The sequence below is a fragment of the Tauraco erythrolophus genome, chromosome 4, assembly GCF_009769465.1.
Source record: "Tauraco erythrolophus isolate bTauEry1 chromosome 4, bTauEry1.pri, whole genome shotgun sequence".
NCBI classification, from domain to species: Eukaryota; Metazoa; Chordata; class Aves; order Musophagiformes; family Musophagidae; genus Tauraco; species Tauraco erythrolophus.
The window spans coordinates 57,128,567-57,416,924 of NC_141468.1; the positions used below are offsets into that span (position 1 = coordinate 57,128,567).

Below are 288,358 nucleotides of genomic sequence, written 5' to 3' on the forward strand. Positions count from 1 at the left end.
GAGCAAGACAATCTTGATGGCAAGATTTGATGGTGAGAGGGTGGGACTAGGAGACAGAACAAGTGGGAAGAAGGGTGAATAGCCAAATACTTACTGGAGGAACAACCTAGATTTCTAACTAATAATGACAAAAGCTTCAGAAGAAGCTTTCTTCAGGCAGAAGAAAATCACTCTCTGCTTCCTTGTATGAGTCAAAGAGCAAAACAGATAGTGCATGGGATAGGATTGGCAACAGGCAGACAGGCTAACTCAGACCTAGGTAAGTCCAGAAGTTGCTTCAGGATTTGTTCTCTCTCTTATGCTAAAAGGATTCTCCCTCTCCTTCCTCCACCAAGAGGTAATGCTCCCATGGATCCTCTTTCACACCTGTATCTGCAGCTCAGAATTGAAGAACCTACCAGTCAAGCTGGTCTACACCACTGCTGCCTCCAGGTTCTCTCTGTCTATTCCATCCAAATCTATTTTAACTTGAGCGGTAGACAAGATTTTGAGTGAGCCATTTTCATTTGTCAGTGAGCCATTTTCCAGGGTTCTATTTCTCCACACTGCCAGAGGAGTGGTCTAGGCTGATTTTGAGTCTTTACTGATTTCATTCTTCTTGGTCAGTGCTGAACCCATATTTTAAGCTACATGGTGTGCTACCTGCTTCGTCCTGTTCAGTCCATGATGTAGAAGACAGACAGTAAGGACAGGAGCAACAGAGAAAGTTCCTGTTAAGGACAATTGTCCCTGTTAGGTACAATTATTGTCCCTGATGGGGCAATGATGTTTCAATGATTGTGTGGGAGATGAGAGCATGAGGGAGGGGAGATGAAATTCATATGCAGGAGGTCTGATTCACTCAAGCACAAGGTGTAATTTCAAGACAGAATGGACAGAGCAACCTACCAACTTCCCTGGGACAGTATGGAAACCAACATCTCCTGTCCTCTGACAATTCAAAGGAGCAACACCTTGATCCACAGCAGGGTGGGATGGGTGCTACCAGCTCCTCAAAGGCAATCTAGCGCTCCAGCACCTGGCATCAGAGCCCCCAAATGAGGCAAAGAGCACTGACACCCCACTTCCTTCAGGGGAGAAGAGAATCACCACTATCCTTTCTAAGAGGGACTGGACTGCTGAGACGACATACTGTTCGGTCTGGAACTGGGAGAGGCAGCCTGCTTCCTTTAAGAAATCTGTAGTTTTCTTTTCTTTTTTAAAGGAATTAAGAGTGGTGCCAATATATCCTGCAAAAGGACACTATCTTGTTCTCTCAGAAGGAAAGTGAAGAGACATTGGTTTAAGTCCTGAGACTCACATAACAAAAACCAGAACTTTGTCAGCCCTTTGTTAAAGTCATACCTCCTTCACACCTGCTTCCCCAGTACCACAACCTCAACCACTCGAAAATCTAAATCAAGTAGAAAAAATCCATGATCACTGTTAACACTCAAAGCAATTCATGGCCATTTTCAATTTGCCTTTTGTTTTTTGAGTTTTTGGAATTCGTTCTGTTATTTTCAAGATTTTCTCCACAGCAATCAGAGATAAAAACACATTTTCATATAAAACATGAGTTGTGGATTTTTTTTTTTTTCAGGACTGAAGGAAAACATCATGTATTGTGAAACTCACAGTAAAAGCCACGGCGGTAGCATCCCTCTCTCATACACCACTGCTTCTCTCTTCCTTCATTCCCTCAACAACTAAACAAAAACACCCTTTGCACAGCTTTTATTCTTGATCATTTTATTTGGTGGTTTCATGCTACATAAAAATTAGTTTTTATATCAAAAAATTATTCACAATATTTCCAAAATAGTTCAAGTTTTTTTTTTTCCTTTTTGTGTTTTTTAAATATTTTTAATGTATTTTTATTTACTTTTTTTTACTGCAGCTAGGTTACAAAACATCCCATTTCCTCTCGCCACCACCAATTCGCTGTCGGTTCCCTTTTACATTTGCATATGTAAAAAAAAAAAAGAAAAAGAACAAAACTTTTTTATCATTTACTTGAGAAATAAAAAGTCATTTGGCACTCATGTCTCTGTGGCTCTGATTTCACAAGTAGAGTGGCTGGAAGTGGGCATATATGCGTGTGTGTGTGTGTGTGTGCACGCACACACACAGGTGCATGCATAAAGGGAATGAGGAGGAGGCAAAATTTAGGCAAAGATGGACTCAGAAGCGGATAGGATATATCTGCTGTGTGCAACAGCCTGATGGGTAGCCAGGTTCACCACAAGATACCAACAGCTCAAGAGAAGAGGAGGTAGCAGTGTTGGGCAGTAGAAGACTTACACTAGAGGTGAGTATTTCTTTTCTTTTGGTTAATAGACTGAGCTCATCAAACGTGCTCTCCAAAGTAAATGTATGTTAGTTAGAAGCAAATACAGCTAAAGCTGACCTGTGCCAGCTCTAAAAACGCTACCTGCCCCAACCCTAGTAGACACAATAGTCCTCCACTACTGCTCTCGGCCACTTCCACATGCCAAAGATGAAGGGTGCTGGGCTTTCTTTTAAGTGTCATGACACCGAGAGCTGGCCAAATACCCATCCACCACCTTTAACCCTTACTTCATGGTCTGTGAGACTCCGCTCAGCCTTGAATGACGTTGTCCAAGTTGAGGGTCAGCCCTACCCACCTGCAGGCTGAACCCCTCTGTCCCCTTTAGGGTAATAAATTTACCTGTTGCGGACCTACGTGCCCCTCTCCTTCTCCAGTGTGAGAAGGGCTGTGCAGGGGTCAGTGAGCCATTTTCCCCTGCCTGCCCTCCAGCCTGACCCACGACCCGCACAAGCCAGAGGATGATCTCCTATGGGTGCTCGTTCTCTTTGCATCAGGCCCCTCAGCAGTCACAGGCTCCTTGTCCTAGGAATGGCCATGGAAACTGCTGAAAGGGTCTTTCTCCCTCCTCATCCAGGCAATCCCACATGGCTGCAGGAGAGCAGGACCCAAGGGGTCAGACACCCTCCCTGCCTGCTACCCGCTTCACAGCAGCCTTTGGGACAAAGGCCAAAGCTTGCTGGAGAAACATTTATTTTTTTAAGGGAAAAAAGAGAAAAAGAAAAAATGAAGGAAAAGAGGAGCAGTACCAAAAAAAACCCCAACCCCAAAACCCACCTGTGCAACAGTTAAATAGTTTGCTTTCTGTGACTCCACAGGGAAGTCGGTGAAAAGCTACTTCCCGAAAGGCTGCTGCCTCCTCTATATACCAGCCCTCACCTCCAATTACAGATGGTGCTTTGGTCACTGGCAAAGCGACGTTTCAAGATAGCCCTGCCATTCAGGAGAAACACATACAAAGGAAAGACCCGAGCACAGCTCAACCATACAAACAATAACTGCACAGAACTGAGGTCTCGGAAAGTTGTATTGCTGAAAACACCCCCCTGCTCCCACTGAAAGGACTGTGTAAACAACAAAGGAACTAACAGAAGAAATCAACAAACTGTTTTTTTTTTGTTTTCCCCCACGTTAGAAATTTTGAAATGCAAAGCTAAAAGAGCAGTTCGCTCCATTTCTGACCACACGCAAGAGAAATCCTGCTCCAAAAATAAGAAAGTGACCAGATGGGCAAAGAGGCCTCCAAAGCTAGCAGCTTTCTGTGCCAACCTCCACACTAACTGCTGTCTAGTGGGAAGGTCATTTCCTACAGCACCTCTTGAAGGCTCCAGCTTGTTAGGAGCTTTTAGGTGTATAGCATGTCGATAATAGTAATAATACTTAAAATACACACACACGTGTACACGCACTCACACACATTTATCTTCTCTTCCATAAAAGACAAGCCTGGCAGAGCACAGGATACAATTTGATGGAGAGGAAAGAGCAGCTGAACATGGAAGAAAGCAGAGGAGGTGGATGAATGTGGTCTGATAGAAAGAGTCACTGGAGGCCACAGATTATTCTGTTAACATTTTGTATATATAAACAAAAAGAAACCATCAAAGAGGCCCAGTGACACCAGCACTAAAGGGCTGGTTGAGCAGACTTAATATAGCGTAGATGATGAGGGCCCTGGCCCCCAGATGTTGATCCTTCCTTATCTAACTAGTCATGGCATCTCTTCATTAGGTCCTGATTGCCTTTTCTGGCTGCTGTCAAAGGACAGCAGTGTCTTGTCCAGCAGCCTGGCCAGTTAAAGTGCTGTGCTGGTTGGCACTGCAGGGCCCTCCCAGCAGATCATCCTCTCTGGTGCTAGCAGCATAGCAATCTCTCCTGGAAATGCAGGCAATGGAGAATGGCTGCAGAAAGTTCACCCCCTCCCACCCTGTCTATTTACTGTCCCCTCCAAAGAAACTGAAGCCTCCAGAGCTTGGGATTTGCAAGTTCCCTACCCAGCTCCTAGCAGCAATGGTGACGTTCTCCCAAATAGTGGGAATGGGACATCAACCCACCACAGCTCTGCTTTTGCCTGTGTCTATCTGACACAAGAGCAAGAAAGCACAGGGTTAGTGCTTGCTTGCAAGCAGCATTTAAGTGCTTGCATTGCCCTAGGAGCAGCAAAAAGAATAGCAAGGGGAGCCTCTTGTTTCAGTCATGTGACAGATCGACCAGATCTCTCCCAAAAGACCTTACTGATCAGTGCAGGATTGTCTTCCTGCTCCACCTACCAGTTAAGGCCAAAGCAGGTAATGAGTGTGGCACAACGGTTTGAAGATGTGGCACAGTGGATTCAGCACAGAAGTGAATGAAAGCATGAAATGGGTTTCTGGTGCTGTATTCAAACCATCTCTAGGAGGAGTCTGGGTCCCAGCCTTATCACTGATTCAGAGCTGGTCCTCCAGAGTCCAAACAAAGCAGCCGTACCAGGGCCTACAAGGTAAGCAAGAGCAACAGCAGGGTTGCCAAGGTACCTGTGGGTGTTTATCTCCTGGCTTTAGCAGCATACAGCTTCAAACACTTTTCTCTCTGCTCAAACCCATGCATACAAACACCTAAGCACACATACAGACTGTGGCACCACACATACAAATGTGTGCAGGCTGCATAAATACATATCCCAGTATGAACCCACCCCCGCCCCCCACAAGTAGACACGTGCAAGAAATACAGACAAGTAGCAACAGGCATGCAACATACACATGTGATCCCAAGCAGAGGGAACCCCTCTAAGCTGTGTTCAAGCATGGTGAGATCCTGGGTGATGAATCCTGGGCAAAATGCATTACAGGAAGAGGCCCGCACAAGCAAGAGAACACACAAAGGCATTCTAGGCACCTAAACCCCTAAGTAGCTGTTTCAAAATTCACAGGAGTGAATTTCACAGCAGTTTAGCTGCCTGTGTCAATGGATCTGGTTCCAATACCTGGAAGGAAAGCAGAGGGACAAAGCACAAAACTTTCATCTTACCCCTTTGACTGATTTTTGTCTGTTCAGGGGCAGGTACTATCTTTCTCCAGCTGACATGGGACTTAGCAGCCAGTGCCCACAGCCTAGGTAGAAGTCTCATGTGATGCACGCGTTCTCTCTGGACACCCTGCAAATACTGCAGGTATGTCATGCTTATGGCACACTGAATAAGCAAAGGAAACACAACAAGGAGCCTGGTGATGCTCAGAAAGGTAACTCACTATTTGTACTCCCAAGGACATGACTGCCCACATCATTGGGGTAGCACCAAATGGGCCAGTAGTGTCCAACTTCTACTTAGAGTTCTGCCAGGAGTCACTCAAATAAATGCACAAACATACGCCTCCTCCCAGACTGACAGGTACTTGCAGCCATGTATTCACAAGTACATAGGCCACTGTGAACCATGCTGGGACAGCCATGCCAAGGTCACAGCAAGGGTACATGATAGGAATGTCTATCCTGCTCAACTCTTTGAGCAGAGCTCCATTCCCATGTGGCTGTAGTGGTTTCTCCCACCCAGAAATCAGAGATGTAGGCCTGCAATGGCAGGATGAGCAAGAGTTAGCTGCAGCTGGGAGAAGACTGCTGCTCTGGATAACCTCTGGTCATGCTAACCCTTTCCATTGCTCCCTGCACTGCCCATAGGCTTTCATACAGTTCAACTCAAACCCTCAGAGACCATGGCACACGGCAACACACATGCACACATGAAAAGCTGACTGGCCCTCAGACTGTGACCAGAAGACCCAGGTGTCTTCAGGGATGAGCAGTCAATGCCATAGCTGGGGAGGATTGGTGGGTTGATGGACATTCATTGAGGAACAATGCAGTTGTCCGAAAGGGAAAGAGGGAGGTGTCTTGGCATCTGCCTAGAACCCTTACCAGTTCCACATTGGCTCTGTCTCTGCTTATTCACCACGTCACACCCTGTCACTCTTCTCCCTTACTGACATAACACTAGACTACAAATGCTAGGCAGCTAGTGCCAAGCACCAGCTTATATTGACTTGTCAGACAGAAAGGGACTGAATACTACCAGACATTCACCCTCAGGTTTGCAACACAGCAGAACATCACGTAGGTTTTGACAAGCCAATGGCCTCTAGACAATAAGACAGGTAGCCCTGTGCTCCTAAAAGACAGCACACTGGTCTCCAGCAGCCTTGCTTTTTTCACACAGAGTAAAAGCAAAGAAACTCTACCGACTCTGATGTGGGTCAACCTGGAGTGGATAAAAACTGTATCTTGCCCCTGCTCTAAACTCACCAGTCAGCCATCAAGGACAGAAACGATGTTCTTTCTCTTGGCTTTCTCAGAAAAGACAATTTCACTGTTTCCTTGAGTTGGTTAATTTGCCATATTGATCATTTCTTATTTCTCAAGTGGGCAAGAGCAGAACACCACCTCAGTGAAAGTGACAGAGAAGTCAAAATAGCTACCAAATATCATTTTCTAAAGTCTGGTCAGGGCTAGAATTTTACAGGAGAGGAGAAGTAAGGGTCTGCCTTCACTCATCTTCTGCACAGCATTACACAGTCTGATGAAGACAACAGAACAACAAGACAATAATAAGAGGAGCAGAGTGGGCAAACAGCCAGCATAAGTCATTCTGAGGGAAGAGGCGTTAAAGATGAAATTGAAGAATCAGTGTGAGTAAGTTGGGAAATAAGTAGATAAGAGGCCAGGGAGATGAGGCAGTAAACTGCCAGAGATATCAAAACACCTGAAAATGAGGTTCTGCTTAGAGGAAGGACAGAGAGGGCCTAAAGGAGAGGAAGCAAAGTGTACAAGAATGACACAGAGGGTGCAAGACCACACCACCTCCCCTCCAACAGTACTGGGAAGGCCACATAAAGAGGGAGATAGGAGTGTTGGTCAGGAGATGAAGGCCCAGAGAGATCCCTGTAATCCACAGTAACAAATGTACTCTGCTGACGTGCCAGGGAGAAGACAATGGGGACAAGGGAGAGAAAGTAATCAAAGAGCAAAGCACATAGAGAAGGAACAGCCCTGTGCCTCACACAAACAGTCCCTAGCAATCAACACGGCTTTATTACAGGAAATTATTAACAACCTCTGCTACCCACCACCCCTCACCAATCCCAAACCTCCCCTGTTTGGGGACCCTTTCTTGGCACACACATATAACATCCAGATAAACTTTCTGAACCAGCAAAAGCAACCACTGAAACGACTTCAAACACCACAGACCAATAAAACCACAATTTAGAAGTTAACTTTCCCAACCCCCCCATGCCATTATTTAATAAGGAAATACTGTACAGATATAAAACCCACCCTTTTCCCAACCTGAATATAATTGCTTGAGTTAGTTTTCTGTACATATATACACACATATTTACACAGTAATGCTGCAATCAAGAAAGTAGATGATGTAAGAGTCACAAAGTGAATACATAAATTAAAAAACTACCAGCAGAACATTAGGAAAGGTCACGTTGTTCCTACTTGGCAAAAATGTTTTGTGGGACAGAGTCATTAAGCGTACTGCAATGTATCGTGTGTGTGTATGTCTGTGTGTGTGCACATACAGGCACGCAAGCCCCACAGCTTCCTGCCGTGTCAGGTTTGTTCATGTGTGTTTCGCTTCCCCAGTATTGTCTTGCGTGTGTGCATTTGCCAGAGGAACCTGTCCCAAAGCGTGGAATATTTTCTGACCGGTGCTTGCTGTGAACCTTTAATGACAGGAGGCCAGCAGGTTAAGAGATCTGTAACTACTAACACATCACAGAGATCCCCCTTTATCTCAGCACCCAGGGGACTGTACCCTTGGCGTCGGCAGACATGAGTCCTGCTCTCTGCGATACGATTTCACTGCCTTTTCTATACACAAGGAGCGTGTCAGTTTTGTCGTCAGCAATGACAGAAGGGTGCTAGAATTCACTCAAATGGCATGGACAGAGAGGAATTTTTGGGGGTGGTCAAGAGATGAAGAAAGAACTCAAAGCCAATTGCAAAGTGGTTTTTGTTGTTGCCGTGTTGCGTTCACGGCAGACACCCAGGTCTGTCTGCAGTCAGCCCCAGGGAGGTCTGGAGAGCCCGTGATGAAGCAATAGCATTCATATTGCCAGTGAGACAGTCAGCGCCCCAGTTTGCCTTTGAGACGGGAGTAGGGAGGGAGCCACAGGGAAGTGTAGGTGGTGAATGCAGCGAGGGTCTATGGCTTGGAAATCTATTTGGCTGCAAATTGAAATAAGCCCTTGTGGGGACAACAATCGGGTCCCACTAGTTACTATCTCAATGTGCCCTGCAGCATCCAGCAGCATGGAAGGTGTGTTCCAGGTGGACACGCCAGGTGTGTTCAGCAGCAGGGAAGCACTTATGGGAAAAAGTGGGTACAGACGGGGATCGTGGCTTGGCGTCCGTCCCCATTTGTTGCCAGCAATCCAGTTCCTCTCTCACACACGGCTCTCAGGGGCTCCTGTGGTGAGCCAGGCATATGCCACGGAGAGGCAGCATAATTCGACCCTATCCTTTGCCAGCTTGGATTGAGCAGGAAGGGTGAAGTGCAATTCCTTAGAGCCATGGTGCAGAGAGTCAGCACAAAGTCCCTTCATCAACACTCCTCATCTTTATCCCCTCCCCTTTCACTTTTCTTTTTGGCAACCAAAAATACACGGGGAAGTGCAACCTCCCACCCTTCTCCATGGGAAGGGCTCATCAAAGGTTGCTTGACTGGAGTGGAGGATGTGTGAAAGGCCTAAGTCTGATCATTGGCTGTGTTCCCAGTCTTGCTTCCATCTGTTGATAAGCAATGGAGGTGGGAGGATATGCCACATTTGATAGAAAGCTCTAAAGCAAAGACTCGCCTATAAAGATCCCTGAGGTATCTCTGATCACTCTAAGCTGTCACCACCATCATACTCATTCTCTGTCTCCCCCTCTCTCTTGTGCTGACAATGTTGCTGTGAGAAACAACCCTGATTTGAAGGTACAAAGGGGCTTTATTCAAGATGGATGCTAGTGTCTTCTTGGAGCGAGGAGCTCAACATCAACATGCATTGCTGAAGAAGTCAGAAGCAAAGAGGCCCATCCTGGCAACTCTCAACTCCTCACCAAATCCTTCAGGACATCACAAAGGAATTTCTTCCTCTCGTGCTGGAAACTGAAATATCAGTTCCTACAGGCAAAGTTCATACTTGCATATTGCTGAGCATTTTGAACCCACTGGGGTTCTGGCCTGAAGAGTTCTGACAACGCATGCTGGATTTCAGAGAGAATAGGATGGTTTTTTTGCTGAGGAGGTGGGGCTGGTGTGCTTCATTGTCTCAACTGACAAGTGCTGACTGCAGCTTTTCTTTCCTACTTACGATGCGACGTGGCAAGTTCTGATGTTGACCTTACTGGGAGGCGTAATGAGAGACAGAGAACTACTACACCAGCCTGTGTTCTGTTGCGCTACAGTAGAAAGCTGGTGTGAATACTCCAAGAAGGCTGATGATGTGGAAATCCACGGCTGCAAGTTCTACCTGCCAGCTGCTTTCCACTGTGCATGGCACATTTCTGAAATTTTTTTAGTATTTCCTCTGTCTCCTTCACACATATCCTCCTTCAGCTGAGTACATACGCTTCAGTACCACTTCAGAAGGACATGGCTCATGAAAATACCTCTCAGAGAGCCATGCTTGGGGCTAGAGTGAGGAGGCAAATGTCAGAAACATTGCCAAAGGTGCCTAATCTTTCCTGGGAGGCTGGCTGCAAATATACAGTAGAGGTCACCAAACTGTAGAGGACGCGATGCTTTTGCTCAGTATTCTTAGTTGTAGAAACCTTCAGAGAGGGCAAATGTTCCCAGCCAGTGCCCCAGAAAATAATGGTGTTTCTACCGGAAAGAGAAAGAAATGGCAAGGGAGAAGATGTGGAGTTTTGTCAGGCTCTGGTATGCAATCCATTCCTTCTGGACAGGTAATAAACAGCACATGGGTGGTTTCTAGTATAGACAACACCTGCTGCTAATATTACCTGATTGATTCACTTGAATACTTAGAATGAAAATACACCAAATCTAAAATTCTAATATATAATCAGAGTTTAATAACATCATCAATTTATTTTCTGGATTATGAATTACACCCTCCCCCCCTCCCACTCCCTCCCCTTCACCTCTGTCCCAAACTTGTCGATCTGTCAGAACTAAAATAAACAAAGCAACCAGAAAAAGATCACTTATAGGAGAAAGGATTAACCTGATGGACACATGCCTAATCTATTACGGGGAGAAGGCAAAATACAGGCTCCTGTGGTTAGACCCATGGTTCAGTCCAGAATTTCCAGTTCTTCTTTCTGGTTGCCCTAGAGCATTCATTTGAGTGGTTTGTGGCACAGTTAATATTTGCAGAGCACTCGGAGTGTTAACAGTGCTACAACAGTATCAACACTGGATAATGATTTTGGCAAACTATCATTTGCCGATCAGTGGAACAAGGGACAGACCAGTTCGGAGAAAATACGAACCAACTTTCACCCCAGAACACAAAAATCAGAACCTTTAAGAAGAGATTTGAAAAAAGTTCCATTAACTTCTTTTTGGTTTGTTTTCGGCTTAATTTCCCTGCAGAACCACCCTCCAGGTTTCCTCGTTCCAGGTGGGGAGGGACGGAAAAGTACCAAGATAACCGCCAAAGAGATTAGCTGCCCTCGCCAGCTGTCAAGCTCTCCCCAAGCCCTTAGGAAATACCAGAAATTATCACCAGCTTTCCAGGTCCAAGATTTCTAAACCAAAGTAGCATTGGAGAAGTCTCTTAATGTCAAAGTGATGGTCCAACCTGAGCGGCCAACTTGATGGTTCACCCCACCGCTATCAAGACAGCGTAGTGCCTTGAGGCCCAAACTCACAGAGAGATGCTGGTACAGAGAGTTTATATGCAAAAAGGAATTGGGGGTGTTCCCATCAAAACATGGAACCCTGCTGGCAAGGCTTGAAGTGACGTTCCGGCGTCTTCCATTCATGAAGATAAAGGTGACAGGGCGATATGGGGGCCTCGGGGGGAACGCAACACACATGGGTTTCTCTCTCTCTTCTCTCTTTTTTTTCCTCATTCATACGGCCTCGACCCGCGTAAACGCTTCCAAAACCGCAGCCTGAAAAGTCGTAGAAAACAAACAGAACGGAAAACAAACTTCCCCCGCCCTCCCACCCCACGACCTGAATATTCACGAGAAGAGAAACACCAATTTATACAAACACGCAATAAAAAAGAAATATTTACAAATGAAAGGAACGCTTTCTCAGTGGCCACTGTCAGAGGCATCTGACAAGCCGCCGTGTGTTCTGGATTGCAGATCGCTCTGTTAATTTGTTTGGTTTTCTTTTTTTTTTTCTTTTTTTTTTCTTTCCTTTTTTGTCTTTGTAATGAGAGAGAGGGAAAGAATAAGAAGTTCCCTTACCCCAAAGCCTAAGGGGTGGCATTACAAAGACTCTCTCCCTTCCCTCCTTAATTTCCTCAGTGAAATATAAGAAAATATTCCCCTCACCAACCATGCCCGCCCTCTCCTCACACTCTTTGACTTTACAGGCAAATGCACCCTCCCTCCACCCAGCTTTAAAAAATAAATAAAATAAATAGGTAAATAAATAAAAGGCCTTCTGTTGGCTTAAAAAGAGAAAGATAAGATAAAATCAACAAGGATGCAGTGAGGAATGTGAGAGAGGTGGCTTTCAGCTCCAAGAAATGTGGCTGATAAAGATGGGGCTGCCATCTCCTTTCAGAGTCAGTTGCCAGCAGTGTCCCCATGCCCTCAGCACAGGGCTCTCTCAACCCTTCTCCGGGTGACCCACGGTCATCGAGGACACTGGGACAGAACCCAGGATAAGCAGGAGAGACTTTGCCACATCTCTCAGAATGGGAGAGGTGTGCTCACATCCCCACCTCAGAGAAAGAAGTCTATGAAAGGGGAGTTCAGCTTCTCACTCCTACCATTGCTCCCTTTCCTTTAGTTTAACTTGCATCTAAATGATACAATGGAAGAAAAAAACCACTCTACTCGATACTAGGTGCACCAGGAAAGCTGTCACTACAACTGCAGGGATGGGAAACCCTAGGCTATTCCAGCTTTGCACCTGTGCTAGTCGTATCTCTCTCTCTCACATGGAGGCACACGTACACGTACACACGCATGTCAGCCTTGCACGTTTTGTCTTCAGCCCTCAGCACAAGTTTCTGTGCTCTCTGGCATTTATTCAAGCACACCCCTTCCAGGAAGACAAGTCGTGTACTTCCCCCATACATTCAATAGTAAATATAATATGTATTTCCCGTGGGTGCGCACATCCTCCTCCCATTTCCACATGTGCAAGGAGGCATTGAAACAGTCCCCCAGCACCACCGCCACCACACACACCCTTCATGGCATGTTTTTCCTCTCCAGCACCCATGCCAGCATTGGCACAGGGCACCCTATCTTTTTGTTCCAACTGCTGGCCAAGGTAGGGAGGACAGAGGGATGAAAACTCTTTTTCCCCTGCCCTCCTCACTGAAATGACATGCCAAAGCAGGCTTGGTGTCCGCTGAAGTAACAGTGACAAAACTCCCCACCTTTCCCTACTCTGTTCCACTGTGTTTGCTATCCAGATACCTCATAGGACATCGGGTTTGTTTTGTTTTCTCAACAAACATTTCAAGTATAAAGTTATCATATATACTGTGGTATAGGCTAACCCATACTATACACTGCTCCCACCCTTGAAGTATGTCACAACTAGTAAGCGATCACAGCTAACGAACCAACCCTTCACTCCTTTCCCCAAAGCCCTCTCATTTCAGTGCAACCAGCGTCCTCTGTCAGAGATCCCAGTAGCCTCCCTGACGCCAGGGTTGCTTTCCCAAACTCAGACCCTACTTCTTTTCCATCTCTCCTGCTGGTCTGCCACAGATTCAACGGCTGTAATGCCATAGTGAAACCACTAGCAAGACCTGCAGACAAGCCTTCTCTTCATTCCCACAATCCCCAGCAAACAATTCAAAGTTTTTAGCGTAAAATTTCTCAGCATGTACGCAATATATATATATATTTCAGCCCTAAACCCCCATAATCTTCACAAAATAATGTAACGAGAACCTCAGTATAGCTAACATATAAGTGCATCATCAAGTTAGTCTGTATTCCCCCCTCACTTTGTCCACGTCTTCAAACACTACTCTTTTCTAGCAGTTTTAGGAAGAGTTGCTGAGCAAGCATGTTTTCCTGTGTGTCCACTACACTGCTTCTGCTGTCTCCTCCTGTCACACACACACACACACACACACGTGTGTGTGCACATGCCTTCTCTGCTGGGAGCAGCAAAAGTGAAAACACTAGAGTCACTGCCGCTCGCCCTCAGTCCATCCCTTCCCTGCCTTTTTCTCCACTTCCTGAAATCACAAGCAAGGATATCCAACTCCGACATCACTGTAAAGTGCAATGGCCAGGAATGGAGGAGAATGGGAGGAGCGAGAACATGGAAAAAGAGATAAAAGGGGAGGGGTGGGAAAGAGGAGGAGGAAGAGGGGAAACCAAAGAGGTGGCACTTGTCACCAGTGCTGCACTACTCAGAACTCCAGTATCTCACAAACTAAGGATGACCCAGGAGAGTAGCCAATGGGATAGATCCCACCCCACCCTCCCATGCTCCACATACACCCCAGTCCCTCCCCGCGCTCTTCCCCTCTCACTCAAACGTCAGACTCAATACTGGAGAGTTTCTCAAACATGCCCGTTGCTGGAGCCATTGAAGCCCTGGGGTTTTTGTTGTTAGGCACACAGGGGTTGGACTGGTTCCCTATACAGATGTCCTTCTGGAAACGGGCTGGCACCAGCCCATGAAGGGGCTGAGACCACCGGCTGTTGGTGGTGACGATGGCTCGGAAGTCTGGCCTGGCTTTGGGCCCTCCTGCCACCACAGGCTGCCTGAAGAAATAAGATTTGCTGCCGTGGAGCAAGCATTGGTCATCCCCAAAAGTGGGGATGAAAGGGTTTTGGGTGACCCGGTCGGGATAGAGTGACTTGCTGAGCATGTAGCCCCCGCTGCTGCCGGGGTTGTTGTGGTGGTGGTAGCTGGTGGCGGGCACTGAGGACTTGTTGTTGGCAAAGGTGGTCTCACTGGCTGGCATCTCAAACATGTGGGCGTAGGGGCTCCCCTCTAAAAAGCGGCCCTTGTCCCTTGAGGCTGACGCTGCGGGGGGCCAGGGCCGAGTCGTCCTTCTGCAGGTCCACAAAGGTGTCGTAGGAGTGCTGCCGGCGGAGCTTGTTGCGGTTCTTCTTCTGCACCTTGGAGGCAGAATTGGAAGGGCTCTGAGGATATTTGGAGGAGGATGGTGGCGCTGGTGGCCACAGGCACGGGTGCAGGTTGGCTGGTCCAGCTCTTGGAGCGAGTTTGTCCTCACTGATGTCATACAGATTGCCCGCTTTCTTGCAGGCCTCACAGCGAATGCAGGCCTGGCGGGGTGGAGTTCTGCCCCACCACCGATGGCGTGTAGTTGTGCAGCTTAGAAGGGCAACCTGCGGCAGAAATTAGCCCCGGGCCTGTCCTCCCAGTCTAGGTTGGTCAGGTTCTTCTCCCACGGAGCCGGGACCCCACTCACAACACCATGTTTGTGCTCGTTGCCTCCGCCAAACTCGCCCGAGCCGTGCTTGTGGTGGGCCCTGTTGGTGCAGGACCCACCCCCCTCCTCCTCCTGTGTCACGCTTGAACTCTTCTCCCCGCTCTTTGTAGATATCCGGTCAGGTCCACGTGTTCCCAGTGCGGCGAGTTCTCCTTGGTCCGAAACTGGTCCAGGTAGAAGTCCCGTAGTCCTTCCTTGTCCCTGAAGTAGCGCTTGTGGTCAGGCGAGCGAGGCGGGCGCCGGCGGTAGGCCAGCTCTATCTCGTCAAACTCCCGCCGGGACTTGGCAGAGGCCGGGCGCTTCTTCAGGCTGTCCTTGTACTGCTGCTTCCGCCGCTTGGCCGCATTGCCCTCAATGTTGCCGTAGGTGACTGTATGAGTGGAAATGTCAGAGACGTCTGAGCGGATCAGGTCATCGTGGGTCCCGCTGCCTCCATAGCGGTCACTCTTGAAGGAGAACTTGCCATAAAGGTCACCCAGCTGACTGTGCTTGGCAGGGGGTAAGCCCAGGTCCAAGGGCTTCTTCCCGATGGACCGCGACTGGGCATTGAAGGGCGGGTTGTCACAGTCGTAGAGCCCGTCCAATGGAGCTGGTGCTGCCAATGCTGTGAGGTCGGTGTGGTGGTGGTAGTGATCCTGATACACATTGCTGTCCTTCAGCTGAAGGTTGCCAAGGTCCTTTCCACCTCACTAATATAGTCACTAAAGAGGTTCTCCTCGCAGGGGGGGTTGTTGTAGGACTTGCAGTCTGAGTGGGTGAAGCTGCGGCGGTGTCTCAGAGATATCATAGACTGATGACTCACGGCGGATAAAGTCCAGGGCACTCTGCGGTGAGCCATTGACCCCTGACAGGTTGGCCATGTTCTTGGCTGTCCGAAGCAGGCGGAGGATGTTGGAATGGGTGTTGTTCATAGTTGCTGTGGGGGAGTTCATTGCTGATTGGCGTTCCTCGATGGCCACGCCGTGGATGCAGCTGTAGATACCCTGAAATGAACGAAAACAGGAAGGTGAGTGGTCCTGCAAAGAATACGTGAAAGGCAACCAGGGCTGGAAAGCATCTTGTGCAGCAGCAACATGTTCCTGTAGGACAGCAAGGCCTGTCAGCCTTCCATCATGAAGCACAATCAAATCAAATGAAATCAGACCTGCTTTTCCAACCCTTGCTGTTCTGCCCCTCTTTCATCCCCCTCATGTTTTTTCCTCTCCTTCATTCCTCTTCCTCTGCTTTGCTTCATGTCATATCTGTAGGATGCAGGAATACCTGCTTGCATCTTTAAGAGTCCTTAAATCTAGTAGGTGTAACACGGAATTGCAAATGGGGAAACTAATATCCTTGGGAACAAAGCATCAAGACAAATGATTCTGTGTGGATGAGAGGAAGAAAGTCTGTTTTGGCCCTTGAAATTCATCTGAACATCAGTGAATCAAGGAGACAGGAGCTATCTTAAAAAGGGAAACAGCTTCATTTGTCATAAACTTAGCTACATTAATCACCAGTACAGATTAGAAAAGGAAACAGAGAAAGAGCAGGACTGCCAAATAGGTATTTAGGCCTTTTGCATCTGGTTGAATGAAGTACAATAGAATTTTTAATTGCTTTCTGTTAAATTTAACAGGCTCCAAATTGACATCCCTGAAAGCAAAAGTCCTCCATTCAACCTCAAATCAGACAGCAGAAGTGCCTGATTCCTCCACATTACCCACTGGCTCCATTTCATCCATGACATAGACTGTTTGCAAGGGCTACCCTAGGAGCAGTAGGAAAGGGGCCTCATTTATTCCCTGGCCTGCCAAATGGCGCCTGCTGATTAATGTCAATTGTGAAATGGACACCATACATCATGGTACTATGGTTTCTCAGCAAGCTAGCAGCTGAGATTAACACTTTTCAGACTTTTCATCAACCTGGCCCAGGTCTAATAACACCAGAATGAAAGAATCTCTACTTAGATAAGGGTCACCAAACACAATCCCCCCATCTCATCTCCAGACTAAACCAGCTTAGAATTAACAATATAAAAGAGAGGCTATGTCCCTGCATTTAAAAGGCTTGTTATTTATCTTCAACAATATGTTATGCAGCAATTATATACTCCTCGCACAATCAAAGTTAATTCTGTTATATTGGACACTGAGGTCAAAATGCTGAGATTTGACCTCACTTCAGAATGGATCAGGAGAAAGGACCAGTGGCTTGAAAGAAGAAAAAAAAGCTCTAACTAGGACACTGCTAGCTATACTAATGGCAGAAAGATGACTCAGAAATTACTAGAATCTGCTTTAAATGTAAATATTATACCCTAAGGCAGATTTGCATAAAGCAATGCTAAGTTCATGTGGTCATCCTCTCTGGAAGGATTTCTGCATAGTTTAGGGCATGGCTTTTTGGTAGGGACTTCTAACTGCCCATGATAGCATGCTTCTAGTTAATGTAAGGTCAGCTAAACAGCTGTAATATAGAGGACAACGAAAAACTCCTGAATTTCTAATCATGTTATTCACCATTATTTGACTTATTGTCCCCAAATTTGACCTACTCATAACTCACTTTGGAGGAGCAGGACAGTTACAGTCAGCTTCTCTTATACTGCATTTTCCTTTCCATGTGAAATTTCCATTTCCATGACCATAATCCAGCAGAGAACAGAGATACCACAGAAAAAATGTTAGATGCTTTTGCAACATAAATGGTGAAAAGACACCAGTCTTTATTCTGCAGACCACCCCTATATGCCACCTGTATGTTAGTCTTGATGGATTTACACATCTCCAGTACTTATGACTGTCTGAATAAAATCCTCCTTCCGGCCTGCTAGTTAATGACACTCACCCTGCTGATGGAGAGACCACACCAGGCTTGCCAGAGCAGACACCCATGAAGCAGTGGCGGAATTGCCAGTAGAAAGATGCTCACAGATGAAGGTGATGAGACTGAGGGCCATGGCTGCTCCAGCATATTAAAAGACACATGCCATATTATCTATATCCAGCTGGCTGCTCATCACCCTCGTTCTTCTCATTATGACAAATGCCAGTGAGCCACAGTGCTTCCAGCTCCTCCATCTCACCTAGAAAGAGAGAGAAAGGAAAGAAACAAGTTAGATAGCACTGCAATGGCTTACAGAGCTCAAGCTGAGACAGACTGAAAGCAGAAAGCTGATCTAAGGTAATTTCCAGCGGCCATGCTCTTTTTCCACATTTATTATGTCCATGAAATATCCTGACTGGCCTTCTGATAGGGGCAGGTGCAATTTGTCACAGGGAAGGCAACAGGTTTTTTCTACAGCCAGATATAGCCACAGAAAGCTGTACCACAGGACACAGCTGTCACACTTGCCAAATCTCTACAGTGAGATCCTGAAAAAGTTGTTCACCAGATGACTGAAGACCTGGCCTCACAAAACTTCCACTTTCATATTAGGTCAGTGAAGGGAAAAATTAGTGAATGATAAGAGTAGACAAAAATGAGTCAGTTCTAAATGAAACAGTGTAAGTTTCCAGCTCAAACTCAAATGCTGATTTTTTTTTTTTTAAATCGAAATGTCTGATTTTGGATTTGTTTCCATCATATCCATAGCTCATTAAAACTAGGTGCAATGTTCCCAAAAATATTTGTGCATTTTTACCTGTTTTTCTTCCCTTCAATTTGTTCCAAATTCAACACTTTCATGCCCTTTGACCAATCAAAAATATTATTAATTTGTATCAGCTAGGACAAACGTTCTGTAGTCTAATTTCATACCCCACTTACTCCCATTACAACACTATCATGAGGGGAGAGAGATATAAATGTACACGCATACACACACATACTGAGACATTCAGAAACAAACTAATTTTTGCAGGTTGGCAATTCTTTTCATGCTGTTAAGAAAGTTAGTTCTTCACATTTTCAACCTCCAGTCCAGTGACGGGGAAAATCTATATATTTATGTGGTGTCACAGCATAGTCTTTAAAGCTTTATGGAGAACTTATGTCTTTTTCTGAAATAATACGTATTAGGCTGTTTAGGAGACAGAACACCCAATAAGTCAGGTGGCCAATTTTCTGATGAAATATATCAGAATGAGGTTCTTTCCAGATTTACTATACCATATGTTATTTTCAATTTCAGAAAAAATAAATATTTATAAATCAAATAACCTGTGAATTTTATTTAGTAAAAACAAAGGACAGAGCAAGAGGTAATATAGAATGGAAAGGTAAACCCAGGAAAATATTTTCTAAATATTTTATTTGGAAGATACAGACGTGCCCAGTCTATTAACATGCAGCTCCGTGGCTGATGTCACCACCACAATTGTTGGTTTTTTTGATAATGAGATGGCCTACATGGCACCAGGCTTTCTGGTGCCAGATGGGATTCACCTTTCTCAAAGGGGGAAGGAGGGCCTTTGCACCTCAGCTAGTGGGGGCTCATTGACAGGGCTTTAAACTAGGTATGAAACGGGAAGAGGGGTAGTATCAGGATTGATCAAGACAAGCTGAAAAACCTGAAGAGCAGCAGAATGGAATTCCATACACTCCAGACAGTAAGTCAGCTTCATCAGGTGCCCAACTTAAAGCCTCTATGCAAACATACGTAGCATGGGGAAGTAAACAAGAAGAGTTAGAGATGTGTGCACACTGCAGGGTTATGATCTTCTTGGCATCATGCAGCATGGTGGGATGAATCCTGTGACTGGAGTGTTGGAATGGAAGGATACAGGCTCTTCATGAAGGACAGGAAAGGGAGGCCGGGAGGAGGTGTTGCCCTCTATGTCAATGACCAGCTGAGTGCATGGAGCTCCACCTGGGGATGGACGAGGAGCTGACTGAGAGTTTATGGGTCTGGATTAAAGGGAGGGCAGGGACAGGTGACATCAGAGTGGAGGCCACTTGACCAGGAAGATGGAGTGGATGAGGCCCTCTATTGACAGATAGGAGCAGCATCATGAGCTTCAGGAGCCCTGGTCCTCATGGGGGACTTCAACCACCCCCCAATATCTGTTGGAGGGACAACACAGCAGGGCATAAGCAATCCAGGAGGTTCTGGGAATGCACTGATGATAACTTCCTTCTCCAAGTGATGAAGGGAACAACAAGGAGAGATGCTACACTGAACCTTGTTCTCACCGACAAGGAGAGGCTGGTGGGGAATGTGAAACTTAAGGGCAGCCTTAGCTGTAGTGACCATGGAATGGGGGAGTTCAAGACCCTTAGGGTGGCGAGGAGGGAGCACAGCAAGCTCACTACCCTGGCCTTCAGGAGAGCAGACTTGGCCTCCTCAGGGATCTGCTTGGTACAGTACCCTGGGATAAAGCCCTGGAGGGAAGAGGAGCCCAAGAAAGCTGGTTAATATTCAAGGATCACCTTCTCCAAGCTCAGGAGCGGTGCATCCCAACAAAGAAGAAATCAGCAAAAACACCAGGAGGTCTGCCGGATGAACAAGGAGCTCCTGGACAAACTCAGTCACAAAAAGGAAGCCTACAGAGGGTGGAAGCAAGGACATGTAGCCTGGAGGAATACAGAGAAATTGTCCAAGCACTCAAGGACTAGGTTAGGAAAGCTAAAGCCCTGACAGAATTAAATCTGGCCAGGGACATCAAGAGCAACGAGAAAAACTTCTATAGGTACATCGATGATAAAAGGAGGACTAGGGAAAATGTGGGCCCTCTCCAGAATGAAACAGAGACCTGGTTACTTGGGATATGGAGAAGGTTGAGGTATTCAATGACTTTTTTGCCTCAGTCTTCACTGGCAGTGCTCCAGCTGCACTGCCCAAGTCACAGGAGGCAAAGGCAGGGACTGGGAGAATGAAGAACCGCCCACTGTAGAAGATCAGGTTGAAGACCATCTGCAGGACCTGAAAGTGCACAAGTCCATGTGACCTGATGAGATGCATCCCGTGGGTGCTGAGGGGACCGACAGATAAAGTTTACTAAGCCACTATTCATCATATTTGAGAAGTCATAGCAGTCTGGTGAAGCTCCCACCAACTGGAAAAGGGGAAAATAGCCCCCAGCTTTAAACAGGGAAAAGAGGAAGTCCCAAGGAACTACAGGCCAGTCAGTCTACCCTCTGTGCCCGTGTGGAGCAGATCTCCTGGCCAACTATGCTAAAGCACATGGCAAAAAAGGAGTGATTGGTGACAGCCAACATGGCTTCACCAAGGACAAATCGTGCCTGACAAATATGGTGGCCTTCTACAACCGGAGCTACAGTGTTGGTGGATAAGGGAAGAGCAACTGACATCATCTACCTGGGCTTGTGCAAAGCATTTGACACTGTCCTGCATGACATCCTTGTCTCTAAATTGGAAAGACATGGATGTGATGGATGGATCAGTCAGTGGAAAAGGAATTGTCTGGATGGTCACACTGAAAGAGTTTGTGGTCAATGGCTTAATGTCCAAGTGGGAGACCAGTGACAAGTGGCGTTCCTCAGAGGCTGGGATTGGGCTGGTGCTGTTTACATCTTTGCTGGTGACATGAACAGTGGGATCGAGTGCACCCTCAGCAAGTTTGCTAGTGACACCAAGCTGTGTGGTGTGGTCAATACACTGGAGGGAATGGATGCCATTCATAGGACCTTGACAGTCTTGAGAGGTGAGCCTGTGTGAACCTCATTAAGTTCAACAAGGCCAAGTGCAAGGTCCTGCACATGGGTCAGGGCAATCCCAAGCACAAGTACAGGCTGGGCAAAGAATGGATTGAGAGCAGCCCTGAGGAGAAGGACTTGGGGTTCTTGCTTGATGAGAACCTCAACAAGAGCCAGCAATGTGCGCTTGCAGCCCAGAAAGCCAACTGTATTCTGAGCTGCATTAAAAGAAGCATGGCCAGCAGGTCGAGGAACATTATTCTGCCCCTCTACTCTGCTCTTCTGAGATCCCACCTGAACTGCGTTCAGCTCTGGGGCCCCAACCATAAAAAGACATGGAGTTGTTGGAGTGGGTGCAGAGGAAGGCCACAAAGACAATCAGAGGACTGAAGCACTTCTCCTATGATGACAGGCTGAGAGAGCTGTGGTTGTTCAGCCTGGAGAAGACTCTGGGAAGACTTTCTAGTAGTCTTCTGGTACCTAAAGGAGGCCTACAAGAAAGCTGGAGAGCACTTTTTACAAGGTCATATAGTGATAGGACAAGGCCACATGGATTTAAACTGAAGAGTGTAGATTTAGATTAGATCTAAGGAAGAAATTCTTCCCTCTGAGAGTGGTGAGGCATTGGAACAGGTTACCAGAGAAGTTGTGGATGCCCCATCCCTGGAAGTGTTCAAGGCCAGGTTGGATGGGACTTGAGCAACTTGATCCAGTGGAAGTGTCCCTGCCTCTGGCAGGGGGGATGGAACTAGAAACCATTCTATGATTCTAAGAAGGAATTCCTTATCCCACGAATAATTTTTTTTATAATAGCAATTTATCTGTAAAGGATGAGATGAACTGGGTAACTATTAATGTTCTAATTATAACTCACTCCTAAATATGCTCTGAGTGTCGAGTCCTTCCTTGGTTTTTTTAAGGTTTTGGAAAATCTGAGTTAACTTTTTCATTCAGAAACATTTATCCTCTAATTTTGTGAATACTGCATGGCTTGATCCTGTCTAGAACTATAAAACATGGGATGACCACAGAAAGTCCAGTATAATATTGGGTTCGGTCATGGAAAAACCTCAAAGGTCACGAAAAGTTCACAACAGAAATCCTGTTTTTACAAGAATTCTTTGCACAAGATATTTTTTCCAACACACATCTGAGCCAGTTCTATGAAACCTTTAGTGCTTTTGACATTGCTTTTGATGATAACGCTACCCTTCATCAACAACATAAAACAAGTGACATCCTCACCATTTTTGGTTTTAACGCCTCTAACAAACACTTGTTAATAATTTCCTATTCTCAACTCAAATCTGAAGCACCAGAGCTAGGAACTTCTATTCCTTACATGTGAAACTTGGTATTTCTCAGGAAAACTCCAGCTCCTAAAGAGGAGTCACTTGTCGCTTCTTGTCACTTACCATCTCCAAAAGCTGTTAGAATGGCAAGATCAACTTGGCGCTTCCAGCCTGAGTCCTTTTGGATGGCAATGCCATAGCCGGTGGAGGCAAACACTTTCCCACTCCCAATTGTCACCAGCTTGCAGCCTTCATCTCTGCCAGCCATGTAGTTTAGCACTGCTGCATCATAATGAAAGCATCCAACTTCCTGCACAGGTGCAAGAAACAAGAGGGGTATAGCACAGAAAAGATAGAATCTGTATGAGTTCAAAGGTGTTCTCAGGTAATTAAGGCAGAAACGAACCTCTTTCAGATAGACAATAGGTTGCATCTTCACCTTCATCAGAGCTAACTAAAATCGGAGCCTAGAACCTGTTTACGGGTGAAGCTAGATTATAAATGAGGACTGTCTATTTCTTTCTGACTCTTCGATAATCATCATTTCTGATCTGAAAGAAAATTTGGAATACAAACGTACTGCAAATAAAGATGAATGAGGAGGAAGTCAAGGGGATCTATAGACCTAAGAATAGCTTATATTTCTGTACTGCCTTTCATCTCAAAGGAACCTAAAATGCTTTATAAGATGTATCAATATTAGAAAGCAAAGTAGGGGTTGAAGTAAGGAAAAGATTATCTTCGATTCTGACTGCTAGCATGACTTAGCTGAGCAAAATGTAATTTTTTCAAATTAAATATAGTCAGGACATCATGCTTAACTTCTTGGTTACTGTGAAAAGCACTACTAGATCTTTACCGATGTCAAGTGGCCACATGGTTACCATGCTGAGTAGCTCTTTAGTAAAGAGTGCTTAGCTGAAAACCAGAAGAAAAATTCTGTTTCAACACAGAGAAATCCCCATTATGGGCTGGGATGAGTAGACAGCACAAGAGACTGATGAGAGCCTTCCTCTCCCTGCAACAAATTGATTTGGGTGTGGGGGGCTGTCTCAGCATCTTCCACATAACCAAAGACAGCTGATGAGTAAATCCTCCCGCTAGATCTGAAATGGAACGCTTCCTGATAAAAGACCAAAGACCTTCCACTTTGCACATTCTCACACCCACGCTATCTTTTTAATCCACCTCCTGCACATATATTTCCAGTATGGTGATTATCTCAGTTTCAAGTGCGTATCTGTGGGGAAGTCTGTCCCAGGGTGGATATGGAGCCAGGATGACATCTACGCAAGTGATGAGCTCTATTTCATCCATATATTTCCAGGACAGAGCATATTTATTTCTGGATGATGACTATCCTGGCAAATGTGCCTTCCCAGGATGGCATCCAACAATAGTACAATCATTTATAATGGGCTGTGTGCCTCTGAACCTGGCAAACAGGTTTAGGAATATTCAGTCAATCTAGTAATTAAATTGGCTGAACATTTTCATTCGTGCTTTGGAATGAACTTTCTCATAAGAGTGCACCACAAGTGTAAGTGAGGAATTTTTTTTTTCACTGAGGCTGGGCTCTGACAACCAAAACGGTCAGCTTTGGGAGGGAGATCTTTCATTACAAAGGACAAAGGCCTTGCAAAATGGCATTTTAAGTTAGCTCCTTTACGGATTCACTGCTATTAAAATCGGATGAGCTGTTCAACATACTTTTTGCTAATGATTTTTCCCATGTTTCCCAAATTACCCAAGGAAATGCTCCCACTTTATGTACTTCCTTATTATTCAAACAACGTTTTGTTCAGTCCTTGATACTGAAATGTTCCAGAGAGAATGGCTACTTCCAAACTATTTGCTTCAAGCACACCTTCCATTACACTATATTAGCTAGTGATACACTGGGTGGGATTAGTCTGACAAGGATTTGTTTCAGCTTCCTGATTAACATAATCTTTTATACACAGAAGGAGGGAAAACAAAGGAATTTCCAGATGACAATATAAATGCTCTGAAAAAAAACTTTGTCCACAGAGGTCTGTGAGGCTTTCCTGTGTATGCATAAGGACTCATGAGCATGAAACATCTCGATGAAGTAAAGTCTTTCAGGACTAATATACTCAAGGCTAACATGCATAAAGATATAGAAGATACTTTTTTTTTAAAAAAAAAGTAATCTTAAAAACACAGCAAACCAGAAATTCTCCTATAGATGTCAATAGAAAACCTGGCTAAGAGAACGACCAGAATTATACTCCTGTGCTGTGTGTGGTCTTGCTATGCTTTTAACCATGGAATGATAATGGAGGCTCATTTTCCAATACCCACAAAAAATTTTCCAGACAAGCATGCAAAGAAGTCAGGTTTCTGTGGTGAGTAAGTATAGAAGAAGAAAGCCTCACCCAGTCTTCAACGAGAACAGTGCATCATCCCCCTCTTTGATTGAACTCACCATGTAGCTGTGCATTTCAGGGTAGTTGTTGCGAATGTTCCTTTCTGTGCTGCCATTGGGAACTGTCCCAAAGCGGAAAGGGGGCGAGAAGTCATTGGGTTTTCTGGAACTGAAGAGAGAGAAAAGAACATTTCTTACAATCTTTCAGCAAGAAGCAATCATCTGAATGGGAGAACAGACTCTCCTCAGAAGGTAGTTTCTGATTTTATTTTCCTATCATGTAGAAAGCACTATTGAGAAGATATTATATTTCACTGTTTTCAAACACGCCTCTCCTGTTAGTGCCTAAGAACCAAGAAGTGAATCTGAGCAACCCGGTCTTTTTGTCCACTCTGGATTAAGTGCATAAAATAGCCAGTGATCAAGATTAAAAGGAAATTAGATAAAGGGAAAGGCAAAAGGTAACACAGCTTTGGAACACAGTCAAAGAAGATTTTCAATAAAATCTATGTGCATTTTATCCACAAGTGTCATTTAGTTTCTAAGAAGTATCTTTTCCAGCTCTGTGATGCCTTTGCACTTCCTGATTCTGACTGAAGTAGAAAATAATTAATGAGGAGAGATGTCTCTCACAACTCCTCACACCCACTTCACCAAACGAACGCTCAGCTTTCAAACTTTTGGGCAAATGTCCCAAATGAAATGCTATTAGTGGCTGCAAGTCACTATTAACATTTGATGCCTAGAACAGAGCTGGCAGAATACTCCAAACCTTTTGTTGCTCCCAAGAAATACATTCATCATAAACATTCCCCTACGGCTGCAAAGCTGTGAGATTTTATATGCCACTTGCTTAACTCAAGTCATAATCAATGCTCTCTGGGGTTTATGAGCAGTAAAATTTAGAGTATCAATTATCAAGACTGCTTAAAACCACTAGAACCAGCAGAAGGGAAGGAGCACAGAATTGTAAACCAGGAACTGAATAAGCAGTGAAGAAAAAGATGCAAAGGTTAGGTAGATGGAGGGAAGCCCCTTCCTCTCTTGATATATCAGGCAGTAGCTTGCTTGGTGCTAATTCTTGACTCCCAGCCGTGACTGTGTATTTGGATGATCCTGAGAAGCACGCTAACGAACATGCTAAAGGTCAGACCAAACCTGTTTAACAGCAACAGTTCACCTGGTACATTTATATATGCAGTCATATACTGTCACCTTCTATAGTGGAAATGTGGCTGCGGTCTATAGCTCTAGCTTAAAAACATGCAGATGAGCCTTTTCTCTAGTTCTACTCACAGCAGTTTGGAATCTAGTCAACTCCAGCTGAAGAGGCCAAAGCCACTAAAGCAGTGTATCTCATTCACAACCATGTCAGCAATAAGGCCAATCAGGAGCTGTGTCTGTGGGGAGGTGAACGCACCATTCACATACCTGTTCCTGTGTATCGGTCAACCTCATCTGTGTCTGTGCAAGGAATCATCTCTCCAGTTGGATGCGAGATGGGCTGGCTTGTATGTGCATACATAGAGGGTGTAGAGAGAACACATGTCCTACTGCTTTAAGCCAATAGAAAACATCAGGCTGTTTTTTGAAACACAGATTGGCACATCACCCAAAAAAAAAAGAGGTTTTCACATAGCATAAAACAGGCAGGTAAGGTGGCTCTTAGAACCTTGTCACACCCCCTAGGGATGAAGACAAACTCATAGGGCTATCAAACCTGTAAGGAAAGCAAACTTTGATGGGAGAAAAATCACTGCAGTGTGCTAAAAGTGCTCTTTTTTACAAGCTGATTATAGCAGCAGCTTAGAGGACCCATCACAAGATGGCAGGGCAAGCAGCAGGCAGGCCGATCAACACTGGGTGTGATCTCAGCTTCAGCATGCTCTTTAGATGGGCAGCAGCTATGAGATTTCTCTCTCTGGGCCCAAAGAGTGTTCAGAGAAAAAGAGGCCTCATCCAATGTTCATTTACTCTACTCCCAGTGATACAATCTCTAGTTTTGTCTGCTCCCATCACTGTGTCCATGAATTGGAGTAGAAGGATTTCAGAGTCAGGCAGGGCTGGTGATCAAGGAATGATTCTACCTCTGAACTACCTAACCATTGTCCCCACTGCATTCAAGGGCTCATTTTAGCAGCAGAGGTGTAAGGCTCCGTATTTAATTTTTAACCCCTGGGCAATCAATAAATAAATGAAAACATTCCTCTTGAAGGAAATGACTGTTTTTGGGCAACTGGGAAAAAGCATGTTTCTAGAGAAGGAAGCCACGCTGACGGCTTCTACAAAACTGCATACTGCGCATTCACTTCATCATCTCATCATTCCTTACCCCCTGCTCATTCCTCAGTCAGAACACCATAGCCTGGTGGGTGACAAGACAGGTGACAGTCTGAAAGGATACGCATGGGACACACACCAGAGATCTTTAGCTGAATGGCTAAGAGGAACACCACATCCCCAGCCACCTGGTTTGGTGTTTGCAAAGCTGAAGACAATCATATGCCCAACTGACCTCCACAGTCCATGGAGCCGGAGGTAAGCAGCTAACTCTCTCCACATTTGAGAAGTAATAGTGGTACGCACATGCAGCTTTTTGGCAGAAGATGGCAGCTGAAAAAATGCCTGTGTTTGTTGCTCCTTCAGTAGGTGGGCACGGCTCAGTCCAGGGATAGAGGGATCTCCAAAGAACTCTCCAGAGCCAAAAACTGCTGCATCGTTCTGAGCTCTGCCCCACACAGCTCATACTGAAGGTGCAAGACAAATAAGCATTCCCAGAAAACTATATGGGACAGGTGGGGAAGGAGTGTGTCCTCTCCTGGCAACATGATGGGGAAACATGGGTGGAGGAACTGGAGAAGATCCATGAAGAGGAAAGTTAATTGACGCTGTTGTCAAAGAGTTTAGTAAGGGAAAGCACTCTCCAAGGGCTGGGAGAGTGGGCCTGGATCAGAAGTGTCAGCTCCAGGAAGCAGGGCAGTTTGGCAGGCTGGTCAAGAAGGAGTCTGAGACACATGAGACAGGAGCTGAGGCCCAATGTAGGGGCCATTACACACAGGCAGCCTGCGCAGAGGTAATCTCAATGCCTCAGTAAATATCGACAAAGGAATTAAGCACAGATATTGACAGAAAGGGTCAGAATTTAACTTAATGAGCAAACTCTCCCATCATTTCATGTAAATGTTTCTCCTGCCAGAGCCCTAAGTCACAACTACTCCACCCCAGGCATCTGCAAAGAGGAGCCCGAGAGGCTCAGGCCAAAAAATGAGGTGGCAACAGGGGGAGAGGAAGATAAGCAACTGCACGGGTTGCTGAGCAAACCAGCTGCAGAGAGGACCCAGGGAGCAGCAGGCAGGGTCTGGCGCAGGGTCTGTACTTGTAGGACCCCCACCTCACGCTCCCTGCAGCAGCAGCCCTGTCCTGCTGCCCAGCTCCCTCTGCCTCCAGGGGCGACTGCAGCCGTGGGGCTCAGCTGCAGCCCTGCACCTGCAGACCCCTGGGCGGAGGTTGTACCCCATCTGCAGCCTCCCACTTGCTCACTATGGCTCCATGGCCGGGAGAGGCTCCCCCGTGTGCCCAACGTGATATGCTCAGGGTGCTGGAGCTGGGGGCGGGAAGCAGACACCAAGTGGTGCCTGAAGGGCTGGGGTAGCTCTGAGACATGAGACGTCTGCGCTCGGAGCCCGGCAGCCTCCCGCCACTTCAACCCCTCGCTCCGCAGGGGGGGAAATCAAGAAGCATAACAGTCCCAATCGGACCACGGCTTTGAGAAAGTAACCTCTCGGAGTCAGAGGGCAGGAATCTTCCTGCTCTGGAGAGCGCTAACAACACACCGGCTGGGGGCTATTAGCACATTCGGAGCCGAGAGCCCCTTTCCCACTCCCGCTCGCAGCGCGCCATGAGAGCTGTCGGCAGCAGCAGCGAGAGCGGGTTTAAGTGACTCGTCTGGCAGGCTGTTTCATTAGCAATTTGGAGCCGTGCCGTGCAGGAAAGCAGCATTGTTCTTCAGATGTTCGAAGATCAATCTGCATAATGAAAACAGGTGATAGGAGCTCTTCCCATTCAGGCAGCCACGATTGGAGGGGATTCAGGCATGAGAGGACGGGGTTGTGTCTAATTGGCCACAATTAATTGATGGGAATTTTTTTTTTCCAATATATTGTCTAATCACACATGGTTCCTACAGAAAAGCGCATCTGCACTTATTTATGTGCTGATGTAGGCCCTGTTTACACTGTAAAGGGTTTGCAATAGCATTGAAAGCAGTTCCCAAACTCAGCAAGCTCTCACAACAAAAAGGCTCTTTTTTTATCAGTCAATGTACTTTTACACTGCTTTAAAAAAAAATAATAATAATTCTCTGCTGGATAACATAATGAGCTGGGAAAACTTGGTGTGAGTGTGTGCGTGTGCACTCGTGTAGCACCTACCCTCCACAGCTTCTCTAAGAGGCTCCTTTCCACTCTGTAAGGCCCAGACCCTCGGTTTAAATTTTCTACCATAGGAAGTTCCACAGCTCTGACTCACCAAAATAAGGTTCCCAGGTTCAGTCCCCTCTGTCAGCTGCAAGTCCGAAAGAGCTTGAGCCCATGTTAGATACTCTGGGTTCAGTCATTTTGCCCAGGTGTTAAGTGCCAAATTCAGATGCCCCAGGGAACTCACTCTGGGACCAGGTCTCTCATAGCCTCTGTGTCAGATTTGCCAGCCACCTGAGGGTATTTTGGGTACTTCAGTGCACCCTGAATGGCTCTCTACCATCTATATTTGCACAGCTGAATCTAGCTGCTGGACCATTTGGCCCTCAGGACAGCCTCTCCCACCAGAAGAGCCAGCCACTGTGGCTAGCAGACAGCCCACGTGCCACCACTCTCTTGAACTTGCCATCGGGCATCAGTAGCAGCCTTGCATGCAAGCACCTATAAGCAGCACTCTGCTTGCTTTTGTTTAGGCAGTCACACAACCCGCAGATAGCTATGTTGCACAGGCCAATATTCTCTAAAAAAGATGGCTGGCATTGTATTAGTGAGCTGTACAACATAAGATTTAATGACATCAGACTAGAAAAGCAAGTCCATGCTCGAGCACATAATCTTAGCACAACCTTCTGCATTGCCCAAACATCCTGATGTCCCCTCTGGCTCGGTTCAGCCACATGTCACTGCAGTCATCCTGCACCTTGCTTCATTGCTGAGCATCCAGTCAGGCTGTTTGCACAGGAGCTTCTCCAGAACTTGTTAAAATTAAGGAGTGGGTCAGTGGTTTTCAAGCCTAATTCTGAGGTAGCTCTCTGCCTACACCTGTCTTGATAGACTATGCACGTCTACAGCAACATATCTTGCCCTAGCTGCCTTGCTTCTGTGTCCTCTATTTCAGACAGAAATGAACTCCTTCACAGCTAATGGATGACCCTCAAAGAGACGAGGCTTATCCTCTTCATATCCCCAAAATATGTCATTTTTGTCCCCAAGCTGCACTGTGAACAATGCCACAGAATCACAAACCTGGATCTGGCCCTGAGAAGATGTCTCCTCTGCCTCTCTCTCTCCAGTGGGTCTCTCCTAAATGTCATCGTTCCTGACGGCTCTTCATTCAGCCTGCTGTGGAAGATGGCTGCTGCTGGAGACTCCTCCATTCCCTGGACAACCTACACCAGGGCTTTACTATTGGAAAGTTCTTCCAATTGTCTGAACTAAAGCCTTCCTGTTGCAATCCAGTTACAATATTTTCTGTTATCTTCACCATGGACAGGGATATCAGAACAGTCTCTTCTTCTCTCAAGGTGCATTTTATGTTTTTGAAGATTGTTGAGCTGTTTCTTCTCCATGTTCTTGCATCGGGACTAAAGAGGCCCAGTTTCCTCAGTCTTTCTTTGCAAGCTGTATTATCTAGACAACCATTCTTGCTGCTGTCTTTTGGCTGTATCCAGTAGGTCTTTCCTTGACTTGTCTGACTTGCCTTTGTTTGATGGACGTGCTCTCCACCTCCACTGTACCAAGAACAATCTGATCAGGACCTCAGGATGCTGAGAGAACATTACACTAAAAAAGCTCACAGCAAGACAATAAAAGCATTGCTATTGAGAGTTAATGCTCATTATTACTCTCCTCAGTGCCTCTCTATGTTATATCCTTTTCCCTGTGTCCTTTAGTCCTGTCCTCTGCAGCTCATAAGTTCTTCAAAGCTGTAACTCTGTCCTGATCTGCATTCAGGTGGTGACCAGTTTGTTTCTGGAATGTCAATCATCACTGCCAGCACCATCTTCAGGGCTTTTACTGTATTCTTTTCTTTATCCAGCTTGATCGTGCACATACGCGCACCCACACAACCGTGCCCCATCACCTGTGCTGGTAGAGGCAATGCTCTACAGATTCCCAGCATGGAGCCAGCTCTATCGGCATGTAGGTGCAGGGCACTTTTACATTGCTACAATAGCATCCCAGCCAGGAGTGTGCCAGCCCAACAGCGCAGGCAGAAAATCATACTGCAAACCTAAATCACAGCACTGGTACAATAATCTGTGAGGAGAGCAAACTAAAGGGACTGTGCTGCTCATTCGTCTATTACTCGTGAATCTCTTGTACAGATACTTCTTAAGCTTCATTCCTAAAGCATCCCTCTCCCCTCTGCACAGTCACCTAGTTTTGACACTACAGACGTTTTTTACTCCCAAGGTGGAACTCACAGCCATTTCTAAGTGACTATGAGTTTTCAGATCCTCCTTTTACCCTAGCTCCTATTTCCTCTCTTCTTCTGCATTCCCTCATAATTTCACCCTCCACCTCCTCAGCAGCGGCTGGGACTCCTCACAGCTCAGAATCCAGTTGCCCCATCAACTCTTCCTGATTGTTGGGCCCAGATGCAGAATCTGCCCTGAGATTGCATTGGCAAAACCCCAGTTTCTTATCTTCATCAGTCAAACAATACATGCCTTGATTTATAAACACACACACACACAAAAAAGGAAGAAGAAAAAAAAAGCAGAATGAACAGCATAAAATCCAATATAAGTCACTTTGGGGAGGGCATAAAAATACCTTGTGCTCCCTCAGACTTTGACTTTTTGGTTTATCTTATTATTCAACCCCCAGTGATGTTTCAAATTCTCTGGTCTTGCTTTGCATAGTGCTCTCACCCATGAATTCCTCTACATAAGTCTGGGAAAGGAGTTATCAGCTAGTGCAGCTGACTGCAGCAAAGTTGGCAAAGAATTAGATTAAAGTCACTTTTAAAGGAAGATGTAGGGTGGGTCAGACCCACAAACAAGAAGAAAAAGATCTATGAATGTCTGGTGATGAAACAGGGACATGTGTGGGTCAGGGAAGGGAACAGAGCAACCTAGGGACAATGAAGAGGTGAGGGGGGGCAGGTGAAAGCAAAAGAAAGGAGTTCAAATATAGCAACTTTAAAAATAGTTGTCCTTGTAAAATAACTGAGATGAAAGCAGAGATTCAATTGGTGGAAGAAGACGCCATCACATGCAGTTATTGCCAGAGCAATGCACACAGTAGGATCATGCAGCCTCTTTGCAAGCTGGATTGCTATGTGCAGAACTGCTCTGTGCTGCTTCTGCAGAGAGCAGAAGACTGAAAACCTTGGGCAGTGCAGCATCACCCCAAACAGACGGCCTTTCAGGGCTCCCATGTCTTCCACAGCCAGACCTACATGCCCACACTGGGACCACACTGCCTTTCTGCTGACCCAGACGTTAAGGATACACCAGGCCTGTGGGGCCACTCCAGAATCAGACCATCACACGTGGACAGAGTCCATCCACCACCACCAAACCAGGTGTCCTGAGTCTGCCATGCATGTGAGCATTAGGCAGAGTCTGTGCAGCTTCTCCACCCAAAACTAAGGCTTTAAACACTTCCTCAGGACGCATTCGGCAGGCGATAGGCTTCTAGTCAGTCACAGTGCTAGGTGTTCCTCAATATGAAGAACAGAACCAGAGAACAACATCTGTAATGGAATCACTGAGCTTCACCAGTCAGAGATGAAAGCTCCTTGCACAGCCCTACTAGAATTAATAGGTGCGGTATCAGACGAGTATAGTTGTACCTTTTGAAATAAAGTGGGCTATGGGATCTTAGCTACAGTACACTTAACTTTTGCTTGCATGCATGTAGAGGATGGAGATCATTTGTTTATCCCAGTATCAAATCATGCCATGTATTCCATCCTTGGAAGCTAAACACAATAGGGCAAAAGGCACCTACTGAATAACCCGAGGCAAGCACAAAACAGAAATTAGTGAGGCAGAAAGATGCTGGTTAGTACACTCATGTTAATATCATTAGAAGTGTAGATGTTCATTCAGAGGGAGAAAATTAACTGATGAAAAAGACCTTGAGAGGAGAGGTGACAGCTAAGTACAGAGGAGTTTGAAATCTGCTTTGTTTGCACATGAGACAGCTGGTTAACAAATTATGAAACACTCTGAGAAAATCAGAGGATGTAGTTTGGTAGGGGAGTAATTCCATTTTTCATTCATTTTCACTAAGAAAGGCAGGTCAAAGCCTCCTATCTTCCGAGCACTAATAGCAGCCAACCTGCTGCAGCACCTTGTACATGGGTACCAACCACCGGGCAGCCGAGTGGAACCCTGCGCAAGCCTGGCAAACCTCCCAAGGACTTCAGTGGGGCCAGGATATTCATCCAAGTAATTAGAAAAGCCTAGTCATCACATTAGTGCAATTTCTTAAGCACCTCTGTAGGCAGAGAGGCAAAGAAAAAAACAAGGCACTCGAGGCGGGGCAGCTGGGGCATCCCAGCACCATCGCAGAGGTGGGAGGTAATGCCTATCTTCAGTCTTTTGCAGAAAGCCGCCTCCCATCTGCAAGCAGACGACAGCAGAGGAATGAAAGCTGTACTGTATCACTCCCTTGTGAGTCCTGGGGTACTGGAGCAGGTACACCTGAAGCAAACAAGATTGCTGGGCCACCAAGACTGAGGGGAAGTTTGACCTTGAATAGCCAAAGGCCTAGAAGAAGCAGGGCTCCTTTCCATCAGGTGAAGTTAAAATGCCTGCGAAGATACAACCTGCCAAATATTTATCAAGTGTATTTACGTACATATAACTTCAAATGTCAGGGTTGCGAGGCATAAGCAATGAAAGGGCATCAGGGAGGCTGTTGTATTTTTTTTTAATCCTGTAGATCTCATCCTCCCATCTCCTCCCCACCAGCAATTCAGCCCTGATTGTTCAGATGAAGGAGGCCAGCTCTCGTCTCTCAGGCTGCCAAATCCTAGTGGCAGGGCCATTGTCTTTTATTTGACTGCAGAGTGCCAAGTACATTTATGGCACCGTATAAATAATAAATAAAAATATTCATCGCTTCCTTCTCCACTGACTTACACTGATGCCAGAAGCAGGACAATCCTGTGGTCCCCCCCCTTCCCTCCCCACCTTACATAACTCTCCGAAGAGGGCTTTTTCCAGACTGCCAAACAATTAGCACAGAAGCGACCAAATTTGCTCAGAGTCCCCAAAGGGTTAGCTCCAAGGGACGGTTAAAAGGAAGATGAAGAGTCAGTGGTGGCTGAGGCCTGGGAAGGGCCAGGACAGTGCAGAGGGGGGAAGGCAAACGCTGCAGCCTAAGGATCACGCCACAGCTCCATAACTGACATCCCTCTTCCAGTGACTCCCATCAGTGCCATCGGCAATGCCCAAGGGGTTGTGTTTCTCCCTTTCCAGCAAGGCAGAATCAAACCTACTGTCTGACTCTGAGTATCCCCTCCCCTTGTACCTTACCTGCTTAAGTCCCCAACTAAACTGCATTTTAACTGGCACTAATCCTGAAGAGTCCCATTACAAGTTTTTACTGCCATTAAATCCCTCCAGATCAACAGAAAAGAGAATCCTGAGGGACTGAGCCAAGGCTAAAGCCTATCACAGCCTCCTCGCCGCTCTGCACAACGCAGCGCTGAGCTTAAAAAAAAAAAAGGGGAGAATGACAAAGAAAGTAGGACTGAAGCAGGGGGAGAAAAAGCATGCTTGAAAACTCACTGACTTTAAACATTTATAGCCTTAAAACTACTGAATCACTTTTTAGCACACAGGCACAGAGGTTTGTTCCAAGGATCTCAGAAAGCATAGAAATCATGCCGATCCGAAGAGTGCAGAATGACTAGATCTACGATAAATGTACCCATCTACAACTGTAAAAAATTATTTGAGATCACATTTATGAACACAATAAATGTAAGTTACCAGTAAGAAAGACCTATTACTAACATATGATATGCTGTAGCTATTTTCATAGCTATTTATTAATATGAAGACTTTAGTATAATATGTAATTACACAGATATATACGGCACTATACGGTATTTGTAAATAGTTCATATTATACTAACTGATGATTTACAAAGAGGCACAGAGAAAGAATCAGATTTTAAAGCACAAAATTTCAGACTATCAGAGCTCTGAGTTTTCTACACTTCACTATGAACCAACATTTGCTGTACTAAGCACTAGTCGGTACCACTAATGTTGCATACAAAAGTCATGCTTAAGCAAAAGACTAAACCCAGGTCAACTTCTTATTTACAGGAAGATGTCCCCCCAGAGAAGCACTGTGGAAAGAAATTCAACTCTACCCCACGATGAAAGGTTTGGGGGTTTGGAGACTTCCTTATTTTTGGGGATTTTGGTCAAGTAAGGTGCATTGGCCTCTACGCAGTTTAAAAAGGTTCTGATTTATACCAAGAGGACAGAGTTGGAAGTAGCATGGTCTTACCTCTGTCTCACTAACTCGTATCTCCACAAAGGTGTCCTGACAATAAAAATCATACTGCTGTTGAAAGGACTGCATATTTTCTGCTTTTGGACACCGCCACGTAAAACTTCCTTTGTATAGTGCAGATATGTGTGAAAGTAGCACAAATGTCTGTTGATAGTAAATGCTTGATCCCGTGGAAGACTTGAACTACCTCCAAGCCATCCGGTTAGACAATCTTCCCCTTACAGACCTTACAAGGTACAATACTGACCCTCACTTTTGGTCCCTTTGGAAAATTTCGAGCTGACAGATCTATCTGTTGCTCCTAGACTTCTCCAGAGCAGGTATTATTGTACAAAACCTGCAAGCTCAGAAAAGCATTTAACTTCAATCATGTGAATAATAGCCCATTGACTTTAATGTTGCCACTCATGAACGCAAAGCTAAGCACATGCTTAAGTGTTCTGCATATCTGGATCCTTGTATAATTTAGATTTAATGTGCCGCAGAGTATAATGTGGGAAATAATTCATTTTTCAGTTTCATGGCCAAGTATGGCCATGTATCTATTACTGCAGAATTACAGCAGATCTTTTTTTGCAGCTTTTTCAATGATACTTTTGCTTTGTGTCAACCTGAAATGTTTCATGCACCTCAGAATAACGCATGTTGTTTTGTCTTCAATTATCTCCTTCTGTCTCATTCCTTTGTTGCAGAAAAATATCTTTAATTTCCTTTTTTTTAAAAAAAAGTAGGTCAATTTTATGAGTAGTGCCTTTATTAAATGACAAGTCAAAAATACATGTCAGAAATATCAAACAAAATATTTTGTTTCGAGTATACTAAAATGAGCTACTTTGGCAAATATCAGAATTTCCCTCTTCCCTTCTTACGGTCTGCTCAGATTTTTTCTTCAGTGAAAACACTGGCCAGTTTTAACCCCAAAACGTAATTTTTTTGGAAAAAAAAAAAGCAAATCTATTGAAAAAATAGCTGACCTATGCCGCATAGAAACAGATCCTTTGTCTCAACATCTCATTAACATCTTAAAAAGCAAATAAGTCAAATACGTGTGAAATTTCAGCAATCTATATTAATTTCCAGGCATGCTGAAATCTACTTCTCTCCTTTTTATATCAATTACAAAATTACCGTTTTTGCTACTTTATTAGTTTCTTTGGCATTTCCAACTAATTTATAGGCATGGATACTATTTATTTCTTATTATTAACCTACTGCATTCTTAATTATTTTATTTAAATGCCCTGCTGGTTGTCCACATTTGCTTTTATTCTATTACTACTGTATATGAATGGAAATTACATATAGCTATTAGATTATTTCACACATTAGTTCATTTTATATAATCTTCCTGTTATTTATTGCCTTCGTTAGACTGAAATACCGCAGGCAGTTGTTTCTTTAATGTGTCTGAAGCTCTCCCGTTATTGGAAATTGGGTTATATCTCCTGATTACAGTCAGATGAAATCTAGACCCAGGAGTCGACTGCAGTATTCTGTGACAGGCCGTTTTACGAGCAGGGCTTTCGCACGGGGCTGGGGCCATGACAGCCCCCACATGGACTCCAGACAGATGCAGCCCATCTATGCACGCTCCAGCTGGGCTCACCGGCACTGGCGCCGAGGGGGAGAGCTCTGGCTGGAGAGCTGACCCGGCCAGCATGGCTCTGCCCCTGCTAAGACCACAACCAGCTGCTCTATTGCAGAAGGTGGACCAGCGGAGGTAGCCGATGCTGGTTTGACATCCATGCGGGAGGAGAGGGATTTGGCAGGCGGTGAGCGCAGGGAGCTGGAAGTGAGATGCTGTCAGAGCAGCTCTTTGCCTGCAGGATTCATGGGGCCAGCGCCACTCTCAGGTAGGAGCAGGTTTCTCCTCCCTCGAACTGCCCGCAGCTGCACCAGCATCAAGAGCCACAGCTTGACGTATGATTTAGCAGCTGCAAGGGTTAACGTGGGGGAATTAACAACCCTCGTGAGGCGAGTTCCTGGATCAGCTCTGGCATCGGTTTTGGGCCTGCTGAGCACGAAGGGGTGGCACTCAGCAGAGTGAGCATCACCTGAGCCAGAGAGAGGGCAGCAGTAATCACTGAGCTCAGTACAGGGAGCCTCCAGCTCCACAGTCCAAACTACTACCCTGGCACAGAGGTATCTGCTCCAGCCCTGCTCAGACAGACCCGCTCGAGCATCCATGCAGCACAGCAGGGACATGACGTTAGTCACTGTCTTGCATGTCATTAGGAAGTAAATGCTGGGGCACAGCCAAGACACTATCCAAGTCCTTAGACAGCTGGAGCGTTTCAGCCTACTTTTCTAGGGAAGTGGCAGATCAGTAGCCGTAGGCTCCTCTTGGAGTGGCTCTTCCTAGGCATGGCCCAAGGAAGAGGGTCTAAGGAGACCCTCAGGGTGGCTGTCGAAGGGCGTAGCCAGCCTGACCTTGACAAGCATTCCCCAGCCAGGCACAGTAATGGGTTTTGTGAGTGCATCTGGCATTTTGGCTACCGCACAGTGCCAGTGGGACACCTTCCTCGGGTACTGTCATGCTACACGGACATTTGCAAGCAGAGCTGGGTCTAGGCAAGTAGGAACAATATCCCTTAAAATAACTATCCCTTTGCCTGTCAGCTTGGATTATATCCTCTGCTGACTCCTTGTGCTGGACACAGCTGCCCTTGCCGGTTGACATAGCAGGCCAGGAGGTTGATCTGCCTCACTTCTGCTGTGGACACCAGATCACACACTGGAGACAAAAGAGATGGGAAGCTATAGTCCTTCCTCTTGGCCACCCGGCATTGGTCAGTGGCTGTCTCCTTTGAAAGCATGAACTGGCTGATTTAAGGAGGGAGGAAAAGTGAGGAAGAGCACAGCACACCTCCATCTCCCCTGCATGTGGCTGAGGCCAGCATCCTGGCCAAGCAGTGCATTGAGTGGGTGAGTGAATTGCAAGCAGTATGCAGGCTCTGGAAGAGTGAAAAGAGGAGATTCAGAAGATTTAATTCATTCCAAACCAGGGCATCTTGAAGCAGAGAGACAGATGCCTGGATGGCTGCTCTCAAATTCTGCAGGGCCCTCTGCAGGTCCAAAGAGTGGAAATCCATAAGCACAGTGGATCAAGCTCATTCACTCATGTCTTTTGGATGGAGATATTCCCACCTGTCTTTATGCTCCAGGGACAGCAGTTGGCCTTCAGTTTTTACCAGCCAATTTTCATCTGATTCCAGATGCCCTGGTAGATGGTAATTTTACCCAAATGTTGCACTTGCACTAGCAGCTGTGTCTGAGGCATACTGCAATGATCTGAGTATGTACTATGGCCTTTCTCTTCCCCAAGAAACAAAGCACATAGGCTTTAGAATAGAAAAAGCAAACACAGGTATGTAGGCAAAGAAAAGTAGAAGAAAATGGCCTCAATCTAATAAACACAGGTGGCCCTACAGTGAAATCGACTAAAATACACCCAGAGACCTGTATCCAAAGGCTCTGTGAAGCTTCAGGAGTTACCGCTTTCAATTGATATTTCATGCACATATCTCTGCAGGTATGAAGAATATCTTGAAAAACATGAGAATGAAAGTGTGGCTCTCTCCATGAGCTTCAGCACAGACTGAAACAATAGACCACAGGTATGAACTATCCCATTTAGCTCAGACAGTTGAAAACGTAATGATGACAAACTAATGTTAATGCTGATAGGGCTGGCTGGTTTTGAACAGTGCCTTTCAGTCCGAGAGAGTCCACAGCTTCTAAGGAATCTCCGCAACGACCTCCACCTGGCAGAAAAGCATTTTCCCCTCCACCCCCTCCTCAACACAGCACACTGCAAATGTGGAGATGGCGTGAAACAAATTGAGGTTGAAATCAAAACAAATAGCAGGAGCACTTCTGCACAGATTATATTATTCCGTGTCATATTTCATTCCAGGAAAAGACAACAAAAGGGAGAAGAAAACTCTTAAAAATTAATCCACCACAGAGTTTCCAGCCTGCTGCACAGGACACTGTATACACAGGGGGCCTGGCCACAATTTATTTCGAGATTATCATGGGGGACACAAGAGACAGTAACTATAACCAGTGTAGCATTAGCAAACCGACACTTGCAGTCCTCTTCTTGCTGCTATCCCCGATAGCAGTGTGTGTGACCTATTGCTATTTGGTTACCCCACAATGGCATGACCCCTTAGGCAGCTCCAGTGACTGAGTAACAAATTCAGCATAGGCAACTGAGCCTCACAATGCTCAATTCCTGGTGAGTAACCTCGCCACAAAACAAAAATAACACAGCACGTAAAGCTTTAGACCCTCATGAACCAAATGGCGCTACCCTGCATGCATGAGCAATCTCCGCAAAATCCTCAGTGTGCAGAGCCCTGCAAAAGCAAATGCTCCGCGAGAACAAAATGCAATGCATGTAAACAAGGCAGCGAAACACATTCTGAACAGGAAACAATTTTTTGTGCTAAGCTTCTAAAGGCCTCGAAAAAGTGACAGTGTAACTTCAAATGCAAGCAATAGTAAATCATCGAATTCATGCTGATTTATCCCTATGGGCAGAACTTGTGCCCATAATAAACTAACAGATCATATTTGCTAGCATAATGGCCAGTGTTCCTGCACAGACAAATTATTTCATCCTAAAAAAACAGGTTACAGCCATTATACACATCGTCTCCAAATTATTAAGTCATTTCTTGTTGACAATCAAGGTGTAGTTTGGGATCATGCAAGGAAGCACAGTTCACTTCTGTTTCTAATTAATTCCTGAAGTGCTTAAAACATCTAAAAATGCAACTGAATACCAACAAAGAGCAATTGTGCTACTTAAACTAGGGGCTAAAGCTGTAACGTGACTCTGAAAAAAACTGAACACTTTCCCAGTAAAAGTAAAGAGAGGGTAGAGCCACCTCTTCTGTGGAAAAGGCTGATTTGGGGGTTTAGGTGGATCCATTACCTTTTTGTCGCTCAAGCCAGACACCTGGTCCACGTATTCCTCTTGGATCATGAAGGCAGCCAGGTTGGCAGTGTAGCTGGCCAGAAAGATGACAGCAAAGAAGGCCCACACCGACACCATGATCTTGCTAGTGGTACCCTTGGGATTCTGCACTGGCACAGAGTTGTTGAACACCAGCCCCCACAGCAACCAGATAGCTTTGCCAATGGTGAAAGAGGGACCTCCGGGCTCTGGAGTGATTGAGAAACATGATCCCACAGTCAGCATCTTAGAGCAAGCGGTTCGCATTTCTATTCACATACGCATCTTGACTTCAGAGTTAAGAGCAGTATCTATTCCCACATGTGAGATGAATGTCCACAGCTGTGCTCCCCTATGTTCATAGCACCATAATTCAGCAAAGGGCGACACTGAAAAATGACTTTTTTTAAATGCCCTCAGGCTTCCATATTTCTTCTGTCTCAAAGATTTCTGCTGAAACCTTATACAAGGGCTTTTTTTTGTATCTGATTGGAGTATCTACAAGCCCAAGCATTCCATTTCGGTTCAAGTGTTGTCACCACAAATAGAGTTTGCTCAGAAAAATTCTATCCTCGTTTCTAGCTATTCAACAGTGAAGTTGTCCTTGAACTCCCAGCATACATCTGTGCAAAACATGGCCTTCACTATACTTCTACAGGTGCAAGGAAGGGCACTGTCTGAAATAACAGACCTCTACAAATACCTCTACAACAGGGTTTCATTACCCAGTCTGTTGAAGACAGGCAGGCCAGAGAAGAACGCAGCTCCCTCTCCCCGTGTTCTGTGTCTAAGGTACGTAACAGTGACACATACTCCGGTCTGTCTCAGGAAAATCAGCAGCTTTGCCCCAGACAGTCCAGGAGCAGATACAGTGCTTTAAAAGCTGCTACTTTCCCCTTATTCACTTTTCAGCATGGAAGTTCACTCATATCCCAAAAGCCACATGTGGTCGTGAAGCCCTAGGCCTGAAAACTTGTGAAATCCCACCTGTCTCCCAGCAGTCTCATATCCCTAGCATATGCTGATTCCATTAGGAACACAAATCACAATTTGCTCAACTTGAGCACTAAAGGAGCTGTCAGGGAGGCTGCAAATGCAGTTACTCCAAGGATCCTGCTTCAGGTACGGAGAAGACTCTCTTAGGACAAGAGTCCTCTGGCACAGTTCAAGGCTCTGTCATTTTTTGATGGTGCCAACCTGGCTCTGCAACCTTTTGGGTTAGCATCCTACGTTTTATCTCCTCCCTTGGGTAGGCTGATGGGCGCCTTGTGCTGCTGGCTGTGGTTAAGGTTGGCTCCAGCAGAGGAACAAAAGAGAAGAAAGTTTTGACATTCATCTCCAAACCCCTGAGCAGGCAATAGCACAGATCATCTGAAAGCACTAACTGTGTTACTCTAAATACAACTGAAAGGTGCAAAGGGTCTCATTTTGCATCCTGGGAAGTGCACACCAAGTTCAAAGCAGAATCATCACCTGGCAAAACTGGGAGCCTCCAGATGCCAGGGAAACAAAGTTGGTATAAGAAACATGGCTTGGCAGTCCTTGTCTTTTTACATGCTGCAGTGGTGTCTTTATATTCCTCTCTGCCTAATGAGCCCTAAGATGCACAGGTGCAAGGCCTGCAAATCACCAGTGGGAACTGTGAAGTGTAAGGAAATCTTGAGAACTTCCCTCCTAAAGCCTCCTCTCTCCACTGATCACCCAATGTGCTTTCACAGTCACTTTGTCAGCCACAAACCCGGTCAGCAATGGGAGACTCAGATCCAAACCAGGGACCCAGCATCCTTTTGAGCTCCCCAACTTTGAGTGCCCCAACAACAACCCAACATCATTTAGGGCCCAGACCAGGGCATGCCCACCTGACTCTGGAAAGAAAATCTTGGTGTCTGTAAAGAGAAAATGCAAGTGTGGGAGGCAGGGTTATACTTTTGTAGGCTAGTTCAAATGCCAGCGTTAGCCAGAGTGTTCATTACCAAACAAGCACTCTAGACTCTGCAGCAGATTTCTACATCTTCACATTACATCTGTCAGGGATAATATCCGCCTGATCATGAAGTACTGTTCACTACTCAGAAAAATTGATACTTGCAGCTGCAGTTCAGCTAACTTAATAGCTGCACAACTGAACACCTGTACTAAGAACTGCCTCCAGGTCCCCATCTGTATTAATATCTCTCAAGAGACTCAGAGATTTAAGAGTATTTACTTGTGTCCACAGATGCATGTGGTTACGATCAGCTGCCATAAAGGCCTTTCACAGCTCTGTGTTAAGGGAGAAGTTCTCCACTTTCCCATATATGTGATTCTGTCTGCATTCTCATTAACACTTTTTTTTTTCACTCCTCTCTAGTTTGACAGCATAAATTCCCTCAAAGCACTAGACTGGGGAGCAAATGAGTGCATTTTCCAATAACTGCCTCTCTTCCACTTTTCTGAACAGACCAATAAACCCAGAAAGGTTTATTCATCAGGGGGATGAAGATATGGAGATGACAGAAGGCTCAACTTGCTAATTGTCTTCATGTCAATAAGGCAAAAGAGGCTGTCTCTTAGGCTCTCTGTCCATCCTCCCTTTAACTCATCGGGCTGTCTTCTGAAGATCAGAACCACAGAGATGGATCACTCACTTGTTCCCATTTTTCCTGCTGCCCTTGCAAAATAATCCATCACCCACTCCCAGAAAAATGAGCTTTCCCCTTTCTCAGTCAGCCTTAGCAAGCCAGAGAGCCAAGTGGCAGAGGGACAAGCCCAGGTGACAGATGTGGAGTCTGGAGGACACAGCACTATGCTGGGAGGCTGGCAGAGCAGCCATCTGAAGGATGGACTGATAGCACTGAGCCCTCTGATTGCCTAAGAGAGCAGAGCACTGTAGGCAGTGCTAGCACTAGCTACCAGGACTTATTTTCCCTCAATGATAAACGAGTTGGAGCTGGTGCGTGCTTTAGAGATGAAAGGCAACACAGCTTCATCTCTCGAGCCAAGCAAATTATCCATTATAAACATCTGTTTTCTTCAGAGCCTTTTTTTCTGCCTCCATCTCTGCCCTCTGAACATAGAGCTCACTGCTCATAGCAGGCTAGATCCATATCGTGTTCAAGGCAAAGGGAACACCCTGACGAAGGAGCTGGGATTGGAAGCGAGGGAGGATTATGGCAAGGAAAGACTCCCCTTACCTCTGCCATCAGCAAGGCACCGATTATAGCCCACAGGGCTGAAGTACTCAAAGACGAAGACGGCCACTGCAGAGATGATAAGCAGCATCACAAACATCATCACCCACACATCAGCACTGAAAGGCTCTGGAAAGGAAGAGAAAACCACAGTGAAAGACCTGATACACCACCTCGCTTCTCCCTCACCTCCTTTGCTTTCCATAGCATTCCAGTGAGAGTGTGGGACAAACTGGGCTGGGGAAAAACAGAAGTTACAACAAAGCCTTCAACCCAAGTCTGAAAAACTTCTTGAACTGGAAGTGTAGTTTCTGTCTCTGTAATGACTGCGTTCCTTCTTACTGTTACATTTGTGACACATAGCTCCATCTGGAACTACGTGCAGCCACTGTGGCATGCATTGATAACATAAAATGCATTGATAAAAGATTGTTCCCAGGAAGTCCTCCAGCACCATCTGGAGAGAGTGGGGAAAATCAAGCAGAACTGGCAGAGTTTCAGACAAGCATCCAACTTTCAAGATGCCATTGAGCCAAAGAGCATCTCCAAATTTCTGAGGTGCAGCTATATAACGATAGTAGTTTTTTCAGCTATTCCATTCCCACAGCAGTGGGAACACTGGCTCATTCTAGAAGTGTTTGCATTCACATTCTGCAAGTCTTTGATCTCTACCAGGTTTTCTCCTCCTCCAAGCCTGAACAGATAAAGACAGGACTAAACTAGATCAAAGAAACTTAGAACGTTGCTCCAGACTATAGCAAATATTGCAGTCTCAGTTAAATTGCAATTTAAAATTTTGGAGTTAACTTCATCATTGCTTTTGCATACCCCAGCAATACTGGTGGACTTGGCTAAAGGCAAAAACTCCTGAAGAGTGAGTAGTCATGAAACTCCTACTTAAAGAGGTTTGGAAAAACTTCTTTACCCATATAAAGTTATTTCTGTTTGTAAATGTTCTCAAGATGCTGGCAAAGAGCAGATAGTATTATATAACTCATACACTATGTTTGCTGCATCATAAACCATTTTATAAAGCCAAATAGTACATACTAGGAAGGCATGGATGTCTTGAGGAAATGCAGCATCATTTCTGCATTCTCTGATCATTCTGCACCAAAGAAGGACATTAGAAATCACTTTACTGAAACACACAGTGTCAGCACAGAACTGATGGCTCAACTCTTCTTGAAAAGCTCTATTAGATCTCTAACTTCTACCAGTTGCTCTGTCAAGTGAGGGCCAAGTTAATACCTTCGTTACAAATAATGTTTCTCAAAGTGCAACAATTTATTCTGACATGTTATCACTAAGTTCTATGACACACCATCTATAAGGTTTGAATCAATTTTCTTCTGGCCTACACTCCTTGAACATGTTATTAGTTGAGTCACTGGGAAGCCACGTGCTGCAGAGTAGGTGAGAACTCTGAGTGAGCCCATTCTTTGTAGACATACAATTACTGAGAAATGCCTTGGAACTCCTAGGCACTGCCTGTTTGCATTTGCCTGGATTTTGCTTGCTTGGGATTTGGAACTAAAACATCATAGTTTATTTTTATATACCTGTCTCACAGGTACTCCCGAAAAGGGATTTGCAGGCTAAGAATCACAAGCAACCTTCACCTAATTTTTGATGAACACTAGGTGAAGTCGTAATTTTAGACTAAAATGATACCTAAGAAGGCAGAAGGTGAGACAGTTCCATTGCTACGTGACACCATGACACTGATTCCCGTCTCAATGAAGGGCACAGAGAAATCCACCACTTCTGAACGCTCCTCATTAATAGTGAGGGATCCCACAGCCATATAGGCGCGTTTGGTGACGACCTGGAGGAAGGAAAACAAGACATCAGACACAGACCCAAGGCACCTCACAAGCATCACAGCCAAGCCTCTTCTCACCTTCCTGCCTTTCCATACAGTCCTTCTACTCCTGTAATCCTATTCCCTATATTGTTTCTGTCAGTTCTCCTTTCTAATCTTCCATCAGGACACCTTCTTCTTTCAGGAAATCTATAGACATTAATCTTCCTCTCAAAGCTGGTATGTGTATAAAAAATAAATCCACAGAGGTCTTAGGATAAACCACATCATCCACTGAGAAGACATCTTATCTCATTTTTCTGTCCTTTCTTTCTCCTCCCTCTAACACTGCAAAGTCTTATTTCATTTTTTATGCACCTTATATATGATCTAAGCATCATCTAGGTTGCAGCTTCTCTGGTGCATGGATATCACCCTCTTTCTTTGACTGGGAAGGCCAAATTTGTGACACTACAGAGAATAATAATTAATCTTTCAACAGGAAAGGTAGTCATGGTCAGAGTTGATTAACTCACCCAGTGCCTAGAAAGAATCCAGGACTATCATTTCCATAGAGTCACCTCTGTCCCTGCCCCAGAAGTGAACCCGATAACAATGGGAGACCAGGCCTGACTATGTCACCCAGCCCAGGGATGAACCCCATCATGCCCTCCCTTTGCTGCTGACCTCTCCAATCATTCCATTCCACGTCCCATTGATCTTTTTCCCATGCTTGCCGTTAGTCACCAAGTAGAGGTCATAGGTGAACTTGACAGACTTTGAGATTTTCTTGAGGATGTCAATGCAGAACCCCTTGCAACATTTCTTCATGTAATCTGGCTCCTCATCGGTTTTGTTCCTGAACCATCATAACAATAATGGGTTAAAAGACTAGGGAAAACTCCCTTAATTCCCTTCTGTTGTCAGTATGCACTCCCCCTCCCACAAAATAATATGGAGAATTTCACTTGTGCTATCTGTGCTGAAGGGACACCCTATGATGATTTGCCCAAAGGAGCCAGTCACAGATGGACTGGGCAAAAGGAGGTGACTTTTCTGAAAAGGATTATCAGGGTATGATGGTATTGCCCAACAGACTCTCTACATCTGGCTGAGAAGAAAGAGCCCAATAGGAGGAGAAAAACCCAGGGGTGCATACTCAGTCACTATGCGTTTTTGGCAAGGAACTGTGTTCCTCATGCAGGTGCCACTTAGGGGGTCCACATTTTCCACAATGACGAACGGTGCCTCTTCCAATGTCACGATACTCAGGTGATCGTCCTCGCGTTCCTCAGAGTCGGGATACAGCTCAAAGCGGGGCCACACATAATACTTCATTTGCAACTTTTTTTCTTTCCATTTCCCCACCTGTGGAGACACAAACCACAGAAGACAGACTTCTAGCCTCCTCATCCCTCTGCATCAACCACAGCTCCTGCAGGCCTGGGCAGGAGGACCACTTCAGAGTACCCAAGCTCATGTAAGATGAGGACATTTCTGGGCAGAAGGTTCTGAGTAAATGGGTTCAAACCAAGGGGAAGTGGGAACAAGAAAGATGTCTGGGTTGTCTAGTATCTGTGATAGTCTCACCCCCTGGAAGAGTGAGTGGATGACCAAGGGGATACCACCACCATGGTCAAACAGACATGATGTCTTTCCACTTTCTCAGCCAAACAACAGGAATGGAGCTTTTTGTCTCCTGAAATGTTGACTTCAGCCTACTAGCTACAATAATATTTTTCCTGCTAAAAAAAGAGGAGAAATATATACTAATGCTGAAACAAAAGTCATTTTGAAACAGAGAAGTTGAAATACTTCACTTGAAGAAGTCAAACCAGAACTTCTTTATTTTTTCAAAATTTTGTCTTAATTTGTTTTCAATTAAATTCATCAAACAGATTTGTTTTAGCCAAACTTGATTTTTTCTAGAAATAACTCCTTCTTCTGGAAAAAGATTGCCCATTCCTAGTCAGGACTAAGTTATTCCAAGAGACACACAACTGAAGAGGGAGATGTTCTGCATTTTCAGGAATGTCTTCACAGGAGAAGAACGTAGACAATAGCTCTTGCTATCCCCTGCTAAGGCCTTACTGAAACACCTGCTCTTGTCCTTCCATAATGATTGGGTTACATACCTTAGCTAGAAACAAGGAATTGCTTTGTGTTTCTGACACATGGAAAATAAAATCAAAGAGCATCTGTGATTTTTTAATCTTGCTATTTTCCATAAGGATATATTGCAATTTTAGATCTTTTCATTTTCCATTTCTTAAGCAAACAGAGATCGTATCTTCAACGATCAGAAAAGGGGGGTAAGACTTAGTTGCCTTAAACCTACTGCCACAAGAGTTGTTTTGAAGCCACCTCAGTCTCTGAAGAGACAACACGTGTAGCACACCCACTGCCCATGCGGCATTCCTTGCAAAAATTCCAGGAAAAGAAAAACCTGAACATCAACTATGCTTTCAACTATCAAAGTCTTGCCTTTGTTCTCAATTCCCTCCATCACAGTTGACACTAATTAGCACCTTGGCTGGCAGCTGAAGCTGAGAGGGCAGGAAACTAACTGGGCTTTAGAAGGAACTTTCCTGCACAATCCCCAAAGAAAGACTTCCAGGCCAGGGCTGAGACACATTGACTTGATGGCAGAAGCAGTGGTGGGTGTGTGGGAAGCTTGCACGACTGCTCTTGGCGGTGTACCTGCTTAGTGGGTAAACAGAAAAGCTTCATGCCACTGCAATCTAACACCCCTCCCACCACCCCCAAATTTCAGTCATTTATTTATTTAAATGACAGGACGGAAGGGAGAAGCACTTATTAGAGGCTCATTAGGTGTCAGCAGCTATTCTGCAAAACTCAAAGCCCAGCTGGGGTTTAGCATTTGAGAGCGGCTAGAATTCACATAAAACACTTGTCATCTTCAAAACAAACAAATGCTTCATCTGGCCATGAAAGAAAAATCCACTCTGAGGGCTTGTGGAGGGAGAAGAAAGGCAGAAGAAATCACCCAGAGACAGCAGCCTCCCTCTCCATCCCTGCAGCACTCCAGTGAGAGCAAAGCAGTGGCTTTTGTGAGAAGGAGGTGAAGCAGCCAGGCAGCTGGTCTTACCTTCCAGACCAGCATTTGGCAAAAACACCAAGGAGAGCTTGCTCCTAATGTTCTCTCCATCCATGCAGTCACGCTGCTTGGACCAGCAAGCAGGGTACGCAGCTATTTTTCTTCTTTTTCTCTCTTTGTTTTTTGTTACTTGAGTGGGCAGGGAGAGTTGTTCTAATTTTTAAATACGCTTTGAGCAGCAGGTGGAAGCTGGCAGACTGGGAGCCCCAGGAACTGGTGGCCCCTTTTGTCCACGAAAGACAGGTAGTATTGTCTAGGGCAGCAGATGGTCTGTACTCATGCTAATACCTAAGCCTGGATGTGGAGAGCGCGTTTCTGAGGCAATACAGAGCATATACTCAGATGCTCACCCAGGGTCTGCTCAGCCCTGGACTTCCCACTCATTGACCAAATGGACCAATTTATCATCATCTGAGCCAGAGATTTCTGCAGTGCAACTTTAGCCCTCAAGTAACTGAGCTCAAATCCCCGAAACCAGTTCATTGAAGCCACCAGACAAGCAGAATAACTGCACTGCACACACAGGGCTCAGTAGGGACCAGTGATTAAGATACTGCACAGAACAGCCCAGACTTCAGCTCAGTAACATTAACTTACCATAGAAATAAGTGGTTGATGAAAGAGACATCTTGCAGCATCTCAGCAACACTCAGATATCACAGTAATAGGCATGATATAAACCCCTAAGTGATAAATTAGATCAGATAGGCAAACCCAACTCATAATTACCCAGAAGTTCTCTGGGATGGAAAGGGGAGTTCATAAGGCTGTGTGCCAGGCACGTTTCACACTGTTGTACTACATGGACAACATTATGAAATTAGGATAACAACGACTGTCTTGCCACAGCCTCCTGCACACTATAGCACCTAACCTGCAAATAGAGTAGTACATGTCCTTTCCTTCCTATCCCAATAAAATCATTCTAAATCGTCCAAAGCAGAGGAAAAACAGGATGTAAGGGAATGTCCTGACCTAAATTTTCAAATTAACTATGCAATGTCTCAGGAATATGCAAAAATATGACATTTCATTGCTAATGTGAACAATCAGGCATGCCATACACCTGCAGACATGTACAGATACGAATAAGTAAAGCCAGAAAAGCTTTGTGAATTAAGAGGGGGCAGACTTCTTTACATGCTCATGCACGCAACGGTCAAGTGTGTGTGCATGTAGCTAAAGAAGAGCGGGCTTAAGTGACATGTGGGCAAGGACAGTAAGGGTAATAAGAAACACCACATGTGCAGAGGATGCAGACAATGCAAGAGAAAGAAAAGACAAATGTGCATCGTATGCTAGATAATCTGCCATGAGAAGGAAGGAGCAATTCACTGTGGGGACAGAGGTTAGCCACAACAGAATTAAATGTCATAGATTTGTCCAGGTATTGATGCCTACTCTTAAAGAAAATAACCTGCCAAGCTGTGCCAAGCAGAGCAAGGCACTTCAGAAGTCCCAGGGTTTTTGGTATTAACAGATTGTGAACTGTTATCACTTAGGTTTTGCTTCATGCTTGCCTCAGCAAAAAGAGGAAAAATAAACCATTCCAGGCATCCTACATATTTGTCACCCTGCGGTTTTCAAGACCCATTGGGCATTCTCCAAGCAGAGTCTAGACATTCAAACTCCCACCAGGAGCCCTGGAGGGTCACAGAATCAGCAAAAGTAAGGATGCTAGAGATCTTTAAAACCCCCTTTCTCATCATATTCTCCAGACCCTAGATATGTTCCTGTATGCCAGGGCAGGGTTCCTAAGAGCCAGAATTTCACCTTAACTTCCACTTGCTCTGTCTGTGTCACATCTGATCTTAGTGAGAAAGGAAAGTCACTTTGGTTTGGGGATCAATTTGAAAGTGTTGAGGAAGGGGAGCAGCTAACTTTTGCCTTAAATAATAAGATCCTATTTTGGATAACAAGCTGTTGGAAGCAGAAGTCAAATACGTTTGCAAAGAAAGTGAGAGCTATTGCAGAACAAAAAATCCATCACATATGCTATTGGTTTGCCTAAATATATAAGCTATCTCATGCAGACAAAAGGTGAGATTGCCTATGCAAGGGGAAAATAAGCAAGAGCCTCCCGAAAGCCTTCCAGCAGGCTGGCAAATTGCCTTAACCGCGGTATAATGCAGCCAGAATAAAAGTGTTCTGCAGTATGTTAATGCACATCTTTAATGAAAGGTGTATCATATTAGTTCCCTGAAACTAATTCTTAGCAGAGGCTTTCCTCTCCTCCCAAGGGAAGCTAAGGCTTGTAACAGCCATTTGTGGCAGATGTTTGTCTAACCTGTCCTTATACTGACAGCCCACGGTCTCTGTGGGCAGTCTATTCCAGTGCTTAACTATCCTTCCCATTTAAAAGGGTTTTTTTCCTGATGCCTAACCTAAATCTTCTTGCTGCAATTTATACCAGGAGAGTATATTTTCTTGTTCTTCTACATGTGCTCTCTTCAGTGTTACCAGGTCAGTAAGATATTTATAACACAGAGGAGCTGGTAATCTCATTCAGTGGGTATCTCACATGCTACATTGGCAAAAGCAACCACCTGTTCAAATGACCAGCACCTGGTCTCACTATTTACAAAATCCTTACCCAGATGGGTAGTACAGACAAGTACAACCTATTCCCAGGAACTTCCAAAACTGTCTGTTCCAGCCAGGGCAGAAGGCAATCTCAGATCCTCCTAGTATGCCAAGGCAGGACTTCTAAGCACAAGAGCATCTGGACAAACCTCTAACTAATGTTAACGGATGGAAAAACAACCTCCTAGAAATTTGGCTTTCAAGGACTACGGAGCAGAATACAATTCTGCATAAAACCAGAAATATTCAGATACATTTCTCAGGCAAGATGCTCAAAGGCACTGCATTCGTATTGGGGGGGAAGGTTCTGGGAAAAGCCTGAACCTTCAGGTGCTTGATTTTCAATAGGCTGCAGAAGAGCTAAGTCTGAGCAAAGTCGTCTTTTGATAGTTTTTATTTCATTCAGGCTCCCATTTGCACCACGCCTTGCACCACTCTCTTTTCATTTAAAATATTCTCTCACCTCCGGCCACTCCTGGTGTAGAAGAAACACAAAAGGAACAAAAGGGTGTTGGTTTCATTCACAAAATAAAAGAAAGATCATTCCAAACTCACTTAGGACTTGAACTGCTTTCTGCATTTCCTCAAAACTTCAATGTTTCCTCCCATATTATTATTTTCCCCCCCCCGAGGAGCTGAAGGGCGTGTTCATTCCAGTGAGGAAGCACTAAGACAACAACACAGAGCATGGGTTAGAAGGCAGAAATTCCCTATTCCACCAAGGACCTCTGGAATCTGATCTGCACCCTTGTGTCTCCGCTCGACATCGTGTAAAGTGGAGATAATGGCATGTTTTCCCCTCTGGGGTGCACTGGGTCGATAAATACAGAAAAGGCCATGAGGCTCACAGATAGTACAGAAATGAGGAGACACACACAGGCATCTAGAGCTAGATGCAGGAGCGTATACAGCATGTATCTGTGAGTAGTGTAAATGCGAAAACTTCCTGTCTTTCATCTTTGCTGTCAGATAGTTAACTGGAAAAAGCTTATGTAACTTTTACACCTGATTTTAATACTTGAAAAAGGGAAGATCAAATATAGAAAAGGTAAAGGTAGGATGTTGGGCAGTGAGCAGAAAATAGCAGTGCTATTGGTAACATAGCTGATGGAAAAGCATACCTAACCCCTCTGGGAAGCAAGGAGAGTCCAGGGAGAAATAAGAGTCTTGTCAGTACAATTCGTTCAGATCCTGAATGAGGACATGGGAAAAACAGAACAACTGGGCAGGACCTGAAAAGGGCTACTGTAGGAATAATAGAAACGCCATAGAAATAGCAATTATAACTGGGACACTGCCAATGGAAGTATGCACTGTGCAAGGATACATAAAAATAAAGGTAAACCTTGGGGATGCTGTTGTAACCTTAATGCTGCAGTAGACTGTGAAGAAATAAATCATGCGTAAATAAAGTGGAATGATTTGGGATTGAGGTAGCTGTTGGAAGGCTCATGCAAGATATTCCACCAGGACTGAACTACAGAGATCTACTGTAGCTCCACAGGCTTGGCATTCAGTCTGGATAGAGATGTTTTTACTGTTATTAAAGAGAATTTACATCAGGAACTATGTCATTATGGGAGACTTTAGCTTCACAGAGATAAGGTGGAGAACAAACGCAAATTTTAACAGCAGCACCCTGATGTTGTTTTTTCTGGATCTGATAGCTGACACATTTCTTCACCCCAAAACTACTCAACAGGCAAGAGATCATGCTGGTTTACACTCAGTTTAGGCAAAGCAGGGAGGAACCTTACAGAAAAGCTAGTTATCAGAAATAACCTTGGACTGAGCGATTAGGAGAACAGAGAGCCTGCCTTAAAGGAGGAGATTAAAAAGCTTGTTTAACCTAGATAAATGAAAGGCAAGAGGGGATATGACTGCTCTGTTTAAACAAAGGGGGGGATGTACACAAGGGAGGGAGAAAAGGGGTTTTAAACAGAAAAACAATGTTGGTACAAGAACAACTGGTTGTGACGAAATTTGTCTCAAAATAAGATGGAGTTTAACCATCAGAGGAGAGAAGTTCTGGAACAGCTTCCCAAAAGGAGCTGTGAAAACAACTAAAATAGGGTCGAGAAGAAGCACAACTGGTTTGTAAAGGGCTATATGATGTCACTGCCTAGAGCAGCAGGGATGGGACCAGATGAGCCTTTCCAATCCAGTGGCCTTAAGTAAGCAGAAGCAAGAGGAGGAATTCCTCTGTGGAAAACCTCTTCTCCTTGACTTTTCAGCTTGCAGATGTCAAAACTCAGTCTTAAATTATTATATCTCTGTCCCCCAGCTAGCCCACATGAAGAGAAAGACCTGTTATTGGTATCTCCACCTCCTAGGCTCATACTTCATTCAGCAGCAAAACCTCCTCCAATGCCTGAGAATAGAACATTTCTCTTAGCCTTCACTCAAGCTTGTTAAGTCATGGCTCTCACACTTACAGTGCTGACATCACAGCCGTTACTAAATGTATAATTCCTGTGATGCTACAGGTCTGCTGGTCTACAGCAGGTGGAGAAGAGATGCCACGGAGAGCAAAAATCTCCTGTTACAGACACTTAAGGTGATTAATTAGCTACATCAGCAAAAGCAGACAAGAAATGGTTGTGAATGCTCCACATGCAAAATTAATTAACACAGAAACAACACTCCTTCCTGAACCTCAAGTTCACCTTCCACAACCACCTGGGGAAGGCTGCTTTCTTCACTGCACCTGCAAAAGCAGGAATTGCTTCTAATAGCCTTTCAATTAAACACGTAGGCTGCAGGAGATGGTGAAATTTTCTTCCTTCTATATTTATACAGCACCTAGCATATGCCAGAGAGAGGCTTGGCTTAGAATACAGACAGGGTGAAGTACTTACTCTTGCTTTACAACTCATTCTGGGAAAAAAAACTCTTTGCAGAAACACAGTCCCTCAGCTCAGTGAGGTCTGGCATTTACACAGATCTTGCCATTTTTGCTGAAACATTTCCTGGTGCATTTATATGCTTTTTGCAGTTGCTGAGGTCCTGTCCCCTGCCATGATTAGCCTGAGAAGGTTAATAAGATATATACTTGGAGCGCTTCTGACTTCTGCAAAGTCAGTGAACTATGGAGCTCCACTGGTGTCACAGAAAGGTCAGAGCTGTGAGAATGCCAAAGTGTTTGCCTTGGTAAATCATTCCTCCAAACCAGAAGGTACCAAGAGACCACTACAGGCATAAAACCAGCCAGGATTACCTGATCGCTCCCTCTGAGAGATGGTGTTGCTCTTGGTGGTAGTGTTAACTTGGTAGCCCGGGAAGTGGTTTATCCAGGCAAGGCTGGCTCATGCAGGAGCACCATGGTTTCCAGGGGGACTTACTTATTCAAGGTCCTCACTGCTACTTGATGTACACATAACCATGATTTATGGAAATGCAGACTGCAATCAGCACAGGCATAATTAGGAGACATGAGAGGAGAGGAAGAGCGAGCTGTTCATGATAGGGTGGGCTGTGATCTGAGTAGGCTGGAGGATGTAACTCAGCAAAGCCATAGCTTCCAGGGGGCGCAAATCAGGTGTCAGGATTTTGGAAGAAGAATTAGAAAAAAATTTACACTTAAACACTGCAAACAAACTGTACCATCTAACATAACCCACCTCCAGCTAATAGGCAGTGACAGCACCTGACTCAGGCTCTTACTTCAATAATGTTGCATCCTTAGAGCCATCATGCCCTTCTGAAATGACTCTGTGTGAGGAGAGGGGAGCTTAATACAACATCCTAAACTCCTGCAAAATCAGTCTATTCTGATTCTAGTCTGGGAGATAAAATCTGAAATCAGGGAGCTTATACTGCCCCTACTCTTGCTCATTTAAGGTGAAAGAAGGTTTCACCTTGAGCATCTCTACTGCTCTCCTCTGCAGAACCATGAGGCAGGGGGAAATATAGCAGGGATACTGGTAAGATTGCGTGTTTCGTGTCACAGGGGGTTTGGGAGTCACTAAGGTTTAAGGAAAAATGTATTTTTATGTGCATGTATAAGCATCTAAATGCTTTATGAAAGCATTTTGCAGTCTCTAGGAGTGCATCTGCATTGTGCAGGTATGTGTCTGCATCCAGTACGTGTCCATGCATGTAATGCCCTATCTAATGATTTTTCCCTTTGGCTTTCCCTGTTGAGCACTGGGCTTGGGTTTGCATTTTGCTGAGCTTTCATTTCTTTCACTCAGACTGTTTTTTTCTCCGCTAAAACATGTTACACAGAGGGAGGGATGGGCTTGCCGATTCACACTGCAGTCTGGGAGATGGTTTAGAGCTTTGGCTGGTAGGTTGGTCCTGTACAGGGGTGTACAAAACCCCGATGTGTGTGTTCCCCTGTGCAGTGACACCGACTCTTTACACAGAGCAAGTATCTCTCCTAGCATCTCTTGGGACCTGAGGCTGAAGGAGTGTTTGAAAACGCAGACCCAGAGGAAGGCCAAAAACATTTCCTTGTGCTGAGAAAAGCTACATGTTGAAGCAGCCCCAGCAGGGTTAGGACAGGAGGCAATGTGAAGAGAGAGGGGGTGGGCTGCCTAAACCTCCCTGTTTTCTGAGCTGTGCAAGCACGACCGAAGGCGTCGCTCTGAAAAGCATCTCTGAGAATACTAGAGAGATCCTTTAACTTTCACCGGGGGTTGTCACAGCAGGTGAAACACCTCCCCACCCTGAATACAGCAGCTGGAGCCCTTGCCCTCCACATGGCAGCCCCGTGTTGCCCCCGTGCAGAGCCAAGAGCAGCACGGGTGGCTCTGCGTGGCCGCGCACACTCCCCTCCGCAGAGCAACGCAGCGAGCTCAGCTCTTCTGTCGCTGGTGACACAGGGAGGAACACGCCTCCTCCGGAGGAATTACTGCATGTTTAGGGAGTAAGATTTCAGGGGAGGCAGTTACAGAGCTGCTCACCCCTGTTGCTGTCCTTTCCCACCACTGAAAGCTCCGAGCAGGTGGTCGCAAACGCTGTCCTCACCTGCCACACACCCTGTGTCAAAATCCTGGCTCTGGATTCACACTGGCATAGCCACAGCCAGCCCCACAGCCTCCACACTTTCAGGGTGCATGTCTGCATGCCCCCCACAACCTGGGACATAGATAGGGGTGTCATGCATGGCACCAGGGCTGTCCCAAGGGGTAGCCAACCAAGTCACTGCTCCAAGTTGTCACCAGGTCTCCAAACTGAGTAGAAACACCAGCTCTGCTCTGCATCCTGGTTCTCTGCCAGGTCTCTTCACTCAGCTTTGCAAAGATGCCAGATGGTAGGCAAAGCTGTGGGATAGGGGCAACCAGGGACACCCTTGCTGCTTTCCCTCTGCCCTGTGTGTGGTTAAGGGGGCTGCTCTCTGGCATCCTTGCACCTTTTCTTACCCACAGTCTCCCTTGCCTGTCTCTATGAAGAAGGCATGGGAGTCACCTGGCACCCTCACTCAGTTTCTCCCTCCCTCCTTCTTTCTTTTATTCACTCAGGTGCTCCTCAATAAACACAGGGGACAGGGGTGAGGGGTAGCAAAGGCAGCAGACAGCCCCCACCTCACCTGTGCGAGCAGAAAGGGATGGTGGCCCCTCATGCCCCAGCTCATCATCAACACCCCACCTCCCACCCACCCACGGTCCTGCCCCCTGTCACTAGTGTGCACCCATGGACAAGATCCCTACTGCACAGACCTGTCTCCTCACCGCTGCCTCCATCATGTCTTCAGTCTGCTGCCTTGCTGCCCCTATGCTGGGATCCGATGCAGGAGTGAGACCAGTGCAGGTGGTGGAGAAACACGCAGGCATGGAGGAGTAACTCGTGGTGTGATTTCTCCTTTGTCTCAGCTCCCAGTGACTTACAGCTGGGCTGGGTTGTTCATCCCTATCCCAACAGTGCCCAAACGATAGCCTCACCTCTATCCTGAAATGAAGTGCTGGCCCAAACCATAGCAGTGCCAGTGCTGTGTGTCTCCACCAGCAGCAAGCATTGACAGGGTACTTCTGTCTGTGCTGCTGCAGACCAACCCGTCATACCCAGCCAGGGTCTCCCAGGAGCTGGTGTAGGCTGTACTTCCCAGCTGGAGACTCCTGCCTTAGGAGCTCATGCTTCAGCCTCTCTGGTGGAACAGGGCCCACGAGCTGCAGGATCCCCACCTGACCCATTGCTACAGCCAAGCGCTGGGCTTTGCTTGAAAATCATGGCACCCTGATGTGTTTGGGCAGAGCATTAGACAAGACTTGTCAGCTCTACCTACACCCTACAGAGAAGACCTGACCCTTGGAAGGAGCCCACCAGTGGGACAGCTGGTTCACTGCACACGTGTGCATTACCGCCATGCTGGCTGCAGACAGCGAGTGCTCTATGAGCAGCAGGGAGCATTTCTGCCAAATATTTTGCGCCTTTTCCATCCCATACACAGGTGCAGACACACACACACAGAGGTACCCCCAGCAGCAGTTATCCTAAGCTGATCTGGGCTTAGAGTTCAGGCAGAAGTGCCAAGGGCCCAGCTGAGGCCATCTGGGCCGCAAGTCGTCTCTGTGCAAAAGGAGTACAATCAGACATGAGTATGGATAGAGAGAGAGGTAACCTTGAAATCAGTGATTTGGGAAGGAGAGAGGAAGCTATGTATTTGCCAACTCCAGCTAGCAAAGAAGGGTTAAGCCAAGGACTTCTTTCTTGGGAGCATGATCTTAGCGACATAAAACCCTCCCCTCCTCTCAGTCCTACTGGACCTCAGGAGTACCTATTTTTCAAAGATTTGTCTGTCATACTGTGCCTAAACATGTCAACACAAAGCAGATCTTGTGCCATTCCCTTTCTGCAGCCTAAAAGTAGGAGAATAGGCATGACAGAGACAGTCTTGGAAAAATAAGAAGCAGCTAAGGTTCTCAGCAGGTTACAAAAGGTCTTTTGAGGCACATGTAAGTCCACATGTGAAATTACTTCCTGCAGTCTGGAATTAGCTGGATGACTTCATATGTGTATTTAAATGTGTATATACTGTGTGGTTACTCCTCTCTTATAAGGGCAGTAAGTAGTAAGTCTGTAATTAGGTTCTGTGACACTTTCCTTTAAAAGACTTCAGGCCAGTTCCCTGAGAAAAGCCAACTTCTCCATGTTTCTCAACAGGCACTTGAAAGTCGGCAGGGAAAAAACCCTGAGGCTAAGGACATGATTTTTACTTTGGCCCATCAAATTTTACTCACTCTTAACTGCATTATAAACTGCTAAATAATCATAATTTCTTTTCTGTCACTTTCTTGCAGAAATCCTGGCAGATAGCCCAAACAGCATCTCAGCATAAACGCTTTAAGAGCTAAGCCCATCAACCCAGTAAATTAGTGGGAATATCCCCACCAATACCACAGTCAGTACAAGGAACACCACAACTTCGGCAGAGCAAGGGAAAGTCAAAAGCCCAATCAGGCTGCCCACAAAACGTGGACAAATCACCCACATTCTCCTCTACCTTTTAAATGCACCCCACTGTGAAAAGGTCATGCGCACTCCGTCATTTAGGATGCAGAAGAAAGGCAGGCCAGTTTGAGCTGTCATGACTGTCTGTGGAACAAGTACAGGTTAGTCACCAGATTGAGCAGTCAGACTCGGTGCTGAAGGCTTAGCATGCATAAAAATGAACAATACACTTCTACAGAAAAGATTTTGGTTTTCCCCTTAAAAACAAAACAAAACAAGACACACACAAAAAAAATCATACAGAAAACTATGCTAAAGGAACTTTATTTAGGTTGAAATATTAGGAAATGGCAGGTTTATGGTTTCCTTTTCAACCTTTATCAAAGGCTTTCCTAGACCTCAGTAAAGCCTTTGATACAGTTTCTCATAGTGTTCTGGTGGAGAAACTGGTAACTGCTGGCCTGGATAGGCACACCCTCCTTTGGGTTAAAAACTGGCTGGATGGCCGGGCCCAAAGAGTGGTGGTAAATGGGGCTAAATCTGGCTGGAGGCCGGTCACCAGTGGGGTTCCCCAGGGCTCAGTGCTGGGTCCAGTTCTGTTTAACATCTTTATCAATGACCTGGATGAGGGGATTGAATGTACCCTCAGTAAATTTGCGGACGACACCAAGCTGGGAGGCTGTGTCGATCTGCTCGAGGGTAGGGAGGCCCTTCAGAGGGATTTGAACAGACTGGATTGTTGGGCTGAGGCCAACGGCATGAGCTTTAATAAGGCCAAGTGCAGAGTCCTTCACTTGGGGTATAAAAACCCCAAGCATCGCTATAGGCTCGGGGAGGAGTGGCTGGAGAGCTGCCTGGCGGAGAAGGACCTGGGGGTCTTGGTTGACTACCGGCTTGATATGAGCCAGCAGTGTGCCCAGGTGGCCAAAAAGGCCAATGGGATACTGGCATGTATCAAGAATAGTGTGACCAGCAGGAGCAGGGAAGTGATCCTGCCCCTGTACTCGGCACTGGTGAGGCCGCACCTGGAATATTGTGTCCAGTTTTGGGCCCCTCGCTTTAAGAGAGATATTGAGCTCCTGGAGCGAGTCCAAAGAAGGGCGACTAAACTGGTCAAGGGGCTGGAAAATAAAACTTATGAGGAGCGGCTGAGGGAGTTGGGGCTGTTTAGCCTGGAGAAGAGGAGGCTGAGGGGAGACCTGATTACGGCCTATAAATACTTGAGAAAAGATGGTGGGGAGGTGGGGGAAGGGCTCTTTACATTAGTGATGGGTGATAGGACAAGAGGAAATGGGCATAAGCTTAGTCAGGGGAGATTCAGGTTGGATGTTAGGAAGTATTTCTTCTCTGAAAGGGTTGTCAGCCACTGGAATAGGCTGCCCAGGGAGGTGGTTGAGTCCCCATCCCTGGATGTGTTTAAGAATAGGGTGGATGATCTACTTGAGGATATGGTTTAATGGGGATTAGGGATGGTTGGACTCGATGATCTATAAGGTCTTTTCCAACCTAGAAATCTATGAATCTATGAATCTTTCTTCCATCCCACTTGTGTGTGGACATTTTGATTCAAGTTTTAATGAGTGTATGCAACTCTCTCCATGGGGTCCCTACCTCAATCCTTGCACTGAAAAAAACTTGAAGGAGCAGAATTAAGGTGGCCTAGGAAACAAGATAGAATTAAGGTGGCTTAGGAAACAAGACTGAAATTTCACAAGCTGAAAACAAAATCACTGTTCTTTTATTTTCTCTGTGTAATTGCTTATACAGCTTGAATGCTCACGAGCTCTTACAAAACCAATAAACGGGCTGAGAAAGTATTAGTGAAGATGGAGAAAGAGCTATCCATGAATCACCAAGCACTGGCTGAGGAGAGAGGAATAAAGAAACGGCGATGGACAGCAAACCAATCACCAATGTGAAGATTATGCAATCTCATTTTATGACGAAAGAGGCAGCATGAACCTTGCCAAGGGGTTAAACAAGGCAAAGAAAGCACAGCCAGATTGGAAGGGAGCATTGGAGAGAGGTGGAAGAGGGTGAAGCTGACAAGTCCCTCGTGGTCATAGTGCCCACAAGGTGAGAGGAAGAGAAGGCACTAATTGGGCAGATTACACTGCAGGAAGGTTTCAGACATTGCAGCAGTACGCTGTAACAGGCTAAGTGAGAGAGAAGGCTGGGGCTGTGTAACCCTGGGGAGTACGGAGAGGACCAAGCTGGTCTGGTCTGGTCTGAGTAACCTTAGAGTAGAAGCACAAGGGTGGGGTTAGATGGCACGGGGACACCAAGCCAGATATGGTCCAGATGCTGCTGTCTAGCCACGTTAGCCCCAGCAGGGCTAAGCAGAGAGCCGAGGCAGCTTGCCAGGCTTGCGCAGCTGCCTTGCACCGCGCCGTGCTGCTGCGTCCCTGTGGCTCTGCTCTGCGATGTCTGGATTTACCAATCACAAGCGGTGGGCCAGCACGAGCAACGTGTAGCTGGGTTCACAGGGCAAACTTGCCCTCAGCAGCTGCAGCAGCTGTGCAGAGCACAGATGCTTCCTCCCAAATGTCTAGGAGTGAAGGGACCCAAGTGCTGGCTGTAAGCTTGCCCTGTGCTTACTCTGTGACCTTAAGCAAGTCACTGAAGCTTTCCGAAGCTCAGTTTTCCCTCTATAAAAGGCTTTTAATAATCCATCCCACGTTGCAAGGGGGATGAGCAGGGACCTAACAGCTGGGAGCAATGACAAAGCCAGTATAGTAGATGCCTTAGCTCATCCACCCCGGAGGAGACTGTGCAGCTCAGGGTTGCACCTACAATGCCCTCAGCCCCACATCAGAGGAAGGAGCTTTGCCATAGAGGTGACGGTTACTGCAGGGCAGCCGTGCGCGCCAGCAGCCAGCGGTGGAAATCGTGCTGGTTAATGACCGAACAGCAGTACAGCAGGTCAGGCATGGGGATCGACAGCTGTAGAAGGAAGAGCAGGATTTTGTATAGTACTTGCTAAGGACTAGTCTGGATCAGGAGATTAACTAAGCTCAAGAGCACATTCTTGGGTGCTCTCCAGCTGCTCTAGAAGCTGAAGTGACACAAGTGACCAGGCAGCTGACTTTCCTGGCTCTCTGAAGACACCTTTCCTGGAAGAAGATGTACAGCGATGCTGGAGCTGGAACAACAGCGCTCAGCCCTGCCCCTTCCAGCCTCCAGGAAGAGGAGATAGAGACCCATCTCACCTCCCACGCTCAACATAAAGCACCATCAGCCGAGGCCCCAAGCAACAGCTTCCCTCATGGCTCCAAAGCAGCCTCTCTACCACCCCAGCACCCTATGCAGTGAGGTGAGATGTGGGTGGGATGGAGGCTGCAACCTCCTCGGACAGCAGGGTTGCTTCTCCTGTCCTGGTCTCCTCGGAGCCCTCCTCCAAGGATGCTCCCCAGCTGTGGCTGAGAGCTATGGCTCACCAACACCATGCTGTCTTGCACAAGGAAACGGAGGGGCCATCCAAGACCTGGGCAGGAGAAACAGCCTTGGAGAAGGACCGGCTGATCAGCAGTCCTCGGTGACGAGACAGGCACTGTGGTGGGGTGGCCTGCCAGGTGCAGAGCAGCTCCACAGCCAGCCCAAGGCACGTACAAGTGCAAATTTGCCTCAGTGCCAACTTTAGCCCTGCCTGCTTTTCTGCTGTGCCAAGAATATCCAGTAAGCCAAGCCTTACCCTTCTTGCTACAGAAAACATCGTGCTTACGACTGAACATTTATCCCTTCCAGTCTGCTGATTATTTCACCAGGCAACCTTAACGTTCCATTAATATCAGTCTTTGTGGAGCTAAATATATACACTAAGCACATATACAAATACATATAAATACGTCTCTATCTAGCAGAGAATCCAATTAAGTGAATATGTTACGCCTTAGCAATTAATGAATTCAACAAGCTGAGCTGCCTCTTGCATATGATTAAAGTTCAAGCAATATCAATCACAACAGCAAAAAGATTCCAGATTTTCCTACACGCTATCTACAAAAAGATTGTTAACACTTAAATCAATGGGCAAATTCAAGTGTTTGCAAACCTCAGGAAACTCATCTTCCCCATGACATACAGCCTGTCCTTCAACTCATGGTAGCCTGTTCCTGCATGCAGCATCTCAGACCATTCCTCCCTTATATATCTTTCTGCAGCATTTTCTGGATGGCAAGTCTGTAAAAATGCTGATGTCCTATGGGTCAAAAGAAAGCAAATTCCGTGACTGAACGGAGCTGGCTCTCTAATCACCTGATCAGACCAAATGCTTTCTTTCTATTTGTGTTCAGTTGCCAATTTGTTGTTTGTGTTTCTGTGTGTGTAAGTATGTACTTGTGTGCACACGTGTGCGTGTGTTCTTTTGAATGTTAATCTTTTTCCAAGACAAGGCTTTTTCATGCAGTTTCTGCCTCTCAGCAATAGACAATACTGAGCCCTCTAGGGACTGCTTATTCCCTCCTGCTCTCATAATACCCCTCCTCTGCATTCATAAGATTCCCCAGGGGCAAGTTCTACATAAACAAATATTTAAGTAGCCACTAAACCACAGAAGATGCAGAAAAGCACGTGAGGGACTTGGCTGCAGTATTCAGGGCACAGAGGGGAAACAACAGAGGCATGGCTTAGAGGTTTGGGAGAAGACAAATGATGATGAGAGTTTGAACTGGAAACACAATCATCCCCTTCTCTTCCCTGGCCCAGTCAGTGCAGCAGGTTGGTTTTCACCCTGAGACCAGAGCTGATATAGTACAGGTCTGTGTTAATACAGCTGCACAAATCCAAAACTGAAGCACATGCCTATTGAGAGGCTAGTAGAGGAAAGAGCCTTTAACTGAGACACCAAAGACACAGCTAAATAACTGTACTTCTAATGCTGAGTCTTTTCAATTTTAGCTGCTCCTTTGTTCTCCTAGTTTGCTATCACACTCCAGAAAGAGGCCTCAAATGTCCGGGTTGGAGCAGGTTGGAGGCTCCTTTCTGGGGACTGGTTGGGTCTGTCACAGACAGAGGCTAGGCCTGAGCCCCAGTCAGTCTTGGTTGCTCCTTTGCCCCCAGACCTGGGTACCAGGAGGGACAGCTGGCTGCCCTCCAAAACTCTGCAGCCACTCACCCACCCTCATCCCCGCTACGTGACTTGACAGAGGCTGTTATCATATTGATGACTCCTTCCAGGCTCACCAGCTTGTGGATCCTATACCCATGCAGAATTATTTGTGTCTACGCCCACAGCACTACAGATTTCACAAGTCTCTATGAGATATCAAAGAATAAAGTTTGGATCTTTTCTAGGCTGCTTGAGAAACACTGGCTTGAAAGTGGGTATTATAGGAAATAGAGTATAAAATTGGCCACTTATGTCACCCATGTATAGATGGTAGTTTGACGGGTAATAGCCATATAAAACATGCCATACCCCAGGAAACGATCTGCAACGATGTATGCTTCCCAACATATCCAGAAGAGCTAAAAAGCCCTCAGAATTTCCAGTCAAGAGCCAGTTTCTTGCAGAGCTGTGACAGCACGCTCTGGCAAACACACAGAGCCCATAGTGGGCACCAGAAGACTCCAAGGACCACTTGTATGGTCAGAGTAGGATATTTTCTGTGCACTAGCATGCAGATAGATGTCGGAGGGTGATGCTTCAGCGAGATTTGGAGATCCTTCCTTCAGGAGCATGTCCTAGATTTTTCACTTCCCCAGAGAGCTGAAAAGGTCAAGGAAGGCTCCCTTTTAGGTTCACTAGTTTTATTTTCTCCTCTAGGTACAAAGATGCTGACTGCTATTTGAGTTGGGGTAGGAAGCAAGTCGTCAGTGCGAGTTTTGGGTCTAAAGTGAATGCAAGCAGCCAAAGCCACTTCTTTCCTCTGTTTCAGCAATTTCTGCAGGTTTTCTTCTGCCTCAGCAGGGTGTTTTTATCACCATTCTATGCTGGTCCACATCAGTGTCCTTCGGGGAAGTAAGACATTTTGGGGAAAAAACTCCTTGTTTATAATGAGAAAATAACGTACCCACTCTGTACATAGACATCAAAAAATTCAGCCTTTGCACATGTGCAAACAAGTAGGCTGAACCAGAATGAGAAAGGGGACAGTTTCTTACCTGAACTCTGCACAATAAGTATAAAGAAACATACCTCCTTCCCTAGGCAGCCTTCTTGCATTACAGGGTGAAGCACCCTGTCTCTCAGAAATTTGAAGAGTTAGAAGAGCCAATAATATTCACCAGAGCCATAGATGGAGGTGCCCTGTCAGTGTGGTGTATACCAGTGATCATGAGAGATCAGCCCCTTCCTTCCACCCATTCTTACTTCTCTGTAAGCAGAGTGGAAAATGAAAACACCCTTCCCACAAATAGTCATCCAGATGTCAAAGCATAACTGCATTTGCACAGTTGGGATCCCTTGAGATCTTTCACCCCACACAGCTGTCACAGCTGATGATTTCCCAAAGTGGCTGCTGCATTGTCAGGCTCCTTGCAGTTTGCTTTCTCTGTGGTATCGAGCCCTTTCCATCCGTCACCTTCTTCATGTCTGTGATTACCACTGCCTGTCAGCACTGCAGTAAATATGTGTATATTTCCAGGTCTCTCATTTCTCACTTTACAGAACTCTCCCTCCTAAAAAACATAGACTTTCCAAACAGAGTAAACACTAATACAGAGAGTAAACGGGAATTTTTGACAGGTTCACCTTCTCCACTCACTATGCATGAAACTACCTGCATCTAAAAACTTTTTTAGGTGATTGCACTTCTGCAACTGTGACATTGTAAAGCTGTTCTCACAGGTGCCCATGATCTTATAGGTTAAGAAAAAGTCAGATCTCATATGAGAGCTGGACAAGATATCTCCAAGAAACAGAAGTCCAATGACGTACAGCAAGCATCGCAGCAGAACTGAGTGAAGGAGAGCTCTGTGCTTCAACTCCTGAGTGGAGGAAAGCAAGCTATGCTGTTGGACAGACTGACTTTTTGGAGGGGAATGCAGTGAGGTTCCTGACTCCACTTTGACATCAACAATGCAGGTCTGAGGTACAAGATTAGTACCCAGGTCTGTTGACCCTCACAGACTATCATGATCTTGCTCTCTCCCTTACTGTCACATCTTTTCACTTTGGCTGTGACAAGCACCTCTCAGCCCCTCACTCCCTGAACATCCATTCAAAAGGCTGCTTCAGAGATCATTTGCCTGACACAATTTTTCCCTTTCTTTTCAGTCTTCTTTTGCCTTCCTTCTCAGCTGCATCAAGTGCCTCTTTTCCAAGCCACTTTATGCCTTTAATCCCTCAGTCACTAAAAGACGTGAATGCTGACCTGCTCCACTTTCTTCAATAGCTTTTCAGAGACCCACGTAGCTTTCTTCAATTTTGACAGCCTTCTTGAGGTAGGTCCCGTGAATATCAGTGAAGTTATGTCATTGCTTTTCTTCATACCCTACCCTAAGTCTCTATTTTGCCCAGATAGATGCAGATAATTTGCAACAGTCAAGCTGCTGGTATGCTACGCTTATAGTCCACAAAACCTACAAACCCTCACCCATTTGCCCCTCATATTGTCCTAGCAGATCAATGCAAAAATGTTCACTGCCACCAGTGGATAAAATATGCCATCTCTTTACAGACTTTCCTTAAAAGTATGCACACCAAGAAAATCCTGGATATTTACTACTGTTCTTAACTTAGCCTGTGTTTCCTGTGCATTGACTCTCTCATCTGTCTATGTGACCACGTTTTCTCAGCTGATGATTAGTAAGTGTTTTTAGTGGCTACGGCCATCATCTTGGTCTCTCTGTGTAGCTCCCAGCACAATGGGGCACTGGTTAATGGCAGGCCTTTTCAGAGACTACAGTAATACAAATACAATCAAAATAACCATAAGCTTGTTCTGCACAGTTCATGAATCAAACTAACCAGGGCTGCTTTTTTTTCAAGACAGAGAATCATAGCCATATTGCAACCCAAAGTGCTATTCATTACAGTCTTTGTCTCTCTAATTACTCCTCCATTTTCACCTGTTTCCTAAACTGCCGGTTAGAATGGCTTTGTGCTGATGAACAGCTGCCGCATCTCATCCCGAGGAGGTATGGCTGCATCTCTACAGAGGGCAAAGCGGTCTCTGCAGAGCTCATTCACAGAGAGCTCCAGGACCCCCTGGGCTAAAGGAAAACAGGAGGTCTGCAGTGTCACAGATATGCCTCTGCCTGACCACCACAAGATCATAGAGATGTAGAAAGTCTTTCTTGAATTTATATGAGTTGTTTATATATATTTAATTGCTAATAAAAAAGAAAAAATGGCAGAAACTTCAGAAATGGATTTCTATTTTCTTCCATTCATACCTCAAAAGCCTCTCTCCCCATCCCTCCTTCCCCCTGTCCCAGCACAAAACACACCATTTAAGACACTAGCTGCTCACTCCATGCATTTGACAGACTCTCATTAAACTCCCAGATAATAACCTTGCAAGGCAGAGCCAAACTTGCAGCCGTACAGGGTGTTCTCATCATTGGCTCCCAAAAATAGTTCCTTGCCAATAAGAGTCAATCGGTTCAGGCTTTGCCAACCTGCACTTCTGCTGTCCCCCTCATCCCAGGGGCTGCTGACACAACTTGTCCCCTCCAGAAGGGTTGTGAGGCTCTAAATACAGCCAAGAGTTGCGTATTAGTTGCCGAAAATACCTCAGGTTTGTAATATTAATGTAAACCAAGCTTCCACGGGTCCTCCCTATCTCCATTCCCTGCTATAAGTGAGATACGGGAGTCCTGGACTGCAATAGCTGTGAGACAGCATTTGTGGACTTCGGTCTACATCTTCCGCAACCTCCTAAGACCTAGTGGCAAGGATCATGCGGGAATGGCTATTTTAGCTTTGTCTCAACAACACCTGCTGCACAGACAGCACAATTGGCTGCAAAGAGAGCAAAGAGGGCGGGAAAATGCAGCCTAAGGGAGCATGCGATTGCAGACAAACAGATCTAAAGGGATTTGGAAGGAACACAACAGGGAGGAGAAAAGAAGGTCCCAGGACAGAGGCAAACAGAAAAGGGGGCTCTTAATATGCAAGGATGGAGTGCAGCACTGTCAACAAGCCAAACCAAGCCCAAGAACAGGTCATTTTTGGGACAGAAACCATTCCATTATGCCTTAGTATTGTTCATTTTGGTATCTACATTGCAAAAATTTACCCCTGACGTCAAGCAGCGAACCTACTCTGAAGTCAATGGAATTGCAGCCACTTATGCTAGATGTGCATTTGGCTCCCAAAGGACTTTTCTATGCAATGATTTAGATAATGACCCTTCAAAGCCTATGCTACGGCCATAGCATCAGAGAGGGAGAAAAAGGGCCAGAAAAGGCTGCAAGAGAATAGCCATCTGTCATACTCAAGTCTATAGCTCAACAAACCCAAGATGGCATAAAATAAGGGCAAGAAATACTGGAAGTTAATGAGCATACCCAGAGGAAATCTTACCCCCATCTAACAGTATGAAACAGTAGAGATATGTTAATATAGGCGCCTTCGTGCAAACTACATCCCAGAATATTTTGCAAAGTTAAATACAAGCCAGCAAATGGCATGCAGCATAAAGAATAGCTGGTGCACTGAGCAATCAAGAAGCAGTACAAATGGCCATATAATTTCGCCTTTTAAAAGCAACTGCATAAAAGCTCATTCATCCATAAAAATGCTGCGTTTCTGTTTTCTGCCTTCCTAGAAGCTTTCTTGCTTGCCCTCTTTATCACCAACTACAGACTTCAGATCTTCTCAAAAGAGTAAGAACAAACACCTGTCCTTCCATGCCCAGATACTGTCTCCACATTTCAAAGCGGTTTTATATAGCTCCTAAGTATTACCAGACAGGGCTAGTCAAAGAGTTCACAAGGCCTCAGACTCATAATATGTTTTAAAAGTACTGCACATGACAACGGGCTACGAATATACACAACAACAACAAAAAAGTGGATGTTAAAGCATTAGATGGTGAATACATTTGCAATTTGAAAATTAGGAATGAATGGGATACAGTTTCAGGTATGGAAGGATAAATTTGTTTCCCAGTTGCTTTGAGAAGGCAGAATCCAGGTGTCAAATGAAATCTAGACATAATTTTAAACACCAGGAGATTCAGCCTTCAAACTCTCTTCAGGCATGACATCTGCAAGAATTGCCAGCCCAGCTTACCACAGCTAGTCAGACAGCAAGTTACAAGCACCACTCATTATGCTGTAATACAGGTATTTTGCTTTCTCATTGCCCCTAAGCTCTCCCACTCTCTCCATGTGCGTGTTTAGTTTATCTACTTGTAGCATGCAACATCTCCTTTAAACTCTTAGAGAGACTGGAGTCTCTCTGGAAAGTGTTTTTGCAGTACCTAATGTAGGCCACCATAATACTAACATGAAAGATGAAAGAGTTGAGATCTGGAAGTTCAAGGGAATGACACCAGTCCAGATGGAAGAGGACAGAAGACATGTACAAGAAGTCCAGGAGAGTGGAAGTTGGGGCAGTATCATAGACAGACAAGCTAAATCACTGTGGATGTACACTGGTGATAGGTAGATAGACAGACAGACATAGACAGACATTTATACCTACAGAAGATGTAGATGAAAGAAAAAGGCAAGGTCAATGATAAGGCCAACTAAGGCAATAAAGAGCATAGCCTGGCTCAAAGAAAGAAATAGAAGAGACAATATGAAGCCTTTATCCCTCTCTCAGGGTTACAGATGTTGTGAAGAAGATGGCCTGCCAGCCTTTCAAGCTCACCTTGAAGACCTTGGCTGGCATGCAGCACACGTTGTGAGTGGTTCTAACAACTCTTGGGCCCAAGCATCCCCTCAGCCTAGGTGCAAACACTTGTTTCAAGCAGAAGAGATTCCTCCTGAGTCCTGCTCACTTGCCCCTTTCCCTCTTCTTTCCCATGACAGCCTCCAGTCTCATTGTGTTGACCATGGTCCAGAGAAACTGCTCAAACAGACAGGAACTTCCAGCCATGCAAATGCCATCATAGAAATGATTCCTCCATCAGGGACCAGGTAAGAGCACTGACACAGTCAGTGATGGCCTCACTTCGTGCTGTCCAAGGAATTGCAAATGGGAAAGCTCTGAGATTCAGAGTTCATTGCCTGTTGTCCAGTCTCTCCCCTTTTCTTCCCTTTCCTTTCAATTTATGACTAAACAATCCCAATTCATTAAATCACTGCTTGTATGTCTTATTTTCTGCACCTCTGAGTATTCTCACTGCTTCCCCTAAACTTGTTCCAGTTTGTCCAAATCTTTCTTGAAGTGCTATCTACAGAACCGCACAGAGCTTTCCAGCCTTACCGTCACCCAGCAGAGCACAGAGATTACATCATGCACCTTGCAGGCTAAACTCCTATTTATACATCCAATTACAGCATTTGACTCTTTCTCAACAACACACAATCATGTTCAGCTTGTGATCCTCTTTTATCCTCCCCCCAATCCTTCTCTGCAGGACTGTGATCCAGTTGATCTTCCTCTGCACTGTATTTATGTAGTCCATTATTCCTGCCAAGGTACAATAGTTTGCGTTTGTCTCTATTGAATTACATCCCACTTTTTCAGAGTGTATCTCCAATTTGCCAAGATCATTATGAATTCTAACCCTGTTCTCCAACAAATTCACAGTCCCCCCAGCTTGCTGTCATCCTCAAATCTGATATGCAAATTCTCCATACACCAGCAAGGCTGTTAAAGAAAATATTGAACTGAACAGAGCACACAACAGACCCTCACAGAACCGCAGTCCATGATCCCTTCCATTTTGACATTCTTATTCATTTTGTATGCATTTGTTATTAGCTCTCCTAGAGACCTCGCTCCTCTATATTGCTAACAACATGTGATGAGAGAGATGGTAAAAACCTTACTGGAGTCAAAGCAGATGCCACCTTCAGTTTCACCTCTGTCCACAATGCCTGTTACCCTGTCACAGAAAGATATTAGATTGGTCTGACATGACTTGTTCTCAACAAATCCCGGTGGACTTTTACATGTCTCCTTGTTATTGTTCAAGTGCTGACAGAGACTTTGGTTGATAATTCTCATTTCATCTTTCTTCTGAGGATAAGGGTTAAGCAACAACGATTCCATAAATCTGCAATTCCCAAGCTCCTTTCACCTCTGCACCCCTCCTGCTCTTTTTTAAAGACAGGCATTCATGTTTCTCCAGTATCTGGCAGATACTACCTGAGTCAACTTTACAGGTACAGATCCAAAGCAGTGCATCCACAGAAGACTTTTTCTGTAAATTTTCCTTGGAAAAAGGGGCAGGTTGGGTATGTAATGTGTTGCTGCAACAGGAGAAAGGAGGTTGTTACCTTGTCTTGGGAAACACGTACCCTTGCCCTTGCACAAGTCTCCCTTGTCATGCTGACAGCAGAATAGAGACTGGTATTAGCATGCACCAGACCTCTTGTCCTACAGTCCTGGCCTGCGGCACTTCCTGCCATTTCAGCCCTTGACAGCAATAAGTAGTTCAGCCAGTGCACCTTAGACCCTATCCGTAGCACCTCAACTATTTTAGTCCTTCCTCCCACTCCACACTTTGTTTTGCCAATATGCCTGTGTCCTGCTCAGCAGCATCTCCAGCTACTCAGTCCTGCTCACCCTATTCCACCCCTGTGCTCAGTAGAGACTGATGTTAAGCTGATGATCTGCACCTTCCCTGACACAACAATTCTCACCCACTCTTCCTTCTCCTCCTCCTCCTTCTCCAGCTCCTCTGAGACGTTTCAACCCTGACTTCCCCCTCCCTCTGGCACCCGCAGCTGTGTCAGTGTATCTTCCACCTCAACAAAGAGCAGTTAATGCCAGGCAGGCAACGAGTTGTGCAATGTTTCAAGATGACAATTTGGGCCATGGAAACCCAGGACATGACCTGAGGCCTGCACTTGTTTCACTTGTAGCAAAGGACAGGCTGGACAGAAGTAGTAGGGAAGCAACCCGCTGGAGGAAGAAGGAGTCTGAAACATGCTCTGGTGTGCCAAGTGGACGTCAACAGCCTTGTGCTGGGAGCAGGCACAAGCTCTAGACTGGAAGAAGCCAAACAGCTGAGACCACTGGAGAAAGGAAGTTCCTCTATAACTACTGAGAGAACAATTAACTGGTATCCTGAGGAAATAGTGCTGTTCCAGGGATGAGCTCTGATGGGCAAAATAGCTTTTTCATGTACTAAATACCATGTGACTCTTCATGGTATTTAGGCACTCCTTCAGTGCGGACAAGGACCCAGATGCTCATCAATTATTGAGCTTGCTTGAAAAGGCATTTAGGAGAGTACACAAGAGGTCAGTTTGCAGCTCTACCTCAATCCCAGCTGGGCTGCTCTTAGAAACCCAGCCAGCGAGAAGGGATGAGAAAGAGGCAAAAAAAAAAAAAAAGAGAAGGAAGTAGAGAGAGAGAGAGAAAACGGAAGAATCTAGTAGAGCCTTCCCTATGCCAAAGGAAATCATGCATGGTACAGGAAAGACCTCCTTGCTGCCTTGTGATATCACTCCTGTAGTATCACCCTCTTCCTTCCTACCTTCTGAGATGAAAACAGTATCTCCTTTTTTCCTCAGGGTGCAGCCTACACCCTCTGAGGCCAGCTTGTAGATTCCGGAGGTGACCTTCGATTGGAGTCAGGTCAAGGCAGGAACAGAGTGTTTCCCCAGCAGCACTGTCAACACATTCTGACCACTCTACTGCCTCAGACCTCCATGGACTTCACAGCTTTACTAACAGCTGCCATGTTTAGTCATTTGGACTATGGACTATGAAACATCCTAGGCTTTTCTGCATCTACTTCCATTTAGGGAAAATGATTGCTCTTACCCCAAATCAGCTGCCAATGTTGAAACTCCCACCTAACAACACACATCTTTACATGAATCTGCAACAGAAGACTGACTCCTGAGCAGAACAAACTCATGCATTGGCTGCAATTCACCATGAATGTTGGCCATGGCCACATCTAATCTTCATTATTGCTTTGGAGATGAAGCACAACTCTCCAGAAAGTCGTATGTCTAGGTGCAGCTCTCTCAGGAAGTCCACTGCTGATACGCATTCAAAATAAGAAAAGGAGAAGAAATCTCAAGGAACAACTGCAATCTCAAGGAACACTCACTCACAATCACTCAGAACTTTTCTATTTGTGAACTAGATTTCCTCAGATGTAAAAAGACACACTATTGAACAAGCATGAAGCTAAAATTTGAACAACCATAGAATTACCCTAGCACTAAAAAGTGTCTCTTTTTATTAAAAAGAGGTAGGTTTTTTCTTTACTATAATATAACTCGAAAAATACTTACTAATGCCACATTCTAAGTGCTTTTATTGGGAAATTTTTGTTATAATTTTGAGCTTTTGAAGGAGTTTTGGGTCAAGCACATACCAAAATAAAAATTTTTGGATCACGATGATCTCCAAAAAGGCAGAGCTTTCTAAGTTATGAGCTTGTGAAGGACTATGATACAATTACAGGCAACAATAGGAGACGTCTGAAGAGTCAAATGCTTACAATCTAGGAAAGAAAGAAAGAAATTCTTTTTTGTCTTTATTAGAAGCCTTTAAAAAGTAGCTACAAGTTTCTCTTTTTCATTAGTGTCTTCATTTAGGATCATATGTACATGCTTTGGAACCTAGGCATACTTTTCCACACACTGGTGCATCAGGTTACAGAACTTGCTGTCAGAGCACAACGTGAGGGACATGGCTTGATGCCGATTGAGGAAAGGACTGAGCATTCGGAATGCTCAGTCCTTTTCTCATTGGAACATTGGATCAGGAACCAATCCTGAAGTTGCAATGGCAATGATTAGAAAGAAGCAAACACAAAGAAACTTGGAGTTACAGGAGTGGTAAAAATTCTTGTGATATGGATTACTAAATCGAGACTGAAAGAAGTGAAGATGGCGTTAGGCAGTGTGCACACACGCATGGAGAAAGAGGTAGTGCTCCACACACACTGCAAGGACCAGTATCTCTAACTCACACATAGAAATACACCCAGGACCAGTACACTTCCACATGTATCATGTTAAGCACAAGTACCCATATGCACACCTACAGCTTTCTGCAGACACCAAACACCACTCAACCTGTCCCCCTCACAGAATAAGACGTGCAAAGTTTGTCTGCCCTGCGGGCACCTCACTGAAGTGTACATCTCCTGGAAACACTGGGGTAACAGTCTAGATTACCACCCAGTACCAACCGCTGCCTGTTCACAGCCATGGTTGAGGTTTGTTTCTGGGCTTACATTTGTGTACTGGGTGTGGTAGCAGACAAAGCCGGAGGCTTGCCTGGATGAGGAGAAGTGTCAAGTAGGACACGAGATTGCTTGCCTCAGACTTTCACACCTGGAATTTTGGCTGCCTGAAATCTTTGGCCATAGAACGCAAGTCTCAGACAGCAGACAACAACAAGATGGTAAAGAGGATGGAAAAACCATCATCCCCAAATCTAAAAACTTCAGGTTTTTTCTCTAAAGATATAATATTGATGGGGAGGCTAGCCCATACATTATGTTTAAGCCATTCCGCAAGTAAATCCTGCCTCTCCTGACTGCCTTGGCCTAAGGGAAACTCTGAAAGAACAGAGGTCTCAACACAAAACTGTGCCAGAAAAGTGCCTGTCTCTAGCACAAAGTTTTCTTTCTTTTCCTGGGCCCCTGGAGACCACAAACTTAAAATATCTGAGGGACAGAGGCCTTGTCCTCTGAATCAAATCACTGGACACTCAGATACTCCACTAGCATTTTTAAACTGTTCTCGGTATCTGTGGAGGACCTGGAATGACAGCCTGGAGATCAAATTCACTTTGCTCTCCAGAGAGCATAAGCAAAAGCAGCCCTACCTTGTTACTGAGAAAATGGGACTTATGTCTTGAACCACTCTGGACTCTCCCACATCATTTACTGCCAATACTAAAACACAATGAACTCATAACCTGCTGTGGAGATGCTGTGCTCCTAGCCATGGACAGAAAAGCCTGTAGCACAGAGCAGAGGTTTCTTAGCAGCTGCAGAAAAAAACACGATTTCTGATCACCAGTGAAAGCCCCCTGATCTGTGTTCACCATGAAGTTACGTGGCAGAGGTGATGGACTGAAGGAGATCTTTAAGATTTAACATGTCTTTCAAAAAGTACTTCTCTGTCACCCCTTTCTCTTGCCACAGCTTAATTTTGGCTGCCCATTTCTTCAAGTGCCTCTTTCTCAGCAGCCATGAAAGCTGGCTTCTGGGCCCTGTGTGAAGGGGAGGGAAGGGAAATTGTCACAGGGACAGCTCTGCCCTCTTCTCCCTCAGCTTCTCATGGGGAGTTTGTGCAAAGATTAAAGATGAAGGAAGGGTGAATTGGTTTATACCACATGCCACCCATCACAGACTGCAGGAGTACTACCAGAAGGACCTAGAGTATCGCCTTTGCCGAGGCAGCTGCACCTTACAATGTTATATTAAAAATCTCTTCTGCAAAACACGTAATAAGCAAAGGACACCTGCCCAAGGCCACAGGTCAGAAGATCATTGATACTTAGCATGGCTTCAGGACAGAAAATTACAAAATGTCAAGACTTTCATTTTTTTCAAGTAAATAAATATGCTGAGAATGGGGGTACAGAGGAAATTTTCATTCTCAAACAATAAATCTGGAACTGATTTACCCCAGAAATATGCCCCTTTGTAAACTATATTATCAAAGACTGAGGATGGAAATCAAAGTAAATACAATTTTGTCTCCTTCCAGTGGATTTAGAAAGGGGATCATCAAAGGAATTTTAGTGAACTGCACCAAAAACGTTTAGGGATTTCTTCTGAATATGGCAAACTGCAACAGGTAAGGGAAAGTGTTATGACCTTTGGTCCGAACTCTTCTTTCATAGCCATGGCTATGGAATAGCCATATGGAGATACTGCACGTATTTCCAGATGACCATGATACAAATGTGAAGGAAAGTGTTGTCTCCACAACATGAAGTATCCCTTTCAGCAACAAGTGCTGATAAAAGCAGTCTGTGTAGATCAGTCCATCCACAAATCAGAAGATTCCTCTTTCTGCAGCTGGATCAGCAGAAAGAAGAAACTCAATCTCATGCACCGCTGCAGCACAAGGGCTTAAAGAGCTCCCCAGGCTGCTGTGCTGCTCCTGCCTTATCGATCAAATCCCATTTCCTGGGACTTCTCCTGCAATAAGCTGTCCACAGCCCTTCAGTCATCTTGCTAAGTAAATCAGAGGCATTGTCCTAACCCAGGTGAAGGTAACTTTTTCTGATTGATCCCCCCTCTTTTGACTTCTTGATTAACAAAGGAATCAACAAATTCCTCAACTTTGATCTGTTGCTTTGTACATTCCACATTTCACAGTTCCCTACCTCCCTGCATCTCCTCCAGTCTGTCTCCCTCAAGACCCTTCAAGTGTGTCTCCCTTGTTCACTGCCTCACCTCCCATTCCTTAGCACTTCTGGTCCTCGCTGTGTGTAAGAGATTGATCCTGCAAGAACACTTTCTCCAGAAGAGAAGACAGAGAAAGAAGGACAAATAGTTTATTAGCCAACAAGGAGGCTCCAGGCACCACAGACGTAAGATTTGCCAAACCTCATAAGATCATTGGTTTTATTTATTTCCCATTCCATATTGTGTATTATTTCAATCTCTCCAAATGCAATAGCAATAAAATTGAAAAACATCCATGGAAACAATTCCAATTAACACAAGGTCAGAAAATGACATTAGAGACCTCCACAGCCCATAAAGAAGAAATAAACCCAACAACTCCCTGTACTACCATTCTCCTTAGAAATAGCCTCAGCAAACAGGCAGGCAGTGCAACTTGTCTTAAAGGTCAGCAACCTTTGTCTGTGTTTTAGCAAGGGCATGGAAGGAAGTATCAATATCTAGCACCCTGGGCCAAAATCACACCACTGGTAAGCTACATTTTTCATTCAATTAACCTAGCTAATTTCAACCCAGGCTGAAGCATAAAACTACAAAACACTCAGGATGCAAAGCCACAGAAGGCTCCAGATTCAGTACCTTCAGCTGCACCAGAAACACAAAATAAGGTAGGCCCACCACTGAAAAAGAGATATACTGTAGGTTCAGTGCATGAGCATTATTCAATGAAACAGTTCAACCTCACTATGACTTTGGCACAGGCTCCTGTACAGTGCTCCGTGGCACTCAGCAGCAAGAGAGCTAATGATTAGCAGCAAGAAGGGCACACAATAAAACAAGTAAAATCAAAACAAAGATGTTTTTAAACAGCTAGGGTGCTATTTCTTGTCCACATGTCTGACACAAAATAGGTGGGACACCCCGGTACCTGGACGTCAGCCATCCAAGCTCCTTTTATAGGAAAACTGGAACATTGTTTGGTGGTTTTCTGAGCCCTTGTGGCCTCTTCCAGCCAAGCCTCAGCCTCCAAAACTACTGAAAAGATGTCCCTCACGCTCACGGAGGTCTTATTGCCCAGACCAGGAGCCCTTGTGCAGATAAGCAATCACCTCAAACTACGCTGTAGCTGAAGCAAGCCGAACGGAAGTGTTAATGGAAGGTGTGTGTCTGACTCAACAATTGAATCCTGGTTATTACAGCCTTCACACCTTCTCTGTTCCCAAGCCTAGGCTGAAACAGGTGAAGAAAACCAGAGGTTTTCAGATCTGCTTCTACACGGGCAACCACCTTCACCTACGAGGAAGCTCTCTGGCAGGCACGCAGGCAGATGAAGGGCGAGCTCATCTACTTTGAAAGACAGCTTTTCACAGCGTCTCTTAGATTTGCTCACGGAAGGCTGGTAATCTGTCTCCTCCTCTTTCTACAGAGGTCAGGGTGATGCCAGAAAATCCTTGAAGCCAGTTCCAGTTTCCAGCGCTGTCATTATTATGCTGCAGGTAGACTGGCCACTTGGCAGTATTCGGTTCACTGCTCTGCAAAGTGCTACAGAAATGGATGACCAGTAACAGCAAAATTCTAAGCAGAAATGACCTTGGTTTAGTCTCTTCCTCAAAATACGAGTTTGTAATCAAGGATGCAGTCAATCTGCTTTCAACACAGATCTCATGAGTTATTTATTTTAACCCTTCCCCTTCCAGTCCCTTCTCCCTTTTTTTGGCTGTTTTCATGTTCTGGCTTTGCTGAGCTTTGCACCACTATCCTGTCCAGCACTATCTGGAGGGACAATGTTGGGAGAGCACAAAAATACTTCCTAGGTACACTCACCTGACATGAAGAACCAGGCAAGGACTGCCATCCCAATCCACCAGAGGACAAAGACGGTGCTTGGGCTCCAGAGAGGCTGGGTTGAGAACGGCAGTATCAATTCTACAGCATCCGTATAACTCAATAACTCAGAATACTCTGGTTTGCAGCAACAGAGCAGCTTCCGGAGCAAGGAAGTGGGAGACGGAGAGGGTGAAAGGAAAAGATGCAAGCTTCGCATGACACCGTAGAGGATCATGTCTAGGTGGCCTGTGAGAGAGGCCTTTCAAGAACAGAACACCTGTTTTTTGCTATAATTCTTAGAAACCATCTTGCAAAGTTGTGATACTGTCTAAATAGTTATCATTAATTCTTGTACCTCGTTCCAATAATTTCTACATTTTTCCTGCCACACGGCTGTGCTCATGCTCGCCATACCCTTCATAAGCCCTCAATGAGGAGAGATAGCAGCTTCAGATTTGTCCAGGATCTCGACCTTGAACTGGTATCCATCCCTAGCTGTTTCCTCAGAGATCAAGGTTTGGTTATGCCTGCAGCATCTGCACAGCTTTGCATTTATCACTGCAGAAACTTCTGGAGCAGAGAGAGATGGTAATTTCCTCTGAAGGAGGTACACTGGCTAAGAGTATGTTCTTTTTTTAATACCAGAATCATCTGGTTCGTGTTTCTGGCTTCCTGAAACACACAGAAATATCCATTTGAATATAAATGAGAGGAGGTCCCTGACATTGCTTCTTTTGCTGCAAATTGCAAAATAGTATTCAAAAATATGAGTACAAAAAACCCAAAAATCAATTTCTACCCGTTTGAAGCAATAAAATATTCTGGAGTGTCTCTTTCCAAACTTCTCGACCTTCTCACAAAAAGTTGGAGTGTCTCAAGGAAAACAAGCACCTCATATGAAAAATGTATTTTAACAGACATACTAATTTTCCATCAAAAAACCTTTCAGAGGATTTTCTGCAAGTTAACTCAATACAAGCTGCTTTTGGGCAGAGTCACTCAAACAGATGTGTTTGTATATGCAGGCCTCTTTCCCAAGGTATACAAATAGGTATTGTAACACATCAGCATCAACGGCGCTTCAGATTACGTATCTTTGAGACAAGCCCCAATGAGCATGATAGATAACTGAGTCTCAGCGAGTGGTTCTTCCAGGATAACAGTCACACTTTCATAATATGAATATCTTCATCATATCCCTTTTGGTGCATTTCTCTAAATGAAATGATACTAAGAGCTTGCCTTCAGGGGACAATTTACCACTAGAAGCTATACCAATTGACAAGTCCTTAGCTTGAAATCTCTCACTGACCTTCCATCATCCCTTTAGAAAAGCTCCACTGCCTTTCACTTCACCTCTGCACAGCTGTAATTGTCTCAGAGCTAGCAACTGAGGTGGGACACAGCACCTAGCACAAGGGCAGAAGGGTAGCACGCATATCTCAAGGACTTGATACATGGGCTTCATTTTCACCTTGCATCCTTGTCTATCTGCTGTGACCCTGGCTGCATTGCAGGCCAAACCAAACAGCAACCCTCATAACATCTTTCTCCTGCTGTTGGGCTCTACAGAAAGATTCAATGGTCCCCAAGGCTCCCTTTCCTCGGTGCCTCCACCTTGATGCTAGAACCAACACCTAATGTCCCCAAATTCTATTTTCAGCCACTGATCCCCAGTTCTGCCCTCCATGGTTCACACCATGCCCCTTCACATGTGTCACTTAGTCTCTGAGGGCTTCTCCTAAACCATGTTCTGACCTCCACACAGGTCCTCCTATGTGGCCCTTAAGCCTCTTCTCAGGGCCCCGCTGCGGTGCCCTCTCCACTGCAGCAGCCCCCAGGGAATGTGTTCATTTCTTGGGGGACAGGTCGTCACTGCAGCTGGCTCCATGCTGCCAAGAGGAGTCTTGGCTGTGGACACACACAGCCTACACAGGACCTCTGGACTGCAGTGCCAACAGAGCAACAGCACTTCTGAAGCAGAGAGGAGACTTTGCTGGGATCCAGGCTTGTCCTCACTTGAGCCTGCTGAAGTTGGTCTTTGCAGGTTGCCTCTGTATCAGAGGAAGCAAAGGTGCTTTTGAGCAGGGGTCTGACTTTTAGTCACTCTGAATTGCCTCCTGCAGCAGACAGTCTCGCCACTGGTCACAGCTCCAACCTTATAAATTTTGCCTAGCTTTCCCCTGTGGTCTCAAGCTCTGAGCCTGCTCAGCAGAAGCGGAGCCAGGCAGCACCCCAGCTGCTGGTGAGGCTTTGTGCTAAGATCCCTCCATCCTGTGAGTCTGTGCTTGGAGGTCCTGTCTTCCTCAGCTCCTCTCATCATCTTCCACAACCTTCTCCTCCTCCCACAACCAATGCACAAAAAACGTCCCCATTTCTGGAGCAGGACTTGAAAACATCTAATCCTCCACTCACATTTCCTTCATTTCAGGTCCTAACTGAAATCACAGGGAATGTTTTTTCTCCCTTACCTACCCTTCTCACTGCCCTCTGTCAGAATTATTCAGCTCTCTGAAGCATTACCAGATACACTATGTAGGAAAGACACGGCAGAAGAAATTAAATAGTATTGTTAGGTATCTATAATTACCCCAAGTCATTTTTTCCACAGTGCAGCAATTTCAAATCTCTCATAGCACTCTCTTTGGAAACCAGATGTTGACCATGTCAGCTGTGTGCTAAGAATGCATTTTCATGAGTTGCGTTTCTTGGAGTTCGCAAAGCGATGGTGGTGGCGGAGGGGTACGCTCCTGGAAAATTCCACCCGCACAGGCGCAGGGCGAGCAGCACAGACACTTGCCTGGCTCTTCAGGGCACGGGGGCCTGCTCAGCCCTCTCCCTCTGTCACAGCACAAACTGGGCCCCCTCCCCTCATGCAGAAGGTAAGGGAAATTTGTTCCATGCTCCTGCTTATAGGAGGGCAGACAGGGCAGCTGAGGGGAGAATGTATCTAGGAGAAAGAGAACTTCCCCCAGGGGTCCTGTGCTGCTCACCTCCAGAGCAACACAGACAAACATGAAACAATGAAAATAAAAAATTTAGTGGATGTCTCTGGTCAGTTCCTCTCCACCTCCCTCCCATTTGGTCTATCCCGTCCCACAGTCCACAACCACAGCAACCAGGCTCCTAGCATGTTCACCAGACAACTGTTTTGCATCTTCTAAAAGAACCCACTGATCCCTGATATTCAATCTAAATGCACTGTTGCTTTACCTCCTACCTCCCCATTACTCTTTAATTACACTCAGTTGGACTGTCTTAAAGAAGTCCTTCCTTTCCTTATTGATTAGTCCCTTCAAACACTTGCAGAAAATTATCATACTCCCTATCTGGAAAAAATATATACTTAGGAAAAATCTATCCTCAGCAACCAGGCAAGGGTCCCCAGCAAGACACAGGCTGTCTGCAGAAAGCAGTTTTTAACTAAAGTTCAAGTAGCATTGCACAGTAAACCCTGGGAATACTTCAGAGTGTTTATTTAAGGCAGGGGACCTCTTAATGGAGAAAGTCCTTCTTGCAGATATCACTAGACTGTACTCTTTTAATCTTTATTTGTAAAACAGTGTCTCCATTAGTCCCAGGCTGGAGCAAGGTGTCTGAGCAATAAGCAGGAAAATATATACACACACAGGACTTACTCTGGGACCAAACACAAAGGACAGAACACGGATGAGAACAACTGTTCAAATACAGACACACATAGCCCTCTGTGGGTATGTTTCTCAGCCATCTCGAAAGCTGAGAACTGAAATAGCAGCCATCTGTAAGAAAAGGGACAAGGCATGAAGCTGGTGCAAACTACAAATGCAGGCTTATCTATACACAGGAGAAGCTCGAGGAATGTGGCTGTCCACAGGTAGCCCCTGTCAGAGGCAGAAAAGCTACAGAAATGAGATGCGGTCATAATCTCAGCAGTCTTTACAAAGCAAACATAATTAAATGCAGCGACGAAGAACTCTGGCCTCGGTGAAAATGAGCACACATCTAAGAAGGAAAGTAAATAGCTCCCACTTCTAAAAAAGAACAAAAGTAAAGCACTGGCCTGAAACAAGTGACCCTGAGCAATCCTGAATTCTTAAAACCCCCAGATGACGCTTGGAGCAAACAGTTAGAGTCGACGTGCAGGAGCTGATCTCAGGCAGCAGAATGCAGAAGAAGGGACTCTTTCTATTATTCCCAGATCTCCCAGCTTGGATGCTGAGACTGTCCTATGACGTTGTTTAGACTGGAAAACTTGCAGCACACCTTTGCTGTCCAGTGCTGCACTCACTGTAAGTTGATTTACCAGAAAACACAATTTCTTCTCAAAAACCACAGGATTACATAATACCAGGGTGGATCTACTGGGAGAACAAAAGGATCTACAGCACATGTTAGCATTAACATTGCAGCGTGCACCTCGTGTTACATGATGGGTGGCAAGCTGCCCTGCTGCACAGTTTTCCCAGTCTCTTAAGGGCCAGCCCTGCATGCTCCAACACTGGCCAAAATGGTGTTCTGGTTAAGCTTTACAAAAAATAATTTTTCAAAGCCAGGTCTGAACAATACCGAAAAGAAAAAAAATATAAAGGTATTGCTTCAATCTAAACCCAGGTTTGTTTGCTTTTTTGAATTTTTCACTAATCAAACTCATCCATTCAACACACACATGAAAATCACGTTCTTTATTGGATATGATTAATAAAAGTGGTGAACATTTGGATCCAAACAAACATCTGCAGAGACAGTTAGAGTACTCACTGGCAAAAGAGTTTCAATTAAAAAAGAAAAAAAAAAAAAAATCCCAGTCTCAAGGGCTAGACCTCTCTCCAGAGAGGTGAGAGAGACCATGGTTTAAATCTCTATTCTGACGCAAGCAGAAGGGATCTGAATGCAGTTTTCCCATTGCCTAGGAATCTGTCCTTACCGTCTGGCTAACAAGGCTCTGGGATCTGGGGGAAGATGCTACCATTTCCTCCTCCATATTGCCTCTGTGAATGGTATCTAAAGGCTTTTGTGAGTCTACATGAAAACACCAAAATGTCAGTTTTCATTTACAGCTGGAACATAGAAGTTCCAAAATAAATCCTCCATATCTGACCAAAATTAATGAATATTGTCGTTGATCCTGACCTATGTTTTTTTCACAGACTTATTTATTCCTCCTACCATATTTCTGAGGCTCGGGCATTATCATTTGGAAAGAGAAGGACACAGGCCTTATCACTCCTGGTTTTTAATGATTCATGTCATTTTCCCCCAAAACAGACTTTGGGGACAAAATTGGCCAGATTCCAACTAAAAATTCCTTGCCTGCTTCCTTTTGAAACTCTTCTTTCTTACCCTACGTGGCTGTGCAGTGCTGATTTGCATCATTAAACAGCCTAACCCCATTCCACCACACCAGTGGCCAAACGTTACTCACAGTGAAATGTTGCCTGTATGTTAATTTTGCAAAGTGCTTAGGCTCCTTCTCGAAGGAAGGAAGAACAGAATGTAAGTCATTATCATGTACAGGAACTGAGGAAATAAACCTAAGGGAAACAAGCACCAGAAACTGTCACACAAAATGCAGACCAAGTCGAAAGCTTAAACAGGAACAAGAAAAAGGCTGTCAAACAATCTTCCAGGCTTGGCATGGTGGGAGACGTTGCAGAATGCAGCTAACCCAGCAGAAGGAAATTAAATAAGCCTGGTAAACTGCTGACTCAGCAGAAGATAGAACAACCTCCAGCACATTTTAGAAATAAAGCCAGGTCAGTAAATGCCAGAGCCTTTCACGAGGGAGAAAGGCCAAAGGATAGTGACAGAAACTCAGACGCCACTACGAGGCAACGGAAGAGTGAGTGCCGGAATCTAACGTTACCAAAGGCAGTCTGAAAAATTACAGACTCGGGGAAAACGCAGTTCAGGCAGAGGGAAAACAAACGACGCTGAACATATTGTACGCTCAAATCGATGACACTAAATGCATGCCAGAGCTCGTGAGCAGCAAGAGTAACTCAAGCACACAGCAGCTCCAGTGCAACCATAGTTTTAACACTGAGGTAACTTTGAAAAGCAATGGAGAAGTTAAGACATAACAGTGCGGAGAAAACCACAGGGGAAAAAGACTGTCCTGGTCTAGTAAAAGTTACTGCCAAGATGCTGGTCAGCATCAAGCCAAGTCAACCGCACACAACCAGGATTCAAACCCAAAGCAAGGAACGTGTGAGAACTAAGCACAGAAACACTGACCAAAATCAACACCAGAAGAGAGAAATCAAGCCAAAGACACAACAAACAAGCTATTCCTTACTGAAAGAGTCTGAGCAAATTCATACTAAGAAAAATTTATTTCAAATGCATTCAGAAGCTAATGTGGCCAGACCTCTACTCCAGGAGAAGGAAACTGTCAAAACTATAGCAAAAAAAAACTTGGGAAGAGGAGGAAGAAAAGAAAGAAAAACAGAACCAAAAGAAAAAGGTGAAAGAAAGAAAAATATAGGGTCCTATCAGATAAGGGCAGAGCAGCATCTCCCTTCTCTCAAGTCCCATGGAAGGAAAAAAGAGCCTGCAGTGAATAACATTCGAAAATGTAAAAATAGAAAAAGCAAAGGATTTACAGGCCAAGCAAAGATGTCGTCAACATGAGACAGAGTCTCAAGCAAATGCAACCGAGCAGATGAAAACACAGCCTCGGGCACGGGCATTCACTGAAGCTTCAGCAGAAGCCGTGCTAGCAATTTCTCCTAACAGTTTTGTTGGCTGCTTCCTCTCTGCCCTCATCTCTTCATGAGTTTCAAATCTTAAAGCCGCCAAAATTCTCATGCTTTCCTCAGCTGTCTTTTCATTGCATAGTCTGGCCATCTAAAGCAACGGGAAGTAAACCGCCTCTTCTGATGGCACTGGGGCATCCTGCATGGTTTCTGGCTGCTACAGACTCCCTGAAGTGATTTCCAGTATGTGACTGGGGACAAAGCAGGGGAAAGTGAAGTTTGTTGTGCCGTGTATCCGTCCAGTGTTGTAGGACACACAACCTGCCCGTGTCACTCCTGAGCAGAGTACTGCTGGAGCAATTATTGTTGGGCTGATAAAGAGTCAGTTCACTTGTAAATGGAGTTTGGGGAAAAAGTCATTCTTGTTCTCAGATTGAAGTTAGAGAAGAGTTTTGGCCTGAAGAGAGGGCAAGGGAGGGTATTCTTAGAATGTCAGCATGTATCACTAAGACTTTTCACAATGACATGCTTTGCTTAAAAATGGCAATGCACAAAATGAAAGCTTTAGAAAATTTCATTTTCACATGACATTTTTCTGTCAACACTGGTCTATCTTAAAAAATGGCTTTACTATATTTAAATTACTTGAGTATTTTTTTTTCAGGTCAGAAAAACATTTTGAATGGACACCAAAAAAATATTGATTTGTTTTCATTCACCAAATAATACAAAACAACAGCTATGGTTTTTTTCTTTCATTCCTAATCGAATCAAATCCCCCTTCCTGTTTTTTTTGAGGATGTTGTGGACTGATAAGGGTGATAGGATGGATCCTTGATACTGTGTTATAATAGGAATATTTAACTACTGTACCCACGCTTGAAAGCTCATCTTCCCGCAGTAGCTCAGCTATCACCTGAATTAAGATATGGATGTTTATGGTCAACATGCTGGAATAACACATTCCCACAATCAATGAAATGCTCATGATGAAAAGGACACAAATACACAGCAACATCTGACATGTCATGGAAACCTCCAGCCTTGCTGGTGGCAAGCAGGAGGGTTTTTGAACAGAAGCAGTGTGGCTGTGGCACCAGTGCACCAGCCCTTCACTAAAAGGTGGTACTGCCTCGCAAGACATAGCCTTGCCACATGTTTTTTTTGGTTCTCTGTAAAGTTAGGATTATCCCCTCAGATCTTAAGAAGGCTGGAAATTTTCCAGCAGTACTGGGCATTTTTGAGTTGTTGCACCTTCTCAGCCACAGCTCTCCAAGCACGCAAAGGCACCTTTACTGCTTTTTCCCCATCTGCCCTTCACATTCTCAATGAGGCCCCATAAGCTTGCACAAAGATGGTTATAATTCTCCGCTGCCAATCAAAACCTTCACAAGAGTTAGCCAGTTGGTATGTAAAGCCTGCTGCCTACCATGCTGACTAATGTTGTCTGATTGTTCCCTTGTACTCCCCCGTTGGTCCATCTGTACCCATCTGCTTGCCTTTTGTCTTCTAATTAAAGTGTAACCACTTTGGGGTAGGAGCCACCTTTCTGGTTAGCGTTCACACTGATCCCTGCAGAGCAGAGTCCCAAGTCCATAACTGGGTGCTGGAGACAGCAATGATGATGTGCAAGAGGTGACTGCGTGTACATGCGGCAAGGGGGAACAGTGACCCTCCTCACTGTGTGGCATGGGCGAGTCAGCTGGAAGAAGGCCCCAGACTAGAGCTCTCATCCAGAAGGCAATCAAGGCAAGAGTAGTCTTCTCTCATGACTAGATGGTGTTACCACACTAGTACACTGGGCACAGTCCTCAAGGTTGTCCTGTCCAAGGAGTCAGGTTGGCAACCCCAGTAAGGTCAGATGGCTACTACCCACCCTCATCAGCTACACCAGCACGGCAATAGTAAGAGGCATTCTAACTACGGCCTGGGCTTAATAGAGATCTTCAGATTTCCAATATCTGATTTGCATTAGAGGACAAGGTCTCTCCAAGAAGCTGCCACTGCTTCAATGTAAGAATTCCCTCTGGTAGCCAAGGAGTAGAGCCTGGTGGAGAATAGCCAGAGTGTTTTTCTGCAGGCTCATGAATCATACAAATACACTCCAAAATTCGAGCAAATGAAGTCAGGAACCAGTTCAGCGAGAGGCAAAGAAAGCAAACAGCTTATACTGACATAATATACGGTGGTCAGGAGGAGACACCTAGCTAGTGTCCTTTTTGGTCAAAGAGATGGACTAGCTCATTATTGCAGCATGCAATCTAATCTAATTGTCTGATACGATCAGTCAGCAAAGATACCATTTGATCAGCATGTCCACAAGATTCACGTAGGAGGATCTTTCAGAAAGATTGTTGCATTTATTGCCTGATAAGGAAAGCTTTGTGTGGCACTTGCATCTGCCCTTCTCCTTAGGAGTCAGTGTAGGATTAACATGGCCATAATTAGCCACAAATACATACAGTTACATCCTGGACAACTGCGAGAAGCCAGGCCAAATCCTGACGGTGGATGCAGCATAGGTGCACAAATAAAGCCATCTGGTTGTCTGATTGAATCAGGGTCATCAACAGAGCCATCAGATGTGACCTAGATCAGGTATCTAAGGGACACTCGGGAGTGGGGTATCCATAAAATATGTATTCTTTGATGCAAGTCTGCTGACTAATGAGAAGTAAGGGGTTTGGGAAATTATAGTCTCTTACAGAAATGTCCAGAAAGAACACTTTACAAATAAGGGGGGCAAATGCATTTACAGACTCTCATTCTAATTTCAGCCATATGTGCTTAAATCCAGAACGGTTCATCTGCCCTAAATGAAGCTATATCCTTCTAAAAACTGGTTCTATGGGAACAGAATCAGTCAGTTAGTCTGAGTAGGTTTAAACAAACTCCTGTGCCATTTCTCCTCAGGGACAATGAGTCATAAATCCCCATGTACACAGGGAAATTAGCAAAACAAGACTGATTGGCAAAAACAATCCAATCTTGTCTCACCATAAAAGGAGTCAGTAGGATAAAAAATATATCCTTTCTGAAGTCCCTGGAGGTGCTGTCAAGGTGCCAGAACTCCACACACAGAGCAAAACCTGACCAAAGGCAATAACTTCCACCCAGGGAGGCAAGCATACCTGTTCATGCATGTGTAAGTGATCAGAAAGGCTTGTTCAGGTGGGGCACCAGACAACACAAGCAGGAAACTGTCTCAAATGATCTAGTCATCTTCCAAAGCCAGGGGAGGGCCTTCAGAGAAGATGCTTGGATTTGTACAGCTGCAGGTTTCACCTCACAACCCTACATTCTTGTTCCTCTCTTATTTTTAAAGACACTTCTTCAGAAATTAAAGAAAGAATCTAAATCCTTCCTTCTGCTGGGAAACATAACAGGTACATGATTCATATTGGTTCTTCACGGAGTGGCCAGTATCATACCCTTACTAAAAGCCAAGAATACTGATCAGATTTTCAGTCCTCTTCTCTCCTCCCCTGTTATTTCTGCCACTGGGATATTAAAGCACACAAAGAAATGCAATGAATGTTTCTTCTAATGCACAAAAAGACTTCAGAACAGGCCTGAAGGCTGCATCATTATCAAAGCTACAGCCTCCTCAGCGTCTCCGTGGTGTTCATCAGCCCTCCAAAGCTGCAGACTCTCCAGGGGGTGACAAGTGCCTCCATAAGGGCTTTTGTTTGCAGCCATCCATAATAGCCTTCATGCACCAACTGCCTGCTCATACGAAAGGTACGTGGTAGAAGCTTGCAGAAATTATGTCCTCACTGGACCAGGCTTGAAGTTTTTGCTGACCAGCTTGTCCATAACCCAGTTTTAACTTCCTATCAAGTAAGTGGTCTCATGAGACACTCTTCAGGTTCATCTTCTCCATCTAATCACAGAAACGTAGGCTGGCAGAGAACCGCAAGAGATCACTTACTGCATCTACCAGCTCTGAGGCAGGACAAGATAGATTTAGACTCAGTGCTGGTGGATATTTTTCTATGTGTCCTCTAGCAAATGAGCCTCACCAGCAAATGAGCCTCACCATGTCTCACCATGCTAACAATTAGACAGCTCCCTATATATCTAACCAAAATATTTCTGCTTGAAAATTTACCAAGATTTCTTCTTCTTTCTGCTTACCATGGACATGAAAAGCAAGTGACCATAATGTCCTTTTTTCAACACTGATTTAGATGTCCAAAGACTTATCTCTTTCTCTTTCCTCTTTTTTTAGATAAAACAAACCTCATTTTTCCATTTTTCTTTTCTAAGTCCTTCATTCCTTTCTGTAGCTCCTTCCCACAACCTGAGAGAACCTTTCCCAAGCATGGGTGGGCATGACACTGCTCTGTCCCAAACAGGGGACAATGTCACACAAGTTCGCTAACTCATCTGTGGATTACGATTGAGGCTGAACTCATCTCTGGAAAGTCCATGTGGCAGAGCAGTGGGACCATTCCTCACTTTATTTCAGCATTAGAGAGTACTGGAAGCCTACAGTTTGCGTGTCACAGCAAATGGCCCCACTCCCAGGGAGCACTAATGTGTGCAATGGTGTAGGGGAACAGGCTAAGAGCAGCCTGCCCAGGAATTTGTAATCATGGCCACATCGACGGCGAGAGGAAGCAGAACAGATGCTGCTAATTGATTTTCAAGAGTTCAGAAGTCAAACACTGATAATTATAGGAGCAGCAGCAGGCAAACATTTTATCTGCTGAGGGGGGTGAGGGTTGATAGGGGCAGAGGATTAGCACATGCAGCAGGGAGAATGAATCTTTCAGCATCAGTTTCCCATCTGCTCCCCTCTAAAATGGCTTGTAGTGTCACCCTGGCCAAATCCATCACCTGGGGCTTTGCTCGTCCAGCCAGGAGCAGGGGTTATTGAAGCATGCCTGGTAAGAGATGCCCCAGGGAGCCTGCAATCAAAGGGCTCTATGGGGTGGCACGAGAGGTTGCTGTCATGAGCTGCATGGAAAGGTGCTCTGAATCCCCAGTGACACACCTAAGGGAAGAGGCAGAGAAGCATCAGCAAAAGGCAGAGGCTGAGAACAACCTTGTGATAGAAGTTATGCAAAACTCCTAGAAATTAAAGACATTAAAGAGAAAGAATCCCAAACAGGGCCTCACAGATAGCAATGTTTGTCATCCCCAGGTTTGCTGGAGGAAAGTGAAGCAGTAAACAGGAGGAACTGGGAGCTAATGGGACAGAGCAGCTGTGCCCTGCCTCAGCAGGGAAGGTGGACGTGAGCAAGAGCTGGAGAGCAGCACTTGCCAGCTCTTACAAAGGGATCATGAACCCAGAAATAAGTCCTCATCATATGTGGGATTATAGGAGAGCAGACGAGAAAGGCGATCAGTAAAGTAAAGAAAAAGCCTGGGTGAAAACTCTTCCCACATAAAAACATCACAACTCACAGATACAAAACCTAGCGTAGTACCGATCCTCTGGCTCGCCTTGTGAGACCTCTGGCCCCAACTCGTCTCTGCCTTGAGGCAGGGCCCTTCATGGGGAATAAGGGCGGACCTCCTTCACTACCTCCAGATGCATACCTGCTCCTCTGCGATACCTACAACGGGCATCAAAGCATCCAAAACACACCTAGGCTGTCAGGCCAGCGAAGCAAAGAGCTCTACTAACTAGGTAATTAAAAGGTAGAGAGGGAAGGCATGCAGCCTTCTGCCCCTAAGGAGCGGAGAACAGAGAAGTGAACGAAATGCAGTGCATTTGCTTATCACAAGAGAAATCATTACTTATGGCTACAAGAGCAGAAGAGCTCATATTACTGCCCCTTTCTAGAAAGCAGGTGTTCTACGTGTTCTAGAAAGCAGATGTGCTACGTGTTCTTTCATGACTGTCAGCCCTACAAGGCTTCAGTCTGTCTGAAGGACGCAGGAGGAGATGTATCATCATCAGAGTCTGGGGACAGCTGTAGCTCTTCTGGAAAATGAATTCTGTTCTGAAATAACTGGTGAAGTTTTGAAGATATTCCTTCCCAAATTGGAATGAAAAATCAAAATCTCAAAAAATTTCACAGACCTGAAATCCTGAAACAGTTCAGCCACTGCCTGCATCTTTGCTGCTCAGAAAATGGAAGGCTTCGCACCTGTTTTAAAACATTTCTTTATATATATATCCATACCCCATGAGATGTACTCCTCACAATCTATTTGCCATCTTTCAAGAATCAACTGCACCAAGCTGTACAGAGCAGCAAACTGTGTCACTAAATCCAGAGAAGACTAATAAAAATGATCAGAAGACTAAAAAACATGACCTACCAGGAGAGACTGAACAAATTCTTGTTTAATCTACAGCAGAGACAACTGGGAGACAACAAGATAGAGGCCTTCAAACATACAAAGAGGAAGATAAAAAGAGGAAGAGAATAAACAGCTCTCTATGTCTACTCAGGAGATGCCAAGTAGTAATGGGCTTAAACTGCAGTCAGGGAAATGTAGGATAGACATTAGAAAAACTTTCCAGAGTAAGGAGAAAGAAGCCATGGAAGAGATAGCCTCAGGATTTCATGGAGTTTCTAGCATCGAAGGACTCTCAGAACAGGTGAGACAAACATCTGTCAGGAATAATTTCAGTCTAATTGATCCTTCCCTTGGGCACAGGGAGGGACTAAATGACCTCTTGATGTTCCTTCCAGGCACAGCATCTGATTATGGATAAAAGTGTGCAGCGCTGTAATTAAAGACTAAGCTGTAGTGAACACATACAAGTGGACTGAATCAGTGTTTCCCAAGCAGCCTTTCATCTCTCGTCTCCTGCACTTTGCACAGTTTCTTCTATATATTGCCTAGAAGTTGCCAGGACAAAGCACCTTGCTAATTTAGCAAAAAATTAGCAAGAGTTTGGACGATTTTACACTGCAAGGCAATGCACTTACAAAGGTATTGAGATTGTGTGCTAATAATATATGAATAATTCATGGCTTGTATCGTGGCATTGCCTGGGAGCTGCTGTTAAAGGCCAGCAGCACTCTGCTTTGCCTGACTCTCTGCAAATGCAAAACAAAATTATGATTTTTGCCACCAAGAGCTCTGTTTCACACTTATATTTTAATGTTTGCATTTCCGCTGAATGGAGAAAATTAAGACACAGAGTATGAGGTTCCAGGTAAGAAAGGTATTTGTCTGTGATCAGAGCATGCTGGAGATTAATTCTGCATTTTCCAGGAAGAATCTACCAGTGTAAAATTCAAACAGCTCAGAGTTTGGTTATAATGATCTGATCTTCCCACTGAGTGAGACACTCACTTCAAGGTAAAACATTTGTGTTCAGGAAGCACTATGGGCTTTTCATACCACTAATACCATAGTTCATGACAGTCTCTTTTCAATCCAGCCCCAGTTCCTATCAAACAAAGAACTGTTCTGGTTTAATGGATGCCAAGTAGTCTGCACAGACAGGAAGGCTCAGGCAGGTCCCAGGTCTAACCCCAACACTCCAGCTCACCATCATCTCTTCCACTAATTGTCTGGTTCATTTGAGAGACCACGGATACGCTCTCAGAGACTGAACAACCACTCTTACCACTCATGGAAGCCGCCAAGCCCTCACTGAGGGTGCGACAGGGTAATGCATGTGACAAGCAAAATAAAAACAGGACTGCATTTAGCTGTGCCTCCCCAGAGCCTGCAAACCATCCCAGCCACAGATCCCCCACAGCCAGCCCTGCTAATAATCCCTAGCAGGATTCATGCTGCTACTGCTTTGTTCTCCTGCTCTGATGATTGAGTGTTCTTCTGTGAGAGCAAATTTGGTGCAAGCCGGGAACAAATCCTCCTGGATTTTGCCTGGTAGACTTCAGTGAAGTTGTGTGATGGACAGAGCCTGACGTGAGGTCTCCACAGCCTGAGCCTTGCCTGCCCACCTCCTATGCGATATCCAGCCAGCCTGCCTCCAAACATGTCCAAGAGCTGTCCACGCATGCTGATGCCATGCCATACGTTTCCTCACACTCCTGTCCCACTGAGACCTCTGCTGACTTTCCCAGACCATACACTCTCATCTGGTCTGCACAGCACCAAGACCACGAGGTAGACAGGTCTTACTGAAAACCAGGCACAAGCTGGGGCCTTTAACCCTCTCCCCAAACTCCTGCAACTACTGTAAGTCTTAGTGCCTGCCAGGCACTAATACAACGGCTCTTCTGCCTCCTTCAAAAGTTGTTCCTCCAGCCCTCTTCTGAATGCAATTCTCCTGACAGCTCCCTTTTTCATTCTCATTTCTCCATTAATTTCTGCCTGGCTTTAGCCATGCAGGCCACTTGCAAGTCCATGCAGAGACAAGCAGACAAGGAGAGAAGGTTTTCTGTGTGTGGTGGGGCAAAGGGGCATTTTCCTAAGTCATACACATGATCATATTCAGATCAAGCTCTGCTTCATATCTATTGAGTGATCTGCTGAATTCTCTTTGCTTTCGTTCTGAGTTCTCAACCCCATCACTTTTTTATATCTTACTTTCTTAGCCCTCAAACTACCCCCTCTCCTTCAATTCAAACCCTCTGGGAGGGCTTGCTCTGAGCCTGGACCAATGACATTTGTGTGGGAGGTGAAATGAACCAAAGCTTTGCACTAACACAGAAATCCACACCATTTCTAAAATGGTGCTTCGGGTTACATGCAAATTATTCAGAAATATGCAAATTTGGGTCTTTGAACAACTCGATATGATCTCACGTATACATCCTACTTAATGCACCATCCCGTTGCAAATGACACTGGCCAGATATATCAAGCACAGCTAACACTGGCACATATTACTAAGTGTGGCTGTAGCTCAATCACAGTCATTTAGTATACAGAACTTCACTGCCTTCAAGCCATGCAGAGAAATATTTTCTGTCTCTGCCACTGAAACCCATGGATGCACAGAGGAGGTCTCTTCTCTGAAAGGCAGGAAAACTTATGTTCAGCGATTACAGAAGGGAAGCTGATGAATTTTTTATGCACACTAATGGAAGAATGTAATGTCATCCTGCATGGAGAAGACAGTAACATGGGTATTGGAGATACCAGTGGTCCAGGATGCAAGGAGGAGATTGCCAGGCCCTGATAAGAAGGACAGAAAGGCGGGGAGCGGGGGGAGGAAATTATTTGCCTAGTGCCTTCCTCCATCGTCCTCCCTAACACAGTTCGAGAATTATCAAACATGTCCTACCCTCTCCCATTTCCTCTCCTTGGTCAGAAGGATGATCACCAGCTTGGGATGCATCTGGTATCCGTCTTCACTGAACGACAAATTCCTTCCTTCAAAAGTGACATTGATCAGGTACCTGCAGGAGAGAGAAAACAGCAAGGAGCATGTTAAAGCTTGGGAACCGAACCCGAAATGAGAGCCTGCACCCCCTCTGCAGCTTATGCTGGGATGGTAGGAGCACAGCGCAAACAATGGAAAATCCAAGAGGAAGGGAGTGGGAGAAATAGGACAAGTACTCCAGGAATTGTGACAATCAGGCACGGTAAGGCAATTTCCCATGTTTTGTGACTGAGATAGAGAAGCGATGTCGCACGTTGGCTCTCAGTGAATTCCTGAAAGTACACATAAGAGTCACACGCACACGCATGTGCCCACAGTCCTTGATCTCCCCTTCCCACAAAGGGCAGAGGGATCCATAGCAATTAGCCGTGTAAACACGCTCCACAGCCTACACTTTGCTCACTCTCCAAAGGGGATTTCACATGTCATTTAAGGACAGTAATGGCCTACAGGTGAAGCGGTGAAGACAGCCTTCCCCCAGCCCAAACATTGAGGCGGCGATCAGGGAAGCTGCAGAGAGCAGAGCAAGGAGCAGCACACTTGCGAGAAGCTCCGTCGCTGTCAGAGCCAGCACGGCTTGCGGGGCCAAGAGCAGCCATCCGAAGCAACTTGGGAAGAGGAACAGTGGATGCTGAGATAGCCTGATGAAAGTCCTTTTCCCTAGGAACAGAGTCATGCCTTACACCTGGCAAGATGGAACTAAAGGGTGATCAGCCCTGCAAATCCCCACAGCCAACATTAATGATTCTCTTTGTCTGGAAAGGCCTTGTCACTTCTGCGCAAGGACCCCCTGCTTTGGGGCATCTCATGTCAGCTGTACAAATGGACTATTAAACAGTCCAGGCTTCAATCTTATTTATCCTAAGGCCTCTTCACTCAGCTCTGGCAGTGGTGAAGACCTTTAAGTGGACCGAGATTACAGCTACACTCATTTCAAGGCCTTTCTGCATCGTGAGAGCATGTTAAAGTGGTGTTGCTGTAAATGAGAATCGGGTCTATTATTTTCTTAACTGTCACACTGTCCAGAATGACACTGTGGGAAGAGGAGGAGGCAAATACACATTTCACAGTTCAGTGGCTTATACGACATCTCTGTGGTACTCTGACAGTTTCCCCTGTTCATGTATTTCACTTCAATTCGCAATCCTGTTACATGAAGTAGATTTTGCCTTTACACACCTGCTCTGGCACCAGTAGCATCACGGCACTGTGAGAGGCAGAGGTGACCAAGCTGCCTGCAGGGCTACCCTTGGGACTCTGCCCTCCCGTGCTTTGCCCAGCTCTCCTATGAATTACACAAGCAACATCTCCATTACAGACATGAGAAGTTCTTCTGCTCTATTACACCATGACACCGGGAAACATTTCCTGATATTCAGCTTCAGTTCGTTCCTTTTGAACTCAATTTGAAGCAATTTCAAGAAAAAAAGGGGAAGAAAACCCTGTTCTTTCAGTCCGTTCACACTCTCCCACTATCTGCACACAGAGAACTCCCTGCTAATTTAATGAACGCATTGGTAACAGGGAAACATCTTCAAACAAATAAAAAAGAAAGTGATGATTTTAGCTGCTTCCTTTTCCCAAACTTTTTCATCCTAACTTCATTAATCAACTAAATCCCTCCATTAATTCCCCATTACCACGCGCAATCAGCAATTATGTTTACTTCTAAAGGAAATTCCATGCTTGCTCCATGTTGTGACCTTCAGGGGACATGCCAGCGTAGGAAACACAGCCATAAGGGTGCCCAATGTGAAACATTTGCAACAGGATGATTTTCAAAGGCAGACTATTCATTGTTTTATGAAAGCTGGACCCATTCAGCACTCAAACACAGAGAGAAACCCAAAGCATCAGCCGCATGGAAAATCTTAGCCACGCAATTGTTAGTAATAGTGTAAGACATCCCATGTCAGGACCGCACATGCTATTTTTTTGATGTTTCCTTCCCAGCTGTTTGCATTGCTCTGGTACTGAGGAATGCCAGGCACAGACCATCACTGGGTATCTGCAGCCTACCAGACCTATGTAAGGCTTTGGTGATGGGAAAGACCTTCCAGTGAACCAAGATTACAGCTATACCCACTTCATGACTTCTTTGCACAGGCCACCAGAAGAAAAAGAAAGAAAGGCTTCAAGAAGATGGCCATTCCATCAGCCTGATGGGAGTTGCAGCTTTATATGTCAGCAGTTAGAAAGCAGTGGCAATTATCTAATTAAACAAACAGCAATATTAAACTGTTCTCAGCCTTCTTTCCTGTCCTACCTGAGAATGATGCCACTATGGAATCTCCCTTGCACAGCCTGACAAGAAGAGTTCACAGAAATCAGCAACAGATATGACACAAGAGGGTGTCGTTTCTGTTCGTTTTCCACAGGAAAGATTAGAACCACTAATAATAATCAAGGAGGGATCATCAGCAACTCCAATTCTTGGAGATGCCTTGAGATTTACACTTAAAGTGGCACTAAAAATCCCTCGTTTCACACCTTAATGACTGAAATTAGTCTCCAAATTTGGCACAATATCTCTTCAGAGGGTTTTCTCCCAAACACATTAGCAACATGTTTACAGAAGTTTGCAGGAGGAGTGTAGAAGAACCAGCTCCCCGCCCTCCCCTCTTTTCCTGCACTCCTGCGGCTTGCTGGGTCCCGTGATCTGCGCAGGGACACAGGGCAAGAGCGGCACGTGGGGAGATGCGAGGCTTGCTTGGGTGTGCTGAGCAAGGGGATGCCAGCATGACAAAGCATTGGGGCTTGAAGGACTGCCTGGCAGGCCAAGTCAGCAGCGTGCTGCAAGGCAGCCACACTCGAGTGGCTCTGCCCTCCATCACTACCGCAGTGAGAGTCATCCCCTTCGGCAGCAGTGCTGCTCTGGTATGCCAGCACTACTGCTGCCTGCTCTGGCCAGGGGGATTTGTTTTCTCCCTACAGCCTACGTGTACTCCGGTCCCCAAACAGGCAACCAGGGGGCTGGGAGGCTCCCTGGCATGTCCACTTTGAGCCACAGGCTGCAACAGGGGCACAACGTGAGGGCAGCCGGCTGTGCATGCAAGTGAGGTAACCCAAGATGAAAAAGTGCCTGTAAAGGGCTTAATCCATGATTCCCTGGATGTTTTGGACTCCAAACTGGGGAGAGAAAGAGGACGTGGAGGGGCAGACACAGGCAACTTCATTTAATTTGCTAGAAACACCTTTCAGCAAAGAATTTTCCTTCTGTGGGCGTTTCTGGAGCAGCTCGATGCAAGCACAGAAGGGTCAAGCCCATCCCCAGCCTGGCAGAGACACAACGGCCACATTGCCTAAACTCATTCAAGTGGGAGCAAAACACACACGACACTGTGGAAACAGGCTGACATTGTGAGCCCCGTGGTATAGACGAGCAGGCAGGAACAAAGAAGGAAGGGACGTGTCCTTCGGCACAAAGCAAATCCGACTCGGGGACCCAACTCTCCATCTTGTGCTCTGACCATTAGATAACATCACCCGCCCTAGATGTGAGGCTGTCAGCCCTGCAAGCTAATGGAGAGTGTTTCAAAGGCTGGTTGGCATAGGAAATAGAGCATTAAAACCACATCAGATGGCCAATTTAGGACCAGCAGAGAGATGATGACATTTTAAATGGTTTTAGCTAGTGATGGAGAAAACCTGGAGAGGGAAATGTGGCAGTCGGAGGGGGCTTGGGGGCAGACAGGGAGAGTTACCCAATTTTTTCTTTGCCCCAGAGACAGCTCTGAAGGAGATGTGTTTGAAATCAGCACTAACCACTCCAACTCCTGCCTCCAGTGCTTTGCTAGGAATTGGCTCCTCCTGAACCTGGTGACTGGGCAGGCAAATTTGGACATTGCCTCAGTTCAAGCGGTGTTCCTCAGGGGTCTGTTCTGGGTCCAGTACTGTTCAACATCTTTGTCAGTGACATGGATGATGGCATTGAGTGCACCCTCAGTAAGTTTGTCAATGACACCAAGCTGTGTGGTGCCGTGGACTCACTTGAAGGAAGAGATGCCATCCAGAGAGACCTCAATAGGCTTGAGAAATGGGCCAGTGCTAACTGCATGAGCTTCAACAAGTCAAAATGCAAGGTCCTTCACCTGCGTCGGGCCAATCCTAGGCACAAATACAAACTGGGCACAGAGTGGGTTGAGAGTAGCCCTGAAGAGAAGGATTTGGGGGTGTTTATTGATGAGAAGCTCAACATGGGCCGGCAGTGCACTCATGTGGCCCAGAAGGCCAACCGCATCCTGGGATGTATCAAGAGAAGCATGGTCAGCAGGTCAAGAGAGGTGATTTTCCCCCTTTATTCTGCTCTTATGAGACCCCACCTCAAATACTGTGTCCAGTTCTGGTGTCCCCACCACAAGAGAGACAGATTTGTTGGAGCGTGTTCAGAAGAGGGCCACAAAGATGATCCAGGGGCTGGAGCACCTCTGCTACGAGGACAGGTTGCGGGAGCTGGGATTGTTCAGCCTTGAAAAGAGAAGACTTTGGGGGGACCTAATAGCTGCCTTCCAATACCTGAAGGGAACTTACAGGAAGGCTGGGGAGGGACTTTTTACAAGAGTGTCCACTGATAGGACAAGGGGAAATGGGTTTAAGTTGAACAGATTTATATTAGATCTTAGGAAGAAATTCTTCAGTACAAAGGTGGTAAGACTTTGGAATAAATTGCCCAGAGAAGTTGTAGATGCCCCCTTCCTGGAGGTGTTCAAGGCCAAGCTGGACAGAGCCTTGAGTAGCCTGATCTAGTTGAGAGACGTCCCTGCCCATGACAGGGAGGTTGGATTAGATGATCTCTAAGGTCCCTTCCAGCCTATGCCATTCTATGATTCTATGATTCTATGATTCAGTCCATGGCACTCCCAGCCTCACACGTGTGCGCGCACACACACACACTCCCCCCTCACTACCCGGTGCCTTGTCAGTGTTTGTTACGCTCCAATGAGACGTGCAGTCTGCCTGAAATGGCATGATTATCCTGACATCGACCACTTTCCTGAATAAGGCAGGCCATATAAATAAAACAGCCTCTTGACCATCAGCATCGGGGAGTCGTCTCAGCCAACCAGCACACAAGAGAAAAACAGTGTGTAGATGGAGAGTGGGGAAATAAAGGCTATGGGATACCTCTGCCAGAGAGGATTTGCAAGGTAAAAGGCAGGTGGAGTGCGATGCAGGATAAGGGAATGGGGACGCAGACCACCATCAGCCTCTTTGGAAACTCGCTGTAACATGAAACACTGAGGCCAAATGCAACAGCAGTGAGGTGAAGGCAATGAAAGGCCTTTACCCCACAGAAACTGCATGGTGAAATAGTCTTTTTTTCTTTCTCATAGAGACAGCATTAAAACCCTACCAGCCAGAGGTACCAGACCCACTTCACATCCAGGAAAGAGCAAAGACGAGCACTTTACTGCATTTCAGCACAAGTGCCCACAGCCCCAAACCATATTCCCTCACTCAGCACCAGCAAGACCTAACCAGCATGGAGGTTGATGCTTTCAGCCTTGGCAGAGTGCATCAGTCCTGCCCTGCAGCAGGTCCTGACACCTGCTCCGGGACAAAGATGAATAGACAGAAAGGTGAGTAGACTCAAAGGAGAGGGAAAAGGGAGCTTAGGACCAATGTATTTATCTACAAATGGGAATCCTGACCTTCAAGTGGCAAGTGATTGACAGATAAAGATTTAACCAGCACTAACTATGCTGTTAATAGCTTCTGCTCTCATCTGAGAGGCTGAAATAGTGTAGATATTTTTTCAATGAGAAAACTGCAACTGATCCCTTCAACTTCTGATTTAAACCTCCATTCTTCAAACCCATGGAAAGCTTAAAATAATACAGATATTTTTTCTCCATACCATTGCTCGACATTTCCGTGTCTGCCTCTGCCTCAGAGGAGAGCCAATATATGCACGACAGCCACCCAAACCCAGCTGTGAGTGCATGAGACCTCTTGAGATAAGGCAATCTCCATGGGATATCAAACCCAATTGCTCACCTCCAAAAAAGGTGAGAACAGGCTCTGCGTGGGCCTTCAATCAAACTTCCCTGTGGCTGGTACTGACCATGGCTGAGCCATCCAGAGGCTCTCCCATCACTCACTGCCCTGCAGTGCCCCAGCCTCCCACGCAACATCCCGCTGCTGCGGTGCGGGTGGCTGGTGGAGTTGTGAAAGGCGAGCACATCTGGCTGTGTCTGTGCAACATCTGTCCGGTGTCAGGTATGATTTACAGTGAAAAGATCCCACGCAAAGGGTGCCAGTGCAGCTGATTTTACATAACAAGGGGTATGGACTCTGTTTTTTCTGCTATCATGAAGAACAAAACAAGACAGGAAAAAAATAGAAGCAACCATTGACTAGGAAAATTAAATCTTAAAGGAACAGTATCTCACTCTTCTTCATTTGCTCCTTTCTCTCTCACTGTCAGTGTTACCATTGAATCTGGGGAGATGCACTGCAAGAAAGAAAGCAAGTGTAGAAAAGAGATCAACCAAATTCCAAATTGTCCAGAAAATCTGTCCAGGCTACAGCCATTTCATGCTACCTACTGGGAACCAACCTGACCAGCAGGCTTAGAGAAATGCCCAGAGCTCAAGATTGTTTTCATTAAGCAAAGAGGTTAGGAGAGCATCTAGATTAGGAAATATCCCTCAGGCTACAAGATAACAGAGATATAAGAGATTAATTTGGTTTCTCCCTGTTGTCCACACCTTTTTAAAAGACAAGAGGGCAGATACTGGGCTGGAATAAATCAGTGAGATTCAGCTAACATCTATGGCGTGATACTGTTTGCTTTGCTGAGATTCTGGCCCCTCATCTCTAGGAAGACGAATTTTTTTAGTGTTTGATCCTCACCTGCAAAATATCCATTTCTAGAAGAAGACAATTTTCTACTAATCTGTCCTTGCTGTTTCTCCATCATATTCAGCAAAGTTGTTCTGAAAACAATGTACATGTGTGCTGAGACTTTCAAGTGACAGCTCCTATATACAGTGGAAGGATTAATCTTTTCCATCACTCCCTCTCTTCATCATAAAAAAATGGTACTTCCACTTTATTTCCCATTTCTTCTATTTATCTACCATGAATTTGTCATTTCAGAAAGACTCTGAGCTGACAGTTCCTGGGGACTGAGGATATATGTATCCTTAGAGTACGTACGGAGCCAGAGCAATGGCAGGGCTGCTTTCCTACACGCATTGCTTGATCCTAATGAGATGGGACCATCCTTGAGAAGAGAAGTGAAGCTCACTTTCCATGGTCTGTGCAGTCCCCAGCCTCCCTCCTGAAATTGTAAGAGGAAACTCCAGCACCGCAGCACAGGGTTTTGCAGCACAGAGAGACACCCGTCAGGAAATGGACGGAAGGTGGACTCATGGTGCAGGGTCACTGAATTACCCCACAAATGGGGAACATGAGGTCAGCTCCAACCTGGGGCAGAAGTGACAGTAATGACACCTAATTGAAAGATTGCTTGTCCAACTGCTTCAGTGAGCTTCAGAGTTTCCAAATAACATTTTCTTCCATGTACCTAATACCATCTAGGACCTGGTCTTGCATTTGCTTTTCATCCTGTGCAGTTGTTGCCTTTGATAGAAAGCGGGAAAGAGGTGCTGCCGTTCAGATCTAGTGGCATTTTACACTCCCTTTGCCAGAGTGCTGCTAACAGTACCAAGGCCATACTGTGAGAGCTAGGTCACTTGTAGGAAACATAGGTATACATCAGGATGAGGTGACTTGTTTAGGGGAAAAAGGGCAGGATAAATCTTAATTTTGCCCCATCTGCTGGGCAATCACTTGCCACTGTGGGTCACAGCAATATCTTGAAAATCCAACCAAAATCGAATTTTTCTCACACACATCCTGAATGACCTATTTTCACAAATTCCAGAGCCAGGAAAAATTGCTTATCAAACCCACTTTTTAAATGGGAAAGGGAGATAAGAACTTGGCAACAACATTTTCTAAAGAGGAGGTCAACATTTTTCCAGAAAGAAAGAGAGTCATAAGATTCAAAAACTGTAATGACATTGGACAGAAAACGAAGCTTCTGGCATGGTCACGCTCCCACACAGTCTGGTCTGTTGCATCACACCTTCTGCCCTTTTTTTTATGGACAAGAGCCCCAGTTAAAGCACATGTGTAAGGTGCCACCCTGAAAGAGTCCCATAAGGAACTGCATCACCTCAACAGAGGAAGGGATGTCACTGGAGATGATGAAGGAGCTGACAGGAAAGAGAAACAGGAATATAAAATTCCCATGCTCCTAATCATAAGAGACAGCAAATAGGATCTCCATGTCAAAGTACTTCATTTTAAACCCAAAATATTTGATTTACAGCTTTTTTCCCCAAAATTATCTTTCCTGCTGGGAATATGACACAGTCCTAATAGCTTGAGAATATACCTCTACACCTTTTGGCCTCACTGGAAATAAAAAAAGAAACAAGGAAAAGTGTTTTAAAAGCATACTCTGGTTAAAGCTGGAAATATCTATAAATCTCATAGGAAATCAGTCTATTCTCAGAAAGTTTTTTTTTATCTAAAAATCTTTGATAAAAACAAATATACTTCCGAATTGACTCACTAAACCTTTAAGTAATAGAAAATAGCTGATAGAAAAATAGCTTTAAGGTCAAAATTGTTACAGTGACTGGATAAAATAAAAACTAAACGTTCAGTCCAAAAGTGGATGAAGCTGCAAAGCTTTTACTGAGTTAATAAATTCCTGCCAATTACTTTTTTAAAGTATTTTTTATTGCTGCGTCTTTCCATCCTTCCTTATTCATTAGCAACAGATAACATATCACTTTTCTCCAAAGTAAAACTAGTCTTCAAGGTATTTCTCCCATTTGAAAGGACTAAAAATCTGCTTACATGGGGCAGTAAAAGCACAGAAAATTACATTTGTCATAACAGCTGACAATGGGTCATAATTATGTCTTGCCATCCACCTAACAGGTCACTGACGGAAGCCATACCACTAGGAACAGGCAAATACTGAAAGGTTAATCGATGTCCTTCAGATCTGTTTATCAGTCTTAGGGCACAGTCATACCAACATCGATAGGACAAGCAGTCACAGAATAGAAGTCAAATGAGGCTTTTCACAGTGATTTTTCACCCAGGATGGTGTTTTTCAAGCTTTGCCAATTTGCAGAGCCGTAAAAAAAAATATTCCAGTTGAACTACTGTCCCCATACAGTGAATTTAATCCTTCTGACAACAGCCTTACTTTTCTTAATCATTTTTACACATCCCTTCGAAATCTCCCATGGACCCACATGGCTGTAGACCACAGCTTAAAACAACTGGCCAAGTAGATGTGCGTGTCAACAGTCCCTTTGGTCTTCTGAAGGTGGCTGGTGTGCCGGGAGTCAACCATCAGGGCATCTCAGTATTTACCCAGGGCTCGTTTCAGTTTCTGTCCTGGGAGTCAAGACCACCAAAAGCAGGTGAACACATCAATTTTCCTCTAGAGCTTTCAGAACTTTCTTGCTTGCAGAAAACCACTCAAATCTGCCAGAAAGGTCCCTCTCATCGCTGCCAGAAGCCAGACAAGGCTAAACTAGCTGGAAAGATTGAAATAAATCTCTTTATTACGTTCTCTGAAACAGCAGACTAACTTAACTTTTTCGACCTACCAAGAAACCACAAGTGATTTGGGGGTAATTCAATGTTTATCAAGTGTTGAAAGCATTCACGCATTTGCAACGGCAGCGAATTCACAGCACTTGCAGGAGCGGAGTCACTGCCCGCAAGGAGACTCAGTCCAAAAAGCGTGACTGGATTTTCCCGAGTTTGTAGCAGTTGGGCCAAGATAGCACCCTATCACTTTCTTCCCTATCACATTTCCAAGGGGGAATCGATTAAAGCAAACAAACAAATAATCACTCCTGTCAGTAAATGTATAGGGGTCTGGAGGCTGCACCTCCTTTGCCAGAGGAGCCACTCTCTCTGCTGCTGCTCTCTCTCCCTTCTCCCTCTTTTTCTTCCTCCGTGGGTTGATGTTTCCATGGAAACGTGTTCTTTAGTGCTGAAATTACATTGCATTTAAAGTATTAACCCTTCCTTGGTCTGAGGAAGGTCTCAGAACAACTAGGATTCTTTTTTTCTTTTTTTTTGTTACCCCTCCCCTTTAAAGTTTCTTGCAGTTTTTTTCCTTGCAGCATTAAGAAAACCTCATTCTTCTCAAGAAGGCCTCCCAGCGAGCATTTGTCTGACAAGGGGCATAGGATGCATCACCAGTGGGGTAGTGTCTAATTTAAGACTTCTTTTTTCTTTTTCTACACCAAACCATTAACGCATTTCTCTCCACACTTCACACGAACAGGGAAAATGCTGTAGTAGCAAAGAAAGTGAAGAATGAGATAGAGGGAGAAGCAAGCAAGCCACAAGCTGGCACACGTGGAGAACACAGCTTAGGTTAATACCAGAGCTGAACCCTGAGCTTTGTAGCCCTGCACCAAGCAGCAGTTTCTTCATCGGCAAGTACCATAATTGCAGACCTCACCACTCCTCCTCGAGCCTGTCTCCTCTTCCTCTTCACAATCATGTTTGTAATTAGCCACTCTTGTCTTCACTTGCAGTTAGCGCCCAAAATGCTACTATAACACTTGATGCAATCAGCATCCTCCTCACCACCAGCACCCTTCCCTCTGCCACTGCTTCTCTCCCTCTGCCACTGCTTCTCCACCTGAGCTGCCATCTCTGCTGTCCTTCCCATTGGCACTGTATTGTCAGCCATCGCCTTCACCAGCACTTCCAACGCAGCCGTTGCTGGGGCACTGCTGCCTTTGCTGCAGACAGCTCAACCGCATGACCACTGGCACATTCTGTGCTCCCACTGTGGGCCAGCAAGGCTCTGAAAGCCAAGATGCCCCCATCCAGGTGCTCCCTGGACCCCAGGCCCCAACTCAGAAATTACTCTTCAAAGCCTCAGGCCTCGGCCTTCTCTTAACCCCATCCTAGTCACAGTCATAACCCTTCTGTGCTCTTCTTCCACTGACATCATCCCTTTTTCAAACGTTGAGAAAATATAAAAGGGAGATAAACACCAAGAATCTCTTTCCAGTCTTTCGCCTGTGTTCCTACACTCAGGCATGCCTCCTTTCTACCCCAAAGTCCCATGACTTGACAGCTTGCAAACCCCTTTCATTATCTTTACCTGCATAGCTACAGGGTCCATATTCCCTTGCACCATCTATTTTGGGTGTCCCAACACACACTGAATGCTTCAAGTATATCTTGCCGTTCTCAACTCTTGCCCCAAAAGTCAGAGCGTGAAGCCTCCTGCTTTGAGCTGAGTGCATATGTAGTGCCATGAAGATCAGTGTGGGAGGAAGATGCTATTCTGAAATGAATGATAAATATGGATAATAAAATCAAACCAAGTCTTTTCTGCCTGTCTCTAGTGGGTTCCCAATATGGGAGACAGAAATATCATGGGTACATTTTGAACATGGCTGGGAACACTGCCAAAGTCCTACTCAGAGTTCACACATTTACATCATTTATATCACATCCGACTTGTGCCTTGTATTATTAACTTTGTAGAGTGTTTTGTGATGTAGTTGGTAGTTTAGGCTGTGTTAAATAAAGTTACACGCCCTTTCTCTCTTCCTTTTGGTAAAAGAGAGAGTGATGTCTGGGGCTACACAAGGTCTTGCTAAGCACAAGGAGGGTGACTGTGTCTGCTGATATGGTCAGTGCACTCCTACACTCTCACACCATGCTTTGGAAAACCTTCTGGGATCCATCCCTGGGTCCTGAAAGATGCAAAAAGAAAGGAAATATTTGCATTCTGGTCAACGACTCAACTCCTAGACCAGATTGGCAGTGACTGAACATTTTTTCTCCGCTGCTGGAGATCCTCTGTGAAACATAGAGATGGGCTTCAACTGACAGGTGCCCAACGTGGCACTGCGACTACTAGGGCTTCTTTCTCAGCAGTACCGAAAAAAGGTTGAAGACAGAAGGAGACAAACAACCCAGTGCATGAGACTGAAGAAATTACATTTGTCTAGAACGGAATATATCAACATAGGAAACAGGTAGAACATTGCTGACAGACCAGGCTTTTTGCTTTCTGCAGGACAGACCACAGTCTGTGGCAGCTGAAAATCCATCACCTTCCAGGAATTCACGCAAAAGATGAGGAGCTACAATGACCCAGCACTGTGACCTTACAGTTTTGTAAACGGATAATTTTTCCAACAGACTGAAAACACTCCAGGTTATACTCCATCGCCTACTCCACATGCCCTATTTAGACTCTGTGACTATTACGGCACCTGAGGCCAGGCAAGCAGCAAGTGACTCAGGTGCCTGGTACACAAAGACAAGGGGGAGAGGTAGCCACAATGTGTAGGTTAGGTGTCTGCAGCAGGACGCCTGAATGTAGTTGTCTATATGATAAAGAAACAAAACGTGCATCCTCAATGTTTCCTGAACAAGAAAAGAGAGACAAAAGGTCAACTTCAGCCCATGTTGCTGCATCTCTAGTAAAATAAATGTGCCATTTTACTCTAGAGCTTCATTGATCTTGAATTACTCCTCTGCTTCTGCTCCAGGAAAAGATCAGTTTAAAAAAGCCTCAGGTATGATGCTAACATTGCATCCAATAAAAGACTCTCAGGAGGTCTGAAATAAGTATCAGGTCCATATTTGAGACATGTTATCTGAATCCTTTCCCTTCTCCCTCCTGAAACATCAGACTGGGAAGTCTCCCAAGAATATTTCTTTGCTCAGGAGTCTTCAAGGACTCCTTGGACCTAAAAATGCTGTGAATAAGGTTTTCCAACATGCATCTGAGGATCCCAGGCCACAGTGCCCACAGCAGGAAGTCTGAACCCAGAGCAGATGGAAACAGCAAGCGTGCTAGAAGTGAGACCAGAAAACTTCTGCAGAGACTGCAACCGAGGTCAATTCCTACATCTATTACTATACCACAGCTCTCTCCAGTTCAACCAGCTCTGCTACCCAGAGCAGCAAAGCTATCAGAGTACCCCAGTGCTTTTCAGAGATATCTAATAAGCAAGTTTGTTTAATTTGAGCTGAAACTTAACTGATTTCACCTTTACTTGGTGCTCAAGATGACAAACTAAACATAACTCACAAACCTCACTCACAAGTCCTGACAGAGTGTGGACATACCCTGAAAGCTCGGGAACCAGCATGAGCACCAGGTGGGATAATGTGGGCTCTAGTTCTGATCTCATTCAGTACCTTTGGCTGCATCATTTCCGCAGCTCTCACTGTGCACATATTGTGGCAGCGCATGAGTTGTCTGCACCCTTTTCTGTTGGCAGCAGCCACTATGATCACTTCAGAAAAAGCAGACTCCAGAGGGGGCACCTTTCAGAAATCTCTCACTCCTCCTTCTTCTTTAACATGTCTTGGGTGCTTAAACGTCATTGATTCAGACTCCAGATTCCAAATGACACGATCCCTTCAAAAAAACGGTCAAAACCTCCAGTGTCACGTAAGCACTTCTCAAAGCCATAAACCTCTCCGGGTGCCCGTCAGCTGGAGCTCCCCTCTGCAGCTTCCCACCACCCTCCCTCCAGGAGAACCTCTGAGTCCAAGACAGAGACTTCCTTCTTGCCCAGGGACAAGGTTTCAAAGAGGCAGATGGAAACTCCTCTACCCACACATTAAACTGAAAATCAAACTTTTAACACCAAAAAAAAATAACCCAATGGGTAGGGGGGGATCTGAAATTCTTTGTGGATTATGACTTTTCCATGGCAACAGGCTTGAGAAATAGGAGGGCTGGGGAGGGGGGTGAGGAGAGGGAGAGGGAGGGAAAGGAAAGCAGAACACTGAGGAGGGATCGAGCAGCACTGGTACATTGCCATGGAAACCCTCTTGCATAGGCAGCCAACTGCCAAAGTCAGTCAGGATCCCAGAAATGGGCTTGGAGGTGGGGCCGAGAGGGGCTAACGGGGTGGGAATCGTCACCTGGCCAGCCCCAAGGGTACCTTATTCTCACAAAGCCCATCCCCACTCCTGTCCCCCTTACCCGCCAGCCATGACACTCCTGGTGCCCTCACCTCCGCCAGACAGAGACAAATTTGGCCCAGCTGAAGAGTGGGAGGAAATACGGATCGGCAAACGAAACAACCGGGGTGGGTAGGAAGGAGCAAGGTAGAGAGGGATAATTTTTCTGGTAGCCGTTGGTTTGCTTTCCACCTTTCTGGATCGATTTGGACCACGCAGATGTATTTGTTTTCACACCCCAGATGGCTGTAGAAAGAGGATGTCACTCCTAATCACTGAAATCGAAATGGAAATGCAACTTCCCTGCAAACTTAGCTACTGAGGCAAGAAGAAAGGCTACGCCTGACTAAAAGTTGCTGGGTCCACGTTTGCACAGGGCCATGTCTCTTTCAACTATGTCTATCTCACTTGGTACAGCAAACGCCCTAACTTATCTCTAAGACATGACAGATGCCACCATGCTGCGACCAAGTGAAAAATTAGAGATTCTGCTAATGGAAACGAAGCACACTGTGAAAATGAGTTAATACTGCCTTCTAACCCTCTTCTGCAACACTCAGAGGGCAGGCAGCTCGGTGAAATGAACGATCAGCCATTCACACGCCTTTGCATGCGGTATTTCATCAGAAGCCTTTTGCTGCCGTAAGAAGTGGTCAAAGACAGATTTTGGAAAAAGAACTTAAAGAGGGCCGGCAACTTCTGTGAACTCTTGCTAGCATTTATAGTTGTACCCCTAGGATGGTAAGGGATGGATGAGTCGTTTCAGGCTGCAGACGGCAGGAAGGAATTGACTCCTACTCCAACCACACAACTGGCTAAGCGAATTGTGGAGGAAGATTCCCTTCTCCTGAAGCATCTGTTATTACCCATCTGATTGCACAATGAATCAGTAGTATGAGGACAGGCTGCTGTGAGGGTGGGGGAAGAGGGAGAGAAAGATTGCAAACCAGTTTTAAAGCAAGGAGATGCCAGTTTCCACTTTGTCACAGGAAAGGACATTGACGAGACAGAAAGGGCCTGGTTTGTATACTTTTAAGCTATATGTTTGGATTACTACTGATAGTATAGCAGCAATGAAGTAGCTTAACTTTTAACCCAACAGTAGCTTGGTAGCTAAGTAGCATGTCTTTCACAGTAGGGGATCCCAAAGTGCTCTGCACTCTGAGCATTCATCTCTCTAAATCATCTGCACTGATGAAATAAAGCAGCCAGTGCACTATGCACAGAGCCCAACCACAGATCTGCTGGACCACCAAGTGATTCATCTGCACTGCTCTGCTTCTTTCTGAGACTGGAGCCCAAGCTCAGGCCAACAGACCATTTATAAGATATTTTCACCACTAGTCATGTTACCTGGGACAAAGGGAATGAGCATGGATGGTGGTAGAATGTTTCCCAACTTTCCTGATGAGGAAAGAGCAGCTGATTGACTCTTCTGAGCTCCATAACTTCCTAGATGTCTGGAAAGCTACAATTATGCTTTCATGAGCTCAGCATTGGGGTGAAAATTGTCTATATTGGTCGAGACTCCTACCTGGACTGTTGGTGGGATCTGAAACCAGTCTGCATTTCAGAGGAAGAAAAAGGAAATTATAATAATGACCTGTTATGGACTTCAGCAGTAAACTGGTCAATGCGGAAAAGAGTCAGCATGGGATTAGTTTTTTCACATGGACTTTGCTTGGACAGCAACTAATAAACCGAGTCCAACTCAGTGCTGATTTCCACATCTATATGAAGAATATCCTGGAAAGCCTGTTCAGTTGGGACCAGCTTCAAAGAGCTGATCCCACAAGGGATGTTTCTATTCAGGCTGGGATCATTTAAAAGTAAGGTGATGGGTGTCATCCTGTAGGCCAATACGAGCGATTATATTGAGGCAAGATAATAGACCCAGATGAGTTCAAGTTTGGGTCATAGCTAGCTGTGAGATGTGGTGTGATTCGGAGCCTGGACAAGGCACCATGCCCTATGGGCAGCAGAAAGCTGTGACGACTCCCTCTCTGCCCTAATTCTGATTCACTAGTTGAGACAACACTGTGATCATCATCCAAAGGAGACAAGTTCCCTTCTCCAGTAAAGCTGCATCTTTGACTTCATCAAAGACAAGGGCAGTACCCAAAGGACACTGCTCTCCTGAGAGGACAGTTCTCAGCCCAGAGCACTTCTCTGTGCATACAACAACTAATCATGTACCAATAAAAGGAGCCAATCCCAAATATTTTCTTCCTGACCTCACCATTGCAATTAGTCTTCAGCAGCACTCTGTGACACAGGATGCATGAGTCAAAAGGGCAAAGAATGATTTCTTGTAGCCCAAAGTCTGGTTGCAGAGACTTTCTACTTCTGAGCTCAGCAGAGGCTCCCAGCCAGCCCACCTCCAGTTATTTACTGGTCAGAGATAACACCAAACGGGAGCCTGCCCCTGGAAGCCAGACTCCTATTGTGCCTGGCACTGAACTTTTCTTATCCCTGTATCCCCTACATCTGCCTTCACAGAAATGGACAGGCTATTAAATATGGACTTGTATCACTTACAAGAGCTTTGCTGGCCCATCTCTGAAATTGCTCTCTGCCTCTTGAAGGCCTGCGCAAGAGATGTTCTCTTCCCCTCCTCCTCATCCTCCATTGACGGATCGGGTCTGTCAGCTTGTCAGCTCTCATTGGGCACTGTTTGACATCAGTCCACATCGGGGCAGTGAAAATCTGTTTGCAGTCAGCTCTTCCAATAGCTCCTCTGGAAGAGGGGAGGCTGACCCACTCCAAAATATGCTGCCTCAGCTGGCTACAAAACAGCCACGGACGATGGTGGTGTTAGAACACAGCTTGAGCCAGGGTGGCAACACTACAGGTTTCTTTAGGGTCTGTTGGGCAGGGCAGGGGGAAGGCCAAGAACTGGGATGGGGACCTCATGGCTCCTGGATCCCAAGCACAGACATTGTCACCAAGACAAGTAGCCGGTGACTGCAGAAGAGGAAGTTTGCATGGTGGAGGTTGTGCAGGGACGCAGCTCGGTGGTGTGGGCCCTGGAATAACGTTCTGAGCATCCCTGCCCTCTCAAGTTGCAAATGTCATCTGTCAATCCCAGGCTCAGTCCTTCCGGAGCAGTTCTGACAGGGGGAGCTGATAAGGGACATCAGAGGCTAGCTAGGCCTGCAGTGCCTCCAGAGGGTCAATTGCCATGGTACATCAAGTAGCTAGTCATTCAAAATAGGGTTTCTTGACCCTGCTTTCTTAATGTCTAAAAAAATTACACTGATATCCCTGAATATCTTTCTTAGAGTCTTTATAGAAAGCCAGAATCAAGGATATTGTGGATATCATAGTGTCTTGGAAGAAAAATATTAAACGATTAGGATCTTTGAAGTTGCCATTCTGACCCCCTCCTCTCTGATTCATTTTATTCTGACATGGGAAAAAACATATGAGAATAGCTGGGCTTCTAGGAAGGAGCTGAGGTGGACTATGGTGGGCAGTTTAGAGACAAAGACGACTGAATGCAGCTCGCAGAGATTCTCAAAGGGAACCATTTTGACAGAGAAAGAGGGAACTATGCTGAAAAATTCATGTATCAGTCCAGTTTCAGCCTCGCAGTTTCATTTCCAGCTGCAAGCCCTCATTTAGCAAACACTCTGGAAATGTAAAGACTTTGACCCCGTTTGGCATTGCAGCCCGTGATTGGCAACACTTCTACAGATGAGCTCTTCAGATTGTAATTTTGTGCTCTCCTGCAAAGTAAGATTTGTTTAGGCCATGAAAGGAGAAACACTTGATTGGATTTCTGTACCTAGACAACAAGATTCCAGATACTGTCCAGGCCCACTATGCCACACACTGTGAGACAAGAAAATAAAAACACACCTCAGGACAAAAACATCACTACAGCAAACAAGATTTTTAGAGTTATAGAGAAATCCAGATTAGAAGGGAGCTCTGGAGGTGACCTGGCGCTCGCTCAAAGGAGGGCTAACTTAGGTCATTTTTTTACATTTTGCCAATAAAATTGGCAAAATTTCAGTTTGCCAATGAAATAACCAAACATCAAACTATGATCATTAACTTACTTGTCACCTATTGTTTCATGTCGTAGTCACCCATTCTTACACATCTTCACAACACACACACACTTAGAGTTTTTTAGCCCCACCTTCAAACAAGTGCGAACAGAAGCAATAGGTCTTTCCAGTTACCTAACAAATAGCCTAATAAAAAACATCTAAACAAACAAAACCACGAATCGCCCTGCAATCAGGTATGATGGGTAAAGAGTGGGAAGGTGGCTGAACAAAGAAACGAAAGAGTTAAGGGCAAAAAAATGTGACTGTAGAAAGAGGTGGATGGAGAGGCGGAGTGTTGCAAGAGGAACCTTTGTACCTGTTTTAGCAATAGCAAGAAATATTAAAAACCTTGCAAGCAAAGTTTAATTTTTCTGAGTTTCTTAGCCTAGCATTTCAGAGCCAATGCGTATGTGCAGTTGAGCTAAGTAGCCATGGTTTAGATACTGGAGGGAGCCTCCTTGCTTTCAGAGTCTCCTTCCCACAGAGCTACAGTGAGTGCCAGCTGTCCATTGAGGTCTCTGACCACAGTATCTGCTCTCCCACCACTTCACTCAGGAGCTACTCTAGGTGTAGGCAGAGGACCCATGGCAGAAATGGCTCAGGTGCACAGCTATGAGGGTGAAAAAGCTGATGATGATGTTGCAGAGGAAGCTGCAGTTCCCTTCCTTGCACCAGGACACAGAGTAGAAAACGAAGAGGAATGAAAGTCCCAGAGTAAGCGGTAAGCATATGGCTGGGCTGAGTCACTTAAAGATGAGCTTGTTCTCCACCTCGCAGCCCTGCCCTGTGCATCAGTTTCATCATTATCCATGACAATGGTGACAGGATTCCCACTGTGGAACAGAGCTATGAGAGCATTTGCAACTCCCTCCCATCACTGCCCAAATGAACTTCTTCCTGTCTCTGCAGAATTGATGCACGAGCCTTTATTGTTCCTATCTAGCCCTGTGTAATAGCTGGGGCTGGTCCTGTTCAGAAAGCTGGCTAATCTATTCTATCTTTTTAAGCTGTTTGCCATAATATTCCCTTAAAGCAGCTATTTCCATACTTCAATTAGACGGTGTATTTTTAAGTCTTCTCCTTTTAGCCTTTTACCTTTCATGCATTTTACATTTGCTGCATCTTAACCCCAGGAAATACTATTTGTTCTTGGAATATTGAAGAAGGTATGGGAAGGTCAAGCAAGGAAGTCTCAAAAAATTAGTACTGAGATGGAAGAAATAAAAGCAAACTGTCTCAAAGATAAAGGCGGTGGCTGCTGAAGGACTGGGAAATACAATGCCTTGAGAGCACCCTGCAAAAGGCATCATCATGGAGTAGGGGGGATATAGGTGAGAGAAAGGATGCATCTCTTGGTGCATGCTCTGATCAGTGCCACTTGACAGGGAGACATCTTCCCACTTCACCCATGGCAGTCCTGGGCTAGGCTCAGCAGAGGCGTATCCTTGCCAATTCTCTTAAATAACAGGGCCTTCTTACCCACAAATTTTTGTGAGGTTCTTCTAGAGTCATCACTACGGCAGCTGACTACTTGAAGGAATTTACTACAAACCACAAACCTGGAGAATTTGCTTTTTACTCCCACCTCGCAGTCATTAGTGATGATGTTGAATAAAAGGAGCTGTGGTGGGGTGGGAGAGGGCTGTGAGTTCCCCTGCACAATGCAGGGCACCCCAGCTCTGACTGACTCTTCAGAGGTGCGCAGCATGCCTCAAGAGCTAGCTTGCTATTTTGGACGAGAACTTCAGGCAACAGTAAGCTCTGCAGCGAAGGGCTCGGCGCTCACTTGGGACTAAAAACGGAGCACTTCTTATTAAGGAGGCTGATGTAAAGCCCAGAGCAGGGGGGCGAGGGGGATGATGCGCGAAGAGAGGACATGTGATATTCATTCAGTAGACGAAAACCAACAGCTAAAGAATGCGCAAGGCTGCTTTTCCTGCCCTAGAGCCTCTTGGTGCTTGGAAGCCCAATTGTCTGGGGTATTTTCATACACACACCTCCCCGAAACACGGACCACACACCCCACCAGCCTCAGCCTCCCACAGTTGGAAAGAGGTGCAGATACTCAAACCATAGACTAAAGAGAAAAGCTCTGCAGGGAGGATTGCTTAACTCAGAGTAGGACGGGTCCTAGCCCAGAAATTATCATCACCTCCAGCTCCAGGGCTGGGGGCAGCTTTCCTGATGCCAGCCATCTCTAGCCCCCGAGCGAGCACATAGCCACTCACTGCAAACTGGAGAGGAGTCACAGTCCCCACAGAAAGCACATGCAGGGTGGGAACACCCACATCTTAGAATCATAGAATCATAGAATGGTTAGAGTTGGAAGGAACCTCAAAAATCATCTAGTTCCAACCCCACTGCCATGGGCAGGGAAACTCTCCACTACACCAGGTTGCCCAAAGTCTCATCCAACCTGGCCTTGAACACTTCCAGGGATGGGGCACCCACAACTTCTCTGGGCAACCTGTTCCACTGCCTCACCACCCTATGAGTGAAAAATTTCTTCCTTATATCTAATCTAAATCTGCCCTCTTTCAATTTAAAGCCATTGCCTCTTGTCCTGCCACTACACGCCCTTGTAAAAAGTCCCTCTCCAGCTTTCCTGTAGGCCTCCGTTAAGTAGTGGAAGGCTGCAGTAAGATCACCCCGGAGCTTTCTCTTCTCCAGGCTGAACAGCCCCAACTCTCTCAGCCTGTCTTCATAGCAGAGGTGTTCCAACCCTCAGATCATCTTCATGGCCCTCCTCTGGACCCACTCCAGTAGCTCCATGTCCTTCTTGTGTTAGGGACTCCAGAGCTGAACGCAGTATTCCAGGTGGGTTCTGACGAGAGCAGAGTGGAGGGGCAGAATCACCTCCCTCGACCTGCTGGTCACGCTTAAGATCTTCTTATGGATCTTCCCCATATCTATCTCTCTTCCTTACTTACCTTCTAACTTTCTGGCTTTCCCTCTCTTTCTTGGTGCTAGAGGCTTTCTCACTACAACCTCTGTGATTCAAGAGGCTCAGAGCAGTCCAGCCTCTATCTCCCGTGGTCCAGCATAGCAACTTCACCTGTGGCAAGGGCCAAAAGGAGAACCCTCTCCAGGTCAGGACAGCTGCTAACCTCCAGCTTCCACCCTGTGTAGCTCTGGGTCTGGTCATCACTGGTCCTTTGGCTCCAGCATGCATGCTCAGAGCTATCCCCACTGCTTTCTGCCTGGTTTATATCCCAGTTTCCAGATGCTTCTCATCATAAATTGGTCCCACTCTGCCTTCCCCTCTCCCCAAGGCACAGTGCAGCCTCTTTACATGGTGGTACATGGCCCAGAATCCAGGATCACTGCTAACTGCATTTGAAAGGGAGAATCAATGGGGGAAACAAAAAAGTCCATTTTAGCTTCAAGTGACAGCCAGGGAGAGCTAACGAAGACAAAGCAGCAAGGCTGGCAAAGTAAGACAGATGGACAGACAAGGAAGATGGCGCAAAATTTGTATTTTCTATTACCCAGATGTAAATGTATTTGCTGCCCTGCAGCAATTTACAACACCTGGAAGCTGGTCCACAAAGCCCCAGAGGGAATTAGGATGCTGTAGTGTCCCAGAGAGCTGAAAAGGTGGACTCAACGCTGAGCTGTTGCTCACTGTGAGTCCTTTTACATTCACAGCCCAGTCAAAATACTGGTCTCAGTATTTTCTGCACATCATGACCAGAAGGACAGAAGAAATCTGGTCCACTGACCACCTTCCTCCCTGCACCTGGCTCAGCCACGTGCATAACGAACTAATAATTCAGTCATGCATGTTCACCACACTCACTGCAGCCCACATGCTCACCCACCTACTGCCAGAATAGGCACCCCCCCCATTACCAGAGTCGGTCAGGCATGTTTCTTCTCCCACTCACACAGTCCCACTCAGCTTCATCCACACCCGGACTCTGTCTGCCTTTATCAATTATCTCCAGCTCTGGGAAGGAGCACTGCAGATTTGCATCCCAGCCTTCTCTCTAACTGCTCATTCGTTGCATCAGAGAACATGCCCTGAGCTGGAATGAAATTTCACCCTTTGCATATCCTTATTTATTTACACTTGCTGCCTATGCTGGTTGCCTAAGGGAAGGGAAGGAGGCAGGAGGGTATTAACAAGCTCTTTAACATGATACCTCTTAGAAATAGAATAGCTGCTGCTATTTGCTATTCACTTGAGTGAAAATCAGGCAATGGACCCGCTCAGGATTCCAGTCCAGGCTATTTTTCTATGCCCACACGGCACACCAGGAATTTAGGCTCAGCTGCTGGCTCAGACACTAGGCTCAAGTTTTACAAGGTGTGAGACAGAAAGTGGCTTCAGACACTCTTCAGAGCTCAAGAGAAGGTGATGCTCTTATGGAGACAGAGCCTTTTACTATTCACATCCATTCTTCCGCATCATAAGTCATAGGCCTTCAGTTACACGTCCTCTGCTCTCTCCACCGCCTTCCTCAAATCAGTCACCAAGATCTTCCTTTCCCCTCCAAAGAGCCCACTAGCTAAACCTAGTAGTTAAAGCATAAGGACCTCAAGTCCTAAGAGCCTGACTGTTCAGATAAGGCTATCAATCAAGATCTCCCTGGGAAGGCCCCCTAAATTTGAAGTTGTCATATATACTGATATAGAAAACATCCTCTAAATCCCTTCTTCTGAAGTAATTTTACATCATAGAAAATACTTAGACCTTCTTTGAAGCCTGAGTCTGTGGTATCCAAGCAGAATATCCTTGCAGTGTGGTATAGTGCCAGCCCCAGCCTGGCTAAGGATAGATGTAACTGTAGTGACAATGAAATATGTGTCACCCCTACAGCGGTTGCTCCCTGAGATCACAGAAGTACCAAGTAAGATTTCTTCCCTAATGCAAGCATTTTATGTGCATAAATAATACCAGTCGGTGGGATCAAATCAATCTTTTCTCCCACAGGCTCTTCCATCCTTCTTCACTGGTTTGTAGCCCAGGCTACTCTGGAATCTGAGCAAAGAAAAAACTGCTCCAACTTTTTTCCTGGATGCTGGTTCATGACTGTCATGCTGAGGAACCAGAACTACATCTTTTCACTTATGCCAGCTCACTGAGTTCCTCTCTCCACTGCTAAAGCCATAGAGCCAGATTTTATATCAGCTGTGCAGGTAAACTGCCGTGACTCCACTTAGTTTTTCCCTGCTGCCCAGCTCTTCTGCAGCACTCAGTCTTCCTCATTTTGGACACTCTGGCATTACAGATTCATACCACAATAATTAAGGGTAGAGCCTGAGTCTGTCTCCGCTAAAACAGATTTGCTGTAAAAGTGCACAGGGAATTGTACGTCATGGGGAAAATAGATTCTGCGTCCCTAAAGGATCCCACCTGAGACAGAAACTGTGCTTCCAATTCATCTGCTTGCTATAGTTAAATGTTCATACCACTCCATTACACACATCTTAATTAATCCGCTGATTGTTCCCATACTCTCCCAGATTAGGATACCCTCTCCTAGAAAACATTAGCTTATTAACCCCAGTCACTCCTTTTAAAGTAGTCCCAGAACAGAACATTGCCTACCCACTAAATGCTCAGGTATTCATAACATTCTGATTTACCAAGAGGCATTGGAAAATCTCTCAGAAGCATTTGAGTGGAGGAATAACACACAGGCTCTTTCAGAAGCATCATTAAAACCAGACAAACCTTTCAATCCATTTAGCAAAGCGCCTGAAGGTTGCCTTTTCAGCGAGCGGAAACAGAAGTAAATACAGCACGGTGAAATCGAATACACGCAGTGCCACAGGCACCAGCCCTCCTGCACGCCATTTGAGATGCTGATGTTTTTTCCTGTTTCCTCTTTTTCTTCAACCTATGCTCAGTACATTTCAGGCTCATGCGAGGAGGCATCATAATAGCCCTGGAGATTTTTAGTTATCACTGAGAAAGGTATAAAGTGGGCAGCAGCCAGGGAAGTTCCCTCCGCTGTCTGCCGAATGCCAGCCAGGAAAGATCACCTACCTGCCAGGAGAAGGCACTTCATAACTCAGCCCCACTCAAGCCCCTGCCCCTCCTGCTGCAGACAACTCATGGCAGCTACCCATCTGAGAAGGGGACTGGCTAAGGAGAGAGACAATATCAGCTCTGAACCGGACTGAGATACCTTCCTCATCTCACAAGTCCCACCACCCATTAGTAGCCATGAATATTTAGTCAACGCTAGTGGTGAGGTTCAAGGCTGTGACACTCATTCCAAAATACCATCCCAGAGCAGAGAATGCCTGTCCTGGAGTTCACAGAAGTGATGCTTTCCACCGGGCTTTCTCTAAGGAAAGGCCATGGGAAGATTCATCAAATGTCAGAAGATGCTTGGCTATAGAAACAAACTGTCAAATCTCTCTCAGCATCCTGACCCCAATCTTGTTCCCTCTTCCAGCCTGCCACACTCTGTAGCACATAGCCAGAACTCTCAGCTGGAGCCTGCAACCTCACCGTGCCACTTCAGCCATGGCTTCTACAAATTTTGTACAAAAAGTGAGGAAAAATGGTAACTCCGGCATTGTTTTCTTCTTATCAAGGCTTCCCGTGTTTGGGGATGATTCATGAGCTACATGGGCTAACGTAGTTCGGTGAAGGCAGGACTGCAAAATACAGCTCCATAGTTGAACACCCATGGCTGTAGTAAGGACGGAGGGAGAGAAGAAGGAGAAAGACGGCCTGTGGAGGATTGGATTTTTTCCACTCTTTTGCTTGTTTGTTCTAACTGCTTGGCTGGTTGGTTTTAGTTCCACGCTGGGGACCAGCATTGATTTTCTTTCATTGTATGACATGCATTTTTAAATGAGTATTAAAGGTGCTGAAAGACTGGAGAAGGCACCCTTTTTTTTTTTGTAAGAAACCTTGTTTTTAATTCAAACTGAAATAAAACAAATCATTTCTCTGCTTGCTGATTGAGCCCCAGGTTTAAGCTCCCACAAGGACATATTCAGCCAGTGAGCAGACGTCCCTTTAACTCCCAAAAATGCTCCAGGAAGCCCACAAACAAGTGAGATCTGCATTGCTGGGCCTGCTACCACTGTCTCTTCAGGCTGTCCTCTGCTTCCAGTTATAAAGCCTTCCTTACAGATTTCTCTAGCTACATCAAATTTTATCTTTTAGATTGACATTTTCCATATTAGATGCTTATGCTAGGTTTGATATTTGAGGAAAATGGAATCAAAAGTGGTCCATTCATTTCCAAAAACAGGCTAGAGGAAAGAAGCTATTTTACAACGTTAAGAAAAAAATAGTGACCTTTTTAAAAAAGCTCCAGCAAGTTCTCTGTTTTCAAGGGACTTGATTCTTGACAAGAGGGGAAAGAAAAGGTTCCTTTCATGTCACATGCTGATTTTTACCATACTAGTGAAAACCTAGACAGGTCATAAGCCTTTGGAAAAACTGTAATTTACACTTGTTCAACAATGACTTAATAGAGCTTTTTTTTTTAAAAAAAAAAAAAGCTTTCTAAAATCCAATCCTCACTGGGCCTTCTGTAGTCTAAGAGACTTTCTCTACACATGAGCTCAATGAAGGTCTACATCTGGACTGCGGAAGCAAGAGAAGGAGCACTGCATCTCTTGGATGTGCATCTCCCCTGATCGTGCCTGCTCCCTGCACACAGGGATCACTGGAAAAGGAGGCTGGCTAATTCCGAAGCAGTAAGAAAGAGCCAGGAAGGTGATCAGGATACATTGATCTGGGGCACTGGGAGAGGTATGGAGCTGAAATGCTACATGGGAGAAGACAAGTGGAAGATGTGACACATGGGCCATTTGGGCAAAGAGACTGGGACTTGTTGGGGCTGAGGGGAGGGGAAGACAGATGAGACCAGCAGCCAGAATGTAAGATAAATGGAAATGGATGAAAACAAGGGGCCTAGAACCCAGAAATGGAAGCTAGATTTTTCTAGATCCAGGGTCCGGAGCTTAGATGAGATGTCTGTGAGGCAGATACCTGGTTTTGCTAGGTAAGAACCAGACTGGGACAAGGAGCCAGAAGGGCAGAAAAAACAAGGTGAGCTGGAGGAGACAAGACAAAAGAGGTCAGTAGTACGAAAGAAAAACCGAAAAGTTCATGATCACTAAACCATGCACTTTGGCAAAGTCTGGGCTTATTCATTACACAAAGTCAAGCACTGCAAAATAGGGAAATGTCAGCACTACAGTTGTTCATGCAACCTGAATGCAGCCCATTTTGCATAACCACTACAAATCAGTCCTGAATGACATAATCAACAACTATTTTTCTTGCAAGACCCCCATCTCATCCAATGCACCAGATGGATTGAACTGGAAATCATACTTAGCTGTTTGGAAAATGGGCAGTAATCAAGGGAGAGGTAGAGAACGGCTGGGATAAACAAGGCTGATATAAAATCTGACTCTATAGCTTTAGCAGTGGAGAAAGGAACTCAGTGAGCTAAGACAATTGAAAGCTGTACTGCAAGGCTGGATTGGTCCCTACCTATTCTATTCTATTCTATTCTATTCTATTCTATTCTATTCTATTCTATTCTATTCTATTCTATTCTATTCTATTCTATTCTATTCTATTCTATTCTATTCTATTCTATTCCTATTCCTATTCCTATTCCTATTCCTATTCTATTCTACTGACATCACCATGGCCCTTGTGCCATGAATAGAATAGAATAGAATAGAATAGAATAGAATAGAATAGAATAGAATAGAATAGAATAGAATAGAATAGAATAATTTCAGTTCAATTGCCTGACTGCTTCAAGGGCTGACCAAAAGCTAAAGCATATTATTAAGGGTATTGTCTAAATGCCTTTTAAATACTGGCAGGTTTGGAGCATCAACCATCTCCCTAGGAAGCCTGTTCCAGTGTTTGACCATCCTCTCAGTGAAGAACTGCTTCCTAATGTCAAGTCTAAATCTCCCCTGGCACAGCTTTGGACCATCCCCATGTGTCCTGTCACTAGACAGCAGGGAGAAGATATCAGTAAAATCTCTCAAATCAGATTCTTTGCAAGCAGTCACTAAATCTGGACACCTCGTTTTCTGGATGTTTGACAAAAGCTGGACAAACCCTCTGGCTCCTTTTTTGATTGGATGGCAATTCTGAACAAAAATAAGTACTATGTTGAGAGCCCAATTTTGGCAAATCCAGTAAGTATAAAGTTTTGATTTTGTTGAAACAAAACATACAGTTCAGCCCATCCTCTTCTGAATCTGAACATTTTCAAACATCCTTTCTCCAAATAAAAGGAAGATACATATTGAAATTATAAACTAATTTGAATAAGAAATTAAATGTTCTATCTAAAATATATTGAAAGAAATAATTCAAATTAAAATTAAAAAAGGAAAGTAGTTTGGAGGCTGTTTTGTTTTTCTCCTGGGTTCATGATGGTTTCTGCAAAACAAACAATTGAAGAGGATACAAACAAACAGCCCATATAAGTTGCACATCACCAAACCTCCATTTCTACATTAATAAAAAATCAATGAAAAATGGTGCTCAGTCCTAGTTAAGATTTGGCAGGGGGCAATTCGAAAAATTGCTGAGTTGAAGTCAAAGACAAATTTGCTTTGAACACAGAAAGCATTCTGTAATGATCAGTACTTTGAATAACGAGATTCTAGGTGTCTCAGATGGGCCATGAAAAATTAATAGACATTTTTGACCTTAATCTTACTGCACCTCAGTTCTCCGCCTATACAATGGATTTACAAAAAGAGCTTGTGTCCTCTCATCTCACAGAAGCAGGGTAAAAATCCATGAACTTCACAATATGCTGAAATACTGCCCTGACGTGTGCCACAGATAACACCTTGATATGAAGAATCCTCTCTTCTCAGCAGCCTGTGAAAGCAGGCACAATACAAAGCTTAAGGCTACACATTAAACAAGGCAAAGAAAACAAAATACCGAATCACCGCTCCGTCAGGGAATGTCACCCATTCTGCGTATGAGAGCAGGCAGGGGTTCTGTCTTGAAAGATAGTACGCAGTCCTGAAACCACTGCTCTATAATGCATAGACACGGGAGTGCCAAATTAAGATTGCAGCCTTAATTCTGGCATTTTCTTCCGTTTGAAGTGCTTGCCTTTGCAACCTAAATAATATTCGTCTGACACAGTTGTGCATATGTAATATATGAAAGGCTCTTGGCTCGGGGGCCTTGGACTTCACAGAACATTGCAGCAGTCCCCCTGAGTTTGCCTCCCTGGTTATTTTGCTTCCAGCTCATACCGGTTTTGCAGCACTGTCTTTTCCTGTCTCCCTCCTTCACCACATGCCCTTCCTCAGACCTGCTTTCTCACCTCCAGCCACCCACCCAGACAGCTCCCCTGCGCTGACTTTCATTGCTGCATTGTTAATTATTTGCTTGGGCAATCATGATCATAGGACTCCAAGCTCAGACACAGGTCTCACTATGTTAGATACAAAGCAGCAAATACAATAGTTAGAAGTTTCCAAATTTCAGGGCAGAATTGCAATAACGTTGGCTTCCTGCATTCTTCTGGGGTCTAGTCCATGCTGCGGAGGTGCCTGCCTCCATCACTTGCTCCTTTGCAACCTTCCACCCAGTAACTGTACTGGGGGAGGCAGAAAGAAAATCCTTGACTCATCACACCTGCCTCTAATTGTAGTTCTCATGCTCCTTCAAGCCCCAGATTCGCTAACATTTTCACCACTGTACAGCTTCTGTGGTCTTACAATCTTTATTCATATCTCTTTACCTGAACAGAAGCTGAACCACCCCGTACTTCTCACCTGAAGAAGACAAAAACTCTGGAAACTTCTGTTGGGGTAAAATCCCCTTCAGAGAACTTCTGGTATGGTTTTGTTCATCCTGCAAAATATGCCCAAAGCCTTCTGTAAAGACGGTGCAGGCAACATGTTTGCATCAAATGAAACAAAGGCAACACATTAGGGTGGGAGTAGGGGCTGATGTTTAATAAAATTCTATACAGAGGGAAAAATAATTTGGAAATTGCCAAAAAGGAACTAATCTTAAAAAAAAAAAAAAGTTTAGGGCTTTTTAAATTTGGAACTTTTTTTCCTGATAAGAATATGTTTCAGAAGTTGAACATATGAAAACAATAAAAAAGAGCAACTCAGTCCAAAAAGTGGATAATTCTCTTCTCCCTGACATCATGACATCATTCAGTGCAAGATTCTTCCTTTGCTGACATCCCTTGTCCTGTCCTGTTGTAAATTACTGTCCTCCTCCATTTTCTTATTCCCTCTCTCTCTTCCTTCTTCTCTCCTGGCTCTCTCCTCCAGCTCTCCCTGGTGAACAGTGAGCTGCAAGAAGCATTCCTGGGCTAGAAATTAACATATTAATGAAGAAAGAGCCTTGAAGAAGGGTTGAGAGATGGGGAGAAAACTGAGAGATGAAGCAAGCAGAACAAAATAACAAAGGGAAGATATAATGAAGAAGGGACACAGAGCCAAAGCACAAAGGGAGGAAAAAAATGCCTTTCTCAGGAAATTGTGCTACTTCAAACGCTTCCATGGGAAGAAAAGATGAAAGAGAGGAAAGAAAGGGGGTGGGGAAAATGGGGTGGTTCTTCTGTTTTAAACCAAGATTTAATATTTCTATAGAAAAGAATCACCTATTGAGGGAAGGATGAGAAACATGGAGGACGGGAGCAAGGTTAGGACACAGAGACATACAAAGGGGACATAACTAGTAACAAGAGCAGTGGGTTCATCCCTGGCTGTTTCCAAGTCACCATGAGCATGGAGGCATGGATACGTCAGTGCAATTTTAAGGCTTTTGCCTATGGGTTATTACCTCCCCTGCAACCTTCCTATTCTCTCTTTCCGCAATGTACTCCTTCAAGCCTGCCCCAAAATTATGTTGCAAAAGGAGAAATTGTCAATTAGCAAAGACTTCTGCTGATCTGGCAAGCTCACAAGAGTCCCACTCCCAGCCTCTCTCAGCGCTCTCTCAGGCAAACAGTGGGAAATCCAATTAGGATCAGTGGGTTGAGGAGGAAGTAAAAAAATTGTTCGTTCAAACATCTAAGCACTTGTTCAATCATCTGTTCCTCTACTTGACTACTCACCATTTACATCCTTGGTTAGATGCACTGCAGAACATATTCTGAATACGGCAGAAGAATATATTCTAAATTTGCTCTTGCACCTACTGGCCAGAACAAGACCACCACTCTCATGCCTGCTAACAAGACAAGAGGACAAATTCCTGGCCTAAAGAAGGAACATAAAGAAACAGCATCTTTAGTGGTGAAATACACAACAGACCTTGCAAAATCAAGAGACATAAGGGCCTGACTAGGAAAACAAGCTTTTTGGCATAGGTGTACATCAGTAAAGGTTTAAGCTGTTACCCAGAGGGCCATTCCTGTAAAAGAGGAGGGAGGAAAAAAATCCTCCTTCAGTTTATTGCCATCTTTCACAGTCCCACCAGTATGTGCCACTGCAGAAGAACTTGTTCCGCAGCTTCCTGGTAGTACCAAACCAGCTTCTTGGCACCTCACCAGAGCACTGCTACACTGAGAGCACCCTCAACACCCTGAGTGCTGAGGGCTCATGGTCTTCTGCAGCACCCTCCTGGAGGCATAACAATTAAGTAAACAGCCACAGGCACAATGGCGTTTGTCTCCTTGACCAGATCCACATCTTCTTTCTTCTATAATGGTGAGGATAGTGGACCGAGGACCATTTCTCACCCAGCCATCTCCAAATGAAACCCCTAGGTGCTACCACACAGCTTTCTTTCCCAAGGCTTAAAAAAAATGCCATCCTGAACATGACACAAACATGACAAATTTATATGGCTGCTTTCCCTTGACTTCTCAGGCGACAACAGAAGGCTGCGGGAATTCACCTGTGGAGGAGTCCCCGCTGCTCAGCATCAGCAGAACGGCCACAGCCAAGGTCACAGCATCCCTGCCGCTCTCCGACTTTTGGCGCTGCTGCTCTGACCTGTGGCAGCTGAAAAGGTGAGCTATGAACCACACAGAGGAGTAAAATCCAGTGCCACCCGCAGCCCTCCCACTCAGGGAACCGTCTGTGTGCTGAGCCCAGCAGTAGCCTGCATGTCCTTCACAGCAAGTGCTGTAAAACCAAGCCCAGTGATGCTTTTTATTTCCCCAAGCGCTCCTCCTGCGTCGTGTCCCCATGCTCCTTCACAGTGCCCTTCTCCAGGGACCTGATTCCACTCTGCCAACCGACAGCTGCAATGAAGGTTTCAGAGCTGTTGCAGCTGAGCACCAAGAGGCAGAATCCCTTCTCTGGGCTTTGTGCGGATCCAGAAATGGGTGGCAAAAAAAGAAGGCAACCAGCAACAGCGCAAACCAGCCTGATCTGCAATGGAAGGTGGTGGATGCCTCTCACCTGAGCAGCTCTCCACTCTCCTGTGGCTAATCCTACCCCTGAATGACTACATATCCTCTGTGCTGGCTTACATGGTTCTTCCAGTGCCACCCACTGTTGGGTGTGCCATCCTCTTCTCATTCGGCTCCCTCACTCTGCCAAAGTTTCTTCTTAAGCAATTTCATGGAACTATAATAAACTATCCCGAATCAATTTCACAGCATCGCTAAGCTTGTGCCTTCATCAATTCAAACTGGAGCTTTCCATGAAAAATTGCTTGGAGAAAAAAATACAAAGCAGTAAATTAAGTAAACTTCTCACTCTAGCCAGTCAAACCAGGGCCTTTTTCAGAACTAGCTTCTTTCCACAGCCACCAGAGAAACTGTCACTTGGCACCATCTCCAAGGTACTTGTTTCATATGACCAGTAGTCTCACACTAGCAAAAAAGCAAGACCTTTTCCTCCTCCTCACGGCTACATTAAAACCAAAACAGATCTGGAAGTAATGCTCCCCCAGTATCTCAACTACATACCTGCAAGGAAAGAGAAGGAAAAGGAAACTGAGATGAGGGCAGCAGAACATGCAGAAACCTGAAAGATCTCTCCTGATGCACTTCCTGGATCTGGGCAAGTCAAATGCTGAAAAGCCCAGCATCCCACACTTCCCCCCCAGAACAGCTATTTGACATGAATACATACTAGGCATACTGAAGAGCAGTTGCTAGATGTTCAGATTTATTCAGAGGCTGTAAGCATCTGTACTTTGCACCTCAAAGTCTTCACAGTCCCTTGGTGATGCTGAAGAGCATTCCGTCATGGCTTAAGTACCAGCTCTTCTAAGCTCTCACCATGCCACGCGTCACCACTCAGATGCAGAAGGGCAGCGTCAGCATCTTTGAGAAGAGGGTGGAAAGCATTTCTTGCAGCAGTCTGTGTTTGAGGTACCTCATGTCACACTCACAGGGCTTAATCTGCCAGTGACACGTTATTTTTAAAGGGGAAGAATGAGATAAAAAACATCCTTTGGGGGAGACCATCTTTTATTTATGGCATCTATTACCGATGTGGCTGCATCCTCCCGCAGCTTCTTTGGAGTCAACCCTTTTGCTTCCCATCCAGTTTGGTTATGACTTGTCTATACCCAGCAGCGGTACATGGCAGCCTTGTTGGATGTCCCCGTCTGCCCAGGGCTGAGTTTCCAGGGGAAATAAGCAAATAATCAGTGTAGAATCTAGGTACATCTGCTCAAAACATGTCATGGTCTTGTGATGAAGGAGGTGTCTGAAAGCAGATATCGTCTGCTGGTGAAGTCTGCACGCTAGGAAAGCTGCCAGCCCCCTTCCTGAAACCACTTCTGGAACTGCTGGCTGCCTGCTTCACACAGGCACGCGAGAGGCATGTGTGGCACTACCGCTAATCTCTTGCGCTTATTAAACAGCCCCAATGTCTTGGCAAAAATCCACCTCTAGCAATTTCATTCTGCCAGCTGAAATTCCTCGTGCAGCTCCAGTGAGGTGCGGTATTCATCTTCGCTTCGTACTATGTGCTGTTAAACAGTTGCTCTATTTCACCCCAGAGATGGCTGAATTTTAGCGGTGAATTAAGCCATCCCTCTCTACTTTGTAAAGCGCTTTGGAATTGCAGATAAAAGATATTACAGCCTGTCATAAATAAATGTAAGATGCTGACACTGCTACTGGAGGTAGCCATCTTGCTGAAAAATGATTTCATTTGTGACACTAATAATACAGGGTAGAACGCTGGGCAAGACACTGAAAACTCATTTCCATCTCGTTTTAACACAGCTTCAAAAACCAGAAAAAAAGTCAGCGTCGAGTCAGCATTTGTGCGTTTTTAACCACTGTCAGGCCACAGAGATGCACAGGTTTTCTGTCCAGTGTGGCAGCTCTCTTCCACCCCGGCCACACCATCAGCGGGTGTGCTCTTCATCCGATTACCTGCCATTTCACCAGGTTCTTAAGCAAGACCAACCCCAAGTTCACAAACTCTGTTTTTCAAGCATTTCTCATGGCGCATTGCTGCCGAGGGGAGCTCTAAAATCAAGATAGGTGTGGAGACCTGTTCAGTGTGATATAGCAAGCTCAGAAATCTCTCCACAGGGGCGGAAAAGAGCTTTCTTTGTAGGAAGATGGCTGGCAGCATTCAGTCTGATTGATCATTTCAAGGGCACTATGGTTAGATTTTAATATTTATTTATATTAAGGTGCTTGCAGGCTTGAGTAAGGACATTTTTATTACTTAAATCAGAACAGAATACGCTGTGGGAATGATAGAGCAGGTAGTGGACTGGACAAGCTGACAGGTCTCTGCCATTCCTGTTTTCTTTGTTACTATTTCACTCACATTTAAGCATTTTAAATTCCATATTTCTCGATTTTTCATTCATATACTTCAAGAAATATAGTGCACACTGAATGTACAGTACAAAAACAATTACACTAAGGTAACATACACCACCCCCAAACGTTCATATTTAATTCAAAATCAAATTTTCTAACCTTAACAAAACAGGAATCCCTTGTCTAACACTGTAAACTGATTTTTGAAGTTTGAAGTGAAGATAGCTTTGAGCTATTTGTCCACACCAACAGAAACCCCACTGCTGGATAATTACTTGAAAGCAGAACAAATGCATTCATTTCACAGTCTCATAACTCAAAATTGGACTAACAGGGTGTTTTGCTCAGATTTTTCCAAAATGTTCACCTTTGGACCAAGAACAAAAATAAAATTTGCAACATAAAACAAAACATACTTTAAAAATGACAGCTACTTGAAAAGAGGCCAGTGGAGAGGTCTGCAAGCTGCAGAGGGAGGTCTGGATTCTGCACAGGTAACAGGTGTTCAAAGCCACAGTTTGGTTTGGTCCCTTCGAGATAAGTATTCAGATGCCCCATAGATACACAGATCTACGTTTTCCCAAAATTTGGATGCAAGACTTGAGTACACCCTTAAAGCAATAATTTCGAGAGGAATTGCGTGAGCAGTATCTAGTCAGGAGTGCTCTAAGCCTCGATTCAGCAAAGCACTTAACCGCGAGCTTAGATTGAAAGGCACATGACGATCTCTTAGAGGAAGCACATATGGCAAAGACCACTGAACAGCAGGTGCCAGTCCAGCTGTTTGACAGGGCTCAGCTCCATCACACAAGAGTGTAGGACAGAAGGGGAAAAGAATATCCTATCGAAAGTTAAACTTCAGTTAAATGGCATTAAGACTGTAGAATATAACAAATAAATCTCGTCCCAGACGCGCCAGGGTTAATGCATCAACTCTCTGTCAAGAAAGACCATCTGATTTTTTTTTTCCCCCTTTATTCATGAATTTCTGTCAACAGTGAAGGCTGTCATGGCCCCCACCTGCGCCCCACCCCCCGGGAGGGAGCCACTAGGCGATGAGCTGGCCTGGTGTCTTGTCAAACTGCAAACCCAAATTGCATCAAAGAGAAGAGAAGAGAAAGCTGCTCCAAAGTTGCACAGGGAGCCATAGCAACGCAGCAGTTCCTATTTTTAAAAACTTGAAAGATAGTAAGAACATTAAGTCTGAGGGGAAAAAAAAAAAACACCCAACACCTAACACGTTTCTATCAGAAAGAAAAAAAAAAAATGCACGTGTTCCTTACAGGCTCTAGTGATGAAACCGCATATGGCTAACCATCGATTTGCAGGTGTGCAAGTCAGAAAATATCCACACAGAAAATATCCACAGCCTCGTCAAGCCAGTCCCTGAAGGAAAGAGGCTATTTCTCACCTTCCCTTCGCTGATCTGCTAAAGCAGGTTTTCAAATTCCCTGGGGCACTTTAAAACCCACAGGACTCCAACTGCATTTCATGATCGGGGGAAGATGCCGCTGTAGCTGACGCTAGATCGTAGCCAGAGCTGGGTTTGCAGTTTCACACTGCTTCTTTCAGCTCCACCACAGAGGAAGGATTTTGATTCACTCTTCGTGAAGAGCAGAGAGAGTCTGAATACACAAGTTAAAGCATATTGTCACCCACAAGTGAAGTTGCCACGGTATTAGCACTAATTGGACTTGGCTACGGAGCAGGAGATGTCTCAGAGGGCTGGAAGCAGAACATGGACATTTTCCCATCTGGAAACTGATGGTGCATACCAAACTTCATTCCCAGCTGGTGGATTTTGGAGGCATTTATGAAAGGGTATGTCCTCTAATCAAAAGGCAACCCTTGCCAAAAAACTATCACTTCATTTGAACCCTCCCATCCTATTTTAATTGCAAAGAGGATGAAAAATCCAGCTGTCCACACAGAACAAGTGCCTCCTCTTCCACTCAGACATAGCCCTGCTCTGCAGGACCCAGGCATCCTGTGGTGCCTGCTGAGAAACATTTTTGCTGTCTCCTCATCATATGCTGCCTTTGAGAAGCCAGGGGTTTGCAGCATCCTACCGGCATGCCGAGCTGGTTGGATGTTAGACCTTCCTCTGCAAGACAGCTGTGCCTCCCTCTGCCCAAGCAGCACTGCTTAAGGTCTGGGCAAAGCAAGGAGGACAGCAGGCACAGACCGTGCTCTTCTGCATCAGCCACCCTCAGCAGCCCATCCGTGTGGGGGAGGTTTGGGACAAGAGCACATTACAAAGCTGCCCCCAGCATCCCTCTTCATGGGACAGAAAAAAAGGAGCAAGAGGAAGCCAACACTGCCCCGGAGATGTGGTGGCACATGCATGATGCTCCCTCCACCCACTGTTCACCTCCTGGCCAGGCAATGAGACTAACCAGTAGCCCCAGAGTCACAAACCTGGCACCTTTTACCAGCGCTGGACCACCATGACAGGGAGCAATGCACGCAAGGCAAATGAAATGCAACAGGAGATGCGAGGCGGGGAGTGGAAAAAAAGAAAGTGAGGGCAGCATGCAAACAGCAGAGAGCGAGGTGATGTATAAGGTATGCAGGGAGGCAGAGAGACCCTGACGGAGGCAGGAGGTGCGAGCCAGCCCTGGCCTCCAGCTGCTGCTGGAGCGATGACAGGAACAAGCAGATTTCAGCAGCAGAGATCGCTAATCCGTCAGCAGCGCTCATGCCACATGCTGCCAGCTAGCACCCGCCTGACGGCAGCCGGACACACCAACCAGCAGGAACGTAAAGAGCTGCTAACAAGGCACCAGATTAAAGGCTCTGAAAGGTCAAAAGTTACATGTGCTCCCTCGCCCTCCAAGTTTCTGAAAAGGGCAATTTCTGCCTCCGTGGGAACATACCATTTATACCTCCTCTCCCTCCTCCCTGGAGTTAAGAAGCAAGTCCCAGCACTGGAGCAGCACTGGGTTTAAGGGCTGGAGTAGGGCTTCCTACCCAGCTGCCAAGCAGATAGATACGGCCCCACCAAAGCCAGTGAGACCTGAGTGCTGGCCAGTGCTCCCGTCTCTTAGCATGACGTTAACTCGACAGTCCTACGAATGGAGAAAGGACCATTTGTGCCACCCTTTCTCCCTTCCTGCCCTCAACTCCCTTGCTGCACTGCATGAAGGTGTGTGGCTCACTCTGCTGGGAAAGAACACGGACTGGCTTCATGGCAGTACCTGCAAATGATATATGATCCCTGTGTCCAGTGTGGCAGGTGATAGCTCCTGTGCCTGGAGAGGAGAGGGCAGAAGGGTGGGTTGGGAGAGGCCTGGGAAACAAGGGGAGGTGCTGCCTGGGCACTGTCCTTGGCATTGATCTGGGGAAAGCAGATCCAAGATGCTATGGGCATGATGCTGCTCCCTGGTATCAGGGTGGCACAACACCCTGAATGGGCACTGCACCTTTCCAGGGATACGTATAGCCCCTATGGTCTGGAGCCTCTATGGCAGCGATATATTTGTACGATCCTATTGCAAGCACTTTCTGTGCTCCCTGACTCACTGTTCAGCTGCCTAAGCCCCAGTAATTCCTAGTTTCCACTAGGGGAAAATGGCCATGTGAGAACAGAGCTTGCCCTGGGTGTTCCAGGGAAAACAGATTCCAACCATTCATCAAGGGCTCTTTTGCATTTCTTAACTGATTGGCACAGAAAGCTCCAGATGAAAGTTAGTATTTCCTCCAAAGTGGAAGTATCATGTCCAAACAATGCACCAAGGTAGCCTGCCAGCTCTTTTTATATTTGAGGAATCTGAGGTGCAGAATTGAACCTACCTTTGTTCCCCTCTTAATGCATTTCTTTGCAAAGGCAGTACAATTCCACATTTGTGTGTTCATTCCAAAGCAAATGCTCCACTGCACTTTTTATTAAAATGAAATCTGGTGTGTGCAGCCTGGTGTTAAATGAGAGACTATTAAAGCCAATCAGTGGAGAACTCATTAGTAACCCTACAACAACAAACTAGTAGTTATGGCCCAGCATTCACAAGCAGCCATGACAACCAGTAGGAAGAACCCAGGTCTCATCGAAGGCTATAATAAAAACACAGCTTATGTAGCCCAATGGCTGTGAATATCCATACAAAATGACTGAGCTTCTATTCCTTAAATATATGCCAGAAATCATATTCTTTTCTTATGACTCATCCCTGAATTCCACTCCCAAGAATGCTCCTGTCATTTAGTTATTTCTTCCCATTTCTAAAATGTAATGAGAAGCACCAATCTCCAGCTCAAGGAAATCTGTCCCATCAATTAAAATAACAAAATAAGAAGAAGGCTGCCTATAAACACATCCACATCTGCCCACTCACTCCTCAGCAGACATGGTGAAGGGAGAATAGATGAGCTTTGCAGAATGCCTAGAAGGTTAACAACTCTCCTTGGAAGGGCCAAGAGAGAAGAACTCCACATCTGAGCATCTCTCCAGAGAAAAACCCTGTTAGAAACTCCTTCCCAACCTCTGCAATCTTCTCATCCAGTAGAAGGGAGCAGAGAGCACAGTGGTTTGCTGGATGCCCAGAAGACCGGCCATTGAGATGACTATAAACTTGGTAGACTGGAATATTCCAACCAGATTGCTTTCTGGGACAATGAAGGAATAAATTAACAGGTAATTATTGCAAACAAAACAAAGAATTAAAGAGTGTAATTGAACTGGAAAACAGTGTTTGGATATTTGGACTCCAAATGATCACCAAAGCCTACTATCAGCATAAATTGAGACAGATCCCTTACTAGAGGAAAACTTACTCAAGAATCATTCAAAAAGAAAACTAACAATTCTTGTAGAACAAACCTTTCTTAAAGTATCATTTTCCTACTAGTCAGTTGGGTTATCTCACCAGAGAGCTCATTTCTAGGACAAAATCTACAATGTTCAATGGTCGTGATCACATTTCTGCAGTTTCAGCCTAACACAAAGGAGAATCAGTTCCAAGGCAGACAAGAAAACAGTTGCTATGAGACCATTATTAATATGAGAAGATGCAGACCAAACACCTACATTGGCAAGAAATGGCATTTAGATAACAGTTCGTCTTGTTTCTTTTTGTGCTTGCAGCCATACTTCAAACAAAACTTTGTTTGCACAAGCACTTTAAAAAACGAGTGTCGACGTAAGAAGGGAGAAAGAGATGGAGAAACTGAGCTTTCTTTCTAAACCTGAGCAACATTCAGTTCATTTCCTCCTTACTCCATTATACATCCAGATCAACCACCAACTGAGACCACATTGAGCAAGACCATTTGATTTTAGCTGCATTTAGAACTACTGCACTTTCAGAAAGAAAAAAAAAAAAAAAACAACATAAGAAGTGGTCAGAGTTCAAAGGCAGATCTTGGGAAATGACTAATTCACAGTCTTAGTGTATAATGTGCCCCAGCTGAACTAAATTACACATTTTTTCAGTTGGATGTGTCACTCTCCAAAGAATAAAATGGGAAAATTCCTTTATAACACTGCCTCCCAGCTATGGATTTGAAGCAAATTGGACCACTTTGGATTAGCTTCAAGAGTTTCTGAAACACCAGCTACATGGTGATGTATTATCTGAGGTCACATACACTTTGCAGTCTCCCCAGACATCAAGCCCACGTACACACAGTTCTCTATTCCATGTGGGCATGCGGAGGGGGAAGTGTAAGTTGCAGATGGCTGAATATAGTATTACCAGGTCCAGGGCAGGGCTAAAATTAGTTTTCCAGAACCTTCAGTCCAGTCCAAAGAGAGCCAGACTGTGTCCCAGACACACAGGTATCGCTGCTGCCTGCTGTGCACAATACACAAGTGCTGTGGGATCTTAGTAGGTGGAAGGGGTTAGGGAAGGTATGAAGCAGACAGGACTGCAGAGTCTGTAATACCCCAGACAGACAAAAGCATTTCAGGAGAGATTTAAAGACCTCAGACAGACCAAGTATATCAAGAGAAGTTTAAAGCTTAGCCCATAGTAAATTCCAGCGAGTTCAACGGAACTTGAAGGTATGAACAGAGATTACAGCCATTAATCTCTGTGGGTTTTGGTTCAGTGAGGTGAACTCACATCCTCATGTTTGCTTCTTTCCACTTCTCCTACCTCTCCTCTGCCTTTCCTCCTGCCCATACTCCAGGCTGTGAGGCTAAGCTTGAAGCTATCACATATCACATTTGTAAAAGCAATGGCTTATTTCGGACATCACTAGCTTTTATACATCAAAAGGTGCTCACAAGTAATCTCATTTAAACAGGCCACCAAGCACCCAACTCACTAAAGTCACACTTTTTAACCACCTCTCTCGGAAGTACAGAAAGCGTGGAAACATTTGGAGAGCACTGGCAGAGTGCTGGCCAGCACTGTGTGAGGCAAAGTGAATATTTGCACTGTAGTCACAGAAGAAACTGCAACACAGTGTAATTATTTCTGAGCTAGCTCAGGTGCCTGCAACGATCTAGGCAGCGGCAGAACGGAGCTTGGCATGGACTACTTGACTGCTTCTCAGCAAGACTGACGTTGGTACACAAACTAAGCTACATGTATCTGGAGTCATTCTGGTGAATGCTGTACCTAAAGCAGACAAAGGAGAAGGAACAGCATGATTTGGGCCACGAAGGTGAGAAGAAACCTAATATCTTCAAAAGTGACAAGAACTACTTTCATGTGGAGTGTCCAGGCTTCAGGGCATATCAATGCTGCACAACAGTACTGTCACATCTAGAGACTCAAGAGTCTCTGAGCTTGCAACTTCTTCACAATGCAAAGAAGTGCTATGCAGAGAGGTTATGCTGGGTCCTTGAAGCAGCATAGCTATATGGGTATGATGTTATGCACAGGCTAATAGAATGTCAACAGAACTAATCAGCAGAAGGTCTTTGCAGAACACTGCAGCACATAGCACGGGACAATGCTCTGTTTTCTAGATAACTGCTGAAAAGACACAAAGCAGCTCCTCGCAAAAATCTCTATTCATTTGGAAAGGTAGAACAACAGCCTGCCTTGATGCTACTTCTGATAACTTTGTATATATTAAATATCTTTTCCCTGCTTAATCATTCCAGGGATGACTCGAAAGAGCAGCAGAAAACACTCCTTACCCCTAAGCCTAGCTGGGAAGGAAACTGATAAAAGCTTTGGGCACCTTTGGTGATTCCAAGGCTTGCAGACAGCAAAAAGCCACTATGCGGAAGAGGCAGTAAAGGCGATAAGACCTGATAATATGCCAATGGATCACAGAGACAAAGGACAAATAGCAGATAGCATTACAGATAGTACAATGGGTCAAAGAATAGACTTTTATTTCAGTACTCAACTTTCAGGCAATGCAAAATCTACTCTCTTGTCCACCAGTCCTAGCTTCCTAGTACAGTTGACAGTGAGGGGGTCACAGCACGTAAACCAACCCATCACATTTACTCTGTCCCGCGATTCATCATGACAAATGAACAAAGATGCTGAGCTCCGTGTAGCCACCTCTCCTGATGGATACTGCCTGGATTTCCCTTGTTCTACCACAAAGGGAAAAACCCCAAGGATTTAACATGTCATTGGAGAACAACAACTGAGCAGGTCAGGGGGCATCTGGCTAATTGCAGATACCACCTCCCCCAGGTCTTTCCATGTGTCATTATCTGGGTTGCTTAGTGACACACTAAAACTTCAGCTGGGACAAAAAGGAAGATCTAGTAATCAGAGTTCTGTTCTAGAGGTTGTTCAACAACTGGCTTCCTCTATGACCTTAAACAGGCATCTTAGCACTGTTTCTTAAGAAAATCTGAATCTGGACCAAATGAAGATGTTTATTTCCTGTTTTAAATGCCCTTTTCCATCTGGAAAAACTAGTCATTGTGATGGAGGTGCCTAGGCACTGCATAATTTGCACAAGAGAGAATGGTACTCAAAACAGCCAGCAGACAGTAGCCAACAAGGGCAGAGTGATAGCACAAGTCCTCCTCTTTGAGGTAAACTGGATTCTTAAGACACCTAAAGGCTTTAGAGGCCTCCAATATAAAGCAGGGGCTGGGCAGAGTTGTTGATCCTAACTCTTTTTGCAGCTCTAGTTATCCAGATTTCTCTGCACTTCTCTCCTGTAATTCAGGGCTAACATACAGCGATGGACACTTGGTCCTCAGACAACAGGTGCCACGAAACTATTCCAGGTGGGTCACACAACTATCACCTATAAAGGACACCTGCTCACATACTGCTGGCACCTGGAACAGAACCTGGTGCCTTCTAGATTTCAATACAAACCAACCTGAGAGTTACAGACCCATTCATGCAAAGACACTCCAAGAAGTTCTGCAGTGTTATAAAAGTCAAATTTTTCTGCACTATGCCTTCATTGTTCCTTTTCCTCATGCTGGCTTGCCGTCTGTGTTGCATGTGTATGGAGGCTTTCTAAGGGGCTGACAGTACTGGCACTTATGACACACAGCAACACGGGTCCCACCATCAGCACACCTCCCCTTTCCCAGGTTCTGGCCAACGTTGCCCACAGTCCCAAAGCACCACGCGCCCTAGCAGAATTATTCTGGTCTCAGAGGTCCCCTCTGACCTGTCTTTTGTAAGGCTGGCCCAGTCCCTTCCCTTACCTGTTGAGCATGTTGGACTGGTAAATCCTTTTCTCCTGGGTGTTGTAACAGCTGCTCTTGGGCTCAGGGATGAAGCTGTGTTCAGATAGCATATCAGAAGCAGCCGTGGTGATTATGGCTATTCCATCCCTCACTCTGGCAGGAAGACCGTAGTCCCATTCATCATATGAGACAGAGATGAGCCCAGTGGGGAACTCGGATGGCACTGTGTCTGTATCCCCTGCCACCAGGCTGGGCACAATCCACGTGTAACCATAGCCTGTCAGACCCACAGAGTTGGCCACCTCAAAAATGTAGGTGGCCTCTTCCTTTGTGCAGTAAAGGAGGATAACAGGGCTTTGGAGCTTCTTGAGCTGGTTCTGGATCTTTGAGTCCCCATCGTCCAGGGACATGTCCAACAGGAGGACCTCCTCCAGTTCCCAACCCACAAAGCTGTGCTCAATAGTACTGCGGATCTTGTTCACAAAGTCCTGGTAACCAGGGAAGTAAGTAGTGACAATGGAGAAGATGTACCAGTCATATTCTTCCATGATGTTGAGCATGACAGAGGCTTGCTGTTCTATTGATGGGCCAAACTGGAAGAACATGGATGACTCATCCTAGAATAGGAAGTCAAAGAGAGGAAGAGAGAGAAAAAAAGAATAGGTCAAAGGAAATAAACAGCATTCCTAGTCAACCCATTGAGCATGGAGGGGGAGGCACACAGTCAGAATCTTACACTTCATGTCTTGGCCAGAGCTTAAGGATTTTTAACTTTTAAAAATTTAAAATCTAAGTGAAGCAAGTGGGAAGGAAGTAAAAGCCTTTTTATGACCAGCTGTCCTTGCTTTATTTTTAAAGGCAGGTTGCCGAAATTAATTAAGGGTTTCAAATGTTAGGCATGATTCTAACAGACAGGGAACAAGTGGTACACAAGTAAGGACAGAAAAAGAGAATATGTACAAAATATTCCATGGTTGCAGAAATTAAGAGCTTTAATCCCAGGATTATCATAACTTTATATGCAGTATAAACAAGACACACAGCAGCTTTTATGCTGATATAGTTTGGGACAGTCTCTCTAGTTTGAATATTCAGACCGAAGTACAACTAAAGTAGGCAAAACCATTGGACACAAATAGCCCTGAGAATCTTCACTGCAAGCTCTTCTCAAAGCAAGTAATAGCACAGAGTGCTACAACTGTGAAGGCTCAGTCTCAGAACAACACAAAGCATATGAAAATGGAAAAAATAAAATTCTAAACTATCATGGGTTTTGTTTATACCATGTTTAGAAAAATGTCAGCTCAATATTTCTCTTGGTGTTGCTTTCATATACTTCTCCCATACCAAGTTCATCTTTGCAAGAATGAGAATTTGTATCATTTTATAACCTCCAAGACTCCAGGGGGATTTTGTACAGATCTCAGCTCTCCAATGGCATAGTGTAAGGCTTTTTCACCCTGGGATTTCATGAGATACCAGGCTTCATTTGTGACAGATCCAGTAAAATCCAAATCCCTGCCGTTGCCCAATTCATGATGGAAAGGAATGGAAAAAGTATTTGCCAATATATTCTCTTATGGATTGATCTTTGTCTTTTAAAATCAACTGCAAACTCCCACTGACTTTTGTAGAGTAGGATTAGATCACAAACAAACAAAAAAAAAAAGGCAGAATTAAATGACATCTCTCTGCAGAGATTCCCATTACAATGAGAAAGTTCTCCAAATCCAATCACCACTTTTAGAAATGAGATAGCAGCCCTGCCTTCTTGCAATAAGCCAGAAGAGCTGAATCAGATCCAAAAGGAGGTAATCAGGAGTTTTAGACCTGAGGAAACTCATTGTGCAAACGCCTCAAGACGTTACCTCAAGATACTCACACTTAGAACAGCTCTCTACCAAATTCACTCTCCTACAGCCTGGCAGGTAAAGCTGTTTTTCAGCAGGGATGCCAGTTAATCATCCATCCATCCATCCATCCATCCTTCCTTCCTTCCTTTCCTCCCTTCTTCAGTCATGGTTTTGATTACATATAGCCATTTTCTCTATTGGCAAAACATACCATAGCTCCGCAACTCCAGAAAAAAAAAAAAGCTCTGATCCTGCATCCAGCCTTAGGCTGTTCGTTTCTTTTTTCTGAACTCCCTATGGGTCACATCCTATATGAAAAAGTCCTTGCTCCCAGATCCCCATGCCTCTCCTATGAGGTTTGGTGATTAAAGTGTTCACTTCCTCCACATCTCTCACCACCCACTTGTGAAAGTACTCTTAGGGCTGCTCTTTGCTCACTGGAAAAACAAAAGTACACAAAAAGAAAAAGGAAACGAAGGCAGCAATGAATTGGAGACAAGTTAAAAAAAACAGGAGCAGCAACTGAACCTTTCAATCTGAGGCAAACAGCTCATACTTTCTATCACTGGAATTCACCTCCTTCTCCCAGGACTGTTCTCAGGAAAATAACTTACTCTTCCAATGAAAAGGCACTGTTTGTCTTTGAAGCTTATGGAGAAAATCTGGAAATCTAAAGAAAAGATTAAACCATTGTCATAGCATCCACCAGAGTTTGAAGAAAGTCTCCAAGCATCTCCAATACCCTGCATTGCACTGTGCCTTTGAAAGCCTCTTGTAGCAAACTGAATGCTAGAGTGTGAAGACTCAGCCTTACTGCAACATGAAAAGGCAAGACAGCTACACTGATGACTAGTATTTATTTTGACATTAAATTCAACAAAAGCTTTTCTATACATATGCATAAGAACCTCTGAATTGACTGTGAATTTCCAGTTTCTAGCAGAGAGTCTAAGACCTGAAGGACCTGGCTATTGAATTACAGGAACATTTGACACAGAGTCTTGAAGTCTTGTCTGAAAAAATACACAGTGCTTTCGTCAGCAACAAATAGGGGATGGGAGATGGTAAATCCACTAGTATTTCAAGGCTGCATACAAGCACACACACAGGAGTTAGCAGGCGTGACAGCGAAGTGCGGGAGGTACTGTCCTCCCTGTGATTTTAAACAGGGTCAGATGCTCCAGCCAAAGTGCCTGCTGACAATTCCTTCTACAAGAGCGCACAGCCCAACTGTTGAAGGGAATTCAGCCCCAAAGACTCAGGGAGAAAATTTGAAGCTCCTCACTAACCAGAGTGTATCAGAACATCAAAAATCAATACACCGAATAGATAGCTTTATCGTAATCCAGCTAAACAATTCCTCTCCCCTGAGAAATGTAAGCACCTCTCCTTAAATCAGACAGCACAGATCACTTTGGCTGTGCATGTAATAATTGCTCTTGAGCGACTGCTTGCATTTTTATTATAGAAGCAGGAAGAAGAGGCAACTTCTATTCGAAATGAGAGCACTAAGGAGGTGCAAGCCAGTCCAGCTTTTGGCTTGCCAAGATGTCTCTTGGCACTTGATCACCCCAATACCTGGGCTAGCCAAATGTATTTCATTCCCTAACCAACTCAGCACTCAGAAAAGAGAGGGGTGAGGGAGGAAGGGCGAACAACAGTGTAGAAGAAAGTGTTCCTCTCGTAATAAATCAGGAGAATTGCTGAAAGAGCTGGACAGGAATCTTAGTGTGTGTCTTTTGAGGGACAAAAAGCAAACTAAGAAAAACATCTGAGCGCCACAATTTCCTTCATCTCCTTATTTTTGACCACACCTGATGGAAAGTCAGGGAAAAAGAGAAGCTGAACTGACAGAGAACCTCAGGGCTATCAGACAGAGCAGGAATTTGGCCTCACTGTGGTGTTACAGTGAAAGCTTTTAAATTCGGAGAGGGTTTTACCATTTTTACACATGTATACTCCATAGAATCATTATTGCTTTATTACAGTCTAAAACAAAAAAGGAATATTTTACCCCTCCAGACATTAAAGGTTTTTACAGAATATTAGAAGCTCCTATTTTTCTCCTGCAGAAATTTCACAGTCTCCACCTCCCTTTTTCACTTTGGAGCAGCCAAAGCATGGTTCAACGTTGCCACTGAGAGACAGATTTAAGTTTGGGGTAGGGATAGGTTGAGTTAGAAGCAGAAGTCCGTTACATTGCACCTCATCCACGTGAAATACAATTCCCTGGCTACAGGAAAAGCTTGTTGTTCTCCTACAGCCCTTTCACGTGCAAGCCCAGGCTCCCCATAGCTAACTGCTGCAAGAGAGAGCAAGATGCTGCAGGATGTCCCTCATCGAGTCTGAAAGAGTAGAGGCTCTATTACAGGATCTCAATGCCTCCAAAGATCCTAGTACTCCCCCACTGTCACCCTGCAAGGTCAGGGATCTGTAGTTTGCAGAGCTGAGCTGGAGGTGGAGCTGATCAATTGACACAGCAATGCTCCCCAACTGACAGATGGCTTTCCACAGAAAATCTGCTCCGAGTTTACCACTGCTGGGACAAGTATTGCCTCCCCCTCCTGCACATTTAACCCCTCAAATAAGGAGGCTGGATTGCACATGGTGAAGGTGCAAAAACACTCACCGTGAAGCCTCCTCTTGAAGATTGGTGGCTGGCGAGTTCCTAGATGGATGGAAGAGGGTTTGTGGAGGTGGCACAAGGCTTAGAAAGCAACCAAATTTTATTGCCACCAATTCTAAGTTGCCCAGTGACTTCTGTCCCTCAAGGGTAGTCCCATGCAGATATTGCATGAAGGCCAAGTCGGACCCTCCCCCCACCCAAGGTGCAGGACTTTGGCAAGGCTGGAGGTGACTCTCCGAGGAGCCCTCCTGCAGCTGCACCAGTTGAAACCAATCACTGCCATTTAACAAACCATTTACCTCAGAGGTGGGAGGAGAGGTCCCCAGGGTGCTTTTCTCACAAGTTCCTTCCTAACAGCCTCTCTGGATTCCCCAGGCAAGCAAAAGCAATTACTGCCTTATAAACAGCATCTCACTATCCACAGCAAAACTGCTTCTCAGCATGGTGTAGCCTTGAGAACATCCCTAAAGCAGAGGAATGCAGGATCCTCAAAAACAGTTGTGGTTGGCCAGACATCTTGAAGAACTAGAGAGCCTTCCACCAAGCCATAGTGTAAGCGCTGGCTTGGGGAGTGAGGAGATCAGTATGTTATGTTTCCTACATCTAGCCTATCTGAATGTAATCTGGTTCTGTGTGCCATGCTCTGGTGTCTGGGCCATGGACAGATCTTTTGCTATTGGTGGCAAGTTCCTTTAGCTTCAGTCCAAGTGCTAGACTCCACAAAGGCCAGGTGTGTCAAGTTATGCACAAGGAATTTGAGTGAGGAGCAAGTGTTTGCTTCTTGGATGTGGAGAAATAAACCATGTTTTTGAAAAAAGCCCTGGGCTGCTATCTCCACACAGGTGCAGGAGAAATTGTACTGCTCTGGGAGTAGCCCCTTTTTATTAGGCTTCTGGGAACATCAGTATATTTAACCCTATTTGCTGCTGCATTAAGCTTCCTGTGCAGCCATAATTTAACAACTGGGGTCTGCCCTGCCCTTCCTTTGCAGTTTGCAGAGGGAATCCAATAAATCCTAATGATTCAGGCCACTTGCCAGTTTCCAAAGCCCTCTTCTCATTTTCATGATTTAGAAGAAAAGCTGTTCATATGTTTTTAGTATAGTGTTAACTTGCAAAATTCCTCTATGACCTACAGACAAATTACACAAGGCTGCCTCTTGGTTAGACTTCAGCCCTGCCTACTACACATTTTGAGGGGGCAAAAAGGAGTGAGCAAGCATGAAATTACTTCTGGGAAAACATAGACCTTAATTTCCCTACCTATGTATTTCTTTCCTTCAAAATTGAGACACCACTGTGTACCTATTTGTCACAGTCCTGGTGGGATACCTGATTCACTGGGAGTCTTATTGTTCAAGATGGAAAATGCTGCAACAGTTCAGAGTCTTATAATTAAATTTTCTATATTTCTGAGTCCTGTTTGTTATAACAGATCTGACAGAAAATCGGGATCTTTGTTGCTTAAGTGTTCATTTACTCCTGTTTATTCTTACCACAAATGCATCACTGCCTCAGGCAAGCCTGCAGACAGAATCTTCTGCCTGTTTGTTTTTTCTCCCCACATTTAATTTTTTCATTTAGTTTTCAACAACTCAATACAATAAAACTCTGGTTTTAATATTACACACTGCATCATCCTGTGAGAGTCCTTTGCTTGAGTGCTTGCAGTAGGGACTATGAGAACACGTCGAGACTTCAGCCCTAGCGCAATGTCCCCATGGTGGGATTGGCGTCTAGAACGGCACCTCTGCATTTCTCACACACATACACACTCACATTTCCACAAATACACATATTCACAGCAAAACTTACTCAAAGCAAGGTTGGAGCACGTTGGACTGTGTCATTTCCTAATGACCCTCTGCCTAGTCAATACTATTTAGTAGAATTTCAAAACTTTCCTGTCTTACTGAGACAGGTTCCCTGGGTTATTACTGATTTTGGCTTGCACAGCAGATGCAGCAGATGACCTCCTGCAATCCTTTCCCAGTGCTCTGATTCACTGATGAGTGGATCGTTCTTGGTGGAAATCCTCAGAGCTGCCCTGCGAATGTGCCATCAGTGGGAAGTTCAAATTCATTAGATGCAGAAACATGGTTTACATAACTATAATTTTTCAGATCCCTCCTATATTCTCAGGATAACTACTGAGCACACTGGTCTTATCTGACAGAAGGATACATAGCTCGGAGATGATGGTTATAGAGAAGCGATACAGAAATTGGTGGATAAGTGAGAGACCCAGTTCAGTGTCCCCACTGGGGAAAGGCAGGCAGGATATACTGTGATAAATTCACGGAGGGTTGTAAGAGCCATCTTACAGGACAGGGTGTTACTGGCTGTTGTGGTTTAACCCAGCCAGCAGCGAAGCTACCACGAGGTCGCTCTCTCACTCCTCCCCTCAGTGAGGCAGAGAGGAGAAAAATATAACAAAAGGCCAGAGGGTCGAGATAAGTACAAGGAACAATCACTCATCGACTGTAGTCCCGGGCAAAACGAACTCGGCTTAGGGACAAATCAATTTATTAACAGTTACTTGAAAGGATAACAAGAAACAAAGCCAGAACTTAAAAATAACACCTTCCCCACCACCACCACCCTCCCCTTCTTCCCGGCTCCATCTCCTCCCCCAGCAGCGCAGGGGAACAAGGAAAGGGGACCTGCAGGTCAGTTCATCACACACTGTTTCTGCCTCTCCTTTCTTAAAGAAGAAGGGCTTCTTACACTCTTTCCCCCTGATCCAGTGGTTCCCCTACTCACGAGGCAGTCCACAGACTTCTCCAATGTGAGTCCTTCCCGCAGGATGCAATCCTTACCCATCAGATTGCTCTGGCATGGGCTTTTACCAGGGTCACGGATTCTTAGGGAGCTGCCACCCTCTCCGGCATGGGTTTTTCCACAGACTTCAGATGCATCTCTGCTTCTTACCAAGTCTCATTCTCTACAACCTCCCTCAGGCTCAGGCATCTTTGCTCCAGCGTGGGCTTCTCCACGGGCTGCTGGTGGGTCTCCGCTCCACTGTGTCTCACCAAGGGCTGCAGGGGGGCCGCTGCCGTCTCACCACGGGCTGCAAGGGAACCTCAGCTCCACACACCTCCTGCCATTCCATCTTCACTGACCTGGGGTGCGTGTGGCCATTTCTCTCAGATCTTACTCCTCTCTGCAGGCACTCGGCCCAGTGGGCACCCTGGGAGCAAGGCGCTCCTGAGCTCTCCCAGCCGCGCCGCCGTGGCCATCTCCAGCTGGTGACGCCGGCCCAGCATGGGCAGCCACCCGCCAGGGGGCCAGGGAGGGGGCGCAGCCCCCCACCTCCCCTCTCTCTTTCACTGCAAGTCCAAAGCCACGTTTCAGGCTCCTTTGTCCCAGTCTTAAATGGGGCATTCGCAGAGGTGCTGATTGGCTCGGCCCTGGCCTGAGGGGGATGGAGGGTCCGACCCGGCCAAAGACGGGTCCAACCAGTTTTGGAGCCCAGGTAGTTACAGGGGGCAAATCCCCACTCCCACTATCAAAACCCTTTCACATAAACCCAGCACACTGGCCTTCTAGTCCCTGCTAGGCAGGGCATACAAGTGGCCAAGAAAGAAGGTCTGTGGCAATTAGGAGAATGATTGTTGACTCTCTAGGTCTCCTCTGGAAGCCACGATCCTTGGTGACTACTGAGAATAATTGTGATAAGGAATCTAGAGTTGCTAGCGTAGCTCAATTTTGTTACCCTGGTAAACAGTATCAATGTACCAAGATTCACATGGATAATGACACCAACTATACACCTAAGTATCATCATATACACAGATCCAAATCACGGCTTGGACATTAATCTGTCTGTAGCAGTGGAAACAGAGCTGCTGCAGAGCCCTAGCGCAGGGACAACTGTGTAAGTGCTCCAGCATCAAGGAGTTCCTGAGAGCTGCAATAAAAAGGTCTCTGATTAAAGATGACTCAAGGGCTGAAAACAGCTAAGTGATTTCCACTTTCCACTGAAGGGTCTACAGAAATCGTTCCTTTCTAAGCATTTTACAACAGAGGAAACACAAGATACCCTAGATTCTGTCATCTTGATCTTGGGATTGTTTCACTCCACACCACACGCAGTTAATGAAAAAGACAAAAGAGTCAAACACACCAGGGCCATTGACTGACATATACAATTCAGAGGAAAACCCCAAAAGTTGTTTGCCTATGGAGAAGGTGCACGATTTGTGAATTTTATACACAAACACTGGTCAAAGCAGGCAAGTATATGATGGCATGCCATCCCAGCCAGCTTCTCAGAGCATCACATATGGATGCCAGCACTTTTCCACAGAGAGGAAATGGCAGTTAGCAAGCTGCCAGGATAAACAGTTCTCACACCAGGCTTGTTGCATTTCCATTTTCACCTCCGTATGTGTGTGTTTCCTTGTTTGAAGAGCTTACATGGGTGGATTAAACCACTGGTCACTCTGGGTAGATTCTCCCCATCAGGTGACATGTTATACCACACTGGCTATCCAGAGAGCCCAGGACTGGCTCCCCTGTCCCAGCTCAGACGAGCCCACTAGGTTGACTTAATATCCTGACATTGCCAGTCCATATCAGTTAGAGGAAAGTCAGACTGCCCTATTACTCATCCACCCAATTACATCACAGTGTTCGCCTGGGGCTTCTTTCCTGGCTGTCTTACCCTCCAGACTAAGGACCAAATTCTGACTGTAAGCCGAATGGGATGTCTTGGTATAGCGATATTAACCAATAGGAGCCATAAAACTATCCAGCACTCTTTAAAAAGTCCAGTCACAGTATTTGGCAAGCTGTCATTGAATAAATTTCTCAAATCAACTATCCAGGGTGAAATACTATTTCTTTTTATCATTTCTAAATTAACTGCTCTTCCATTTCATCAAGTATGCCTTTGGTCTCTTATTATGAGAAAACCTTATTATAAGCTGAACCTCCAAAGGTTCACAGAGTCTATTTAGATAAGACCTGGAAGTTCAGCATTGCAGCCAATGTGCTCTGAGCCTCTCAGGAGCTGAAGATCTCTCTCTGTGGCCCAGCTGTGGACAGGTCAGAGAGTGTCTGTGAGGGCCTCCATTCCCCTTCTATCTCATGAAGCAGTGATACTCCCTTTGGCTCAAATTCTGCATTGCTTATTTAAGCATCAACCTTCTGTGGGCAAGGCTGTTAGATGCTCTGCGTCCTAACACACGGTACTTGCAGTCCTAGTGACGCCAAAGTCTACTCAGCCTTTATGAACAGAGGGAGACTGGCTGTGCCCATTCTTTTTGTCAGCCAGACCACAGACAAAGTAAAGTAGCCAATTTGAGGTAATGTTGTGCCAGGGATTAATTTTTTCTTAGAGGTTGGCCTTATTAACCAGTTTAGATCACTTTCTACACATTGATATAGCTTACATACCCTTTGGATCAGCACTAGCTTGCCTCAGAGTGCAAGTGAGCAAGTAGCAGAAGGCAAAGCCTGTGTAGATGTGCCCTCCGCTTTCCTTATGGCAAGGAGTAGCAAAAGGCTTCAGTCTCATCCAGTTTGCCCAGCAGCAAATAGGCAACGTTCTTACTCAAAAGAAAACGGGGGGGGGGGAAAAAACAACAAGTAAACAAACAAACAAACAAACAAACAAAAAATCCCCAAACCAACTTCCACTGAAAATGGGAGAGCTCTCTAGCAGGGGGACAGAATCAAGAGCTTAGATTTATCTAGATTACACAGACTCCAGATTTCCCACTGCCCCATATGCCCCATACCTGACTGCCTCTTCTCTAAGAGGGACATAATTGATGCTCTGAGTACCAAAAAAAAAAAAAAAAAGAAAAAAGAGGAGGGGAGGGAATAGAGTCAAAAAAAGGCCCGGCCCCCACCGCTTTGGTCCCAGTTCAGCAGCGGAGTTTCCCCGGCAACCGCGCACACGTAACAGCGCCGCGGCGGTAATCTCCTTACCGCCGGCCGCCCGCCCGCGGCGGGGCCCCGCGCTCCCGGCCGGCCGCGCTGCGCGGGTACGGCCCGGCCCGCCGGCGTCGGCGCTGCGAAGGACGGGTCTGGGCGTCGCTACCCTCGCCCCGGAGTAAGGAGCTCATCCCTCGGCAGCCTGCTGGGGCTGCAGAGATGCTCGGGAAGAGGAGAGGGGCTGACGGGCCGCCTGCCTAGACCTCTTGTGCCTGGTAACTAGGGGCAGGCAGGAGTCAAGTCAAGATTTCCCCTCATCCTGCCCGCCCTGGCCTCCTTCTCCAGGGCTAGTTCCTGACTGCTTCTGTGCTCCTTAGCACTGTTTTCCTCCGTGGTGTGAGAGAGGAAGGTATGGAGTGTATGTGCTGCTGTCTTTGCTTCCCTGCGTTCACGCGCCGCTCTTACCTGGGGATTCAGTCCCACAGATACAGCCAGGCTTATTCAGTTAGCCCACGTCTCTGGCTTTCTGCCGTGAGGCTGCTCCAAAACTCGGAAAGAAGTAAGCTCACCTTTTCTCCTCCTCCTGAGCCTGGGAGTAAGTGTTCAATCATTTCATACTTTCTGAGACCATGAGGATCCATGCTACCCTTTACTGCACCCTCCAAATGAGATCCTGTCACTTTGGAAAGGAGATGCTGCTTGCTCAGAGTGCATCTCCCACCTGCTCTCCCAAACCTGACTCACCGCAGCTCACTGCAACCTGCATGGGCTGAGATAGGAGCAATGTCGAACCCTCGCTGTGCACCAGGCAAGAAGGCAGTTCTGTGTGGTGTGTTTTAAGAGGGATTTTACCACCTTCCTTATGCTGCCAGGATAGTATAAAAAAGCCCGGCATAAAAAGAAGCAATACCTTGGTCCATTTTTGTTTGGACACGCTCCTGGCAAGCAGCTGTCTCATTAGCACATAACGTGTACATCTGCGACAGGAGGCACAGAAGCAGTGAGTTGGCCCTAAGGCATCTGTGCATTAGCACTGTGTGGAAACTCCAGCTGATGTCCAGCAGAGCTGCCATGTCAGGAGAGCTAACCAGTTCAAATTCCAGCCTGCATCACCCTGGTGACGCTCCTTCTGGTTTCAGATCTGGTTGGAGACCCTCTAAGCCTGAGGAGAAGAACCATAGGTGGATTCCTCAACTATTGGACCTGTGCTCTGGATTCCGCCCCTGCTTTGGAAAGCGACTGTATCACTGAAGTGTGTTACAAGAGTCCTTGACTGGAACAAGCAAAAAGGATTTCAATACGCAGCCTCATTTGTCATGCTTGGAGACCTGATCCCCATCAGAGCTGGCTTTGGCCATAGCTAGTTACCTCTTGTGCTCCAGGATGGATGAAAGCATGGCAGCACCTGCCTTCTCTCTACCCAGCTCTCCTCCCTAATCAACCAGTGAGCAGTACCCTCTGTCGGGAAGCTGCTGTCATGCCTGTCTTGCTCATCTAATTGATTCACAAAGTTTTAAACGATTATTGATTCTCCTCTTCCCCACTGTGGAGACTTTGAGACCAATAAAGCACATGGAGTTATTTACACAGATATTAGAAAGGAAAGAAGCTCCCTCCTCAAATGTTCTCCTTGAGCTCCCATCTATTAAGTCTCAGAAACTCAATAGGAGGTTTACTACAGCTTTACAGACAAAAACACTCACAAATATATGAAGTTTCCTGCATGAACACATGCCCATCCAAACATTTGCAAGATGCTCTGCCAAATCCACACCTGCTGAATTATTGCTTCCTATTATTTTGTATTGGGATCATGGCTCTTTAGTTCCTTTTCTTTGCCCTGATGATTAACAGCCATACCCCTTGCTGCTATGAGACTGAGGCAGAAATTGGGGCAAACTTCCTATTCAAGGATAAGCCATTTCTGAACTTCAATGAATTAGAAGTTGTTCTTTGTAAAAGACTGTACCATAGGAGATTTGCAGAGCTAGAGCTTGCCATCTTCCTCACGATTCCTGTAACACTTCACATTCATGGTTACTACAGTGATTTGTGCTGTAAGGAATATTATATCCACTCCTCAGGGTTTGATGAAGAGGATTTGGGAGAGGGAGTCAGTCCATCTGACTTTGCAATAAGGGTGCTATGAGTTTCAGTTCTGTAATTCTTTTTGCTTGGGCAATGAAAATCAACAAGCCCGTTTCTAGTCAGCTTAACTCTGCGCTGGAGCACACATAATTGAATTCACTTCTTTTTCTATACTTTAGAATTACCTGCGCGTTAATACAAGGTACCATCTATATATTCAATATGCCCTTGACATAACTTAAAAGTAGCAGCATAATAAATAAAATGCTCTTTTTGTACTTGAATTCAAATTTTTCTATCTATATTAGGCTTTGTACTTTTTTAAACAAAACCTGAGGCTGGGAATGAACTGCCATATCTTTTTCAATATCACACACGCACATGAGGCACTGAGATTTCTGTCGAGGATCAGCACAGCAGAGAAAGGGATTGATGGAGCAGCAAAGGAATTTGCCTCTGCTGGCCATTAATAATAAGAGTAACAAAAGCATCTAAAAGAATAAAAGCCAGGATGAGGCATGTAAAGTATAGAAATAGCTCTTTGACTGACTCAAAGGCAAAGTCAATGCATCTTGTTTTCCTGCATCTCCCGTTGCCTGTCCTCTTTTTCAACCACACACTCCAGCACGACGGGGGAGTGGGAAGTAGATGGAAGCATCAGCAGGAGCTACAGCAAGATGAGGAGAAACGAGCTATTCAGCCTGAACATTGCCTGGCCAGGGCCCGTGACAAAAGATGAACAAATAACGATATGAGAGCAGAAAGAAAAAGCCATGTCCAGCACTGCACCTCCTGCAAAGGAAGGACCGTTGGCTGTGATGCTTTGTCTTTTCCTTCCACTTTGTATCACTCTGTCTCATTATTTTCTGTCTTCCTGCACACAGCTGCCTCCAGGTTCTTAAGTGCATGCAGGTGTGTATCTATATATATATATATACATGGGCACGTGTACGTAGGCAACTCTACATGCAGGATGGCTCAAGATAGGCAAATAGCTTCATCTCCAATATGCCAGTTTCACTCCAACTCAGGCTGGCAGCCCTTGAAGTGGATTAGTATCTGACTACGATCCCTATGAAATGAGGTGATGGTGCAGTCCAGTCTTACTGAAGATTAGTGTCTACATCACCACACATGCGTTCAGAGCTAATTAAGCCTCTGGTTAGTGCTCTTAGAGAGAAGCCAAGGATTACACAGGCTGCTTCACTACACAGCCCTGGCCACAGCCCAGAGGAAGAGAGCTTGCATGCCTTGAAATTGGGGGTGAAAGCATTGGAGACATGGTTTTAACAGACTTTATTCTTCCTGACAAAGTGCAGTCCTTCAGGACTCTTCTTTCATGGAGGCAAGTAGTCATCTAATTAATATACACCAAGAGGATCTGGTTTAGAAAAACAAACAAACAAACAAACAAACAAACAAAACTGTCTTTCCTTTAGGCAGGTCAGAAGAAGCAATACTTGTGGGAAGGGAATAGCCACAGAAAGGTTTGTTTCAGGGTGCAGCTAAGCAATTCTGGAAGCTAAGACAAAATCTCAGTCTCTGGTCATCTAGCTTCAGGATCCTTTTTTTTTTTGCTAGTAGGAAGACGTGCCTTTTCTCCTTTTCATGAAAAAGCTCTGAATATCTGCCTCCTGAGAAGTACTGAGCTGAAAAACCTTTCCTTCAATTCTGGTGGCTTGTGCAAGAAGCTCGACCTTTTCATTATCTCAATGGATGCAGGATGTGTACATTCCTACACTACGCATCCATCTGCACTGCGTAGGAGCCTGCAGCAGTAGCTGTGCATGCTTTATCTCAGAGGATGTTCTCCTCTTCTCTGTGCTAAGAGTAGAAGAAACAGAGGTTAAAAACTATGTACATTCATCATCTTGGCATCAGTGCTTTTCAAGGCATGCAGCCTTGCAGAGTGGGCATGCTTGGTGAATGAAGCACTCTGCATGGGAGATACCAACCCAGTGCTCTGCAGCTCACTTGGTGTCCAGCTGCTCTTGTTATGTTACCCAGTAATTTCTAAGGGCTGATAGTAGATCTCTTTCTCCTTTTACTGATCAGGCTAATCCCACTAACTTCAAAGTCACACTATTCTCTAGGTGGAAGTGAGAATGTGGTCAGAGTGCTTGTGCTTTCAGCAGTAGGCTATGGACACAAACCATTCTATTAATCAGTGGGAAAATGCGGCCTCTACAGATATTCCTCACTGGCCTTACTTCCCATGGAGTCTCTCTTTATAGTGTAGCTCTAGGATATCCAAGGGAGGAAAGGTATGCAATATTTTTACATATTTGCCTGTTTTTACATATACATATTTCATTCATACTTAAAGGGCTGAGGAACCTAAATCTCCTTTTTTACAGGGAGCTTTCTGAGGGCCATGAGCTCTCCTTCAGCTGTCTGCTGTGAGGGACTTTGCACAGCCCATTGATAATTTCCCTATTTCATTGCTATGCAACAAGAAAATTGTTCGATCCCCAGATTTCCACTTCACTCCATAAGCACCAGCATGTCTGTTTCACCAGACATTAATCTTACAAGCCCTCCCAGTCTTGGACTCAGTCCTTCTCAGGGTTCCTCTAAATAGGGCAGTTTACTTTCTTACACAAGGTCAATCGTGTGTCTCGGACTTCAACAAAGGAAGCCCTCAGTTCTCTGGGCACACCGACAGCAACATTTTAACAGCGCACAGCGATGATAGTTTACAGTCCAAACTAAAGGTGAACAGCATTTCAGATGGAACCAGCAGCAGGACTTTAAACAGGCTGTTCATAATCCCTCCTGCTGTGATGTGGACAGCTGACAAACTGGTCCCATTCCTCGTGAGTCTTGGTAGGGGATTTTTCAGGACTGTAAGTGGGCAACACCTTCCCTCCTACAGCTTGCACCAAACCACCTCCTCCAAGTTCAACAGCATCTTGCATTCTTTATGGACTCAGAAGGGAGATTATTGCCTCTTGAAATGCCAAGAGCTTTTGCTACAGCTTCTAGGTTTTCCCTGAAGTGCTTCCCTCCAGGCATTGAATGAGCTAGGTATTACAAATGAAAAGATTTTCATTTAGCAAATTTTTCGTCTCAGCTGATGTGCTCGATGCAGAGGGAATACGACAGACAAGATCTCTTTCCTCACCCCGATCTTCACAAGCTTCTTTTAAGTACACTGTATGATTGTTTTAAGTTCTCAACAACAGTATCCTCACATCTCCAGGCCTCTCAGAACCATGCCTGGATTGTGTTAACACCACAGCCCCACATCAGAGATGCCAGAGCTAACCTGGACAACCTAGTAAGTCCACAAGACACAGCAACACCTGAAGCTGAAGAGAGGTCCCTGAGCCAAATTTGTGATGACATGATTGTACTGCTCCTGGACCTAGGCTGCTGGGTGCTACCTAAGGGCCTCCAGATCATGCCATGCAGCTATGGCCTCCTCAGGGCTCGCTCCCTTCCTGCAGTGCCTAAGCACCTCCATATCTTGAGGTGCTTACCACTGTAGCTGCCATAGGAGACTTACCCTTGCTGTCTGCTCCTCAGACTCCCTCTGCCCCTGTCATCTCAACAGAGGTTGTTCTCTGCTCCCCAGGGCCCTGGGAATGTCTTAAACCTTTTCTCTCAGGCCCACCTTGGACCCTTCTCCTGCACCGCCCAGCCCCACAAGATCCCTTTGCATCAGCTCCCCTCCCACTCGCCGGACACAGGGCGGCATGACCGGCTGGGACTGGGGCAACAGGAGGTGAGGCCAAAAGGACAGCAGACAGTAGGTTCATGTCCAGATACACGCGCATCCCGATTAAGGACCCAGCTTTGTTTCCATGGCAACGTGCAGAGCTGCGCGGCAGCACGGTCCCTTCCCGCGCATCAGTGGCTGTGGCAGCCGCGCTCTGTGTCGCTAAATCCTCCCGCGGCTCCCAGCCGCCACCGGGGACTGCCCGCAGTGACCCCTTACGCGCTTTCCGAAGGCCGCCAGATTAGGGCTCGCAGATTTCCCGCTCGTGACGTGCCATCCAGAAACAGGCAACTAAGGATGCGCCAACTAATAGCAGTAACAGAAATAACACCACCCGTCGCAGTCAAGCTGTAAACTCCCTCAAACAGCAGTACACAGAAACGTGTTTTCCTTCCTGAAAGCTGGCAATGATGATCAAGGGAATGCAGTTCAGGGAATTAAAAGAAGATATTTTTTCCTTACACACAGGTAGCTCCTTAGCACACAGTCAAGCAGCCGGCACTCCCCTGAATCTACTGCCAAACACCACTCGTAACTAAAGCCAACTCCACTTTTTGGGACAGGTTGTCCCACATAGCCTGCCTTCCCATGGCGCAGTACTAGTACTCTTTCCGAACAAGGGTAAGGCTGGGCTGTCCTGCCACTCCACTGAGCCCCTGTAGCAGGGAGGTGAAACACAAGAGGACAGCCAAGACCCTGGGTCTGGGAGCTCGCACCCTCCTCAGCACCTCTCCAGGGAGCAGGGAGAAGCATGTTAGGTATGGCCAGATGTTTCTTCAGGCCTCCTACAAGCTACTTGCTAGCTTAGAGCTGAATCACAGGCAGGACTGAAGTGCTCATGATTTCTTGGCCATTTCTACTACATGTCTTAAGGGTTGTCTGCTGAGGAACGATTGGGAAAATTAATCCAAATTAACTAAAGTTGTGAGTTTAGCATGAATTCATTAAATCACATTAGCCTTGAATGGACACAGTTCTTCCAAATTAAAGCAACCCTTAGAAGAAAATTGAACCAAACTGAATTAAGGTCCTTTTAATTCTGAAGAACAGAGTGCCTACACGGGGCTTGATGTAATTAAGGAACAGCAGTCTGGAAGGGATGTCCCAGCCCCGGTCTTCCAGACAGCCTCTCCACATCAGTCTTTTCAGGAACCTGTCACACTCTCACTGAAGAAGGGTTAGGTTTCCTGCTTTCTCTGTGCAGTTTGGAAGCTGGGGTAGCACCTCGCTGTACCAATGACTTTCTACTGAAGCCTGTTCCTGGCCAGTTCATTCCTAGTTGCTCTTTACCTTGAAGAAGCCTCCTACTTCCCCCCAACTCTTGTTTTAATGGAGGGCAGCCTTTTACATTATCTCAGCCTGCATTTTGCCAGGTTAGATAAGCTACACTGTCTTACTCTCCCTGTAAAATGTGTTCTCTCTTCTCTCTACCAACCAGATACTTTTCTGATCTCTTCTTGCTTTAATTGGGATAACTGGAATTATACACAGAATTGTACACAGAGGAAATTACAGTAGAGCCTTTTACAATGATACTGATACTTCCCTGCCTTGGCAGGGAATATCCTGCCTGGCACCTAGGAACATAATTGCCTTTTATGCTGATGTCTCATATCGAAGGCTCAGTCATCACATCAGTAAATAATACTCCCACTTTTTCTCTTTTTCATTTGCTTCCAACTGATAATCCCGTTGTTTTTAGGATCAATTAGTAGGAGTAACAAAGAATCTTCCCATACAGGCCAGCAGACCATGTAAAGTCACCCAGATCAGCTAGAAGAAATAGAAATATTAGTGCTACACTCTCCAAACAATTTCCACTGCTCAAGTCCTTCAGATTTAGTGTGGGTTCCACCATGTGGCCCCAAACCAGATGCTGTAGACCTGTCTGTCTGCATGTCCCTGGACTTCACACCAGTGCATTTCACCCTGTTTCTATACCATAGTCCTCAAGACTGTCCAGTTCTTCCTGCTTGTTCTCTGTTCCACTCTGCATTGATTATGCTGCTCCCAAGTGTGCACAAATGTCCTTATGAACACGACCGCTCATACTTCTACACCATAAACCAGAGACAGACATTTGGAAACATTTAAAATTCTGTGACTTAGAAAGTTTCAGATTAGCCACACTACACTTCATCTCATTTCTGATATGGGAAGTGGGAGCTAGGGAAACAGGTCAGAAATGGATAACTAATGGAAGCGAGACACTTGAGTCTCCCATTCAGACAAGCACTACCCATTGCAGGACATGAACACATTTACAGCAAGTGTCACATGAATACAGTCAGATTAAAAAAAAGAAAACAGTCTTCATACAATATATATCCAAGCTGCAGACTATATTACTACAGCAAATCACTGTACTGAGCAGCAGAAAGAGGCAAAGAGGTAAATTATTAGGTTCTGATTCAACATGCCATTATTGCCATTCAAGATGCCATTTACCAAGGACCAGGTTGCTTTGCTGTAAAATTAGACTTTTGTCCTGGTAATTTAGGTCCTTTAAAAATACTCATTCACATTTTTAATGCAAAATTGCTTAGACCTGGCTTGTCTGTGTTTGTTTGCTGTCAGTGCTTCTATATAGGAGTTTTATCTGCATATTCATATATGGAAATGTGCAAAAAACTTGCAGAAGTGTACATCTTCTGTGTTCATATGCAAGTATTCAAGCCAGAAGTGCTTGTGTGCTCATTCAACAAGGGAATAGAAACAATACCAAATGGATCTCTCTGACCAACCCTAATTAAGTAATGCAGCCTGTATCAATCCATAGAGTAAATATTTTCCAAGAAGTTCACTGACTAAATTCAAATAAATTTGAGGAAATTATGATCCGCACAATTGATATTCTATGAGCAGAAAAAGCAGCTAAATTCACTGAATAAATTATGTGTTGTGAATTAGTCCCCCAGCTCTAGCAATTACTATGGCTGGATTATTAAAATGGATGGATAATTTAGCATCAGTAGTATCATTTTTTGTTCTGGGTACCCAGATAATAATACTTAGGTTTTCTATAGCACTGCTCAGAATAAATGTCACCCTTTTTTTTTTTTTTTTTCCTTGACAGAGGAAGAAACTAAAGTAGAGAAACAATCTTCCCGGTGCTGGTGTGTACCAGACTTCCTGGTATGTTCCAGTTCGACAGACTGGAGGAAATATAACCCAGGTCCCTGAACAGCCAGCTCTATCCTCCCTCCAACAAACCACAGCACAAGAACTAGTTAGGACATGATCCCTTGTGCACATCCCTTGTCCCTCTGTATGAGAAGATGGCTACATTTGGGATGCAGGAAGAGTAGGGATCCTATTAGCCTACAGCAACGGGCAACAGTTATTGTTTGAAAGTGTCTCACCACATTTAATGGGCTGGTGAGCACTAGACTTGCCCTTTTAGAACAGGTCCTTTGGGAAAATCCATTATTAATTGTGATCTCTTCTGTAGTGACACCAAACTCTGATGTTCAGCAAACCAAACACCAGTTGGAGGAGTAGATTAGTTATCTGGAGAGATAGAAATGAGATTGAAATCCCTCTGTTACCACAAAATAATTTAGGAAGTAATCTGCTGGATCTTTGCTTAGGGACAGCTCCCCACTGATCTCTCCAACACACCTCCTTCAACGCGACATACAGGAAGGCAAAAGGTGGAGGAGGTCTGAGCTGCCCACTGCCTCCCAGGGGTGCTTTCCTAGAGCAGGAGTAAAGGACTGGCCCAAACCAGGGGAAACGGGAGGGCAGCTGTGGGGCAGCCTTCTCTCGTGCTGTACCTGGGACGGCAACTAAAAGAAGAATCCCGTGCTGAAGAAAAAGGTCAGTTTGGCACCTTGCACCAGCCTGAGAGCTATTCTGGTTAAAAGAAACAAGGCAATTTCCTGATAATGTCACTAAAAAAGAAAATCTTGAGCCCTCCTGGCCCTCATGTAAAGCCACGGGTTAGTGCTTGTCCATTCCTCCCTTCCCCAGGTGCTGTGCTGCTGCCACACGCGAGATTAACAAGGAGGTTATATTTAAACTTCCAAGAGGAGCTGCTGTGCGATTATGGGTCTATTTAAAATCCTCCGGGCAGCTGCAGTACATAATAACAAGTCAGCGGGAGGGAGAAAGAGAGGGGAAGGAGGAGAGGGAAAGGAGGGGGGTCAGGAACGTCACGGATTGTCTCCAAAAAATTGATTGCCAGAAGATGGCAGGGGGTGCAGTCAAGTTAAAGATGCCCCCTGCAGGGAGTGAAAGGGAGAGGGGGCACGTACGAGAGAGGTGCCAGCACCGGAGGAGTGCGATGACGGTGGGGAGATTGGAGAGGCCGCCGTGGAAAGCTGCCAGACCTGAAACCTCACTGCCTCGGGCAAGGACGTCATTCCCTTAAACCCACTCCACTGGCTCCGGAGGGCTGTGTCACATGCCACTGGGTGCCTGTCCAGGCTTCCTCAGATCACAGGCGTTCGAATGAGTAAATAGCTATTATTAGCCGGTCCGCTCCAGCCTACCCACACACACACCTCGCCCTTAGGCCAGCACAAAATGACCCCCAGGAAAACACCCCCCCAGGGCCTTAGCCAGTCCTAAGCTTTGCTACTTCCCCTGGGAACCTGTTCCCCTGTCTAAATCATGACTAAAGAAGGGTTTCCTCATGAGACCAGATCAGGGACCCAGCTCTTCCTGCCTCATCATAAATCACATTTTCTGGTTTTTTTTCCAACCCTCTCCACAGCTGCCTCCACCATCCTCCGTCACAAGGGAAGGGACAAGGTGGGCTGAGGCTCCCTAGGTGCTCACCAACAAACATGTTCAGCTCGCTGTGGCACTGGAGCGCAGCAACATCATGTCTGGCCAGGTCCCATGGGTGACCCTAGGGCAGGTGAGGCAGCAGCAGTGGTGGCTGGGCTGGTGGAGGACAGCCAGGTCCCAGCGCTGCAGGAGGCTATGCTGGGGGTACCAACTCTGGCTGAGCTGAGGAAAGGGGCCCTCAATGCTCCACATCACTGAAGGATGAAGGCTAATTCATTCTTAATTGCAGGAGCAAGACCTTTCAGCCACAGGTGTGTTTCAGATAAGTCCCACCCCATCACACAGGCTCTTATCGAATGATTTCCCTTTGGTGGTATCATAGCCTCCTGCCTGCCCTCTCCTAGTCGCATTTCCATGTCCTTTCAAAGACTTGCTGCAATCCAGCCAAGATGACTGCATTTCAGTGCTGACTGGAGCCCTTGCGATGCAGTCTATAAAATGTTTTGGGAGCTTTCCAGAGGAAAGATGCTCGAGAAACATCAGTCATAGCAGTCCATGCACCTTCTCTGATACTGTCCTTTGTGACCCTTTCCTACTCCTCTCTTCTTTCTTCCCCATCCTCCGGTCCCTACACGACCATTTTCAGTACTGAAGAGTGGTGCTACCAGGCAGGGAAGGAGTGTCTCTCCAGAATGAGATTTGCCTCAACTTCCATCAGCAACAGAGAAGAGGGGAAAAAAATGTCCAAATTAAGCTGCTTGATTACTGAAATTAATCTTGTCACTTAGCATCCCTGTTCCACAGAACGGGGCCTTTGATTAGCCTCCTTGTTTCAGAATATTACAAGCAGACGTTTATTAAGCAGAAGGCAATTCCTCTGCAGGGGGGAGAGGGGCAGCTGATTCCCAAGGGAAGGCTGCTCTCGGGATAAGAGATGGCCTCAGCTTCACCCGCATCCCTGGCAAGCGATGAGATGCTGCACTGACAACATAGTCAGAGTCCCCCAAGGATTCTCCAAGATCCTCCCCCCAACAAATCACTAAGGCCCATCCTGTTGTTACTGTCATAGGCTCGGTATTTATAAGGCTGACGGCTCTTGCAGCAAGTTATCGCTTATTATTACCATCATCCTGACAGCCTTCAAAGGTTGTGAGGTGCTATGTCCACCCTGCCTGGCTCTCTCTTAGGGCTAAGGAAATGCAGCCGGATGTGAAGCACTCCCCAAGCCAACCAGTGGACCAGCAGACCTGCACATGGGACCTTCAGCACGCACACTTCCCTTCCTGCTTCCTCTCCAGCTCCACGCAGCATCACGAACCGCATGGCTGTGACTTCGCACGTCCGTACCGTTACAGGCAGCTATGCGCTTTTCCACTCCATAGGGCACACGCTCAGAAACTGGTGCCTCATGGTAGATGTGGACTGCACTCACCAACTCAATGCGGTGAGCCATATTTACTGGGATAGCTGAAGGGAGAGCTCGGAGAGGGTGGTGGGATGCTTCAGGGATGCTCTCGCAGCACGCAGAGAATTTCTAAGGCCACCTTCCCCTAGGAGGTGCTATCCAGGACCTCCAGAGCCCAAAACTGGCACTGCTGGTACAGAAGTGGGATGCAGGAGGGTAGAAAGTTGCCTCCTATAGCTTCTTCTGACTCTGGCCTCTCCAGCCAAAAGGTGCTTGGACATGGTTGTTGGGACAGGGACATATTCACCAGCATCCTAGGAAAATCACTGGCAAATTTTAAGCAGCTTAAACTGATTGCTGAGTTTCAAGCTATACTGGTCAAATTCAGCCAGCACTGAAAGGTTGTAAAATCAAAGATCAACCTTTACGCTATCTTCCTTTTCCTTCTTATGCAAGGGATGTTTTTGGTGCCGTGGGCCTAACGCTCCCAGTATTGCTGCTAAAATGACTGTACTCCAGTCCCTGCGTACTACTGCATCACTGTGCCACCACTCCATCCTGCAAGAGAAATACAGGTCAAAGGGAACACAAGGGTGACGCCTGCGTAAGCTTTAGGTACAACTTTTTACAGGCTGTTGATCTGGAAGCTGGCAAAATTTGGCAGTTTTCTTACCATTTTCATCAGAGGATCTGTGCTGGTTTGGGCAGCAATAGAGTTAATTTTCTTCATAGTAGCTAGGATGGGGCTATATTTTGTATTTGTGCTGAAAACAGCATTGATAACAGAGGGACGTTTTCATTGTTGCTGAGCAGTGCTTACACCAAGTCAAGGTGTCTTCTGCTCTCACTTCACTCCACCAGTGGGTAGGCTGGGGTGCACAAGAATTTAGATGGGGACACAGCTGGGACAGCTGACCCCAACTGACCAAAGGGATATTCCATACCATATGATGTCATGCTCAGCATATAAAGCTGCAGGAAGAGGAAGGATGTGAGGGCTGTTCAGAGTGATAGTGTTTGTCTTCCCAAGCAGCCATTACACGTGATGGAGCCTGGCTTTCCTGGAGATGGCTGAACACCTGCCTGCCCACGGGCAGTACTGAATGAATTCTTCATTTTGCTTTGCTTGCCCACATAGCTTTTGCTTTACCTATTAAACCCTCTTTATCTCAACCCACAAGTTTTCTCACCTTGACCCTTCTGATTCTCTCCCTCATCCCACCGGAAGAGAAGGAGCGAGCGGCTGGGTGGGGCTTAGTTGCCGGCTGGGGTTAAACCATGACGGAGCCTCAAACTACTTTCCAAACATTAACTAAATAGGTTTCACAGTAGCACAAATCCTCGGAGTATGTGCTTGCACTCATTGGTAAAGTCAAATTTGCCCAGCCTATGGGAAGGTATCATTATAATCTCTGTTCTACAGATGGGGAAATTGAGGCATGGAGAACCCAAGTGATTCAGAGAAGGTCATGAAGATGAGCCAAGAGCAGAAGGGGGCTTTTCTTGCTTTGGGTCTTCTTAGCCCTCTACATCCCCACTCTTTGCAATACAACCACTCAGCTTCCAGACTGCATTCAGCAGCCCACACATAACAGAACATCAAACATCCTAGAGTTAATCAAACTTATTTGAACCTCCAAAACTATTCTGAGGGGCCCAGATGGAGGTAGAGACACAGGTGTGTGTAACAAGCTCTAGTTTTAGCTGATTTGGGCTTGCTTGTCCTTTCCTCCCTGAGACTGGCAGGCAGGGCACACAGACTGAACGAGAAACCATGTTTTGATGAGGCATCTCCAGGTTTGGTGTGGTTTTGTTTGTGGGTTTGCTGTTTCTTGGGTACGAGGGCTGCGTGAAGCATTGAAATTCCACCCTGAGCAGCACTGAGCAGCAGAACCTGGTTTCCATAGCACTGCCATGGAAACTGCGCTCTGCGAATCTGTGCCTTCGGGCCCCTGTGCGGCTGAAACATCTCTTTGCTCCTCCCCAGCACCCACCTCCACACTACAAGCCCCCAGACCTCCTTGTATGTCTCAGATGATTAAAGGGTGCAGTACACAGGAAAAGCAGGACCCTGTTTGGCTCCTCTCTGGATTCCAATGTAAAAAAGCAACCTTTGAAGAAAAATACTAGTAGCATAATTCTTTCCCCCCCTTCCATACATGAAAGTAGAAAAACCTACAGTTAAAATTCCTCAACTTGAAATTGCACAAGTAAAATTTCACCTAGTAATATATTAAGGTGCAAACCCAATAATCTCATGCAATGGGTTCTTTTGTCTTCCTTTGTCTGCCTGGAACACCAGCTTCCAAAAGTGAAAGATTTAATTAACTGTTAGAATGTAGAACAGGCTCCCTTTAATCTTCTCTTCCGGTTTTGGTTTGTTGCTAATTTTTTTTTTTTTTTGCTTCCCATCCTATGGCTCATACTAAAAACCTCATCACAACGGCTCCATAAAATGGAGGCAGAAGTCAGACAATGGGTGTACGCAAGGTACGTGTTATTTCCTCCCTGCATCTGCTGACTGCTTGGGAAAGTGACTGCAGTGTACATGGAGCTGGCATTTTGACATCTCAAAGAGATACAGCCTATAAGTGTTAGCAAGCCATCTCCACTGGCTGGGAGGCCACACGTCTGCCCAGGAGCTTGATAGGTCAGTCCATAAAAAGCCTTGGTCACCACAAGGAGTTTGAGTTGTAGTGCTTAGACCCTCTACTCCAGGAAGGGGATGGGAAAATTAAGGTCTAAATTTCAGAGGGACAGCACCAGAGAAGCAGGTGAAGGTCAACACTTAACTGTCAGGGAGCAAAAGACAAAAGCTTCTTCTTATGACCATCCACCATGGGGCTTGACAGAAGAACCATATCCAGAGTGAGAGAGAAATCTAGTCTCTCTGGATTACCAACATCCTGGTCTCTGGTATAATTGTGGAAAAGGATATTGTGTTACCAGAATAAACCAGAAAATTTTGTTCCAAGTGGGTTGGGAATCGGTTACAGCCAATGATACAGAGGTGCTTGATGTATTGTCAAAAATAGCAGCTCTTATCTGACATGCATGGAGCAAGCTGAGCCCCTGGATGGGAGAGGGACCAGTTCTAACTGGCTTCGGTCAGAGTCCATCAAGGGCACAGACCCTTGCATCTTCCTTTCCCAAGCAAGCATCAGAATAACAGCAATCAACAAATATCAACATAATATCAAATTTTGCATATTTATAACCTGTCCACTGCCTACTCAGATGAGCACATTGCGTTACTCTCTGAGGTGACCTGTGCTGCCACGTGAACCAGCTCTTCTCCATGTGCAGAGCAGTGTTGAGTCTATCAGTCACGCCGTGACCAGGCCCACATCTCCCTCACCTGCTCTGGCTGTAACTCCTCTGAAGCCTTGCTGAGCAAAAGGACTGATTTGTTGCATTCCCTTATGGAGTGTGAGCAAGATCACCTGTCTTCCATCATATGCATCCACCTAACCTGACAGTCTTCTACCACAACAGAGTATCTTCCTGTGTCACCAGGACCACCTCTAGCTTTTCTTCTTCAGCGTGTATGTGCATAATACTATTTCACGAAGAAAGGAAGCTTCTCAGACCCCAAATGCTTTGAGCTTTTTGCTTTGCCTTACTTGTCCCTTCATATAACTAACTACAAATCCCAAGTTACTTTGACCCCAGTTCTGGACTCCAGTTTTCTGTTGAACAAAAAGCCTGCAGGAGGCAACTCTCACTCCATTGGTGCCATGCTGTGATTTAAAAGAGCTTAATACAGATCAAACTATAACCCACATCCTTTTCACTCTGTTCTTTATTATTTTAATGAGGTTTTCAACCCATCTGTTAAATCATGGATGAAGAAAACTAGCAGTTACATGTCAAAATCCATGCAAACTACTTAAAATTCATGCCTACTAAACTGGCCTATAGTCAGATGTTACTAAGTCAGGTGTACTGTGTCTGGAAAAACAAATTTGGTATGCATGATCACCTACTTAGCTGGAGTGTCTTCTAATAAGGTTAACTCGAGGAAGTGAGAGTAATAGCTTAGACCAAATACATACTGAATTGTTTTATTTTTGAGTTGTTGGTGTTTTTTTTTCCAGGCAGCAAGAAAAGATCAGTGGCTACCTTGCTGCACGGGGCCAGATTTCCTTATACCACTAACTTTTTCACTTGACACGGCCTACGTTTTTGGTATGTGTGTGAAAAGCTTTGACAGCCTCTTCAATATCACTGCTCTTCTGAGCTCAGGATAAAACCTCTTTGGCCCCTCTCAAGTTCCTTTTAAATCCCTAAATTACCTTCATATAATCTTCAGTCTCTCATCTTGTATTCACTAGACATCTCTGCACAGAAGTGCTGTCAAGACCAGGGCTGCTGAAACTAAATGAGGCACTGATTTTCCTTATGAAGAAGTGGTACTTCTTCCTTGTCTGTGGGGCAGTATTGGCGATACTGTGATCTACCTGCATTAACAAATCTTCAAAGTATGTCATTTACACTACATTGGTACTGGTTCCTCACAAAGCTTCTCAGATCATCTGATAATAGCTCTACGGAGTTTTAATGCAGCTCAAAATCTCCGCTATCTAAATGTTCATGCCCTCGATATCAGAATTCCTCCCTTCACAGTAGCAGGAACTGATCTATTTTTAAACATTTATTTACTCTTTTAGATCTTATGTGTCCAGCTTTACACACTTCATCACTTGATGATTTCCAGAGGAATAAACTCTTTGACTTACTCTAATCTGCACTTACAATCAAAAAGGAATTTTCTAGGGTCATGAATCACAGGCTGACTTGGCTCCTACCACTCTACCCTATAGCCAGGCAGCTTCCCTCACCTCAGGAAAATATCCTCAAATGGTACCTTGAGGAGACCTCAGTTTAGCTGATTTTGAACCTTACAATGATAGTATTATAGATCATTCCTTCTTCCGTTTGTTAGGCTTTTAGCCATATTTTTAATTCAATCACTTCCCTACAGAAGATCAACTCACCCCTATACATCCTGAATTTCCCTACTTTATCACATCCTTCCATTAGTTTTTCTTTCAAAGATAATGTCATTTTTTCTGGCATCAGACTAACATACTCCTATGCAACTTCACTTCAAGAAGTATCCCACTTGCTTTGATGCTGACAGCAAAATAATCTATTACTGCAAAACTGTCCTTTACAGTTATAAAGAGCTGCCCAGTTTTAATGATGATGTTGGCATCTTCTTTAACTATGTTGGGAATGCATTTGCAAAGTAAAGTGCAAAACTGCAGTTCTTACACCCTCTTCTCAAATGTCGGCACTGTGTTGGTTATTGCTGTTTTGCTGCAACATCAGTAGTTGCCTGTGTCATTTTTGGTGGACGCTGACTTTGAAGCGGGAAGGTGGCCAGAGCTTTTTTTGCAGATTTCTCTTTTTGCAGCATATCAGATTCCTCACCAAAACCAGGATCTCTCTGGACTCAGTGATTCCACCCCTCAGGAAATTCAGAGTACTCTTCTAAGGTTTACCATGGAAAGTCTTACTCTCATGTTCTCTCTCCAGTTACTCTCTCTGAGTTTTTTCTCCTCCTACCACCATCCAGTCTTTTATCAGAGACTCGTTTAACCTCTGAGAATTGCCAGAAGGGATCTTCATCCTTTCCACTTTCACAAGCCCTCTCGAGTTTTTTGACTTCTTTTTAATACTTTGGTTCAAAACCACAGGTTGAATTTGCACTGACTGCAGGATCGCTCCATTTATATATTCCCATTCCAAATGAAACCTCATATGGCTGAAAGCCCCTGAGAAAAGCCCATGCTCCCAGCTACCCTAACTTTTCATTTCGCTTGCAGGTTTATTGTCGGTCACCATGCAAGTATTCCCTTGCATCACCTGCATTTCCAGAGAAACTCAGCTCTGGCAAGGCTTTTGTCTGCTCTGTTCTTCTACTCAGCATGTTTTCCTAGCTCATTTTACTCCTGGTGCCATATGCTTTCCAGCAGTCACTCAGAGCCAAGGAGCCAGCTTCATTCAGCATCCATTCACAGGCTGCTCCGCAGGAATAAGGGGAGCATCCCTGTAACACAACAGCTGGCTACGGCTGGCTCCTGCCAAAGCATCTTAAAATTGCATGTCCCCACAAGCCCTGGAGAACGTGTCTTCTGTGCAAGGGCTTGCTCAGGCAGCTCAGAAATGACTAGTCAAAAGCCACTCAAAATGAAACACACAATACAAACCAACATTACCCTCATCTGCAGGGTTTGCCCATGCATGGCCTGTTTTAGAATACATTTCTGGTGATGGCCGAACCTTCCTTCGAAAGGTCTGGTGATCACTCCATTTTCCAAGGGCTTCTGGTCATGCAGAAACACAAGCAGATGCAGCTGATGAGTGATTAGCCATCCTCATTACAAACTTTGGAAGCAGATTCAGTCACCCATGCACAGCTGCAGAATGAACTCCCTGTAACAGGCACACCTGGCTCAGTTATTTTGTCAGCCATGCCCCTCACAGAGCTGTCATTTCTGCACCACCATAATCCCTGGATATTATCCATAGCAATGTAGTTTGGGCCAACATTGCTTTGCAGGATGACCAAGAAGATCCGCAAACATCACCCTGCTCACAGTCACATAATGTGTCAAATTGCAGATAAGTCCAATTGCAGAAGGTAAAATTATAAGCGTCCTGGACAATCACCATATAGAGTCCAAGCAAAGCACCTCTTCTACCCACCATGCTACTCACCAGGACTTGGAGAGAAGAACACAGATGTATACCTTAAAAGGATATAACTCTTCCGTAGATGAGGCTTAAATATACCTGGCCCAGATAGCAGCATGTTGTAGCAAAGTCAAAAAGCATCCTTTTTTTAATCTAGACTCTCCCAAAGATATATTTTCACACACGAGTATGCAGACATGACATCTTGGACCCACACAAGCTCCCACTGAATGCAACATAATAAGACGTTATGCAAGACATCAGCACTGAGCGCTGAGCACAGCCCCTCTCCAACATACCATGCACGTGTCCTCAGAATGGAAATCTCTTGCTTCTCTGCCCATCCTGCCCCCCCATCCCATCTGCCTTCACCAGATCTCCGACAGCGTGAGCTCAATGTCCCCTCACTGCTCCCAGCAAACACGCCCTCTGTCTCCCTAGTATTGCTGTCACAGACTGTATCATCCTGCACTTATGAATCTCCACTGCCACATCTCCTCCCTTCTCTCCCCCTACAAGCCCCACGGGCCACCACTGCCCCTCAGAAGAAGCGACATGGGTCCTCAGCAAGGTGGTGCAATGGAGGTAGAGATGGCTTGCATGAGCCCCAGACCAAAGTGAGGACTCCCAGCAGAGAAAGAAGCACCAGGGGAAATATACGTGCTGATTTCCTGCCACGCTCTTCCACTCTCCATGCTTTCTTTAGCTAGCCTGCTCTTCTCCTTTGCCCCATCTCACCCTATATCCTGCACCTAAATATGTCCTCAGGATGGGGAAGCGTCTGTGCAGTGAGTGGTGATGGGGGGGGTGAGGCTGAGAAGGCTGCAGGCTACCAGGATAGAGAGAGAGAGTTTCGATAGAGATGAGCTCTGTGTGTTTTGAGCTTTTGCTGAGGAGAAAGGCACCAGAGCAGCTTGATGGGCATTCCAGCAGTGGATTTTGTCCGAAGGCACACATGTGGGTAACTGTGCTGCATTTCTTGAGCTGGCAAGAAAACAGATTTGCTGTTTTGTTTGTAGTCAGAGGACAAAAAAGTTCTACCATTATCATATACAGAAAGTCAAATATTTGACATAATTTACAATTAATTTAATTGACATCTCAGAAAGATTTTTTTTTTAGCCTGTCACCTACTCAGCTGGCAGGCGAGGGATCTGGAAGAGCCACACGGCCTCTCTGCAGACAAACCAGCCTGCCTCTTTTCCATCCACAGTTGTGACAGGCCTGACACGTTCCCAGGGGACTTTTCAATACTGTGGAATCAACATTTTCCAGCAGAAAATTGTTCCACTGGAAAACCTTTCAGCCAGCTCTACTATACATTTAGAAACATTTTGTGTACACCAGTATGCTGAGCATATACTCGTACACTATTCGCATTCTATAATCTCCAGATACTTTAAGTGTCTGTCATCAAAGAAAGAACAAAGTAAAACATGTCCCTTAAAATGCCAACTGCAGGTAAAATAACAAACGATCAACATGAGCTTTTGCAAGAGGAACTCATAAGTGGAGTCTAATTTTCATTCTTTCGCTTCATCTCCATCCAAAGGCTCTGGTTCCCTCATTGTTTTTAGTTAGCAGCATCTAGCTGCTTTGGGCTCTGATCCCACTGCTGACTGCAGAGTGGTTTCTGCTATGTCTGTGAAGAGCCTCTCTGGTGTCCATAAGGATCTGCTGAGAAGCTAGAGACACACACATTATATCAGCATGCAGAATCGAAATGTGATGTCCCTGTACAGTTTTTGCCACAAAAAAGCATGTGGATATTGCACACGCATACAGGATTGCAGTCTCAGCTTCATCGTCTTTTGAACGCTCTCCTCATCCCCACAAGCTCTCTCCTGTGGGACTCCGTGGCTGGGAAAATTAAAATTTTGTTTCCTTCAAATGCTACGTCTCTGTTTTTCCTAGAGGCGGCTACAATTCTTTCTCTGTGATCTGAAATTGCAGCAATAATTATATTTCCTGTTTTGTTCACTGGAGTTGACTGTTTTGGCAGTCATCCTGTAGCAGTAATCCACACATAAAGAGTCATCTTGCATTTTTCAATCCAATTTAAAGGGAATTGTTTCTCAAGGAAAGTAAGGGGGTGAAAATGTTCCCCTCTGGCAAAAAAATCAAGTACTTGGGTATTACATGCAAGAATTTTACCTACCTGTCTTACTCATCATTGCATTTTACAAGCACTGATTTAAATTCCTTTCACTTCTAGGGAGGCCTGAGAGTTTCTTCATGTTGCTTTTCCCATTAGTCCCCTCTCAATTCTCCCAGTCACTCAGAGAGAGAATTTCAGTTCTCTCTTTCCAGATGATGCTCAGAGCACCAAATGCTATTGTTTTGTTCATGTTTTGTTCTAGGGCTATTTGTTTGTTCTAGACTGGGGGAAAGGATGCAGTAGAAATTAAGGCAGGGATGCAATAGGAGGCAAGGGAATAATTATTCATTCTTGCCATCAGCTCATTCTCCTGGTTTGATTTACACAAGTTGCCCCAAAGTTTTCTTTCTAATTATTTTCGCTGAAATACTCAGAAGCCTTTAATAATGGCATTTACATGTATAATGTAGCATTATTAATGTTAAACAAAGCCTTCGAAATCCCCTCCATTCTGCAAGCCCCATATCCTTCAGAACAAATTATTTTCACAGTAACCTCTCCCAGACACACCCCCCCCCCTCACCGCTATTTTGTTAAGCCAAAATACTTTTTCCTGTTCCCCGTTCATTTTCAATCTTGATATTCTCTAAGTCATGAAGATACAAGAGCAGCACAACAATGAAGATGCTGGGGCCAGAAACAGTTAGGATCAGGGCAGACATAAAATAAGGTGACTAGAAATTCAGCCTTTAAATCCTTTACATTCCAACTGCTGAAGCTATCTCTGCATTCCAGACAGGGCAAGTACCTGAAATAGTAGCATTATAAGAAAGACAAGTTTCAGAATATCTCAGAAACAATGAGAAGAAAGCAAGCCCTGACAGTTCAGGAAGCAAAATTGGTGTTTGGGAAGCATCCCACCTCCACATCCTAGCACATCTAAGTTTTCAGCCATCTTTCCAGCTTACACCACCAAAACTTGCTCATGACCTGAGGAAGCTTCAGATACATCTGTTTCAATTACAGAAAGTCTTAGGAGCTTGGCTTTGTTCTTTTTTAATTGTTGTTTTAATTGGCTATTCCCTTCCCAGGCATGCAATGAATCAGGCATCAATTGTTTCTACAAGGCCTCTGCTGCATCCCCTCTCTGTGACCCAGCTGCTGCTCTGCCCAGCAAACCATGCTGGCCCCAAACCATGTCCCACACCTCACTCTCCACTAGCGGGGACCTGCTTGAGTATCCTCATGAAGCTGGGGAGGCCGTGCTGCCACGCCGTGGGCAGGAGGCTGATGGTAACGTCAGGGCACTTCCACAGCCGCGATTCTGCACATCGCAGCTTCTCAGGGATACAGGATCCACTCCCGAGTCAGAAAGTGGTCAACACCCACCTGCTCAGCATCACAGCCCAAAACCTTGCAGTGCACTTGCTAGAGGGAAGCAGCAAAGGGATAAAAACCTAATAGGTCAATGCCAATACAAACTGAAATCACAGGTTAAAAAAGAGTCTCAAAGAGGTTTTGTATCATAAGGGCAATTTTTTATCATTCTAGAAAGTTTCCGCACCTCAGACTCAGGGATCACTTCTGGGGCATCTTAATGCCACTCATGGCATCATAGAAATGCTGGCAAGATGGGACCTTGAAGGATCTCCTCACAACGAGATCATCACCAACACTAGATTAAATCAGTTGTAGCTGACCTCAGGGCTCTTGTTCCAGCACTGCACTACCCTTTTACTGAATTTTTTTTTCCTGATGTCCAAGGAGTCCTCATGGCCTCTCGTTACACTGTCTGGCACTGCCAAAAACAGTTTGGCCCCATCATCTTTGTAACTGCCCTTCGAACAGTGATGGACACCTACACCTCTTAACAACATCTCAGAGGGCAGAGCCAAAAACAATCCTCGGGACAGCACAGGGCATGCTGCATCTGTGTCAGGTCCAGCTCAGTTGGACACTGCAGGTAATACCTACAGTCTACAGATCTTCCTTGTTTCCACTGGAAAGTCTCTGTTGAATTCCTTCCCTAAAGGAATGCGGAAGAGGCAAAAAAGGTATGAGGACAGATGACACAACTGGAAAGGTCTTCCTGAGAATCCACTAAATAAATTACAGTTCTCGTGCAGGAAAGTGACAGCTAGGGGGGGATATGGTAAGGACTTCTAAGATTAGGAGCTGGATAGAGAAGGTGAAGAGGGAATAACTGTTAGCTACTCTTTTCCAGTAAAAGAATGAGGGGATATCAAGCAAGAATGGGAAGTGGCAAGTTTCCAACAAAGAACAACTTCTTCACCCCATGAGCAGTTAAGTGGTGAAACCCCTTGTCTCTTGGATACTAAAAACATGCATGGGTTTGCAAATTTCAAGAATTTGCACAGGAGTAAGCGTATGGAAGAAAAACCCATCCAACGCTACTAAATACAAAGATACACTGACTAGCTTAGAAAGTCCTGAGCCATAACTCATGGGATGCTTGGAGAATATTCTGAGGAAGTATCACTAATTTATCCTCTATCAGTTTCTGTTGGATGCATAATACTGGGCTAACTCAGCTTTTGATCTAAACCAGTCCATACATTGCTACAAAAAGATTTCTAAGTTAACATTTGCTGAACAACTTTAAGTGTGCTGGGACAATACAGCAAAGTCCCTACCTCCATGGGTCAAACCAATTTACAAGTCCACCCACTCCTTTTTATTCAAACACTGCATCACTAAATAGAATCAAGACTTTTGGCTTCCTGGAGGAAAGGAGCTTGCTTGGTCACCCCATCAGTCCAATAGGACATTACTGCCGTCTCACGGCAGCCAAAGGTGCAGAGCACCTGGGATCAAGCCCAAGGACTTCAGCCATGGCACATCACTCTGCAACGTTCTTCACTTCACAGCCAACTGCCCCCAGCTTAAGAGCATCTTTTGTGAAAAACAGCAATGCTGTACTATTGCCAGGATGGAACAGGCTTTGAGGCCAATCATCTTCTCAACCAAAATCTACACCTTCGTCTCCACTCTGAAGATTCGCAATCCATTATTTTTGCCCTCCCCTGATTTTCTGCCCTCTGCTCTACATGAAAGTCCTGAAATACACCACAAGGTTAAAAATCAGTCTTGGGATAGTAGCCCATTTGGCCAGGGGAAGAATGAGCAAGTAAACCACATCACCTTTACATTCCTGCCCTGATGGGTAGAAAACACTGAACCCTACTGCTCTGCCACACATCACCTCACACTGTCGTGACAACACTCCTCTGGGGCTGTGGATCTGCTCCCAGCCCCTGACAATGCTCAGCCACCCAGACCTGCCCACTACAGGCATGCCTCCATTTCTTTCTGCAAGTTTATAGTGCTGCCTGTGCCAACTCCTTTCTCTTCCTACTCCCTTGGGTCAGAGGCACAGCCCAGGGAAGACAGTTTGGCTGGGGGCATCCCTGTGTCAGACTAATCCCAGCTGCCGCAGGGGCCCTGGGAGTCTGTCAGCAGCCAGAATAAACTGAGGTGGGTCTGACTCACACCAAATCCCAAGCCAGCAAGGGCAACATACAGGTCCAGAAGTGGTGTAAAGCCACTCGTCTGCTTCAGCGCACTGACATGTACCAGGCACAGCTCAATGTATCCAGGGGACAAGGTCCAGCAGCACAACTGGGGACCTTCAGGAGCCAAGGCTGTCCGACAGATTGGTGCATGCCAGCACCTTTATGTTCACCTGAGGTTTACTCCACTAGCTTTTCTAGTCCTAAGATATATTTTAAGCTAAGCAGCTCTCTCCCCAGCACCCAGCTCCAGGCAGAGATGAGGTAAGAGTGTACTGAGCAGGAAATAAGCACATTGTGGTCACACGCTGCCGTCTCCCCCTAACTCTACTGCCTTTACACCTCTCCTACCCCTCCTCGCCCCGATCCTGCGGCGGGTTCGTTGAGGAGCAGAAAGTCGGTCCTGACGGAGCCGGCACACGCCAAGCCAGCACGAGCGTCAGAGGAATTAATTCAGACGGGCAAAGTCTGATCCCTTTCAGGGAGCCTGCGAGAGAGGAGGCAGCGCTCAGCACTTCAGACATCAAGGGAGAGTAAGAGAAAAAGAGATGAGAGAAAGCCTCGAATAGAAAAGGCAGCGGGGAAAATGTCCTAATTTGGAGAGACAGGCCTCATTGCCATGGCAACCCAGAATCACCCCAGAGCAGCCAGATCCAACTTTGTATGTGGTGTTAAACGATTCAACCATTAAGGGAAAAATACTAAGGGAAAAAAAATAATGGGGCTGTGGAAGGGAAAGTATCTGGCAACAAAGAGTTTTCCTCTGGGGGCACTCGGGCAACTGAAGTGAACCTTTTGAGTCTTTGGTTGTATTTTTTTTTTCCCCCATCTTGAGGTGCAGGCACATTTTTGTGCATTTGCTTCGTTTCTGGAGAATGAGTCACTCCTTCCTGGCTGCACTGCCTTCCCTTGCCAGCCTGGTGCTCACCAGCAGTGGGGCCAGATCCTGCCTCCTGGGCAAAAAGGGGTGAAGAAAAGGCAACCAGAGCCCCCATTCCCTTCTTTAAAGCCCCCTATAAATACTTTCCAGGACAAGGCAGAAACTGGGAAGGCATGGCAAACCACATGGGGACAGTGCGGGGTGGCAGCACATGTAACCACGGAGGTGGCAACACGATACAGGATGACAGTAGCCACCAGCAGCTCCAGCCTCTGATCCAGGGCCTTGCAAAGGCACAAATGGGATGTTTGCAAAAGAGCTGAGGGCTATTGAGAGCATCTGACCACAGGGTAAGCAAGAGACACGTCAGGAGAGATACACTCACTAGAAGTCACACAATGCACGTATTGCTGACTGAGAGTGGAAGATGCATCCCTGCAGTCGTTAATTAATTATCTGATCTTACTCTGAGACCCTTCTGCCCACCTTGGTCTATGAATGTCTCTGAAAATCACAACAAACCTCCTCTCCCCACGCCCTTGCCTCCTTCCACCCTCAATCTCAGAGTACCCTGAGCCCCTCCCTCCACACTGCTGCCTCTTGTCAAACACCCCCATTCAGCAGGTCTCCTCATCCTTTTCTTAGCCCAGGGACAGTTCTGCCATCTTTTCTCAGCCCCAACGAGAAGTCCCACCCATTCTGCAGGAGCTCCCCCTCACAGGATGTTAACACATGGAGGTGGATCAGTATGAAGAATAGTAAGGCCAGGTGAGCAGCAAGGAAGGAACAGCAGGATATAACTTTATCCTCTGGAGGTTCCCTCCTTGTAAACGAAGGAACAAATCCCAGAGGATGAGTTCCCAGAGGACCATCCCCTACAGATTCTTAAGTGCAAAGAGGTAAATTGATTGTCACAACAAGATCCTTGTCATGGAGTAAGTGTCTATCCTACTCTTGTCAGCTCATTTCCCTATCCAATTTATTCATCAGAGAGCAGCAAAACATTTGACCAAAAGGATTCCTTGATAGCAGGAACGCATGCAGCATGGAGGAGAGAACATGCCTCTGCACAGGCATGGTTACACAGCAACACAGCCATGTATCTTCTACATGCTGTTGCCCATTTCCATACAAAACCACTTCTCTCAGGCCACAGAAACCCAAATGTGCCAAGCAAGAAAATCCTTATCCTAGTATTGCAGTCTAGACTGGACCAGGAGAGGGGGAAACGGAAAAACTAAACTCACTCTTCCACTACCAAACAAAAAAGCCATCAATGTATGATTCAAGAGATTTGTGTATTTTATAGCAGTGGCCCTGCAGGAGCTGCTGGCTGGCAACTGGCACTCTGGAAGCGCAAAATGCTTCCCCACAGCTTGTGTTGTATATTACCGAGTATTATTATGGGAACGTCTCAAGACACAGAGCAACATGCTGCTGGACCCGTACAGTGACCAGTGACCGACACTGTTGGACAGAAATATGGCCCTAAGCACAGCAGGAGACAAAACCACTCACAACCTCTGTTTCTCCTCCCAAAGGTTAGTAGCACAGCATGCTTTTGCCAGCCCATTTTGCCTCTGGCGAGAAAGCTGCCAGCCACAGCTTCAGTTTATAACAATTAAGCAGATGAATCTTAAAATCCGCATGTATGCATAAAATCTTCCAAGGGAGCTCAGGCAAGGGCAGAGGGATCAGACAGAGAGAACGTCTGGGACAAGCCGTGGTGAAGATGAGCCTGGTGGCCTCATGCCAGGACATGGAGACAGCGAAGGTTAATGGCACCATGGCTCATTGGGGGAGAATGGACCATGGGCATGAGGAACGGCACAGCCTGGTGAGGTCTCCAAGCCATTCCCTAAATGAAGCCGTTCCACCATCTGCAGGCGAGCACACTTTGGCATTAAACATTCTGCATGAAGGCCTAATTAATGGAGCACAAAATGACTTATTAAATCTAAACTAAGGAACCAACTGACTAGCAAAAAAAATTAAATCTCTGGCCAGGTAATGGCTGTATCAAACATTTGGATATGCCCAAAGCCCAGCAAAACTCACCTGCTGGATTCTAAATAAGCAAAAGTTTATCAAAAGATAATCAGAGACTTTTAAAACAAAAGAGAGGGAGGCCACACGAGTCTGAGGAGTCTGTCGGATGATCAAAACTAGCAGAAGCGAAGGCTGACTGGTTCACCCTCTGTCCAGTTCCTCCCAGTTACCTTCCAACGCAGCAGTGCTGTCTCCTGCAGGCATGCATCTACTCCAAAACTTTGTCAGTCCTGTTATAAATTATTTCAGTGTTCAGACTGCAACTGCAGTATTGTCAAGGAGGGCTTGCTGCTCAGAGACATGTCCAAAGTTTGCTGTGCACCTCCCTGCCCCGCATTTCATCTCATTACGTCTTTCAGATCTTCCCATCTCTCCCCCTCCCTGGTCTCCCTCAGTGCCACTCGAGGAACACAAACTACCATAGTTTGCTGTAGCCTTGCTACAGGGCTAAGAATAAGGCTAGACAGAAAGCTCAGCCAGCCCGAAGGCAGAAAAAAGTGGGGCAGAAAACAGATGCCCGCCTGTCAGTTATGAAGAAAACAGGCACCATTCATGTTTTAAGTGCAATTTTTAAGTCTCTGCATTGAAAATATAGTTAAAGGCATGTGCCCTCCTCCTCCACAGAGGATACTAACGGGATAATCCAATTACTGCTGCTGTCATCAGGCTAATTTCTTTTCCCAAAAGGTCTGTTTTTAGATAGAAATATTAACATTTCTAAGCCTTGCGCCACGCTCTCCTTCAAAAGCTAACTGACTGGAGCACGCGACACCGAGCCTGTTCATGCCCACGCCTCGTTTGCTGCTGCCATCCAAGCCACTGCGGTTCGGCAGTGCGAGTCAGGGAGTGCACACACGTGCGCCCAGCACAAGTGTGAATCAAACATCCAGCCCCAAGAAACAGCACCGCTCACGTTACGTTGTTACGTGCTCGTCTACGCAAACCGCGGAGCAGGACCGCACTGGGGTGCGCTGGAGGGAGTCACCGCGGGCGCACGTGGCAAAGAGGGCGAGCACGCCGCCAGCGTGTTGGGGACACGCTGTGCGTGGGTCACTTGTGCAGAAATCACAGCTCTCGAGACGCCCCGATGCAGGTCTTTGCCCACCTTCTGCGTGCGTTTTTAGCTCGCTTTCTTTAGGAAACGAGGCTCTTGCAAAGCCGGTGCGCACATGTGTGCATACGTGAGTCAGGCTTCCCGGTAACCCTTGAACCTGCTGGCCAATTTCCACCTGATTTGACAAAGGGGCAGAGGACTCCATGAGAATTAAATTCTTGCAGTGCTGTACCAAATATAGCCCGTGTCAGAACAGAGTCCCGAAGCCTTCACCTGGGCCCTCAGCAGTGCCTGTGATTCACCCACTCACAGTCAAAGGCGCACTGGGCAATCACATAAGCTTCATCCTGACCTGGCAGCACACCAGCAGAAAGCAGCCCCTGCACACCACAGTACATCCCTCTTTTGTCCAGTATAAAAGACACAGCCGAAACTGGGAGAAAAGCAGTCAGAGACCTGGAGGAAATGGGATTATCGTAGGGAGGAGATGTAGCCGGCTCCTGAAAAATCGAAGATGCTATGGGCACACCCACTTATTTGAACTGGATATCTTCCAGCTGAAATAAGGCGGTGGGTAGAGAAATGAGATCCTTTTAATAACCCTGGTCCCCACCACTAGGGGAAGGATGAGTTCAGCTCTTCTGAAATCTCTTCATGCAGCTCAGGCTCTCTCCTCTGTGGACTCTCTGGTGTCTACTAAGGGCTGAGCTCATATTACAGTCTTAGTATATAATTCAGTTAAAGAGTCAATTAACCATGAGATGTGATCCCACTGAAAACAGGATTCATTTATTTGGGAGATGACAAAATTACTTGTTCCCTTGCCCTTCCACATGCTCTGTCTTCTCAACAAGCTGTTCCAATGTCAGGTCATAAAATTCACTTTCAAGTGTGCCAGATGGGGGCAAGGGGGAATTAAAAAAGAAAAGCCTCTAGTGTGGGCTTGCAAAAGAGATGAGAGACTCTGGATGTCCATTCAGAGACACAATATGAAAGGCCCAGCTTTCAGGATGTGTAGATGCCCAGCATTTTTTCAAATTTGAGCTGTCTTAATCTGTCTCGTGTTGGATGTTGAAGAAAAAAAAAGCATCTATATTCACTGTTCACAGTCAAAACACTTTAGCCTACTTCTTCAATTGCCATCGCTTCCTGGGGGTGGGCAGAGCCCATCCAGATACCAGGTGTCCTGCGCCTTGCAGCTTGGCAGGCAGTGCTGTGTGGAGAAGGCGCTCCACTCCACCAGCCCCGATACCACCTGTTCCCAACCCTCCTGCCGCCCACCCAGCCCTGCCACGCCGAGGAACAGGCTGAGCCTGGCCCACAGCCCGGGCCATGAAGGAGCTCAAATGGAGCCAGGCAACTTGGAGACACGGAAGGCAGGCACTTCTGAGAGGTGCTCTCTCCGTACACCATTATCTGACAAACGCACCATTATCCAACAAGAGCCTCTCTATCCGCTTCCTGAGCGACTGTCTCCTTTGTTCAGAATCCATTGACCTCTCCTTTTTGTCTACAGTACCTTCAGAAGAGAATTGTCTTCCTTACGTTTTGCCTGAGCTCACTAGGTGGTTTGTGGGCTGTTTTATTAACTGTCTCTAGTAGACAACTAACACATTGGTCACCATCAGCTCAGCGCGTCCCCTGAAGGAAAGCGCATGCTCTCCCCTCCCAAACTCCTGCCATACTGCACCAGCAACGGGAGATTCCCTGCTCCCTGTAAGCCTTCATGAACTGGAAGTGATGGAAACACTGTATTTCCAATGGGGTGAGTCTCAGCAAGAGGACGCCAACCCATTCAGAGGGAAAATTAATTTATTTCAAGAGAGCCAGAGCTGCATGCGGCCACTTGCAAGGAATAACATTTCTAACAATGGTAATTTTACCTCACCCCATATAGGGTGTGCAAACCCTATGACTTGGTAGGCTTAAATAGAAGTTAAGACAATAGATCCCTCCCAGATCTCTGACCTTTGATAACTGTGAAGAGCTGGTTAATGCAACACACCACACATTGAAATTTCAGCTCAAGCAGTTTGTGCTGGAAGAAGCCCCCATCAGCCAGGAGCCACAAACCACCACTGTACACCACATCCTCACTAGCAGCTCTGCCCCAGCTGAGATGGCACCACACATCGCACCTGGCCAGGTCCCCATGGGCTCAGCATCCTCGTTCCTTAGCCTGAGGGAAGCAACCAGCGATGCAAAAGGCTGTCACAAAACTTTCCCCAAGCTTTGCCTCCCCTTACCCACTTGTCCATGACGTGGTATAGACAACGCTAGATTGTGTTCGGCTGCAGTGAGAGGATCACTGGCTTGACAAGCTGGTGATGTGGAGAACAGTATTAACTAAGTAATTAAATCATTTCTGTAATTACTCTCACACAGCTATAAATAATGTAAGCCCACGTTCTCTGTGGAAGCCACAATAGAGAGAGAAGAGAGGGTGAGGGATGCAAATGAAAAAGCAGAAATAATAATAATAATAAAAACACTTAACATTTATACAGCACACCACATTTTCAAAGCACAGTGCAAACAATAATTAAGAAACGGGTAGAGTGACAGACAGGAGAGGGTGAGAGGAAGGAAAGTAGGAGAAGCGAGAGGAAGGGAAGGGGGGCAGACACGAAGCAGGATTTGAGACTCTGCGAGGCTGGCAGCCCAGTGCACAGCCTGCCCAGCCCCATGGCATGGCCATGCCATGCAGTTCTTCATCCCACATCACCATCCTGCTGCAGCAAGCTGGGGGGAGAGAATGCAGCTCTGTCTCCACAGAAAGCAAGCAACAAAGCGAGCGCCCAAGTGGGAGCCAGGACAAAGCACGGCACTCCACAAGCACGTGCCTGGAGGAGCCAGCGGCTCCATCGCAGAGCATCCTCCTGACAGCTCCTGTCCATCCTCCCCAGTGCAGAGCCTTGGTGGTGGACATGCTGGCCTCGAGTCAGGCAGCAGGCAGAGGCTGCGAGGGCTTGCCCCCTTCTCCAGGAGCTTCTCCCTGTCCCCACCAGGCATGGTGCCCCCGCACAGGGCATACTGGCTAACCGGGGGTGCAGCTGAGCCAGCCCTGGACACGCTTTGGGAGATCTGCTGGTCTTTCCCAGGGGGGAGCACAGATACCAGTGTCCCTGTCCCCTCTATCCCAAGTAGCCATTTCTGACTCCCTTTGTGGCTAAGTGCAGAGGAGGGAGGGAATATTTCTATCTGACCGGAGTGGAAGGCAGCGCTGACAGGGAAAGCATCGCTGCCCAATCCCCCTGCCCTGTTCCCTGCGTCAGCTCAGGCCCGCTCTCCTCACCCAGTTTCCACCCCCATTTCACACCCCATGTCCTGTTTGTTCTGCAGTGCTGCCACCCCCTGCTCCCCAGCTCTTGTTCCCAGTGCCAGCCAGGCAGCAACACCTGGGCAGGCACCTCTCTGCCTTCTCCTATTCCCCATCTCCTACTTCCCACGTTTTTCCAGCCGCCTCTCCCCCTTACAGCATCTCTTCCAGATGCTCCTCCTCCTCCGCACAAGCTCATCACACCCTCTGCGTCCCCACACTTCACCCATGCTCCAGCCTGGATGTCCTTCTGTGCGCTGCATTTCTCCCGGCTGGATCCCACTGGGACTCCACAGAAGAGCCCTGGCCCCAGAATGGCCTGTGCAGCCCCCAGATCCCAGTGCGGTTTTGAAGCACAGCTTGCAAGGACAAGATCTCTTTGAGAGATACGCGGCAAACATCTAAAAAGACTCTGCTGCGTATATACAGTTTCTCACATTTATAACAAGACCAAACGTTGGACAACCTATGAGGTTTTTGTAGCAAAAACACATTTCTGGTTTAAAGTCCTGTCCTGTAAGACACCCTCTCCAGACCTGGGTCCTTGCTCTGATGAGGACCACTGGTGCTCAGGCAGAACCTTCAGAGGAAAACGTGCCAGCACTTGCAATCCTGGTAAATCACGTATCTTCCTGTACCACGTTTTCAGAGCGCGCTGTTTTATTTTCCAAATAAATAGTGAAATAAATCAATCAGCTTGAGGCATACACCTGGCACAGGAAACTTTGCTCAAACAGTCATGATCTGGCAAAGTTACAGGAAACCCCCAAGAGGATCTTATAATGGGGAATGCTGGGCAAGCTTACAATAGACAGTACTATCAGCCCTGCATACAATAAGCTCTCCTGCATGCCGCAGCCATTTGACCACCTCTAATAGGGGTTACAGTTTCTCCTCCCAGAGTCCAGGTTTTCATATCAAACATTGTATTTACTTCAGCTAGAAAAATCCATTCATTATTCCCTAGCAATTAGGTAGCCTTTGCCTTTTGCAGATCTCAAAGTTCTTTACAAAAACATTGTTACAGTCTTCTTGTAAAGGGCAAATTGCTGTAGACAGAAGTTGAGCAACTGTCTTAGAGTCATTTTTTTCAGCAGAGCCGCAGTGAGGACCCAGGTCTATCAGACCTGCTTGATTCTGCTGGCACCCTTTAGATCAGTCCTCCTCACTGTGTGTACCTGCCTTTTCTGCTTTTTTCCTGCCCGCCTTTAGACTCTCCTTGTCCTTCATTCCTTCTTCTCCCCTTCCTCTGAAACATACACTTACTGTTATTATCAGGAACCTCATAGATAACAAAGCTAAAAGCTATTGCCAAAGCACAGAGAAAAACTGCCTTGACAGTGTCTTTAAGGTATATTTTTTAGTCACTCTTAGAACTTACTTCAATCAAACCCTCTCTTTTTTTTTTGTTCCTCCCCTGCCCTACAATCCTAGATTCACGAGAAGTTTTTCTGTCCCTCATCTTGTTCATCTACTTTCTCCTCCACTCCAGCTATACAGCACATTCTTCAGCACTTAGTTCAGTCCTGCTTGAAAACGGCTGAAGCAATGTGATTTTCACACTCTTCCCAAAGGAGAATAGAGCACCTCCTAATCAAACTCAGTGTCTGAACTTTTTTCTTGATACGCATATATATCATTTAATATTATCATTTAACATATCATAATATATCATTTAATATCTTTTCTCAACTTAATCCTGCCACTCTTACTTCTACTTCTGGCAGCTACACCAAGTATTATTTTCTCTAATCTTAGTCTATAAATCATACCTTGGCTCATTGTTCAGCCATTCTACAACATACATGAATAGCTGTTTCAATCTTTCTTCACATATCAGTTCCTCCAGACCTTTAACAGAGTCATAGACTACAACTATCTCTTTTTCTGAACCCTGGTTTTTTCCAGCCCGTGTATAAGTAATTCCCTTAACTTCCTTCATAATCCATCCCCTCCAAACTTGGTTAATGAGGCAAATAAAAGGCAAAGAGAATAAGAGATTCCCTGGAAAGAATTGTTTCTCTCTGTCCTGCGGTTACTGGGGAATGACACACAGATCTAAAGCAGCAGCATCGGGCAATTTCACACTCTGTGTTTTCAATTTCATTTTGAGGCCAGTTTAGGGTAGGGACAAATTTGAGTGTAATTAATTCAGATTTTGTGAGACAAGTAACCGCTTGGGGTTGTAATAAAGGACTGCCTGCTCCAGAATGAAGAAACTAATCTCCTTGTCCGGCTGGGGATGGCACAAATTGATTTAATACTTCTGTGTTGGGTTTTTTGTTTTGAAGAAAGGGGCTATAATAACAATTATAAATAACTATGGGTCAGATCTTATCAAGCTCCCAGATTTCTTTAGATAAGTGCTCACAGATTTGGAGATCTACCCAAACATTCATCAGCATGAAAGTCAGGGTTAGAAATCTAGCAAGAAAGAACCTTTTCACAAAAGCCTCATTTACTTGCCAGTTCCAAGCTGGGTGGAAATTAACCTTTTCCTCACAGATACTTCAACGCTTCTACTTCCAGGTAGACAATGGCAACACCTCGTATAAACATTAGCAGAAAAGTGGTTAATTCACCTTCTCTTTCTCTTGGGTAGGTTGCAGCGGTTGCATTCAGAGCTAGGCAAGGAAAGGTCTTCTGTCACTCGAAAGAAAACATCACTATAACAACAGAAAAAAACTAACACTCAGTACTCCTGGAAGAAGAATTCTATGACCCAAAATAAAGCAGCTTATAAATAGCTACAAAAGGCTGATGTAAAGGAATCAGACTTCAGTTTTGCTTGGCATTTGTTGTCTGGGACAACTTCTGCTGATGGAAGGCATCTGTGCCTTTATGTAGGCTGCTTCTACTTCAGCATCCCGCCCCAGCACTGCCACTGCCCAAAAGCACCCCCAGGGTGCTTTAGCTAGGTGTGAGCCTCATCAGGGTCCCTCCAGGCTTTCTCCTCCCCAACCAAGTGACACACAAGTTCAGATGGTTCCTTCGGGCTTCAGGTATCCAAGGCTTCCCTCCTGCATTTCCAAGGCTCAGGGCAGATATGACATGCCTCCAGTAGAAATTACTAAGGGGGAACAAGGTGATGGGGCTACTTAGGAAAAGTTACATTTCCATAAGATTTAAAAAAAAAAAAGAAAAAAAAGGAGGGGATTTCTTGTTGCCTTTTTTTTTTTAAGTGACAAAAAAAATAAAATCAAACTCTGTATTTTTTTCTTGTGACTCTTGAAAACAATACATCCCAAAAAGTGAAGGCCTTGAAATAGAGTTCCTCCCAAGCAAATGAAAGACAAAGTAGATGGAAACTTTAAAAATTAAAAAAAAGCAGATTTTTAATAGGATATTTAATAAAAGAAACAATATATTTATTTGAAAAGACTGGGTTTTTTATTGAAATAATGTTGACGAGAGTACTTGAGCTTTCGTTTAGAAAATGGGAGTGAACATTGAAGGATTTAATGGCCCTGGGGAGAGGTTAAAGCTCTTAAAAGTTCATTTCCAGGTTTCCTAATATCTGAGGGATTTTAAGTGCTGTAATTTATTTATAAAGTAATAAAAATTGTTCTAGGGAAATTCTCAGATGTTAATTAGAGTCCACAGAAATATGCTACCTATATTCCCTTTCTTTATATGAAAAAAATGTAATTTTCTAGCGATGGATTAGACACAGATGTAAACATAAATTACAGATCCACCTGGCCTGTTATTACATGAGTATACTCAAGGGAAAAACAACATTGGCATACAATACTGGCTTTTATTCTCTAAATCTCTGTGACCTACCTTTCTTCTCCCTCCCCAACTTTTGCAACAGAATCATAGTTTGAGGACATACAATATTTAGTTCATTAGTTGTGAGCTACACAGAGTTTTCATTTGGCAGCAAAAGGAAACTAAGCACCAAAAGCCAAAGAAGTGTATTAATGGTGTCCTCAATAAAATCATTAAAAGCTTGAAGGGAAACTGCTGATTTATTTTATTCTTTTTTTAAATCAAACTCATCTTTGCTAATCACTAGATTAGTCTAAGAAATATTTAAACTATTGCTATCATCAAATGAAGTTTCAGAGAAATGAAAACTCTTTGTGAAATTACATGAACTGCATACAATTTTGCTTTGGAAAAAAAGGGATAGAAATCTTCTAACAGCATTGAACCATATTCTTTAAACATTTGCAGATCAAAACATGTCTTTTTTTTTTTTTCCCCTTCTAAGCAGCATTTTATTTGGAATTTATTTCACTTTAGTTCATATAATCCATTCAAAGGGAACTTTTTTTTCTCCCTTCACTGAATTTCCTTCACACAAGGGCTCTAAAAATTTCAGATGTTATCCCTAATGGAAATGAAACAAATTTACATTCAAAAAATGAGGTTTGCATTCCCCATGCATTTCTATTATTTAACCTTTGGAAACCTGAGAGTGAAAGTGCTTTCCTTTTAATCACAGATGTTCTGCTTTTAGCATCACTGTCCCAGTGTCTTTGACTTTGTCCTGGTTTCTGTGTGTATCTAGGTGCTCAGATTATCCAACTAGTTTTGGCTTCCCTGTACCTGCAGTATCATTTTGCTTCCCTCTGACCGTCAGCTAGTTTTCTTCCCTGGCACTTTACACCTTTAGCCTGAGTTTGGACTTGCTCCCCACCAAAATACCAACAAATAGTATTGCTGCAGCAGCATGGCCCAGGCATGGAGTGATCGCAGTAACCTTCAGCATTGAAAGAGAAACAAACAACATGTCTTGGAAACCTTGACAGAAAACAAAGAAAAAGGACAGATTTATGAAGTGAGAATGGAAAGGTGGAAGAGAAATTTCAGCTTTGGTGTGAATGGGAGGAGAAAAAAAAAAAAAGAGCAAGGTAGGGGAGGGTATAGCAGAAAAGTCAGGTCTATGGTGTGTGAGAAAAGGAAGAAGAATCTGGCCTAGAAAGGATAACAGATTTTAGATTTCAGGTTAGTTTCATACTGCTTTTATACAGATTTTATCACGGGCACAGCCCAATTTCATAGATCATTCTTCCTCACCACTTTATTTCCATCAATATGGCTACCCTGCATGGGCAAGCCCTGGAGAAAATAGCAAGGGATGCAGAGAAAGAGGAGAATGATTTTCAGCTGGGAAAACATAATCATACTCTTCTTCCAATATTTTTCCTGGCTGCTGCCTGCACATCTTTGTGTTACTATAAAGCTGCACAGGACAAGAAGCTTTGGCAAAATAATGTAACTGTGGAGAAATAGCAAAGGACATTTCTACCAAAAATGATGGTCACCAGCTGTGCTATAAGAGAACCCAAGACATTTTCTGCTCTTACCTTTTCTGCTTTTGTTATCACCAAGTTGACTTTTTCTGTTATTTTAAAAAAATAAATAGTCTATCATTACAAAACAGACCAGTCAGCTAAATGGTGCGGTCATTTTTTAGGCAAGAAGCTAAATCTTTTCCGACACAGTAAGTGTCCTAAATCTGAACAGCAATTCACTCTTAAGGTACCTATAAATGTACGTGGTTATTGTTATTTTGTTTTCTGTGATTGTTCCTTTACCTCCTAGTTCTGTGCAGAAGTGATAGTAAGCAATCTTAAAAATATAATGCAGAAAAGCACAACCCCGATTTCCAGTCTCTGGTCTGAAAATACAAGATACTGGTTTGTATGCTTATCTGAACTGAAGCTTGGTTTGCAGCCTTGAAGGTTTTCTTCCATCATCAGTCTCCTAACAAAGAGCATCCTCATCTGTTAGCTATTTCCACACTGTGATAGGGTTGAATTTCTGCTTTCGAAACAACTGGGGAGAAAGAATAAATTATTTTAAACACTGGAATGGGAGCAGATATGCTCACCGGTCACAAGTGCATTGCAGTCCTCTGGACAATGCAAACTAATGCTCAAGATCAGGTGACATAAAGCTATAAAAAGAAAGGTCAGTGTGGCAACTTCGGGCAAACTAAAGAGATCAGAGAGCTTCAACAAGCAAAGTTCTTGGATGATAAGAACCTAGAATTGGTGATGGGACACCTTTCTCTCCTCTTATCTCATCTGTTCCAGATTAAACACAAATCATCAGTGATCCATGCTATTCCCTTTCTAATCAGGGATCCAGGTGAAATGATGCTATTGTCTTAGTCCTTTTCAGAGGTGTCAACACCAAAACAAGGACAAGGCTCTTCCTCACAGGGCTGAAACGGTGCAACTACTCTTCTACCCTGCCCTTCAACTGCAGGGCTTGCTCCTCTGGTTGGAGCTGACGCGGGGGCTGTCAGCCCTCCTCAGCCATAGCTCCCTGGCCACCCAGCACCAACAGAACGACTGCTGCAGTCCCTGCTGTTCGTGTGGCTGCCAGAATGCTCATCAGAGATTAAGGGCACTGAACTGGCTATGATAAGCCTCGCCCTCGGCAAAGTGGTCTCTCCAGAGCTCGAGTGAGGCACATCGTGCGTCTGCTTCACTGTTTTCCTGGAACTGAACCCAGATCGCGGTGTGCACACAGATCATCTGGTCATTTTCTTCTGATGCCAAATTAGGCAGAGATTAAATGTAACACTTTGTCATAGCTAAACAGGTGGGATTAGAGACACAAGAACCGAGAAGAGGAACAGCAAAAAACATGCAAATTACTATATACATATTTTTCAGAGGAAAAATGCAAAACACAGGGAAACCAAGAAGATATAAACATTACCTACAAAATATAATCAAATGCAATATTAAAGAGCATGAGTTTGAACAAAACAATCAGGAAAGCCAGATGTTACATGTTCAGCAGCATACCACCACCTGCTACGTTACACCCAGGGCAGGATTCATGGCATTTAATTTGAGACATCACGAGCAAGTCAGGGTACAGCCTTCTTCAGCAATCAGTGGGGAGGTACAGGACTATCTCACGAGCATTTCACTGCACCCCTGGGGTGAGTGGGGTGAACAGTCCTCAGGTGGTGCCTCCTTCCCCACTAACTGTAATGATGCCTAGACCTCCAGCTGGCAGGCAGCGCACTTCCAGATGCACATTAACTGAAATGGAGCCAGCCTATAGCGCACATTATACAATATTTCTGTCTATATATACAGGAGAAAAGAAAATTCAGGCATGAAATCCCCTTTTTTTTTTCCTGCCCTCCCATGTCTCAATTTACCAGCTTCGCAGTATATACAAAGCCCTTTTTATACACAGACCCAAATTTCCTCCCAGACACACTTATTAAACCCTCATTGAAGGTGAAACAGAATTTCTCATGCTACTTCAGGGAAGGTGGTTTGACTGAGGAGGGTTTTTTTTTGTATTAACCTCTGGAGAAGAGAGGCTTATATGTCACACCAAGGCATTAGTGGTTTGCAGCATTCTTTAGGTTCACATTGGTGCTACTGATCACAAATGCACAGGGAGCATAACACAGCTATAAGTGCAGGTCTGAACCTGTGAAATGCTGAGCAAGTTCAATCACAGCTGACTGCTGTGGGCGTTGAGGGGATGCTGAAAGAAGCAATCCATGCTTGCAGGATCAAACCCCAGCCACACAACTCATCTGCAAAGAACATGACTAAGAGTCACTAAAAGCAAAGCCTCTGTCAAGGACCTCTGTGGAAAATAGATTGTTTAAGGACTTACCAGGCTTACTTCAGTATTTTTAGTAGAATATCAATGTATTTACTCTCTACCATATTTTAATTCTATTCGTCAAATAAGTATTATCCATTAAAGATTGCGCACCTGTGAATCAGAAGTTGTAAAGGTCAGCCTTTTTCAATTTATGTTTAAAAGAAATCTTGGCCTTTCCTAAAACTGCAGATCTTTGTACGTAATCTGCTTCTCCTGTCTGCAAAACTACACGAAAAAAAGGGAGTTTGATAAAACAGAGGTCTCCATTCATAAGGCTTCCATCTTTGAGCTCCCCGTGGGCTGCCTGCCCACCAAAACACTCTTTACAAGCGAGCCAGTGGGGTACACAGGGCAGTTGCGGGAGATGCTGCCTTCCCAAGGAGAGACTAGAGTTAGGTAGAAAGAAAAATCTTTGCAAAGTTCAATAGGCCAAATTCCTCTTTGAATTACAGCAGCGTAAATCTCATCTAATCCTGCCAAAGGCAATGGGGCTGTGCTGGATTTACACTGCGGGAATCTGAAATCAGAATTTGGCCTGCCACGTTCAAAGTCACAGGGACCTTTTCCCGGTGCTTAGGAGGTCTGGCATCAGTAGCACTTACGCTCGCTCAAAGACAATGTAAAATGCTTCCGTAAGTGTGAAATGCAGCACAAGCAGTAATGCTTCGGACCCGTTTTGCACAGACATCAGTGACCGTGCTACGCAGCAGGCAGGGAAGCATCGAGATGCAGCACTGCTCCCTGACTGTCCTCCGAGACAGGAAAGCTTCATGGTGGCTGGAATGGGGCAGAATAACTTTATCACATGTTCAACCATCCGAGTAGAGAGAGAAAATAATGCCTGTGATTGAATAAAATAACGTCCACTTTAGTTCAAAGGCTGATACGAGAAAATAACACTGCATATTCACTGTTTATTATTTGGCAACTGAATGGTTGGTCGAAGAACGAGAAAATAATTTGTGATATTTATTCCCATCTACTCACCTACAATAACCCACACTGGATTATTCATTTACAAGGTAAATAAAACAGAAAGTAACTGGATTTCTCAGCCCACTAGATCTCTTTCTGAGGAAAAGCTGCCACAGTGGCCAGCTTAATTCTCCTCCTTCTTTCAATTAGATCTGATTCTGCCTAGTTAAACATCTCAGATTCGCTGAAGAGTGACCCCTAAAAGAAAAAGGCTGTCAGCTTGTGTCCCTGTTTACTTCTTTGCAACACATAAAGCGCGGTTAAGAAGGTCTTCTCAATAAAGGAGTTGGCCTCAACTCTGTCTGGCATGGAGCCTGCAGGAAAAAGGGCAGCCCACCTCTCTCGGATGTTCCCACTGGCCCACAGCAGCCCAGAGGCCACTGTTAGCCACACCAGCTGGCCGAACACTCAGTCAGGTGTGAATTGCTGGGTCCCCTGTGCCTTTCAAGGGGAAGACTGCTATCGAATCCAACCACAGCCACAGAGGCTCCCTTAAGCTGAGAGTTATCAACTGGCCAAAAATGCTGCTCTCTCTGACCTTGCCCTGTTCACAAGCAGTGGTGAGAAGGCTTGTTTGTATAGTAATTCCCCAGAAGACTGTCTGGAGCCTGGGAAAACAGTGAAATGTCAGTGATATGAAGGAATAAAGTAGCACAGTGGAAACAAGAAGGACTTAACTGGGCTGGTTCAGACTGGTTAGTTGCTCTAGCTAACACCTATTTAACTTCAGGAGCTAATGAACACTTCTGAGAGAAGATGGCTTTATTAAAGATTCAATTATTTTCCAATTAAAATGTAAGAGCTGTATTAAATACCTGAAAATACCACAATGTCCTCCAGCTGTATGCAGGAAAAACTCAAGCTAGCATCCTTGATTCTTCTAAGACAAAATACAAGTGAAAAATAAAACCTTTTTAAAAAAAAAAAAAAAATCACAATTGTCAGGGGCTCTTTACCCTTCCTAAGGAAGAAGAAAAGGGCTGATTCTTTTGCAACTCTCTTCTACCTGCTCCTTTCCCTCCTTGGTTTTTCTCTGTTGCAGATAATTCCACATGATTAATAGGCTCTTCTCAGCGGTGCTATACACAGTTAGCTCTTTTAATCTCTCTTTGAATCTGAGAGTCTCTAATCCCCCAGCCCTTCAGCCCCATGAGACTACACCTGAGGATCACAGAAAAGATATTTCTTTCTGTTTTAAGTTTCGATCTGCAGGTCTGCAATAGAAGAAAGCTCAAATTTACCTTATCTGCCATGATCATAGAGGAGCCTCCATGGATGCCCAGGATGGGAGTGAGGGTCTGGGCAGAGATGAAGTCCAGGATCTGGGCAATTGCTTCCTGGTCTGTGTCATCAGCGAATACCACCCCTTGAATCTTTCGGTCTGACATGAGGTCACAGATGCGGGTGATGATGCTCTTGGGATCTGTCTCATTCATGGCCACCAGCTCCACCCGAGGCACCACTGAGAGGTGGTGGAAGTCATCTTTCTCGTGAGCATCTTTGATGGCCACTTCGTCCGAGGTCCCCACCAGGATGACCGCAATGCCAATGCTCGGGTGGCTTTTCTGGGCATGGGCCCCGCTCCCCGTTGTCGCGAGGACTGCCAGCATCAGCCAAAACCTTGGAGAGTAGCACTCCACCCTGGGCCTCATCTTCAGCTCTTACACTCCCTGAGCGAAGCAAAAAAAAAAAAAAGGAAAGGGGGAGAGTAAGAGAAAGGGAAAGTGATTAATTGACAAGTCAATCACACACTCAGCCTTCAAGGCAGATTCATTGATCTTCCTCTTCCACTAGCCCTCCTCCCACCAGTCCTTCTTGCCCAATACCCAGCCCTTTGGCTACATTCAGGGCTCTGTTAAAGTCGGGGTAGTCAGACCAGTCCAGCCTCTACTTCAGAGTTTGGAGTCACTTCAGAGAATGGCTGTTGGCAGAAGATGGGATCATGTCATCTCTCAGGTCCCATGCCACTCTGAGACCCAAGTCAAAAGTCATAGAGGATTGTTCTTTGTCAGCTGATTGGCTGTCTTTGTGAAACTAATTGCTTATATCAAACCTGTGTCTGAGTGCTCATTCTCAACACAAAGGAATCACTGGTGTTTGTGATCAGTTTGGCCTTCGGCTGGAGGTACAGGCAGAGAGGCTGAAGGGACCAGGCAGATGAGGATTCCCTTTTATTTTCTCAGCACAGCCCCTCTAGAATAAAGCAAGGACAAATGGGCAAGGTCATTGGATGTATATGTACATGCACATGCATGCATCCATCACATACAACCCTGCTACCACCAGGATGCACACAGCTCCAGTCTATAGTACAGTCAGCCATATACCTTTCAACTATGTAAGGTTCCTTTCTTTTTAAAAAGTCAGGAACACAAAACTTCCTGGTGGTTGTGGCCAAAAGTGGATTAATGTAGTGTGGGGAAGACATTCCCCCCAAGCCTATAGGACAGCTATTTTTGCCCAGAAGCAGAAGGACCCGCAGAGCTTACAAAGGTTCACACTCAGCTACTACAGTCAGGGAGGTTACACCGATATTTTCCCTGAATATGTCCACTTTATTTTGTAATCATAAGTGTAGAAATAGGAAAACTGGATGAGGTCATTTCTCCAGCCCCTGACTGAGCAGGACTGTTCCCCGTGGGATTGTTCCTGGCTCGCTCTTCATTCAGTCTTGTTTTAATAACAGTTCGCATTACCACAGCACTTTTCATCCTCAAGACACTTCACAAATACTAATGAATTAATCCTTGCAGCACCTATAAAGCATAAATATTATCAGATCCCCCCTGGTCTGGGGACAAAACAGAGCAAAGTCCTCCCATCCACTCGCCACCCATGTGGGAGGTAGCACTGGTCAGTGTGCCCACCCAGGACCATGCTGCTGTCCCAAGGAGATTTCAGGCATTTCAAATTAAAGAATACCTTTCCTCAGTGCAAAAGCTCCTGTTCAGCTATTCATGTCCATAGATCTGTTCTTCAGCAGCCAGGCACACTTGGAATAAATACACCAGCCCTGCGCTGCTTTGCAATACACCTCTGGTTTTCGGAGTGGTCCAGGAACAAGACCCTTCCATACTGTTCACTATCTTCATGATAGACATGCCTCTATCAATCAAACAGAAATCCACGGCAGCAGGGACAAGGCTGGCAAGACCTTGGGGAAGCTGGAAGTCCGCAAAACAGCCCTACCTGGCACCTGCAACCCCTAGGGAAAGGGCACAAGGGGCCCCATCTTGCCCTGCCTGGGAGAACACGTATGCTCAGCACCTGCTCCCTCATTGCCATGCTAAGCAAAGAGAGCGTATCCTGCATTGATATTACCGGATAAATAAGCAGATAATAAAATAGATAATAAATATGCACCAGAGGAACCAAATCCACTTAGGAGGCTGAAAGGGACTACGGGTGCGAAGCACCAATCGATTCTAAACTCTCTGACGGATCCACTTTCTGAGAGATGCTCACAAGGAGAACCAAGAGACTTTGAGAGTTTGGCAAAATGAACAGTTAACTTCATTCTGGCAGGACTGTTATCCTCCAATTACGAGTCACTAAATTAGATTCCTTCACAGTGAAATGCAGTCCCCACTCCTGCAATGCTTTATTAACTTTAATGCATTCTATACACTCTCTGTCTCTCACTCTCTTGCTCACTCACTTTAATGCTATATTTGCTCTCTTTAAAATATGTTTCCTGCGATCCCTCTGCATAGTTTCACACAGTATATTACGCTTGGTTAGGCAATGGCTAGCTGCTATGCCCAGGGAGCAGAGCATAGGTTCTTCCCAGCTACTCTCCCACCAGGAATACTTCATAGGTCGTTCCAAGCCAGGGATTGGATAGCGGGGATGCAGGAGCTATGCAGGCAATTGTGGCAGCTATCGGTCTTCACCCCCTAACATAGACTTCTCCCACTAGGAAAAATGCCAGCCAAGAAGTCTATCCCCTTCTTTTCACCTGCACCAAAGCCAACAAATCTCTAGCATCTACCTCCAAGCAGTAGAAAAGAGCCCAGATCCTGAAGAGCACTTTGGTGCCATTCTGCTGGGTGTCTAGCTCATGGCATATGCCCTCAAGGGAGATTTTTCCATTCAGTGCAAGATGATGGAGTTCCTTGTACAGTGCCAGATCCTCAGGCTTTGGCCAGGTATGCGGGGAGCAGCCAGGGCAAGGAAGAGGCTAATCCAAAGAGAAGGTTGTCAGTGCCTCCAAAGCCAGCCTGGTATGTCCAGTTTGGATCCTCAGTCATGGGCCCTCCCCTGGTTCAAGCAGAGCAATGCTTAGGTAGCCTGTGTTGTATTACTCAAGATATTTCTCCCTCCATCTCTTGCTCATCCATAAGACTTCTGTCACACTAACAATGTGTTTCAGGCGCTCCATGGGCAGTCTGCATGCCAGGGATGAGTGTCCTTTGGAGACAATAGAAGGTACCAGGTCCCATCCCTGGTAGGATGGGACCCAGGAATGTGATAAGGCAGGGGAACTCCAATTAATCACACCCGACCCAGCACTGGCAGCACCTCTTTCTCTGAGGGTTGGCCTCCACCGTTCAGCCTCAGCACACTCCCACAAGGCAGCAGCAGGTTCACAGCACAGAGATGAGATGCTCAAAGACTGCAACAGGGATGCTCACGGTACTTACTATCCCTTCCCTACCATCCTTGGAGGTGACTTCTGTTCACAAGCAGTAGCAACAGTCCACACTGCTGATCACATGCAAGTGCTGGCTGTTGGAGAAAGGGACAGACGTCCCACCACCAGCCCCACCCCTCTCTCCTCTGCTCTGGCTCACTACAAGCCCCTTTTGAAGGTGTGCTAGCAGAGGAGAGGCAAGGGTGAATCAGCACAGACTTATTACCAGATTAAGGTGATCTCAGACCTATTGTAAAAATATGTTCCTGCATATACAGCAGCAAGTTTTATCCATTAAATTCTACACTGTTCAAATGCAAAAGTTTGAGGCACCCAGTCAAGGAAGAACTGGAGGCAGCATGTGGACTTCCTCCTGAGTTCTATTCTTTTTTCCAGTGAATATTTGCAAATACACATGGAGAAATTCACAAGCACCTGACAAGGCCGCAGTTGTAAAGCAGGGCATTTGCCCTTAATTGCTTCAAGTATCATTAATATTGCTAGAGCCTAATTTCGCCAGTCAAGAACGATTTTTAAAACGTGCCAGTATATTTTATTACAAAGTATTTCACATGAGCAGTTTTTTCCCTTGGTGGTGGTGTGGGGCAACACAGCGTTTGGAGTCTTTTCTGTGATTTTGCCACTCCAAAACAATTTAGCAAATCCCAAACTCCAGTCTAGCAAGTAAAATCCTTTACACATTACTCCATGCTATTATATTGTCCCTGGAACATAATATATGACAAAGCCATTAGACAAAGTGGTTTTACAGATGTATCTATATTTAGGTATAAACATGCCTGTAAAACCATTATACCCTTATAATCTCATTTTACTTACCAATAAAACATAACCATCATTGCAGAGGAATGCAGCATCTACTTAGTGCTGCAGAGCAATGTTACACAATCACTGTTAAAATGGGAAGGGAAAGCTAACTTCTCCAATTGAAAACGCAAGCGGAATGTAGGTAGTCAGACAGTAATTATTCAGGTTGGATTTTGGCCAGGACCAAAGGTTAGATTGCTTAAAAATATCATGAAAACCTTATTTGACACTGCATTTTTATGTGGATCAGATCTAAGATAAGTATTAATAGAAAATTATTAGGCTGCACAGGCGAAATACAGCTCAGCATTTAGAGATATTTCTGGATGATATTTCAAAATACAGAAAGTGCACAAATAGGTCACTGTGCATTCAGCCAGGCTAACTGTAAATAAAGTACTACTCAGGCAGCATACAGCAAAGCGAGGCAATCTTCAGGTCAGATAAAGAAACTGAGGCAGCACACAGGCTGGTCCTGGGAGTTTGGGGGCAGTTCTTTGTGTGCCGATGCTGGTACCTCCTGCTGCAGCTGTGCCAGCTGGTCAGCCTTGCACAATAGCCCCTTGGGAAGGTATCTGCAGGCCTCCAAAACCCTATCTGCAAGCTCAGGACTCCAAGAGGAAGGGAGTCCTGAAATACTGCAGTCCTAGATAAAAAACTGTCTTGAAGGCAGCTTTCCTAATTAGGAGGAAGACGATGCTTGGGACAGGAAGCTGAAGAGCATGCACAAGCCACTAGCAAAAGGAACTTCACAGAGACGTTGGCTCCATACTGGAGGAAGAAGAGCATCGCCTACCTCCAGCCTCCCCTGTCTGTACTTCCTTGGAGGGCTATGAGGAAGTTCATAACTCAGTGCTTTCTGGGCTCTGCTCACTGGGAGCTCTGATGAGATCCCAGCACCGGTTAGACACTTCAAGCCATATAATCTGAAATTCAACAAGCTAATTTTGCATCTGCACCAACTGCAATGCTAATTCCCAGCCCTACTCTCATCACTGATTCCTAGACCAGTTCCAGGACTCACCATCACCCTCAGCGCCACTACTGCCTACAGACATGTCCTGCCAGCCCCAGCGTTAGCCATCAGTGTGTTACCATACCCTTCAGTATTTGCCCATCTTTGACAGCATCTTAATTCACGTCAGCTTCACTTCTCAGACAGTTTTAGCAGTATCAGACAACAAATCAAAAAGCGATCCTTGTGTTTCAGGCTCTAGTTGGGCCTAAGAAGAAATCCATCTCACCTGTGAGATATCCTACAAAGCTGGAAAGTGCTTTGTGCCTGGTATCCAACACACCACTGGGGAACAACAAATGCACTAGAAGAAGCTGTAGGCAAGTTAACATTGCCCTAGACATGTTACTGGGCTGTCTGCCTATATGTCCAGACCAATGAAGAACACTTTTTCTGTGTTTACCAACAGCAGAAGGCTGGTGCATATTTAATCTTTCTATCTACTATCTGCCTTACAGGTAAACTGCAGGAGTTAAGAAGATCCATGCAGAGAAAGGGACAGGACTGATCGTAATCCCATAAACTGTTACTTCTAAGAGTTGGGGCTTAAGGCTGTAAATCACGCCATAATTTACACCTAAGTTTCTCCAACTCCCTGATTTTTGGCAAGCCTATTTCAGCTTAGGACATCTTCCTATTCTAAATGTTAGTTCAATTTCCCCAATCCAGACACACTGCATACTGTATACCTCTGAAGACGCATTCCTCATGGTCCAACTGCTTTAACTGTTGTCCTACCACACCTTCAGCCCAGGCTATTTGTACTCTGACAACTCCTGCGCTGCTGCTCCCCATATTACTGCTTAGCAGGTAGGTGACATAAGTGCTCATAAATCTTTTTCTGGCTCACAGCCCTTGTTGTTCTAGGAATTTTGTAAACAGAGAAAAAAAAGAGGGATGGATCTGGGGTACGATGGATGTGTCTTAGAAGCACCTGCACGCTTCAGGTGCTAATAAACAGAATGAATGATGCTGCAAGAAAATCTCCATACATTCGGAGTAGGAAAATGGCAAAAACTAGAGACATCAGAAAGTGCTGTGCACAGTGATGAATGCAAGAGCAATCCAGCACCTGCACCAAAATGGCTCATTACAGTGACTCTGAGTAAACACCCACCCAAGGGCATTTTGGTAGTTTTAGATGAGGACTGATGCAAGACAGTTTATCTTAACTAGCTTTGACCATCACTTATATTCTCATCCTGATACATAAATGTTCCTATGACAGTGATAGAAACACTTCTGAAAGGTGTTTAGGACAGGTCTTCTTTCTGCTTTTCACAACCACTCCCTTCCAACATGTACCTTTGTCCTTGCTCGTAATGCCCCATCGACTCATTTCTATATCAGTTATAAAATGCTTCTTCTTTCCTCTTATTTCCAAAGTTAGCCTTTTTCTTTTTGAGAATGCATCACACACCCCCAACCAAAGCCTTCAAAACTCTTGGAGTTCTCTCATAACCTCGCCATCAGTTTTCCTTCCATGGACACTGGGAGCAAAGTGGCATATACACTTACTTCTATTCTCTATTTATTTTCTTTCAAGCTATTCTTTCTTTATTAAATCAGGTACAAACTCATCCCTGATTTGGGCAGCGTCATACTCATCCCATATATCATATATTCATTCCTTCCCAACTCCGACAGCTGGTTTGCCTCCGTCTATTCAACAGGTCTGTTCAAGAATAAGGTGAAAAAGCACTTCCCCTTTTTCTGCCCCATGCAAAGGAGAGCAATTCTCTCCCTACACTTAAGGCGATACAAAGAACACTTTGATCATCAATTAGACCCATATCATTCCCAACAGATGAAGAACCATGTCTCATTATTGTAAGGATGCCCAAGGGTAAGTTCCCAGTGTCCTTCCCACTTCCTCCCACCCACGTATTTTACATATCACGGGTGATAGCTGATACAGCCACAGCCTGCGAGCTTCTGTTGAGACCAACATCAAGTGATTCATAGAAATTACAAATTAAAATCCTCTGCTTAATAGTCTTGCCCTTCCCCCAGTTACTTCAGGATTGCTGTCTACGGCATCTGCTTTAACACACTACCTGCTCTGAAACAACTCAAACAATAGGATTACCACTGCTAGGAGATGGCTCCAAGGCTCACATTTGGAAACGTTTCCCTAAACTCAGCCTAAATTTGCCCTTTACTCAGCTATCCTGTTACTTCAATAACATCTCCTTCATCCAGCCTAAACAATTTCTCCCTCTTGACTCACCGTTTCCACCCTGAAAATGCTTGTAGATGGTTATCTGATCACCCCTTGGGACTTTCTTCTGCTGCAGTAGAGGTTCAGCTGTGTTCACCCCTCCTCGTAAGTTAAGTCCCCTCAGGTCCTCGGCAGGACGAGCAAGAGAGGATGAACTAACGGCTGGGCAAGAAAGAGCAGGAGTGAGCCTGACCTGCTTACCCAGGCTGGCACACACGTGCAGAGCTGCAGGAGTCAGTGTCACACACACAAAAGCCATTAAGCGAGACAGCGGGTCAGTCTGGCATTGCCCAGTGCCAACTTCTAAATGCCAGGGCATAGAGGCTTGGCACAGCCATCGCTGTCTGTGAGCCTGGCTTGCGAAGCCAGGCTGGAGCCACCGTTCCCCTGCCAGGATCTCATCCCCCGCCCCAGCATCCCGCTTGGACAAGTTTAGAGGGATGAGACAGAGACTGAAATATCCTCACCACCTGGAGGGTTCAGTTGCCACAGCTGTTGCTCCATGCATGCTCCATTTGAAACAAGGGTTTCAAAGGTTACGAGACGTGCACCGTTTCCCTGCTTCTGACTGTCACCTGCCCCATCACAGAACTGCATCCAGGCTCAGAGTGAGATCATCCAAAGCAAGAGACATGTCGCTGTGTGCATGTGGCCCCTCCAAAGGGATTTCAGCATGGCTGAAGGCAGCTTTGCCTCCTGAAGCACGAGGCTAGCTTTAGACAGACAGCAGATCACTGCACCCAGAAGACGACTTGTTTTGCCAATTAAATCAAATTGGAACAATTCGGTAATCTGTGCTGCAATCCCTTCCTTCCTTTCTTAATTTTCCATTTTCAGTTTTCGTTTCCAAGCAGGAATCAACAGCACATTAGTAATATGAGGACATTAAAGACTGCAATTTCCAAAAGCTAAGGATTTGAATACCTCCGATCCATTAATATCCATAAGAAACGCACGTTTAACTTCACTTGGATGGTTTGGAGAAGCCCATCCTCAGCATTTCTTATTATTTGCTGTATTAATTTAAGGTTTTCTATTCAATCTCAATCAACTATGCATTTTGTGCATTGGCAGATTGTTATATGGAGTTTCAAAATTTAAAAAATGAGAATTTTTACTTCCCAGGGTGGAAGGACTTTCTCGTTCACCAGACTCTCATGCACCTCACTCATTACCTGTTTATTCCCTGCATCGTTCCCTTAAAGGTCAAACACAGTGCAGGCAGACGGAGACTGCACTGTCTCCTGAAGGCAGCTGCCAAACACCAGGCCAGTGCTGAAATCCTATGGGTTACTCAGAGTCTCACACCAATAAACAGTCTTAAGTTCTTTCAATGCCAGATGTAAACACTGTAAAAGCCAAATCCAAAGTGTCGTGAGCTAGGCCGATCCAGCCACTAAACCCCACGCAGCTCTCCCACTCCAGTAAAATGGAGAGGAGAAAAATATAATAAAAGCTGAGGGTTGAGACAGGAACAGAGGACCACCCACCAACCACGGTCCCGGGCAAAAAAGGCTGTTTTCTTAAGGCAAAACAGTTTATTAACAGCTACCTACAAAGAGAAAAGCAAACAAAAACGGTTACAGGGCGCAGGGGGCAGGGAATGGGGGAGTGCAGGTCAGTTCATTCCATGTTTTTACTGCCGCTTCCCTTAAAAGAGAAGGAGTCCTTACACCATTGTCCCTTGATCCAGTGGATGCCCTGCTCACGGCAAAAGTGTGAATCCTACCCGCTGGGAGGCAAATCCTTACCCCATCGGATTGCCCCAAGTGCGGGCTTTACCAGTCCTGGACTGTTAAGGAGTTGTTGCCACTCGCTCTGGTGTGGGTCATCATACAGACTTCAAATGCGCTCCGTCGTGGGTCATCATGTCGACCTTAAATGCGTCTCCATACAGACTTAGATGCGTAAATCCATAAACCTGTAAATGCACCTCGACCTGTGCCCATGATTCACAATAGTCTCAGGCTCAGGCATCTCCTTTAACAAAACACCTCCCTGTCGGCGGGGGTTGTCCCACGGACTCTAGATGCGTACCGTACTCAGGCTCTGGCATCTCTTCTCGACGTGGATCCTCCACGGGCTGCGAGTGGGTCTCTGCTTGCTCCACCGAAGACTGATTGCAAAGGGGCTGCTCGCAAGGGGGACTCAGCCATGGCATACGTTCCATTCCATCTTCACTGACCTCTTATCTGTGTGGCCATTTCTCTTAGATCTCAGTCTTTTCTGGGTGAACTTGGCCCGGTGGGCACCCCGGCAGCGGAGCTCTTCCCGACTTCCCCAAGCGGCTCTGTCGGGGCCATCCTCGACAGGGGGGGCGCCGGCCCGGGCCGGGCCGCCGGCCCAGCCGGGTGCTGGGAGCGGGGGCCGTGCCCCACTCCCTTCTCCTTGCTCCTGGGCAAAGGCACACCTTTCCAGTTCCTTTGTCCCGACGTAAATAGGGCAATTCGCGGAGGCGCCGATTGGCTCAAGCCCCGAGGGGGATGGGAGTCTGGTCTGATAGGCAGCTTCTGCCACCCGGACCTCCCCCCCACTTCAAACCATAACACAAAGGTTTCTTAAAACATCATAAGTGGGAAAGTATATAGTATTTTTCTTTTTTTTTTATGTAGAAAAGTTGAGTGATTCCTTCTTCTACAATACTGAGAATCCTAAAAACTAGAGGGAGATAGCCTTAAACTGCACCTACACTTTGGATACAGTCATCCATTTTGCCACCTATCTCCTCAGATATAATATATGACACAGGATAAAGCTTTAAAACAAAAAACTGTCTGTCCCTTAGGAAAGATCTTCATGGGTGCATGTTTCAGTCTTGCAGCTCATGCAGCAGAGACAAACCAGGAGAAACTATCCGCACTGCCACTGCTCATTGTAGCACCATTATAGCAAATCCTGAACAGCCCTGAGCAGAGTGCCAGAGCTCACCAGATGCCATCAAGTCCTCAGAAAGGTGTTACAGACAGCAGAAAGAGCAGAGAAGGCAGCTCGATGCCTGAGATGCCAAGATGTGAGGGGAAAGGGGAAACAGCTTAGTGGAGGCAGCAGGGTAGAGAGAGAGAGAGAGATGTCTCCTGTGAGCTGGTCCAGGGCAAAGCCGCAGTGCTATGGACCCTGATGGGCCACATTTTGCAAACTTCCAGCACGCCTGGATTTCTGCTGGTATGTAGCATGTTAGAAACTGGGGTTTAGTCACCAAGGGACTCTGTGAGAACACCAGCCTTGCTTATGAAACAAGACAGGGAATTAATCTGGAAGTGAGAGAGACCAAGAGGTGTTTTTAGCATGTCACAGCCATCAAAGGTAAGAGAGGTCAAAAGCTGGCTCTGGTCAGGCCACTAGAAAGGATGGATGTGTACCCAGAAAACCTTATTGTGAGCCTCCTTCCTTGTAATTATCCCTTGTCTCTTCCCTTTTCCTCACTCTGATCCTCAGTAAAGGACTTTTATGTTCCTGTTATCGTTACTTACAGGAGAAAAAAAAAATCTACCTAGAAGTAACAAGGGAAACCAAATGTCTGACACCAAAGAGTGCCGTTCAAGATGTCTGGAGTTGTACACTTACAACCAAGAAGCATCCCAAAAAACACTCATTCCTTTAGAAAAACTGAAGCCAGGATGAAAAGAGAATTGACAACTACAAATCAGGAATTTTTTTTGGCGGTCTCATTTTTCTTCTTCTTCTTCTGTTTCTTCCTTTCCCTCTTTACTGTCCCCACCCAGCATCCTCCCCTTTCCCTATCTCTCCCTGAATTCAATGACCAGTAAGGCACCAGCCATCAAGCCTCTGGATACAATATGCTTTCACAGTACATTAGTGCTGTGCACCAGACCATGCTGTGCCTGCGATTGTATGACAGGTCAGGGCCCATTCGTCTTACCAAGACCTTCAATCAATAGCATCCAGAAAGCTTTCCCAGCTGGAGGGACCCAGCCCAGCAGCCGCTGACCTCTACCTCTGCTCAGCACTCAATCACATTTATAGAGTTGCAATGACGGCACCGTACACAGGCAAAGCCACATCTGGACCACAGCTAGTCACTGGCTGCTGAAGCTTCAGGGACAGGGCACAATCCAGCGCAAGCAAACAGATCAGATTTGGCTCAGCTAAATTCTGTTTCCATATGGTTTTTTTCCTCCGCTGTCTGTTTTCTCTAGCCTCTCAAATTCATCCACGTAGGCTGCTTCAGTCACTTTTCCCAGTAGCTCACCTGGCTGTTCGTTCCCCCGCATGCCGGCCAATGCACACAAGGATGTACCAGCCCGTGCCTCCTACCAGCCCAGCTCCGCCACTGGCTTCCTTGGGGTGCAACTCAGCTGCCTCAGGCCACATCGCATTCACACAAAAGTCACTATAGCTTACATTTGCAGCAGAGAAAAAAAGCATTATTAGCAAGAGTAAGAGAGAACAACCACCAAAACCAGGCAGTTGTCACAATAAAGAATACCCTACCAGTAAATAAATATCAATACTATGGACAAGGCGTAGCCATGAGGTACTTAGGCTTTAAGGTCAGTTTACACTTTTAAAACAGTGTAAGAGGGCTTAGTATAAAAGACAATCCATAGTTTTTGTATTCCGAAGGAAATTCCTTCAAGCTACAATATATGCCCTAATCTACTGCCTTTCTCAGTTTTTCCATCCATCACTTACTCTAATCTAGTTTTTGTCCTCCACGGCTCCCACAGTCATTCCATTCCTCACTTTAAGCACTGTTATATTTTAGGTCCACCCTTGCTACCTCTTAGCTCACTTGTATTCACACTGCTAGGTACCCGGTTTTAAATCTTGAAAACATAGAGGGAATGAACCTCAACAAGTGAAGTCTTGTTCTAATCCCTCATACCATCATCTAAAATCAATAAGCATTTTCTGAAAGTGTAAACAGTATTGTTTTCTTTCTCACTCTTCACCTTATTCTCCTCATCAGAAAGACAGAGATGCATCTTCCCTGCTTCATAGAGTTAGAAGGTTTAATTATTATAGTATTTAAAGTACTTTGGCTCTCAAGCGATAGAAGCTACAGGAGTTGAGATTATTATTATTGCTTTCCATTGCACTTCCCTGAAGGCAGCAATGTCTTCTTGTGAGATCATACCCAGCATTACTCACAGAATCCCAAGAGAGTGTATTAAAACCTGTATGTCCAAGATCTTCAGGACAATAAATCCTAGTTTAGCTAGGAGCAGAGAGAAAGGAATTGCTGTAATACAATAAATAGGTGTCGGTTTCCAAGCAAAACCCCTGATACTCAATATCGACTTTGCCACATTGACTCAAACTGCTGCAAAATACTGCTGATCAGTAGTTTCTGATGAAACAACATGTTGTCAGCAAATGCCAGTTTGTTAAGTCTATTCTCATGAAACTATCTCAACTCACAACACATTTTCACCTACTCCAGTGCAGCTTCCTTGCTGCCGAGGAACAGCAATAGCAACGCAGAGCTGCAACCAGTAGCCAGCATCCAGGGTCTGTGCTGGAGGTGCAGCTCTTCTGAGCACCAGGGCCCATCCACCCAGCAATTTACAGGTATCTGTTGCCATTGACGAGTTTACAGAGAGTAACTGCTCTGCTTTGGAGGTTATTTTGCTGAACAGACAGTCGTTAAAGACTGGAGTAGTCCTGGAGTCAAGAGAGAAGATGTAGTATATCCCAACCCAAATTCTTCCAATTCCCATCATTTCCTGGGGTACACTGCCATAGAATAATGTTGAAAGACTAGTGCATTCCCACTGCTAAATTAAGTATAAAGTAAAATGAGGGGGTGTATGTGTATTTTATGTGTGCGCGCATATATAATACATGCTATATATATGTATATAAATACATATAATTGTTTGTTGTTGGTTATATATCTATATAAAGAGCATATATGCACTACATCTTGGACCAGCAGACAGGGCTGCATTTCTTTGAAGAAGGAAAGCAGGTGGGAGAAGAAGTTTGTTGCAGGATGGCCAGTTACTCCTTTTCTGCCACCAGTTCCTAAAGGCACTAAATCCCTATATTCCTGAAAACAAAAAAACTCAAAAACAGCCCTAGGAAGAAAAAAAATAACAACCAAACAAACAAACAAAAACAGAAAAAGAAAAAAAAAAAGGTAGAGCCAACACCCAGGTTGCATCCCTTTAACGTGCAGGCTGGTCTTTGTAGGAAATCAGCTTCTGAGATAGAACCTCAAAACTTGCTGCCACGCCAGGGATAAGCCTGTGGCACAGGGCAGCTGCTATCCCTCCTGAGAGCTGTGTCTGGGGTGAAAGCAGAGGCATCTCTTAGCCAGGAGGTGGGGGTTTAATGGGTACAGTGTCAAGGCTGTTTCCACACTGCCCACCCTGAAGTGCTAGAGTGACGCTGAAATGCCAGTCCTGTTTTGTGAAGGGCTTTTGTCCAATCCTGAGGCTGTAGTGCCATATAACCACCCAGTTAAAGCACTCAGTTAGTGCCAGGCTGCTGTCTTTAGATAGCTCTCACCCTTGTTTGTATAGGACAGTACCAATATTGACATCCTGAACAGCCAAAGATTATATGTTGCAAATATCACCCAGCCCCTAAAATGAAGCAGAGAAAGCAAACCGAGTTGCCTATATGAACTGCCTCTCCAAACTTTGCCTTGAGCGCACCACTCGTCCCCCTGGAGCTTCCTGGGGCCACGCTCACTTTGAGGTTTCCTTGTTCCTCCTTCTCCTGGCAGCTTTGATGCTTCTCCAGGCCAGGTCCAGGACACAGGGCTGAACTGCAGCCCCACATGGTCATCAGTCTCAATTGAAAAAAAAAAAAAAAAAAGTAAATCAACCCTTATATGGATCCTGCAAAGCCTCTCTGACACAGCTCCTGCTTATACGGATCCTGCAAAGCCTCTCTGACACAGCTCCTGCTTGGGTGCCCTGTCAGGATAACACTGTGACAGGAACTCATTTCCAAGCCAGGAGGCATTTTTGCATCCAGCTGTATCAATCTTTACATATATGAAGACATCCAAGCACAGGAAAGTTCCCGGAGTCCTTTGCACTATGCGTTTGCACTACCCATGTGCCAGAGGGGTGTGAAGCCCCTCTGGTCTGATGTGGCAGTCTTTTAAACCCACTGTGCACAGGTGTTAACACCTTTGTGAGACACTGGATGCCACAGGAGGGGTTTGTGATCTATAAACAGGGCACATCCAGAGAGCAACCTCTTGCTGCTCTTCCTGTGATATTTGTCTCAGGAGAGAGGGAAGAGCCATGTGTGCTTTTCACACAACCTGACTATGTTGCCCCAGTGCTGCTCTGGGATCCCCTTCCTCTTGTTTGTACTGTATCTTCCGAGCCCGCAAAGCTTCAGGGACCCTAAACCACCTCCCTGACCGTATTCCCAGCGCAGCCCTGTCACCACCTCATTCAGAGAACAGGGATACTTCAGCAAGACTAAAAGCAATACTCATTTATCACTCCTCCTTTCCTAATTAAAGAGACCAGAGGACACACTGGACCATGGCTGAGCTCCCGGCCCTGGAGCTGAGGTGAGTTGGTGGGCAAGCTGTGCAGCCCCGCCAGCTGATTCATTTAGCCAGGCTGGCCTGGCATGCAGCTGAGAGACCATCCTCTCCAGATTCATCTGCCTTACAGCTTCCCCTGCTGCTACTGTTTTAATTTATTTATAAAGAGCAATTGCCTAAAAGTATACACGCAATTTAAAAAAAGAAAAAAAAAAAACGGAAAAAGAAAAAAGAGGTGCCTTGACATTAGGGAAAGAAAAAGCACTCAGGCAGTGCAAAAATTCTCCAAGAGAGGTGCTCAGGTCTGAGTTACTGCCGAGATGACATCTGTAGGGAAATAAGCCACCAGATGCAGGGGAATGGACTAGAGAGGCCCAGAGCAATGGAGGGATTGGGGGGAGGGGAGAGAGAGAATACTACAAGAAATTAAGCAGACTGGTTTGCCCATCACTAGTTATTATGCTTTACAGAGTTCACAGGTCTCTGTCACTCCTTATCTCTGCTGAAGCAGCTTCCCAAATGTCCCAGTACCTGCTTCAAACCATCTGGCCTAGCATATCCCATCCCAGCAGACTCCCAGCCAAAAAGGCTTCGGCGCCTATTGTGGCAGAGCAAAAAAAGAGCCATCTTCTCTAGTCACTGGGACCTGACTCTGCTCTCCACCTAAAGGGCCCTCACTTTTCTCGTAAGCAAAAATAACTCACACACATCCCAGCTTTCAAAGCAATGCACCTCCTCAGCCATCCCTTTGGCAGCGGTCGTGAGGAGACAGTCCCATCTCCCTCGTGTCTTCAAGCCCACACTGGTACAAGAGCAGTGGTGGTGCGATCAGAGGATATGTCCCATGCCAACAGAAATGTGAAATGAAGAGGACGATGTTTCACCAGATGGCTACGGACTTGTCACAGCAGGGAGAAAAACCTGCTTGGAAAACCTGGCCCTGGTACTACTTACTCAACATCTCCTGGACTGCTAGTGCAGGACTGATGGAGCAGTTGGGGCTGAATACGAGACATGAGACAACAAGAATGTGGAGCAGCAATTGCACAGGGTGAACATGGAAGCAGTGAGAACCACGAGCTTCCTCTGGGACTGCAAGGACATGCTTAGGCAGGCAGCATGCTTGGAGCAAGAGCACAGGGAAAGACGCACATACCAAACAGTCAAGGGAGCAGGATAACAAAGAGTCAAACCATCTGACCACAGTTGCTAACAAATAGCATCAAATCATAGAATCATAGAATGGTTTGGGTTGGAAGGGACCTCAAAGATCATCTAGTTCCAACCCCGATGCCATGGACAGAGAAATCCTCCACTACACCAGGTTGCCCAAAGTCTCATCCAACCTGGCCTTGAACACTTCCAGGGATGGGGCATCCACAACTTCTCTGGGCAACGTGTTCCAGTGCCTCACCACCCTCTGAGTGAAAAATTTCTTCCTTATATCTAATCTAAATCTCCCCTCTTTCAGTTTAAATCCATTGCCCCTTGTCCTATCACTACACACCCTTGGAAAAAGTCCCTCTCCAGCTTTCCTTAGGCCCCCTCTAAGTACTGGAAGGCTGCTATAAGATCACCCCGGAGCCTTCTCTTCTCCAGGCTGAACAGCCCCAACTCTCTCAGCCTGTCTTCATAGGAGAGGTGCTCCAGCCCTCGGATCATCTTCATGGCCCTCCTCTGGACTCACTCCAGTAGTACCATGTCCTTCTTGTGTTGGGGACTCCAGAGCTGAACACAGTATTCTAGGTGGGGTCTCACAAGAGCTGAGTAGAGGGACAGAATCACTTCCCTCGACCTGCTGGCCACACTTCCTTTGATACAGCCCAGGATACAATTTGCTTTCTGGGCTGCCAGCGCACATTGCCGGCTCATGTTGAGCTTCTCATCCACCAGCACTCCCAAGTCCTTTTCCTCAGGGCTGCTCTCAATCCATTCTCCACCCAGCCTGTACTTGTGCTTGGGATTGCCCCGACCCACATACAGGACCTTGCACTTGGCCTTGTTGAGCTTTATGATACCACTCGCCATCATCTTTGCTAAATCGTGGGGAACGGGAGAGGTGCCTGAAGACTGGAGGAAAGCAAATGTCACTCCAGTCTTCAAAAAGAGCAAGAAGGAAGACCCAGGTAACTATAGACCGGTCAGCCTCACCTCCATCCCTGGAAAGATAATGGAACAACTTATCCTTGGTGCTATCTCTAGGCATATCAAGGATAAGAGGGTCATTAGGGGCAGTCAACATTGCTTCACTAAGGGGAAGTCGTGCTTGACAAACCTGATAGCCTTTGATGAGGACATCAACCAGTGGGCGGATTATGGTAGAGCAGTGGATGTGGTCTATCTTGATTTCAGTAAAGCATTTGACACAGTCTCCCACGGCATCCTCACAGCTAAACTGAGGAAGTGTGGTCTGGATGATTGGATAGTGAGGTGGATTGTGAACTGGCTGAAGGACAGAAGCCAGAGAGTAGTGGTCAATGGGACAGAGTCCAGTTGGAGGCCTGTATCCAGTGGAGTCCCTCAAGGGTCGATACTGGGACCAGTATTGTTCAACATATTCATTAATGACTTGGATGAGGGAATCGAGTGCACAGTCAGCAAGTTTGCTGATGACACTAAACTGGGAGGAGTGGCTGACACACCTGAAGGCTGTGCTGCCATTCAGAGAAACCTGGACAGGCTGGAGAGTTGGGCGGGGAAAAATTTAATGAAATACAACAAGGGCAAGCGTAGAGTCTTGCATTTGGGTAAGAACAACCCCATGTACCAGTACAAGTTGGAGACTGAACTGTTGGGGAACAGCACAGGTGTTGGGAACACCTGGGGGTCCTGGTGGACAGCAGGATGACCATGAGGCAGCAATGTACCCTTGTGGCCAAGAACACCAATGGCATCCTGGAGTGTATTAGAAGGGGTGTGGTTAGTAGGTCGAGAGGTTCTCCTCCCCCTCTACTCTGCCCTGGTGAGGCCGCATCTGGAATATTGTGTCCACTTCTGGGCCCCTCAGTTCAAGGACGACAAGGAACTGCTTGAGAGAGTCCAGCACAGGGCCACAAAGATGATTAAGGGAGTGGAGCATCTCCCTTATGAGGAAAGGCTGAGAGAGCTGGGTCTCTTTAGCTTGGAGAAGAGGAGACTGAGGGGGGACCTCATTAATGTTTATAAATATGTAAAGGGTGACTGTCATGAGGATGGAGCCAGGCTCTTCTCAGTGGCATCCAATGACAGGACAAGGGGAAATGGATATAAGCTGGAACATAGGAGGTTCTGCTTTAACATGAAGAAGAACTTCCCAGTAAGGGTAACAGAACACTGGAACAGGCTGCCCAGAGAGGTTGTGGAGACTCCTTCTCTGGAGATGTTCAAAACTCTCCTGGACACGTTCTTGTGTGATCTGCTCTGGATGGTCCTGCTCTGGCAGGGGGATTGGACTAGATGATCCTTTGAGGTCCCTTACAATCCCTAACATTCTGTGATGGCAAGCAATGGGTGAAAGGACAAGAGCAAGCCCTAGAGCCCATAAAGCCCTAGAGCAAGCCCATAAAGCATGCAGTGTACCAGCCTGCCTATAGAGCTCACAAGTCTGCGAAACCTTACCCTCCCCAATCCAGTATCAGCCCAGAACCAACACGAGTGCCAGGGATCATTCTTATTTCACATAGCCCTTCTGAAGGGCCATCTCCTTAGTCACGGTGCCTGAAAACTCAGATGATCATCAGACAACTGTGCTTCCTATGAGTGAAACCGGCTGTTGTCCATCACGCTGAAGGAAGCAGAGGAAGATGCCTGCCCCTTCTGCACTGCTTGCTGTGTCCCAGAAGACAACTTTCTGCCAGTACAAAAACATCATCAAATACTGAAACTCACCTAGAGATACACCTTTTTTCTTTCCCCCTATGGTCATTGGATTTTTGGTTTTGATGGACGTCATCCCAGCACTGGTGGTATCAGCCAGTTGTGAGGGCACAGCTGACACAGAAGTCTGCTGCAAGCCCACAACTGGTGGGACAAGTGGACCCCATGGGGATGGATGTGCCATCGCTTCCAGCTGGATGACTGAGCCCAAGCACTCTTCTCCTAAAAAATTTTCAGCCAGAAAGGGACTAAAAGGAAAAAGGCTGCCCCATTATCACAGTCCCAGAGCAGCTTTTGCATGCCAAGAGCAAGACAGATAGTGCTTGCAGACAAATGAGCTGCATCATGAAGAGGGATGATAGAGATGCTTTCCCTTTCCTTGTCCTTGGGGTGCTTCCCTGAGTTAAGGTGTATCCACTCCCCAAAAAGGCCATCAGCCTGCACCCTCCTCTAGTTGTACATGCTTTTCTGAAGAGACAGGAATGTTTGCTTAGATGCAGTCAGTGCCTCCACTCCTCCATCAAAGGCTGACATCCATTCCAGGTGCGATGTACACAACCACACACCAGTGAACGATGACCAGGGGCAAAAAAGAAGGGAAAAGCTAAGGGAAAGGAAAATGCAGGGCAGAGAAAGTGAGGACAAGAACAAGAGTGAAAAGCAAGAGGGACGGTGAAAAGAAGATATAAGGATGGGAGACAGTGGAGAAGGAGTTACTTTGCAAGCGGTAGCTAAAAATCTCCCAACGTTTACGGCAAATGATGCATGAAATACACTGTCAGGAATGTGATGCCCAGAACCTATTGCTGCTAAATATTTAATCTGATTGGCAGGGAGCCATTAAAACCTCAGTGTCTGGATCTCGGGCTTCTACAGAGCAACAGGTAAAGTAAATACATCAACATGTAGTGATTTCACCTTGGGTGCCATCAGCCTTTCCAATCTGCAGCATTGCACAGGAAAAAAAAGTTGTCAATGGATATTAACAACAGCAGAAATGGGATATGGCTTATGTACCTTGGCTCCCACTGCAAGCTAGAGACAAGAGGAAGATGGACACGCTGAGGGTAGTCTTCAGAAATCACAACACACTGCTGCAAAGATCTCGTATGATGCAGTTCATGCCTCTTGAGCCCTGTAGAGTCAGGCAGAACCATGGTACATCGAGGCGGCAGCTCTAACAGCCCACACTGCCCTGCCTGTAATCCCTGAAGCCAGTCTGCGAGCAGACCAAAGGCTGCCTCCAGCAATCAGCCTCTACCGTCTGTCAAGCACGAAGCAGGTCAGAACGTCCTACGTATGTGCCTCCTAATGCCAGCACACAAGAGCACAGCAGGGCTGGCTGGGTGCGTGCAGGTACGCAGCCCTTTGGGGTAGGAAACCTCACTGGCCGGTACCGCAGCATAGCCAAGGGACGACAGGGCAGCCAGCTGCTGGCAGCGGCATATACATGCGTACGTTTGCACATCCAGAGCAGGCTCTCACTTTGCTGACTCTACTCACACAAGCTTCAGAGCAGCCGCTGTCCCTGTCAGCTCTGGTGTCCCTAAGCCGGCGTCTGAGCCAAGTCTGCGCTCCCAGACACTTCTTGGAGCTCTGCAAAGGAGGAGGATTATGTTTGGGCAAAGCTTTTGCAGTTCCAAACTACAACTCCATTCTAACTCAGAGACAAACTGGCCACTCAGAGATCCTCTGGGGAAAGAAACAGAATTTCTTCTTAATCATTTTGTGCTGTTCAAACCAACTCATTTCTAGAATTAAGGTGTTTAGGGGTGTTACTTATTTATTTAGGTATAATGTAACATTTTAAGTTTTCCAAAGCTAACTTAAAGGTAGAAATATTCATCTCTGCTGTAGAGAGCTCCAGACCAAGTTCCTCACCACCATCCAATACACCAGCATCAGGAGTGCAATTCTTCCTAAGGACTCTACATGTCCAGGGCACATGGTTGACTTGCTGCACTGGCACTGACAAGTCACAAACTGCATGAGCCCAGTAGCTGCCTTCCAAAAATGAATAAACAGATACATAAATAAAGACAAGAAGTGGAAAGTCATGACAGAAATGTAGTGAAAGCACCATGCCCTGTACTTGTTTTACAGAGGACATGAGATTTGACTGTATCCAAAACACCACATCATGCAGGACATCTGCAAATCTAACGCTGGCTGAAGAGCCTTGGAAGTCTGGGATGCAGGTAACACAGCACTGAGATCTTCTCTAGGCATAGATCTTGCAGGACTCTTCATAGACTGGCATTCACCAGCATAAATCTCCCATCATATTCCCCTTTCTGTATTTCTGGCTGCTTCCCTGTCCCTGTCACAGCTGTTCAAGGAGCTGACTTCATCGGAATATGCTTTGTAAAGTGCTTTTCTGCTCTGTACAATGCTTTTGCTTTATTTCTTTCAGTAAGTGCCAAACTACTGAAGAATGCCAAGGGTAGAACTCTGAAAGTCAAGACCAAATAAAGAGTAAGTATTTTTCTATGGCATCATCAGCTGAAAAGCCTCAGGGCACATCACAAACACAAAAGAAAGCGTGACTTTTGAATACAGCTATATGGTGTGCGTGTCCATCATCCCAGCTCACAGATGTACAGGTACACTGAGTGACTTGCTCATGGGCTCCGACAAACCCTTCTACCATTTAAGACTTGTCCAACCCCAGCGTGCCATGCTCATGAGAAGGTACTGCCCGTAGCTGGTGACGCAGAAAGAGATGCGTGCCTGTGTTTCAGCCACTCCAGTCGACAGCCTGACACGCTGTCCTCAACCAGCAACGAAGGTGGGTTTGCCAGACCACTGATCTGCTGCAGGAACAAACTGCTGGGGCCGTGAAGGGAAATGGCTTTATTGACCACAGATGTTGACTAACTGAATAAGAGCCAATGCATGGAAAAGTCAGACATGGGACTCTGCTGACCTGCCTCCTCTCTCCAACACAAGATGAGTCTTCCCTGTAGCCCAAGACAGCACAGACCCGCTTGCATGCAGTGCTTCAGCCTTTGCCTTAAAAGGTGCTCTTCCGAGTTTACAGCAAGAACCTGTTTCTCTGATCCTGAGCTCCTGTCAGTCTTTGAACTCCCTCTTAATATTGCCCAGGAACTACCTGTGTCACTGGGACACAGTCACTGTCTTACATGGAACCAAGCCGAAGCGTTTCTTTTACAAACAGCCCTCCAAACAGGTATCACAAAGAATAAATTTAGGATGTTCTTCACATCAGGCTCAACAAAGCCATTTACCCAAAGAGGCTGGAGCCACCAGCTGAGACACTGCAATGGCTCATGCCTCTGTTTCTTATCCTCACCTCTTCATTACACTTGGAAATGCACTCAGTCTTAAAAGCACATCAGGAAATTAACATTTCCAGGTATGGAATATCCTACTGGCATCTGAAAATGGACTTTACATGAAAAATGTGCAGAATTTCTTAAGTACAACCAGATGAGAAACACTGTGATAAGAGCTCTTGCTTCATGATATTTTCCTGTATCTGTCAAAATGAGGAGATGTAATACTGCATAGAGACTCTTTTTTTAAAAGCTAATTAAGCTATTTCATGCTTCAAAAAAGATTCACACCGAAGGGTCAAAAAAAAAAAAACAGTTAATCCACACTCTGCTGGAACTAGCTCCTCATTGCACTGTATGTAAGAAGTGTGCATTTCATCCATAGTCCCTCCATGGCAAAACGCAGCATTCAAACAGATCCATAATCAAAGAAGAAAATATAATTAAACAGAAACATTAACAAACATGTCCTGAACAAGTAACCTGCAAGGAAAAGAACCACAGGACTGACTCATTCAGAAGCTCAACAGCCTTTTAAAGACTGAAATGATATGAAATCTTGCTGAAACAAGATCGGTTTCCTGATGCCTGTGTCGTCCTCTGGTAAGTGGGTGTTTAATGTTATCCCTGGGTATCTATATCATGGCAACTCCTCCACCTCTCCTAGCCTCCTTGTCACTCCATACTCAGGCTTCTCCTTCGTATGGATCCCGCTTTTCCCAGCTTCAGCTAAGGGCTCACCTTCTTCCAGATCTGCCCTTAGTGACTAAAGGGAATAATTGGCCCCTGTCCTCTCTTTATAACAGTCCTTTACGGATTTGCAGACAGTTAAGTTTCCACCCACAGTTATCTTTCTTCTAGACTGAACACGCCTGGCTCTCTTTGCATTTCTTACAGGACTGCGTCTCTGCTGTTGTCTACCCTTATCCCCTTGCTTGCTTCCCCTCCAGCCCACAAACTATTTAAAAACACTGATGCAACACTACGCAACCACAGCCTAAAGGATGGAGGAGAAACGATCTACGGGTCCTGCAGATCCAAGCAGGAGGACTTCTGCGGAAACACCACACCCCTTCCCTCCTCTCCTGGAGGATTTTGGACACTCTTTGTAGCAAAACTACTAGGGCTACTTTCGTTCAGAGACTGCCGTCGCTCACGCTTCACAGCGGGAACCATGCTGTCTATTCAACGCTTCCTTTTGTTCCGTTTGCTGCCATTGTTTGGTTACAGCTACTTCTCCTTTGGTTCTGGTTAGGCTCCTATACAACTGCTCCAGCAGTGCAGACCCGGCATCTGACCAACCACCGCTCCAACAGCACTGAACAATTCCTCCTTTCTCTCTCCTCAGTGTTTACATTCTTAAGCACACACTTTAAGGCAGTCATCACATCTCTCTTTCATTGTCATTTGGCCAAGCTAAATGTAATTAGTTACTTTAATCTTCCCTCTTAGATCAATCCCTCCAGCATCTTAATCATTTTTGTTGCTCCACTGAATTTGCTCTAATTTGCTGCCATCTTTGGGGCACCAAGTTCTCCAGAAATGAACTCGATAGCCTAGGTACACTCAGGCCAGGCACATGAAGAAAATGTGATTAGAAACATGTAGAAAACATTTATTTTGCTCTGAGACTCGATAGTTCTGTTTATGCAATCCAGGAATCACATCAGCCTCTCTGCTGCTGCATTGTATTGCGAGTCCATATCTCATTTGCTAACCGGTGTAACCCCAGTGTCATTTCTGGCATTACCGCTTTCCAGGGGTGTACCTCTCATCTCTGCTTTCTTTCCAAGTGCAGTCTGATTTTAACTCCTACTATTCAATTATTATCCACTTTGCTAATCCTCAAATCCTATTCTGAGGTATGACTGCTTAGCCAGCTATATATCTCAAATCTCTTTGATTTCCAATGAAAATACTCTCACAAGCAAAAGGCACGGGGTTTGTCATCAGAGTAAAGTCGAGGCACATCCCAAAATTCACAAGACAATATGAATTTTTTACACCCCTGTCACCAGTACCAGTCCCTCACCCAAAAGTGCCAAAGGGTTTTCAAAAGCTGCAGTTCGGCTTTGGTGGCGTACGGACATTGTGCCACTGTGCGATGGCTTTGCGTCAGGCCCCACTGCTCTCAGAAGTGGTGGCCCCTGGAGACCCGTGCAAGGCCCTGTGAGAACACCTGGGAGCACTGGGCAGGTGCCAGTTAAGCATCGCCAAAACGTACCATTGCTGAGGTATGTTCTGTACGCTGCCTTTCTCCGTAGGCCGCTCAAAGTGGGCACAGCGCCTTCCTAATGAACCTGCACACCAGCTTCCTCCGAACAGCTGCATCAAAGGCTCCCTTCCTCCTTCATCCCAAAGTGGGGGGGGTAGGCTTCTTCAGAGCCTTCTCGTGAGACATCACATGGGTGCAAAGCATCGCAGATGCTGCCCGAGCACTGGGCAGTCGCAGATGCAGGACCTCAATGCAAAGAAGATTTTTTTTTGGGATGCAAAAGAAAAAACCCTCCCTCTCCTCCAAACCTCGTCCCTCTGAAATCTCCTCCAAAACTCTGCCCCTGGCTCCCCTACACACATCAGAGCCTCCAACAGCTCCCAAACTAGTTCAAAGGCACTGAGACAGGGTGGCTTTGCCCCTCAGCCACATCCATTGCCTGTAGGGCTGCACCAACTCCAAGCTGGGGGGTGATGGTGTGAGATCCGGCTGGGCTTGTCCAGCCTGGAGGAGAGGGAAAGAGGACGAAGGAGCAAGAGGAAGGTGGGGTGCCGCAGGGTGAGGGGTGGTTGGAGAGCTAGCCCTGAGCAGCGTTGATGCATCGCTTCCATAGTTGTTCAGTTCTGTGGGGGAGATGCTGCTCAGTCCAATCCTGCTTCCACTAGCCCCAAGGCTGTTGCGGCTCAGCAGTTGTGCATTGTGGCTCCTTGCCACTGTGCCTCTGGCTGTATTACTCCCTCTCTGCTCTGGACCCCAGGTGAAGGGGGACACATTCTGTCCACATCCAGCAGGCTGTAGCACCAGTTTCCCTCTCCCCAGAAAACAAAAATAAAATAAAGCACTGGCTACTCCCTCCCATGCATTTGTACTGCTCGTGGGGGGTAAACTTATGAGTCAGCTCTCTCAGTCACTCATGGTCCAGGCTTGCCCAGGACCAGAATGCAATTTACTGCCAGTGAAAGTCCAACGAGGTGTATAAATCTGCCCTCCTGCCACCACCTACTCCCATGACCCATGTCAGCCCACTTCCTCCTCACCAGCAGCAAGAGAAGGTCTTCTGATTAACTTTCCAGTCTCGTGTGCCAACAGAAAGAAGCAAGGGAAGAGGCTTAGCACAACCTGAGCCGTTTGAAAAGCCGCAATGTGTGTGAATTGCTTGGATTTATGGCAGCGTTTAGTGCCACCACAAAGATCCTCACTACAAGTAACAGGATCAGTTTGAGCAGAGGGAAAACAAAGTGGACTGAACAAAAGCACAAAACTGCAGAGTACTCATCCTTGGATGTCCAGAGCATGCAACATGGTGTGTATGCACATACACACCTCTCCCACCTCTACACTTTGCGCTTACTTGAAGCCGCTGGGTCCTCCTTGCAGGAGGCCAGTCCACAAGACCTTGTTACGCTTTTAGCCTGAAAGAAAGACCAGTCCTACGCATACATCTAGAGGAGAGGAAGTCCAGCCAAACCACCTGACCATATCTCCTGGCACAGGCTAAGGATGGGCATTTTCTGCCAAATGCTGATCAGCATATACTAGACCAGCTCAGCCAGGATGGAGAAGGTCAGCTTGGCTTCAGCCAACTGGGAGCCAACTATGGCCAAGGAAATTCTTAGCATGGCTCTTACATCTTGCTTTAGAAAGCAACGAGACAATTCTCAATTACATCTTCCCCAAGCCCTCCAGTTTTGCACCGTGGAACATCACCCATTCAGTGCACTGCAAGTGATGCTCAAGGTTGGTTGATTGTTCCCCACTATGTTCTTCTGTTTACTGGTATGCATGTATAATGTTTCCATTTTCAGTTATATTAAGAGGCACAGCTTAACCTGCTGCTTGCAAATGAAATTTGCCTTCTCTTTACATTGCTATGCTGATCTTCCATTGAACAAACTGCCTCTGGATTCTTTTATCCAAATTCTGAATTTCTTTAGCTAGTGTAATAAACGTGGCATTTTAGTAAAGCCAAGGTTCGAGCTAAGTCTTTTGCATAAGAACTTCTCTAAAACCCAGGCTTCACCTAAAGAACGTGTAGATTGTCATATCCAGGAGGACCACTGGACCAAAGTCTGTCTTTCTGCCATCTCCTTTAAATTCATTAACTATTTAGATATCCTATAATAAAGGAAATAAGTTTAAAAAGGAATTTAGATCATAGAATGGTTAGGGTTGGAAGGGACCTTAAGATCATCTAGTTCCAACCCCCCTGCCATGGGCAGAGAAATCCTCCACTACACCAAGTTGCCCAAAGCCTGATCCAACCTGGCCTTCAACACTTCCAGGGACGGGGCATCCACAACTTCTCTGGGCAACCTGAGATCCTTAACTCTTTCTTTTTTCTCTCTCTCTGAATCTCAGAGTAAAATCAGGTTCTATGATTTTCCATCAAGTTTTGTCCTATGACTTTTAAACCATTGTTTTATATTACTCTTTCAAAATCATTCTGATTATGAGGAAATAGCATTGTTTTAAAGCAACAATGCTTAAAAGTCTCAAATTCTGTTCAAATGGAAATTTCAGCTATGCCAAAATCAGCCATTTTAAGCAGTCTTACCAGAGAGTCATTGATTTTTCTCCTCCAGGCACAGTCCATGAGGATTTGGGGGAGGAAACTCGACACAACTTAATCTGATCCCAAAACTGAATGTCAACCAGATTCTATACTTGTCACTGGTTTATACTGCAGAAAAAGTATACATTAGATGATCAGGAGAACACCTGAAAACTATCCAGCAAAAGAAATGTTGATGAATCTGCTGGTATTCTTAAAATCATGTCATTTAATGCTGGAAAAACAAGCGAATCATAAAATATGAAGACAAAAATAACACCCCATTGTATGCAACTAACATGAAGGATTTATGCAGCATTCATTGCAGGCATCAAAACAGCAACCTAGACAGTACCTCAATAGCTCTTTAAGATATTCCTCAGATAAAAGTGAGGAAAAAAGTGAAAGTTTCACAAAAGTTAACAAGTTTACAAACAATAATAATACTTTGAAATGAAGCTGATTCAAAGAAATATCACAAGCCCTTGCATCTCATACCACAGAGCATCCAAAGTTGATCCCAATCCTCACCTCAGCCAATGCTAAGATTCTGACTGACTTCAAAGAGACAGCGGATCCAGCCTCTGGGCTGCAGCTGAACCCTTGTGTAGGTACAGATTGCAATTGTCCTGCCACAGTTGCCAACTACAGTATCACAGAAGACTGTCATGCGGAGAACACACACAGATTTCTACATTACCCTGTGCACTTAAAGGACAGTTAGACTGCTGGGGCAAACATTCTCTCTAACTTTCTGGTTTGTTCAATTTTATGCTTCATCATGCAAGCAATATTTTCATATGAAACATCTTCCTTGGTGGAAATGGGCACTGCTTCTAGACACACGCAAGCAAAGATGTACAAAGATGTGTAATTAAATGTCATTCTTACACCAACTCGCTCCTGGAATGCAGTGGTTATAGAAGAAGCAAGCCCTGGCCATCCGTCCTCAGCCTTCCTTCGGCACCCTGAGGGACAGTTCTCTGCAGGGTGCCAAGGACCAGCTCTATGATACCTAATCATGTCAAGGGACCTCATGTGCCAACTTGCCACTCTCTGGCTTGAAATTAAGGTCTGAGAAGTCCAGAGATCGTGGCTGGGCTGACCTATATGGACATTGCTGTTTCTTGCAATTCAGATCACATTTGGGAGCCATTTACATCAGACCCAGACTGAGGAATCTCCAGGTCTTCACATTCAAAAAGAGATGAAATATCAGGTAGCTAGTTTTCTTACAGTGGAAAATACAAGACAGAGGACCAGGGATTGGGAGACTTTGGATTCCTCCTTGATCAGGAGACTTTGGATTCCTCCTTGATCGTGACTGTTTTCCAAACTGAGTGGTGAAAGAGGGATAATTTCATACAACTGCCATCTCTTCCAGCCCCCAGCCCCTGTACATCCTTAAAACGTATACGTGTTAAAGACAGAACAAGAGACAGACTTAACAGCCTTTAGGAAGCTCACTTATGTAGGCTGCTTTTGCAGTCAATAGGGATTAGCTTCTCCAGAGGGCAAGCAGGAGTGCATCAGTCAGGCTCCTGCTTTACACTGCCCTTCGAAGGCCCCGCTCTTCCTCTATTGCATCCCCTGGAGATCCTCTGGAAACAAGTTCTCTAAGCTAGTGTTAGCTTCTGGAAACACTCCCCTTTCCATATAAACAGTCAAACATCTCACCAAGCTTATGAAAGCAAACGTATAACGAACAACGAGAGGGGATATACCGAGGGATACAAACTGCAGGAATGAAAATCCCAAGTGATTTTACAGATCTGAGACAACTTTAAAGAGCTACCTGCACATTATAGGAAATGATAAAATTTTCTTTGAAGCAGTAACTCTGGTTTCCTGTCACGAAGTCTCTATAGTTTCTTATTCCTCATCCTTTGTTTAAGAGCGTTTGCTTGAGGAAGGATCAGGTCTTTGTTCCCTGGGAATTCACCTCCTCCTGTCACTTTTTCTCCCACCTGGAGTCAGCACTGGAGCTGAATGCTAAATGAAACATTTTGTTGTCACTAGGAAATACAAATGTATTCAAAGCAGAACAAGAACAAACCTGTACTGGCTAATTTGGAGGGAGAATTAGCTCCTGTGTCTCCCGTATCTCAGAGGACTCCACAGCCTCTGGGCTATGGAGCCTGCTTCTCCCTTTTCTTTCACGCTGAAGTCATTTCCCTTTATATAAGTAATTACTTTATCGGGCCAAAGAAACAAATTACCCTCACAGTCCAGTCGTTAAAGCACTCCCTCTCTAGCACAATGAATAGGCATATTATATAAAGTAGAACAGCTCCAACTGGAAAAGCTCCAACTGAGAAAGCATTGCTGCAGAGGACCCAGTTGTCTGGGCCCTCATGTTGGCTTGAACAGCCTCAGGGACAAGTCCCCACTCCTAAAGTATGCAGCACAGGAATGCGTCACCTAAAATTCAGTTACTTTTCAGTTTACCAGCCTGCTAGCTATTCTGGCTTTTCTCTGCTTTTTTCATGAAACCACATCAAATTCTCTAATTCATTTCAGTGCAAAACTAGCAAGAGCTATGAAATTCGTAATTTTTTTTTTCTGGGGCAGTAAACCCATCTCCTACCATTACATACCTCTCCTCTCAAAAACCTTAATCACCATCTCTAACGTCAAAAGCTGAAGTCGGGGATCTCTCCAGCAAGCTGTTAACAAGGAACATCATTTCACCTCAATGTCCTAACAAAAAAAGTATGAGAGTATTGAGGTGAGGCATGTCGTTAGCCAACACTTATCTCCTATTGCGTGTCTTCTGGTTTCTGAAGTTATTAGTCCCTTCAGTAGAAAAAAACATTGCACTGACAAGGTTGCTCATGTAAGATACCCGCTGCGGGTATCCAGCTTCTGCTTTAGAGAGCACCGAGGCACAGGCATTCGGCTCCCGCAAAGCCCTTAAGTTCAGAGCGCTTTTTAGTGCCTTACTCCCCATTGAAATGGTGCAAATTATAAGTGGATAAAGCACGATCCTTACAGCTCTCTCTGAATCTCCAATTTGAAAGTTTGCAAACTTTCAAACCAGAGATTCAAAAAGAGCTTTCTGTAAGAGTCACTGTCTCTTTCAATGCAACCATCTCGCAGCTATCCTATTTTTCTAAGCTACTTAGTTTTTATCTCCTTCTATTTAGAGACAGGCCCCCCATCATGTAATGAAAAGATTGAAATGTCTTTCTGAGATTCTGTTTGTGCTTTTGTGGCATTTACCACTTTGTTACTTCCAGATAGAGTCTTAAAAGCTTCCTCCCAGAATACCAATATGTGGTACCTCAGACCACATCCAAGCTGCTTTTATACTTTGACTTTCACGTTTAGGGCACTATCTTTGCATTTTAACTACAGATAATATTCACCTTTTCAGTAATAAATTAAAAGGTAATTTCAAGTCCGCACCAAAAACGTGGAGAACTGAAGAGGAGAGACTGCGAGAACAGATTATGTCATTCTGTCGCTTTCATTAGACTCTCCCTTGGGATTGTCAGCCTCTGATGTTTCAGCTTGCTTCTGCTGAAACACGTCTGACATGAGGGAATCTCCCCTGAGATGCTTAGGCCACTGACTGCAGCAGCCAGCAATACCAGAGAATTATAAAGGAAGAGAGAGAGAGCTGCAGGGATATGCAGATCCCTCCCGCGTGCTTTCCACGCAAGCGTATGCTACGTGTGAGTAGCCGTGAGCTAGTGCATTTTTGTACGTTTCCTCTGCCACAATGCACTTCAAATGCGTTTCTCAGCAGAGTCCTGTGACAGAAATTCCCCAGTAATCCAGCCACATGCAATTAATTAACATCTCACTTTACCTGGCACAAAGAGATTCACAGCCACGACTCTTTCTCCATCCTCCTCCTGGAGCAGCTGGCAGCATCTCTACACCTTTCCATGCAGCAGTAGAGCCACCCTTCTCACTGCACAGGCTTCAAAACCAGCCATCCTCAAATGCTGCAAATATTTAGGACTGCCCTTGGAATCAGAGCCAGCTTTAGGCTCCTAGCAGATCTTAGCAATTCATTATCAGGTGGTATTCATTAAGGCATTCCATTTTCACATTCCAAACATCCACTGTGTATCTCCAGGACCTCATTCCCAGCTGGGGATGTTGGAGGAGCAGAGTCTCACGTGACAGAGGGAAACCACAGTCCCTTGTTAAGACAGACTGCAACCTCTCACCTACCTATATCCCTCTGTGTCCTGTTCATGGACCCCAGCTGGAGGCAATGCACGGCCACTGCTGTCTTCAGCTATCATTAGGCTATTATGCCTATCACCTGAAACAATTTTCTGTTCATCAAGCAATCAGTTGTGATGTAGGACATGACATTTGTGCTAGTAAATTACCAGTGGGTTCATGATACCAATCTTATCTGTCTCAGCTGCCTCCTAGTAGTCATCTCACTTTCTAGTCTGTTTTAAAATGGTGAACTTTAGCAGTTTCACATTTGTTTCCTTTTGCAAAATCCTCCAAATTCTTCAGAGGTCATACATGCAAGAAACTATATTCACAAGAAAGCATTCTGCATGTTAGGTCCTTAACAGTGCCTAGCAACCCTAACTAAAAGATTAGGAGAAGAGGTGAAATAAAATGTTAAATCCAAGTATATAAAAAAGAGAGCTTATCTTGTCCTTTCCTCCATTTGAGTTGGAATTTGTCCTGGACACTGTGTAGAAAACTCCTGATTCTTATGAAAAACACCAGAGGTCAGGATTACATGCTTGTTGCTCTGCTAAAAATGTAGTGTAATCCACCAGCAAGGTTGTACCACAGTCCTACCTTCTGCTGATGTACAGGAGGATACAAACTGGCATAGCTCGTACACGCAGTACGTTCCCATTTCTGCCAAACTCAGTCTCAAAATGGCACTTTCGGCCTTCTCAGCTACCTGCAAGGGACTCTCTACTGACTCCAAAGTAGGGAGATCCCTCTCTGAAGCCATTAATAAAGCCACCCATCCAAACCCCAACCACGCGCAAGAACCTTCTCCAACTCAGCACAGAGAGGTGCGTTCTGAAGGCTGGCTAGCGAAGCGATGATTCTCACAAACCACGGTGCTTGTGGCTGCCTAAATCCCATTTATCTTCTGGAAGCATCAAAGGTTAGTAAACAGAAGGCACCTTTAAACTGTAGCTCATCTTGCAAGACAAAAGAATGACATCATGAAATAGCAAGGTGTGTATTTCACATCATTCAGCAGATGATGATATACGTCACCTCCCTTGCAATATCCGGTTTGGCACACTAGCTATTCAGATGCTGTCATAGTGTAAAACCTTGAAAGTGACGGCTACAGACAGGTGAAGCTTCATAAGGAACGGACGTGGTCTCGATCCAGAACAGCCCAGTTTATCCCAGGTTTCAAGAGCTGCGCCTACAAACGCTAAAGTATCATTCACATGGGATGGGTTTGTAAGTCTCTTACACATGAATTTCTATACAGAAGCTCTAGCCATCCCCCAGGACAGGATGCACTGTCACAAAGTACCAGGGGTTTGAAAACCAGACGTCTTTGGGGATGTCCCGATGTGCTCAAGCTGTGGCACCCGTCACCATCATCATGTTGACTCCTACAGGTATCATATGAGATTTGAAGCACAAGGCCAAACTCACTCAGGTAGGGAAGGTTTCCACCAATGGGACAGTCAGTCCCTCCCTCCTGAACACAGAACAGATCGCCTCATTAACTATCTTCCAAAGTTGTTTGGTTAGGCATGTAAATATCATGATCTATGGTTCACTGGAGACAGACTTGTTTGATACGAAATCCTGATAGGTCAGCACCTACATCTAGCTTTAAATATCTTCAGTCACAGCCGTTCTACCATGTTTATCAGCATCTTCTACTGTCACTAAACCATTATTGCAGGTAAACATTTAATTTGATGTTTAATCTATATTCTCTCTGCTTCATCATTTATTTCCTGATCTGTCCTCGGTGACTAATGAGAATAATTGGCCCCTGTCCTCTTTCTGTAACGGTCTTTTATGTATTTGCATACAGTTAGGTATCCCCCCACAGTTGTCTTTTCTCCAGACAGTTTGCCTGGCTCTCCCAACCTTTCTTTACAGGTCTTGTTTTCTCCGATCCATGATCGTTGTCTTTTTTTCACTTCTCCACACTCTCCCCAGTCCTTCCCTCTCTTAGAAGTGCACCTCCCAAAACAGAAGGCAGTTATCTAAGCAGGGCATAACCTATCTGTAAATAGGTGTTAGGCATATCATTTCACCATTTTGAACAAATGAGGATTGCACACACATGGGCTGGACAGCAGGTCTAGTAGAGGATGGTGGTAGCTAGAGAGTAATTCATTTCTTGATTGGTGGTTCAAATCCAGGCTAGGGATGTATTAAGTAAGAACTGTTTCCATTTCACAACTAGATAGCTACACACAGACAAAGCAGTGTAGGCTGTCTGCTACCTTGAGAAGTAACTTACGAGTTTGTCACACAGAGAGTTAACTGGACGTGAGCTCCTGCATGCCCAGCATGCCGGGGTGAGTGGGAGTAACAGAATAATGTCCCATGGATTACACAGGTCAGATAAACTGATGGCCCCACACGTGTTTCAGTAGATGAGCAATCAGCAGAGACAAGCCACTAAACAGGACCATGAAGACCAAATTCCCATTTTTTCCCCTAAAAGTGTTTCTTCCTTATAAGCGTTTCAGCACATCCATGCACATCAATATTAAGAAACTATACGTGCTCTGGGAATACAGAAACATCTTCAGTATTCAGAGCTGGCAACCTAACACTTCACCTGAGCCACTTTCAGTGACTCTTTCAGTTTTGAACCTTTCTTGTGGATGGGGTTAGAAGTATAGGATGTGAATGCTACAGAGGTCTCAGCTTAGTATCCCTTCCCTTGAGCTAGTAACCACACTCTCTTCAGTAATTTCTCTTTCCCCAGATGCTTAATCATCCATCTGTATCAGTGCCTCTGAAACATGCCCTTTGATGCTTGCATTAGAAAGGGAAGCGAGCCGCCCAGCACACTTTACAGCCTGCAAATACCCTATATGTTAGGAAATATCAGCTGACAGTGAGTCTCAGAACACGTACCCTTTCCCTCTCCCCTTTTTCAGTGGCCAAAAGTACAGAAAAATCCATATTTTTATTCCCCTCACATTAAGCATATTCAGTGTATGTGTAAAAATTAAAGACAGAAAAGCCAGTCCTTCCTCGCACCCAGAGCCAGCATTCTCTCCTGCTCCTAAGAAAACCGAAACACTAAACGAAAAGCAGCCTTGCCTCGAGAGGTCCAAATTAGCCATGGTTTGAATTGACTTGGTCGCAGCACAGGTTTGCACACTGCCTAGTGCTATGCGTTCGTTTCTGAGCACGTAGAGAGTTTTTTTTTTCTCTGCAGTTGACCTCAGACACATGGAGGTACACTGCCTGGTTTGCACAGATCACCACCATGCACTTGGTTGACTTTTACACACACCAGTTCACATGTCGGTGCACGATTCTAGCCGGGAGCTGGTGGCTTGAGGCTTAAGGGAGCCATGAGCTCTGAACTATAACAGGTAGGTTCATTTGATTTTTTCTTTTCCTGACACAAAGGGTGGCTTTGACATTTAACCTGACTGGGTCAGTCTCCTGGTTCCCAGGCAGCTAGCACCATGCCACTAATTTTTGCCAGAGCAAGCGCCAGTCCATATCTGCCAGGAGCCTCCTCGCCTGTCTTCAGATGAACAGACAAGCAAGACAGGTAAGTCAGAGGGATGGTGGAGCCCTCTTCATGGCTGGAGAAATGGTCTTTTTAGATCCCGTTATGACGCATTTAGCTAAAGCAGAAACACAAGGCTCAGAAGAAGAAACAAGGCAGTGACAGCAGGAGGGCCATGCTTAGCTTTAAATATCTTCTTTTCCTCTGGTTCCCCTTCCATATATTTCAGTGCTGCGATCTTCAAACTGCCATTTCATCTTATGCAGGGAGGCACCCAGGGCAGTAGCTGGTCCGTCTGACTGCGGTGAAGCAACGAAATGAATAAGTTGATTCACTGTGGTTTAAAGAATTCTTGTGGACGGGTGGGTGGAGGACAGATCAGAGTAGTAGCAGATAACTTATCAGCCATGTTTCTCCCAACCACTCCCTGCTTTTCTATCAAGTATAAATACATCGTGAAGAGGCTAATCGCAGAATCGCAAAAGAGTCAGGCAGTCCTAGAGCCCGATGTCAGGCGCAGCAGATATTACCAGCATCCTGTTGTAGATTAGGCAATCACAATACATGGAGCCATCTCTCTCAAAAAGATCATTTAGTCCATCTCTCCTATTAACTAATCCATTTCTTTGTCACAAATTGCAGCTTACACAAAGAAAGAAAAAAAATCTCTAAAACCCTCTGCATATTCTCCAGCTTCAAGACAACTCTCTTTCCCCGCTGCCCACCAAGCCATGCTGAGAAGCAGGGTACAGACATAGTAGAGCTGTGGCCTCCCTAAAGGCCAAGCAGATTAAACCTCTAGGGATCAGCCCTCAGTCTGGACTATCTCACAGGCAGCTTTTGCGCATCCCAAGGAGTGAAAGACAGGAGAAGGGGAATCGAGCCTATTGAAGAGACAAGCAATGCTGTCTGTACAGTGCTCCCATCTTCTGCCAGCTTGGGGAATGAGAAAACAGCACTGGGAATCAAATCCAGACCTCCTACATGGTACTGCAGAGACACCAATTCCCAAGGCCAGCCCAGGCAACGCAAGTCCGGTGTGGGAATCCAAGCGCAGCTCCATGTGCTAGCGCAGAATGGCTCCAGCACCAAAGCTGGAGTCCACCTGCCCTCTTCCAAACCAAGCACAAGCAACAGCCCCAGCTGAGCTCTAACAGCAAATGAAACACAGAAATTAATGCTGCCACCTTTTCCCCCTGTAGACAAGGGTTTGGTGTGGGATGCTGGTTCATAGGTCAATAGGGGTATTATACAGGGGCAGCTGGTAACCCCAAATGAGGATAAAACAAGTCAAAACCTAAATAATTAGATGGGAATGGAGGGGAGAGTTGGGATTTTCACCCCTGCTCTGTATTTTCCATTTTCCCAAGATCTCTACCACAAAGATCTCTTCATGCTCTTGCATGCAGAGGTACAAGGTAAAAGTCAGCCATCAGGCAGGTATCCTGAGAACCCTGCCCAGACCAGGATGGCTGGGGCTGCTCCTGACTCTTTCCTTTGCCCAGCTATGGTCTTACTAGCAAAAGGCAAGAGGCACCAGAACTGGTGCAGGCCAAGCTGGGCTGATGCGGCAGGTGTGTGTCACCAAGTCAGAGCCCAGGGTCCATAGGAAGAGAAGTGGCAGCTTTGACTATGCCTCTTTTCTTTTCCCCACTGAGATCTGCCCTTGCATACCAAAGGCAGAATCGAGAGGAAGCTGAAGTGGGTGTCACCACCCCTAGGCTGCTTCCCCACTGCACCCTCGAACCTTCTCCATCCTGTCCCAATCCTGTGAGACCCCCAGCCAGCACTGGGAGACAAGCTGGAGTGGTGGAGGACCAGAAGAGGTGGAGGATATGCAGAGGTGACACAAGCTTCTGCTTTGGGGCGGCGTGGGTGGAGCATCTGAAAACGCCCATACCCACACCTCCCCTCTTTCAGAGCACCCTGCACCCACACACACACTGCCATTCTCCCCAGAGCTGCATCTGGGGCACACCAGTCACTCCACATTCTGGGGTCCATGCACCTGCTCCCCAAGGGCTTGGGCAGTGAGTCAATCACTGGGGACCCATGAGCTAGGGGTGCTGCATACCTAGCCCTCCCTGCCTACCCCAGGGGCAGCTCAGGGGAGAACAGCTGCCCCTCCTTACTGCTTACAAAAGTCTGAGTAACTGTGCTTGATGGTGGGCCAATATTAGAGGGCACCTCCTTTTTTCCCACGCTGGAGCTGCAAGGATGAGAGGAAAATTCCCAGGTAAAGATAACAGCAAAGAGAGACTGGAAGGTAAGGTAGGATGAGGATGTGGGCCCACGCTCCCTGCCCCCATGGCTGAGAATCAAAGCTGCAAGACCACTCCCCAACCCCCATCCCACTCTGCTCTACCTCTGCCCAAAACTGGCCCAGGTCATGGCAGGGAAAGGGCCATGGCAGGGAAAGGGCCATGGTAGGGATGCGGCATCCGCTTGGGCCCGGTGCCCTGCAGGCAGGGCGGGCGGCTGTGCCGGGCATCGGTGGGGGAAGGGGGGGGAGGGGGCAGTGCCGGGCACCCCTCTCCAGGGGAGCTCACAGCCCGGCCGGCCTGGCTGCCGGGGACTACCGCCCTTGCCGGACACCCGAGGTAACTTTCCCCCCTTCCCTCCGATCTGCCTGCAACACCCGGGGCGGGGGGCAGAGGGGCAGGGGCTGAGCTGGGCTCGCCCAGCGTCTGCCCTCTTCTCCCCTTGCATCCCATCGAGGCTTGTGCTTTTAGGGGCTCTCACTGGGAAATGAGAGCGAGGGAGAGGGCTACGACCCCCCACCCCGGGCGCTGCTGGGGTCCCAGGTGGATCCGGCAGCAGCCGGGAGCTGCGGGGCCTGAGAATTCCTCCCAGAAAACGGGAGAAGAGCTCCCACACGCCCTCTTCTCCGCACAGGTAAACTTTCTACTCCCACTGCGGAGGGAGCGGGAGGGAGGGAGCGCTCTGGCAGGGAGGATCCCAGGCGCGGAATAAACCCTGGGAAGCCTTAGATATTTATAGAAGCACAGCCAGAATATGGTAGGAAAGGTGGCTGTCAATCCCTCGACAGGGAACCGCTCCTGTTTTTTGACAGTATACCGACAGAAAACCCTCAGAAATGCGGGAAAGAGCCACTGAAAGGACCAAGGCGAGGGAGGGGGTGGGAGAGGCGCGCCCCCGCCGCAGGATGCTCGGCTCCCTCAAGGGCTCGGGGCCCCGCCACCACCCCGGCCCCCCCGGCTCGCCCGACGGCAGGGCTGGGGGGCAGCCCCTCTCCCACCTCCTCCTCCTCCTCCTCCTCCTGCTGTGGGGTGAGCCCACTGCTCTGTATCGCCTGCCCCCGCCCACTGCCAGGCCTCCGGTCTGCTACATGGACGAGAGGGCAGGGGGAGGCGGGTCGGAGGGAGCCCAGCGGAGGCTGACGGTGAGGGTAAGGCTGGTGGGGGTCCGCCCCCGGGGAGGGTGGGGGGAGTGCGGCAGCTCGCCCCTGCCCCCCCGCCTCTCTCTCGGCGTGGGGGCGGGCAGCCCCACGCGTGCCGGGCGAAGCGGCGCGGCGGGCACGGGCTGAGGCTTAAATAGCCCCGAGACGTTCAACACCTTGTGCCCGGCGCTCCCGGCGGGGCGCGGCGGCCGCGGGCTCCCGCACCCGCCGGCGCTCCGCTCCCTTTCTTTGTCTTGCCACCATCTTACGGAAAGACTCACATGTCACGTTACGGTCCGGATGCACCGGTGTCTCTCGCGTACCCACAGCCGAGCGGCACGATAGCCATTTTGCATCCCTCCCCGGTGGGCTGGGGAAGGGGCTGCCTGCGCGGGGAAGCGGGGTGCAGGGCGCGGGGGTGGAGGCCGGCGGAGAGGGACCACGATGCCCGCTGACAGCACCAGGGGGACGGGGATAAACTACAGCCCGTGAAGTTGCCTGAATAGAGCGCCTCGTAGGTTCAGGTTAAGTCTCTTGACGTGCTTGGACTTAAAATAGCCCTTCACCTCCACGCAAGCAGGCGCACTCGCCCCGGCGCTGGGCGGGCTCCTGCCGCGGTGCCAGGGGCGGCCCCGGCCCCCCCCCCCCCCGCCGCCCCCGGGCCCCCGGCCCCCGCGTTAGGCCGCTCACGATCGAGAGGCCGGCGTGGGTTTTAAGTAATGCACCACTCTCCTCGGCAACAAGCAGGTTTCTACGTCCTATTATTCCTAACGAGCTCTGTTTTCACATCAAAGCGTGACAAGGAGCCGCTGGACCAGTGAAAAGAAAGAGGCAATTTGCGGGTGGATGGATGGATGGATGGGTGGGTGGATGGATGGATGGGAATTATCTTCATTTTCACCCCTTTCCAAAGCCGTGTTCCTCCTCCCGTGTCTCACCCCACCCCACCTGCCCACCCCCGAAAAAAAAAAAATCACAAGGGACTTTCCCCCGATTCACGACAAGATGTGTAACTCAAACCATCCCTCTCGCCTTCTCTTTATGTCCTATTAGATGAGCCAACAGGGAATCAACATGTCTGGTGAATGTTTCCTCCTTTTTTTTTTTTGGCTCTGTCTGCTTCTAAGAGCAGCATCCCTAAATCTTTTGTTCTACCGTGAGTGGTCTTTCCTAGGCAAACCCGTGTACCAAAATGAGCTGCCAGCAAAACCACAGAAACAGGAATTTCCCTACCTTGGTTTGTAGAAGCAGAACCTCTAGACGGACGGATCAAGGGAGAGAGCATGTTGGGAATGTCCAGTCTCCTCTTCTTGCTTGCATATCCACATAGGAAGGATAAGGGTCGGGGGGCAAACGTAGGGGGAATGAGTTTTAAAAAAAAATCCTATTCGGCTGTAAAAAAAATAGAGGATTCTTTGTGGCAATCTTGCGTCTTGAAGCGGTGCAAATTCAAAAGCCGGAGAGAATCACTTCAGAGGATATTCAGCTCAAGTGGTGAGGATTGCCAAATGCAGGTTCCAGAGTAAGCATCCCTTTCGCCTTTTTAATGATTATTCTTATAATTATTCTCTCTCTTTTTTTTTTTTCCTGGAGCCCTAGTGGAGGAGGTTGTGTTTAAAGCAACTGGAGGTCGGTGCCGTTCTTCTGTGAAGCATGATTATCCTCAAAGCGTCCCCTTCCTGAAGGGAAAAATAAGCATCAATTTCGTATTAGAAGGGTCTGAAGGGGATAAAACCTGCTCCCCAATAAAGACATTCATATATTGAGAAGAAAGGGAGGCAAAACGCATTTCCCAACAGTGCACACAAGCAGAATAAAAAAAAAATATTAAAAAAAAAAAAAAAAACAGCTGGCACTAGTCTATAAATAATTCAAATACGGGCTGACTACACCATTCCCGGGATAGGCTTGCATACGAGACGGGAAAGCGGGCGCGATATGAATCGCGGCGAGAAAGCGAGCCCCCCCTCCCCCCCGCGGCCCCCTCCCCACGCACGCACAGCATTTCGCCCAGCCCCGGGCCCAGCCCCCGGAGGGCTGGCGAGGGCCGTGCCCACCCCTCTGCAGTGCTGCCGGCTCCGCTGCCCGCCGCGCTCGGCTCCGTGGGCAGCGCGGGGCGCGCTCCCCGCAGCCGGGCGCACACACATGCACACGCGCTGCCCACGGGGGGGGATCTTTCACCTGCGACGTGGCCGGTTTGCACTACAAACCCCCCAGCCCCCCACCCCACCCCCCCCCCCGCCCCCGGGAACACAACCTTTGGCTCTCTGGGGTTTGGGTTGGGCTCTTTTTTTTTTGTCTTTTTCTCCCTAGGGGCGGGTCGATGGCTGGGGAGGTCTCTCCCCACCACCACCACCACCACCACCCCCAGCACACGCGGACAGGTTTTACAGCTCTGCAGACATTTCTTTAATGAAATGACAGGTATTTTTTTCCCTTTCCCCTCCCACCTCGCACGGAAAACAATTCACACTTACAGCTGTCATAAAATACAGACCATATACATACCAGCAAATCCTGCTTCAAGCACTCGGGCTGCTCTGAGCAGCTACTGCCCCCCTGTCTCCCTGCAAGGCTGATCCACCTCAGACATGCTCAACTTCTCCAGCCTCTTCTCTGATACTGCCAGGGTAGGAGATATGGGGCGGGGAGGGGGAAGTGTTCAGAGCATCACCCTAAAAATACATTTTAAAAAAAAAAAAAAATTCCTCTGCAATGTAAAAGCTCCGAGAATGCTTCCCGGAGGTGGAGAAAGCACGGGAAGGTGAACTAATAAAGCAGCTTAATGATTAATAATTATAAAATATACCCGCGGAAAATGGTAGGGAGGGGGAAAAAAACAAGGCTCGGGGCGGGGTGGGGGGGGCTGTGCGAGTGAGCAGTAGGGAAAAAGCGGGGGGGAGGAGGAGGAGAGACCGTGCAGGGAACGGCAGATCAACCCCTCCCCGCTGCCGAAGGGGGCAGGTCTCAGCCTCCGACGCCCGGCGGGGGCGAAGGGGGAGCCCGTGCCCGGGCGCGAAGCCGCGGGCGGCACCGGTGCCTGCTGCCGGGCCGGGGTTGGGGCTGGGGCCGGGGCCGAGCTGCAGCCGCAGCCGCCGGGGCCGGCGCCGCACAGCTCCGCGGGGAGCTCCCGGGGCTCCGTGGATCCGGCCCTCCGGGACCGTGACCCGCATAGTTGGAAGCGACCGAGAGAAGGAATGCTTTAAAAAAAAACCCCACAACATTAACAATAACCATAAAATACTAATAATAAGAAGAAAGGAACAGGCGCCTAGCCAGCAGGCAACCAGCGGACTTGGATCTGAACAAAAAGAAAGGAGTGAGAGTGGAGATAACGCTAATATCCAAATTGGATACTCCACAATTAAGCCCAGTGCTTTAATTGCTATTCTCAGAGCCCTCGGGAAGCTAAGCAACGTGTAACCAGTCTGAACAGAAAGCAACGTGCGTTTGCACCCTCCTCCCTGCCCGCGCTGCCCTGCCCGTGGGTCTCTGCGCCCTTGCTACTCAGGGCGCTCTCATCTTCGCCTTTGCAGTGCGATCCACTCTGTAGTTATGGATCTGTCCCTGTCCCCTCCCACATCTGGGTTTAGCTCTGGATGGTCAGAGCAGAGCAGAGCGCGTCCACCTGCCCGCCACAGCATTGTAAAGGGTCCCTGGGAGAAGCCTGCCCCAAACCAGGGCAAGTCGGAGAGGATAACATAGTGGAGCTTCTCCAAGTGGATGTGCCAAGTGCACCCTTCAGGACATGTAGTCATTCTAGGGTTGCAAATGCCCACCCTGCCAGTGGCTGGGTCTTGGTAAGAGGTTTGGAAGGACTCAGCTGGGCCTTGGTGACCCTCAGCTACACTTGACCTATGGGAAATCAGATCCCAGGCCCAACACCACGTGCTCTGCTTCGGTGCTGATGCGGGCTGTGTTGTCCAGCCTTTGCGTCCCTCTCACCAAAAGCACCCTCCAAGGAAAACACAGTAGCCTCTACCTACCCAGGCATGCTCTGTGTCCAGGAGTGGTGAAGAAGGTACCCCTTAACAGTCAGGAAAAGAGACTTGGGTCCCACAGGCTGAAGAGTTGTGCTCTGGCGAGTAGCCGAGCACTTTCAGAGACAGCACTGGCCCTTTGTTGCAGGTATGTATCTGCAGGGCAAAAGATCATAGAATCATAGAATGGTTAGGTTTGGAAGGGACCTTAAAGATCATGTAGTTCCAACCCCCCTGCCATGGGCAGGGAAAACCCTCCACTATACCAGGTTGCCCAAAGCCTCATCCAACCTGGCCTTGAACACTTCCAGGGATGGGGCATCTACGACTTCTCTGGGCAACCTGTTCCAGTGCCTCACCACCCTATGAGTGAAAAATTTCATCCTTATATCTAATCTAAATCTGCCCTCTTTCAGTTTAAAGCCATTTCCCCTTGTCCTATCACTACATGCCCTTGTAAAAAGATGGATAAAGCAAATGTCTGCACTAGCATGGCCAAGGTTCCTGACGCAGAAAAGCCTCCTGAAAGCACCACAGCAGGCTCAATCCCTAAGTCCTGCCAGTATGTACCTCAGAGTCCGTCCACATGGTTCAAACAGGGTTTGCTGGTCTGAAGGGGAGGTTATGGATGGCAACATGGCTGTGGCATCACGTGCATGTATCAACATGCCGTCTTGAGCTCGAATGGGTTGCTGTGTCCATGTACGCTGGGTGTAAAGTGGTATTTTTCCTGTAGCTGCAGTGACCACAAGAAATACCAATCTGTGCTTGAGCTCCTTGCCAAAAGCAGACACCAAGATTTTAATTTCGACAGCCAGGATCTTCCTGAGAGTGCTGGTAAGGTCTGTTCTGTTAGAAAGATTTTCCTAAACATTTTTAGGCACGCTTAAAAAAAAGTGACTATGATCTTTTTCATTCTAATTTCAGTAAAAATGGAAGATGTATTAACCAAAGCCTGAAGTAATCTGAAATTATCTCAGAACAGTTGGAGGAAAGAAATGTAGAGTGATACTTACATACAGAAGTTGCTAATAGCTGAACAGATTAGTCATTTGACTTTCTCATTGCTTTCACTGATAATAGTGATAAAAGAATAGCAGATAGGATTTGGCCAAGGGATGTTCTTCCTTTCTGTATGGCAAGAAGGGATAAACTAGGACTGTGCAGGTCCTCCCATGTTCTTCTGGATGAAACAAGTGGAGAAGGAGCTTGACAAAAAAAAAAAAAAGGAGGGAATGGTTTTCATCCAGCGTATTACTTAGAACCACAAAATGGAAGGTTAAGAAGTATCTCAGGAACAATTTCTGAAAGGGGCCTATCAATCAGAAGAGAACAGCTGCAATTATTTTAAGCAAGTCAGCAATATTTGAGATTGTAATTCCTTATGATCCTAAAATGAAGGAATTAATCAACTGCAAGTTTTCTTTCTAAAACCACATAACTCCGCGATTACATGGTACATGGCACCCCGTGCTATTGCTCACTTTTAAGGATAAGGCTAGTTGCCTTTCTACTTGGTAGATGTATATGTACATCTTATATAATCAGTATACATATGCATATGTATAACTCTCTCTTAAGCAAATCGTAAGGGCTAAGTTCTCTGTAGTGATTAGGGGCCTGAGTGTTGAACTTGATACTTTTTTCAGAGAAAGGGAGACCATTCACCCGACCAAAGAAATTTGGCTCACTTACAAGTTTGAAATTTGGCACACAAAAATGACAGTTTCTTCAGAATTATATTCTTTTTGAGATTCTGCACAGCATCTAACTCCCAAATCACTTTTAAACTAAGACGTAATATTTATTGTAAATAATGGGCGTAGAGTTTGTAGAGCTAGGCTCCAAATAAAAATTGTTACAAAATCTCCAGCAGCATAGTACTATGACAAGGTTTATTCTCACTAACTGGGGTTGGTTTTTATTTTTCTTCAATCAACTAAGATGAATGAACTGCATAAAATGAAACAAATAGCATCTCTGATGGGAAATAGGTTTTTCAAACATCTCTTCAATTCAAAAACACTTAAATGTTATTTGTAAGACAAATTGAGGGATTTATTTTAAATGTGTCCATGCTTGCTATAAATTAAGGGCCATATTATTCTTGTCCTGCCTAAGACAAAGAATGTGGATGAATGTTCTTATTTCAAAAGCAACCTGGATGTGGCAATGACAGTGTTGGGAGGATGTGGCGCAGCAGAGCCGTTCTGCCACCACAGAACATCATCTGCCAGCACTGACAGAGACCAAAGGCCTTACAGTACCTTTAACCCTTGGTAAATGCCTTGCTGACTTCATAAAATCAGAGCTCACTTCCAGTGCAGTAATGTCCCTAGGTGAATGGGGTCTGCAGCAAAGGGAATAGAATGGCAGTTTGTGGGTCATCTGCACAAACACAGATGCAGTTGCATCAGTGTAAGAAAAGCCATGTCTATGAGGAGTGATTCCTTATAATCAATGAAATGGATTGACTGCTCTGCATAATTCACACCATAAAAAGTTTTCCGTAAGAGCATTCCTTTGGGTGTTTGTATACGGGCTGCAGAGCATGGTAACCACATCTCCAGCTGCTTCTATACAGTGCTCTGTGCCCTGCTCCACTCAGCCCGTCTGATTATAAAGTGACCAAATACCTCTATGCCCATGTCCCAGATCTTCCCACTGTCTGAGACACTGTGGGAAGTCCTGGTGTTCAGGTACTAGGCCTATGATGTTTTTGGAAGATCACCATAACTTTGGCCACACCTGTCCGCAAGCGAGAATGCCATGCCATGCTGCGTAGAGAACAGCGTAAAGAAATTTTATTGGATAATTAAAGGAAAGCAAACAGAGAAACAAGCTGTCGTGGTTTTGGACTGAGGTCGAGACAAGAACCGAGAGGGAGCACCCCACCAACGATGGTCCCGGGCAAAACATGACTCAGGCTTTCTTCATAAAACAAAACAATTTATTAACAGTTACTTAACAGGAGACATAAGGGAACGAAACTGGTTACTTGAGAGGAGAAAAGAGAAAACAAGGCCAGATCTTAAAACAACAACCTCCCCACCCCCCTATTTTCTTCCGTTCCTGGCTCTACCTCCCCCCAGCGGCGCAGGGGGACAGGGAATGGGGAGTGCAGGTCAGTTCATCCGTGTTGTTAACTGCCGCTCCTTTCTTAAAGGAGGAGGAGCCTTTACACCATTTTTCCCTTGCTTCGGTGGATCCCCTACTCATGAAGAAAAAAGTCCCCAAACTTTTCCACCGTAAGTCCCGCCCGCAGGATTGCAATCCTTCCCCATGGATTGTACCAGTTCGGGCTTTACCAGTCTCGGCCTCTTAGGGAGCTGCTGCCACTCGCGTCGGCGTGGGTCGTCCCACGGACTCCAGATGCCTCCACGACCTCGTCGTGCATTTCCATGCCCATTATTAACAGTACCTTGTCGCGCATCCCCTGCTCCACGACCTCTCCTGGGCTCAGGCATCTCTTCCCCGACGTGGGTTTCTCCACGGGCCACAAGTGGGTCTCTGCTCCACCGAGCACACCCTGGCTGCAGGGGGGCCGCCTGCCATCTTCACACCGATTGCAAGGGAAACCTCAGCTCCAGCACACCTCCTCCTGCTCCATCTTGACTGACCTGGTCGTTGTGGTTGTTTTCTCCTAGATCTTAATCCTCTCTAGGGGAGCTCGGCCCGGCGGGCACCCCGGGAGCGAGGTGCTTCCCGAGCCCCCCATGCGGCTCCCCGGCGCCATCTTGAGCACATGGCGCCGGCCGGGGCCCGGGCAGCCGCCCGGCCGGGAGCCGGGAGCGAGGGCAGCGCCCTCCTGCTCTCTCCTCGCTCCTGAGCAAAAAGCCCTTTTCCCGCCCCTTTGTCCCAACTTAAATAGGGCAATTCACAGAGGCGCCAATTTGGCTCAACCCCCCCCGGGGGGGATGGGACTCAGATCTGGTGGCACAGGGGAGCAAATCCCCTCCCCTGCCACCAGAACACCCCCCCACACATCAAACTATCACACAAGCACGCTAACCTGACAGTGTCACAACCACCTGGCTGAAGGATTCAGCTGAAATTCAGCATGAAACCTTTTACCCTTTCTTTTGTACATGGCTCAGGATCAAGAGATGCTAGAGCAGGACTGAGCCAGAAGCCACTGAGAGGGTGGTTCTAGTCAGTCTCTTGCAAAGACACCTGAGCACAAGAAGACCGCTCGCTTTGCTGTCTCAGAGAACACTCATCCTGCCCGCAGCCTGCAGAAGAGGACTTGAAGACTGTTGCATACCAGGACACTTAGCTGAGTTCTCAACATTTTACATCATCATAATTGCAGCATCCCCTGCTGTCTGTGCCATGGTCAGTCTGTCCCCAGAAATCCTAAACAACTAGCAGACTGGTTTTTTGTCACGCAGAATCAAAAAAAGTGTGAAGTAGATTAAAGGAGAAATAGCTTTCTCTCTGTCTTTATAGACTTGTTTTATTCTTTTGAGTATGGAACATCAGACTCACTGAAATTGGTTTTCCTGGATGGTCATTTATATGTGAAATACATACACATTAAACTAAGAAACTGTGGAGTTCTTTCTTTCAAATGGAAATGTGTTATTTTTAAACTGCAAAAGCCAGACAAGATTTCAAACTGACACTGTCACTTCTTTAAGATTTTATATGGCTCCTCTACCTATAGCGCACCCAGTCTGAAGAACTTACCCGCCAAAAGCCACTGCATCTGATAACAAATAGTAATCATCATCAGACCTTGTATTGTATATCATCAAAGCACAGTACAAACATTAGCCATATGTGCCATCCCTTTTTACGTGCCATCCAGAAGCATGAAGGATAGGTTGAAGCACTGCCTTGCACTGCTCTGAGGAAGAAGCCTTACTCCTCCACCTCTGGTGTGCAAAGATCATTTCAGCGGCTGGAGATTTTGACCCACCTCACTGGTCTTAACGAGGCACAGTTTCCTGACACACTTGAATGAATGGGAAACCATAGCCCTCCAGGCAGTCATCTCCATCGTGTTCCAACCCTAACGAGACAAACAGATTATCTGGGGTTTTTCTAAAATCAACTTTCTGCCTGATGAAAACCTTATTGGTTCTCTCCAGATTTAAGTGATGACACTCTTTCTTCTCTTTACTGGAGGAGCCTGTAAAATGGATTAGGCAGATTGCCTTCATGGTTTAAAGGAAACTGGAAAACCGCTTTCAGTAAGAGATAAGGTGTAGGTTTTGCCAGCTTATCGTGATGAAAAGCTAAAAAAAAGTCTCTTCAAGAAAGTGCCTGCATTCACCTATTCTCCGTACAGGGCATACAGCAGCCAGGAGAATCGCCCTTGTGTCTGAAAGCCGTCTTCAATGTTCTAGCAGAGGATCCATCAGAGCATTCAAAACTAAATTAAAATCCCAAGGAGGAATAGGGGATTTAATTCTAGGATTAAGCTTTGAAGTTGTTTTTAGGAAATAAATTATTATTGGATGAGAACCAACACACCAATTATCTAGTTTACTGCTCCTGCTACTGAGAGCCACTGCACACCCCTACAGGGTTCGGGTACCACGGCTCTACCCAGCCAATCTCGTCTTTAACACAATATCCACGTAAGGCGAAAGCTCAGCTAGTCACATTCCAAGAAACTTAGCTTCCCAGCTCCCAGTATCAACAGGGAAACTGTCCGCTACAAAAATATAGGGCAGTAAGATTCAGGCATTTAAACTCCCTGCTTTTCACCTTTGTCTTGCCTTATTGTAGATAATGGAACAGTTAATAACATGCCACTTCTTTGCTCTGTATGTTATAGTCGGGTCAAAGTACTACTGCATTGGTGCTGCCATAAATAAGCACATTTATTTTTCTTACATAGAAGGCTACACACTAGCTAAGTAGCAGGCAAGCCCTGCTCCGTTCAAATGGTGTCTAGACAAAGCAGTAGGACATATCCAGCTTTTCACTTGCTTTTCCACAGATTTCTTCAGGCTACCCAGAATACCTCACTTTCACTTATGCAGCCTCAAATCCTTAATGCTTGTTCAATGGAATGTTGCTACAACATGAACCATCTCCTGTGGAAGGAATAAGTAAAGTTAAATAGCTCCAAGACTGATAAAAATGTTGGGAGCAAAGGGATGTACAGACATCAGAGCTGATATTTCACTGAAACTAAATGCTACCAGTTAATCAGTGCTATTATAAACTCACTCAGAACATTAAGTTACTGTGGGTAAAAACCAGATCCTGGCCTCTGAAAAATATACGTCGCCACCGAGGCAAAAGCTGGCAGCAGCAGTGTAGACAAATATTTGATTTTCTCCCAAAGAATGTATTTTTTAAAAAAACACCTTATGACCTAAAAATACTGCCACCAAAGCATCGCTACTTTTTCCCTCCCAAACACATGGTTCATATCTTCTCTCCATGAATCCCTTTCAGTCCTTAACACGGGGAAACGATGCATGGAAAGCAAAGACGAAATCCCACCCACCTCTCATGTCCTCTTTCACCTGCAAGCTCTGTCAGAACTTTTGGTACCATTTAATACGCAGACGTACATACGGAGGAGGGCATATCCAATGAGTGGATTCACTTTCATGGCAACATGGCAAGTGGAGGGCACTGGTTAGTGTCACCAGCCGGGCTCCCTGCTGGCACAGCAGTTCTGACAAGCCCCATCACTCTTGACCTCCTAACAGACCCAGCTTTTTCCAGAAAAGTTCAGGGTTGATAACAGCGCTGAGTGCCTCTCTGTTCCTCTCATTCCTCCTTCAGGTGAAGCAGATGGTATTGCAAATAACTTGCTGAGCGGGTGCGGGGGGGAAGAAGTGGTAGTGAAGGAAAATATTATTCGTACTGACAAGGATTCTGAAAGAGGAGCTGCATGACGTTAGAAAAGCAGATCACTTTTCTAACACAAAGATATGGGTCTAAAAGCATTCTTCAAAACAGAAGAATGATTTCAGCAGCCAGCCAGAGCCTATGAGAACCCTGTGTTCCCACAGGGTTTGGATTAGGTGCTCACTCCAGCATTTATTGTACATTTGTATTGACCATCTAATTTAACACAAATGTTTTCTGTAGACACACTTTAAAGTGAAAAATTTTCTCAGTTAGCATGCAGCTGTGGTCCTCGAGATAGCTCCTTGCCTGGGGGCAAAAAGAGAGATTTTAATGCACTTAAAAGTAGCTCTGAAAATCACTGTGACCATGGTCAGTTGAGAGCCAGTAGGATCAGGATCACCTGCTCCCGTGCCCATTTATTTAGTAGTCTCATTAACTGAAAAGGTGGAAAAGCAGGTGCTAAACCTGAATATTCACAGAGCAGGAGAGTATTTACCCCCAGTAACTGAGGTTGCCATGCTGCCCCATCACCACCACACCTTCCTGAAAAAAAGATACCTACACTTGGTAAATTACTTTATGCAGATGAGGATGAATTTCCTCTGCCTGAGCTCTTTCCAAGTGAGCCAGCTGACTCCATAGTTCAGCCCTCTGGCTGGAAGAAGCATTAAGATTTCTGTCAGATTGCTCTATACGCTAAAGAAAACTGCCACCTTCTTCTCTCCTTTACTTAGACATACCCTTACTTAGACATCTAGGAAGAGGCAATAAGGGAAAATACCTCTGGTGCACCTCAGCTGCCATCTTTTAATCTAACATCAAATTGAAATGGAGGGACATTTACCTCAACTGCGTTGAAGCCCAGCAGCCCATTTTTGCTCTCATGTTTGGTCTGACTCAAACTCAAGCCTCAGCATCTGATTGCATGCACTACCCACAGACTGTCTCATGCTCTGGCTATTTTTTTTTGCCATACGTCAGCTGTAAACCAGATCCCAAGACCAGGTCTTACTCAAATATGATGTCTCTTCCATCTCCACAGTGATTATGAACTCAACAGAACGAGGTCTGGCTTCAGCTCCATCAGCTTCTGGTCAGCCTTCATCCTCCAGCAAGCCTGCAAGTCTTTACTGCCAGAACCCAAGTGTTATTTGTATTTCTATGGCCTGGCAGTGGGAAAATGGAATGTACGAACACTTCCCATGCATGGGGTATGTCTTTTCCATATCCCTTACCAAGCACTGAGTTCAGAAAAGCACACACTGTTCTGTCCCTCTCCCCTCATCATCTTTAGACAAACGTCCACCTAGAGCTTTGGCCACACTCTGGCACCTTTCCCAGCCCAAGGACAGAGGCTGGGCACTAAAGCAGGGCAACATTTATTTGGAAGGACAGCTCAAAGTGGCTCACAGTGAAATTTTGGCTTCCTCTGGCCCTTATAAACAGGTTTGCCTGAGAAGGGGGAAATGTGTGATTGTATTCTGTGCTCTTTCATGTCATTCCCCTGTATTTATGCTGTTGTGTGGTTTGGTTTTATGACAAGGCCATTTGTCCTTTGTTGTGCCCTTTAGACGCAAGCACTTAAAGCTCCTGTGGAGCTGTGGCTTGTTCCCCTGGCAAAAGAGCAGCTGGGCATCTTTGCTCCAGCCCCTATGTCGGTCAGGAGTCGGTACTCTGGGCTTGCCATGCCATCAGGCTTTCTCATGCTGACAAAGAGTAAGCCTTCAGGCTGTTGTGTCCTTGCTGGTCACGGTCCTTATTCTAGGTCAAGTATGGCCATGTGTTTTCATGCTACCTGAAGGAATTGTACATTTTTTCTCATAAACTGATCTATCTTGCGTGTGACTCAACTTCCACAGGCCCCCATCTTCCTGCCTTTGCCAGCTAACAGCTTTGTCAGATTGGAGCACAGCCTCTGCAGAGGACACTGTCTTAGTGGCGCAGACAGCACAAGGGGCAGTCCATGACCTAATGAAGGAAAAGCACTGGGAAAAGGGGGGTATCACTAATGCCACTTTTCCCACATCTTTTTGTCTTCAGAACCATCAGAGGAGGTCTGTGTCTCAGTTATATTGTTCCCTGGTGGCACCTCAGGGAATGCAGAGAGAGGAAGAGAGATGCTGGGAGAGGGTAAGGAGAATGGTAGGAGGGAGCAGTATCTGGCAAAGCCATGATTTGTTAATTATAACTTTGAATTATGTTTTTATATCCTTTTTGCCATGGACACTTGTATTATCAAGAGAGGCCTTTCCCTACCAGGAGTCACCCAATGCTAGTGGTTCTGTTGGGCTAAGCAAAGGTAGATTTTACTCCAGTAAATCCAGTGTTGATGGAAAGTCTCCTTGTTGGCCTTGCCGTCTTGTGTTATCCAGAACAGGCTACAGAAATGTCAGCAAACCTCGAGATGTCATTACAGGTAACTGGCTGAACATGCGCATTATGGCAATTCAGCAGGAGCTGAAGGCCTAGTGTGATGTCTGCAGTGTCCAGGGATATTTGGAAAGAGATGTCAGAGTTAAGGTAAGCTGCATCATTGCATTACAGACTGTTGATAGTGTGCTACAAAAGTTCCCTTCCACAGGCAGAAAAAAGCCTCACCAAGCCATGATGACGAAGACAACTTCTGAAGAGGCAGGCATCCAACACACATCCAGCGTTGCCTGTGTTAATGCCCATGCAGTGAGTCAAACATCCTCCTCAAACCATCCATCAGTCCCTACCTTATAATGGCACAGGACCTCTTTTTATTCATTTGATGAGACATCACCTCAGATTGACAGTTTATAGAGTCACAGCTGCAGCAGCTGAAGAACCCATTTTGAGTATAACTGTTAGTGCTCCCTCTGGGACACTACAAGGTGTGCAGTCCCATAGGGCACAGCATGAAGGGATGAAAAGCGTACACCATGACAGGGCCTACTACTCCTATGACCTCAGTGATGAACTTTGCCTCAAACTAGTCGCTACCCATTGGCAGAAGCTGATAGCTGTCCCTCTGCACCCTTGGCCTTAAAGGCTATATGCTGACCGTCTGTGTATAAGCTCACAACACAGCATGTCAGAAGATCTTCACATATATACAAGCCCCCTGTACCTGCTACTGCTGCTTGACCTTCACAGAGGTGGAGAATAGCATGGTCCGATGGACTGTTGGTCCCTGTCTTCCAGAAACAATGCTCTACAGCAGAGAGGCAGGGATCAGCCAGTCAGTTTCTGCCAGGCAAAAATCTAAATAGCTCCCCAAAAACGGTGGGGCCAGAACTGCTTTTTCTCTGTTTCCAGATATACTGGGTCCCAGAGTTGAGGATAGATATGACTCTGGAAAAGGCCCTGCTCCTGATCCAGGTCCTCACCAGAAGAAAAGCCAGGAGCCCACCCACATAGGATCTCTGACAAAAAATACGCAAGAGGAGAAGAGGAGAAGGCCAGAAGGCCAACCGCATCCTGGGCTGCATCAAGAGGAGCGTGGCCAGCAGGTCGAGAGAGGTGATTCTCCCCCTCTGCTCTGCCCTTGTGAGACCTCACCTGGAGTACTGCATCCAGTTCTGGAGCCCCCAACATAAGAAGGACATGGACCAGTTGGAGAGGGTCCAGAGGAGGGCCACGAAGATGATAAGAGGGCTGGAGCACCTTTCCTATGAGGACAGGCTGAAAGAGTTGGGGCTGTTCAGCCTGGAGAAGAGGAGGCTCCGGGGTGACCTTACAGCGGTCTTCCAGTACCTCAAGGGGGCCTACAAGAAAGATGGGGAGAGGCTGTTCAGGAGGGCCTGTTGTGATAGGACAAGGGGTAATGGTTTTAAAATAGAGGGAGGTAGATTCAGATTGGATATTAGGAAAAAATTTTTTACCATGAGAGTTGTAGAACACTGGAACAGGTTGCCCAGAGAGGTGGTGGATGCTCCATCCCTGGAGACGTTCAAGGCCAGGTTGGACGAGGCCCTGAGCAACCTGATCTAGTTGGAGATATCCCTGTTCCTTGCAGGGGGGTTGGACTAGATGACCTTTGAAGGTCCCTTCCAGCCCTAACGATTCTATGATTCTATGATTCTATGATTCTAAGATGGGGCTCATATAAGGCCTGGGTGCAGGCATTCAGGCAATGCAAATTTAGCAGATGGGTTCAAGCTCTTCTCTGTTCCTCAGGTGATCCCCATTGTCTCCCTCAACCTTTATCCCCCGAAAATGCAAACAGAGCATTTTTTCTCTGCAAGCACACTAAGGAAAGACCAAGGGACCATAACTGTGACAGAGAAAGTTTGGCTTCAGCTACCTTTGTTCCAAACACATCTCCAAGTAAACAGTTAGGAGGACTGCAAAAGTGGCTGCAGGAATTTTCATCTGAAATGGCCATATTTGCCACAGAGCTCTAGACCTGAGCAGGCCATTCTGGTCACCAGGAGCTGGAGGAGGGCTGGTGTTGTGTACTTCTCCAATACACATGATACCACCTCTTTGCAACCTGGTTCTCTGAAAGCACAGCTTTTCTGAAAGGCATGGGTACACTTGAACATGGTGCTGACATGGAGCAGAATTAGGTATCTTCTGGCTTCAGGGCTGACTGGTAAGGCACCCATGGAAATTATAAGCAAGGAAACTGGCTATTATCGTCTGTCTCTACAGTACTCAAAGAAACAAATCCTTAAGTACACCAGCTATAAATAAAACAGCCTGGCGAGACCACTGATACTTCCTGGGCCACAGAACAGCAATACCCCAGGCAGGCGACAGCCTCTTCCCCCTCAAACTGTCACCAGGATCTACATTACTCTTCTGTGCAGCTACCAGCAGCCATAGCTCAGCTGAATAGAATTGAAATAACTAATCACACCATCTCCAGTAATAATGGTAGGCCTCAAGCATCTAGCATACGTACAGATGATAAATGTCCCCTGGAGTTATTGCTCAAAAGACCAATTTCAGAGTTTTCGTCGGAAAGGACTGGCTCCTTAAAAACCTGTGCTGTCTTTTGCAGTCTGACAGAGGTCAGAACTGCTTGGTGTCTCTGTGTGGCACAAAGAAAGGAGTGTAATCTCCTTCAAGGGGGTGAATAGGAACAATTGGCTTCATTATTAACTGCATATCTGACTGTCATTGCATCTGTGACATTTTTGTTTTCAAACTTCTCTTGATGGCCTCAAGGGTTGGAAACTGCAGAGGTGCTGTATTGACCTGATGTGCTTGGCTCTGTGGGCATTTTACAGCGCAGTGACAGAGGAACAGCAGTCCCATGACTTCCTCAACATCAGAAAGGCATGGGATCATAGGATAATTCAGGTTGGGAGAGACCTCAGGAGGCTCTAGTCCAACTTCTTGCTCAAAACATGGTCAACTGTGAGATCAGATCAGTTTGCTTAGGGCTTTAACCAGTCAAGTCTTGAAATATCCAAGGATGGAGAATGCATAGCCTTTCTGAGCAACCAACCCGTCCTATTGCTTTCCTGTCCTACAGATGTATAGAAGTATGCTCTGCAGGGTCTTTGAGCCTGAATTTCTGAGAAAGTCCATGTTGGCTAGATAGATTACAGCCCTCATATTTACCAGCATGCCTTCACAAGGTCATGGGGAGACATGCTCCAGGATTTCCACAACCTCACGCCCGATATGTCCTTTCAAAGCCCACATCAGAATCAAGACAGGCTGCCCAGCCTCCTCGTCAGCTGCTCTGTACAGCATCAAGATGCTCACCAGCTCCCTATCCCCATCAAACTCATGAAGGACTACATAGCCACAACCAGACCCAGTACTTGCTCCACCACACAGCCCTGAGCAAAGCACAACCAGTGTGGACCGCCGCAGTTATTGTACTTACCCTCCTCCCCTAGCTCTCCCTTCCCAATAGCAATGTCCTCCAAAGTGCCCCCTCCTCCGATATCACCAGCTGAACTGTGACAACAGAGTTGTCAAGCAACATGAATCCTCCAAGTAACCAACCACGGCAGATCACAGCAACCCATCCCAGATCAACTCAAAAGCCAGTGGGCCTGCCACTATTTTGTCTGTCAGCAGCTCTTCCATCCAGCCGTAGCAAGCATCTGCTTAGCTCCATCCTATTCTCTTCCCTCATTGACCAAGAGCACTGGCGCTGGCACTCATGCCATTGCCAAGCAGCCAGCATGCCCACAGCTAATCAACACACGCTCACAGTGCACACATGCACAGAGGCCAAGGAAGTCCAACCAGGAATAGTCTTCATACAGGCACCAAGCACTTCCCTGTCTTGCATGGATCACCAGTCTTCTGCCTTACCCCTTGTGTCCTCTCCCTAGCCTTGGTGGTCACACACTGCAGGTGGTCAGGACGCCGCTCCACACCATCCACACAAAGCTGTCCCATGTCCAGATGGCATGCTGACCAGCCTGGTCTGCACACGTGCAGAATACCAATGAAGGCAACTTGAGCTAGCAGCCATATCTGCAACACAAGCCTTACACTTACACACTCACTCCTGCTTCCACCTATTCCCTAGCCTCTCTTCATGCTGACAGCTGCCGCAGGCTGTCCTCCTGCATCTCCAGAGCCAGGGCTGAGACTCAAGGAAGAGGTTTAGCACTGCTCTCAGACTAGTTCATCTCCCTGCCCTTCCCATAGTTGTTTGAGGGGTCAGCTCCCCCACATCAGACCAAGACAAATGATCCAAGCACTGACCTCTGGCCTCATGTTTTCCTTCCCATTAACAGGGCGGTTGCAATACACAGAGTATTTCCTGCAGCTTCACCTCAGTCTTTCAAAAAGAAGCAAAATGTTTTTATCTGCCTTTGGAAACACACCTAGTCCTTGCAGACCCTCAGCAGATGCAATAGCATGATCATCCTATAGAGGAGAGTGGTTCAACCAGACATCCCAGCCACAGAGTAGGCGGATCCCAGTTTCTCTTGGGCGCTTTTGAAATAAGGTCCCCAGGGGATGTAAACCATGATAGCAGGAGACAGACACACAGCAGCAAGATCCACAAGTGACTATTTGCTGCAGCCCCTCCATGCTCTTTCTTCCATCTCTCTCTTCTGCATTTCTTAAGGAGGCAGTCACAGCACCTCCTGGGACCAACACTAGTGACTCCCAAACACCAAATCCCCTGTCTCGCCATCACTTAGCTTCCTATACAAGGCAGCTGAAGGCAGAAGGTCCTGTCTGTGTTTCACTGTCCTAGAGTTTTTAAGCAAATACTGCGAGCAAGTGGGAGACATAAAACTCTTGGAGGGCATTCGTGGCACTCAGGAGAAATTGAAGGCTTGGCTCTTCTGCCTGCAACCAGCTTAGTTCAGAAGAAGTGGAGGTCTCAAGGTGAAACAAGTGCTGTCTGTACTCAGCATAGCCTGAAAAGAGGCTCCCCAGGCTGCCTTAGGCAATCTCAGAAATCAGTCCAGGAGAAGACTGTGCTCAGGGGCTTACATACTAAAACCACCTATCTGGTGTGGGTGGCACCCAAGGGCAGCCCAGACAGCTAAAGGACTCTATAGGCACACTGGTTTTACCAGGGGTATCACCATTAGGGGCTGGGACTACCTGCATAGTTTGCTCCAGCTTTTGACTATATTAGCTCAGAAGGCCTTAGAGGAAGGCTCTGTCTTGTTCAAGGCCACAAGCTCTGAGCACCAGGCATTGTTTTAAAAGGAGCTTTTCAGGAGGGCCATGGCAGAACTGTCTTCTCTTGGAGTTATTTGTGGTTTACTTTATGTCATGTCACACATAGCCCAAATCCCAGGCCCTGCTAGGAAGACAAAGATCTTTTTGTTGCAAGCATTAAGCAGCATCTGCACAAACAGGGAGGGCAATGAGGAAATGAGGTTGCAGAAAGACCTGTTCTTTGCCCACAGGCACAAGTAATGAAAGCAAAGGTGTTTCAGCCTAATCAAGGATTGCATCTTTCCAATGCATGTTGCTTTGTGTCCTGACTGAGAGACTTAGGGAGGAGATTTGGTCCCCAAATTGAGTGATAGGCTTGACAGGGCATGTCTATACTGCTCCATAGTACACTGACATTAAAAAAGTCCTAACTGAGATGTATAGTGAAGCTAACGTGGCATTGCTCTGTTGTTAATCAGCCCAGGTGCAGTAGCCTGTTGATATGAATTCTGGATATGGTCTGTCCAGATCAAGCTTACATTTATCCACCTCCAGCTCCACTGGCCGTGCAGACATCCCCTTGCACAGATTCATTTTAACCAAGCAGACTTAAAGGGTTAAGATTAAGTAAATCAATTCTTCCTCATAAAGGGGCTTCATAGACTTAATTAAATTGATATCTGGGCCAACTTGGATTAAACTAGTGCAAATTTGTGTATAGACAAGGCTTTAATTTTCTTATTAAAATCATTACCTAATCCAAGTTTTGATTGACATTAACTGCATAGTAACAAATGTGAATCCTTAGTCCGATCTTCTAGTGTCTGTGTCTCTGTGTAGCCTCAAATACGACACATGGAAAAGCTGGGCATACTCCTGATCCTGCCCTCAGAATTCATATTTAGTGAGTTCTTACCTTGAAACTCAAAGGAACCAATAAGATTGATGCTTTTTCCATAAAAATAACTTTATGGAAGCATCTATACAACTATTTATCATGGAGGAATTTGGGCAAGGCTTACTCTTACAGAGAAGCTGTGATTTCTGAAGAAGCAGCAGTTAACCAGATCATTCTGTTCCAGCATCTCATCTATGGTTCCTGTATAGGGATGATGGTATTATCCTATTTTTCCTTCCTAGCTAGTTAATAGGAAATCCCCTTTCAAAGGCAATTTCCATTTTAAATCACCCACATTAAGAGAGACATGTTTAATACCAATAAATCCGCTTTCTTAAAAGAGACAGAGAAGCCAGGCTCATCAGCTCACTAAATCCTCTCCCCCACCCCCATTCCTGCCTTGCAATCTGTAGATCTTGCAGAAGGGCGATCTAAGACAGCTGTAGTTAGCTAGCTACACTTCTGAGCACTAAGCTGCTCCTCACTTTGTATTCACTCTGTGCCAAGACAAGGTCACAGGGACGTGAGGAGCTAAGAGACTTTTCTCGCTGTAAAGGAGCAGAGGTCTCAGCCAGAGGTGCTCGGAGACCAGGTTTCCACACCCCTCCTGTGGGATCCTCTCCCTACATCAGTGTCTCGGTGTAAGTCAGCATGAGGTGAGTGCTACCTAAGGGCTCTGCAGGCAAAAATCACTTTCTCTCCTCAAAGCTTTTTGTAACATACCTAGGAGAAATGGCCTCTGACTCCCAGAGGGATCCCTGTGCCCAGAACACACACCCTGAGGACTGCTCCTCTGCTGAGGGAACCCCACTCCATCCTCACCATCACCACTTCCCCTCTCCAGAGGGATTTCTAGCCTCACAGCTCTTGCAGGCAGTTTTACCACAGCTTTGGCAGAGAAGAGGGTGGCAGCCTCTCCAAGACTCTCGTGCACCTAAAGAAGCAGCCAGCAGTGTGGGCAATGTTAAGGCAATGCTCCGTCAGAAGCCAGAGGAGAGTGACCTCGAAGGACCCCCCCAGGGTCAGGACTGCACCAGCACCAGGGCAGTGGTACTGGTACCTTCCTCATCTGACAGGAAGAGACACAGCTGACTGAGTGAGGAGGATGGGGAGCTCTGAAACCTGAAAAAAGTCCCTCCTGCTTCCTACTGCTGTGACAAAGATCAGGAGCAAAAACTACAGACAAAGTAAGATAAGGCTCAGGAAAAAAAAAAGAAAAAAAACCCACAAGGTACAGCAGAAAACCTTGGCCTGGCTGCCCTTGTGCTGCCAAGAACAGACCCAAAGTCATCCATGTGATGTTCCCCTGCCTCATCATGCAGCTCCAGTAGCCAGACCTTCTGCTGGCAAGTACAGTGCTGTGTTGCTGCAATGGTCTGTCCTGGGAGAGAACACCCAGCTCCCTTTGTTGAGCTGAGATTGTGACACAGGTGTAGGAATCCCGAAAGTTACTTCGAAATATCCTACCTGAAGCACATGTTGGAGACAACAGATTATGATTTATCATATGTTTTTCCAGTTGAAAGTCCAAATACCATATCTGGCAAAACATTTTGTTGTGTCAGCAAACGGATCCGTTTGTGCTGGACACGTCCCTGTTTCCCCATCAAGCATGCAGGCTCCAGCTCTGTGAGCACCCCTATGGGTAAGTATAGTCATGCATATGCATGCCAGAAACAGCCTGGCTGTCAGCAAGTACCTACCTGTGTACCCGTATAAGGTAGGGCCCAGCAGAGCAGGGGACTGGGGCAGAGCCCACTAACCTAGAAGGTCCTTTCAGTGGTGTCCCAACCCTGCAGCAGGACCCATCCAACCAGATTCTTTCTTTCCAGGAGCACTGCTTGGAGAAAGCCTGTTGACAGAGGAACATTTCAAAAGCAGCTTCTTTCTTTATGGAGCACAAAGCTAAAAATGCAGCAGTCTTATTAGATACCTGTTTTTTGCTTTATTGTTTGGAGAACCTTGGCCTCATTTTGCTCCACGAGTCTATGGCTGACCAGGCGCTGCTCAGCAGCAAGGACAGCTCTTCCACTGTGGGAAACTGCCCTGCCTTTACTGGAGCAGGAAGCTATCCTCCTCCTCCGCCTCCTCCTCCCTCGCAGCACTCTTTCCAGTCTAGATAACATGGGTAATTATATCTATTTCCATTCTCTGCTTAGCTAGAGTGATATTTCTTAAACAATTCCATAAACACAGACAAGAGCACTTCTCTTTAAATCTTGCACTTTTGCACCTGAAATTGACATCAATTTCTTGATTTCAGTGAATAATCCTTAAAAAATAATTATAATCCTGTAGTCAATGAGGAGAAAGAGGAAAGGGAAAAAACATGAGTTGGGGGAGCTTCATGGCTTATTGCTCTGCAACTTGTCAGAATAGGTCGTAGCAGTTAGGTTACATTACCACACAAGACCTATAATAAGTAGACCAGGGCAAAGCATACAAAGATTAACATAAAATTTATAGAACAACTTGTTCCAAATACTACTGCTACAAAAAAAAAAAAAAAAAATCCCCTACCAAGTTAAGGGAAATAACCAGGAAGGAGAGCACAATCCTCATTTTCTGTTGTTCTGAGATCATTTTAACCTGTTCAGTGGTCAAAACATCTCACTTGATCAAAATGTTTTTTCTTTAAAACAAAAGATGAAGTAGTAACCTAAGTAACTTCTGCCATGCCCCAGGGTGGAGTTAGGTGCGTGCTAGAATGTTCCTATCTGTCTGTATCTGCACTGAACTGTTAAGCAGATGCTCACTGAGGAGAAAATAGACTGCAATAAACTGGCACTGACACAGATCTGAATCACTGGAACTGCCATAGAGATAAAATTCATTTAAGAAATGTGGTTTCCATTTCTATTTTATTTTAATAAAAAGCTATTGAAACATTAAAAATATCTACTATTTCAAACAGCATACTGTACACATAAGAGAGGGAACAGAGACTTCATTTTACTGATGTAAAATCTGAATACATCGTAATACTAGACCTCATGGAAGAACCAAATTAAAGTCCCTTTTCATAGCAAGGAACAGATCCTGTCCTCATGTACACAGCTGACCAGCACTCACGCGATCCATTTTAGAAGCTGTAGTCAATATGAGACCCCCCTGAACCCCAGTATGAGAACCACACATGGGAAAGAAGAGAGCATACAACGCAACACACCTAAGCCGAGATCTCTACGCTGCGCTGATAGTGAACTGTCCTCTGTGGATCTGCTCTTTGATCTAGCTGCCGGCACTCTACCCCAGCCACTGTGCAATGCGAGCCGATGTAGTGTAGCCACTTCAGCACTATCCTTCCCAGGGTGGGGCAAGACCCGAAAGCAGGCAGTTGTTCAACCCTGTTGCAAATCCCTTCGAGTTCTGCTCAGGCTGCTTCGACAGCATGTAATGACCTCCTGTCCTGTGCAATGAGTAGTCATGACAAAGCCCCAAAATTGCATGTAGAAATTGGTTTCTCCTCTCATGATCCTGAGAGGAGCTCAAACAATTACTCTGCCAAATTAACCCGCCTCCAAATCAAGCCTTTGGCCCTGCACTCTAGGAGGATTTAAGAACATGAATTTGAAGTACCCTTAGTCCTTGGATGAGATCAGAAGCAGGAGTGGAAAGCTATAATGGAGAGCTATATGCCCCTGCATCCTCTCAAATAACCTCCGTAAGCCGGGCTGACAGCTCCAGAGCTGATGGTTAGTTGTCACACCAGCCTTCTAGAGAGATGTAAAACCTGGACAGATCCAGCATCCCAAATGCCTGCCATTATGTACCACGAGAAAAATTGCCATGCTAGCCTAATTGGTGGTCAGGTCCTCTTTAACAATGTGAATGAAGATCACCATGGATACTATAAGTCACTGCATACTTTCAACAGTAAAGTAAAACAAGAAAAATCTGAAAATAGTTTTAAATTCCATTTTTCCTGCCTATGATCTCCCACACTCTGCCTTGCATGTTTCTTTTGAAAACATTTGGCGTCACTGTGTCCCAAGTCCCATCTCTTCACACTCCCTTGTACTCACTGTCAGAGGGTGAGTGAGATGCCTTGCACCGACCTGTTGTGGGAGAAACACGGTTCAAGGTGGAATCTTATCCATGTTGCTGCAGAAAGTTTTCAGGTCACTAGCATAAAAGGACAGCAATCCAGAATTAGCAAGAACATCAAGATTACCAGAAAAATAGTAGGAGGCTCATAGCTACACTGAGTTTTTGGTCTCCAGGAAGAAACTAAGCAGCCTTTTCCATGTAGTCACGTTTTGATACATGAACATACTTGCACTGGCTTAAGGAAAGTCAAAGAAGTACCAGTGCTGCTTCCAATAATGCCTAGAAAAGTACCTCTGATGAAGAAAAGGAAACTGAAGCATTTTAGGGAGATTCATAGAAAGGTTTGGGTTGGAATGGACCATAAAGATCATCTAGTTCCAAACCCCTGCCATGGGCAGGGACATCTTCCCCTAGGTCAGGTTGCTCAAAGCCTCATCCAGCCTGGCTTTGAACACTTCCAGGGATGAGGCATTCACAGCTTCTCTGGGAAACCTGTTCCCATGCTTCACCACTCTCAGAGTGAAGAAGTTCTTCCTTAGATCTAGTCTCTAGATCTACCCTCTTTCAGTTTAAAGCCATTACCCCTTATCCTATCACTACATAGGACATACTCCTACATACATATCACTACATACTACTACCCCTTACAAAAAGCCCCTCTCCAGCTTTCTTGTAGGTCCCCTTTGGGTACTAGAAGGGCTACTAGAAAGTCTCCCCAGAGCCTTCTGTTCTTCAGGCTGAATAACTCCAACTCTCTCAGACTGTGTTCATAGGAGAGGTGTGAGACAAACTGAGACAAGACCCAAGCATCTCCCAAGACCTCTACTTTTCTTCAGGCTTTCAGTGCAGAAAGTGCAAACTGCTCCACAAAGAAAACCAAGAGAGGATGGGGACTGCAGGACCATGCTGTCATCAACACAGGTACAACCCCACAGCACCTGAGCAAGTCCAGTACAGCAATCATCCAACAACCACAAATGAAGTCCAAGGTCAGTCCAGGAAGCCCAACCAGATGCATTAAAGCTGAGAGCAGACCTGTTCACTACATAGCTCAGGCGCAATGCAAGGTGCAACCAGGCCAAGGGGCAGAATGGGTGTGTGGGAGGGGGTCCCAGGTGAGGCTGCTCAGGGCAATTACAGCCCATCAGGGCAGTCAGGGCTCAACAGCCGCTCATTTTGGGCACTAGGCAATACTTTGTGTCTCCATTTCCCATGTATGGACCGTGAGTCAGCTTCCATGGCTGCTGCTCTGAGTTTTTCACCTAGCAACAACAGAGACGGATGGATGAGGGGAGTTGTTAGGAGAGACATTGAAGCAAAATGAGATGAGAAAGACAGAAACTAAATTGTCAGGGAGAATAAGGGGTGGGTGTGGTGCCTGAAGCTACTCAAGTTTCCAAAGGACAAAGACCAGTTTGCATATGTCGGAGTCCCTTCTGCACTTTATCCTTCCCGGGAAACCATGACCAACTCTCATGGAATGAGGGACACATCCAGTTCTCTCAATGAGCCACACTGTAGATCAGTGGGCTTTGACCTGTGTGTCAGAAGCTCTGCACCGGCTTGGCTGTGACCAAAAGGCTTCGCTATGTGCTGTGCGTGAGCTCACGCCAAGCCTGCCTCTTACTGGGCAGCGCAATGTGCTCTGTCCAAGGGTGGCCACGAGACAGCCCTTGCCATGCCTGCTGAGGTACAGCCAGTGCCACCACCATAGCTGATTTTCAGCTGGTTGAACTGAAGCTGCTGGGAGGACTGGAAGGTGTGACACCAAACGCCTGTCAGGGGCCAGAGCCCTGCACCCTCTCCAAGGGCACACAATGCTGCAGCCATTGCTGCTGGTGGCAGGCTCAGGACCAAGGGGAATGGCTGGGCTGCCCTACCATCTCTTCCCAGAGGAGAGGATGCTCTCAGAGACTTGAGGGTCAGCACTAGGGAAGGCTGTGCCTCCTCAAGCTCTAAAAAAAGGACTTTGTTCCCACTCAGCATTTTTCTTTCCCATCTGGGCTAAATCCACTCTTAGAAAGAGATAACTCTATCTCCAGGGAAACAGGCTCTCTGCGCTTGCAGGGACTCAGCCAGCTCCCGCTCTCCTTTTGCCGTGGGGTCACTCATCAGCAATGCTGAGGCACGCAGTCACCGTGGGGTGTTGGGCTCACCCCAGGCCAGGAGAACTGCAAGTGCAGGATGCTCTGAGGCAACATGTGTTGGTCTGCAAGGTGGAGCCAGGGCCACCACAGGACTTTTGTGAGCCTGCCCAGCCCTGCAGAGCTCACACAGGAGCAATTACAGAGATCAACTGTGCACAGAAGTCTCTCATTACCACGAGTGGTTTGTGCAGTCTGCTTTGAATCTTCTTCTTTTCTGCCCAAAATAGCTCCATGTTCTCAGCACCAGTTTTCGTTGCAAACTCGCTCACTGCCCTCCCTCCCACCACAGAGAGCCAGACACATCCTTCTCACAGAAGTCCTCCCCAGCTGCACTACAGCGTGCCCATCCCCACGTATGATCTCCCTTCATCCTCTCCCCAGGTGAGCAGTGGAAGTCCATGGGATGCTTTGGGCAAGCTGGGGGGACAAAACAGCTCAGGGGAAGAGGGGGTGACATGACAACAGGCTGAGCTTATTGCAGAGCCCCACAGGCCTCCTTTCCAGCTCTCTCAGGCCAGTTATCACCTCCTCCCCACCTGCCTGACCTCTGGGGAAGCAATTTATGTCATGGTGGAGGGAGATTTCACCCAGCAGTTTCTGTATCCCCCATATCTAGGCTCGATCCTCAAATCTGAGATTCAAGGAAATTCTCACAGCAGCCACATTTTGGGGTGATTCTTTATTCCCACAGCCAAACTCCATTTGAGAAAGCTGCCCTGCATTAGCGTCTGAGCTGGAAAGGAAACAAGCCTGCAAGGGTCTTCTGGGCTACAGTCCCTCACCCATGGATGGCCATGAAACCTCTCTTATTGACACCATCACAGGTAACCCAGCCATTTCTTGCTTTGGGCAACAACTCCCAAACCTGTGACCACTGCTCCTGGGTGCCCCTTCCTTGCTCAGAGCCAAACGCATCCAATGCACCCCACATCATGTTGCAGGATAGTTACACTCAGGTTTCCACATAGCCCTGCAGCAGATCTGCCCTTCTGGGACCCCAGTCAAAGAAGAGCACCCATCGGCAGCGGACAGGCACCTCTCACCACCTTCCTGCACCCCAGGCTTTCGGGCACAGCACAGTGCAGAAAGCCAGCCCTGACACAATGCCTGCACAGAGTTTGTTTGCAGGATCTGTGCCTTATCTCGCCTCAGCATCTGAAAGCAGACTTTGGCTAAAAGTCCTACACGCTGCTATTTAAAGTAAGCCAATTTGTATTCATTCTGCTTGCTACATTCACCAGTTGTTCTGAATTGTGTTTGAAGCTGAAGGGAAGAGGAAATGTACAACAAGAAAAAATTATACACTGGTAATTTTGTTCTAATCCCTTCTCCTCCCATTATTGCTTCCCCTTTTTTGGGTTTCTTTTTTGTTTTCTGTGTTTTATGTATTATTAGCAATAGCATAATTTTGACTGAGAAAATATGTAGCTGATAGGACGGACTAATTACACTACCTAGAAGAATTAATTACACCATCTGTGACTGACAGTGCAGCCTGACTTGTTGCTTCCTGGTAGATGGAGCTATAACACCAGCTGCCCCGAATCTTTCCCTGTAGAAGGCAAAAGAGAAATTACTGTAGGAAACATCGTTTAAAAGCCATTACTTCTCTTTTTGAGCAATTTAACATCATCGGGTGACCTAGCCTGACTGGCCAAGTCAGGGATGAGGCTCATACGCCTTCCCTTGTGATCTAGAAAGGAAATATTTCTACACCTATCCTAGCCCTCTGCTCCTTGCGATCAGCTGGCTCAGTCCATCCTAGGAGCTAAAATGGGCCAGGGCCCATTTGCAAGGCAAGTGGCACAGTATGGTTCACGGCCCTCATGTCTCCTCTTCTGCCCCTTCTGGACCTCCTGGAACCAGTCCCTAGACAAAGCCATTGCTGAGTGGGAGCCAGGCTTTGTCTGTGAGTTGATACAAGCTAAATCTGTGCTGGGGGCTGCACTAACAATGTGATGGTCAGGATGATCCTAGGACAGCCAGTGCCCTGGCCCTGCCTGGTCTGCTCACAAGAGAGCATTCGCTGTCATTCCCCAAGCCCAGCTACAGATGGGAGGGCAGGCTGCTCTCTCAGCACTCACCACGGATGGACCATGGAGAAACTGTAACACTTTGGAGGAAGCAGTGGGGTTGAAGGCAGTAAGGTTTTGCCTCGCTGGAAAGACTGCATCTCTTATAGGTTCACCCACCGAGTGTCGTCAGCCTGCTGATGACATGGTGTCATCAATGGGCTCTGGAGGGATGGTGGCAGCTTTGGTCGCTGCAGCCAGCTGAAAATCTATCCTGGTTTCTGTCCTGGCTTAGAATGGACCTGCTGAGGATTGTAGTGGCTGAATGTGGGTGATGGAAGATTCGTTCAGATGCACAATCTTGAATGTGTGTTTTCAGCTAGGGGAGGGGAGTGGTGCCCACACGGGCCAGGAAACTTTAAATAGTCATACTTTAAGGTAGCTGTTTCTGCCCTTTTTGCCTCCAGCTCTGCTGCAGTTCTTTTCCTCCCACTCCTCTTTTAAGCCCACTCAACTTACACAGGATAAACTGTTGTAGTTATGATGATAGAGCAAACGTCTTGACTGCATAAACACATCCCTACCTAAAATTCAGGACCACAAGCATATTGTTGAGAGTACATTACATGGTCACATTATGTGATGTCAGGTGCACATTACATGGATGAAAAAAAAGTGGACTCCTCAGCCCTCGATCCCTAGTTTAGACCAGGGATCTGGTTTCTCTCAGTGCTGAACAACCCAGTGTAGTGATCCTGAACCTGAGAAACCTGAATCCTTCCCTAGGTAACCAAGGAAGAGCTCAAGTCATCCACTGAGACCTGATGTTTGCTTGACACAGTTTTTGCCCCAGGTCTTGAACAGCATGCAAATTATATTTTGGTTGAGCCTCTAGGAAACACACATTAGCTGGACATGGACAGATTCTGAGGAATTCCCAGGCGCTTGCAGGGTGGGCAAGCTTTATTTTGGACTGAGTATTGGGAAAGGTCCAGGATGGTGACAAGGGACTGTCAATACACAAAGATGCTCTGGCCTCATACTGTAGGAAGGGTGCCGAGAGCAGCCCACGACTCTCTAAAGGGCTTTTTTTACATCATGAAATTCCTTGGCAGGGGCTGAAGTACCAAAGAACTGGTCCTGCACTGCCAGAGCAAGGACTCATGTCTGGCTCATAGCAAATATTTGCATAGATGCATTTCACATGGGAGAAACTTTCTGAAATTCTCCTTTTTTGGAAAGGAGAGGAGCTGCAGAGAGCAACAAAATAGAGCAACAAAATTTAGTGGTTTTTCTTTCCTCCTCCCCAGGTAATCCTTGTGCCTCTCATTCTCATGAAAAGGATTTCTCCACCTCCAGCCTGGGAAGTGCTTTTCACTGCAGCCTATGGCCACTCCCAGCTCCAAGGACACACCATCAGTTTCTCTTGGAATGACCATTTTTTGCAGCCTGCCAAGTTCTGTATATGTGGGTGAAGGGTGGAAGAAGAGTGGGCTGGACGAGAGTCAGAGAGCAGAAAGGAGATGTGGCAGTGAAGGAAGAGGAACAAGAAGTCAGAGAAGGTCTAAGGAAAGTGTGTCTATATGAAGTAAAAGGACATCTGATGAAGGGGAACGGAGCTGATGGAGAACAACAGGAAAAATTTGAGGAACAACAGAAATGCAATGAGTGAGCATAATGGGAGAGGAAAAGAAGAGCAGATGTATGGAGAAAAGACAGGGAGACGCCAGTCTGCTGTTTGCAATACTGGAAATAGTGATGGGGTGAAGGATTTGGATCTGGCACAGGATATTCATGCAGACATTTTTCAAGGAGCTGCTCCTGCATATTCAGCTGGGTATTTCTGTGACCTTGAAATGTCACTTTATTTCTTTATACCATAGCTTGCTTACCTGTCACTTGGAGGTAGTGATAATATTTCCATCAGAAGAGCATGGGTATGCTTAAACAAAAAGCTTCAAGATCACAGGCAGAAGTGCAAAGTATTGTTAGATTTAGTCGGATTTCACATATACACATGTATAGACATGCTCAGAGGACCACATATATTGGTAACTATACACATGTAGATATAAATATATTACAAAGATACGTATGCCTTTTTTATTTATTTAGGCCAAGCTGACATTTCATGGTTGCTTAGTTACCGGCGAACAATAATGAGAATCTGTTTAGTATATATTGCATGAAGAAGGGAAGGGAGAGTGCAGCTGGGTATCATATCAGACACAACCACTTGTCGGGCAGATTAGCCCTTTTGGTGGGAAACATGGAGGAAGGCAGAAGGGATCAAAGCTGAAAGGAGTTCAGACAGGGAGGCAATGAGCGGGGCATGTGGTGCGTGTAATGCTTGGTGTTCCCATGAAACAAACTTCTATGAGGGTGAATCAAAGCTCAGGTCATCTGGAGTCATAAAGTGTTCATTACCTTCGTGACATATCCCAGCTCTCAGGTTAAATAAACATTAGAAACGTCATAAGTGGTTGCTAAATCTGCCACTCTTTACACTGGACCTCTACTTTCCTGCTCCCCATCTGCACCAACACTGGCACCCTTGCTTCAAAACAAATGCCTTGGCTAACTGTAAGGAAGACGGAGGTTTTGCTGGTCAGAACAAAAAGCACCACAGGAATCAAAAGCACCAAAAACGCACATTGCGCCCTTCCAACTGCAATTATTTTCTCTAAGATTTGCTTCCACTGCAGCTCCCAACCATTTCAAAATTTGCTTCACCTGATTTTGTATACTCACAGAAGAGCCTTATGGTTCAAGAACTCATTTCACTGTTTCACTTCATTCTAAAGGTAGTCTGGGTCGATTTTGTTGATAGAAAACAGCTTTTCCAGATTGGCATCTTGTATTGCCAGCTCTCACGCAAACCCAGAAAGCTTAATGAGGGAGCTTGAATTTGTCCCAGGACACCATGAGAGTGGATAATGGTTCAACATTCCCTTGGGAATAGAGCTTCTGGAGTTCAACCTTCCCTGAAGGCATTTCTAACAGAAGACAAGGAGGTTAAAATAAAATGAAAGATATAGTGTATTTGCTACAATTCATATATTAAAAATAGAATCATAGAATCATAGAATGGTATAGGCTGGAAGGGACCTTAGAGATCATCTAATCCAACCTCCCTGTCATGGGCAGGGACACCTCTCAACTAGACCAGGCTACTCAAGGCTCCGTCCAACCTGGCCTTGAACACCTCCAGGGAGGGGGCATCCACAACTTCTCCGGGCAATTTATTCCAAAGTCTTACCACCGTCATACTGAAGAATTTCTTCCTAAGATCTAATCTAAATCTGTTCTCCTTCAACTTAAACCCATTTCCCCTTGTCCTATCAGTGGACACTCTTGTAAAAAGTCCCTCCCCAGCCTTCCTGTAGGTTCCCTTCAGGTGTTGGAAGGCAGCTATTAGGTCCCCCTGAAGTCTTCTCTTTTCAAGACTGAACAATCCCAGCTCCCACAACCTGTCCTCATAGCAGAGGTGCTCCAGCCCCTGGATCATCTTTGTGGCCCTCCTCTGAACACGCTCCAACAAATCTGTGTCTCTCTTACGGTGGGGACACCAGAACTGGACGCAGTATTCGAGGTGGGGTCTCACAAGAGCAGAGTAAAGGGGAAGAATCATCTCTCTTGACCTGCTGACCACGCTTCTTGATACATCCCAGGATGCGGTTGGCCTTCTGGGCCGCATGAGTGCACTGCTGGCTCATGTTGAGCTTCTCATCTATAAACACCCCCAAATCCTTCTCTTCAGGGCTACTCTCAACCCACTCTGTGCCCAGTTTGTATTTGTGCCTAGGATTGGCCCGACGCAGGTGAAGGACCTTGCATTTTGACTTGTTGAAGCTCATGCAGTTAGCACTGGCCCATTTCTCAAGCCTATGAAGGTCCCTCTGGATGGCATCTCTTCCCTCAAGTGAGTCCACGGCACCACACAACTTGGTGTCATCAGCAAACTTACTGAGGGTGCACTCAATGCCGTCATCCATGTCACTGACAAAGATGTTGAACAGCACTGGACCCAGAACAGACCCCTGCGGGACACCGCTTGACATTGGTCTCCATGTAGACATTGAGCCATTGACCACAACTCTTTGAGTGCAACCATCCAGCCAGTTCTTTATCCACCGAGTGGTCCATCTGTCAAATCCGTGTCTCTCCATTTTAGAGACAAGGATGTCATGTGGGACAGTGTCAAACGCCTTGCACAAGTCCAGGAAGATGACGTCCATTGCTTTACCCATGTCAACCAGAGCTGTAGCTTTGTCGTAGAAGGCCACTAAATTAGTCAGGCACGACTTGCCCCTAGTGAAGCCATGTTGGCTGTCACCAACCACTTGGTTATTTTTATGTACCTTAGTACAGCTACCAGGAGAATCTGTTCCATGATTTTACCTGGCACAGAGGTAAGGCTAGAACAGAACAGAATAAAATTACTAAGCTTAGAAACAGGCATACAACAATTAAAAAAAAAAACCCAGATTTTTGCTATAGTTGAGCTGCCAGAAGTTCGTTCTCTACTTTATCCAGTTAAAAAGATACGAGAACACAGTCCTTGTATCAGGGATCCAAATTTCAGGCAAGATCCTTGTTCTAGGTGTTGCTCAGACGCAAACTGTATGTGTTACTTATCTTAAATACATAGCTCCCTCACAGGGTTCCACTGAGAGTTAAGCCTTCTCTCCGTTGTCTCCAATCTCCAAGAACTCCCAATGACTCATAACATTAATATTTAATCAAGGTATGTTAATATGTCTTTCAAATTATTATTGACTGTCCTAACTTTCAATATGCTGTTGTTGTCCCTTGATCATATCTAGGAACAACTCCTGACAAGATAGTGAAAAACTTCTCTGCTGATGAAGTTAAGCAGTAATGTTTATCTTGACACCAAACAAGCAGTTTGCATGTTCTTAAAGAAATATTGCTAAGACTGCCAGAACATATGTCTGGTACCGAACCCAAAGGACAACCCAGTCCAGTGCTCGGACTGCAAGAGGAAACAGCAAAGGCTTAGGCAAAGACAGTGCAAATATACAGTAATCCTTCTCCCACTTTATTCTTCCAGCAGCCAGCTATCTACGACTGAGAGATTTCCTGAGCCAAAGATCACATCTGCGTCAATGTGTTTAGTAGATTTTAATGGCCTTTTTTTTCCATAAATATGTCAAGATGCTTTTAGAACTATTTATAATTTTGCCCTCCATACCATCCGGTGAATTCCACAGTTTAACCATGCACCAGATGAAAAAAGTGTATCTTTTTGGTTTTGACTGATAAATTTACTGGAAATTCCTATATTTCATATTAAGAATAAACAGTCATTTCCTAACCTGCCTCCGTGATCTCCTAGACTTCTGTCATGCCCTATTCAGACATCTGTTTTCCAAGTTGAAAAGTTCTAACACCCTACCAAATAAAAGGGACGTTTAAAATCTTGCTGCCTTAAGAGCTGAAGCAGTGAGAAGTGTGCAGAAGTGTAGAAAATTATACGAATGTAGTATGAAGTACATATACATTGTACAAACATATTAATGAAAATAGCATGTGCCATCCATTACCAGCTCTTGATGAAGACTGGCCAGGATAGCAACCAACTAACCTTGGGGAGAACAGTGTGCTTGGGACAAACCATGCCTGTCCCACTATTGAAGGATGTTGTTACATCAGAGCAGTAAAAGCCAACATTTGCTCATAATTCAAACTAGTCTCAGCTCAGCTAAACTGATCCCAGAATTGGCTGCGCTGCCACAGAGATCAGATGTCTGCTACATTTCTATCAAGCACATTAAAAAGCCTGTTCCACATGAGGCTGAAACCCATTCAGCAAAAGTGGCTCTGACTGCCTGAAATCTGATCTAAGTTACACCTCCAGCAAGTCTTAGATCAAGCTTAATTGAGCAGGTTTTTAAACTACCTTGACTTTTGGAGGCATATTCTCCAAGTCTGGAGTTTGGTTTTTCTGTACTCCTGCACCCAGAGAAGTAAAAAATATTGCTTTTTAATCCCCTCTGCAGGACATAAGTCCTCTTACTGCCACACCAACCTACCTTCTGGGCTACGCCACAAATCATGCTGGTGGCAAAGTGTACGGCATATAGGAGCTAAAGAAACTACAAAAGAAAGAGAAAGACCTGAAAGCATCCACCTGCAAATTACAACTCAACTTTATTCTGCAGCCTATACCCTCAAAGATTGTGGGACCTAGAGCCAGATGCCTGAGAGAGATATTGAAGTGACCCTTGACTATTACACTGCCTACATACTCAGCAAGACTTATTTATTTCATGTTCATCATGCAGTCCAAAATCATCCAATAATAAGTATTCTAAAAAAGCCCACCACATTTTCATATTTAATGTACATACTGTAGCTAAATAAAACCACTTTTGAGGGGTAAATAATTGCAGAGGAAGAGAAAAATTCAAGAGCGTAGGCTATGAAGATGCACTTTCAGCTGAAATGTTTTAAAAAGCAATTAGTTGAGGCAGAAAAGCAGGAAAGCTGTTCTTATATGGCTAAATCAACACTAGAGGAGCGTTTCACACTAACTGCGGTAGATAAGTAGAAGAAAGCAAGGCAATACACATGAAGGAAAGGATGAGAAGCAGGTTATAGTCTAGCAGATATAATAGACAAGAGCAAGGAACCTGAATTAGAAACTTGCCTCACCCTGGGTCTAGGGGCAAGTCCCTTAATCTCTTCTGTCTGACAGCTTTTCCATTTGTACCAGGGGAGTGGATCTTACAAATGGGGTATTGTGAGGATTAATAGCACAAAAAGGTTTAGAAATATAAGTCCACTACACACAGCCCCAAGGAGTGAAAAAAAAAAAAAAACAAAAAACGAGGAGTGGGACTCCAGAAAAGTCATTACAAGGTCTTCATATTTTTTTCTTCTGGAAATAGCAATGTGTCTGAACTGCCGTTTGAGCACCCTATTCCCAGCTCCCCAGCATGTAACACTCGAGAGAGTTACCAGCGTTCCCAAAAGCAGATGGTGACTTTGCAGTGACTCTGTCTGGACACTCAGCAAAGCAGAAAATCCAGCTCCTGCTCACAAGTGTCAATGATTTCCCCCCCACGCACCTCTTCATCTGCAAGATCAGTAGTGAATTATTCAGTTCTCAGCCCCACCTTTCCTGCCATTGTACTGTCTCGTAGGAATTATCCCCATTCCTGCCATTGTACTGTCTCGTAGGAATTATCCCCATTTCTCCTCCTTACTGCTTGGCACACCTCTGACAAGACTCTTCTTTACTCTCCTACCTCTACCACAACCTACCACGTGGGGTGCAGTGAAACAAGGTAGAATAGGATGGGGTAAAACAACACAACCACAGCAGCATTCAAGCCTTCCTGCTTCTTTCTTGCCCAGGGGAGAAAAGAGCTTGAAATCTCACTTCTTCTGTTTTTCCAAGCCTGGTACTACAATGCTAAAAGTGAATGGAGCAAAACGAAGTCAACCCATGTTCCCCAAAGGTAACAAGGGAGGAGCACTGCACAGAACATCTGTTCCTTCCAGTGTTCGCTGACAGGAGGTCTGCTGTCCTTGCTCCCAGGTTAAAACGACCATTTTCCAGTCTTTTTCAGAATCTACAAAACATATTAGCCATCTGCTCAATGAAACAAGGGGTGCTGTTGGGAGCCATGACCTGGCCAGAGATGTAAGGCAGCACAAGCGCGGACCACAGAGAAGCAGCACAAGGTGATGTGGGGACCTTTTCCAAACATATCGCCCAGGTGGGTAGGCTATTCAAGGCCAGGAAAAGGTGTGAAATAGGAAAGCATGCAAAACTCAGCTCCTGAATCACATGAGAATCCTCCCATTGGAGAGAGGGGGAAAGCAAACCTGGAGAAAGATGTTGCAATGGATAAAGAGGATCTGAAGTGAAAATAAGAGTTTTTCTGGAGGTAGAATTTAGTCAACTGACAAGTGCAGGTCATACATGTTACCCTAGCTGTAATGACACCAGCTCAGTGTTTGTCCCCACAGAAACAACCCAGCCTAGATTTGGCCAGCAGTGGGACAAGCAGCATGAGGAGACGAAGCAGGAGCTGTGTCAATGGCTCTGCAGACAGCACTCTGCCACCAAGGACAGCTCTGGATGAGCACCTTGCTGGACAGCTGTAGCTGAAGATACTGTCTGCCAGGTCGCCCCAAATTCTTCCCAAAGCTTTGGAGTTTGTTGTGATTTCCTCCTTTTTTAGGGCTATGATGTCCTGCCTCACGCAACATGAAGCTTCGTCTGCTTTAAGTGGTAGTGAGGCAGGCGGCTCGGAGAGCTCTCAGCACGGGAGATCGACACTTCTCGCCAGCGTTCGCAGGTAGCAGTAACACCACTCACACCAAAGGCAGCTACCACACACTTGTTTCCAGTGGGGATAAAGCAATGTCTCCCCAGATAGTGAGAAATTTGCCCTGTGGAGAGCAGGCCGAGTCAGGAAAATGGTCAGTTCAGGAAAAGAGACTAGAAATTGTAAAGCCAAAGCAGACTAGGACTATGTCTGATCTCAGGTGAGGGGGCCATCACCTAAGCAACACGATGTGCAAAGGACCAGAAGTGGTAAGAAGGAAGAAGAAAGAGGAGGAGATCAAATGGAAAAGGAGGATGCTGTGGGTCAGAAAAAACAGCAGATGAGATGTGAGAATGCAAGCTGGATAAACACTATTCTATCCCCTTTCCTTACTGAGAAAAAGCACTTTGAAAATAAGTCATTATTATTATGAACATAAAGAAATAATCCCAGTTTTGCTCTATCATCTGTCTGTTTGGCTGAGAAATGTCAGATGCCCGGGGAGGGGAGGAGGAAAGGTTGACATCCGACAACATCCATTTGTAAAATTGTATCTGCCAGTTTTCCAGCAGCTGTGATCTCCAGTTAATATCAAGAGTGAATGTGAAAGGGTAGACAGGGGGGAGCTGGGGGTGGAGGAATTATGATTTTCAGTTCTCCCAAGCAACACTTGGCACTAGAGCCAGCACTTGATAACGAATTGACTCAGCCACTAACTCGCATAGGCTCCCTCTCTGGTAATGGACTCCTCTCTCATTAGCAAATACAATTGACAGTAAAAATAAACACACTTGCACCCTCCTCCTCTTGTGTTGCTGACACAGCCCTGATTGACAGATCTCACAAGTACATCAATGAAAGGAGAGGACAGTTGCTGTTATCAGCCAGCTTGAACACAGGAAAGAGCTAATAATAATGTCTTACGTTTACACAGTGTCTTTCTGTCACGATCCAAACCACCGTAGAGAACAGAGAGTGGTCTAGCAAGCTCTGAATGGTTTTCAGTCAACAGATTTGAGAAAGGGCTCTCATTCTAAACTTCTCTGTTCAGTTGCTCAAAGGAGCCATATTTTAAGTTTATTCATTTTCTGCTCGCACTGACAGTGAACAATACCCAGAGTTAACAGCATAGAAAAGAAAACAACAGAAAGCAGCCGGACTTGTTTTGTTTGCAAAGTGAATGAAGTCCCAAACAGTTCCTTTGGTTCTGAAGCACGACTGTACATACCTGTGCCTCATCCTAGTGACAAAGTATTCCGGCAAGCCTCAGGAAAAACTGCAAAGACGTTATGCCTGAGTTATCTGAGAACGAGAAGGGGAGAGAGGTAAGAAAGCATATTTGCTGCCTTTAAACAAATAATTAATCAGATCTTTTTGCACCGAAGTGCGAGTAGTTGAGGTTAACACTTTGGTGAAGAATTGTTGTTACATCAGATCATAATGAAGGAAAAATCATCATTTCATAAGTCTATTTAGGCATTAGCAATGTACACATGCAGTAACACCAGAACATAATGCACAGAACATGCCCAGCAGTCTTCAATGGCAGATGCAGTTTTGTGCAGAAGCAAAGCCTCTACCTCCCATCAAAGATTATACATCACAAAAACTTCAGCAAAGAGCCATTATGCATATACTCCACAGTCTATGTCTGAAGACACTATTTTGAGCAAGAGCCGTATGTAAGTCTTCCAGCACACAGTGTTCTGCATGCATTATCCCACTTCACGTTACTCACTGCACATATCCTGCTGCCTGAACTGTCAGCTGCAATCTCACTGAAAAGGGCAATAGAGTTGAACCCATTCCCCTAGTGTTTAATATCATGGAGTTCATCCGCTTTTCTGGGATTCAGTTTCTCTCCTGGGTGGGTGGCAAGGCCCCACATTTTCCACAGCAGCAGAATTTCCTGTGGAACATATTTTATGCCAGAGTATTTCTTTTTAAACTGCAGGACTGCATTCTTCAGAGAATAACATTTTACTTTAAGGTTGTAAAGAGACCTTAAATACCAAACTGATGTAATCTGATGCCACGCTGTCCTCCTGAATCCATGGTCAGCATTGAAGCATCCTTTTCCATTCTCTTCACAGGGAGATTTTGTGCCTGAGCCAGCTCTATGGCACATCAGCACTTGTGAGAAAGGCATAAAACTTTCCCTTTTCCTTACTGGCATCTAATCCTAATTAAAACAAAACTGTTAGCTCTATTAGGGTCATCTTAATGGAGAAAATCACTAAATGAACCTGGGGTTCTTTAACCCCAGTACATACAGTGACTGATTTACCAAACTCCAAGTTACCATCACTTCTCTCATTGCCTTCCCCATCAGCTGGTTCAATAGTGAACTGCAACCAGTGCAAAAACTCATTCCATGTTGAAAATAGAGATGCTATGCAAAACAAATTCCATGCAACCTAAATATTGTTAATGAAAAGGATACAATATTAAGTAGAACATTATCATTTTATATGCAAATACATGCTTTTTTTTTTAAGAATTCCTCTACAAATTGCCCATGCTGTGTAAGGTAGGGAGCTTTCCAGCAGCATTAAGACCCAGACAACAGAAAAACACGAGTTTTGTTTCTAGCAGCTGAGTGACAAGGCCATCTCAGACCTGGTTCCTGCAAAGAATTTAGCCTGGCCAGTTCTTCCCCAGTCACTTCTTCTCTCTTCCTCTTACCTGGCACACCCCATTTCTTCACCAATGCTCCTAGACAGGAGTTTGTGGACTTGAAGAAAAGGGCATCAAACTCGGATTAGCTAAACTGGCAGTAGTGAGTAGCGTTGGGTGCTGGAAGCTGTCAAAATCGCAGTCCCTTGGAGGCTGGAGGTAGGTTTTTCTGCATGAACAAATGTCCTAGAGGAAGTAGAGAAAAAATGAAAAGATTTCTTTAGGAAAGAGGCAGAAGAGGAAGGAGACATGAGCTGATCTCCACCTTTCATTTCAAAGCATAAAGAACACATCTATTCCTCCTGAATGCTCTGAGGTTGAGATGGAAAGCCGTAATTTTTCCTTCCCATTCTAGCTGTGGTACCATGTTTTGCACAAAAACCCATCTGTTGTTGATGTTCAGTGTGCTTGACAGTTCTCTGTTCCCCTCCACCACAAGCTGTTGCTGTAGGGTTCAGTTCTTCTCATCCCAAATCTCATTTGCTTTCTGTAGCCAACAAGCTGCAGCTCTGAATGACTCCTAAAGAGAACAGAAGACATGCAGCTTCTGATCTTGCTAATGGAAGTATTTGCTTTGTAACCTTTATCTTTTTCGGCTAATATATAGGAATTCCTTTGGGTACAAAGACCCCTTTATTTTTGTACCCACCTGCCCCAGATTTTTGCTCCTCCAACCTCCTGCATTGCATTCAGCACATCCTGCCTCCTGGGCCAGGCTCTTCTGATAACATCAGGTGAATAGAATAGGAGCAGCTCTATAATAGCAAATTACGTCTGTTTTAAATCTATATTTGTCATGCCAGTGTGCAACAGAGAAGATCTAATTAGCCAGTGAAGCTCGCCTTTGGTATGTTTTCATGAATACAGTAAGAGTTTTGATGCATGACTTCAGGTTACTACAACAAACAAAGAAAAAACACCATGAAATTAAGAAACATACAAGAGAAGACACTTGGCTGCTGTTATACATTTCACCAAGAAATGGGCCACCACCAAACCTGGATCAAGCTGCCTAAATCTGGGTGCATATTTTAATTCAGATTCAAATTTTGCACTACAGTCTCAGTTAAATGGTGGAAAGAAGTTAATCAAACATGAGATGACTGCAGAGGACTCTGTGCAGAAATCAGGAGAGAGAAAAACGCACGAGTGACTAAACGAATGACCCCGATGTGACACATTAACAAAACCCCAAGGTTGTTTTGCATTGTTTTACCATCAAGGGCTTCAAAAAGACTGCTGTGCCAACCAGGACAACACCAGAACACAGCATGACCCTGTCTGTATTTCTGCCATGTTCCCTATTATGGATCTGTACAAATCTGAAGTGGAGCCACCCAGCTACACAAGTGCTCACAGCTACACGAGTGCTCACAGAGCTCTTCTGAGCGGAGTTATGTCCTGCTGGTGTCAGTGATGACGGATGAGTAATATTAAGAGTCAGCACCAAGAGGCAAAGCTGGACTTTTCGTTTCTAAGCAGATGCAAAATGGCACCATTTGGGATAGCCAGACCACTTCTCAGTGAAGGAGGTCTTAAAGTCTGCGCAGGTATACCTTTGATGCAATCCTAACTCTGTCATACATGTCTTGTCTGACCTTCTCTGATGAGCAGAAGTTAAACGATAAATTTGACTTTGTAAGTATGTTATGAAGATTCATTATTTAACATTTACACTTCCCTACACACGCTGCTGTGTGATGCCATTTACTCTCTTTCAGTCCTCCATTCATGTTAAGAGGAGAAATCAACCCAAGAACCCAGTTTCAGACTACCAAGAGGAAAACTATCCATCCCCTTACAGCTTTACTGTGCTGGCAGTACCCATTAATGCATATCTGTCTTTGCCACTATTATTTCCATATAGCACAACATGAGAAAGAAAATAGCACCTGCAAGCAGACACCTGGGGTTTGCATCCAGGTGTGAGCAGCTGGGGCTTTTTCATATGACAGGTTATGAGGAAGCCATGCTTGGAGCATACGGATGAGGAGCAGTGTGGGAAGGTCTTACCAAAACTGGCTCTGTCACTCCAAGGCTGGAAAAAAATATTTCATTCTCCAAAGAGCTGCCAATCTAGTACTTTTTTGGTAGTGATAATATTTTCTAAGTTTAAAAATAAACTTAGTGAAGTATGTGCTACCTAACAATGTATGTCTCTTCAGTCTTGGGAAGGAAAAAAGAAAAAAAAAAAAGAAGAAAAAAAAAATAATATCAAGCACTGCAAACCAGTATCAGGTATAACCAAATTATAGCTTAATATGTTTCAGGTATCCCATTTAGAGCTTCAGATCTTTCAAGGAAATAGGTTTTCCCCACTGAGAAATGTGTATGCAGTGAAATTAAAACAACTTTAGCCCCATGTGAACCAAAAGTAGGTTGGATATCTATTTTAAATAATCACCCAAATGTTAATTTTTCATGATGGAAGCAAGACCTGAGAGGAAAGGAATGCTCCCTTCTTCTAACCCCTATGTTCACCTCTAAACCACTGTCTAACTACTCTGGTCTGGGGTGTAAATACAGCACGTGATTAAATAGGCAAAACCTTGCTTTTGTTGCTGTTTGCCATTTTCAGAGACAGGACAGGGCACCAGCGGCCTGGAGAGCCCTCTCTGAATATTCGGGGCACCATACAAGCATCGGTTAGCATGAGAGGAAAATGAGATGCCAGGGTGAGGGGGAGGCTCCCAGCCTATGTCCAGGCATTTATGCCCAAACCATTCTTCTACCTGACGTCCCTCCTCCCTCTCCTTTTCCTCGCTTGGGAGGCAGATCCCGCGGGAGCGCTGGCATCCCAGGTGGCCGTGGGGCAGGGAGCTGGGTCCCGGCTGCGTGTGAGGCTCCTCTGCTCCCCCCACGCTGCCCCTTCACGCACAAGAGGGGAAAAAAAAAAAAAATCCGCAGGCAAAGGAGGAAGGCAAGTGCTGCTAAGTGGCTCATTGGTTTCTATGGCAACTGGCTCCGCTCTACTCCAGCTGCTTACCCCACAGTCCCTCTGTCACCCTATTTTTAGCTGAAAAATCAAAGAGGAAAAGTGGTGGGGGTTCGGGGAAGGAGAGAGTTGGGAGACCTTCTTGGGTTTTGCGGAGAGGAGGTTAATATGGATACAGTCTTGTCTTGCTTTTAATCACAAGTGAAATCCTCGCTGCGGAGGCTTCCCATGGGATTCCTTAGACTTGATGCACAGTCAGGTCCCATATTTGCCAAAGCCATGGAGCAGCATGAGAGTGAGGCAGCCCAGCCATTCCCCCGTGAGTGTGTGAAACAGCTGGGATGCGAATTTGACCTTGGCATCAAAACTGGAAAGAGCAAAATGGCTTTTCCATACTTGGGGGAAAAATCTCCCTTCCCACAAATCAACGTAGTGAAGTGATGGATGTCAGCACACCTATATTTTTTTAACTCTTTGATCTGAAAAGTTATTTCCTTTCTTTAAAAAAAGTTGGGTCTGCCCACGATCTGTCTGTCCTGCATGGTGCAAGAAAATCCTAACACTGGATGCAACATGTTTTGCTCAAATACCTCATTAATGGAAGACCCAGAACCAAATTTACCATGGCTGTACCAAGGCTATACCTCAGTTAAAGCATTTTGGTGTTGGGGACTTTGGTTGTTGAGCTGCAACATATCTGCTGGTAAATCTAGAGCAAATATATTGTAGCCTGCAGTTTTAGCATGCATGGGAGTGTGTGTTCACAAAAGCATGGATCCCCTTAGTCTCGTCTGACTGACTACCTGCCTTTCTGAAATGGGTGTACCCAAACACTGTGAGATACAGCTACTTCAACAGGGATTTCTAGCTTCATTCCTCTCTCTCTCCCCAGAAACTCTAGATATTTTATAACAAGATGTTGCAATTTTCCTCAGAATAATAATCCTTAAACTCCAAACTAAGGCAGAGTGATGTCACAAACGTCTATATTCACTCTTTTCATTTCAACTGCCATGACATTTGGTCCTTGCCTCCAAGCTGCTCCTGCCAACAGTGTTGTGGAAGTCTACCTTTGTACCACTCACTTTCATTTTCTGCCACGAGAAGGAGTATTGATCTGTGTATCTCTGCTCACACAGCAAGGCTTCCCATTTTGGAGCTGTGATATTGTCAGACTAAGAGGACAAGGAAAAGATCAATGATTTCTAACAATGATCACTTTTAAGAGGAAGTACATTGGTAAAATGACTTACTAGTCCAAGTATCGCATTTGCCATCTCTGCAACCAGTTCTATATTCTGGCAGGCATTAACACTCTTGCTGTAGATAAAAGCAGTATATTGGGAGGGAATCATCCACTTTAAAAATGTTATTGGCTATGGCAAATGATGGTATAGACTGTACAGAGCTTAAGAGAAACCACACAAATGGAGCAGGATACAGCTGACAGAGTCTAGCAGTGCCCACACCAAACAATGTAAAAAGTGTCAGTGCATTGGAAGGGCTGACGGCTCCCCAGGGCTGTTGGAGCAAGTTCAGAGAAGGGTCATGAAGATGATCAGAGGGCTGGAGCACCTCTGCTATGAAGACAGGCTGAGAGAGTTGGGGTTGTTCAGCCTGGAGAACAGAAGGCTCCTAGGGTACCTTTTAGCAGCCTTCCAGTTCCTAAAGGGGACCTACAAGAAAGCTGGAGAAGGACTTTTTGCATGGGTGTGTAGTGATAGGACAAGGGGCAATGGCTTTAAACTGAAAGAGGGTAGATTTAAATTAGATCTAAGGAAGAAATTCTTCACTCTGAGAGATACTGGAACAGGTTGCCCAGAGAAGTTGTGGATTCCTCATCCCTAGAAGTGTTCAAGGCCAGGATGGACGAGGCTTTGAGCAACCTGATCTAGTGGAAGCTGTTCCTGCCATGGCAGGCGTTTTGGAACTAGATGATCTTCAAAGTCTCTTCCAGCCCAATCCGTTCTATGATCATTTTATGATCCCACCACTCCAGTCAGAGAGCAGGGCAGCTGGGGAGCACTGGGGGCAGTCCCAGCCCAGGGCATCAAATACCTCCCTGGTGCAGCAGGGGTGCAATCAGGACACAGTTGTGGGGAGCTGGAGACCAACACTGTTGCAGTATCATTGGGGCAGGGACTGATGGCCCCAGGGGGCTGAAAGGAGGTCCTGAGACCTGGGCAGGGTGGAAAGAGCCCCAGGAGATGCTGGGCAGGGACAGTCAGGGATGGTGGGATCCTCAGAGCCTTGAAAAGAAGTTGTAGCAGGAGGCTCAAGAATTGTTTTAATTCCTAGGAATTTGGAAACTGGCTCACACCTTAGAGCCACCAGGATTTTTTACTTTAGTTTGTGGCCTCCAGAACACCAGTGGCAACACGCATCATGGTTTAATTACAACTGTGCAAAGTACTCAAGTACTGTATTTGCCAATTTTTCCCTGAATGACCATTTGTTAGTTTCTGGAGAGACACAGAGAAAAAGCGTTCCCAAAAGACCTCTTCTGCTACATGTTACTTTAGACACTTTGATCAAGTCCCTTCTGACTAAATTTCATTTCTTGAAGCCTCTACCAAGCCCATCTTCCCAAGGAACCTTGTAAAACCTGTTATCAGAATCTGTCCTGGCAGGAAACAACACTCTTGGCTTATAACCCTTCTGCATCTCTGCACAGTTTGGAGGGGTGTCAGGATGAAAACCCACACAAGAAAGGAGAGAGAAGACTCGGAACTACAAATCTTCCTCTGACAGCCCTGGAAGATGAGAGACCCCTGAGAATAGGACAAGTACAGTAGGAGAGGTACAGAATATCCAAACACACAGCCAGGCTTGCTCTGCAGGGAAACTTGCTGCGGGAGGCCTCTGGCCAGTCCAGAAGAGATGCAGGGGAGAAGAGATCCTTTGCAGTGAGGGGTATCAAAGGCAGAAGCAGAGGTGGCCCAAAGGGAAGCAGCAAGGCACGCCTGAAAGGCAAGGAGGAAGAGACAGAGAGAAAATACATGCCAGTAAGCACATGTGCACAGCCAGGATGGATGGCAGCCCCTGTTGGGTGGTGATGGATAACTTCATGCCCTGAGCAGTCAAATGAAAGGGTGAGTGACTCCTTTTAAATGGGGGAATCAAGGATGGAAGAGAAAATAATCAAATGTGCACCCTCACTTGCCTCTGCAGGTTAGGTGGAGGCGGAAGCTCTGTGACTACAAGACAAGTGACTTTACTGAGGAACTGTGTTCCATTTGCAAAATTGGAGGCTATGATCATGACCTTCCTTGTAGAGAATTTTCATATCTACAGACGGAAATCACCAGCTCTGGGGGGTGATTCTGATTGTTATTTATTCTGTTTTCTGACAAGAGGATTGTACAAGCCCTTCCAGATGAAGTGTGCGTGCACATTTAATATTAATTTATTGCAAGAAGTCATATGCAGCCTTGACATTTGTTTCCCATGTATACTAGCAACAAGAAACTTGAGCCTTTGAATGTTTATGAGGAATGAGCACACATGCAAACAATGTTGACAGAAGATGATCTTCTTTAAAACCTGACTATTTTCACTTCTTATGTATTTCTCATTTGTCCTTATTCAGCACATTTTAACCTGCAAACGTTATCCTCAAAAGGTCATGAAAACTCAGATTGTCAAATAAAGCTGAGGCACCGCGGAGGTGGTGCTTAGTAACATATACAGACTGAGACGGATAGAGATACATGGGGAGAAATCTTAAAGACATCTGACCATAGTGTAAGGTCTGATAAAAGAATCCTCCACTCATCAGTGGGGACTCTCAGCTCTACCTCCTTCATAAACTAGAAGATCAAGTTAAAAAGAAAAAGCCATAAAAATTATCAAATGCGAACCAGCTCCATGGAACAGCCTCTTGTATCTTTACCTCCAGATAGTCCATGGCAGAAAGGTGATACAAAACTCTTCAATCTGGGTGACATAGCCTAAAACTCAGGACTGACATATTCACTGAAGTACCAGGGGTCTCAACAAACACATGTAGAGTATCTACAAGGCATCAAAGTCTATTTGTTCTGCGTAATCTTGGATAAATCCCTCCTGATGGCGGTCCACAGGATGTCTGCGTTACAAACCTGGTGGGTACCAGTGACTGCTCCGACATCTGCTCTCTCTCTAATGATCTCAAATCTCTCAGCCTCTGGAGGAAGTCAGATAAACCTGAAACACAGAATAGGGGAGAAGAATACTCTCTCCTGGACAGAGAAATAAGCTCTTTGAAGCGTCCCATCCAGCAGTTCTTGTTCATAGGATATACTTCAGTGAAGAAAGAAGAAAGTCAGATGAATACCTTTTGCTCCTTCTTTGTAAGGACTGCTAAGCTATTTAGCGTTAGAGAGATGTTCCTTTGTCAAGGATAACTCCATGACCATCAAATCTCTTTTAGCAGTGTCATGCATGGATATTTATCACCTGCTGCGTTAGATCTTGTCTGAGCTTGATCTCCTTGATATCAAGAAAGAGTGACTTGTAGCACCTAGTCCGGATGTTATGTCATTTTTGTGCTCTGGGTTTTGGGCACAGAAATATAGAGGAACTGAATTTCGAGGCTGTTTGTTTTCTCATCAGTTGTTTTAATGAAGCAGAATAATTCCTTTACTCTATACAGAGGGACAGACAGTCTATCTTGTCCTTCTGAAGTCTGTTTGCTTGTTCATAATTTGCAGTGATGATCTTGAAAAAGCTGGTATAGTTTACAACCAAGCACTCTTCGGAAATTATACATCATTGAGAATTACTTGCTGCCTACATTTAGCCCATATCCAGGGCTAAACAACAGCCAGCTGTTCTACTACCCAATGATCCCTCCCCCCTCCCCACTTGAGAAGAGGAATCAGGAAAAGGAAGGAAGACCCAAGAACTATTTAATAACTGAAATAAAATTAAATTAAATTAAAACCAATAATGATAATAAAATACAGACAAGTAATGTATGGTGCAATTGCTCACCACCCTTTGATCAACATCCAGCCTGTTCCTCACTAGCAATTCCAGAGCTGGAAAATCCCAATACTGCACTCCTCGAAGACAGAGAGGAGGCCTCAGGAGCAGAGTGATAGATGAGACCCTCCAAGGACGGTGACCATTGAGAAAGAGAAGCCACCTCCAACAAACTTTCCAACCTATAGTAAGCATGATGTTAAATGGTATGGAATACCCATTTGCCAGTTTAGGTGTCAGTCGCCCTGGCCACACTCCCCCCAGGTTCTTGAACATCTGGCTTGTTAGCAAAAACAAGTTGAAAAGTCCTTGATCGCTATGGATACCTGTGTACCACGGCTGGCTACAAACTAAAATAAAGCATCTTACCAACTTTGTTCTCATGAAATCAGGTGCTGCGATCTTCTTAAAAATGCAGCTTACTTTAGAAATGTAGCTTCTCTGAACAGAAAATTGTGTCCATGATTCTATCCCAGTGAAACCAGGACACTTGCTTAAGCAGCCCACTCTCCCCATCACCCAGTGCAAAAGGCCTGTGAGCTAATTTCCACTCTACCTGGTGTCCTAAGTCTGTGTCAGTCTGATGTTTGCGGTAAAGGAATTCATTCAATTTATTTGTGTCCTTAAAATTCCAGCTGCACCTTGGCATCCAGGGACCCTGACAGTCTTGGCTGCAAAGAGATGGCAGGGGCATTTCAGGATCTGCTGCCAGCAAAAGAAGCAGCATTAAAATGAAATAGGGAGGAGGATGCTGTGTTACACAAGGCATCCAGAAAAGAAGTTATGCAGGACACTAGCAACATTCTGCAAGACAAGCAGACTCCTAAGTATTGTTTCAGATACTGGCAGTGTCTGAAACATCACAGGATGATGATCCTGTGACTGCTTTTGAGCTCCAGCATCTCCACCAGAAGACAGCTTACAAGGTGCCTACGCTGAAAAGCAGGAAACAGCTGGCTGGAAGTTAGGATTTCGCAGCAGCCTCAGTCCATAGGAGTGACTCAACGAGCAGGCACTGGAAGAGTCTGAAACACGTCTTACAAGCAACTGTGGCTTATCCCTCAAAATAGCCTTTAAATTGGATCGATGAAGACTCAGCTCAGAGAAGCGATGGGGTAACAGACATCCTGCTGAGTTTGTCAGACGCTAGACTTCTTTGAGGATATTGGTGCTCCCTGATCTGTTTCTCCTGCCCCATCCTGCACAAGCACATCTTTTTCTCCCTAAGGCCTCTGCTGATGGACCCTCAAGGACTTTTCTCTCTGGTGTACTACTTTGAGACACCTTTGCAGTAAATTAGATGGCACCATTCAGCAAGAGACAAAAGTCAAACAACCAGCTTGGGAGTGGGCTAGTAACATTATACTGCGTGATTCCTAAAACGAGTTCTAATAATGGGGATAATTTAAGGGACTGCCATAACATCAATCTGACAATTTAGTGTTGCTATGCAACTTGAGTTGTGAACAGACTTTTGCAGTTGCTTCTTGTTTGTCCCTTGAATGCTCTGTGATAGTGTCTGGCAACCTTTCCCTCTCATAACTCTACCTAAAGCAGCAAGAATTCATGTGCAGGTTTTGTGCCAAGGTGCCATATTCCAGCCACTACTCTGGGCAAACTGATATGCAGACACCTACTATGCTTTTTTCCGATCTGAATGAGATTCTTGTTATGACACACACACACACACAAACAGCTACATATATTCACACGCATTTCTCCTTCCCTCTGATCCATTGAACATCTTCTTTTTTTCTCTTTTTTTACCCTAAGGTCATCATATTGTCAAAGAAGAGCACGGTCTTTGAAAGCTTTTGCTTTGCCATGTCCCAGCTCTTGTCATGCCAGTGAAGGCTTTTTTCTAACTTTGTACATGAGGTTCATTCAGACCTTGCTATCTTTCTCCAAACTGTTTTCTCAAGCTCATACAAAGTGGGGATAGATATGGTTATTTCCTCCATCTTCTTTTATTCACCTGTTCTAATACTGTCTTGTCCTGTCTTGAAACTTTGACCAGCTTTAAAACCCTCAAGCAATGATGTCTGCAGCCCTTTCTTTGGGATTCTGACAGTCTGACAAAGCTCAGTGGTTAGAGAAGCTGACCTGCTGTCTCCTTGGCTGAAACCTGACTACTCCTAATGGCATCTCTTGTGCCACATCCTAAAGCTCTCCCTTGCATGCTGGTATCACCTGAATATCAAGATGATGGCTATTCTGCATCACTCTTGACACCTACTCATTCCCTATAATTCTTTGATATCACTTCCCAGACCACCCTTGCAGTCCTCACTCAATTTGTTTCTTTTCTCTGAATTCCTTTGCTTTCCACAATCTGTTTTGTGGTGTTGCTTCTGCGATGTTTAATAGCCGCCGATCGGAGTTGGCCGCATTTCAGTGGTAGGAGGGGGAACACAGTGAACTGTGAACTGAAACTCCATATAATGTTGCTAGAGATGAGAACAAGTAAAGGAGGACTTGCCATGCACGCTATCTCCAGCAAAACATCTTTGCAAATGCGTATCTGTGCAGACATTGTGGAGATAGGGATTACGTTATGCAGAGGGGAAGCGGAGCTGAATGACAGTAGCGATTTACGGTCCATATTGATGTTTCACAATTGTGCATCTGTCTGCAGAACAGCCATGGAGCTCTCAAAGTCATTGCACTAAGGAAAATATAAGGAAAGATAAATCAATAACTTCACTCACCCTTTTGCCACAGCTCAGAGGGTGGAGGAGGAGAGTGTCGTAACAGCTCATACTAGTGTGAAAATTTTCATCAGAACAGTCTCCAACCAGAAAAATATTATTTTGATAATATCAACATTTTTCACAAAATCAGAAATACAAATGAAAAATTGCTATGGAAAAGGAGGCTCGAAGAAAATTTTCTGTATTGGAACGTTTGCCTTGGGGAAAAAAGTGCCAGATTTTCTTTCAAATTAAAATACTAATTTTGAAAGCAACCTTATATTTTCTTATCATATTCTACCGCTTATATTGTTTTTACATTCTTCTGTTAATAATGAGAGACACTGATGTGTTCAATATAGAATCATAGAATCATAGAATGGTTAGGGCTGGAAGGGACCTTCAAAGGTCATCTAGTCCAACCCCCCTGCAAGGAACAGGGATATCTCCAACTAGATCAGGTTGCTCAGGGCCTCGTCCAACCAGGCCTTGAATGTCTCCAGGGATGGAGCATCCACCACCTCTCTGGGCAACCTGTTCCAGTGTTCTACAACTCTCATGGTAAAAAATTTTTTCCTAATATCCAATCTGAATCTACCTTCCTCTATTTTAAAAACCATTACCCCTTGTCCTATCACAACTGGCCCTCCTGAATAGCCTCTCCCCATCTTTCCTGTAGGCCCCCTTGAGGTACTGGAAGACCGCTATAAGGTCACCCCGGAGCCTCCTCTTCTCCAGGCTGAACAGCCCCAACTCTTTCAGCCTGTCCTCATAGGAAAGGTGCTCCAGCCCTCTTATCATCTTCGTGGCCCTCCTCTGGACCCTCTCCAACTGGTCCATGTCCTTCTTATGTTGGGGACTCCAGAACTGGACGCAATACTCCAAGTGAGGTCTCACAAGGGCAGAGTAGAGGGGAAGAATCACCTCTCTCGACCTGCTGGCCACGCTCCTCTTGATGCAGCCCAGGACGCGGTTGGCCTTCTGGGCCGCAAGAGCACATTGCCGGCTCATATTGAGCTTCTCGTCCACCAGTACTCCCAAGTCCTTCTCCTCAGGGCTGCTCTCGATCCATTCTCTGCCCAGTCTGTAATTGTGCCTGGGATTGCCACGACCCAGATGTAGGACCTTGCATTTGGCCTGGTTGAACTTCATGAGGTTGGTACGGGCCCACCTCTCCAGCCTATCGAGGTCCCTCTGGATGGCATCCCTCCCTTCCAGCGTGTTGACAGCACCACACAGTTTGGTGTCATCGGCGAACTTGCTGAGGGTGCACTCCATGCCACTGTCCACGTCACCAACAAAGATGTTGAAGAGGGCCAGGCCCAACACGGACCCCTGAGGGACGCCACTCGTGACCGGTCTCCACTTGGACATCGAGCCGTTGACCACTACTCTCTGAGTGCGGCCATTGAGCCAATTCCTTATCCACCGAGTGGTCCATCCATCAAACCCATGCCTCTTTAGTTTAGAGAGAAGAATGTCATGTGGGACAGTGTCAAAAGCTTTGCACAAGTCCAGGTAGATGATATCCATTGGTCGACCCTTGTCCACCGATGCTGTCACCCCATCATAAAAGGCCACCAAGTTGGTCAGGCACGATCTGCCTTTGGTGAAGCCATGTTGGCTGTCACCCACCACCTCCTTGCTCTCCATGTGCCTTAGCATGGTTCCCAGGAGAATCTGCTCCATGACCTTGCCAGGCACAGAGGTGAGGCTGACCGGCCTGTAGTTGCCCGGGTCCTCCTTGTTCCCCTTTTTAAAAATGGGGGTTATGTTCCCTCTCTTCCAGTCATCGGGGACCTCGCCAGACCGCCACGACTTCTCAAATACAATGGCCAGTGGCTTGGCAACTTCATCCGCCAGTTCCTTCAGGACCCGCGGATGGATCTCATCAGGTCCCATGGACTTGTGCACCTTCAAGTTCCTCAGATGTTCCCGAACCTGCTCTTCAAGTACAGTGGGCGGTGGTTCATCCTCACAGTCCCTGCTAGTTCTTTCCACAGCTTGGGCAGTAAGACAAGAGGCTTTATCAGTGAAAAGTGAGGCGAAAAATTCATTGAGTACCTCAGCCTTCTCTATGTCCCGGGTAACCAGAGCACCAGTATCCTTCCGGAGGGGGCCTACGTTCTCTTTGGACTTCCTTTTGTCCCCTACATACCTATAGAAGCTTTTCTTATTGCTTTTTATATCCCTTGCCAAATTTAATTCCTTCAGGGCTTTAGCCTTCCTCACCTGATCCCTGGTCACTCGTACAGCTTCTCTGTATTCCTCCCAGGCTATCTGTCTCCGCTTCCACCCTCTATAGGCTAACCTCTTCATTTTCAGTTGGTCCAGGAGCTCCTTGCTCATCCACGCGGGCTTCCTGGTCTTTTTGCCCGACTTGTTCTTCATCGGCATGCACCTCTGCTGAGCTTGGAGGAGGTGCTCCTTGAATGTGGACCAACTTTCCTGGGCCCCTCGTCCCTCCAGGGCCGCCTCCCATGGCACTTTGCCCATCAGGTCCTTGAAGAGGCCGAAGTCCGCCTTCCTGAAGTCTAGGGCACAGAGCTTGCTGTATAGTTTCCTTGCTGCCCCATGGATCTTGAACTCCACCGTGTCGTGGTCACTGCAGCCAAGGCTATCCTTAAGTGTCACATCGCCCACCAGTCCCTCTCTGTTGGTGAGCACAAGGTCGAGCATGGCACCCCTCCTTGTCGGCTCCTCTATCACCTGCAGGAGGAAGTTGTCGTCCACGCATTCCAGGAACCTCCTGGACTGCCTGTGCCCTGCCGTATTGTCTCTCCAACAGATGTCAGGGTGGTTGAAGTCCCCCATGAGGACCAGGGCTTGTGACCGCGAGGCTGCTTCTATCTGGCTATAAAGCGCCTCATCTGCTCTGTCCTCCTGGCCAGGTGGCCTGTAACAGACCCCTACTGTAACATCGCCTATCCGTCCCTGTCCTCTAATCTTGACCCATAAGCTCTCTGTCAGCTCCTCCTCCAACCCCAGGCGAAGCTCCACGCACTCCAGCCGGTTGCTGACATAGAGAGCGACACCCCCTCCTCGTCTCCCCTTCCTGTCCTTTCTAAAAAGCTTATACCCCTCCATGTTGACACTCCAGTCATAGGAGTCGTCCCACCACGTCTCCGTGATGCCAATAAGGTCGTAGCCCTGCTCATGTGCACGCATCTCCAGCTCATCCTGTTTATTTCCCACGCTGCGTGCGTTGGTGTACATACACTTCAGCTGGGCCTCCGACAAAGCCGACTCGCTGGCTGGAGTGACAGGGGTTCTCTTGGACGGCAGTGTAAGATCATTCGAACATACCTGCGATCCTTCCTCAGCTTCTGGACCCTCGGTGCTGGCACTGGTGCCATGCTGACAGCGGTATAAATCTGACTTCTTGGCTGGAGTGGCTGGAATTCCCTTCTTCTGTTCTACAGGTACTTCCAGCATATCTTTACCATTCTTGATATTCCCCCTTTCCCACTTCAAATCTAGTTTAAAGCCCTGCCAATGAGCCCTGCTAGCTTTTGAGCTAAGACCCTGGTTCTTATCCTGCCATTAGCCTGGAATCAGGTTTCTAGGATATTAAAAGCAATTGGTCCCTAACTAGTACCCAGCATATTTCTTCTTCAGAGTGTAAAAATTTAAATGGTTTCATTCAGCACAGACTAATAAAGCTGGTACTGCTTTCGATAGAAAACTCATTACTTAGTAGAAAAATCACTTGTTTCGAAAATAAAATATCACCTGTACTAAATTACATAACAATATTTAATTATTGTATTTGTGGTATGCTATGTTACTGGTGAGATTGCATAACATGCCCTCGTATGAGGCTTGATTTGGCATAAAATAACTCTGCATTACAACTGACACATGAAAAGGTAACAAAATGTAACCAATTCTCAAAACAAAACATTAGTTTTTTTTCTAAAAGTATCTAATTGAAATGTTCATAATTTTCAGTTCTCAGGAATATACTGAAAACAGTGTGTTTATCACTAGGAGTAACAAGAAGCTTTGAAAACATATACTTTGAAATTTCTCTCAAATGAACATTTGAAGTTACATCTGGCTCTCACTTAACCTGTGATTCATTCCTTGTACTAACTCTCAATCTCCCTATTTGGAATAGTTTTGAGATTGGAGACCTTGTCAAAAGCAATCGTCATAAATACAGCGTGCACTTCAGCTTAGCTGGTGCTACCAGCATTTGTTGCTAGATAAATCAGCTCATCAGTACTCACTTTCATCTCAGTTTTAATAGTTTTTTTATATGCATTCACAGGGATTCCAAAATTATCTCCATCAAGATATACAAATGAGGATAAAATAAACCAGGATAAATTAAATCAACCTTGCAACCCAACCACACCCAAGAACTAGGAAGGCTTCGACGCTCCCACCGAAGCCTTGCTCACAAAATCCCGTTGGAAGAAGGACCTGGGATGGGACAGACACTTCTCCTTCATTCCTCCACTCATCCCTTTCCGCACCTGGAGAGCCTGGAGTTTCCTTTCTAGCATGTGAGAGCAGCAAGAAAAGCAAAAGATCTCCCTGCTGAAAGCGCAAGTCTGCTCTGCTCCTCCAGCCTTCAGCGACGGCGGTGAAATTGCAGCCCAAGGCCTCCACCTAGTGTCTGCTGGCACCCTCGGCACGACACCCCGGCTGGAGGCGTGGGGTGCCAGTGGGTGCCCTCAAGCTTACAGATAACGGGCAAAGATTTTCCAGATGGGAATATTTTCCTTACAATACGAAAAAGAGCTTCGGCTCAGTATGAACCACCTGAGACTCATATGCCCCCTAGAACTCAAACACTAGATTCTGGTTTACATGTTGAGAATAAGGTTATCTTTTTTTTCTTCCCCATCACATAGACCATGAGAAAATCCAAGGCTTTAGGAGGACGGAAGAGAAAAAAGAGAGGAGAGGAGAGGAGAGGAGAGGAGAGGAGAGGAGAGGAGAGGAGAGGAGAGGAGAGGAGAGGAGAGGAGAGGAGAGGAGAGGAGAGGAGAGGAGAGGAGAGGAGAGGAGAGGAGAGGAGAGGAGAGGAGAGGAGAGGAGGAGGAGAGGAGAGGAGAGGAGAGGAGAGGAGAGGAGAGGAGAGGAGAGGAGAGGAGAGGAGAGGGAGAGGAGAGGAGAGGAGAGGAGAGGAGAGGAGGAGAGGAGAGGAGAGGAGAGGAGAGGAGAGGAGAGGAGAGGAGAGGAGAGGAGAGGAGAGGAGAGGAGAGGAGAGGAGAGGAGAGGAGAGGAGAGGAGAGGAGAGGAGAGGAGAGGAGAGGAGAGGAGAGGAGAGGAGAGGAGAGGAGAGGAGAGGAGAGGAGGAGTTTCTGCCTATCCCTTTCTCCATCCCAAGAAAAGACAGTGTGTTTGCTGTTGGATTTTATTTCTTCAAGAGTAGCTAAAGCAGTATGATCTTGGCAGCTGTCAAAGAAGGACCCTTTCTGTTCATTGGCACCCTCATATGCTGGCCGGATATGAAACCGTCCTCTACCTTCCCTGACAAGTCCAGGTGTTAAAAATCTCTAGTGCAGGTGTTTCCAAGACCTTTTGCAAAAGGATGTTACTTCTCAGTTCTAAAATGCCTCTCTTGATCTCTTTGCTTCAGCTACCTTGGAGTAAGACTCCTTGTGCTCCCCTGTGCTTTAGTTTATAGAGGCTAGAGGCCATGTTCTCCCTCCGACACCTGTTAGTAGTCATTTGGGCAAGTGGGTGCATATATGCAGATCCATACACATACTCATTCACAAGAAAACTCTGTTAAGAGCAGCTCAGAGCTTATAACGTGGTCCCAGAGTTTTTTAGAATATGGAGTCACATTTGGTAACTGGAGTCACTGAAAGCCATAAAAACTCTCCAAGGCACAAAACCTAATCCATCTGCCCCAGCATCCCACTACCCCACTTCTCTAGCCTACAAAAGGCCATCTTCCTTCAGCTTCCCAGCTGCCTAATCTTTTGATTTGTGCATGAAATTCAAGATAAGTTCTATGGGATTTAAAGCCCATTCTAGCTGAATCTGCATGTGTGCAATGTAAAGGTAAAAGAGAAAGGAGAAGCCACATATGGAAGATATGGTTGGAGCAGACACAAACACACTGCCCCTTGGGGATGATGAAGGCATCGTGTAATATAGACACTTTAGCACTCTGCTAGCATAAGACCACCAGACTTCTCTGTGGGAGCTCCACCACTCTACTAGTAGAAGCTATAGGGTAAAGACAGAGAGTATATTTTATTGACGTCACTAGCCAGCATTACTTAGAACAGGGCTAAGCACAATTGCAAAAAGAACTGCCTCCGAGCTATTCTATTTATATTCCTACCAGAGCTACCATTAGTACAGTCATCCTGCTGCTGAAATCCTGACCCTGTCGTTGCCAGTGTAGCCACAGACCTGAGAAGACCATTTTGGATCATTTCAGAATTTGGCATGTCTTAATACCAGCAAAAGCAGCATTGGCAGGGGGTGGAGTGTGCTATTTGCACAGGACCTGCGTCAGGATTGGCATTCAGTGAATAGCAAGACATATGAAGGCATTTTATCCCAATATAGAGAATAACGCATCTTCCTCTGCGTTGCTGGTGGTAACTTTGGCAGTCCAAGGAACAATGGTAATTGCTTGTTACTGTGGAAACAGGACCTCCAGAAATAACACTAATGAGCCAGCAGGGTCGTGGGAGAAACACAAGCATACTGTCTCCTGCAAATACACATGATTTGGCTGCACACAAGAGATGGGGCTCTGGGGAGAGGATCCATTTATCTGAACGCAACAGGCACCCAGCACAACCTCTGTTCATCCTCCATACCGGTCTAAGCCTGTAAACAATTTAAGTGACTTGAAAAAAAGTTCAGGTAACTTTGGAAATCATTGCTTTTCACTTCGCTGCCTGCCTTAAATTTTGGGAGAGTTGATGATTTCTTTGGAGGGAGTCATTTTGCTGTTTGTGTAATACACCTGATAGGAAGGAGTCTCCAAAAGTCTCTGGAGGGAAAGGCACATTCTGACAAATTTCTCTACCAGTTCTGCAGATGTAAGAGATATTGGTAATCTGAGAGATGTGTCTGTAAGTGTCTGAATGGCAAGGTCATTTTCCTAGTAACAGTCTGTTGGTGACCCACCACTCCACTCAAAACAAGATGAAAGGAGGGAAGCATATAGCAGAAGAGGGTAAAGTGGGTAGGAGACACCAGAGAGCTTACTGCAGCCTCAGCACACCATTTCTGTTTTCCCTTTCATGCTGCGTCACCCTTGACAAAGAGAGGAGAAGATGGTGAAAAGGAAGCGAGATGGTGGACAGCAACCTGTGAACACAGCTATTTCATGCTCCACGATCTTCTGCCTTGTAAAGTCCCCAAAATGCTGCTTTCTGCCTCCAGGGCCCTACTGGCATAGCAATGTGGTAGATGGTTGCGCATTTATAGTCAGTTCAGTCTCATGTGCCAAATACCAAGAAGTGGACCTAGTGCTCAAACTGCACTGAAGGAGACTTCCCTCTGCCTGCCAATGGCTCCAAGGCCTTTAATTTTTTTGCCAAACTGTATCAGAGAAATATTTTATCCTTGAGAAGAGCAGGTAGGACTTGGCAGCAGAAAACAGTACATGTGCCACTATGCTGGGTTTACACGATGGGATTTTGGTAGCAGTGGAGGGGCTGCAGGGGTGGCCCCTGTAAGGAGCTGCAAGAAGATTCCCTGGCTTCAAGTCAGACCCGCCTCTGGCCAGAGCCGAGCCAGTCAGCGCCTCTGTGAACAAGTTTACTTAAGAAGGGATAAAGAAGCCTGCGCCATGTGGGACTTGAAGTGAGAACAGGGGAGAAGTGGGAGGTCTGGTCCCCCTGGCCTCCCACGGGGGCAGCTGCCCATGCTGGGCTGCACCACTCAACTGGAGATGGCCGCAGTGGTGCAGCTTGTAGAGCTCCAAAGCGCCCCGCTCCTGGGATGAATTCTGGGCAGAGATCATCCTGCTGGGACTGCCGAGGTTTGTCAGGCCGGTCATGCCTGGCACAGCTGCAGTGGAGAGAGGAGTGGGATGTGAGAGAAACATCAGACACCAAGGTCAGTGAAGGTGGAGCGGGAGGAGGTATGCCGGAGCTGAGATTCCCCTGCAGCCCGTGGTGAGGCAGCAGGCGGCCCCCCTGCAGCCCATGGAAATTGCTGGTGGAGCAGAGATCCACACGCAGCCCACGGAGGACCCCACGCCAGAGCAGGCAGCTGCGCTTGAAGGAGTTCATAGAGGACTGTCTCCTGTGTGAAAGTACCCCACACTGCTGGACATTAACGGTGGAGCAGAGATGCATCAGCAGCTCGTGGAGGACCCCACTCCAGGATGGGTGGCTGCACCCAAAGAAACCGTGACTCCATGGGAAAAATTCACACTGGAATAGCCTGAAGGGAAAGGACTGGATTCCGCAGGAAGGACTCACAATGAAAGAGTTCATGGAGCACTGTCTTTCATGGGAAGGGACCTCATGTTGGAGCAGGGGAAGAGTGTGAGGAGTCCTCCCTCTGAGGAGGAAGAAGCGGCAAAAACAGTGTGTGACAAACTGACCACAAACCCCTTTCCCTGTCCCCCTGCACCACTGCGGAGGAGGAGGTAGAGCAGGGAAGAAGGGAGGGGTGGGGGGGAAGGTGTTTTTAAGATCTGGCTTTGTTTCTTGTTATCCTTTCTGAATGTGACTGGCAACAAACTAAACTGATTTGTCTCCAAGCCGAGTCTGTTTCGGCTGGAGCCATGGTTGATGGGTGATCTCTCCCTGTTCTTATCTTGACCCTCAGGCCTTTTGTCACATTTTTCTCCTCTGCACCCCACCATGGAGGGACAGCAGTGGAGAGGAGTGAGCAAGCGGCTTCATGGTGCTTAGTTACTACCTGTGGCTAAACCACAACAGTCACCTAATGTTACAGCCTCACTGTTGCATTTGAGGTGGTCGTACCGTATCCCCACCGCTCACTGAACACTCCTTGCCAGCTCAGAAGGAGCAAAATCATGTTCATCAACATCTCTCTTCAACAGCTATTTCATCTATGTCAGGCAGGTCATGGGGCAAAACACAAGCTAAGAATCACTGAGAAAGGAATTGCTGGTGTATGCAAGTCCCCCCTCGGGGCTTTACCCCTATTAGGAAGTCACATTCCATGTAGTTTCAGTGTACTCAATTATACACACTAAGCAAGAGCTGACCGGGCCTTAGCAGAAAGTATAAACTGTCTGCTTGGTGGTTTTCTAAAAAAAAGTCTTCTTATGAATGAGAGTGTAGCACAGGTCAGCTCCTTGGTGTAACTACTGATGCATAAGCTCTTTCCCCAGGATGAATCCAAGGCTGGTTTGCTTTTTTTAGTTAAGAGCAAAGTAATTCAGATTAGCAGACAGCTACCAAGGAGCAAAGGTAGGCACAGAAGCCAGAGCTGGCCCAGGCCAGACAACACTTGAGATCACACCCTGCCTTAATATGAAGGAATGCTTTTGATTGCCCTCACCCTACAGGGGAAGGAAAAGAAGGTGTAAACATCAGTCACAGGGAGAAGAAAGAAGCAGGTATACTCAGACGAGTGGGCCAGAAGCTTCTCAAAAAGCAAACAAACAGGTAAGATCACCACTTTGCTTCACTCTCTCAAATCGTTTTAATTTACTATTTATTTATTAGCTACATCAAGAAGCTTCAGATAAAATCAAGGCACTAGTGCACAGATTAAGAGCATCTCTAACTCCAGCACTTGCCACGCTGTATGCCCACACAAGAAGCAACAGAACGGACAAGAAGAAAGACTGTGTCGTCTACAGACTAGGACCTCAGGCAGAAAGACATGCAGTGACTCAGCTGTGGTTATCTTATGAGTTAGTGGCAGAGCCAGTAATTCACTAACAGCAACTTCAGTCTACACAGCCTTAGTCCAGAACTTTAAAAACTCCTCCTTTTTCCTGAAACCTAAAAGTCAGAAAGAGAACATGGGCAAGCAGTGGGAAGCAATCTGACACATAAAATGGGAAATAAAAATCATAACTTCAATTATCATGGTGACATATCCTTCAAATAATATTGTATTGACACAATATTGTCAGGGAGGGTTCTCTAAGGCTTTAATCATTTTATTTTGGGAAGTCTTAACGCATATTTGTGTCAGGTTTCTTCCCTTCAAAATACAAAAACCCAACCAAAAAACCAATGTGTTTAAGGCCCCAAGTCACTCTCAGGCATGTATGTCAAACAAAAGAAAACAGAACTATGCGTATATTGAAGCCAGTAAATGAACAGCATACTCTCCAATGCTGAGCTGCTGGGACCCCAGTTCAGGATTTCTGTGTTTCCCCAGCAACAGCGGGTGACGTGGCAGGCACCAGAGCAGAGCACCATCCAGCAGCTCCCGGAGAGCAGAGCTGGCTTGGAGCTGCAGCTGGGGAAGGATGGCGCCAAGTTGAATAAGGGAGGAAATTGCCCCAAACACTGCTCCTTTTAAAGAAGGAAAACAAGAGTTTAAATCCATATGGCCTCTCTCTGATCTGGCTACACTAGCAGCTGCCCAGTGTGTAAGAACCTCACAGATGTTAAAGAAAGAGAGGAGAAATGAAACCCAATTTGGATGACAATTTCTGAGGTTGAGGCCACATATTTGCCTAGAACACCTCACCCTTTCAAATCCAGAATGTTACCATGGTGACAAATTTCAGCTGTAGGTAAGAAGAAAATGTTTCGGTATGAAAGCCATTTTGTAGAAATACAAAACCCAAAGATTAAACCGCATTGCACTGTCTATAATCTTTGTTGCCATATATTCACAACTACATGAGCTTTCTCATCTCAGGAATGGTTAATCACAATGCAAATAAGCTGCTTTTGTTTTAATTCATGTGTTCTGCTAATGGAGTTCATCCCCATACAGTAAAATAATGCTCTCAAAATTTACCAAAAGATGAGAGTATTCATTTGCTTCCAAACTGCATCTAAGGGAGTTATTAATACTTTTGATTCTCAGAAGATAGATCTATTCCATTGCCTGACTGTGAATTATGAGAAAATTACCTTAAATCATGTTTGGATCCGATTCATAGCACCTTAAGCACGGAGAGTCCCCAGTTCAGCCCACATCATGAAGGCGCAGTGGGGAGCCAAGCACGGCTGGTATTAGAGAGTTCCTCTCCGTAACTCAAGGGAAGGTTACAGCCCAAAGCTCACGCATTCACCAGGCCTAAATCATATGTCAGCTCATGAAAGCCACCACAGTGAACTCCCTCTGCTCCCATTCTGGGATCCCCGGGTAACTGGTGTGTATCGAGCTGCCGTGTCCTCCGTTATCCCATGCTGAGCAGCTCTGCTCTCACTGGTTTAATTTCTCTCAGACTTTGTGCAGCAGCAGGTGTAGGCAATCGCGCAGCCCTGGACCACACCGTTATCATCACCTGGGAGTCGGGGGCAGAGTGCCAGCTGCTAGAGGCTCCTGTAAGATTACTGACCTTAACACCACTGAGGATCGGGCTTTGTGGCATTCAGTGATGCCTTTCTCTGCAAACTCATCCTCACCTGCTGAGTCTCACATAGACATAAATGTGCCTGCAGCTGTAAAACTGTTCCTCACAGCCACAAGCACGGCTAGGTCACACTCTGGTTTTAGTAGGGTCAAATGAGCAGGAAGATAGTGCTCATGCTCTGGAATAAAACCATGCTTTAAACAACATATCCCTTTTATGGGAATTGGGGGAAAAAAAATGGTGTGGGGTTGTCACTCCCCACTACTGAGCACAGGTCCATGATATGATTGGCAATTTCCAATTGGCAGTGCATTCCCACTTCCTTTGCCTCCAGCACAGGAACAAAGGTTTGATCTTTCCTTCTCCCCATGAGCCCATGCAGCCTTGTACTTCTTGACCATGCCCATGGCAGCGGGGTTGGAACTATATGATCTTTGAGGTCCCTTCCAACCCTAACCATTCTATGATTCTATGACCATCCCCTGTCAGCACACACAGCCACATCACCAGCACTGCAGGTATTCTCCTTTTGCCTCAAATCCTTCCAAAAGACCTACAATCTGAAATCTCCACATCCTGCTTTATTTAGTCTTCAAATTGCCTTTTGGTAGTCACTGAAATGTAGTGATTACAATCCATTTATTGTGTAAGGATTTATAGTGAACTATGCCGCAGTGAATTGTGCCAGATTAATTGTGCACTGAGCTCCACAAACATACAACCAAAGTTCAGCCCTTGCCCAGCTAAGAGAGGTGTCTCTGGATAATTTATTATGTCCTCTAGCCATGGGAGCCGAAGAGGGGGCGAACACTAGCCAGTAAAGCCAAGAAGTAGTTTTGAGTCTTTATCACATAGTAGCAAATGAGCCCTTGTGGTTTGTGATGGGGTAAAGATCCTTGCTGCTCGGCTTTCTTCCTCAGATTGTCATAGGACTGTGAGTTATGTTTGTACTGGAGAGCCCAAGTTAAGCAAGGGTCCAGTCTGGTCAGAGCTGGGATGGGAGGAGGACAGTGTGAGCAGTCATTTCATCCACTTCAGTAAGGCTAGGTGTTAAAATCTGCCTCCAGACATCTCCACTCCCTGCGTCCTCAGCCAGGGCCAGCACTGGCTGCACTCAGTTCAGCCACCAACCCTCTCACTGTCTGACCAGGCTCAAGCCCAGAAGCCTCTGCCTGACACAAATCTCTGTCCCACTTCCAGAACTGATGGTTGTCATCCTGGCAGCCCAAGACAGCAATTCTCCATGGGAAAATCATGTGGGAGAAAGAGGGACATTCTCTTGGGAATCCGACTTTTCCTGGTGCTGGCAGTCAACTTCTTTCTGGATGAAATAAAAAGACAAGGTTCTTCCTGCTAATAGTCATTAAAAAACTTGTCTCTTTTTTTTCCCTAGTACCATTTCAGCATTTTGATCAAGTTCCCACTTGGTTTAATTACATACTTTCTATCTGAATTCCTGCCCAAGCTTCATTTAGAGGAATTATTCATTTCCCATCTTCAACATTATTATTATTGTGCTTATTTGCACGATGTGCTTAGCATTCATTGTACACATCTTCAGTGCTCTGATGGGCTCATCAGAATGGTGCCGGTGGGATGGAACAGAAGAGCACTCCTCATCCGCCACCCTGAAAACTCAGCCCTCCTCATCATCACATACGGGCAATTTTGCACTGCTGCAGATTAGGGAACGCTCACAGTCACATCTG

The 288,358-nt window shown here is 45.9% G+C and overlaps 1 protein-coding gene across 1 annotated transcript; it reads right to left on the minus strand.

Annotated features, from left to right (window-relative positions):
- Window positions 1-14,013: 14,013 nt before the first annotated feature.
- On the minus strand, window positions 14,014-188,639 carry GRIN2B (glutamate ionotropic receptor NMDA type subunit 2B). The gene is given in 27 exon segments (XM_086610115.1): window positions 14,014-14,499; window positions 14,501-14,653; window positions 14,655-14,687; window positions 14,689-14,715; window positions 14,717-14,782; window positions 14,784-14,840; window positions 14,842-15,006; window positions 15,008-15,058; window positions 15,060-15,616; window positions 15,619-15,715; window positions 15,717-15,926; window positions 17,773-17,786; window positions 17,789-17,848; window positions 17,851-17,947; window positions 17,949-18,010; window positions 22,938-23,120; window positions 23,933-23,937; window positions 25,214-25,366; window positions 40,764-40,768; window positions 40,894-41,123; window positions 44,088-44,213; window positions 45,759-45,912; window positions 46,576-46,747; window positions 47,048-47,256; window positions 94,057-94,171; window positions 136,488-137,086; window positions 188,229-188,639. Coding segments are annotated over 27 exon segments (4,497 nt in total).
- Between the last annotated feature and the right edge of the window lie 99,719 nt (window positions 188,640-288,358).